This window comes from Dromaius novaehollandiae, chromosome 10 (genome assembly GCF_036370855.1).
Source record: "Dromaius novaehollandiae isolate bDroNov1 chromosome 10, bDroNov1.hap1, whole genome shotgun sequence".
Lineage (NCBI taxonomy): Eukaryota > Metazoa > Chordata > Aves > Casuariiformes > Dromaiidae > Dromaius > Dromaius novaehollandiae.
The window spans coordinates 22,282,101-22,567,278 of record NC_088107.1 but is presented as its reverse complement, the minus strand read 5'-3'; the positions used below and the strand labels follow the sequence as shown (position 1 = coordinate 22,567,278).

Sequence of the window (285,178 nt, the reverse complement as noted above, 5' to 3'; positions counted from 1 at the left end):
AACTGAAAACTTTAATTGAGTAATTGACATGCTGATTTAAATAAAAGCAGGGATGCCTCTTCCGTCACTGTCGCGGTGAGGGCGTTCTGGCGTGTGGGATTCAGAGGACCTTTTGAAAGATCAGAGGGCAAAGCAATACGCAGGAGTAGGGCAAAATCTCCCCAGGGTCCTTGCAGAGGAGCAAGGCTTGGACAAAGAGCACATGGAGAATTTGAGATCTGGAAGAAATGTGAAAGTCAGAGGTTGAAGTCCTGGTTTTACCTGTGCCGGGCAAGTTAGTGTCGTCATCCGTAACCTTTCCAGTAACGGGCTCGTTTCAGACCGTCCGCTTCAGTCGCGAGCCTCCCTGTTGGCTTTCTGTTTGCCACAGCAAAGTGCTCGCAGACTGTATTAGCCCTGGCAGATTCGCTGCTCTAGCAATGGTAAACAAAGACAAAAATCCTTTACTGAGAATAAAAAAAAGGAAAAAAGGATCCACATTCTTCCAGTCGGTGCCTTGTCTGAAAATGCTGCTGCTTTAAGAAAAAATATAGTTCTCAAGATGAAATGGCCCTTGGAAGTTGATGTCTTAGTGTACCATGGGAAAGCAGGGATGTGTGATGGAGGTATGGCTTTTAAGGTATGAGTTCTTCAGGCTGTATTTTAAGTATCACGTTGACTGTGACAGCTCGCTTTTAAAAAGTGAATTCTGGTTGGCGTTTAAGGTTGCAGAGCAACTTGGTGTAGGGACAGGGCAGAACAAGGAGTGTTTGCATTTGTGTGCAACTTCCTCATAGAGGCATGAGAAAGATACGGGGAAGCACAGCTAAGGCACTGCGCCTTGCTCTCCAGAGCAGGGACAGAAAAGCCCTGCAGTTGTGAAGCAGGGAGAAACATGTGTAAAGTTTTCCCTTCCTCAGATATGGTGAGACTGTCTCTGTTTTCTCAAGGTGGACCCTAAACCACCTTTTTTTTGATGTTTTCACACTTTCAAAGTAACTGTGGGTTTTCTAAACATACATTTAACCCAGCATAAAGGGCCCTGCTTCTCTGCTGAGGTAAATTAGCAGGGCTGGCTTGAAGTCAGTGGGGCTACCGCAGATTGCATCATCTTCAGATGTGGCCTATTGACACGTTTTCTTTAAAAAATATATCTAGTGAAAAAGCAGCTTCTCTATTTTGCAACATCCCGCAGGGTTGATAATTGAGGCCCACTGAAAGCGTTGACACCGACCGCACGCTCGAGGCTTTGTCAGCGTTGTCCCTGGGCCCACACCGCCTCGTTGAATTCCTGGTTGTTCTCCCACCACATTGCTACCCACAGACTCTGGCAAAAAGCTCTTTCTGTGTCAGACTCCTTCCAGGCTCTGGACTCTTTCCATGTTAGTAAGTTGAGACAAGGTGTTAAGACTTGGAAAGCATTGCTGTTATTTCCTAAATGTAGAAAACTATATCAGACTTTTCCGAGCAACAGGCAGGCTTGGCTTTTCTCTGGCTTGTCGAAAGGTGCCTTGGGTATGAGTGCGTGAGCAGACCGCAGCCAATTCCTGCCTACTTGGTTTGCTCAGCCCTACACAAACGTGGACTAGGCCCTTTTGGCTCAACGTGTTCTGTATCTGCTTCAGATATGGGTGGGAGGAGAAGTGGATGCCACCCGCCACTGGTGCCACCCCGTTGCTAGGAGCAGAGATGGGAATAGCAGCATCGACAGACTAGAAGGGAAAACTTCTTTAGCAGAAAAAGGTTCGCTACTGGATGGGGCCTAAAAATGTTGCTCTCACATTTGAAGCGGGGTTTTATGGTGATCTCAGGGATTCAGTTACTGCTGGAGTGCTCTGGAGGCTGCAAGCTTTGTGGGAAGGGGCGACCTGTACTCTTGGACAGCCTGCTCAGGGCCTCCTAATGATCTTGGGCGATGAGTAAGTCAGGAGGATGTGAGTTTAGCTGTGTGTTCTTGATGTGGGACTCTGCGTATGGGACACAGCAAAGCTTTGTGCTGGATCATCTAACCAGGCTTTTGAAGTGGGGCTGTTACCAACTCTTTGCTGCATTCTGAGTAAAGAAGGTGTTTGCAGAAATACTCCCCCAGGTTGGCCATGATAACGAGGTGACACAGCAGAGCTCTCTGCTTTTGGCTTTTTGTGACGCTCAAGAAAGGGCAATATGAGCAGTATGGTGGATTTGGCTGCATCGTCTGGCATCAATTGTGCCAGAGACTGGACACGGGACAAACAGCTGGAAACAAATGTATTTAATGACCTTTACTCCTCTTTGCTGATGATCACACATGATTTTCCCTGGTCATCCCAGTTCCTTCCAGTTCATCCAAATGATGTGTCAGATGCGTTGTTTCATGGGTCCTTGGGCTGTTGTTAATGTGGGAATGTTGAGATGCAGCTGTGACCTGTTGAGAGTCATGTGGTTTTTCTGCTCCTTGTTTGGCATTAATGACGTGAGTTGTAATGTGAATGCTTGTAAATCCTACTGTCTTAGGGACAAGCAACAGCCAGAGGGGTGCAGGTGGCAAAGGTGTATGTATCGGAGGTGTTCAGGAGCAAGTTTGTAGAGCAGCCTCTTTCTGGCATTCGTCCCATTGAATATCCTCTACCCATTGAAAATTTCCTACCTCTGAACTACACACTGGAGCCTGGCCCCACAGCCTTAGGGTGGATTCATCCCTCCCTCCTGTCCCTGTGCATGATGCAGCCACTGACTAAAGGCAGTGATGGCAGCTCTGAAATGAGAGGGAACGGGGGAGCAGAGCAAGGTTGTCTGAGATGGTCCAACCTTCACACATCTTCCACTTCCTGACTCTCCTGTCTGCCAGCTCTCTCCTCTCCCTGCAGCCTGTTCCTCTCTCTGGTTGCTGGGGAAATGGGAGAGGGGCCCATTCCCAATCTCTTATCCTGCATGGATCGAGTGGTCGCCTCTCCCTGCTCTGCAGCTGGTGGCTTGCCAGTGGCACAGGCAGATGCCCTCCGTGAACGTCTGTCCAGACAAACAGCGTCGGTCGTGCTCACGCGTCAAACCGAGGGGACCAGCCAGTGGCAGGGTGAGCCTGGCGCCAGCCCAGCCTTCCTCCGGGCAGCAGGGCACTTCTGCGGTGGTCTGTGGGCTTCTGCTTTCAGCACGCTGCTCGGGGGGTGATGCGGAGCCTCTGTTCAGCAGCGTCCTGTTTGTAATCTGCCCCGAGTCTGCTTTACCCTGCAAGCTGTTAGAGGTGGGTGGTAGCAAACCCAGCTTTGTCGGGGCCAGCTGTGTTCCCCGGCGTGTGATGGGCGGCCATGCCTCACTGCTGAGCCCCTGGTCCTCCCCGTGGCCTGCCTGGCCCTGCCATCGAAAGCAGGCAGCCAAGCGAGGGCTGCGCAGCAAGTGGCCTGTTCCACTTTCCCTAAGCGGAGCCCCCCCTCCCTTCCTTCCTGACCAGTCTGACTCAGCTGAGACAGGAGACACTGGGGCGGGGGTTCAAAGCCATTTTTAGGGCTTTGATCAAAGATCAGGCAGGCCTGAAATCCTGTAGCTGGGAAGCTGCTGTCGGGAACAGCTCTGGCAGGTTCGCTCTGCGGCTGGCACTGGCTCGAGGAGGTGGAGGAGCCCCGTGCAGCCTGCTGCCTGTGCCTGTCCCCAGGGGACATTATTAGCGCATGTTCAAGAGAAATAAATACGTATAGAGTGACACCAGAGCAGCAGGTTACTAAGGCACAATTGGCCAGTGAAGAGAAGGCACCTGATGACAGGAGAAAGCTGAGCTTATGGAAAAATGCTTTGTTCGAAGGTTCCTCTTTTGGGAGAAGGGCTCAGCGAGGAGGCTGGGTGGTGCCTCAGCCTGCAGTGAGACAGCCCATTGCCACCGGTCGCACGACGTCTGCTCTCGCGTTCAGTACGAGACCTTGAGCCCTACCAGAGCAGGGGAGGCAGAAAGAGCACCGTGGGTGCGGGGACTAATACATGCTTCCTGCAGACCCACGTTGGACCCACAGCCTTGGGACCAATTTGGAAAAGGTGCAAAAAGTGTACTGGGGGCAGAGAGTGGAAGCCACAGGCTGAGAGTGGAGAGGAAGAAGATGACTTGAACAGGGTTACGCTGCCGCGCGTCTTCCTCTTTGGTTGAGTCTCTGCTTTAAAAAGCCTCTGCTGCCTTGGCTATCCCATCTCCTGTGCACGCACAATTGTTTGGGACAGCGATTATCATTGAGGACACGTGCAGCCTGAAGCCAGCAGCTTGCATCTAATGCCTGGTGACACTCTGAATGTGATGTCTGCTAATGAAAGGGATCGCCAGCAAGGAGACTCCAGAGAGCTGCTGCAGAGATTGCTTTTGCTGCTGCAGGCGGGATAGACACCAACCTGGGGAACTCACTGGTGTAGGAGGCCATGTCACAACTGTAATTTCAAGAAAAAAAGGGCTGACCTGGCAGTGCCTAAATGCTTGCGGTAGGAACAAACCTCCTGCTTAAAGTGAACTGTAGAGACTCAGCAGTCATAGTTGGTGTGCCAGGGCCGACCCTGCATTCGCAGCACTACGGTACAACAGGCAGCGGCTCCGAGCACTCGGGTGCAGTGACTGGAGAGCTGCTCCTTGAGAGGGGAGCACTGAAATCCTGTCCTGCCTTGCTGAAGGGTTTGGAGGGCTGAGAGTCTGTATTTGAAGAAGGTGTGAATGGGGATGGCTTGAGGCCACCCAAAGCAGAGGACGTAGAGCGCTAGGTATAATGGGAAACTAAAAGTTCCTAGAAAAGGAACTTGCTGGGATCAGAGAAGAACAGGATGTGTTAGGAAGAGTGCTCTGGGCTGTGAAAGGAAACCGTGGTGACAAGTATCATGCTGGTAGCCCATCATGGGATGGCTTGCAGCAAAGTTATGTAATAAAACAGCTGTGTTGTTGTGCCTTGTGCCAGCCTTCTGTCCTCTGTGATCCTTTCTGGCTGTTGCCTAACAAACAGCCTTTCCCAAATTCCCATCACACTAGAGACTTGGGCATGGCAGGTTCTTGACCAGCCACAGATACATCACAACAGTTTAGTATGTTCTTCCTGCTCTTCTGCTGGCCATGAAGTCATATCTGAAGAAGTCAAGGTTTTTACTCCCATTAATGTCAGTGCATAAGGATGACTGTTAGATCTGTACAGCCAACAACACCTTGTGAAGACACACAAGAAGTGTCTTTGGGTGCTTCTGGCTTGAACAGCCATCCTAAAGAGTTCATCCCAAGCTGCATCATAGCATCAACAGTGCGGGTCTCTCTGTCTGGCTTATGTTAGCACCAGCGGCTGCCTCAGTAACCCCCATAGCTCTTTCCACAGTATGAAGTAAAGATGGAGAAGGTCACTTAAGGCTTCCAGCAAGGATCAGCTGCAGCTGTAGCAGAGCTGCCATCTTTGGTGTTTGCCCAGCACTGGGGATAGCAAGTGGGGAAACGGGAACAGAACTCTGGCAGATTCCAGTGCTGCCAACCCCCGCACAGGACGGGGTTGTATTTCAATTCTCTGATCAAAAGGTGGAGCCAGAAACCCTGGAGCCATGGAAGAGTTTGCCTCCTGCTCTGAATCAGTATGTTTGATTGCTTCAGCCTTTGGGAGAGCTTTGCCATGCTGTGCAAGCAGCATTGCTGAGTCAGGTACTGCTCCAGCAAGTGGAGGAACTCCATTCAATGGGTGGATGCACAGACTTGAATGATTTTTCCATGTCAGGACTGAATTACACCAGGAAGCTAACATAAAGATCTGTTTCCCAGGCAGCTCCTCCAGGAGACTTAAGGCAGTATAGGAAGAAGTTCTTATTGTGCTGCCATGTACCTGCTCTTAAAGCTTTGCTCCTGGGTTCAGTAAATGTATATCTTTCCTACGTCAGGGGCCAGCTCTCACAGTAATTCGTGCCTCAATTCCATGTACTTCAGCAAGGCAGGATGTGGGGTAAGAGGAAGATCCAGGTTTTTCTTCTCAGTGAGCTGCTGACTAAATGGAGGGGAAGGAGCCTGAGGTCCTGCAGGTGCTAGACACTGTTCAAGAAGATCCTTGGGGGTGCAGCAAACACTGAGAAACAGCACGGGCTTCCATGCCTGGAGCTGGGAGAGCAATTTTTCAGAGCAGCAAGGAGAGCCCGTGGCTGAATTTGAAGGGGGAACATGTAGAATGAGATAGAGCAGTCCCCAGGAAAGATGAGAAGGTGGAAACCAGATTAAAGGAGGGGGCAATGAGGAGAGGAAGGGGGATAAGAGGAGGAAGAAGTAGTAGCAATGGTAGAATTGAGTCTCCTGAAGTGCAGTAATCAGCTCACAGCTTCCTTCTCCCCAATCCTCTTACACTCCTCCTATTTCACATCTCTCCCCAGATTCTGCCGTGTGTGTTCGCAGAGATAAAAGCTCTCTTCCCACACTGGGCTCTTCTCCCTTAGCGTGGTTAATTGCAACCTAATGTGGCAAACAGTCTTCTTGGGAGATGCCCTGAGCCTGGCTCCTGCCTTTCTGGGTGCCTCCTGCCTTTTTCCCTTCACTCCTGCTTTCCCCTACGCCTGCCCTCCTCCCCCAGCACACACCACACGCCCCTGCAGGCTGCATGGCCGTCACGTGGCTGTGATAAATGAGCTTCATCTGCACTGAAAATTAATCACATTGTCATGCTGGCAGAGGATGAGGCAGCTGCATGAAATGCCTGAATCTCTGGCTAATTTATCACAATGGCTGGATGCAGAACCACTCTGCAGCTTAACAACTTCTGCTGCGTGGGGACATGCTCAGTAGAGCCAGCCAGGGCAAGAGAGCCTCTTAGTACGAATACGAGGGCTGGGCCTGGAGGCAGACGTCTTAGGATGCAGTTCTTCTCCTCAAAATGTCCTGGAAGGACTTTTTGTAGCTCAGCAATTGATCTGCAACAAAGAGAATCCAGCAAGAGGTTGCTAGTGTCCGAAAGCCGAAGGGCTGAGGCTGCTAATGATGGCCTAGCTCTCTGCATGGGTCTGGTGCCTGTAAGTCATCACAGTGATCCCATGACCTGAACCTGCAAATTGCTCATGTCCTTTTAGGCTGGAAGGACATTCAGAAACCCAGGTATGCTTACAATGGCAAAACTTTCCTCTCTGCAGAAGGCAGCACCAAAGCCACTGCTGACAAAGAGGCTCTGCCGCCACTGCTCATCCCCCTGGTCCCAGGGAGTTGATGGTGAGCACAGCTGGATCCCCGAGAGCTCCTGCCAGCCCACCCAGCTCTGCACCTCACCACTGGCATGGAGCAGCCCCTCGGTGCACTCGCTTTTGACTCTGTTCTTTGTTGCAGACAATATTATGCCAAAGAAGCCCGTGCAGGCAGAACTATCTGGCATATTTTACATTTCCAGCAGAAGTAACAGTTGTGGGGTGAGTAGCAGACTAATGATGAAAATGGGTTTTAAGAAATTATTCCAGGTCTTTGAGATACACAGTCTGCTAATGGTGGAGCTTGAAGCTGCCTGGCTAGGTTGATATGTCCTGTTCTCTTAGTTGTTAGTGTGCTGCTTATCAGAAAAAATACTTACATCAGCAATGTTGTCCGCAACATACGTGCGTGCCTGTGATGTGCTGGGTGTTATGCTTGTACAACCAGCTCCAGAGTTGATGTTGCTCATCTGCTGCTCCATTTACCTAATGGATCTATGCCAGTTTCTAGTACAAAACATTAGGGATGGGAGCTGGATGCTTTATTGGTTGCTTCTGGTGTTGCATGGAGGGATGTAGTTCTCTTTGGGATCCAGATCATCCATTCAAAAAATCCTGCTTGCTTAATGCCAACTGTTCCTCTCCATTTCAATACAGATTTGGTTGAGCAGACCATGTTGTCTTTTCTTGCCATTTGAAATTCATTGTACCGCATCTTTTGCTTAGGCACATGTGCAAATACAAGGATAATGTTTAGAAAGCTTATTTCTTGCTGGTGTCTCTCTATGTCAGGGGGCTTCAAGACTGCTCATTACAAAACGGCAGTATGTTTGAAAGGATTTGTTTATCAGCAGATTTGGTACAGTTTTGCCTGGTGCTGGGATTGGACAGTGAGTCCAGCAGATACAGCTGTGTGTTGTGTTGGAATTTTGGGAGACTGTGTCTGTCAGTGCTAGTGACTCGGCCCTCTAACAGGGCTCTGTGATCGACCTTGGCCAGAGCTTCCCAAGCTCTGACACTTTTGGAGGACTGGTGGCCCATCGTTAGCACAGGCTGCCTTGGAACATGGTCAGAAGGAGGCCAGGGAGGTCATCTACTTTTTGTCTTAGGCACAAGCAAAACAAGACAGCATGGAAAGTGCTGGTCGTCCACTCACATCAGAAGCTGGGCTTGTCTCCCACAGTACCAGCTCATGCTACAGCGAGGAATTTGCCTGGCCAGTCTGGATCCTGTTTGCTTAGACTCATCTCTAGGAGAGATGCGGGTTCTTCAAATGTGTTCACTGTCACTTGTCCTGTGGCAACTAATCATGAACTCCAGAGAAGATTCAGCTCTGGATTGTTCATTAACTGGTTGGACACTTTCCCATGAGTCCCTGCAATCCCTCTATGACAACAAAGTCACACGCTCATTGTCTGCTTTCTGATTGCTTTGTCCCAACTTTATGAATAGAAGCATCTTGGAAGAAGTCCACTGAGACTGTTTTCCTGGAGCAAGAGCTCGAGAGGGAGATATATTGGGGAGGGACTGAGAAAGAGCCAGAGAGGTGTATGGAGAATAGTTGGCCATTTTACAAATATTTTCTACTATTACATTTTACTTAGGAAAGACGTTATGTTTGAGTGCATGCTTAAGTTCTGAGTTGTCCCAAGTCCCCAGGACCGTCCCTGGTTGAGACGAGCAGGACATTTGATGACTGACAGTTCCCTGCCTCATCTGGGGCGGTGCAGGTAGGCCTGGCCTCTGCTACAGCATTAGCTAGCTCAGCTGTGGCTGTCGGCTGTGAAATATGAGCAAGCTTCTGTATGTAGACTTGTTGCTGGTACAAGTCCCGCTGGTTTGCAGCTGTATTTCATACGTCTATCAGGTGTCTCCTTGAATTTGTTGTTCTTCTCTTTGCTGTCATCACCAAGTGCACACCTGCTCTGTTTCCTGCAACTGAGGGTCTTTTTGCACATGCTTGGTCCTGTTTACTTTGCATTGTCTTTGCTTGCTTGCCAGGACAGCTTGGGAAGTGTCCTCTTGCTGCTCCCTGTTCGTGTGTGGTGAATTTGGAATAGCTTTGTGCCCTCTCTCTTCCACGTGCTCTCTGTCAAAACAGAGGTGTTGTTAAGTCACCAAAGCAGCATGTTTCTGCCCATTTATAGCTACAAAGAAGGTTTTCCTCAGAGCTCCCTGCTTTTGTTGGTCCCCAAACTCCACGGAGACTTTTTGATATAAAGGAACGAGCCATTTCCTCATTTGTTGCTTCCTATCCAGAGACCCTGGAAGGGTCCATGTAGCAACATACTGTGGTTCCATAATTTATTGACTTACGGTGAGGATGTAGCTTGAACTCGCTATATTTCACAGAAGATCAAGTATGATTTGAAGGGAGAGCTGCTAAAAATATGAGAGGACTGTGGGTGGATGCTTGCTTTGGGATGCCAAATAATGGAGAATAAAGTAAGGCAACTTGAAGATGTCCTGTAACTGATGTATTGCTTCAGCTTGGTTTGAAGGGGCTTTCCTCTGTAAGCCTGGAGACAGGTCTTTTGGAAGCGGCTGGAAACAGTCACTCAGGCCACTGGTCTCTGAAGATTTCACTATGATTCTTTTTGCAGATGTTGTCAGATATATTTTTTTCTTGTAGTTCAGCAGAAATATACTGAAACAGTTGTACTTTGTGATCTGAAGTACCACACTGCCCACGTTTTCCTGTTGTAAGGAGAACTGGTCCCTTATTTTCAGAAGAAAGAGGTTTTATCAATAAAAATTGAGCTGCTGGTGCTTCCAGCAGCTCCTCCAGACAAAACAATGCATTGTTTTTTTCAAAACTTTAAACCTTTTCCTTGAGCTTAACTCATAAGGACATGGGCTCCCTTAAGCCCACAGTAAGCTGGCTTCCAGATAAATACAGCATTTTGGAGAGGGAGAAAAGGTGCTCCTCGTTCTGGTCTCCTTTATACATGTGTCTATGGCAATCCCTGGGCAAACAGGTATTAATTGTGAGCAACAGAGTAAGAGGGAACCACAAAGTCAAGTCTAAGCATCTCTGTCTAAGCTCCATTCTCAAATATTGCAGCCTGTCAGTTTGCCTGTCATTCTGTCGATTTGCTTTTCCTCCTGCCTGATCTGCATGCTCCAAAGTGTTTGTGAGCTGTGTTCAAGACAGCAAGCACAGCCCGACCGCGGCTGCATGCTGCTACCGGGTCATAGGGCTTCCCAGGGACAACCCGTAATCCTTTTTTAAAGCCTGCTGGGACAAAAGGTGCTTTCTAATTGGAAATTTATTTAAAACAAGTCTAGTTCACTCTCTGCTCAGAGAAATAAATCCATGGCACACCTCTTAGGAGAAGACTCCCTTTGCTCTTCTGCCAGGACAGGCCTCTAGAAGGCACCTGGCTGGAGAAGTGTCCTAAGCAAGCCGAGGAACTGAGGGGCTGAAAGTGTTGTGCTGAGGCAGAGCTGGCCTGGGTTGCTCTCCTACCCTTCCCTGGGACCTCTAATCATTTAAGTGACTGTTTCAAAGCGCTCAGGAGAGGTGGCTCTTTGCACTGCTCTATGCACCGTGCCAGGTAGGAGAAGGAGGTGTACAGCCAGACTGCTGATCATGGCCCCTCCTGGGACAGAAGACACTTTGCTGACTTGACCCCTGGTGTCTACTATCCTGATGTTCATTCATATTTTGAATCCCCTGAGATCCTGTCTGGTATGATTTAGCCTTCAGTTAATGCAGAAGAAGAATTAATGTAGTCTTTGCTCAGGCCTATTCTCGGAGTGGAGCTGCCGCTACAGGGAGAAGAACTCCCAGAGGTGCTGCTGCTCGTCCCGGTAACGTCCATAATGGGTCTTGGTGGTCAGTGTTGCTCAGACTTTCCAAGGCTGGCTACTTTATCAGGCTTCCTTATTTTATTAAGTTTCTTCTTTTTTTTCTCAAAGTCAGGACTAGAGCCAAGGTGTTTGTTATTCCTCAGTCTCCCCTCCCCTTCTTCCAGAAAATATTGATGGAAAAGTTAGCAAAAACTTCAGAGCTTTCTCCCAGAGGCCTTCTGGCGTCTTGCAGTTAGGTAGAGCATGCCCTTGTCCTTTAGGGTGGTGCGTTTCTGATCAGACTGCTGATCTTGAAATACAATGTGATCTCAGAGGGGCTGAGATGAACATGTGGCCAGGGCGGCTGTACTGCATACAGTCCATGAGGGCACCCATTTCATTAAACTGTTTTGGCTGACTGTGCAGTATTTACATGAAACTATTTCATGCAAATTTCCAGACCATTTTAGTTGGAATGATGTTACTGACCCATGGCTTTGTATGTATTCTTCTGCCCTCTGTTAAAGCGCAAGACAGGCTGGCTTACACCCCCGGTTTAATGGGGATATTGGGTTGGAGGGAGCTAGCACTGAGGCGTTGTATGGGTATTGCAACTGTGTGGCGACACATATGCAAGAAGTGGTTCGACAGCCTTGCATGTGGCAGCTCAGATTGCCTTGTTAGATGCCTGACAGCAGAAAAAAAGCTATGCTGGGCAACTCTGTGAGATGGCTTTGAGCTGGCTTTATTTGGGATGGAAGATTTAAGATCAGCCACAGGACTAGCCAAAGTGGCGAGGTGGCTTGCCCAATGCTAGTGTCAGGACAGGTGGGTCCTGCTGGTTCCAAGGAACAGGTGGTGACAGCCGCCGGCGTGCCCAGTGTACGATGTGGCAGACGTGCTCCTCTTTGTACAGCACACGTGCGCGTGTTGATGCTCGGTGCCTGTGGTTCCCTCTCTGAATACAGGTGCAGCTAAGGAAGGGAGAGGAGTCACTGCGCCCCTAGTCAAAACGAAGTTTAACCCTTGGGCTTTCACATCAGTGACAGCACACAGTGAGAAATCCCACCCGCGGTCTCTGCCACCTCTCTAGGAGGTTTGCCGGCTGCCTCTCCCTTCTTACTTGAATGGAAGTAGCAGACCTCTCCCCACTCCCACATCCTTCACCAGTAAGGCACAACACAGAGCATCGCACCGCAGCCACGCAGAAACGTCACTAGTCCTCCTGCCTGCTTGTCTGTGTGATCCTCATGGCTGGAGAGCAGCAGAAAGTAAAAGCTCCAGCTGATGGGAACCAGCAAGACCCCCTCTTACCTCAGGTGACTGATGGCTCCGTTCAGAGTTGGCAGTCCCCTTGGCAGAGGCGTCTGCAGCTCAGAGAGGAGAAGTGAGAGGGAGATGGAGAGGTGTGGACTGTCCCGGCACTCACAAGCCATGGGCCACTGCTGCTGCCCAGCGTGGCTCTGAACGCCACGGGTGGACTCCAGCTGAGCAGTGGTGGGGAGCTGGTCCCACCGGGGACAGCGGTGTAGGAGAGCTCTGGGGGCATGCAAAAAAGCCTGAGGGCAGGAGGCTCTGGGGCACTGACCAACCTTGGTGGAGGGCAGTGCTCGCCTGCCCTGGAGAAAAGGTTTTTTCAGACGTCTGTCAGAGCCTCTCCAGCGCCTGCCAGAAGTTAGGGACAGCCAGTTAATTGTAACTATTTTCAAGCACTTTGCCACACTCTCCAGTGATTGCTGCTGAAGTGCCCAGGCCTTTTAGGATTCAGAATTAAGTCTCCAAAAGGACCTGCACTCTAGGAATCAATTTGTTTGAAACATCTCTTTGCAACCACGTGCAGATCCCCATGTGCCAACATCTGGGGCAACATGGCAGCCTGCTAAAAGAACTGTGATTGCAGGCCTGACACCTCTTAATTGGCCGCCTGTCTTTTTCTAGGTGCAAATAATTGTGCCACAAATTACATCACCGTTAACTATCCATTTTCGCTGAGGAATCAGTCAGGTATCCTAATAACATCAACAGCTCCTGTAATTATTCAGGTTGATAAAACCAGAAGCCAGTACGATGTCCTTTGGGTATAAACACAGAGTTGGGTGTAATTGCTTCCCTTGGCAAATGCCACTGTTTCAGCACTTACTTCCAGCCCAGTTTGGGATGAACTTGAAGCTTGTGCTAGTGCAGGTGTTCTGAGAAGTGTTGCTCTGGAAATGCTGAAATGGAAATCGTCGAGCAAGCAGAAGCGGCAGCAGGCTGCAAGTGTTTGCTAGTTGCCTGGGAGGTGGGAGAACCCTTGGCTGACTTGTGAGCCCTGCAGAACTGGATAGATAAGAAGGATGTTCTCACTGTCTACAGTGAAAAAGTCAGGGAGAGGTGGTGGGATAGTTCATGTTCCACTAGAAAATGCAATATAGTTTTGATGCTCTCCACTCATGAGTGCAAAGGAACAGTAGGCAACATTGACCCTCGAGTTTTCTGTTTCCAGCTCCTTCAATTTGCCTTATCAATGCCAAAGAACTGGAAGTGTTTCTTTGGTTCTCTGGTTCTCCTTTTTACCGCTAGCGAAGAATCTGAGTTTAATCTTAATAAGTTAGTTTTGCTGCTGGTCGTGAATATAACACTCTTATTTCCCTCCCTCCTTCCAGTCAGGCCCCACAATACTGAATATCCACTGGCAGGAGAGGGCTCAGAGGGGGCAGGTAGTACCGAGAAAGACCTTTGAGCAGTAGGGTCTTACAGGAGACCACTGCCAGGGAGAGGGGTCAGTAAGAGCAGTGCGAGGGAGCAGAGGACACTGCTGTGTCTCCGTCAGCCCTGGGAGGTGGTGGTGAGCTGTTTCCAGCTGGTCTTTACAAAATGCATCCAAGCTGGGCTCGTGAATTCTCCTTTCCCGCTTGTATCTTGTTAGTGTCTGTGTGGATGTCATGGATTTTAGTGGCATCTTGTATTTTTCTTTCATAAGTCACAGATAACGATATTCTGTACTTATACCCAAAGATACGCCGTACGAGTCAAGCCCTGGGCCAGTCAGTTGAAGGAGTCATGAGGCTCGCTCTGATGCAAACCTCAAATACCCGTGTTATGGAGTGGGCACTGCCCTCTGAGCCCGTCGCCTGCCGCGAGCTCGACGGGTGGCAGGGCCAGGCCGTAGGCTGCAAAACACCCGCTTAGGCAAGCGGCCATGCTGGTACCAGCACGGTGCACCGTGCTGTCCGGGGAATGTGCATGTCCCTCTGAGCACAAGCACTAAGCTGCAGCCACATCGTGACTGTCCTGCTGCTTTACGTGGCCCTGGGGGAAGCAGGAAGGGGTGAAGACTGTGCCCATGGCTCCGCGGGCCTTTCCGCAGCAGCGAGTGGCAGGGTGGCATTGCGAAAGGACCCTGCTGCTCTGGCTTCTCAAGGAAGCCACAGGAGAAAAGCACGGGTTTAGCTAGGGGCATGCATTGAGACCACAGTGCTCCTGAGGTGCCCAAGTGGCAAAATCTGTGGTCTCTCTGCCCTGTGGTTCAGCGTGTGGCAGAGAGCTGGGACCCCCTGGAGATTTTTGGCTAATCTTCCTGGTGTTTGGAGCTGGGCCTTTGCTGCAGTGTGCCCGGGTACCTGCCTCTGAACCGCTAGCCAAACATGAACGGCACCTTTATTAAAGCCACCAACGCTCCTCTGAGCTTTGCCTTGTTTTGTTTTGTTTTGTTTTGTGTTTTCTTGGGTCTTTGCGCTTTTAGCTAGCACTGGAAATGCCAGGCTCCCCTGGGGGAGGCCGTTCTTGGCATGCTCTAAAGCCAACTAGAGGGAGCTGGAATAACCTGATACGACTCTGTGGAGCCTGATTTCTAGTCCCTGTAATTAAACACCCAGCTGTTGAGATCTTTTATGTGTATTCGAATTGAAACTTGGCAGGCTTGTGACTAGCAGGAAGCTGGATTCAATGACCAAGATCTATTGCACTCTTAAAGCACTCCATTGTATTCAGGCCAGGATGGGCAGGGATCTGAGCCTGCCAGAAGTTCTTTTATGGACTGAGCTGATTGGATTGGGTGAGGAGTGTTGCCATGTTATTACTGATACCTAATTCACAGGTGGAGATGAGTTTTGGGTTCCCTAAGCCCTCAATCCCCTGCTTATCTCACCAAAGTTACGGCACAATAAACCTTAGAGATGGAGTTTCTGGAAAGCAAAAAGAAACCCCAGACCCCTCTGAGGCATGTAGGGACCATGCAGTAGGAAAACAGAATACGTGAAGGTGAGGCACAGCACTGTGGTCCTGGAGGGAGAGGAGGGCTCAGCTGCTGGAAATTTTCCATGCAGAGTCTATGCTGAGACGGAGTAAAAACCTCCTTATCTTAGTTGAGTTGGCAGGATAAGATGGCTGCTCCTCTGAACCAAGACCCTAAACTTGGGATTTGTCCATCACTAGCTATAACACACAGAGAAGTAAATGTCATTTACAAAATTTATGAAAGAGATGCCTCGCTAGTCTCCTTTTTAAGATTATACTAAAAATTAAACAACACTTTCCCCCACGGGGAAACTGCAGACTGTCATTGTAAAAAATGTCCCTGAGTGTCGTTGAGCAGCATGCATGTGCGGATATATAGCACAGTGGGATTGAAATGCAGGGCAGCACAAAAGGCACAACTCACATGGCTGTTTATCTGAGAAAAATCTTTCCTTATATATTTTTTTTATATCATAATTTCCTGGCCGCATAAAAAATCAGACAGTTACACAAGCCCAGAACAGAGTTTCCAGTATAAAAACTTGGCACGTGTCTTATTTGTACAACCTAAGCTGCAGTGCATAAACCGTACCCCTCGCCTCCATCTCCAGCCATTTTGAGATGTCGTTATGATCACGAAGTATGACGTTTGGGAGAAAACCTTACTCCCTGCTGCAGTCGGGCTGACTCCCTGCAAAGGTCGCTGCTGACCGGTGTCCCCTCTCCTCAGCCCAGACCAGCTATGCTGTTTCCTTCCAGCTGAGAGGCCTGCTTCTCCCCATTGCCTACCTGCAAAGGGATCTCGCCCAGATTTCTTACCTCCATGTGATTGAGAAGGGGAAGAGGTGGTAGAAGTCCCTGACATGCTTGGAGGATCACAGCCATGTTTATAATGGGGTCAGTGTGAGCTGGGAAGGGGACAGTATCTCCTACCTACTTATCCCTGAAATATCGGTCTGGTTATGGTCCACACCTTCCTACCTGTTTGCTCTCTAAACCGTCGAACTCCCTTTTATCTGTAATTCTTATCGGGGAACTGGACAGGCTTTCTTAGCAGTGCTTGCTGCTTCTATTCAGGTAGAGCAAGAGACCTTCCAAATGCTGGTGGGGCAGGTGATTACGGACCCACGTTACATAAGTGCTGTCAGCTCTGAGAAGATGTTCATTTGAGGTTCAGTGTGGAATCAGCTTGGTTTTGATAGGCTCTTTTCTTTCCCATGGTCACAGAGAAGCTAGAGATGCAACAGACTTAATACCTATCTGCTTTCTCCATTGGGCGCGCTGGCTCTGGTGTCTCTGGCAGATGAGCATTTGCTACCCCAGTCTCCAGGGTTTCCACCCGCCTGTGGCTGACTTCTGGGTCCTGGGGCACCTTGCTGCAGAAAACCCCTGTCCGACGGTGCAGGCTTGGGTTCCTCTTTCCAGTTCCACCTGCAGTACGTTCTCGCTTGGACAGCACCACCCAAACACGCGGCCTCTCTGTGCTTTCCCGGCACCTGGCTGGAAACTCGCATCACCCTCACGAGGGTGCTGAGGCTCAGTCTCAAATTTGGCTGTGCGCGATGCAGCTGAGTTCTGGGGGAAAGATTTCCCTTCTGGAAACTTTGCTTGGGAGGCAATTGGTGTCTTTCCCTCCTGGTCCTAGCAAAGCACCCTCTGCAGGCCTGCGGCCGGGGGCCTCCTCCCGTGGCTCCTGGCTCGCCCCGCCACCCGTGCCGGGAGCCCCTGCGGCAGGAGGGAGGAGGCGGCAAGGGCTGCGGCCGAGGGGCCAGCTCTGATCCAGCCCCTTGTGCTGCACGTGACTGGACAGGGATATGAGGCTTGGGGACATTCATCAGCTCTGGCAGTGGAGCTAATGCGATTAAGGGCTTTCCTCACCCTCCACTCAGCGCTCATTAACATTTCCCTTCTAAGGCGTTTATAAGCATCACTGTTCATCTTGCCGCAGCCTTGGCTTTTGCTGAGACGAGAGTGCCTGGGCTGGCTGCGTGGGGAAGGCTTTCTGAACGAGGCTCGGGAGCCCGTACACGCTGCCCTGCCAGTGGAAGTGGTGGCAGGGGGAGGCGATGCGGCTGGGAGAGCAGCCATGCCGTGTTGTGTAATGTTATCAGCCCAAACGCTTCTTTCCAGGAAAGAGTCCTATTTATACCAGGGATTAAAGAGCTGAGGGAAGGCAAATGCCCTGGTTGAGTGAGTGTGAGAGATTGTATCTGGGTAATCTGTGAATGGAGACCGACAAACAACTTTCTCTTTGGTGTCACAAACCTATCCTCTACAAAGGCAGGGGGAGAGAATCCCATTTTGGAAGCCTCCTTCCCAGCTGTCTCCCTGTGAACCCAGGCTACATCCAGGTCTCAGAGGAGTATTTTTTATTTGGCACAAGTAGGTCTGCAGACATCTTGAAACGGGTGCCTCGTAGCCTGCATGTGAATGAAACCCTCTCGTACACCATACAAAACCCTTCGTAGCAGCAAGCCAGGGGCTTTGTGCTGCGCATTCTCCCTTTCCTCGCATGCTCTACGCAGCCCTCCCATCTTCCCAAATAAGCTCCCTGATTCCCACTGCACAGACATAGAAGCACACTCCGTGTCTCCATAAACGTTCGCTTTGGGCACAGTGCCCTGTTGTCAGAGCCCGTGGTGGGCGGTGATGTGCACAGAAGCACCTCCTGCTCTCCGTGGTTCCCTTGCGTCCGTCGCCGTCTGGGAGCCGGGACGCTCTGGAGCTGCCTCCTCGTAGGGAACCCGCGCTTTGGGAAGGTAGCTGCAGACATGCAGAATGGGGGTTATTAACAGAAAAAATCAGACGCGGGTGCTGAGCTGGGGGGGCCGGCTCAAGGCTAAAGAGAAAAGTTCATTAATACTGACAAGTCACCAGCTGATCTTGTAGGGTTTTGACATCTTGGACTGGATCCAGTTCCTAGGCGTTATTTTGGTAGTTGCATAGCGGTGCCTGTATCGTCTGTCCTGCGCTTATCTGCCCCCTTCTCTTCATGTCCCCTTGTGCCACTAGCAGAGACTTCTGCTTTGAACAAGCCTGTAGCAGACTGCCTCCTAAACTGGCATGTGGGAAGTGGAGGCCACTTGTAGGAGCTGCTTGTGGACTTTCTATGGTGGCTCTCCACGTGCCAGATGGATGGTGTTTGTGGACAACTGGCCTTTTCATTCTGTGAGAAACCTGAGCAATGGCAAACCTAAGATCGCTTCAGGAGAATCATTTGACTGCTACAAAATGTGGACGTTTGAGTTGTGTCCCCTTGACCAGCCATGGCCTCTCATGGGCTTACTGGGACCCCACTGACTGGAGCGCACCTCCAGTCTGGGGAGATGAGGGCACGTGGCACTGTGAAAATTTGGAGCAGGGACACAATTCAATGTTAAGTTGAACTAGAGCCAAACTTTGCGGTCTTTTTCTGTCATCTGAAACGTTTTGGTCTGTGCTGAACCAAAGTAGAAAGATATATTTGATTTTTCTGAATATTTTAATTCTTCTACCAAGAACAATTGAATTTCCCATGGATATTGCATTTCCTATTTGGAAACAGGTTGTCATATGCCTATCAGCACTACAGACAGCTGATTTTTTTTAGGGGCTAATGGCTGAAGATTGACTGATTCAATGTCATCTTCTGATTCAACCTTTTCCCTGGATTGAGGCTTTTGTGATTTTTCTTTGTCGCATGTGGATTCTTAAGAGCCTCACAAAACACGGGTTCCTGCTGCAGCTTTCCCTCGATTGAAACTAAGAAGGCCTCTCATCTCTATCCACCTGCCTATTTTCACGAAACCTCCAGGAATTTAATATCGTTGAGATTTCCACCTGTCACTCAAATTCTGTTGAATTTGACTGCTGTGTTTGAGCGTAATTAGGGGAGACAGACAACACGTGGAGCATGTGATTGCATAAACCTTGTTTTCTTAAGGGGAAAAAAAATCCTCTAAAACTCCGTCTTTTGAAAATTTCTGCCTTGTTTGGTAGCTCTTGCTTTCCCCTTGACTGCCAATGGCCACAGCCTGCCACCGGCGTGCCCGGCCGTGTGCGTGGGCCCAGGCTGGGCTGCCCCGGGCCGTGACGCCCCGGGCTGCTGCCGCTTTGGGCAGGACGGATGCTGTCCTCGCAGCAGGGCACAGGGAGACAGTGCCGAGTGCGCTGCACTGTGACTTTGCCACTTCCGTTGGGGCACTGCATCTGCATTACAGACATGGCACCAGCATCTCTAATTACGCTGGGCAATTTCAGGGCAGACCCATCAAGCTAGAGCCATCCTTTAAAAATAAAGGAGCTTTTAATTAAAAGCACTAATTGTTAACAGTCTATTATACAGAGCATTATGGTGTGATATTAGCAAAATAGCATAATATCCATAAAAATATCTGCTAAGATACTGATATGAGTTTATTAGGTGCTCCTGGGCATTGAAGTGACTTTGGGTAGTTACTGAAGATCCCACCTTCAGCAGTAATTCGGTGTCCTGCTCCAGGATGCACTGGTGAGAAGGGAGCTCCTGTGGTTAGAGCAGCAAACTGAGGGTTTGGAGGCGACACCTGATTTTGCGGTTTTCCAGGGTGAATTTGCCCCCCGTGTAGTCTGGGTGCCTCGTCTCACCGTTTGTACAGGGAACACCAACTTCAGCAGGTGAAAGGTAGGTGGGGATGTGCCATGAAAATTACTGGGTCTGTTGCTACATCTAAGGGAGGCATAAAAGGTGGGAGAGCCAGGAAGGTGTGGGACCCAGAAGTAGGGATGAGCTTGAGCTCGGCTTTGGGGCGTACCTGCCTTGGGCGCGCGCTGCTGCAGCTCGGTTACGGAGCGCGGTACGAGGCGGTGGGGCACGCTGTGGCAGGATGGGCATTGTGAAAGTGCAAAACGTTGTTGCACTGAAAAAAGATGGGTCCAAGACAAACCCATGGTGGAGACATCCTTTGAGAGGGGTTAAGCACCGCGTGACTGGTAGCTCGGGAAGGACATTATACGAGTCTGCCCCCGTGACTTGCAAGGAGCCAGCCCTCCTGCGCGTCCCGGGGCCGCTCGAGGCAGGGAGAGCCCGCGAGGTGCAGGAGAGGCAGCTGCGGGCGAGCGGCAGCCTCCCCGGCGGTGGGTGATGTTCAGAGGCGCCCAGACACAAACACCGCCGTCTCCTCTCGCGCATGTTCTCGCGGCTGCTTTTGTTCACCTTCCCCACTCCTCTCCCCTTTGGCTGGCGGCCCAGAGCTGGGTTTTTATGTTTTTTTTTTCCTTTTTTTAATTTTTGGTCTTTTTCAGCGAGAGTAAATCTTTTCTCTGTTGACTGTGAGATCGTGCTGGAAACACGGTGCTACAAATCTCGCACTTTTTACGGCCACCTCTGTCTCCGACGTCGCTTGCCGCAGCTCGGTCTGTGCCCTGGATCAGCGCCGCCGGCCAAGAGCGAGCTGCACCCTGGGGCGGCCGAGGGCTGGGAAAGCCCGTGGGGAAGGAGGGCCACTAAACCCCGGGGGGGTCCCTCGCCGGGAGGGAGCGGGCTCGGGGAGAAGCCGGCCGAGGGGCTTTCCTCCATCAGCAGCTTCTCCCCACGGCTCCCGGCAGCTGCCTCCGCTCGGCTCCCGGCGCTCGCTGGTGCGAAGCAGGCGAAACTGTGCAGACGGGGAAAAGGGGGTGGTAAGGCGAGGAGAAACGGCTCGTTTTACTTAATTATGAGTGACGGTGACAGCCCGCATCCTTAGTTTGAAAAGTATCTGAGAGGTGCGGGCTGCTTCTCTCAAACGGGATAATTATGTTAATTAAAATGCTTTCTTTATCGCACTTCTGATTAATAAAAACACTTCCAGTGCTCTCTTTAAGCACGCTAACCTTCTGTTGTGCAGGAAAACTGGCTTTTCTCAGCAATTTATGACTTTTAAAACAGATTACAGCGGGACAGCCTGCTGCTTTCACGCAGTAACGCTTCCTACACAGGGGGAAAAAAACGCGCAGCCCACCGCCGCGGCGGCCGGCTCGGAGGGAACAGCCGGGAGGAGAGAGGCTGGGGCGGCGGAGCCGGGGCGGCGGCAGCGCGTGCCCGCGTGGGCTCCGCGGACGGGAGGCGTCGGGGAGCTCCGTAGCGCTGTGCCATTGCCAGGGAATAAAAATACCACTTATTTCTCTAATTGCTGTTTATTTCCTCTGCAAAGTATTGGGATAATTAACAAGCTCCCAATTAAGAAAAATTACATGTAGGGGGAAAAACAGGTAGCGGTGCCAAGAGAGCTGGGTTTGGTGCCAGAGCACGGGAGGGAAGGGGCAGGGGCGGTGGTCCCTCTCGCTGGCTGCGGCGGCTCGGCCCTCCCGCAGGTATCGCCTGTCTGCTTGCCCTCGTCCCTCTGTCCTTCTAGACTGCTGGTTAGCAGGTTTGCTGGTCTCTCTCCGCAGTCCCCAGGTCTGTGATTATGCTCTCCCTCGCCCGCCTGTAAGCCTTCCTCCCTCCTCCTCCTCCTCCTTCCCCTCCTCCTCCTCCTCCTCCCCGCCCTGAGTGCTGATCCTGCTGGTTGCCCACTTTTCTCGCTCCCTCCTCAAGCCTTTCCCTCCCACACACCCTCTTCCTCCTGCTTTCCACCACCAGCACCGCTCAGGCCACAGCAGACGCCAGCACTGCATCTTCCCAGGGCGAAGCCAGCACCAGCATCCTCGCCTGGAGGCAGGCAGCCCTGCGCCACGCAGGTTGCCCATAGTGCAAACAGGGTTGCCACACGTTTGTCCCCATGTGCCGGTCCCCGGCGGCCCCTGGGCACAGCTGCCCGGGCTGGGACAGGGACTTGGGGATAGGCGATGCTGTCAAACGCAAGTGGCCAGGGGGTCTCAGAGGACGTTGTTTTCTATTCTGCCTCGCTCCTGTAAAAGAGGAGGGGAAGTGATGACTTGTCTCCAGTTCCGTGAAATACTAGACATGAAAAGCCACCCTTGCTCGGAGGAATGACGCTACCGGTTTGATACCCAGCTGTAACCTCTGACGTACAGCAGGGCAACTGGATGACTTCATTGGGTTCACTTGACCTGATGGACTTCCTTGGGGGAGCTGCTGGAAAGTGTAGGGAGAGGGTCTGCAGAAGAGCTTCAGCCCAATGACACACCCACACCCCCCCACACACCCTCCCCCCCCACAGCCATGCAATAGTAGTTTTGTGCTGTAAACCCCACCAAAAGGCTGCTCCCGGCAGTGCCTCGCCATGCAAACACACACTGCGAGCCCCCAAATTCTTCTCAGCCCCTTAAACCTCTTACAGATGATTAATCCCGTCAATATTACAAGGCTTGGCAGGCTCAGCCCTGAGCTGTGAAGGCTTTGCCAGCCCGGTGACTGCCTCCATCTTTGATTCCCTGCTTCCTTGTCCTGTTGTCACCCCTGCTGTCCTCTTCCTCCCCTTTATCTTTCCTTCTCGTCCCTCTTCCCTCTCTCACGCTACATTTGAAGCCCTTTGGGAAAAGCAGCTCATGGAAACACCTTACACTTGTGGGGGAGAAGGGGAAGCCCTGGGGCCTCCTGCCTTGACCCTGTGTGCTCAGCGTAAACGCATACAGCTGTAGGGTATCTATATGCAGGGAAGGCGAGGGGTCGTGGCGCTGGGTGCCTGGATGCATGCAGCAGGGACGGTCCTGTCCCCTCTGGTGCCGCCTGCCCAGGGTGCGTTTGCAGCCCAGACAGGCAGGGAAATGGGATGGTCACACAGTGAAAGCACCCAGAGCTTCGCGGGGAGGTTATCGCCCTGCCTGGGGGCCCGCGGCCGCCCCCGTCCTGCCGGAGCAAGGCTCGGGCTCCCGAAGCACCGCCATTTCCATGGCCTGCAGGCTCAGCTCGGATTAGCTCGGCTCCTCTTCTCTCCTCGCTGCCCCGTTTACCTCTGCTATATTTACATGTCTATTTTATGATTTCAATTTTTAATGCTTCTGCTCTTTGAAGATGCTTAATGCTTTGGAGTGGAACATTTTCTTCCGAGTCCTGAGTGCCAATTGAGGACAGACCAATAAATCAACTAATAACTGGAACCTCATTTTCTGCTCCCTTGCCTGCGAGTTAACCCTCCTAGTGCTGCCTGGCCTCTCCTGCTGCTTTCCCACGTGCCGCGGCAGCAGTTGGCTCCTGGCGCCGGGCTGGGTGGTGCGTCCCCGTGCCTGGAGCAGCCAGGCAGGCGTTGGCTGTGCTGGGATGCATCCGGCGCCCGGCTCCCCGCGCTCTGGGTGCAAAAGCAGCAAGTATCTGCACGCTGTCTGTGCAGGCTTTGTACATCCCCCTGTTTCCTTTGGCTAGAAGGCGTGGGATGGGAGGCCCCTGGGGTTCCCCAAGCTGGGCTGCGCCTTAAATCATGGTCTCCATGAGCTGGCTGCCACCTGCTGTCCTCTGCTGTTGTCACCGGCCCTAGTGTGCAGCGCCGGAGGCTCAGCAGAGCTGGAGACCCGCAGGCTGCCCGTGGAGCGGAGGCAGAAGTGCGGAGGGTGCTCTGTCTGCAGGGTGGACGGCTGGAGCAGGTCACGCAGAGACCCGCGCCGCTCTGCGTTCGGGGGCTCGCCTGCTTTCCAGGCTCTTGGCCGCTCTTCAGCTGGCCGAGCCGAGGGCTCCTGCATCTTTAAGATGCGTAAAAGCTCTGGCTACGTGCTGTGTCTCCTTCCCCTGCTGTTGGCGGCACCGCATCAAACATGCCTCCAAATCAGCAGAGCTCCGAGCAGCTGAGAAACAAGTGCAAGGTGAGCTGGCCGGCTGGGGCGCGTGCCGGCTCCACCGAGAGCCCCGGGGAGCTCCTGCCGCAGGAGCAGGGGGCGGGCAGCGGCTGCCAGCCTGGAGCAGACAAGTGCCAGGTTCAGCTCGGTGCCCCCCAGACCCCTGACTCCACTCCGCAGGAATTACATCCAGAGAAATGCCTCTTCCCTGCTGCTTACACAGGTGCTCCCAAGCCCCGTAACTTGTGGCAGAACTAGAGGAATGCTTTAGGAAGGCATCCAGTCTCCGTTTCGCATTTAGCACTGGCAGCTGGAGAAGATGAACCTCGGGCACAGGAGAATGTGCTCTGCTCTACAAGTCTAACCGGAAGTGGCAGACCTTGGGTAAATCCTCCTTCCAACTATTCACTCTAGTTCCACAAGGACAGAGGACTTTCCATACTGCTTTCTTGGTTTGTCCAACTCTATTTACAGTTCTTATTCATATCGATATCATCTGATCCTTTCAAGGAATTGCACGCTTTTAAGACCTCCTGTAGCAGAGTTCTGCAAGTTGCTCACCGCGCATACGTGCTTCCTCTCAGCTTCGCCTGTGCCCGCAGAGTTGCATGCCTGAGGATTCAGGTGCTACTCCTGCTCCTAAGCTGCTTTCCCCAACGCAGGCTGCAGGGTCTGTGTTGCTGTAGTGTTTTACTGCCTGTTCAATTATGAAAGCAGTGCTTGCATCACCTGGCCAACAGCCATGGATGTATATCTCAGCTGTTCTTTGACTTCTATCTTGAAGGTGTTGCTGGTATTAGCTTCCACTCTTTTATACCTGGAGTTGGCCTGCGTAGCCTCGGTGAGCTGTGCTAACAGCGTGGTGAGGCCAGCGCGGGCTGGGCTCTGGACAGCGGTGCTGCTGGTGCCAGTTGCCAGCTTCAGTCTCCGCTCCCTGCAGGCTGCTGCGGTGCTGCGGTGCTGTACAGTCGGGCAGTGCAGCGTGCAGGGATACGTGCTGGAGACCGGCCGAGCAGCGTGCAGGAATGAGCCGTGGGGCTGTGCAGGGAAGCAGGCTGGGCATGCAGGGATGCAGGCTGGCCATGCAAGTCTGAGCCTTGGGCCATGCAGGGATGCAAGCTGGCCATGCAGGGATGGGCCCTGGGCTACTCAGGGATGCAGGCTGGCCATGCAAGTTGGAGCCTTGGGGCCATGCGGGGATACAAGCTGGCCATTTTGGGATGAGCCTCGGGGCTGTGCAGGGATGCAAGCTGGCCATGCAAGGACGAGGTATAGGGCCGTGCAGCGATGCAAGCCGGTAGCACAGGGATGAGCCTCGGGTGCTGGCGGACCCTGCAGCGAGCACCGGCGGCGCCGGGCAGGGGCAGGAGGCGGTGGCAGCACTGTTCCCCGCACCCCCCAGCTCCGCCAGCAGCGCTGCCCCTGCCCGCCCTGCCCGGGCACCGCGGGAGGCCAGAGGCAGCTGCACACCACCGCTGCCCCGTGCGGGCAGCACGTGCTTGTGAGTCTCCGTGACTGCTTAATGAAGTGCCGAAGCTTCATTAAACGGTCCCTGAGACAGGCACGTCTCCCCTGACACCTCTCCGCTGCTACAAAAATACCAGGCCGCATAATAATAACAAGAGGCTATTGCTATGATATCCCCCACCCTGTCTTTTTAAACACTTTTATCTTCAAAACTGCGTTTCCGCGCCTAGTGCTGCAGGGAGCTGGAGCGGGTGAATACCTCTGCATCGGTCCCCGCGAGGGGACGGGGCTGGGGCTCGGCTGCTGGTGCCTGGGACCACAGGGGACGAGGGTCAGCCAAGGTTTGATTTGCAGGTCGGCTGTCAGAGCAGAGTTATCCCCGGGGAGTGCCCTGGGCTTGGCCTGCGCCGCCCTGGCCCCGGCCAGCTCGCTCTCGGCAAGCCGGCAGTCGCAGAGCTTGCCGACACGGCCGCTCTCGTGCGTGGAGCCAGCAGCGCGGGCTGCCCAGTACGCCTCCATCGCTCCCAGTAAGAGCTGGGGAAAGGATGGGGGAACAGGGCCTCTTTCCCTCCAGCCTCACGCTTCGCTGCGCTCCGATGGCCCGCATTGCGTTTATCCATAATTATAATGGGCCGAGGTGGCTGCAGTTTCCAAACCCATACACAAATGCTCAATAGCCCACAGTAATGCTTTTCTGCTTATTAAATGGCGCAGAGAGGAGCTGCTCTGCCCCTGCCCCTTCCCCGGTCCGGCACAAGCGGCGCACGGGGACGCGTCTCCTGGCGCGGTGCAGCGCGTGCCGCCAGACGGACGGGCGGGAGCCGCCGCTTCCCGGCCCCGGGAACGCCGAGCAGCCTCTTTGCACCGGCACATCTCTGCCTCCACCCTCTGGAATTCAGGGCAGAGATTCAGGGATAAAATTTTCCATTGGAAAATGCTGTTTTTATCAGTCTGCGTTACCAAAATCAGCACGTACCCATGAAACGAACATCCGCGTGGAAGAGTGTTGAACAAATCATTTTGACTTCCGTCTGCGGACAGTGTCCAGGAAATCCTCATATATCATTTTGGTTCGATGTGTTTTGACTTTTATGTTTTAATGTAATATTCAGGTTATATTTAACATTTTATTACGGTTCCGTATTTGAGAAATGAAATACTTTTTCCCTTACTGCAGCAGAATGCTGGACTGTTTCCCGGTGAAACGCGAGGGGTGTGGGTTTTCCCAAGGTCCGTGCCACGGAAGATTTTGATTCTGTTCTGTTCAGTGCAAAACAAAAGTTTTAAATTTAGGAATCTCTCACAAAACAGATATTCCAATACCTGGAAGGGACCAGCCTCTTCCCCCAGGCTTTGCTGAAATGTGACTACTTTTAAGAGCGTGAACAAGCTCCTCAGTGGGTTTGTTTCTGGGTGTTTAGAGCAAAGGAGAAGAAGTGAGGTTCCAGGCAGGGCTGGCAGAGCTGCCTCTTGCCCAGGGCATGCGAATCGCGGCTCGGCTCCTGCTGCCCGCTGCTTGCTGGCTTGTGTGCACGCACCAGCGTGTGTCTGTGTTTGTGCATGCGTATCGGGATAAAGCCACTTCCCAGGGATTTTTTTAAAAAACAGATGACAGCTTGCTTGCTGCTAGGATTGCAGGGCTCCCTGGCAGAGCCGGTATACCAGAACTTTGTTTGGAAGACGCAGCCAGCAAATAGCCAAATAAACCCATTTGTACAGTATCAGTCCGCAGCGTGTTCCAGCCTCTACCTCTGTCAGGTGGGGAAAAATCATCTCCCTGATATATGTGTTTCAACTCCAATTATCCAAGCCTCATTTGCGCTAGACTCACAAGACCATGTCCCATGACATCTATTAATTGCATTAAAAATCTCTCATTATCCTACATCTCCATGATGCAGAGTTGGAGCTGTTCAGGCTCAGGTTTTCTGGAGGGCATGCATGTATCACAGCTGCTGGTAGGAGGAGGCAGGTACAGAGTGATCCAATTTACGGGAGGACGTGCATGCACAACTGCTGTTGTCAGCAGGGCTTGAACCCTTTGAAGTCAACAGCAGTAACGTTTTCCTCTCAGACCTCTGCCCTCAAGCACAAGAAATGTATTTATTGGTAGTAAAGTTGGTTTGTTTTACATGATGATCCATTAGGCAGGATGCAAGTCTGGCTGGGGAAAAGGCGCATCAGGCTGGGACAGGAGGCCAGTGACAGACCTGCCAGGTATCCATGTCGCTTCCCACCTGGAGAAGAACAGATCTCAGCGACTCCCCCGGCTTCGGAGCTTCGTTCTCTGTTGCAAGCTCCTTGAGGGAACAGGGAGGAGAGATCACTCGTCTGTTTGGCTCTTAGGCCTGAGTCTGCTTCCAGATGAAACCAGGGAAGCATTTTGTTGGCGAAACTCTCCCTCGATTTCAAGCGCCGTTCCCTTACGAGGGACCAAGAGCAGCCTCTGCTGGCACCGGCAGCTCTCGCAGGCGGCAGGGGTGATATTCCAGTGCTTTTGAGACCCACAGTAGGTGTTCCCAATCCGGGGAGGCAGCCCGCTTCCAAACAGCGTCAGGCCGTGTGGCCCCGGAGCTCAGGGCAGCCGGCACGGCGTCCTCACGGGGCTGCTTCCTACCGCTCCCCGCCTTGTCCTGGGGCCCGGAAACCCACCAGCACCTACAAGCTGGAGAAGCCACCACCATCACGGTGTCCTCCCCACTGCTGGGGGTGCTTTCCTCCCCCTGCTCCTCGCTTGCACCCTGGCTTGGCGGCACCAGGCTGGCCAGTGTCCCCGGGTAGTGCTGGGCTGCTCGCTGTGAGTGGCACTGCCAACGCTCTGCACCAGATGCCACCAAGCACGAGCCCGTTGCCACCTTCTTGCCAAATACTTGTTGTTCCTGCTGTGAACTTTTGCAAAGAGTGATTTGCCAAGGCTCCAACGTGAATCATTAATTAATTCCTGACTTTTTTTTTGTTTTACTTTAATAATTACGAGGGAGGGAGGCGTCGTAGGTTCAGGAGAGCCAAGGTGCATTCAGAGCCATTTCAGCACTTCCCCACCAGAAGAGCGCAGCCGGCTGTCGCCTTCGGTGAGACACCCTCGGCCCCTTCGTGGGCACCCTGGGGCTGCCCTGCTTGGGGCGCGTGAGGGCAGCTGCTCCCCCATTCCCCACCGAAGGGAACGGGATGCAGCAGCAGCTCCCGCACCCTTGCTGGTTTTCTACCCCCGAGGCCACCCCGTCATTGCCCCGACATGCTGCTGGTAGCTGCCGCTCTGCGTCGGCACCCGGACCCCTGCCATCGTCCCGCCTGCTAGGCCTCCTCTTGCTTTGAGCTGCCCTCTGTCCCTCGTCTCCCTCCTGCGCCCCACTGTGCAGAGCCTCTTCCCCGCAGAGCGCTCCTGCCTCTCTCCACGCTCGGCCCTGCTCCCCGCGCTTGTCCCCCGCTCCCCGGCGGGCAGAGGGCGGCTGGGGCTGACCGGGTCAGCTCACGTGTGTGTGTGACGTTGTGACTTGCTTGAGGAGGCCATGCTGCGTAACTGCACGGAGGGCCCCGGTCAGGGTGAGGTAGTGGAGCGGGGAGCCCAGCCGGGCAGCCCCCGCAGCTCTGCGCCCTGATGGCCGCCTTGGGCACGGCTCTGGGACTGCTGCCCCGTGCGCTGGTCTTCCATGTACTGCTGCCTGGGTCTTAGGCAAGTGTGTGTGATGGGAGCCCACCTGTGACCTCGAGAGAGCTTGGGTAAGGCCACCTCGGCTTGGCTGTTCTCTCTGATGGCCGAGGCCCCTTGCTTTGCAGGGATGGGGCAGTACCTTTGCTAAAAAACTTGGTAGCACCTGTGGGCCCAGCTCCTGCTAATGCCACGAGCACTGCTCCTGGCATAACCGGGAGGAGCTAGGAAGCACCCAGCTACTGCTGCATGCTGGCTGTGGCCCTCTCCTTGTGTGGGAGGCAGCCTGGAGCAGAGGTGCTTGGGACAGAGCCGGGGCAGGAGGGAAGAGTGGCCTCCAGAGTGGTCTGTCTTCTCTGGATGCTCCCACGTTGCTGCTCTGACCCCTCTGCCTACGATCAGGGCTTTTGGCCATTGCTCAGCTGCTGTCAAGAGTGGCAGCACTTGAGCTCTGTGCCCGTTCAGTGCCCGTGCGCCTCCGAGAAGAGCCTGGCTCCATCTTCTCTGCACTTTTCCATTAGGTAGTTGAAGATGGCAATAACGTCTCTCCTTCATCTTCTTTTCTTGAGCTGAAAACCCAGCCCGGTTTTCTGAGCTTCTCCTCAGACACCATGTGCTGCAGCCCCTGACCACCTTGATGGCTCTTTGCTGGGCTTGCTCCAGTATTTCTGCATCTTTGCTGTACTGGGGAGCCCAAAATAGGACTCTGTTCTCCAGAGAGAGTCTCACAGAGGCCGAACAGGGGGATCAGCATAGGAGCATGGCCAAGGAGGGAGGCCGCGAGGAGCAAGCCTTGTCCCCGCACACCCGAGCTAGGGGACACCGTGAACGCTCCCCGTCTGCCACGCGCAGGTCAGGGCCCTGCTGCTGGGGCCTGCGAGCATTGCAGGCTCCCCGGGCCCCTCCAGGAGTTCTTGCCATTTCCACTCTCTTGCTGTTTTAATAACTTGTTCTTTATTGACATTTTTCTTCAGAACACAGGGAAAATGCCAGCACGGTAATTGCAGTACATGTAAAGCAAGGTATTGTGCTGTATTGTTCAAATCATCTCTTTCCCCCTTTGCTGAGCTTGTAAGGCCCAATTGGAAGTGACTGGTGGTTTGCTGCTGGGGTGGGTTTGGTTTGAAGGGGTGGGATGTAGCCAGGCCGGTCCCTGTTCCCCCATGAGGGAGGCTGGAGCTCAGAGAGGTGAAGTCCTGCCTCGGGGAGGGTCTGGGCCACTGGACACAGCGGGAGACGGGCGCTTGGGCTTTGAGCGCCAGGGACTCGTCTGAGGTTACTCAGCAAGGCAGTGGCAGCATTGGGAATAAAACCAGGTCTAATTGCTCTGCTAACAGCTAGATCTGCTGCCCCCAGGAGCACTTACATCTGCAGATATCTTGTGGTTTCTAATACCATCAGCAATCCCTCTTGCTCTCATGTTTACCAGCATGCAGTCACAACCCCTTGATGTCTACATAACAGCCTTCCATCTCCCAGTTCTCCGTGAAGAATGACAGAACTATAACAGTCTGGAAAGAGGCAAACAAGAAGCAAAATCCCACTGCAATCCAGGGAATAATCTGAGTCCCACAGGATGTAAATCAATCATGAAAAATAGAAATGCTCCCCCCATCCCTCCGAAAGTTTTCAGTAAACAGATACTGTAGGAGATTTATAATTTTGCAAAACCATGGTTTCCACCTTTTTTCAAGCAATAAACCAGAAAATGTTTACTGCATGAACAAGGCAGAAGCTGTAATGCTGTAAAATGATAGTGCTGGGGAACCATCTGTTTATTGACTAAAGTCTGGAGCCTGGATTTTGTGCTACTGTATATTACATAGATATGTGTGCATGCATGTGTGCCAAAGATACATACCGAATACATACTGACTGTACGGTTCGTTGTGCTGGGTCTAATTGTTCACGCAGAGACAGGGGAATGCGTACCGAGCGGTGTCTGTAAGCTCGCAGGTATGGCTGTGCCCCGTACCAGGGCGAGCCTCACTTAGCCAAAGCAGCGCAGTGCTTCAGCACCCTGTCCGTGCCTCGCATGGACTCGCAGCCTTCCTGCATCAGCTTGTGTCTTTTTGTCCCAACACGTCTCTCCTCCTGCCTCCATCAACCAGCCAAGCCTTTGAGCACTAGCACTGTTCCTGTCGGCTCCTGTGTTTTGATTGTTAACATGAAAACGCTGTGGTTTTCCTAAATTGTGCTGTCACTCATTCCAGGCGAGGGACCTCATCCGTGTGCATAAAGCTCTGGGACCAGCATGGAGCTGCAGGTCCTGGGGAGAGCTGTTTTCTCTGATGTTTAGAGAAACGTATGGGTATGGGCAATCTACACTTGGTAATTGCTCTATATTTAGCACAGAAATCTCTGTATGTTTATGCATTGCTGGGTTACATCTGATCGCCAGGATAGGCCTGTGTGTTGGTATTCGGGGATGAAGGTGGGCTGGTGGGGGGGGGCAGTCAGGAGGCAGCAGGAAAATTATCCTTTCCTCTTGCCTCCTGCATCCCGTGACTCCTGATGGGTATGACAGCCCCTGTTTGTATGAGCACAGTGGTACAAAAAATATCCCAATGTAAAGTAAACAAGCAGACTGATAACCTTAATATCTTCTGGGGTAGCTTTTGAGTAGCATACCGTGTGGAGGGGATTGTCACTGGCACAGCACGGGGTAGGGGCTCGTCGGAGGGGACTGGGGTTGACCATTCATGGATTTGCATCCAGTGAGAGCCGCCTCTGTCCCAGGCTCCTCCTGATAAAACCTCTAAGCCACACCACCTCGCGTTCGCCTGCAGTTAAGTGGGGGATTATGCATGTGTGAATGGTTGGCCTTGAACTCCTGAACTCCTAAACTCTTCAAATCAAATTCTGCTCTGGAGAGTGCAGGCACGGTGTCTGTTGAGGTCAGTGGGATTTGTGGCTGCTTACAAGAGCACCAAATCTGTCTTTTCTTCTCCTGCTGAAGGTCATGCCACGGTGCCCTCAGTCTCTTGCTAATCTAGCCAGTCTCTGTTTGCCCATACCCAGATACATGCATGCCTCCTGTATTTGCTGGGGCACTGCTGAGTCTCTGTGTTGGTGCAACACCACTTAAATCGGTGGCGTAAGCTGGGACAGGTGCAGCAAGGACCTGGGGCCTGCACGCACCTCCGTGCCTTCATCAGTGTTACAAGCCCAGCTGCGCAGGAGTCGGTTTGTAAGTCTCAATTGCAGTGAATTTGGTCTATAGTACTGCATGCCTTTGTTTTGATGACAGGAGTGGTGAAATAACACCCATGGGATAGAAATGATACCAAAATTATGATATTGCCCTTTGGAATTATCTTACAGTCAATGTAGCTTTCCTGTCCTCTCGGTGATATTTTACCCAGACATTGCTCAAAGGATCGCTGTCTTATATTAATCCATTTCTGTTGATGCACCGAATAAAATGCTTTATTCCCCCTAGCACTCCTGCTGTCCATTTTGTTTCCAAGCAGCAAGCTGCCACCGTTCATGGGCAGCAAGGTTTATCTGCTGCTGTGAATTATGATCTGATATTGCAGAATAGGGATGGGGTACAGATTCATTGAATCTTCTGCTCTCTCACAAGCTGCTGTTATCTTATTGATAACCCAGACCTGAGTGATTATTATGTGTATAATTTTTTTTTTAATTTCTTATGGTTGCTACTGCGATTAGGTTATGTGCCAGGTTGTAGTTATCCTTGCAGTAATTAGCCTCTACAAGCCGCGGCAAAGTTTGTGTACAGAGCCTGGCATAATGAGACTCGGCTCGGAGAAAAGAGCGTCTTTTCCTGTGCAGGACTTTGGCGCAGGCCTGCGGAGGCATTTAGGTGTGTTGCTTTGATTGATTCCAGTTTTGGTGACTATTCACTCATGCTGGCCTGGGTCCCGGGCTTTAGGCCAGTGGATTGCAATCGCTTTTCATTTGTGGGCTCCTACATGTTTCCCAGCAGAGGTGTAGCCCCTGTGTAGCACATTGCAGGCTCCAGAAACAGACTTTCTTTGCTTAGTTCCCTTTTGCAGCCCCTTTAGAAATTGCTCTGTGCCCCTGAGATCGCTGGGTCCTGGGTCTGCCTCCAGAGCGAGAGCAGCCCATCTTCTCTGTGCTTTCACTCCACGTCCACAGATTTCTCCTTCCGACAAAGCGCCCTGCGTACGCGTGGACACGCTGGCACCCCTCGTGGCCGGGCTTGTCCGCTTGCCAAAGTGTGCACGGCAAAGCTCGGGGGCCTGGCAAAGCGGTCGGGTGTGACAGCAGCCTGGCGTCCCGGCGGGCGATTGCTCCTCCACGGCAGGTCGAGCAGAGGCGCGGGCTGGTCACCGCAGTGGCTGGAGGCTGCTCTTTGGGTCCCAGGTCAGAAGGCTGGCATTAAAAAAAGAAAAGATGAAGAAAGAAAAGCGAAGCTGGGCATGAGCTCCCTGTGAGCTGAAATGTTGGAAACCCAGGTGTCAGCCCGGGTTTGTGGAGGTCCCTTGAGAGTGACATTGCAGAGCCCTGCAGGCACCGCACGGGGCAGGGCAGAGGTCTCTGGAGCTGCTCTGGAGCGAGGCCTTCCTCAGGGCTAGGCTCCTTCATCACCCTCAGCCCGAGCCACCCTGGGCACAGGGTTTCAGCTCTGAAAAGAGCCAGGGGATCCTGCTGAGCCTTGGAGAAAGGGCAAGAGGGACACTGCTGCTTCTCTTCTTTTTTATTCTTTTTTAAACCTATAATTTCCATCTTTTATACCAAGACCTGTTTTTTTTTAAAAAAAAAAGAAAAAAACCTTATATATAGAAAACTTTTGAAATTGCCAAGGCAATAAAATACCTCCCTGACCTCCCTTTCAGCTTGCCTTGCCGAGCGAGTGTGCGTTAGCACGACCGGGAGGAGCCCCCTCCTAGAGGCGCCGGGATGGCGGGGCAGGAGTTTCTGCCTCGCAGCCCCCCGGATTCCTCCACTGACACCCGGCGGCAGTCGTGGAGTGAAAATGGATCATTTCAAAACACCAGGTACCTAAGGGCTCTCGAAAGGTTTTTTTCACTTACTGCATAACCAAATCCAGACTGTGGCATTGCTTTTTTTTTTTTTTTTTTTTTTTTTTTTCCTATCTCATTTTCTATACAATTATCATCTTAGGGCCAGAATTTTAACAGTATTAGGCACCTAAAGATTCAGAGAGAAACCAAGTAAGATCATGTGTTTACACCCTTTTAATTATCCTAGTAGACACTTATCTGCATTTTAAATGTCTTTCAATATGTGGCTATTAGGGCCAGGTAATGCTAATTGTATGAGTAATTCTGTTGACTTAGTTACTCCCGTAAACATTGACAGAAGCAACCCCCCCTTAGTCAATATAAAACACTTCCCGGAAGAAAATACAAACAAATTGCTCTTCATATCGTAACATTTTAATACAAAAATATCAATAAGGAGCGAAGTCAAAACTGCATTTTAGATTTAACAGATTATTCAGCAGAAAAAGCCAAAACAATGAAGCTCTTCTGAGTATGATAATAAGCAAACACAGACGTATTGCTTTTTCAGATCACAAAATCTCTATACCCAAGATCAGTAGAAAACTAAGTAGAAAATGCTTTTTATAGGATTCAAATTCCAATTAAATTAGAGCAGATTATTCAACAAGAAAGCCTACAAAATGAAGTCTCAGTTTATGTATTGGAAAGCAAAATGCAAATATGTTGCTTTCCGGCTCGCAGCTTTTCAAACCAAAAGACAAACTTACTTTAAGTAAAAATGATTTCATTCAAATTCTGGGGGAATCGATTCAAGTAACTGATCCTCAACTGAGTAATTCAGCTTTTTTATCAACAGACTTATTTCTTCCCTCTTTATTCTTAATTTGCCTATTCATAAATTCTACTGCTTTGTCAGTCATAAGAAATACTTTCCAGTATCTTTGACAAAGCAAAAATTAGCAGGAAAAAGAACAGGCACATAAACGCTTCACTGCAGAATACTTCCTTGCAACGTAAGATATTTTTCTCTTCTTGGAGCTTTAGTGCCAGAAGAAATCAATGTGATCATCTAATCTAACCTTCCTGCACAGCGCATGCCGTACAGCTTCAGCCCCGTGGTTGTGGTTTGCCTGCAGGGATGGTTCCCAGGCTGCTGTTAGCAGGGACCAATTTGTAACCAGTAACCAGTATTTGGTAGCTGCTGGGGTGGGTGGGAAACCCGCGAATCTGGTGCTGGGGTCCTGAGCCGAACGACCGGCCGCGGCACCGCAGTGCCGGTGTTCAACCGACGGTCCCTGCTCAGCTGCAGAGGCCAGCCGTGGCCTCGGGCATCACCAAGGGAAAAGCTTTTCTTTCAGAAATTCTGCTCCCGACTGAAAGGTCCCATGGGGTAAGACAACTTATTCTTTGCTAGACTGTTCTGTTACTCGATTTCCTTTGCTCTTAAAAACTGGTATCATCTCACCAGTTTGCAATTGCCTAGCTTTGACTTCAAGCCATTGGATCTCATTATGTTAGCTTGTGTGGGTCGCGGGTGTTTCTAGGGGAAATACCAGTGATCATAAATCTTTCCTTTTGATCTACAAACATCAATCTCTGCTGATCTAAAGAAGATTCAAAGGTTACAGTAAGAGCGTGAGTCAGAGGGCTAGAACTAGATAAAAATCCTAGTACTGTAATTTTATTAAGATTTGGGAAATATTTTTAACAGGGGGACTAAATGTATCTTTAAATATACAACTTAAAAAGAAGGGAGGGATTTGTTCAGCTGACACATCAGAGGAATCATAGGACCTTAGAAACAATTTGTAAAACCTCATTAAAAAGAAAAAGCTTCGTGAATCCATCCAGCTTTCCTTAAGAACTTTGAGCCTTCTTTCTTGACTCCAGTTTGGAGCTATTTGCCCCCGTAGCGGCTGAGCAATAACCTGCAGTTACATTCGTTTTCTGCCTCAGCGAGGTGACATCAGGCCCAAGCTGCAAACACTGCAAGACACAATGCCGGATACCAGGAGTCGTCCTGGAGCTGCTCATGGGCTCCACACACCGCAGGAGGTGCGACACATGCTAATAAATGCAGGCAGGATCAGGTTCCCTCCTCCATAACCACGTCTGATTCTCCAGTTTCTCCAAGCAACAGCTTTCTCCATGAGACACTCATCAGCATGAAAGAATGAGTGGAAGGGGGAATGTATGCATCTGGAGGCGGGACTTTTGGGGGCTGAGATGTGATCTTCCTTCCCCTCCCCTGTAAATATTACTTTATGGTGTCTCCACCATAAACTGTCTTGCTGCCTTCATCTTCTGTTTGGAGGCATCACAGAAGAGAAACCAATGATGCTGTTGCCATTTTTGCTTCTCTGGAGAAAAGGCTGGGAGGGCACACAGAGGAACTCTCTCCGGAGAACAGGCTGGGAGGGCACAGCAGCAAGGATCAGAGGAAAGCTCAAGGATGGTGACCAGGCGGAATGGGGACCAGCCCAGGGTCCACAATAGATGTTGTCAGGCTGCTTTGAGAAAAGCAGCAGAGACACTGAGATATGTTGCCTTCAGAGCAGCAACCATTGCAGCTGTAACGCTTAGAGGGAGAAGATATTTGTCCTCTTGCTGTGTTCAAGCCACAGCAAAAGCTAGCAGCCCATGTTCTGAGTGGCATCTTTGACTGGATTTGGACCTTGCAATGCCTCAGGTCAGGATGTGAGTAAGTGAAGGCTGCTGTCTTCCAGCCTCCCCTTCCAGCCTGGGGCATGGTTTCTTTTGGTGGCACAGTTTGCAACAGAGGGATAGATGCCCCCAGTCTGCCTCTTCTTCCTCCTGCCCCACAGATTTTCCTGCCATCTGATGCAGTTGCTCCGATGCCGGACCATCCCCAATCAGAGGTGAATCATCCCCAAATCCACTTCCTTTTCTTTCTCCCTCATAATACCAATACCCACCTCTCTCCCCACTGGCTCTGATCAGGAAGGAGGCTTAATCTCAGTGGGTGAGCTAGTGGAGACAGCTGTTTTATACCTTAGCTGCATTGTATGAACCCCTAGCTCTGTACTTACCTTCCTTTACCCATCAACCATCTGGAAACTCATTTCCCAGGGGAGGTCAAGCATAATGCAGCCCTTAATCGCTGCCTTTCTCTGAGAATACAGAGTCTCTGAAAGACGGTCTGCCAGGAGGCTGGCTCCATCTCTGAGCCGCTGGAGTCATAAGCTGTCACCCTGGTAAGCAGCGTCTTAGCCACTGCCGTTCAGAGAGTCCCATGTGTTGCCACCTCTTCCTGGTACCTCTCATCATTTGCAAGAGTGCAGTGAGTGACAGCAAGGGAGACAGAGTCAGGCGTGCTAATTTGGCTGCTCCACTGCCGCACCCCCCACCCCGTCCATGCAGCTCATTTACTTTGCGTCACAAAACCGCTGAGGTTGGAAGGCTCCTCTGGAGAGCGCCTAGTTTAACCCCCAGCTCAAAGCAGGATCAACTGGAGCAGGTTGCCCAGGGCCTTGTGTCAACCCGCATCCAATTACAGGCATGCCTGCTGCCTAAATTATAGACAAGGTCAGACCCACTTGGCATATTTATAGGCTGAGCACCACAGGAATAGGGGGGGACCTGGCACCCTCCGCTCTGTCGGCCAGCCCAGCCCCGCTGCGGCATGCCGCAGTCAAGGCACCCCATGCTGCTCCCGCGGGCTCATACTGATATTCCATCCAACCTGTTCCAGGCTTGCTGCAAATGCTCAACATGCTGCAGATTTTTGCCTCCTAGGATGTTAGAGGGACGCTGGAGGTTTTGGCAGCTGCACTGAGAGCAGCTGGGGTTTCCGGCACCCATGAAGCTATTGAAGATGGTTTACGTGTTTGCAGATGAAACTTTTGGTGCTTGAAGAAGAAACGTCTCAACCTTTTTTTGCCTTGTTTCTTGCATGGGGGATGGTGGTTTACCACTCCTTGGTGCTCCGGTTGTGAGTGAAGGAGCCGTGGGAGTGGCACTCCTCCGGCACAGCTCTCCTAGTCTCCCAGCAGTTCCCCAGTCTTGTGGTGACACTTCCCAGTGTGCCAGCAAAGCAACCCCTGGCTGCCTGGTGCCATGCTGTACATTGCTGACTTCAGGATGTGCGGTGGGGGACAGAGCTGGGCTAGAGACACTCTTCTCATACAGCAGGTAAACCCTGCAGCCTCCGCTGACATTTAATATTGTCTTCATGTCTCCAAGTCCTTGTTTTTCACTGTTGAGACAGCTTCATGGGAGCACCAAAGATTACTAAGTGCCCTAGGGAGAAGGACATGGGTTTTCTGGGAGAAGGGCTCAAACCACCCTCCTTCCAGATTTTAATGGCCAATTGACATGTAGAACTTGGCAGCCGAGTGAAATCCTAGCTTGTATCCTCATCCCCATGTGGTCTTTGTTTTGTCTTTGCATAAGGAGAGCAGTCACATGTGCATGGGGTGGACAGGCTTGGAAAGAAGGCCTTTCTCCAGAATACAGGGGAAATTTAGGACACAGGAAGGTTCTCCCCAGCGGTTTCGCCTAAAATGGGTCTGATATTGCTATGGGAATGCAGCAGAGATCCTCTTGCTCCATGGAAGAGACTCTGCCCCCCAGACCGTGTTGTCATACGGCTGAGGTGAGGTCTCAGCGGTCCCTCCAACCCTGCGGCTGTGCTTGGTGGGATGCTGCGGGCTGCGCACTGCGGTGCCTGCCGGTGTTGTGTTGGAGGCGGTGTTGTCCGTCTGATTGACCTGCTCGCAAAGAAGACAGTGGCTGGGAATTGGGAATAAGCCTTGCAAAATGACAGGTCTAGCTTTGAAATAGAGCATTTTTCCAAAGTCTCCTGTCTATCTGAATGTCTGACATGAATCCTTGTGAGGGGGTGAGGTGGCCTAGACAGAGGAGGCAGTGAAACTTCTGATGCAGAGCCAGGGAGGAGTGGCTAGGAGTGGGACAAGCAGTCTCTGAGCCACCGACCAAAGGTGAGGCCACAAAAGATGGTTTGTTCCCCATGCTGTGGCTCAGGGATGCTTTATCAAATGCTCATCACCGACTAAGCAGCTGGCTTTTAGGTCCTGCCTTGAACACAGCAAGGGGCGCGACTCAAGCTTTGCTGCAAGAAAGGGTCAAAAAGCAGGGCAGGGACTGACTGTGCTCCTGAAGAGCTGGGAAGGGAGAGGCAGACAGACAGGGACACTCAGGAGGAGAAAGGAAGAAGAGAGAGGGAAGGGGAGACAGAGGAAAGGGAGGCAGTGCGGGGCAGTAGGGGAAGCCTGCTTCCTCCATTTTGCTTCCCATTAAGATGGCGTGGCTGGTACGCAGCGTTCCCGCTCTCCGAGGGTAATGTGCTTTCTGTAGAGCTCTCTGCTCCACCAAGAGGGAATGAGAAAGCAATGTCAAATATATGTTTGAAATGTCAACAGAAGGGCCCTGCAAGATTGACTGCAGTCTCGTGAAATATTTAATTCTTTCTGTCCTCATGAAGAGAGACGTTATCCTGGATGAAACATTTATGCAGGGGGAGGAGGGAAAGAGAGGGAGAGAAGAGGGGACAGAGAGGGAGAAGCAGCGTGTGGAGAGGGAGGGAGCAGGGCTCTCTTTCTTTCTCTTGCTGCCTACCTCTAACAGGGCGCCTGTTTGATCTGCCTGCCTATTACTCATCGCTGGAAATGTTGGATGTTGGTTCATTATCGCAGCCTCATTTATGTCTATCAGCACATTTTCTCCTTCTGGTGCTTTATCTTTGCACAGATGTCTATGGCAAAGTGTTGGCCCACCTGTGTGTTGCCCAACAAGGCCCGAGACAGACCACGTCCGCTCCTGTCCCCACGGGTCCCCAGCGCAGCCCACCCCAAAGCGAGGTAGATGGGCGGGTGGTGGGGAGCGGGAGCTTGCGGGGGGCGCCGGCGGCAGGGGATACCGGCGGTGGGGGATACCGGCGGCGGGGGACACCAGCAGCAGCGTGGCCCAGCATGGCACGCTGGCTGCCGGGGCAGCGGTGGGACAGGCCGCAAGCCTGGCAGGGAAGCTGTCCGTTCCCAGGACAGCTTCTAGCCAGGTATCTGTGTCTGATGCTGCACATCCAAGGGCGAGGAGCACAACTGCGTCTAACCAAGCAGACAGGGAAGAGGAATGAAAGGAGAACGTGCTTGTTATCTCCTTTCTCTGTTTGCTCAGTGGAGAACGTAGAGATGCGGTATCATCTGCTCTGCGTTCAAGGGCTTGCTGCCTGTCCATCTGTTTCGGGTTTGCTGAATGGGGAGCCTGCGAATAGACAGACAGCTTTGGGCTCCAGAGGGACCGCTTCATCGCGGCTACTTTCACCGAGGCTATATTTAAACTATTACAGACTGACGGCAGTCAGGAGTCTTGTTCTTCCCCTTCTATAACCTGCATTCTGTCTGCTTTGTGCAATCATCCCATGACGGTGGTGGCTGATCTGATGGGTCTTATTTGTTCATGGAAGTTGCCTTCGTTCAGGGAAAACGCCGTTGGTCTCAGGAACGAGCAGGTTGGAGATTGTCCAGGCAACACTGAGCTGTATCCTGGGGTGGGAGGCCACCCGCAGCAGCAGGGCTGGCCCTGGGGAGCCGCAGGAGCGCAAGGGGGAATGGGATGCATGCAAAAGCTCAGGGGCCGTGCAGCCTGCCGGCTCGGGTGCTGGCGTGGCAGGGCGTAGGGTGTGCAGCCTGGGGCAGATGCCTGCAGCTCCTGTGCCTCCTTTCCTCTGCTACGCTGTGCCTCTGGCTTGTAGAAATGTGCCTTAAAACATGCTTATCTGGAGCCTCCTGGGTAGTGGAGCTTAATGCCGGTCTCTGGCATCTGTTGTAATGTCCATAACGGTGATAATCAATGTGAGGTCATGTTAGCAAAATCAGAACCTGCTGAGGAAATATCTCCCCACCCCTGAGAATTTCTGAGATTTAATGGAAATGAATTCCTACCAGCAGCAAAAATGGGGATGTAAAATTTCAACAGTAGTAAGAAGTAAAAGCAAAAAAAAAAAAAAAAAGAAACCTTAAAAAAACCCTTTTGCTTCTACTGAATAGGGTTTTTAAAATAACTTCAAAACATTTTGATAGTTGCTTTTCATTTCCAGGCCTTTTTGCAAAACTATAAATTACCTTAGGTTTATTAACCTAAAAAATAGATTTTCTTTCACTTTGAACATGTCAAAAATGGGACATTTTGACCCTTTGGAGCCTTTTCCCAGAAGTTTTGTGAAATGGGTAATTTGTCACAATTGATCCTTTCTTGGAAGGCTTTGAATTTCGACAAACTGGTATTTTCTGATGAAAACACATTAGTTGACAAATTCCCAAACCAGCTCTATTCAGACTATAGCTGTGATTTTAGGTTTCCAGAGCTAAGCGGAGACAGGTTTTGGTACATGATTAGGAGCTTTTAGGTACCCCACAGGGAAGCATCATGTGAGCAGCTGCAGCTAGTGTTTAGGGTACCTGAAGTGAGGTAACCGGGACGGAGGCTGGCTCCGCGCGGAGGCCTCCGCTTGCGGGATTAGCCGTGCGGTGCCGGGGCACGCAGACGGGGCGCTGCCACGTGGGCCGGGGTGGCCGTCCTGCAGCGTCAGTGCCGGGGCGAGCACGGCCCGCTCCCGCCTGCTCCTCTGTGTGAAACGCTGGCGTCCGTGTGAAGCGGTTTTAGCATCCGCGCGAGCCAACACCCTGCACGGAGGGCAAAGGCCTTTGTTTTGGGGCCAAGTCAACACAGCTGGGTGGGGCCAGGAGGGCCGAGCTAGCTCGGGTTCCCAGGCATTTCAGGCATTGTTTTTTTCCTGGGGAAACTGCCAGCTGCAGCACGCGGCAGCGATGGGGACACCTGTGCTTTTGGATGCCTCCTCCCGGGAAGCTGGACCGTCCCTGCAGCGGAGTTCACAGGGGCAGCAAACGGCAACGGGAGGGTAACAGCTTGCTGCTGCTGCCTCCCTCCGCCAGTTTTAAAGCTGTGACTGAGAGCTAAAAAGGGTGGTAGTATCTCATCGCCAGTCCGCTGAGCCATCTGCATCCCCACCTTGTTCTGCTTAATGGCATGGCTGGCACGGGTGGCAGCTCCGAAACGCGTGGCTCCCCTCACACTTCCCCTCTGAAACCACACGCAGTGGCATCGCTGGCATCCAAGCTGTTGTACTCACTGCAGCGTTAAACCTTGATAAATGCCTTTAATATTTAATTGGTCTTTAAGAAACATAAATAGGCAGGATATTAAATGCAACTCCTCAGGCAGAAGAAGGCGAGTAATATATGTTACCCAGCGACCGGTGGCATCCTGCAAAATGCACTTAGCGTGGTTTGAAATCTAGGACCTAGGAGAGATTTCCTTTTCTTCTTTATGTCTGTGAAAGCAGGAAGCTGAGAGCCCCCAGAGAAAGCCCATTTCCTTCCGCCTCCGTGTCCATGAAGAGCAGCCCAGCCCAGCTGTAGCCCGTGTGGAGTACCTGAATATCATGCAGAGCGGTGTGATGAGGGAGGGATGATGCAAGAAGGCAGGCCAGACTCCTGCTCACTTGCAAAAGCAGATGCATCAGCTCTTCTGCACAGACCCCTGGGTCTCCCCGTGCCCCGAATGAGGGAGCGAGGGGAGGCCATGCTGCTGAGCAGGCAGCAGGGATCTCCGCTGCCTGCTGGGAATCCCCCCACTGTGGGGTCCCACTTGGTGTCACAGCCGCAGCAGCAGTCCCATGGTGCCAAGCTCGGCAGTCATCACTTGAGATGTTCTGGTGTGGCCTACGGCTTTGGAGGAGAGACCAGCAAGGTCTGCCTGGGGACTTCTGGTGAGGAGGGATGTTCCCTGGCTTTCTTAGTGACCTCTGTAGGGGCTTTGCAGTCTGTGTCCCACTGAAACTTTTCCCTCTGCCCAAGCGAGTGGATTCATTGAAGCCTGGGCTGGTGGTAAGGGAAGAAGGAGGGAGCAGAAGGAGACATTTGTGACTATGTGGTGAATGCTGGAATAATGCTTGTGCCTCAGAAGCACAGGACATCTCTCGTATTTGCGTTATACCTCCAGAAAATTTTGTTTGCAGGATTGAGTGCAGAGGACATGGCTAATTGGAACAGGCATTGTCTTTGGCAGCCTTGGCTTACCTGTTCAGCTTGAACTCTCTTTGAGATCCTTCCCCCTTGGCCTAAGGAAACACCAGGCAGGGAACAGGAACAACAGCCTGTGGGTTAAATGATTAATTGCACCCTGTGGGCAGCCAGAATAATGGCTTGCATATAAGCTGCTAGCTGGACCCCTATTGCATCCAGCTATGTTTTCAATCATAAGTGGATTTGTGAAAGTCCAGGTGTGCTCATGGCCCTCCAGCAGATAGGAGAGCCCAGCTTGCAGAAAGGATTTGCAGTCTCTTCTTGACACGACGTTACATGACCCGAGTTTCCAAGCAGAGCAGCAAGTGGGCTGTTGTGCTGATGGGCAGAGATCTAGGAATGGGCAGCTAATGAAGGAGCTGCAGCAAGGCAGAGTAACGTGCTCATGTTCCCACTGGAGAGTGGGAGCAAACTTTCTCTTATCTGGAGGTGGAGCCATCAATAATCCAGTCACAGAAACCGCCCTGCTTGGTATTGACACATGCAAGCTGATGCATGGCTTGTTCCTCAGAGTGGAGTTTATAGGTGCTAAAACGTGGGCACTGCACTGTCTCCAGAAATGAGACATGCACATTAGTTATGCATCCTCCATGGTGCCTCTGAAGCCATGTTGCATGCTAACAAGATCACCACAATCCCTTCTGCTCTGACCCCCGCGGGCTGCCTTAGCTGAATGGGCGTTGTTAATTCTGTCCATTAAAAAAATGTTTCCTGAGGATCCAGCAGTTATGCAATTTCCAGTAGCAGGTAGTGATGAGAGACAGCCCTGGATCCTAAACACCTGAAAGTTCAGCTGCGAATAAGGCTACGGAGCCAACTTAGGGGACTGAACCACTGGGCTGTATCCTCAGCAGAGGAAAGCAGCGGCAGTTCCTCCAGCTGCAGTGCAACAGTGCTAAGTTACCTCAGCTCACAATTTTGCAGGATTTACCTGTGAATTCCCACCTTCAATTGTGCCACGTTTTCACAGGACTTCAACCCTACACATCCTGACTTAAGTCCATCTTTTGGAAAGTCAGTTCCACTACCCCAGTGAGACACTGGCATGGAATCACAATCCAAAGCTTGTACCTGGCTGTTGTTTCGAAGAGCAAGTTACGGAGATAAAGCAGCTGTATGGGCAGATACACTCAGGAAAACTTCAAAAGCCCTAAAAAGCCCCTACTCAACCATCTTTGGAAGTTCACAGGAGATTCAACTGATGTGTCGAGGGAAAATTTAGCTTTATTAGAGAGCCTGGGGTTCAGTCATTCCCCCCAACCATCCGAGCTAGTAATCCTGGCAGCAAAGGTGGGAGTAATGCAAAGAGCTGTCAGCTAGCACACTTGTCCAACTCTTTCAGCGATGCCAGCACAAGTGCTGGGTGAACCTCCATAGATCTAGAGGATGACTTTTCAATCAGATGAGCACTTAAGCATCCCAAAGTTCAGGTAGTTGTCTCTCCACTGCCACTCCTGCCTCTTCAGCGTGAACAAGTGGGCTGGAGATCCTGAGGGAACAAGCTTTCCTATGAAGCTGCTAGTGCTTGGGGCTCGCGGGTTGGGTGTAGCACGAAAATAGCCACTCATCAAGTATGGCTCCCCTGTTGTTCACACACAACAGTGCCTGAGCTACCATCAGCGTTTTCTAAATATGGAGAAATGCTGCAGGCCTTCCCACAACAGCACAGGAGAACTGTTGCTAAATGCTTAAGAATAATGATCTTGCTGCTTCCAGGCCCTGCAAGAACAGAGGCATCAGGAGGGAACAGAAGCAGCAATAATAGTAATAATAAACAAGCAGCACTCCAGAGTTTGAGAGCATTGTGAAAGGCTTGATTTGAATGGTGGGTGACAGGACTGCCTGTGTTTTTTCCTGCACATGCTGAGAGAGGGGCCTAGGGTTTATTGGGGAAAAGTAAAAAGTAGGGAGCAATTTACACCTAATCCTCATAGCATTCAAACCACCATAACATGCCTTAGTGTGTAGCAGGGAGATCCTTGTGCGGGCAAAGGCTTGCGGAGCACACTTGGAGTGATTTGCAAGTCTTGATCAGCCAGGTCCTTCATCATCCAAAGCCTGACATGCTGACTGCCAGCCTCGCTGCAGGCTCCAACCCTGCGGTGCAGAGGGCAGTCCGGCCTGATCTCTCCCTGCTGCCGGCCCAAGATTTGTGCTGGCTGCTACTCCAAAGTGACAGTTCCCACATGGACCAGAAGCACTACAGGGGGGCCCTTGATTAACCTGGGGTCTGCTACACAAACACACACACACACACACACACACACACACACACACACACACACACACACACACGTCCTTTTTCTCCCATTAAGCTCCCCAAAACCTGCCCAAAATGTCCTGGAAAGAACCACCTTAGTGTTGCAGAAGCTGGCAGCTTTTGACTCTCTTCCTTTTTCTTTCACTCTTTTCTCCCCTCCTTCCTCCACTTTTATTCTCCCTCTTTTTGCAGAACCAAAACATTTTGGAGACTCTGCACTCTGTGCTAGCCTATTATTCACAAAACCTCCTATCTCCCTGCTTCAGGATGCTGCCTGGATCCGACCAATTACCAGCTCCCTTGATGTATAACACCATAAAACCCTTAACCTCATTATAGAAAATTTCTTTTGAATGGCCTTTAAAAACCATCTCATTACACAGGAAGAACTGTAATTACCTTTAACAAGACAGAGATATTGTGCGAGCGAGTGCGTTTGGGCTGTCAAAACAGCAGCGGTGGGAGTTCATCGCGAGCTGGTTTTACCACAAGGGCAAACGCTTTGTAATTCCTTCCCCTGTCCCACTCCTCTTCACAACCTTCCTTCTTGCCCCTTACTCCTCCCCTCTCCCCGCCAGCCCCGACTCTGATCTACGGTGGGTTTGTGGTCGGGTTTGATGTTCCTCCTGCGGGAGTTTTGCTAATGCAGTGCCCTGTTGACATCTTTTGTGAGCACAGCTGAAAAGAGGTGAGGGACAGGGAAGGAGAAGGTACCTGGTGACTAGGTAGCTGAGATGTGTGGGAGTTGTCATGGAGCATGGAGGGAAAAGCTGGTTTCTGGATCGTGCTCTAAATCATGCACTGTGGCGGTGGGACAGGGAGGGGAGAGCGCAGACATGAGACTGCTGAGGTGTGCCAGCGGGCTGAGCTGGCACCAGGTCACAACCCAGACTCAGCCCAAACTGCAAGTGAGCCGCATCCATGATGGGGGGAGCCAGGCTCCAGATTCCTCACTGTTTTATTTTGGAGCTCCCCATTCAGGCTTCAGCTCTTAGGTGGGCAAACACAACTTCTTGCTAGGCATCTGCTTTTCAAGACAAAACCTGTTTTCCCCTGGTCTCATCTCTCTACTGCTCTTTGCCTCTGCAGTCTGAGCAAGGCTCTTGCAAGGCCTGTACCCCTCTGAAATAGCCAGTGGCTGCTGCTAAGGACTCTGGTCCTGGGCTTCTGCATCACTGGGCTGTGGTGTGTGCTTCGCCAAGTGGCTTTCTTCGGGAGGTGATGATGTGGTTACTAGGACTTGCTAGAATCCAGTCGCTGCTGGGGCTGCAGGGATGATATAGCCTCTTAGTCCAACCTATGCTGACAAATCCTTGACAGCTTCCATTGCTGGCAGAGCTCTGAGCAAACAGCTAGGTCCCTGTGCAAGACCCTAACGCAGACAGCATTGGGAAAGAGCCATCCCTGCCGGCATGTCCCAAGCATCCTTCTCCGGTGTGCAAGTGAAACCTCTCCTGCAGCAAGAGTGTTGCAGAACTCCAGCCTTCCTTCACCAGCAGTGGTAGGTTTAAGGGGACCCCTTGCTCTGTCTCCACTGCTCCCCTTGCTTTCAGCCCAGTCACTCCAGTGCCTCCCAGCACATGGCAGCCCAGTGCCCGGCCCAAGCCACCCCTCCTGAATGCCGGGCTTGCAGAGCTCCAGCTGGCCACTTCGGGGGGGCAATGTGCAGAGGTTGGGGCCTGAACCCTGCCAGTGGCTCCTGTGCTCAGGATTCTGTCTGCAGGAGTCTTCTGCACCTCAGCATGCAGCTTGGCTGGAGCTGCTGGCGAGGATGGCGCTGTCTGAGGCCAGCCTGGGAGAGCATGGGCTGGCCCTCCCCATGCTGTGTGTGTGCTAAAAGGGCTCTGCCCCAAACCCCAGACCGCCTGAAAACACCGGGCTAAGGCACCTGGCTCGTGAGAAGGACATCCAGTGAAGAGGAAGAAAGGTTCTTTGCAGGGCATTTCTACCCTTTCTCTGCTAGTTCCAGATTTGGCCTCTACTTAACTGAAGGGTCAAAGGTCTGTCTTTGACATCCATCAGAAATTGTCTCTTTGCTGGTGTGTTATAACTTGTACTTGGAGAGGTGGGAACTGGAGGGGTTAAGTTGTTTTCATTTCTGCATGCATGTGACTCAAAAGAAGATATTTTTTCCAAACAAAATTTTTCCATCCCATCTGTCACTAATGTCAATGCACTCCTTTGCCCAGATCCAGTTTAAAAAAAATCCTAAAATCTAACATTATTTTAGAAAAATTTGAGTATGTGTTGCCAGAGCTGTGATATTTTCCATTTCTCAGAAAGTAGCTGTTGCAACTTTTAACCCTTGGTGTTCATCCTGTGAGGCTCCACTGCCCTTGCCTATCATAGACAATTCTGCCTCTCACTATCATTTCTTTCTTGTGGATTTTCTGGTTGTTCCTTATTTCTTGCTATCCTTTAGCTTTTCTGCCTCTAGTTTTTTGGGTTTTTTTGTTTTTTTCACATTAACAAAGGAGAAGCTAGTTGAGTGCTGTTTACCCATTTCCAACATTTCCATCTTGAGCAGCTCTAGTACTATTCATACTAGCATTACATTTGGATAAAGTATTTGCCATATATTTCCCCGAGCTATGAACATTTACAAACAAATAAAGAGTCAAAAGCCTGATTCTATCTTACAGCCAGACCCATTGCATTCACCATAAAGCTCTCCTTTGCCCTGGCCTAGATAGATCAGGTTCTAAATGACTGTGCAAGTTCACCTTTTGCGGTTTACAGACTCCTACATGAAGGGGCTGAAAGGCCCTGCAGGAAGTCTTTCGAATCCTAAAGCGAGAGCTACATAGTATAGACCATTCCTGATAGACATTCCCCTAACCTGATCTAAAACACCACTGTGCCAGGTTCTGAGTGGTTCACATATAAACATGGTATCATAAAGTTGCATTGTTGTTTAGTGATATAATGCAAAATACCTTATTTGCACATATATGTAAGGGCGAGGGAATGGCACGACTGCAGTTCTAGGTGTTCTGCAGCGAGACCAGCCTGGGAGCTGCATTGAAGGGAAAAGAACCATGTAGTGTATTTTCCCAGAAGCTGAGCCCATAATAATATTTATACATGTATGGGTATATTCTCAACTAGCATAAATTAGTGTTGTTCCATTGAGTTGAATGGAGTGCCAATAATTGACTCCAGCTGAGCATTAAAGGCAGTGGCAGGTACTTGGACTGTTCACTGTCAGATCTCAGGATGGAGCTGTGCTGGGGTTTTGCTGAACCTCTCAGCACTGGAGCTGAAATTCACTCTAATTTCATTCTTGGTGGTATAGGTAAACTGATTTTACCTCGCATTGAAATCAATTCAGGGGCTCACACAGTGCTTCCTTGTGCCTCACAAGTCATCTGAAAGCAAAGGACATAGCTTATGCCTGTCTTGACTGCCAGTGCCTGAAGCAGATGCCCACAGTAGAGACCCTTCCTCTGGAGGTGCTCATCTGAAGAAAAAGTCTAGGGAACTAGCTGAGACTAGACACTGACGCTGCGTGCGTCACCCAACACCTATTCCCACGTGGGCCTGGTTCTGCAGTGAATGAGCATGTCAGTGGGCAGCAATGAGGCCAGAACAGCAGGATTTTCCCTCAACACCCTTGTACCCAAATGATACCACAGCACATTTGTCTTGGTCTGGGTCCCCCCCCGAGAGCTGATAATCTCTACACCTGAGGCTGAGCTTTCTAAGAGACATGCAGAGCCCCCCTCTAGCAGAGAGTAGGTAGGGTTGGTCAGCTGCTATATCTGGCCCTATCACCAAAATACAGCACTTGTGCTTTTGCTAGGACTGAACTTCTCTTGCAACACCAAGAACAGCAGCCACGGAGGCTCACAGCCCAGCTCCTGCAGACAGCAGGCTGGCTGGGTGCTCTGCATGAGGGCTCCGAGGGTGCTAATAGACCTTAATTGCCCTGATGAGCCTCACCTGGGGCTCCACCCACACCCTGCCCAGGAGCTGTATTTAAGCTCGGGCTGGGGTTTCTATGGTTTTTCTGAGCTCTGCTGCAGGTAGGCTTGTCTCCAGCCTTGTCTGCTTTTGCTCCTGACTGGGCTCCCCAGATGGACCTGGTTCATTGCCCCCCATGTCTGGGGCTGTTGAGGGACCTGTTAGCTGCCCCTGGCTCTGCCCAGGGTGTTTGGACCCTGTGGGACTGTGCCCTGCTGAGGAGGGTGCTGCCTGTGCTGGGGTCACCCTCTGCTCCTGGCTCACCTTCCCTGAGGGAGCAGCTGGCCTGGGCAGTGGATTTCTGAAAATATAAGGTGAGTTTTGAAACCACAGCAGAGGGTTAATAGCCATACTCTGGGAAGGCGTAGGCTTTCCTACCATGTGTTTGGTTAGCAATTAACTGTCTGAAGCTTCCGGGGGTATCTTTGTTTGTTTATTTATTTTTTTATGTTTTGTAGATGTGACTTCTGGTTGCACTAAGGACCTAGTATAGCACCAAGCAACTGGCCAGCACAGAGAACCAAGCCGGGGCAGGAGAGCTGCCTGCTCGGTGCTGCCTGTTGGGACCTGCAGTGTTACTGCAGCCACAGTCAGGGACCCCTCCCCGTGGCGGGAGCCCCTGTCGCGGGTGCCGTGCTCCTAGGAGAGGTGCCCGTGTTGGGTTGTGGCTCCCAAGACATTTGTGAGCGAAGGCGCTGTAGGGGTCTGTGCTGTTGGTTTGCGCACACTCTCTGCTTGCCATGCTGTGGTTTTCTACCCGCTTCACAGCCCGGTTTCGGAGCTTTGTTTCCCTTTCAGTGCCCTCACCTAAATGCCTTGAGGGAGGCCCAGCCTCCCAACAGCTGCCTCTTATGTCTGCTTGAGGTGGGTGTTAATCCCCTTTAGGACCTGCTGTCGCTCTCCTGGTGCACCATAGGCTCTAGATGTCCCTTGTCCTCTCCCCACCGCAAGGCGCTGAGGAGGTGTCTCTTGACTTCCCACTGTGCTGGTTGTGGCTGTTTCCAGGGCTCTCCCATGTCCCCCCACTTTGGGAACAGCTCACGAGCTCTGCGGGTGTACAGACAGGTCTGCTGTCTCCTGTCCCAGCCTTGCCCCGATGCCATTTGTTTGTCCCCTGTTGCTTTGCCATCTGTGTGTCCTGGGGGGTGGCCATGCAGGCCAGGCACTGCAGCCGGGTTGGAAGCTTCCGGCGCCTTCCAGCAGCTTCCAGCACCTTCTGGAATGCGTGAGCTCCTGGGACGCACTGCTCTCCTGGCAGTCAGCAGGATGGAGGCACCTCGCCCTGTTGTTCCTAGTTGTGGTCCCTGGGGCCCCTGAAGCGGCTCCTCCAGGGCTGGAGAGCAGAAATGCCCCTTCCCAGGGCGCTGGTGGGGACCTCCGGGCGCGGGGTGTGAGGAGGCAGCCTGGTGTGAGCAGCAGAGGGAGAAAAAGGTCCTTTAAACACCATTTATTTCATCCCGCCAAAACTGTCATGGCAATTTACCACTGGAGGCTCCGTATCGGCCCTGCGCTGCAATGACAGTTATTGAAGACATCAAGCGGCACTTGATGTAATTCGCTCTCCTGTGGGCAAGAGGCATTTGGAAAGGACAACTCATTGAGCACAGAAGTGAACATTTTTTAAGTGCTAGAAGTGAAAACAAAGGAGCAGAGCAAAATAGCGGTTTGGTGCCGCGGGGCCAGCAGCGGGGCAGGGAGCAGCTGGTTCCTCGGGCTCCCCGAAGGCTGTGTGCCAGCTTCGGCAGCAGGTACTTGCCCTGGAAGAAGCTGCCTTCCTCATCTGGATGCTGATTCCTCTGCAGGCTTCATGCCCAGTGCTGGGGCTTGCCCGTGTTTCTGGGGTGGGAGACTGATTTATGCCTCTTTAGCTAAACGCGATGGCTTGATCATCCTGTCGGTTCCCTGCAGCCGAGCTCCTGCGTGCCCAGCTCTTGCAGGCACCTTAACCCGGGCTGTGGGCACCATGGATGCCTGCTCAGCCTGTTGCTTTTTTACAGCCTGTGGTGGTTCTGTTTCAGATGCTCGTGTGGCGTCTTGGAGATGGTCCTTCATGTGATGTGTAGCTCAGTAAATATGTAATGTGTTAGTTTAGGGCTTTATTGCTTTTATGGAGCGCTGCTGTAACGGTATTCAGAGAGCTCTGGCACTCCAATTAGCAGCTGAAGCGGCACAAAGGAAGGATGTTCTTCCTCTCCGAGCCCATCATCTTCCCCTCCTGATGCTCTCAGCCATGATGTAGTGGTCTAAAGGAGGCACCTTGTCTCTGTTAGCACACAGCGTAGAACAGTCAGTTGGATCATTAGAAGTGGCTATGGATTGGCCTTGTTTTTTTGAAAGGGGTCTAAAACATTTGGCCAAAACCCAGTTGGAGCATTTTAAATGTTTGGAAAACCTTCTGCTAAACAATTTGGCTTCCCTGTTTCTAGAGCACCTATCAGAACTGTGGTCTCAGGTTCATGGTAACCTCCATGGGGAGATGGGAGGGGGTACTCATAAGTGTGTCAGCCAGCCTGGTTGGTGTTGTCTGCACCCTGCCCCAGCCCTATATTCCTGCCCCCACCCACATTTGGTGTGGGAGGAGACAGGACTGCATGGCTGGAGGAGAGGGGGAGGCTGCAACAGGGGCCTCTGGTCTAGATCAGTGCTTGGATGCACAGCAGGTCACACAGGGGGATCCATTGACCATGGTGATGCAGGTGGCAGCCATGCTGCTAGCTTGTGGGGGCATTATGTTCTTGTCTTACCAATGTGTCGGATGGGGTCAAAGATGCTGGGTGGTGAAGCTGTAAGGAGTCTTGATCTGGATATGCTTAAATTGCTGTGGAAGCGCACTCATGGAGTTCAGCCCTGCTCCATGCTGAGCACCATGCTCCTGCTGTGCATAGACCTGGCACTGGGGCTTAACCTGGGGTGGTTGAGCTTGCTCACTGGTGTGCATTGGTTCTCCTGGCAGGCTGAGAAGTTACTGTTATGCTGGATTGGCTCTTTGGCACTTTGCAGGATTGGGCCCCTAGCAGATAATAATTCTAATGTCTAATGGCACTCATTCAATCTGCAGTTTGCAGAATGTGTTGTAAGTGACATAGATTAATATTACATAGAAAAAGTCAAGCTTCTGGTGTGAGATCAATAGATCATAACTTGGTGACATTTGAAAATACATCTTATTAGCAGTTCTTATTTTGGTGCTTCGCATGTATTCCCATGAATCCCCCATCCCCCCGGAGGAGCTTCTGTGCGCATGGCTGCTGACAGCATCGGAAAGTTCTGTGAAATCGTGTCACCTGCACTGAGTGCCAGTTTGTGGCTTTTATCTTGTGGAAACTAAATACACTGATGGGGAGAGGTGAAAGGAAGTGCTGTTGGTCACCGCAGTACAGTGACAAGAAGCCATTAGTGTCTTGCAGCTGTAGAGACTAGGGCTTTTTCCCAGGCAGCTCAGTGTCCAAATCTCCAGTAGATGCCTTGCTGTTGATGTGGTACACGAGGTGCTGTTGTGATCTTTCTCACAGAAAGATCAGTGTTGGAGAGCAGAAGGGAGCCTGATGTCTCTGTTCTGTCCTAGATAAGGACAGAGGATCATGGGAGAGACAGCATGGAGAGCACTTATGTGGCCTAAGCCTGGGCTGTGCTGGTGGGTAGATGAGCAGAAGCTTTACACTTTCAGGCTTGTAAAACAGCACCTTTTACCGGCAGGACACTTGCTTGAAGCATTAATGAGGAAAGGAAACCGGAGAAGCCCCCAGAGGCAGGGCGCTTCCTTGCCTCAGCGATTCCTCTGGTTTGCAGGAACAGTTGGGGGGGGGGGGGGGGTGATCTTTGCAGATCTTTTGACAGCTAAAGTGACTTCCTTGAGGACAGGACACAAGGTAAAGGTCAGGTCTCACTCTGACTCTGGAGCAGGTTCTCTCATAACTCCTGTGCTGATCTACTCTTTCCATGTGCAGCGGGATATGATGCTCGGTTGATTTGTCTGCATGAGTCAGGCTCTTTGGCAATGAGTTCAGAGCTGAGTTTTACAGCCAGCTATAATCATTTCTTCAGTGTATGCACATGCGTGCGCTTGCATGCTGCTCCCCTCACAGACACATCTTGCTCTGCTTTCTCCTCCTTATGAGGAATCTAATCTCCTCCAGAGCTCTTGCCCATCAGAGCAGATTAGGCTGCTCTCAGCTCCTTCTGTGCTCTGAAGAAATTGCCAAGATCAGAAGCTGGGATCGTAGCTTCAGGAGAGGATTCCTGTTTCTGTAAGACAGGATGAAAGGTGGTGTGCAGTTATTTTGCATCCATGGAGTATGCTAGGAAAGTTGTGTTTTTCCCTGCTCCCTAGAGTCAACAGGAGCTGCGCTTAGTTTTGCTCAAATGGAAGATGCTTGTCTACACTCCTGTAAGCAATGAATTGACTCAGGTTGCCCACTTAGTCTTCTCTTTCCACAGATTGTTACCAAAGTCCCTCTGGATGCATTTGGAGCATCCTAAATAAGACCTGTGTGTGCTGTGCTCTGAGGTGGAGGCTGCACTGAGCTTCTCAGGAAAAAACAGGGCATTGCTTTTCTCATGCAGGCAGACATTTAAAGAGACTGTGCAGGAGGAGTGTGGGCATGTGGCTAAATCAGAAGTGAGGAGCCGTTCCCTTCTTTGGCACTTCACCTGCCTTGCTATGAAACAGGGATGAGAAGAAGCCAGGCTACAGGCTGGCTGGCTTGTTTGGTAGTTTTCTTGGTGGCGCTGGCTTCATGCAGCACTCCAACTACTCAGCAGAAATCACTAGGGAGAAACCGTTTCCTTGTTGCTTTGCCTTTCTGTGTGCGATTTCCTAAACTGTTCAGCTTTTACCTCTGCTCCCAGGAAAGTCAATGGCAAAACTTGCTGTCCTGAAATGGGATTAGGTAATCGACCTCACAGGAATCTCTGCCTCACTCCCCAATCACTTCTGCAGCCAGATGCCCAGGTAAAATCCAGCTTTGTCTTCCAACCTGAGACACTGCCTTTTTACTGATTAAATGAGGAATATCATCTCTTTACATTTCTGTCAGCTAATTTCAAATTAAGGGACCTATAGGACCAAAAAGAACCTTATCCTCCCTCTGGGGATTGCCTTCCTTTTTAAGTTTTTTTGCAGATGGGTAATTCCATCTGAAGGTCTCCTGTGATGTTGCGGTAACCCTTGGATGCTATTCAAGTGCATCCTGGCCCCTGGTGTGTGCTCATTGCCTCCTAATTGCTCTAAATAAGTTGGGAATGATGAAATTAAAGTGCCATTGATATCAGGCAGCCCTGGCACACTGCAGTTACAGGCATGTGAGGAAAGTGGACAGATGGGGAGATGTTAGGATAATAGGTATTAAATGCAGATTTTACCCTGTTTGGGATCCCAAGCTAAGCACAGTTCAACTTCTAAGCACAGAGTTTGGCAGCTTCCACTCTGGTGCCCTAGCTGAGCATTTGGCACAGGTTGGTTACTTATGGGACATAGAACTGTGCCTGAATGACCTCTCTCAGTTCTTGTTAGATTTCAGGATATTGGGCACTGGTGCTGTGGACATACAAGGTAAGCCTAAGCCCAACACATGAACCCCTGTCCAAGCATGCTCTGTAAATCCTTGGGGAGTCAAAAAAGCCTGCTAGGGCCTTATTCCAGTCCTTGGGGGAACAGGGTAAACTGATCCAAGCAGCTTTGGGCTGTTGAGACTGCACTTCTTCAAACAGACAAGGCTTACTTATAGTCCCTCTTTTAGTCTGTTCCTAAACACTAAGGCTGGTCTTTAACACATCTATGTCCACACATAAAAGATGCTGTCTTGTGTAAAGTTTAACTTCTGGCCCTCAGGAGTAATGGATTAAAAGCTGAGATCAGAGGCCTGGCACTGTCTTCTGCTGTGTGAAGGCAAAAGGGATCTGGGCAGGAGCATCCTTCAGCTGCTTGTGCTCATGGGAAAGCCAGGCTGAGAAACCCACCTGCTTGGGAGCAGTGTGCCCAGCGCTCCTGCAGCCTGGTCAGGTGTCTCGCACTCAGCTTTGCTTCCAGGGGTTTCCTGAGGCTCTGCTGAATAATTTGAGGCTTTTCACACAGTGATAACTGCTTTCCTTCACCTGTCTGTTCAAAGTGGAAACTGAAAATGCAAAGGTTGTGCACTTCCTAAGCCTGTTCTCCACAGAGGGACTGTATGGTCTCTGAACAGCACTCACATTTGCTCTCCTGCCACTACATGTCCTCTGAGGATAACCAAAGAAATCAGTAGCTCACCACTCTTGTAAGCTTCCCATGGTGCCTGCTGGAGGCACAGCATTTTCCCTGACATCTGAGTGATACCTCTATGAATGTGACAGAAAACTATTCTAATACACCTAGCAACAAAAAGGGAAGAAAATGTTTTCTGTCCTTCAGGGCCAAAAGTCTTGTGGATGAATGATTTGAAGCAGTTAGAGCAGGGGTAAGGGTTGTGGAGCTGTTTTTTCCTGTGGCTCATCCTGGGCACTGCTGATAGCTGGGCTTTGCGTGATGCTCTCTGGCATCTTGATTTTTAGCAAATATCTGTAGTCAAGGGGAGAGAGTTCTGTTAGCAACATTACTGTGCCCCGTAGGAGCAAGGGGACATCGTTGGAGGGTCTGGATAGTACCTGGATCCAGGTACTAAGAGAAGAGTTATATGGGTCTCTGTTCCCAGCCAGAGCAGACTTGCCAGGTGACCCTTATGGAGAAATCTGTCCAAGCCAGGGGCCTGCCTGCCTGACTTGCTAGGAGTGCGCAGGCCAGAAATTCAGCAGACTCATCCCTGTTGCTCTGTGTTCCCTTCCCTGATCCTGTAACGAGAGCTGCCCAGGTGTAGCAACACGATGCTGCAGAGGACTGTGTTGGCTAAAGCGCCCTGTTTTCTGAGCCTGTGAGGGCAGGAAGGGTAGCTGGTCCAGGGAGGCTGCAGACAGAAGGATGAGCTTCCTTAGTCTACAAGCACTTGTGCAGTTGAGTAGGTTTACAGGTGTATCCAGTTTTTTGATCATGTAGTCAGTAGTTCTCTGAAGATGGATGGCAGGTATAGCACAGCAGTTTTGTTTCCAAAAATATGCTGATCATTTTAATCACTTGCCTAAGATTTGGGCTGGGTCCAGCCACCTGGATTTGGATAATAACTCTCCCAAGGCTTCTTGAGCTAGCCTTGTAAAGCATCAGTGTTATCAGGACACTTGAAATGAATGGGAAGCGCACTGCTGTGGCAGCCAGCTGGCCTGCAGAATGGATGATTGGTTGCAAAGTGGTGGAAAGTTGCACTGGTTTGATCTGAGCCAATTCTATTCCTGTAACAGGCCTAGGCCTCAGCTTCAGGTGTCACAGTTTCCCCATGGCTCATCAGATGTGTGCCGTGCAGCATGCTCACCCAGTGTCCCACTGCAACTAGGCTTTTGGCTGAGAATATGGGATCCCTTGTTCCAGGGGAGCCCTCCATGGTCAGGGCTGGTCTTTCAGGAGTTCAAGACCTCTAAATTCCACCTGTTGTATGTTTAAGGCCAGAAGAGACTATTCATGACCCACTGGTCTGATCTGCTACACAACAGAGGCCAGAAATTGTCCCCTGATGATTCTTTTGTCAAGTGCAGCAAGTCTCGGGGGACCGAAGGTGTATGGTTTCCAAAGACATCCCATCCCATAGCCTTGGAGCTGCAGGGTCTTGGTGCTGCTGATGGCCAGGAGAGGTCTCTGAAGCTGCAAAGGAGCAGCTATTTGTTCCTGAGATATTTGGAGCAATCCTTGGAGCTGGGCCTGGTGACAGCCTGTGGCATGTGCAGCCTGGTCAGTGCTGCTGACACACTGCTTTGGTGGGGAGGCTGCGGAGGGGCAGAGCAGCTTGTTTGGATGAGAGATCACGGAAGCTGCACTGGGCCAGTGTCATGACTGAGTGTTCAAATATCTCTAACACATGGCCCCTCCAAGGAAATGTCTCCCATTGCAGGAGGCAGTTACAGTGGCTGTAGATTGCTACAGACAGGAAAAAATGATGGCTTTGGTGGCGTTTGTTTTTTCTTTACTAAGTTCACTTTCCTGAAAGGATCTCTGTGAGGCAAGGTTGTGGGTGCAATGCTGTCTGTGCTTTCCAGCTAGCAGGTGGGCCAGTTTCCCTGTTGCCCATCACCTTCCAGCAGTGGGGTGCCTTCCTGGCCTTCCCTTCACTCCGGTAAAAAGGCACACAATGCCAAGCTATAGAGAATAAAATCCAGCAACTGTAGCAGTGCTACAGCCCTCAGCCTTGCTGGTGTCTCTCCTCCTGGTCACTCCTGCCACTGCAGTTCCGCAGTGTCGGACACATCAGCCCTAGCAGAGGGGCTGGGGGGAAGCTGGCAGCTCTGGTCTGTCTGGGTGGAGCCTGGGGGACTGCACAGGGTTGTGCGTTCTCGGCGCTTTGGACAAGGGCGCTCTAGCTGTAATGAGTTGTAGATGGGTGGATAAAACAACAAGGAGCTATGGTGGTGGCCAGGAACAGAAAAGGCTCCTCGCTCCAGCCAAGCAGCTTCCAGCCCGTCTTCCTAACTGGCTAAAAAAGCCCTTAGCCCTGAACTCCCTTTGTTACAGAGGTCTTGTAGATGTTTAGCCTTAGTCAGCCAGACGTTTTGGAGAAGGCCTTTTCAGTCTGTCAGGCTGGAGATTGATGCCTGCTGCCCTGCTGTGGCATTGGGGGGGGGGGAGCAGGGGGCTGGGTAGTTCTGGGGGCTCTTCATCCCTCCCCCTTCAGCCGCTGAAGGAAGCAGCCCTCCTTTGGTTGCAGCCCCCTCCCTGGCTCCGCTCGCTGACCCAGCGTGCTGAATTATTGACGAAAGCTAATGTGTGTGCTGGTTGGCACAACATGCTGTGACCTTGAGATCCTGTTTCAGTGCACCTTGCCTCCACTCCTGCCTTTGTGCTAGTCAGAGCTGAGATAATCTGTTTCTTCTCCTTTCTCACTTGCGTGTGCCAGCTCATTCGTGCTCTTGCCTTACCTTCCTCTACCTCCCCTTCTCCGCAGCCACTTCCAGGAGGTGACTGTCCCCGGGGCTCAGTGCCCTGGGCAGGGATGAGATGGTGCCAGCCCCCGCTCCAGGGCCTGAGCCAGGGGCTGCTTCCAGCAGCTTTAACCTCGTTGGTGCCCTCCTGGTGCTTGGCACTGCCAGTGCTCCTTTGCTGAGCTAGCTGCTGTCACACGTGGGGCACAACCTGTCCTTGCTCAGCCATTAGGTCTACAGGCAGGACACAGCAGGGCAGGCACTGGAGGCAGAGCCCGAGGCTGGTGTGCCCCGTCCTTGCCTGATGCTGTATTTCTCAGGGTAGGATCCCAGGCCAGGGCAAGAGGTGCTGTCCTGCCGCATCTGCTGGCTGTGCAGAGACAGCAAAGATGTTGCTGGCTGCTTGTTCACACCGCCAGCCCTCTGCTAGAGCCAGTCACCTCTCCGCTTGTGGCCGAGCGCAGCATCGTGCTTCCCTGAACCTGCAAGGAAAAGGGTTCCCCCTCCTCGCTCATCAGAAAACAAGCCAGAAACTGCTGCAGCGCCAGGGAGGAGGGGAGGGAAAGGGAAGAAATTGAGAGGGAAGGGGAGGTCTGGGAACATGGCCAGGGAAGGAGGGGGAGGAAGGAATGGAGCTGGGTGGAAAGCCCTGGTGTGCTGGGTTAGCTTTTGGGACAGGAGGAAGAAAGGAGCAATGCTTGCTGCTCCTAGGAGCCACCCTCTGCTCCCCATGGGGGCTGTCACCCCGTAGGGCCCCCTTTTCTGGCAGCTGCAGCCAGCCTGGCTATTGAGAACAGTGAAAAAGGCAAAGCAAGCAGCTAGGCTTATTTTGCCACCAGAAACCGCTCAGTGCTCTAGATTGCTGCCTTGCCAGTCTGTTGTGCAGAGCCCTGGCAAGGCTCGGACTCGAGCAGTATCATTTCCAGGGAGCATTTCCTTGCATTTGCTCCAAACAAGCGCTCTCCCAGTGGTACAGGGTGCAGTTCTCCATGCCAGGGCTCTGCTAGTTAGGGCAAAATCCAGCATCCTGTGGGTTTTGCATCCCCCCCTGAACATGGCAGCTCTCAGAGACCTTGTCTGGCACTGAGCTCAGCTCAGCTCTCTGCAATTGTTACTGTTTTCCCCACTTGCCCCAGGTGCCCAGAGATGTCCTGGCACTGCCCTTCCAGGGCAGTAGGTAGGAGGAAGGACTTCTTTTCCCAACTTGTTCCCTCTCAGCTGAGATTTCATGGAACCTTTCACCCAGGTGCTCACTGTGGCTACCTTTAGCAGCTGCTTCTCTGCACTGTGGGTTGTAAATGTCCCCTTAATTTAGTGCCTGCAGTGCACTAAAGCAGCAGCCTTAGCAGAGCCTATGCATAATAGCAGAGGAGGCTCGGGATCCTGTTGTCTCACACACATGGCTTCTCTCCTTGAGTGCTGCAGCCTGAGTGGCTAACGTCTCACCCCTGGGTCCTGCTGTCCTGTACCACAGCAGGGCCCTCTGCTTTGTGCCGCAGCCAGGTTTGCTCCCCGAGATGACGGGAGGTGCTGGTACTCTGTCCGGTGTCTGGAAGACATCTGCCAGTGTTGCAGCCAGCGCGTGCAGGGCCCCTCGTCAGCTGTCTCAGCAGAGGGTGCGATGCACACGTATCCCACAACATCTGCAGCAGCCCACAATTAATCAAGTTGTCCCATAATGGAGAAGCTCTCTTCCCACTGGTCTCCCTGCCAAACACTCCTTCCATATGCTGGCTTTCTCTGATGAGCTTTCCTCTGCCTCTGGTCTCTCTCATCAGTGAGTGCCCTGTCCGGTTTCTCAGGGCTGCTCCTGGCTTTGCTTTTGCTCTTGCCTCTGTGGAGCAGCCTGTTCTGTGCTGGGTGCTTTGCTTGCTGAGCGAGGAGTGGGACTGGATCTGGTGGAAAATCACAGTGCTGGGGCTGGAGGAGATAAAAGCAGGGAAGCAAGGAGAGAGCTCCCTTAGGAAAGCAGCCAGGAGGGCGCAGGCTCCTGCGGAGTCGGTGGGGATGCATGGGGTGTTGTGGGTGCAGATGACTGCCATGCAAGCCCTCCCTGCAGCACTCAGGTAGCAGAGGCCCGATGTTATCCCCATCAAATCCCTGCAGTGTTCCTTTGTCCCCATTGTGTCTCCTCCACCTGCTCTCGGAGCCCCTTTCCGGCATGGGGTGGGATTGTGCCAGGGCTGGGCTGGGGCAGTGGTGAGGAAAGAGGCTCTGAGGAGACAGCAGTGCAGAGCGGGGCTCCCTGGGTGCGATGCTCATGCTTTGGGGCTTGTGCCCCCTCCCCATCCTGCAGCCCAGGGGGCTTCCCATGGCCCCCCTGCCCTAGTGACTGAGCTTGTCGCTGAAGCACCGTGCTCTTCCTCGTACCGGGCCTGTCTGCCCCAAGACCGAGCTTCCCCATAACTCACTTTGAAAAGATAATTCCCTGTTAAACAGAGATAGTTAGCCTAATACGACCAGGCAGGTCAGTCCAGGCAGTAATGCACTCCCTTCCCAAATGTTTCCTTTCTTTTGGCTAAACTTACTAGTGAAAGGTTTTTTTCTATCTCTCACAGATGAGAATAACAGCTCTGACCTTGAGAGAAATGATGAGGGTTCAGAGGTTTTTTCCTTTTTTGTTGCTTTTTTTTTCTTCCAAAATATTCAAGTGAGAGGGATTTTTGCTTAAACAATTTATGCCCAGTGGATAGATTTATTCCATTTAGCAGCCAGCCACAAGAAAGCCCTCTTATTCCCTCTGGCTTGTTTTTTTTTCAATGCTCATAAATACTCTATGCTAAACCTGATGAGTTTTACTCCCTGTAAACATGAGGGGCTGCACCGCCTTTGCTGGCCTGGCTCAGCCTGGCTTGCAGTGCTGCGTGGTACCCCGGTGCCAGGTACCCCGTGTGGTGCGTGGGACCTGTGATCCTGGCCTGGGCAGGACTCCCAGATCTTCCTCAGTTTCCCTGCAAGCTCCCCAAGGAGCCTCATGCTATTCCCTAACCCTCCAGGAGCTGCCTTCCTGCTCCTCTTCCAGTTCTGCTGCTTCAGTATTTCACTCTCAGAGATAAAGGCTGTGTAAAAATTGCTTTTTTAATGTCCTGGCACCAAGAGGTGCTTTGTAGGCAGCACTTCCAAATCCCACCTGGCTGTTACCTCCCACACTTCCGTTCCCAGCCTAGCCCTGCCAACGCTCTGCTGTCCTGACTTTTAGCAGGAACTGGGCAGAAAATGGATTTCCGGGCTGGCTGGGGTTTTTTAACATTGTTCCTTCATGGGAAGAGAAAAATGTAAAGGTTCAAATTGGGTTCAGAATGATTTATTTTAACGAATGTGTCAGAAATTCAGCGCAAGTGTTTGGACTTGACTGAAGGATTTTCTTTGGAATTTGGGGGGATGTTTTAAAAAAAGAAAAAAGATTCTCAAAATGAAAAGTGGGCTCAAGGAAAAAGAATAATTCTCTTCTAGACATGTCAAAACAGGCCGTTTTTTAATGCTGATGACTGATCACTTAATATTCTTTCCTGAAAAAAGCTCCACGCTATGAGGCGCGTTTGCCAAATGCTGGCATTGCTGCGCTGGCGGTGGTCACTGGAAGGCCAGCCCCGCGGGCTCGGGGCTGCTGCCGCTCCGTCCGCTGCCCAGGAGAGCACCTCCCACGAGCCGCCTCGCCTCGCTGGCGCGTGCCTCAGTTTCCCTTCCCTCGCCGGTGCCCTTTGCGCAGCTAGTCCGTGGGGTCTGGGGAGTCCAAGTTGTCTCTTCTCCCCTCTGCCAAGGTTGGCTAATGCAGGGGATCTGTGTGCTGCTGGAGCTCCCTTCCTAAAGATATTTCCTTTTTTACTTTCTGGTGGCAGGGAAGGTCTGCGCTGAGATCTCCAGACTCATTCCACTAGTGAGCTGAGACTCAGCATCTCTTTCCTGATGGACAGCTCATTTGCTCTGTCTTCTGAGTGCTTTGGATTTCTTTATAGCTTAGATTTTTCAGCCTTCTCACCTCGCTGATAACACAATATTTTGGGAACAGATGGGCTTAATTTCCGATTCCCACCCCCTGAACTTTGGAGGAGGTTTGGGTTTAGATCAAGTCTGTCTCTTATTCCGTGTGACTTAATTTGATAGACTCCTGTCTGCAGACAGCTATGTATCCTGCCTGCCCCGATGGATGCGGAGTGGTTTACTGAGGACCTGGCAAATGCCTGTCTTTGCACCAAGCAGGGCTCTCAGAGCGAATGTTTTCTCTCTTAACAGATAAATCTGTCTCCATGTCACCTAAGCAGTAGTAGTGGCTGGGCATCATCACATGGCTTGATACTGTTGAGATGCTTAGTCTAAGCTTCATCTAATCCTCTTTCATCTTGAAATCGGGCTAGTGATCTCACAAGAACAGGTTTTCTGACACCAGCCGCGGTGTTTCATGGTGTGTGCTCGTGCTGGAAGGGTAATGCTTCTTGTAGTGCTCCACTGCCTCTGAGCTGAGCCAGAGGCAAGAGGGAAAGAAAATGAACCAAAATCTCTCCCCTGAACTCTGTGTGACTCTTGGATCTCAGGTTTAGGTATCAGCTTTTGTTTTATAGGGGTTTATGGCATATGATTTTCTTAGCTGGCCTCCTCTTGCATCGTATAAACCTGATTTTTATAGCCATGACTTTTGGATTAAAACTTTTTCAGAATGTTCTTCTGAATCCAAGCTATTTTGTTCATCCCTGCCGTGTACTGCTGATGTTCTTTGTTCCCATTGTGTTATGCTCCTTGGGGAATCCTACAGCTCTTTGGGGGACCAGCTACAGGAGTATAGCCATGGAAATGCAGGGTCTGTAAGGTCAGCACATGGGAGTAATTTAAGACAGAGAAGAAAACTTAAAATTATTTTAAAATTTCCCTTTCTCAAAAATATTTCCATTCTTCCCTTGAGGGCTGAAAGCCCAAATTCAAGGAAGAATTTGGGGCTGCCAGACTTCATTTGGACTTCACTCATGCTTGAAAGCTCCTGGATTGTGAACTTTGCAATCAAAATCTGATTCCTGCTTGTTGAAAGCTGGAGGCAGGCTTGTGCACATGGTTCAACAGGCTCGTTAACCTCCTGCATTGCAGTATCCACTAGACATCCAACTGAAGTCAAGGCCTCGGGATGTAGGGATGGAGTGACTTGCTGAGGTCTGTTACAAGTTAGTGGCAGTGACAGGGAATAGCACTAGACCACTCGCCTGCCTCTCCTTCGGGCTCAGGGCATGGGAGGGGGCCATGGATTTGCTGCTGGTAAGATTTGCCCAGCCCTGGGCCAGTTCCCTGTCTGGGGGTTAGATAGTCTCCCTGGGATTAGATTTTGGCCAGGTTTCCAGGATGAGCATCATCCCTCCTCTTGAGCAAGAGAGGCCGTGTGGGCAAAGTCTTCCTCAATCATCTGTGAGCACTGTCATAGTGTTGGGCTAGCTGTAATGACTGTTGGCCATAGGCAGGGCTGTTGGTGGAGGGATTAATCCCTCTTGTACATATTCTCCAGCAGTGCAGGTCCTCCGCTTGGGTTTGTTTCTGGTGTGGTGCTTGTTTGCTTCCTTCTCTCTCATAGCCATGGGCACAAAAAGCCCTGTGCTGGAGAGCAGATGGACGAGTGCACCTTGAGAGCAGGGCAAGAAGAGATTAAAATCCTTGGCACGGGAGAGCGTGGTGTCAGAGAACAGACTGAGCAGGTGGCAAAGAGCCAGGTCTTCGAGGGCCTGCGCCATCGCTCTGACACTGCTCGCTGCTGTGACCTTGCTCTAATCCCTTAACCTCCTCTTGGCTTTGGTCCTCCCTTCCCTGGGTGAAAGGTGGGCACTAGTGCTCGCTGGCACCCAGGGTCAGAAGGACTAGGTGGCAGATGTGGGTCCAGCCCTCTGTGGAGGGGGAGAACTGCATTAGTGCTGATTATTATTTTATTACCTCTCTCCTCCAAACATATTGTCACCTGCTTGCAGCGTGCCACATCCTGCGAGGGCTCCTGGCTGCCAGGCCAGATTTAGAGCCGCTTTACCAGGACTGGTGAATAGCGGGTCTGCAGAGAAGCCAAGGAGGGAGGGATATGACTTTACTGTAGGGACACTTTGACAGGGCAGGGGCCTGAGCTGAAGTTAGGCTCTGGCTTTCCCTTGGGTCCTGCTGCCTTGGTTAGCTGGGCCCATTTGTGCCATACAACCCTCAGCGTGACTGGAAGCTTTTCCCCATCCTGCAGTCCATCATACCAGGTTTCCAGCTGATATTTCCTCCTGTGCTTTGGATGCACTGAAAGCTCAGGTCCCTCTCACACCTGTCGGGATTGGGTCTGCAGGGCCTAGGAGCTGCACTGACTTGTCAGCACTGGTTGGCCTGGTTTGCTGACCTCCTTTTGTGCCCAAATTGAATCTTTCTCCCTTCAGCACCTACTCATCCTCTCCCTGTCCTCCTGTCTTGCAGGGAAGCGTGTCCAGGGTTAACGGAGCTGCACCACGTTGGGTCCCATGAGACAGGCGAGACAGCCCTGTCCTTCCTGCCTGGGCACGGGGACACAGCACCATCCTCTTCCTCCTCTGCGTGGGCAGCCCCTCTGCTTTCTGAAACGAAGCCGTGAAGGTCTGCTGCAACGGTAGGTCCTTGGACTTTTCCCTTCTTGCCAGCCGTGTCTCCTGTGGAGTTCAGCCAGTTCTCCTGGCAACCTGGCCTTCCTCCTGCACGTTTGTGCTGAGGCTCCCACCCCACCGTGCCTCGTGCGAGCCAGCGGGCCGAAGCCGGGGAAGCCAGCCCTGCCTCCGTGGAAGGGAGCAGAGCTGGCATCACCCATCAGTTCCGGGGTTAAAAATGAGGAAAATGGGAATGAACTGTTTGGCAGAAGGGATGGTAACAAGGGATGGTAAACCCAGAGGGGAATGAAGGGGACAGGATGGGATGCTGCAGGGAGAACGCGGGGTGACTGCAGAAGGGACCGGATAGCCATGGAGGGAGCTGGCACGTGCGCTGCTTCCCTGCAGCAGGACTTGCTGCTTTACTTTCCCATTCACTTCGCATGCATTCCTCGCCTTGCCCCAGCAGGATGCACAGGGAAGGGCTGGGCAAAAGGTTCTGAGTGAACAGCTTATGCACCAAATAATTCAGGTTTCAGTCAACAGAAACGGCTCACGAATTCAGGTCATATTTAGCAAGTGGTTTTGGCTGGGAAAAAAAAAAGAAAAAATGTGAAACATTGAAAAGTTTCATTTTGACATTTTCAAAATGAAACCTTTCAACCATCTGTTTCAAAATGACATTTCATTTTGAAATTTTTCAAGCTTTTTTTCTTAAGTGTGGGGGGGGAAGCCACCTACAAACAAAATGAAAACTTCATTTCAGACCAAACAAAATGTTTCATTCAGTCCCAGATTATTGTTGGGGTGTGGGGGGTGAGTTTTTTCCATTTGTCCTCTGGCCAAGAAAAAAAAAAAATCTGATTTCAGTCAACCTGAATTACTTTCTTTTCTCACTTTGGCCACCAAAGCAAAGCAACCAAACAAAAACTGCTTTTGCAGCCCAGGTCCTTGAAAATATATTGCTATTGGGGTCGAAAGCTGAAGAAGCGTGTTTCTAGAGCAGGGTTTCTGGACTGGTGGGCCACTGAGATGGTTTGAACAGCTACAGGAGACGTGGCCCCGAGAGAGACCCGTCCCTGGGCAGCAGGGCGTGAAGCCAGCATCGGGCTGGCTGGAGATGGAGCGGGGCGGAGGGGAAGGGCAGGTTTCCGCTCCTGGGCGTCCCTCGCTGGGGACGGGGCCAGGCTTGCTGAGGAACAGGTTGCAGTGGTAGGAGGCAGTTTTGTCATTAGTGATACAGTGTAGAGAGCGGGGAGTGTGACGGGCGTAAAACCCGCGAGGTTATTTGCTTTGTGTGTGTGCGAGGGCGTCAGATCTGAGGCATGTACTATGGATTGATTTTTTTTTAAAGAGAAGTTGGGAAGAGCCTGTGGTGGCAGAACATGTTGTACCAGTGACTTAGGGGATTGCAGGAGAGACTTTGTGGAAGCTAAATTTAGATGAGGTAGAAAGTTTACGCTGGCGCGTGTGCAGGGAGTGCTCAGCGACAAGCCGCTCCGTGGGCCGCTGTTCCTGTGGGGCTGTTGCAGCCCCGTGGAGGTCGGGGGTGGCTGCGTCTGGTCAGAGGGGCAGGGTCCGTGTCGGCTGTTCTGGTTCTGCTCTTGCGGGGGGGCTTTCAGGGCTGGCCAAAAGCAGCAGGGCTGGATTGCTGCAGCAGGCTGCCCCTGTGCCAGCCCCCTTTGCTGGGGTGATACCTGCCCGGCAGGTCTTAGCCAGCCTGGTTTACTCCCTGCAGAAAGCCGTGTGTGCCTGTATCTTATTTCTTTCCCCTCGAGCATCTGAGAAAGTCCATCTTTTCACAAAGTCAATTTCTGGCTTGTCTGCACGTTTTCTGCTCTCCTAATGCTCCTGAATCGTGTTAACTGGATCCATGCCTTCCCGTCTCCCTCGTCTCCCTTCTCTGACCCTCCCTCCTAAGCTCGGGGAGGCAGAAAGGGGGACACTAATCTTCTCTCTGCAATCTTGCTGTGCTTTGAGGGCAGGACAGCACTTGCTGGATAAAGAGCTGGGCTAAAGCTGCAAGAAAGTTGGCCAGCTCCAGCTGACTGCCTTACTGCAGTGACTGCTACAGAGCGTTTATGGGATTAGGACCAGTTTGATTGCTGCCGGCACAGACAAAACAGACTTGTCGAAGAAGTCACGGTGAAGCAGCTTGGCTTGTGTAACTCCTGCCATCCACAGAGGTTGGTTTTGTGATATGAGCTGCATAGCTTGTCCCGCTGCCCACATTGGTGCGGGAACCCACAATTCGGTCAAAACAGGGGCTGAGCTGGGCAGGTGGGGAGATCAGTGTGACGCTGAAGGGACCTTCTTGTCTGCCTGGAGGGTTTTGTGCCACTGGGCTGGCCTGAGCGGGGAGGACCCAGAACAGGAAAGGGTTGTGGAAGTTGCAGGGAAGAAGGGACAGGAGGACTCTGGAGTAGTGAAGGGAAATGAAGGGTTGGTTTACATTGCAGGCATGGCAGGAAAGGTATGATTTGGGGTTCAAGTACATGTAGGCTTGGTTTGGGGTCAGAAGATGTAGCAAAGTCACAGGAATGAGGGAGAAATGCCTCCCCCCAAAAGCATCTCTGGCTTGTAGAGCAGCAGTAGCTGGACACTGTGGTGGCCACAAGCTGCCAGTGAAAGGAAGATGGATGGTGCCATCTCCCCTAAACTGTGCCCAAGAGCCCCCACCCATCCCAGCTGCAGAAGAGGACTGGATGGTCTCCTCTTTTCCCATTAATGACAAGAAGGAGATGGACTGGTGGTACCTGCCAAATCCCATCACTGTTAGCACCTGGATAGCCTTTCCAACCATGTTCTCTGCTCAGCTGAACATCTAAAGTTACTTAATTAGAGAAAGAAGCTGTATATTCCATTGACTACACCCTCTCCACCCCCAGCTTATCCTAAGTGTGACCCTAGCAACATTCATGCTGCGTAAGTGGTCATGGAAACCAAGGCGCACGTGTGTGCACTTCGCCAAGCACTTGCTGGAAGTCAGATTGCTGTGCTTGGCAGAGGCCCCCAGACTCCTCCCCAGTATGTGGCTGTGCGTGCCCCACGTTGGCTGACGCCTTTCATCAGGAAGGAGGAGTGGAGGGCTGGATCACAGTGGGAGAGTAGGAGAGACCCAAAATTGTGACATAAACAAAATCTGTGCTGCCGTGCGGGGAGGAAACTGGAAAACGTTCATCACCGCTTTCTTAGGAGGAGCCTGCTGCTGGCACATCCCCCAGCTCCCAGCATTCAGAGCCTGCAGGACTCCCACTCCAGCAAAAAGGCTTAAAATACAAAGAGACTGGGCAGGTGTCTTGGTACTTGGGATACATGGTAGGACAGCAGGCATTTGGCATCTGTTCTCATGTGCTCCTCATGCTTTTGTCAGCACTAACTTTTTTCTGAAGCATTTCAGGGTTGCTGCCTTTGTTGCAGAGGCAAACATTGGCCTTTCAGAGCTATTTGAGATTGGAAGGGATGAAGAGCTGCAGCTCTGAAATCAGTGTCTGCCCTTCTTTGGAAGGGTGTCAGTTCTGCCTGAACCTCTGTCACTTTGCAGATGGGCTTGAACCCAAGGATCCTGTGCCTTTGAACCTATTTCTTGCCTGTTGGGCTGTTAGGCCTCAGGGAAGGTCTGAGTTGGTTTTCATGATTATGTGAAATGGGGAGAGGATGTAGGTCTTCTAAGGAAAAGGGACTAATTCTGGGACTGTATAAGTGGCCATACTGGGCAAGATGGTAGAAAGTGATGTTCGGGAAGGGACCTCAGTGCAGCGTCCTCCAATCATCAGTGTTTGTTCAGCATATGCGTTGCCATAGGATAGCATTTGCTTCTGCTGGCTTGGAGGAGGAGGAACAGGCCTCAGATATTTGTCAGACACATGGGTGCAGAGGCTTGTGGGACTGTAAACTCTGGAAGATGATGTGAATCTGGAAGATAGCTGATCTCCTGTGGGAAGCAGGGAGGGGCTGAAGAAAGGGGTGTTTGTTCCACAAGGAAACCATCCAGGCTGCTTTAAGAGGGAATGGAAGGGTCTTTCCAAAACCACTTTGCCCAGTCCAGTACTGGAAGTCTCCTGAAACTTGCTGAATCCTTTACCTCTGTTTTTGCATTTATTTTTCCTATCTCTCATTCTTTCTTTTTCTCTCTCCCTCTTTCTTTTTTTCCTCCCTTCATCTTTATCAGTAGCTAATGAAACAGGCAGGGAGAAACCCAATTCGTGCAGTAATTAAATTTACTTAGTGGGTATTCAGCTGGAGTAATGAGAAGTTTAATTCAATGATTAGTTTTTTCTTTCATTAATTAAAAATGGAACAACAGTGCAGTTACAGTGGGCTGCATTGATCCTCCTTGTGGAAGGCTGCTGATGGAGGAGGAGGAAGGACTGATTTTGTGGGTTTTTTTCTTATCCTCCCTTAAAAGAAGCATCCTCTATTCTTAGATCCTTGCTGCAGGCTGTGTATATATCTTTGCAGCTTCTCTGTGCCCCTTCCAGCCCAAGAGGCTGGGGCAGATTCATCCCCCAGGTGTGGGCATCACCTGTGCCTTGTGCACCCCCACAGGACACAGTGTCTCAGGGCCTGTCTGAGCGAGCGCAGGGGGCCGCAAGCAGGCTAAGAAGCAGCACTTGGGGTTGAAACTGCTTGTTTCAGGCCATCTCTGGCTGTTGGATACCCTGGAAAGGAGGAGAGCTTTGTCAGGCTTGGGATGCCATCAGAGGGCCAGCGAGAGGACCTGGGGATGGCATCGATGGCTTTCTGGGAATGAAGGGGGTAAAAGACAATCTATGCTTTGGCTAACCTCTGGTGGAGGGGTGGTCTGTGGAAAGATGTGGTAGAAAGTCCCTTGACATCTGGAGGTGATCCTGAAGGGCAGTGTGTGGCATGGGTCTGCAGCGTGGCACTGACGCTGATGGTAGAGGAGCGGTGCCTGGTCCCAGGGCCTGGCAGTGGTGGTCTGTGCTCTTCCAGGCAATCGGAAGAGTCCTGTTGGCTCAGTACTGGGTGAGTGGCCGTGACAGCAGAGACCTTTCTGGATGAGCTGGGCTTGTGGTTGGAGATACCCAGACCAGCAGGCTTTTCTGGGGCACTGGATTCCCAATTTAGGCCAAGAATTTGACAGTTCTCTTGCCACAGCCCGGCTGCGACTGCCCCAGAGAAGGGCACAAGAGCATGCTTCAGCCTCGTGGGGAGGGAAAGCCCAGCACGCATGGGCGCTGGCTGCCGGCCCCTCAGCCCGGCACGGCTGCTCGGCGATGGCCTGGCTGCTGCAGCAGCCCTGGCGAGCGAGGGGTGAGCAAAGCAGCCTTGGCAGGGGATGGGGACAGAATGGAAATGAACTGGGAGGAAGCAGAGGCCTGTGAGTAGCAAAGACCCTGCTCACAAGCACTGGTGCTGTCTGAGGCTGTTCTGCATGCGAGCGTGTGCTGGTTGCCAGGCCCCAGAGGTGGCTGGCTTTGGAGCCTGAGGGAGGAACTCAGCTCAGCGTCTTCCATTTTCTCCTTTGCAAACAAATGAGTGAAGTTGTAAGTGATGCTGGAGTGAGAGAGTGTGTGTTTTTGTGGTCTTCTCTCCTGCTGCTCCCCCCTCTTCTTCACCGTGGCCTTGTTTACCCTGTCTCCCGCTTCCTCTCCCTGTATTTTCTCTCCCAACTACCTCCCTGGCTTGCTCTCCGCACACACATGTGCTTTACTCTTTCCTATCTCCTAGCTGACAGCCTGCCCATGTCTCGTCTCTTCTCTCTTGCCACTTGGTCAGGGAGGCTCAGGGTAACTGGGCAGTAAGTCTATGGGAGGGAGCTCCTGCCATTTGAAACCCCAGTGTCTCCCTGATGGCATCTTCAAGAGAAAAATGCAAGGTTCTCCCTCTGTGAGGAGGCTCTTGGCTCCGCTGGTTTCCCTGCAGGAACATCTCCCTGGGGACCAGGCGAGAACAGCTCTGCTTTCTCATCACGCTCCCCACACAGGCCCTGTCCCCTGATCTGTCACAGCAAGTGGCCTTTCTGCTTAAAAAGGGATTTGAAATACTTGCAGTGGGTGGAAGATTGAAAAGCAGATCCCAGCCCACAACAAGTTTGGGGTGGGAGAGTTGTTTTCCTTCCTTGCTAAACAGATTCTGATCCATCTGAATACATTAAATTCATGTACATGCTTTTAGTCTTTTAAAGTAACTGATGTGTACAAGCAAAATATTAATAGACCAAATAAGTTTTTTCTCCAGGCTCTTGCAGTGATGCTGGGACCTCTGATTTCCTCTGAAGCACAGTTGTGCAGGTTACGTTCCCCTGAAGTAGGGCCATTGGTTTGCCCCTGACTGTTACATTCTAGGGTGATTCTGGTGGCTTTTGGGATCACTGTACAGTCTGTCCCAAAGCATCTTTGTCCTCCAGACTACTTTGCAACACTGCAAATTTCCACACCAGTTTTGAACAATGAAGCTCAGAAGTGGCCTGTTGAGTGAATAATCTGAGGTTTAAAATGTTTCCTGGAACTGTTTTAAATCTTTGCTAAGTATATATGAGTTCACACAGAATTGTCCTTAATAATGTGCCTAAAAAAACAACCAAACAAAAAACCATTAACTTGCACTATAAATCCTGTGTGTGTGCAGGAGGTACTTGGGTACAAAAGCTTCCTCATGTGGCTGTGCATGGGAAAGGAGGGAGAGAGAACACTTTATCCCACTTCACCTGTGCCCTCTCTGCCACTCATGTTTTCCAAGTCATCTGTTCATTTGCTGCTGTTGTGGGGATGTTTTGATGGTGAGAATCAGCCAGGGGTTGTGAGCACCCTGGTTGGAAGCCAGTAGGTGCTGAGGGTACTCAACACCTCTGAAAATGAGATGTTTGCTTTCTATGGACTATCTCATATGATAACTGCTTCTGAAAAGCCTGGTGCAGACCAGATCTTCATTGGGTTTAAACCCTTGATTTCTGGGGAGCTGCATCCATCCCATCACAGGAGAATGTGCTGCAGTGATGTGACGTTTCACTCGTTCTTATGCTGGGCTGCCGTAAACGGGAAGGGCTGTAGAAGAGCAAAGTGCTGTTGCTGAAAGACAGCACCACCATCCTTGGAAGAGTTAAAAAGCTGCCAAACTGAAAGGAAAAGGAAGCACAGGCACAGTGTATGAGGGTAGCAGAGTGTGCAAGGGCTGGAAATGTGAGCAGCAGAAAGTGCTTGGGGGGGGGGGGGGAGGCCACTGCTAGCCTGGCTGTCCCCCCTGCCCCTGCTTCAGGACCGGCAGGGCAGCTCTCTTGGTGCTCCGGAGGCCCAGCACCTTGCAGCTGCGTGTCTCTTGCAGGGGGGAAAATCAAGCAGCTCCTCCAGAGTTTATTATGTGGAGTTGTGATGCTGTGCAGGATTTTGCACTCATTACCCACCATCCTGGAGATGGGAGAGTTTTGCAATTTCGGTTTTGGTTGCTAATACTTGTGTTGTTGCCTGCTGGCACTTGTTGAAGCTCTGGGAGAATGTGGCAGTGGGAATGGTGACTGAGGGGGCCCTGCAAGCACTGTTGTGAGATGCTGAAAGGAGCAATGGTTCCCTTCTTGCTCAAACACATCTCGGCTCTGGGAGGTATGGTGGAGGACCTGCTCCTGTGAGAACAGGGCCAGTCTGTGTAGGTGACCCTGGCAAAGCTCTTGCATCCTTCTGTAGGTACTTGCCAGGGCCTGCAGGTCAACTTTGGAGGTGGCAGAGAGTCTGTCTTGGTGGTTGGTCGTGGTGTCCCTCTGCCAGGGAGAGCAGCAAAGTTTGGAGAGACCTCGCTGGCTCTGATGTGGGGCTGCACACCTGCCAAGGCTGGAGAGGACACGTGGGATCCCACGGCAGGATTGGAGCCCGCTCTGGCAGCGTGAACGTCTCCTGAGGCTCCTTCTCACAACCTGCTTGTGGAGCTACCTGGGACTTGAAGAAATGACTTCCTTATTCCAAAAAAGGATGAAAACATCCCCCAGCCTCTACCTCATCCCCTGCACCAGTGAAAGTTGTGATGGCAAAGGATTTCCAGGAGAGAAAAAAGGGAATGTGGGACATTACTCTTCCTCCAATGCATGGGACAAAGTCAAAGCTGTCATCCTCCTGTTGCTTTCCTCTCCCCAGCATGTACCTTCGCTGTGGGCAGGAGCGAGGAAGGAAGGCCAAAGGCTGTTGAGAAGCAGATTTGGGGACTGAGCCACTGGCAGTCTGTCTGGGCTGTGCCATCTCCCATGCATGGGGTGGTTATGGGATGAGGCAAGGAGCAGGTGGAGAGGTTGGCAGGTCAGCGGTCCATCAGCCATGTACAGGACCCTGCGCTGCGGGGATAGAGCCGTGGCAGTGGCCTGCTCCCCTTGCCTGCTGGGGAGGGAATGGGAAACCCCTGGCCTCCTGCGGCTCACCGGTGCTCTGTGAGGGGCCAGGAGAGCGCAGTCCCCCGGGCAAGTCAGCTCAGCTGATGGGCAGCGTTGGGGTTGGGTGAAGCGTAGGGGTCCTGGTGCTGGTCCAAGGGTGGTGATGCTTCGGCGCTGGTCCTGGGGCCATCGCTGGTGGCAGGAAACGATGGCCCGGTGTGCTCTGGGGCACTGCCATCTCGGGAAGTGGCCGGGATGGACAGCTTTTGTTGCTGGCCAGGCTGTACAGTGTTGTCTTCCCTTCAGCTTTCCTCTTCATCCCTCCTCCTCTTTCTCCTGCCTTGGGGTATTTTTCTATTATCCTCTCCCCTTTTGTCCTTCTCTCTTTCCCTTTATTCTTTCTTTCTTTCTTTCCTTTGTTAGTTTACCATTTCCTTCCTTCCTTCCTTCCCTCTGTCCAAACCCACCTTTTGAGGAAAGGAGAAAGCCAAATGCAGCTTGGGCCTGAACCAGGCTCACCACTGCTGAGGGTGAAAGCTTACGGCTAGAGAGTAAGGGCTGCGAGCTGAGGCCATCAGCCCAGGGCAGAGAGTTCAGACTGGCACGTACCCCTCAAAGTCCAGGCAAGCAGCATTTCAGTTCATCCCTGGAAATATATCTTACGGGTGCAGCCGATGCTGGGGAGCACAGCCCTGGAGGGGCTGAGCAGTGTGCTCGTTCCCAGGCCTGGCACTGAGCGTCTCACAAGGTGATTGCTGCGGATTTGAAGATGTGGGTGGGTTTCTCCCAAGTATTTGAAGAGTGTTTTGTCAGTAATTTTAGCCCCTGAGGACTTGATTTGGTGAATGTCAGATCTGTTTCATTCAGTGCTTTGAGGCCCATCCGGGCCACCTGCATGAGCGCTGTGGAGCAGTTTTGCAGTGACACGCAGAGTGGGCAGAGCTGAGACCTCCGGTGCCTGGAGCAAAGCTGGGGCAGCCTTGCTGTCCCTGGGGCAGCCCTGGTGCTTCAGCTTTCCCGTTTCCATCACAGTGCCAGGCTTACCAGCACCCTGGGACTGAGCCCCGGTTCTCACACCAGGGACCTTTCTTGTGCAGTGCAAGCTGGACATATGCCAGCAGCTCCTACATGGGTGTTTTGAGCATTTCTGAGGCTGGACTGAAACAGGGAAAGGCAGAAGTGAAGCTGATAAGTGAAGCCTGAGGCCAGCATGTTCAAAGGACCACAGATCGTGCTTTGTTCAGGGCTGTGTTTTGGACTGTTGCTAGTTGTAACACAGCCACTCCAAATCCCCAGTAAATGTGCAAGAGGAGCCCAGAAACGTCCTGGGACCTGTGGTTCCCTAAGGCAAGACCTCCTGGACTAGTTGCTCAGATCCTGATCTGCAGGACCCTTTGCAACTTCATGCTTTTGTGGTATTGCCTGATCTGGTCATGTCTGCGAGAGCGTTTTATTGCTCCTACAGCCCGTGGAGCCTCGAATGTTGGAGCAGACATGAATGCAGCCAAAAGCAGGCTGGGGGCCTGAGCTGGTGTCACAGCATGGCCCCAACTTCCACTCTCTGCTGGGAGCTTGGTGGAGGCTCCGCGAGCCTCAGCTGCCCAGCAAGTGTCTCAGGTTTTGCAGAGGACTGAGGCAAAAATTCCCACAGCATAATTTTATGAGGGGAGTTTTTAAGAGGACTTTTACATGCATGTATTTCTTGAGAGACCGCTGCAAATGATTCCCTAGTATCCTGGCCCAAATCTGTCCCAGAGCCAGCCCCGTAACTGTCAGTGGATCAATGCCCCGCCAAGAACAATTTTGCTCCATTTCCATTAGAAAATGGCTTCTATTAACCAGTTCATTTTGGTCCTTTCAGCAGCTACTTAAGAGAGATTTAGCTGTAATATAGTTGTCCCAGGCCTACTGAATTTTGGTGGTCATTTTTTTGTGCTTCGCAGCCTGATTTATAGCTTTTAAATATCAGCTTGGATGAAGATTATGCTCAGAAGAGCTCCTGTTTTGGGAGGGAGAGGGGAAAAGCATTCAAAGCTTTTTAATTTCTCTACTGCTTGCCTCTGTTAAATGCCAGGTTTAAAGCTCTAACTTATATCATTCCCTCCACAGTGCATGAGTGGAAAGCAAAGGAGACACCGAAGCCCATTAAGCCTCTGGCATCCAATCCCCCAGCGTCCTGACTTCATCTGACTCGGGTAGGTGATGCACGAGCTCGGATGCGGTTGTATTGCCGAATGTATGGTGCTCACAGGTGTCAGTCATGCCACGTCCAAATCTGGACTAGTTTCTGTTGCCAGAAGTGTGGTAGAAATGCCCTCCTCTCAGGGTCTGGGGTGCTACCCAGTCCTCCTGGGGCATTAGCTGATGCAGATTTTGGCAAGAGGACTGGGGAAGACCCTACCCACGTGTCTGGAGGAGGTAGGAAACAGTCCATCCATCGTGTCTGCACATGAATGGATTTTACCCAGGGCAGTTGAGGAAGACATGTGACATGTCTGCAATCTTTGGACAATTCTTTGAGATCATCACAGCTGAGAAGGGTTTTTTGTCCAGAGGCTGCTGTCATCTGGGCGTACTGCAGCTCTTAGGCAGGTGGGTTCACTCGAGCTTATGTTGTGGTGGCAAGGGGCAGACGGGTCTGCGTGCTGCCTGCAGGGACGGCCGTGTGTAGTGACCTAGGACGATGCTGGGCAGAAATAGTTCTCATCCTCCAGGAGAGGGCAAGCGAGAGTGCCCTCAAAAGCCAGCGCTGTGCCAGATGTCTCTATTACTGTGGCACGGCGCTGCGCGCGCTCCAGCTCAGCCTGCTTCCCAGCCCTCTCGCCAGGACAGCCAGAGTCAGGAGCAGGTTTCAGCTCGTACTGTACATACAAAATCCCAGACTAAAATCTGTGAACTGTCAGTTTGATGCAGGCAACATGTGAGACAGCAAACATCAGAGCTGACTGGGCTTAGGCAATTTCCCAGAATGTCAGTCCTCTGGAGAGAACAAAGGGATCTTTCAGCAAAGAACAGAATTTAGCTCCCTAATGAAGAAAAAGGGGGGGGGGGTGGCGGCACAGGATGACTCAGGCATCTTTTATACAGTGGAGCCGGGGGGAGGGGGGTGCAGAAATTATTCAAATTGGATCTTCTCTAACCTGGTATGAGATGGCAGAGCTCACTCTGATCTGTCCCCACAGAGGGAGAGCTGCTGTCAGTTTGGGGGGGCCCGCTGGGAGAGAAGCTTTTGCTTGGGTATGGTTCAGAGGGAGAGCAGAGGCGCTAACCTGGGGCTGCCCACGAGGCACCATCCCATGTCTGTGTTGAGTTCAGAAGAGAGGGAATAAAAACAGCGAGCCCAAACTGGCTTTCATGCACAAACACATGCACACGGATATATAATTTCCCCTTTACATCATGTTCTTTGCTCAAAGCAAAGAGCGGGCTGCATAGGCTCAACCTGATGCATGCAAAAAAGGGACCCATGTCCTTATCTTGCCTCGTGCTTTTCTGTGAGAGGGGCTTGTGGAGAGGTATTTCTAGCTTCTTGTTGTCATTGCCTATTTTACGGTAAGGCCATGTTATGTGTGAGCACAGAATGGGACCCAAAAATGGTTTCTGGGCAAAAGAGACCAGCCAGCCAATGACAGTGAGGTTTTATGCCATTTTTACAGCGTGTGGAGCACAAGAGAAGTGAGCCTGTGGGAGCCGAGCACTCGCATCCTTCCAGACTGAGTGGGGGTTGGAGGCCGAGCCTGCTCGGCTCTGCTGAGAGCCCAGCCGGGCATGCAGAGTGACCTGCCCAAGGTGGCAGAGCCCAGAGTCCAGCTGGGAGCTCACCTGTGCTTTGAGGTCTCTCGCGGTGGACTGAGATGGCAGGTGGCTCGGGCAGGCCCCGGGAGGGAAGAGCCCACTGCTCTTGGGAGGAAATCGAGGTGCGACAGAAAACTCGAGTCCGGGGATGCCAGAAGAGCCTTGACGAAGCAGTGAGGAAAAAGGGGTGCTTGTCCAGCCGGGAAAAGCCTGTGCTGTGGTGGCAGATGGGTGTCTGCCTTTGGGCTGCAGAGCAGGAATAGATCCGCTCGCCCTTATTCACATGGGCGCTTGTTTGCAGGTTGGACCGAGGCTCTCATGGTGCGCTGAGCAGCATGCTCAGCCTTGGCGAGTGGGGATGACAGGGACAAGAGCAGTGATTAGCCATCGGGCCTGCGCTCCATCATTGTGTTATCAGGAGCAAATGCCTGAGGAGCGGGTTCATTTGTTGACAGGGCGTGTGTGTAGGGCCCTCGGCTGGTGAAGGAAAGGGTGCTGAGCAAGGAGGACAGAATGCCTGCCCTCTGTCACCCAAAGGGAGACGTGCGTGACAGGGTGCCCCAAGCATGCAGAAGCTGTGGAGGAGCAGAGCCGACCATCCAATGACTAAGGGTGCTTGAGACCTCTGTTATCATCTAATTAACTGAGAGCAAACCCTGGCGTGCCGGGCTGCAAGGAAGATGGCGTGCCAAGGATGTAGCTATGAGGAGTTCGCCTAGTGTCGGGGCTGGAGTTTGTAGATGCTGGCAGGGCAAGGTGCGGGGACCCTGGAAATAGTCGGCAGTTTTCTGTTGAAATGTGTTCTCAGCAGTAAGCCCTGAAACGCATTTATTTTTAGTGATCTTTTATCAAAATGGAATTCCCGGGGGAAATCGTCAGGCTGGTTGAAGTCCGCTCTGAAAAAACAAGCGCTGAAAGTCATTTGATTGTTTTGGATTTTGATGTTTTCTTCCAGAGTCTCAATTGCAGAAGCTGAAGGTTCGTTCTCTCTCTCTCTCTCTCTCTCTCTCAAGGATATTGAGAAGCTCAGGTGGCTTGGTTTTCCTTGTGTTTTTTCCTTTATTTAAAAAAAAAGGGATAATGGGGGAATGTGATCTGCATTTCTCAGCCAGATCTCTCCACTAACAGGTCCGTGTCCGGTCCAGGCGGACCAAATTCCTTTCAGAGGCTGTGAGCGATGGGCGGAGGGAAGAGCCACTCTTCCCAGCTCGGAAAGAGCGGCAGGGAGCTGGCGTCACCTGGCTGAGTGCCAGCAGGACCCAGTGCTGGAAGAAGGGATCTAAATTTGAGCCTCAAGCCTATGAGTAAACTCTTTCCCCAAGGAGACTGTGAAACTTGGGGCCGGATGATGTGGTCAGAGGTTTTATTTAACTCTGAGGTAGGGCTGAACCTGAGTGGATTTTTAATGCATGAATTTTGAGTGTTTAAACTGAACAAATCTTTGAACCTATGTGGTTTCAGAGGGATGTTTCTCTTCCTCTGAATGTGCGTGCCATAAATGCTCCAAAAACATCCTCCTCCTCCTCCTCTTCAGTATTGCTGGCTCTCGTGATACACTTGCAGACAGACTTGCAATAGGTCATGTTTTCCATTAAGCCCCTGTGTCACAGGAGCTTCTCAGACTTTCATTTTAAGTAAGTTTCCAACATCAGGATTATGAAAAAAGCCTATAAAAGTGGACAGGAGCCACCCAGGGCTCAGAAGGCTGAAAGGCAGGTTTACGTATGTATTTTAAAGCTGCTCCTTTTTAGGGTAGATTTAGGTAGGTCTGACCCATGACAGCCCTTTCTCGAATTTCCCCCCTGCCTAGAGGCAGGGTGGGGGTAGCTCCCTGCTCCCATCCCTCTGCCCTGCTTTCCTTCCCAAAACCTTGCCAGAGCATGGAGCCTTTTCCCTAGGCTGCAGTGCCGGGAAGGAGCCGGCTCTGGCCACTCTCCCTTGTCCCCTGGCCCTTTCCCCATCCACCAGGAGGTTCCCGAAGTGCCGCGTTTTCCGGCCGGGCACTGGGCCCGGCTGCCCCGCTGGCCTCGGCAGATGGGCTGAGCAGCGCGTGCCCTGCTCAGGAGCAGCTTGCCGGGCTGTGCTGCCGGTCTCCCGTGGGCCTGGGAAGGGGCTCTCCGAGGTCGGCAGGAGGAAAGAAAGGCAGAAAAGAGCCTGGCGTGGCAGGGAGCCGGGGGGAAGGAGCCGGAAGGGACAGCAGCTCACTGGCAGGAGCACGTCTGTCCCGGGAGCGCGCAGCGTTGTGCTGGTCAGCACTTCTTTGAGAATGAGCAATGTACGTTGTCAGGCGGAAAACGTTACCTCCTCCAATAACTCTATTTTGCTGAGCGATGCCCTTGCTCCGAGCAGGGAGAATCGGCGCGAGGGAAGCCAGGCTCCCCACGATGCAGGGACCTGCCCGTGCTATCGCTGCCGGGGACGGGCCGCTGCCCTGGCAGGTTTTGTGCCAGAGCGCCTGCCCTGCGCGGTGTTGCGGGACGGAGTCGGGAGGCAGCTGGTGCCTCCCGGAGCTTTGCAGCTCTCCCGTCCACCAGGGCCGTGCCAGCCTGGGTGTCCCTGGCACTGAGCCCTGCGTCTCGAGGGCCGATGTCGAGGTGCCCCATGCCTTAAAAGCTGCTGCACTGATAGCCAGGGTGGGCAAAAGTGGGGAGGCGAAATGAGTCAGGTTCACTTGCGACTTGACTCTTCTTGGCTCCCATCTGCTCTCAGAAGTTGTGGTGTGCTTTAACCTGACCTGGCCACCTGGCAGGCGGTCGCAGCTGGCACGGCCAGCCACGGGGAGCGTCTCCCCGCCGTGCCCGGCTCTGGGATTACCCTCGTCCAGAGCCGTCCTTGAGCCTCTGGTGCTGCCGAATCTGGTCCGATTCAGCTGCTGTGGCTTGTGTGCAGCAGGCTGGGAGCCAGTCCCTGCGCCGGGCCGCGCAACCTGCCTTTGCGACCCCTCGGTGAGCTGCCTGCCAGCAACGCAAACCTGCGCCTTTGCCCCGTCAGGCCAAGCAAATTCCTACCAGTTTCTCTTCCAGAGCTCGCCTCTGTCCTGCCCAGCTCTCTAGGCTAAACCAGGTTTCTCTTGGGGCGTCTTGCTTGGAGGGCTGACAAAGTCATTAGAATGGAGAGATTTCTATTATTTTTTTTTTTGCTAGCACATTAGCAAAAATGAATATTCAATTGTGCAAAATGCTAAGAAGCGAGGGGGGAGGTGGCTGCGCAGTGCCACGACTGCATTGTGCGTGCAGCCGTGGCCCGTGCTGTGTTGGGAGGCCGGGGCTGGCAGCATTGGAGCTGCTGGCGTGCGTGAGCTGCTCCTGGGAGACGCCGGCTCTGGCGAGCTTTCCCGTGCCAACGTTCCACGCTGGGCGCCCGATGACCAGCGCTTGGCCATGACGTTGACCTCTGCCTGCCTCGGGCAGCCTGGCGGATGCCCACAGGGGCCGTCCTGGTGTGAAGGGATGCCCCTGTGCGGGTGCTCCTGGGGCTGGGTGGCCTGGGGCGAGCGGGAGAGCACGGCTGTACCCTGAGAGCGTCCCTGGGGCGAGCGGGCGCAGCCCCTGCGGAGGAATTGGGGAAGCAGAGTTCCCCAGCAGCAGGTCTGCGGTTGCAGAAACACCACTGGACTCAGCATGTTCCTTAGCTCGAGCGATTCTGCCTATCCTGTGCGAGGCGTTGCACTGTTTTGGGGGGGATAGCTGCTCTACAGCTTTGAATGCAACCTGGCTTCCCATCTTTTCTGCCCCTGCGGCCCAGGGCTTGTGGTAGTCAGACTCAAAGGTGCTGGAGGCTTTCCAGCAGTCGAGGGGTGGGAGATGGGATCCTGTACACGCAGCTCAGGACGTCGCGTTAAGCTAAAAGAGGAGAAGAAGCCGGAGGGGGGAAGCGAGGGCAAGTGGGAGCTGGATGTGCATGGCACTTTGTTCAGCTTTCTGCTGAATTACACCCTGGCATGCACAGAGGGGAAAAAGAGATTTTTAAAAAAGCTTGGAAAAAATTACCTTCCGTGAAATATTCAGGACAGGCTGGTTCTTTCTTAAAAACTGGCGTAATTACTCCTGCAAGGCTTTTTCCAATTCTCTGATTTCGTTGTGTTTGGAGAGTGCTAGCAGAAGTCTGTCCTCATAAGCATGGAGAGGAGCTGGGCTGGCTTGTGCTGATGAGAGAGCGCTTATCACTGTATTAAAATATTTGGAGATGGGCAAATTGGCGGTCAGTGGGTCTATTTGCTGCTGTGAACATTTCCCCATGCTGGGCTGGGGACGCAGAAGGGAACGGAGGTGTTTTTAGTGATGCCTTGGGGTACAGTGAGCTCGCTGCGGGGCCGGGCGTGAGTCCCAGGGCGGCGTGGGGCTGCAGGGAGCCGGGTGCCGGGAAGCCTTCTCGTGACGCTACTAGGCTTAAACTCAAATTAGCATCCCATTCACTCACTCTTTGCTGTGCGAGCTCTGCGAGGCTAATAGTGCTTAAAAAAAAAAGGGGGGGAAAAAAAAGTCTCTTGTCACTGAAATCAGCAGCTGTGACTCAGGGTGCGCAGGGGGAGCGGGCTGGCTGAATAAGGCACTGTTGCTGTCGAAACGACTCGCCTGGCCGGTGCCGGGGCCTGCGGTTCCCCTGCTCCGCGGCAGAGCCCCGAGACACGGCCGTCCCCAAGGCCGCGGGCATGAGCGTCGAACCCGGCCGCGCTGAGGAGCGCTCCCAGCGCCGTGCTGTGCTCCACTGTTAATCACCTCCACCCACGTCCCCCCTCGCCTGGGACTGGAGGGGGGAGCGGAGGCAGCTCCAGTTTTATGAATTAATCAAAGACAATGCCGGCTTCTGAGAGCTGCTGATTTAGAGCGCCCTTTGCAAGCATGTGTGTAATATGATTTCTTAGCAGAGCCCGGCTCTGGCCCGGCCTGCCAATAGGAGCCGTTCCAGCTCCCGGCCGCATCCTGGGGAGACAGGCTGAGTGGTCTTTTCATCTACAAATAAAACAAACAGGAACAAAGAAGACAATATTATTGACTTTCATCATTGATATTCCCATTTATCTCAGTAATAATTAGTAATTCTGTTGCTGCAAGGGTATAGCTCATAATCTCACTGTTTCAGGGGAGCTTATTAATGTCGTCAGCAAGAGCAGAGAGGCAGAAGGCTCTGGGCAAGTGCTGCGGAGGGCTGGAGAAGAGCTGAGGGGGCTGTGGGGGGAGAGAGGTGGCAGGGGCTGGGGAGAGGCACGTGGGCCCCAGGAGGAGCAGGGCCGGGGTGCAGTGCTCCCCAGGGGCACGGGCAAGGCCTGCGTTAGCTCCCCCAGGGCCGCTGCCACCCCTTGTCTCTGCGGTGCTGGGGCTGGCACGCTTCCGCTGTGAGCGGGGAGGGGCGGGGGGCTGAGCAGACCACGGCCTGCTCTGGCATGGCTGGGATGAATCCCCCCCACCCCGTGTCTCCCCCGTCATTGCTATGCTCTGTGCAGCTGTACCATCCTTGGCACCCGGCGCAAAGCAGCCTGTGCTGCTGGGTTTGCATTCGGGCAGGGAACGCAAGGCTTTGGGGGGAGCAGGGCAAGCACAAGCGTCCTGTCCCTGGGCTCCCGTTCCAGTTACGCCTCTGACCTTCCCCCGGCGCTTGTTGCTCCCTGGCTCTTCCCGTTGGTCATTCCCTGTCCTCTTCTAAAGATCCTCGCTGTGCTGCCTGTAGGTGCCTCGCGTTGCTCTTGGAGCAGGCGCTGCCACGTGCCTGGCTCGTTCCTCCCTGCGGTGGGCCAGGGAGGCAGGCGGTCCGGGAAGGGATCGGAGACCTTCAGGACGTAGTCCGGAGGAGGTGGGAGTGGGAGGTGGAGGTGGTGGTGCTGGTGCCGCTGACTCTCCCGCGTTGCCCTGGTAGCTTTGGCACCCGCCTGCTCTGTGCATCATCCCGAGTCGGTCTGGGGGTCCCTTTCCTGCATCTATTTTTTATTGTCCCATTAAGCCGAGTCCCCACCCTGCCTATGAGAGATGGTTTCCGGTACACAAAGTCCCCAACATTATCAATTCCATGGGAACCGCTGTCGCAGCAGCCGCAGGGACCAGCAAGCAGTGAATGCAAATGCAGGGCAGTGTTTTTATTAGGATTTAAATGAGTTTAGGGCTGTTTAGAATTACAATGTGATTTGAGCCAAGAGGGCCTTATAAAACTGGTATGAGTTCATATATTATACAGTAAATGTGCCAAATCCCACAACTCCAACTCGAGCGCCTTCCTTAGCAAGGCAGGGAAGCGAGCGGGCGGCTGCCGGGGCCGAGCCTGGCCGCAGGGCTCCCCGCAGCGGGGAAGGGCTGCCGTGGGCAGCAGCGCTGAGTGCTCCCTGCAGTATGGCCTGAGCTTGTCCGGGCTTGGGAGGTGATCTCTGCAAAGATCGCTTTGCAAACTGCTCCCGCCGTCCCCTCCAGCCTTCCCTCCCCACCGCAGCGCTTTCCTGGGGCTCGGCAGCCCGCGGGCTGCTGTCTTGCTGCTGCCGGAGTGAGGCCGAGCGGCACGGGGGTGCCTGGGGGCAGCGGCCAGTGCCCGTAGGGAGGGTGCCAGCAGCACGGGGTGAGGTGCCCCGTGTCCTCGGCCTCCACGCACCCCGGGAGCAGTGCGGGGCTGGCAGCGTGGACGTGGCGTATGCCACGCCTCGGGCATCCCAGCTCTTGGGGCTTTCCATCCGTGTCCCCTCCGGCAGCAGCTGAGCTTGCTTTGGTCGGCCATCCCTGTGCGTGCCAGACCCAGCTTGCTCATCGCGGGAGACACGTAGCACCTGGATCCCCAGCCTGTTGCGTGGACATCACTCAGCGTGCTATGAATGTGTGGCTTTAATGGCCTTTATTGTAATATATCACGCTGCAGGGCTTTGTGCAGAGATGGAGGGAAGAGACAGGAGACATGACAGAGCTATAATTCTGTCCGCGTGCGTCCCAGGGCTTGTGACACCCAGGAATCACAGCCACGGGGGCGTGATGGATTCCTCCATCCGCTCCGTTAGCCAGGACAGGAACGAAAGCGAAGTTTGAGTTATTGGCTGGGGATATTTGTGCCTAGCCTCATTTGCGGCATTTCAGTGTTATGCTTTTGATCTCTGAAGGATATAGCTGAATATTTGAATGAGAAATACACGGTTGTATTGCAATCCTCAACAAAATGCCTTTTGTGCCTCCCTGCATGTTTATTTGCGTAAGAGAATGTTTTGTTGGAGAAACACAGGAAAGGCGCTCGAGGGAAAGGCAGCGAAGGCGGGGGTGAGAGCATTCGGAAACTTGCAGTACAATTTCAGGACACTTAAGAGCCTCTTACTGTCAGTGGTGAGACAGCGACATCAGAGGCAACTCAGGCAATTGTCTGAGACAAATTGCCTTATTTGATGTGTTTCTGGTACCTCACTGGTTAAGTTTCTGGGTTATATATATATAAAGCATAGAAGAAACCTAGAAATACATATACATACACACATTTATACATGGGTCTATATTCATGTTTGTAGTTATTTCTCTTGAATGACCTTGCAGGCACGAAATGATGTCATCAGCCTACATTGTGCTTATGAATAGCTGGATGTTTGCTCTTTAGGTGCACGGAGTTTGGGAGCTGGCCCGCGTTTCATCGGTACCTGTGTGGAGCTTGCTTTCTCCCCCTCGAGCAGGGGTGGGAGCGTTTGCTGCAAAAGGGAGCATCTCCCCTCCTCCCCCGAAAGAAAGGCTTTGCTCGCTTCAGTAGGTGCTCAGGGACGAGCATTTGCTCACAAGTAGCATGCTGCCAAACAAAGCTGCTTTCCCTGTAGAGGAAAAATTGTTCCTGGTGCCCACGGGAGAGGCGAAGGTAGAGCTGTGACAGATAGCAACCCAGCTGTTTCCTTCTGCTCGCAGGAAAGATGGCATGCAAGGGGCACAGAGGCATCCCTGATGCAAGGGCAGAAGCAGCTGTATGAGATTTCGAGGGAAAATTGTCCCCATTTTGGAACATCTCCTTTGAACCATGCTTATAGCTCTTGATTGACATGAAAATCCCTTGAGCAGAGTGGAAGCTAAATTTCTGTGCTACAGGCACAGCACTGGGTGAGAAGACCTTGAGCAGGCTCTCAGCTTCGGTATCGACTTCCTGCGAGACCTTGGTCCCTTCTCTTAGGGGATAGCCTCCTTGGGCTGTCATAACTCCTAAGATACAAGGCAATTCAGTGTTACCTGTAACTAATACAGACTGAGAGGCAGCGCTTGAAGGGAAATTCCTGTAGTCGCTCTTACGGTGCTCCGAGATCCTGCATGGTCATGGGGAGTTTTAACTACCAGAACACGTCTGGGGTAAGAAGTCCACTCAAAGATCCTGTCATTCGGGTTTATAAATTGTCTGCAATGAGAAGAGGGGCTGCGTATCTCTGTAGATAGAGGGCAAACTGTTGTGACCATCTGCTACAATCAGCAGCATATATATAGTGCGTGACTGTAATGTCACAGCCAGGGAGATGTAGCTCCATCCTCAGCAACGCGTGTTGTGCTCCGGTGCTGTGGCCTCTCCTCCGTGGGAGCACGTTTTCGTTCCCAGTGGCCTGGCTTTCAGTGCGAACCCGCTCGTGTGCTTCAGACCCACTGGCTGGATTTAGATAACGACGGGGAAGAAGAAACTGCACGGCTCCCCTCCACCCTGCGTCCGAAGCAGCGACCGCGGAGCCCCCGTTGGCAGCCCTGCCCGTGCCGGGGGCTCTCCTTGCTCCGTCCCAGGGCCCGTGCTGATCAGCAAGGGGAGGCGCGCTGCCGGGGTCGTGCTGGCAGGGAGAAAATGTTCACTGCATACAGCAGCAGCCCAGATCAAAGGGACCTCAACAGGCGACATCCGCCAGAAAGCTTTTAATGCCTAGCCCTGGAGCAGGGGGATTTACACGAGGGACTCATTTCCTTTCCTGATCAGCCCTTTCATAAGAAACTGTGTCAACTTGACATTCAGGAAACTTTATTTAATACCTTTTTATTCGTTTAACAGTTTAACTAATTGCAGTGCTTTTTTTGGTATTTTTATATACTTTCTGATTCCTTCTGTCTCTGTCCTTATATACACTTTGTTCTTTAAAGTCATTTCATTATGGTTATTTATTGCTTCTGCCGGTTCTGCAGGAGGATTTCGGGACGGGAGGAGGGGTGCCAGTGACCTGAAAGCCGGGGACGCGGGTGAGCGTGCTCGCCTGTGTGCGTGCAGCGTGCGTGGGCAGGACGTCGCACGTGCGTGTGCACCTCCGCAGGGACCCATGAAGGCAGGGCCTCGGCTGCATGCACGTGCCTGGGTGGTTATTTAAAGATGAACGTGGATCTGTGTTTGTGGAGGTTCAAGGAAAGGTTCTCAAAGTCTCAACATGTAAGCACAGACCCTAATGCCGAAATCTGCCCCTAACGTCGGGACTGATGGGATGGGAAAGGGGCTCGAGGGTTTCCCACCTCAAAGGATTTTCAGCTAGTTCACACTGTCATTAATCCTCCTGGAACAGCTCTGCCAAAGCTGAATTCACAGGACCTGTGAGAGGCCAGAGATGTCCCAGCAGGCAGGACCAGCCCCGTTCCTGGTGGGTATGGTGAACGGGGAGGTCTCGGAGTGGTTCCTAGCTCTGCCTTGGCTTTCCTGGGGACCTGGGTCCCATCCCTACTTCTCTGTGACCAGGACACTGGGAGTGAGCGGGGCTGCCCTGCAATTTCTCCTGTGTATTGGGCCATTCTCAGAGCAGGACCACGCGGTGGCAGCTTCTCCCCTGCCCTCCCTGGTCGCATCCGAGCCCTGAGGCTTTCTGCAGCTCTTGCTGCCCCGGCTGTTTCGCCCATCCTGCCTGTCCCGGCTCTGGCTGCCGTTCTTCCTCGATTTGGCGAGGATAGTCCATGTTCTAAGAGTTTGCAGTCGTGTCTCGATTCTGCCATATTGTTTGTTCAGGGTAGAAAACAAAAGCAAGGTCAGAAAATGTCCCAGGGTTTCACTTTGGAATTTTCTAAATGAAGTAATTGTCATTTTCCTTTAGAAAGAAAATGTTGGAAATTTCCTTGGCTTTTATCTTAAAGAAATCGGTAAATCCTTATGAATGCCAAAATTTAAAGTGAAATACTATCACACTTCTGTACATTTTGGATTCACTAGAATTTCAAAGATGACATGTTTCTGATCTATCCAAGCTAGTTCTTATTAAATTGTCAAAAAATGGAAAAATAATAATAATTGCACTAATGATGATGCAGTTTCACAGCCTTGGCCTTTACCACTACTAATTGCGCTCTTTCATTTCTCCCGCTCTGTGTCTCATCCGTCTCCCCTCAACTCGAACCTTTCCATGAGGGCAGCAGGTCCACACAGTCCCCCCATCACCATGAGTTACCTTGACCCAAACTCACAGCTGCCCTGGCCTGGTTACACACTGAAGCGACTAATTCTTGCCAGAGCTGCCTCTGCCTGTGGTTTGCCAGATAGATGAGCATGAATTTTAACAGAGCCATTCTCAGCTTCCCTGCACTTGCATTCAGCCTGGGCTTTCGGTGCACAACTTTGCAGAACCTCTGTCCCATCCCAAAGCTGAAGCTCTGATTTCTCCTGCCCCGGTTTGATATCATGCTTGGCTGTAGTTGGAAATTAGCTGGCTCTAGTGGCCCCCTGCTCTGGCCTGAGGACATGTGGGTGAGGAGGTTGGGGCCAGGCCAACCTTGTCTGAGCTGGCAAGTGGTAAGAAAGACCGGCTGCTGGTGCAGGGCAGCAGCAGGCTGATCCCAATGAGACACCCGTGCTCGCGGGCCCAGACGCTGGGTTTTTTGCAGCATCTTCCCTATGCTCTGCTCAGCAGCGTGGTGGCATGGTGCGTTTCTGCAGAGCCCTTCAGTCTCCCCTGAATGGGTGTACGCAGCGGGGGGAAGCTGGCGCTGTGCCCCGAGGGCATCCTGCAGCCCCGAAGGAGCCCATACCCCTGAGCTGGGCTGCACAGACATCTCACGTGATGAGAGACCGTTCTTTGGAGGAGGCACCATATTTTTGTTCTGCGTCTGCAAATTCGCATTCCAGCTCCCAGCCCATCCCCTCCACGCTGCAGGGTGGTCCAGGCTCCCGGCCTGTCCCGTGTGCCACGTCTCATGCATGGACACCAGCAGGGAGCTGAGGTGAGGAAAGTTGTCAAGAGCTGTTAGATGTGAGTGAGCTTATATAAAGGGATCCATTTTCATTCTCCTGCCTGTCTGCTTCAGTCAAAATATAAGGCCACAGTTAACCATGTTTTGCGTCGTATCAGACCACAGCTAGCTAATGTACGGGCTGCTGTGGTACGTGCTACATCTCTGTGCGCCGCAGCTGTCCTGAGCCACTACCGCACATTAGTGGAGCTGCCTTCCCCACCTCCACCCCCCTCGAACCCACAGCTTGCTCCAGGATGAATCATGTCTTCCCCCTGAATTGTGTCTCCTTGTGGGCTCTGCAGCTCCAGCGCTGCCAGCCACAGCCCTGCCAGGCTGGGCCACGTCTCCCGAGAGCTGACGCAGCCTCTGCTGTTGGGGGCTGCCCCCTTGGCACGCTCCGAGCTGCATCCCTGCCCCGGCCGCGTGCTCCTTCGCACCCACCTTGCCGAGCCTCCCGTTTGTGTTGCCTTCGGGAAGCGGTGCAATTGCAGACGATCCAGGCATGACCCAGTCATGGGGGAGCAGGGGAGCCCGGGCCACCCCTGGGGCTGCCTAGGGTCCCTGGCAAGGCTGGGGAAAGGGCCAGCAGCAGGTGCTGCTCCCAAACCTCCTGGCTCCTTAGCTGCCCTGCTTCATGGCGCAGCATGGCTCACCCACTGCCTTTCCTTGTGTCCTCAGGGCATTTGTCCCTCTGCCATTCATCCGTGCACACAGCGCCTTTCTTGTCTGTCTTGTCAAGCTGTGCTGCTGATGATCTCTTTCTGTTTGGCAGACACGCGTGCATACACACACACAGAGCCCCAGACCGGGCTACTAGAGTGCCCTTGAAGCGTCTGGCATCTGACGTCTTCATCTCCATTATTTAGAGGCTATAAGGAGCGTCTCTGTTTGCCTGTCACTCCATGACATGCTGTAGGGCTGTGGGGACGGCTCCGTGGCTGGAGAGGGGCACGGAGGGGGACCCTGCACTGACTTGGGTGAGAGGTCTGGTACCCAAGGCAAATGGGAGGCAGTGGAGGCTTACCAGGCTCGGGCCGTCAGATAGGTCCCTCATCTTTGTCAACCCCGAGTGATACAGCGCTGTGCTACACAGCAGGGCCCAAGCCGTTACGTCCTAAGAGATGTGGGGAGATGAGAGGCATCTGCAGGGACCCACATTTCCTTTCTCTTTCTCCCTTCAGGGTATCTTTCCCCCCAGTTCCTTGGTGTTGAGCTAGACTCTCTGTTTTGGGGACATCTGGCTTTTCTCTGCACCCGTCTCAGGGCAGCAGACATGTCCCAGTTTGTGCAGGAAGGCAGATTTGCACGTCTGCTTGCAGCTGCTTTAGAGACAGGCTGGGGGCTGTGTTGCTGCTCGTGGTCTGTTTGGGTTTGGCTTCTCTTTTGTGCTTTTTCCCTTTCTCCTTTGAAAGTCCGTGCTGTGTCTGTAGCGTCCCAGGTGGGTGCCGAACCGAAGGGCTGGGTCCCGATGGGTGGCACACGCGGCGCAGGCACCGCTCGCTCCGACGGCCGGGGGGCTGCCGGGCGGCACTCTGCCCGCCGGGGCGATGCTGCCGGTTCAGCGCCAGCCACGTAAAGTGCTGCAGGCTTTATTCGCTCCCGGGCTGTGCCAGCCTGCGGCGGGGCCAGTGCACGGGCACGAGGGACACGGGCTCCCCCCCTTTAGCGATCCGGAATCCAGGCTGAGGCTGAAGGGTTTGGAGCTGTCGCGGTCTGGCCATAGAGGCAAGTGGTGGCCCTGGGTTGTTACAGGCTGGAGGAGGCCGTTTATCTGGGAGGCTGCTGTGGACGGCTCTGGCCTCTGGCTGGGCTGCTCAGGGATCTCGTGTGATCAGAGACCATTCTGAAGAGGAAGCCCCATATTTTTGTTCTATATCTGCAAATTACGCACCACTGAGGATGCTCTTCCACGAGCAGGGTCTGGATATGGGACCAAACAATATGAATCATGAAACCTCAATGCACCTAGCAATTTTCATCAGGGGTTTTCACACCTTTCTTTTCCCCTCTTTTCTTTTTCTTGCTTCTCCTCTGTTAAAGACATGGGAACAGTCTCCTGAGTTTTGATCGCAAGCTTGCCACCACCCCCTGCCTTGGATTGGCGAATGTGGAGCAGCTGGGCTGCAGGGAAGGCTGCGCAGCAGAAACCAAGCTGGCAAACTCTGCCCGGTGCTGCCTGGACCAAGGCAGAGGGCACCAGTCACCTCCCGTCCCTTCCCCCAAAATGTCACTTGCTTTTAAATACACTGGTAGTTTAAAATAAGAATAACCTGCTCCAGGGCACCTTAAACCATGGAGTTAAATATGGTTCTGGTCTCTAGGCAGAGTCTGACTCTTCAGTTCAAAATCTGCTCAGCCAAGCGAAATATTACAGGGGGGAAAGAAATCAATATTTCTCCGGCCAAGCACAGGCGAGGAAGCTGCCTGCGTGTGGCTGCAGGCCTGCGAGCGCTGACACGCAAGGGCAGATGTGCACGCGGGTGGGCGGGAGGGCGGTATGGGAGCGTGCAAGCTGCACACGTGAGTCTGCCTGGAAAAACGAGAAACGTGGGTGAGAGCGGGTAGGAAGGGAAGGAGAGGACGGTGTCAGCGGTGCCCGAGTGCCAAGTGTGTCTCTATGGGAGAGGCATGCATGTGAGTCCGTTGCATTCACTGCACACCGTATGTGCGTGTGCGTCCGGGGGACACGGCTGCATTTCTCTCAGTCTGGTACTAGGCAGAATTTCCCATCACAGTCCCGTCTTTCAGATGTAGTTGTCTAAGGAGAAAATGCAGCTTTCTCAGTTTCATTAAATGTAATCCAGCGGCCGGCAGGAGGTCGGGGGTCGCACTGTGGTTGCCCTGCTTTCTGGCGCTCCTCCGGCAGAGCTGAGCCGTGCAGCAGCCGTCGACCTTGGGAGCCCAGCCCCGGGCTGCCTGCCGTCCCCTGCGTCTGCACCTCCTGCATCGCGCCCCGCGGGCAGAGACCCCATCGGGCCAGTGCCCCCTCGGCTTGCGGGCCTTGCGGTGGGGAGTGGGGGTTTGGGCAGGGCACTTACAGGCAGTGGGTCATGGTCAAGGAGAGCAAATTTGCTTATGAATCTGGACATGTTTAGAGCAGGTCCTTGTGTGTGCTGAGCTGGACTTTAGATCTTGCTAATCCAGACTGGAGATCCGGGCCTTTGGAGAAGCAGTTTTCCTTATAAAATGGTGTGAATGTATGCACAACTGAGTACAAGTGCAGTTGTGAGCGTGTGTGTGTGTCTGCCTGTTTGTCCCTCCCCTGAGTGAATGTATAACCCTGCATTACGCTTAGGACTGTGTCTGTGAGTGTGTGCTGGACAAAGGTATGGGCGACGTGCCTGGACGGGGGTTAGAAACCCTGTCTTGGTGGGCAGGATGCAATGGCGATGATCCTGGGATAATCAGGACTAGTCAAGGTTTCTAGACAAGCAAAGGAATTTCCCTCGCAGTGTCCAGGCCTTGTCGTTTGGAGGAGGAGGGTGTTTCAGGTAACTGATGGGGTGCGTGCGTTCTTGCCGTCGGTCGTGTGTGTCATCTATCACTTGGCAGACGTTTCTGTGCTATGGCAGGGCCTCCCACTCTGAGGACCACTTTAGATGCACCATGTGCTCCATCACGCTGCCTGCTCTTCCCCCACCTGCGGGTCCGTGTGTCCTCGGTGCCAGGTGCCTTGGGCAGAGCCATCCTTCATCCGAGGGCTGCTGGTTGCCTGGAGGACACTGGGCTGCCTGGGGAATGGCCCCTCATAGCTGGTCAGAACCCACAGGTTCACTGGGATTTCCTGTCCTTCTCTACAAAAAAGGAACATGAAGAAATCAGTGGCTGCTGGCTGTTGTCAGTCTTTAGCATCTCTAAGAGCCGTTTATCCCATCAGCCACAGAGTTCACCTTCGAGAAGAGTTTACAGGGCTCTATGCGGCTGGAGCACCAGAGAGCTGCCGTTTCTGGGTGGCAGAGCGGGTCTCGGGGCTTCCACGGCACTTGCAGATCGAGAGAAATTGAGGGACAGGTATGAATTCAGCGGGCAGCGTGTGCGAAGGAGCGAGCTGGCTCTGTTGTGGAAGCTGATGTTTTAATCTTCTCTTTGGAGAGTAGCGGGGACATTTCCTCTTCTACCTGCAATCTCGTACCAACCTCCCTGGGCACCGGGGACCCTGCGTTTCAGGCCACGCTGCCGGAGCAGGGGGCTGCCGCCGCCAGGCAGCTCCCAGCCCTGCTGGCTCGTGCCGTTCCTGGAGGCCGAGAAGGGCAGGCCGGCTGGAGCTATAGCAAGGGGCTGCAGTTCGGGGGAGAGGTGCAGATGATTTTGGAGATCTAAATTCTTCCGGTGGTTTTCTCTCCACCCCCTTTCCTCGCCGTCGCTTTCTGCTGAGTCCCAGGTGTGCTCCCTCTCTGCAGCTGTTTTTCTTCCGTGGCACTTGACTGTGGAAGCGGGAGCTGCATGACTGCGTTAGGATCAGAAATACAGGAAGATATCCATCTGCAGCGGAGAGGGGAAGGACAAACGGTATTGACCTGCTCTGGCATCCAACCAAACCACGGACACTCGCCCCTCCCAAAAAGCTTCTCTGATAGCTTAATTTCCTAATTGCTGTCTGTGATCAGGATGTCAGCTCTGGCTCTCCTCCAAGATATGTCACTTCCAGCAGCCCAGGGCTCTCTACCACCTTGCTTGGATGCTACTGTCAGCTCACCCGCTCAGCCTGCTGGGGGAACGTCCCATCTCTATGTGGGCCACCTCCACCTCGCTGAGGGCATCACTTTCTGAGCAAGGGAAGGGGTGCTGTGGCAGCAGCCTGGGCACTTCAAATGTTGAGTCCAGTTACAGGGTCTCCACTCCAACTGTGTACCATGCTTTGACATGCCAGAGTCAAGGGATGGAGCCAGGCCATGTGCCCACACATCCCAGCTGGAAGCACAGCGCCTGGAGAAAATGAGCTCCTCTGATACCTAGTGATGGGCACGGGATAATCCAGCTGAAGGAAAGCAGGCCTGGCACAGATGCCTGGAGATGGAGGCACAGGGAAGGGATCCAAAGAGAAGAGCAAGGCAAGCTACCCTCTGCAGTTTCTGGAATTGCGCTGCTGGAAATTCCTGGCAGCTCCAGCCCTCCCAGGATAAGGCAGTGCCGTACACGCATGCGGCAGGAACTTACAAGCTGTCACGCAGCGAGGCTCTATGTCTCAATAAGCAGCACTCTGAGGCAGACCTGAAAATAAATATTTGAAGAGGAAATAGTACTCTGTCTTCTACTGTCTGTGTTCCTATTCTCTCTCTTTCTCTCCTCCTTCTCCTGTCTTTTACGTTTGACTGAACATGAGAGTTCATTGTTAAAAGGGTTTTGTTTTGTTTATTTTTCCCTTTCTCTGTTCTCCCGATGAGGAAACTACAGGAGCTGCACCACTAACGACTCAGACCTGTAAAACAGCAAGGGCTGTCTTCATGCCAGGCTTGTCCGTGTTCAGGTTGCTGGGTGCTTGTTTTTCTTCTCTGTTGCTTAGTTTGTTTGCTATGATAAAACACAAGTAGACACAGCTGCTTCTTCTGCAGGGAGCAAAGATACAGTGGAATAGAACTGTCTGAAAAGATGACTGTGTGTTTCAAACTGTCCAATAATTTTCCTTATTCTTAGTAGCTTTGGCTTCATGCAAGGTACAGCAAGCAGGTCAGTGGTGCCGTGAGTGATACTGTTCCTGGTCTCTCTAGAGATCCTCTCTCTTGGTCTCTCCTGTAGAGACTAGGAGATATTTTTCTCATCTCTAGATGAGAAAGATTAAAATTGGATCAGGAACAGGCATCTGGCTTTATGCCTTCCTGGAAAAAGAGGAGTAAGGCACTGCATGTAGTCAAAGTATAGGTAGAAGATAGGTTGCTGAGGCCATGGATTTTGACCAAGGAGTGGAAACATCAGCCTCTCCTGTACTGCCAGATGCTAACTGGGTAACCAAGGAAAAGGGAACTCCATGCAGAAATGGGAGAAACCCTATGCAAGCCCAGATGCAAGAGGCTGTCAGTGAGGCCCTCCATGGACAAGAGCTGAAAGTAGGGATGTCATGTGCAGAAGTTGGTTGATGATTGGTAGTGATTGGATTATGGTGATTCCTGAGAGCCACAGTTATTTCTGGTGGGTTGCCTGGGACATGCATACAGATGTGTTTGGAAACAGACCCTCTTGTCTAGTTGGCCTTGGACTGTGTCGCTTGCCAAAAGCAGGGATGTTGGGACTCACGGAGGAGAGAAGGGAGGCTGGTGGAGAGCAAGGGTGAATAACTCCATACAGGCAGAAGCAGTTAAATCTCCCATTGCCATTACATAGGTTTATGGGCCACTTTAAGAGGAGGCCTAGAGGCATGAAAGTATAGAAGGAACTAAAGGTGCCTTACATACAAAGAGGAGGCAATAGCTTGCAAGAGGCGGGTGGCTTATGCAAGCTTCTCCAGTCTGTCTGATCTCCCCCTGCGCATTTGAGGATCTGTGGGCTGACAAAGGAACACTGTCAGCATCTAGAGCCCTTGCCTGAGTGTGAAAACAAGTGTAAGGAGAAATCAAATGCAAAGGGAGAAGTGAAGAGTGGTAGTGAGAAGGGAATGGGGGAGAGAGAAGGGAATGACTCCAAAGAGGAAGCGGGACTGAAAAATGCAGAGGTGCTTAAAGATGTCAGAGACTTCATGGGCAAGGCAGAAACTCCAGGGAAGATGCAACTTTGAGAGAAGTCTTCTCAGCCTGGCTGCAAATGTTTGCTAAGCTTCTCTGCTATATTTAGCAGCCTCCATGCCCTTTGGAGAGTTCTCCAAGCAGATGGCGAAGGGACGGCTTGCCAAATGGTGGATGCCATGTTGCGTCGGAAGGGGGTGCCCAGTGTTCAGGGAGAGAAGTTTAATGTTGTCTTCGCCCTTTCAGCAGCGAAGCCAAATGGTTTGCTTTGCTGCCCAGTGGATGGTGCTGCCAGATGGCTAAATATTTGCTTGTAAAATAGCAATGGGAAACATTAGACATAAAGCCCTAAATTGAAGAAACACAGGGCCTGGACTGGACTTTTTCTCCTGCTGAAGACGGTCTCTGCCGAATGGACTTGGATCGGTCCATTACTGGAGCAGCACAAGATCTCAAAGCACATGAAGGTGGATGCTGCATTGCCATCTCTCTCCTGCACATTGGCACAGTCGCGGGCCATTACTCAAGCATGCTCAGCCTCTGGCTGTGTTTCCTTTAAACCAATATACAGAGAAACACAGCTTTTCTCTCTAGGAAGAAAATGCTTCTTGTTATGTAGCTGTGTAGTATCTGACTGAATGGGATATGACTGGAATGAAATTTCCAGGCACTAATGCAATATAAGTACTCCTAATTTGTGTGTGTGCATGCATAGGGATAGGCAATGTTAATGTTACTGCGTTACACGGCCCTGAGCAGTCTCACGCGCAGGCCTGCCCTTCACAGGCACAAGCCCGTCCGCGAAGTGGCTTCGTTCCTCATTTGGGGGCATCTCTGTGCCCTGCCTGATCTGCGGCTTTGTGCTGGGGGTGAAAGGTGGGGAAGGAAAGCTTGAAACGTGCTGAAAGGTTGCAGGGAGGGGACACAACCACACAGATATTCAGGGAGACTCTCATCAAATTAGTATTGCTGCCCATGGAGAGACCTCACAAATCACGGGGCTGCACAACTCTCCTCTGCGCCCCGCTCACCTCTACTCTAGAGGCAGAAGGTTATTTTAAAAACAAGTAGATATTAAAACTAATAAATGTTGGTTTCCTTTTATTTGCCATCTGGAGGCTGAGCTATCATTTTCCCATTCTCAGGCTTTTCCATGCAACCAGGAGGGCTGGGCCCTTTCCTCTCGGTTTGCTTTCTAATGAAAGCCGAGGTTCTTGCATCTTAACTTGACTCCAGGGGCTGGAGCTTTGCAAGACTCTACCATTGTACTGCTGGCAATAAAACTGTAAGAGTCGGCTACACTACTGTAAAACTTTTATTGCTGTGTGAAGAGGAAAAGCGAATTCTCCCTCCCCTCTCCCTCTCTGTGTGCTTCCCAGGCCTCGCTCCTCTGCCTCCTCCCGTGGGCCTGTGCTTTTGTTCCAAGCAGCACAGGCAATCTCTCATTTTCTCCTGCTCTCATTCTCCTTGATCCTCTCCACATCCTTCCCTCGAGCCTGCATCCCCTTGGATTGCTCTGTTGTTGCTTCTTCCCCGCTTACAGCCTCTCCGTGCCCTGCGGCCGCAGGTCTGCTCTTGCACTGTACCCTGCTCTTGTCCTTGCAGATTTGTCGGAGGCCTGTGCATCAGCTCTCCATTTGCGGCATGATCTAAACGACAAGAGCTCTAATAGCTCCCCTCGTGGTTAGACCATCCACGTGTATTGAGTTTCATGGCGACTAAGAACACTGTTTGCCTTCCCACACCATCCCTTACTGTATTTATAGATCACAGCAGCATTATCCATGTGGATGCAGATTGTGCATGACGGTTTTCTATAAATACAAATGCTCTGTAATTATTGTTAGAAGTATTTAGCCCAATTCAAAGGTAGATTAAATAATGAATGTGTGCGCGATATGCCTGTCGACATCAACAAATGGGAAGAGACGTCTGTGCATGTGTGTCTCAAGGTTTCCCCGATGAAGAAGCTGGCGGAGGAGAGCTGGAAGGGAGATGAGCAGATGTGTTTCTGTGCGTGGCTCTGTGGCGCGCGTTCGGGCACCCTCTGGTCCCGGCGGGGTCTCGTGCCTGGGAGCGGGGCTCACGGGAAGCCGGATGCCTAGCCGGTCCGGGAGACACCCGTGCCAAGGGAAGAGCAAGGGCTGAGCACGGATTAGCACATGCCGAAGCCACTTTGTATTCGCCACTGCCCGCCCCGCGCATCCCCCCCCGTTGCTGTGGTACCTCCGGAGCGTCGGGTAGGTAATTTCAGGCTAGGCTGCGGATGGAGTGGAATCGAAGGCATATGATAAGGCTCCCCAAAGCCTCTTAGACTCTCATTTGGTACGGTAATTGATTTTCTCAGAGGCTGTGCGTGCCCCAGCGTGTTTCCCTTTCTGCCGGTCCCCGGTTGCAAGCTGCTCCAGCAGCGGAGGTCTGGGGCTGGCCCAGTCCCGCGCCCCTGCCCCGTCCCTTCCGCGTGGGCCCGTCTCACGGCACCAGCAAACCTGCCCCCAGAAATCTGCTCCCCTCCCGAGCTCACTCCACCGTGCTAATTTATAGCTACTCACAGGGAAAAAAAAAAAAAAGGCCTAAACCGTCGTCCTGTGTGGTTGTACCAAGCTATCTGTTTCTGCGCCCATCTGGGTAACGGCGCTGCTTCCCCACCGCAGCAGAGCGCACGGGGACGGCTCGGAGGGGAGGCGGCTCCCCGCGCGCCGGGGAGCAGGGGGAGCCCCAGCAGCGCCAGCCCGGGGCGGCCCTGCGCCGGGGCCCTTCGCGAGGACGGACGCGGTTGCACCGGCATCCCGGCGCGGCGTAGCGAGGGACCCCCGCGGCAGGGCCGGGCTTTGCACGCCCGGGAAACGTTGCGGTGCTAGCCTTTCGAGGAGGGTTGTAGATGGCAGCCCCTAAACCCCGTGTTTGCTCCTAGCAGCAGCTGCGTTATCCCAGATTTGGCCGTGAGGTCTCGGCCCCTTCCCTGGCCCCCTGCCGCGTGGCGCCTCGGTCCCGTGCTCCAGGGCTGGCAGCGCTGGGCCGGCAAGTGGAGCGGGGCTGGGAGGAAGGGCTTCATCACAGTAACTAATAACTGTGCGCTGACAAATTGAATTATACCTTTTCCAGTTGCCTGCACTATTGATCAGAGGAAAGGTTTGTGTTTTTCTTGGGGTTTTTCTTCTTTTTTCCTTTTTAAGTTACAGTTGCAGTGTCCTGGGGGCTTATAATGAACTAAATAAGGTCAGGTTAGCAGGAGAATCAAATCCGCTCTGGCAGCAGGAGCGTGGGCTTCTCCTCGTAACTTTGAGCGGAGCAGAAAGCAGCGGCGGGAGCCCCGGCGCCTCGCGCTCCCCGTGCCCGGGCACCGTCCCGCTGCGCGAGCCCAAGAGGGGCTGAGCCGGGGGAGGATGCGCAGCAATGTTTGTTAGTTTTAATATCTGCTTTTTTAAAATAACCTCAGGCCTCTGGAGGTGTGTGCGGACCGGGGGAGAGTTGTATTTGTGTGTACATATGTATAATTCTAGAGGTATATAGAAAAGTATGGCACCCTGCTCCTGCCAGGCACTGCAGGGAGAGCTGCTAGGAAATGGGGGTGACCCCCAATGGGCTGCAGGGAAAGAGGGCGATGAAGCCAAGCACCTGAAGACGTGCAGGGACGGCCGTGGCAGAGCTGATCCACGCCGGGGTGCTGCCATGCCCCGGGCCGAGGGAAGGGGCCCCTCGGGGACCGGCCCGCTCCTGCCACCGAGGCACACGAATCGCGGCGAGCGTCTCGCCGTGGGCTGTGGTTATTCCAGCCTTGGCGTCGCCTGGCAGGAGTCGTCGTGTGGGATTAAAACAGTTAGAGATACGGCGCTAATGTCGGCTTGCATTTTAATTGTTCCTGGCCCGAGCCCAAGCAGCGCATCAGGAGCACCGGGGGGGACCCGTGTTCGTGTGGGTCTGGCTGCTGCCCGCACCGGCTCGCGCCGAACCGCAGCTCCCGGGAGCCGCTCGCACCGCTCCCACCCTGCCCGGGAGGCCACGCAGGTGGGGATGAGCAAGGAGACGTCAAGGAACCGGGATTTGCCTGGGAACAGCATTTGCCCGGCAGCTGTCTGTGAGGCCCCCGCCCAGGAAAGATGATGGTGTTTGGTGCCTTGCTCCGATGCCGGGATCCTGCTGTGAACTCAATTAAAGCTGTACTGGAGGAAGGGGGAATAAATTATCCAGATGAAAAGGATGAGGAAAAAACACACACAGAGGAAAGCCAACCCGCCTGTGAAAGGTTTTATTGAATTCACACACAAGTCACCTTGTCAGCATCGAAGCTGCCGGGAAGTGGGGAGCCCTGCTTTAGAGCCAGCCCTGGTCTCTCCTCCCCATGGCCTCGTGCTCAGGCTGGGACCAGGGGAGCAAGCAGTGACGGGCCTGTACAGGCGTCTGCCTGGGCTTGGGGAAGCAGAGGGTGCCGAGATGACGTGAAGGTGCCAGACCAAGGAACGAGGCGAGGAGTTGCTAGAAGGTGTGCTCAGCGAAGGTTTGCCATGGTAGCATTGACCTAGGAGAGAGAAAGGGGGCTGGAGGCACAGCCTTTGCAAATGGCTCTGGCTGTCCCACTCTTTGTTGGGGTGGGCCTGATCCAAACCCCAAGAGTCTGTCCCACTTGTCCCCAGCACCTCGAGTCTCCTCTCTGTGGCTTGAGTTGCTCTCTGATGTTGCTGCAGGAGGCCAGCAGTTCTGGGTCGAGGTTGAATTTGCTGAATCAGAGTCATAAGCGTTACAAATGGAGCGGCTGCCATATGGGAACAAGCCGTGCTTCCATCAGCCCTGACATCCAGCTACCTGACAACCAGGGCTCAGACTAGTAGCAGTCTCTTCAGGGGCCAGCTGGCAGATAAACCCTGTAATGGTGGAAAACCACCCTAGGCAGGCAGGAAGAACAGTTCTGCAGGCTGGACTTAGTCCACGGGCTGCTAGCTAGACAGATCTGCTCCTAGGGTTGGGGAAGCCGGTGGCCCACATAATGCAGTGGCCAGCTTTGCAGGCCTGCAGGCTGGTGATCTGTGAGGGGTAATCTGAGGGCAAGTCTCAGTGAGTAGTAGAAACATGGACATTGCCATCTTCTTTTTGTGTGAGTCTGTTTACAAAGATCTAGACTGAACTCTCAACTGCCCCAGGGTGGATTTGGACCGTCTCCAGAGCTGTCTGTATGCTAGCAGAGCTGACATGCTCCAGACGGGCATGTTTTCCCACTTTACACGCAAGTCCTTGTCCCTGGTGAACGGGGAGCCTGAGGCTTGGGAGTGACTGCTCTTCCAGGATCCACTCCCCAGCCTGCCGGGTGTCCTCATCTGCTGGCATCAGTGCACTCTTCTCTCCTAAACTTCCTAAAATTCATGGATTGCAGGGAGGGACCAATTCTCTTGGACTTCCTCTCAGTTTAAGACCCAGGATGGGAGTGAGGAAGGAGCGGGAGGAGGAGGCTGTGCTGAGACTCAGCCTTGCGCAGCGCAGCTCTTTGTGCTCGAATCTGGGTACTGGGAAAGGATGAGCTCGGTGACCTACCAGACTACCAAGTGACCAGTGACTCCCTCTAGCACCCAGATCCCAGGTTAACACAGGGAGGAGACAGGGATGGATGATGTTTGTTATCCTCCCAGCTCTGCATTGCTTTCCTCTGTCTTGGCCTATAAGGTCTTGTGGATAAACAGCAGCTCATCTCCCATGCAGTTGTCCAACTGACCTGATGGGCATAAGCTGAAGGCTCCAGCATGAGTGCCAGGTTTCAAGATGTGTGTGTGGTGTGTGCACGTGTTTGGCAGTTGGCAGAGTTGCTTATCGTTTCAGCCTATCCCCAGGAAGGCGAAATGCCGGTCCCTTGACAGGCATGTATGTCATCCAGGGCCTTAGCATGGTTGCTCTACACCCAGCCCTGAAAACCAAGGTAGAGGCAGAAGAGATGGGTCCCATCTTGCTCAGCATCCCCAGGTCCTGCGTGGCCTGCCAAGGTGTGACCAGCAGCTGGGGACACCATTTGGGCAGAGACCTGACATCTCTGCTAGTAAGTGCAGCCCTTCTCCTCGAGCACTGCCCTGCTTGGGAGTCTGGCCACATCAGGTACCGGATTAACATTCCCAGCACAGAGTCACTCCATCACCATTTCTATTAAACTCATTTGCTATCTAAAGGAATTCATTTTCCACTTTGTTTGCCCACAATAAAAAAAGAAAAGCCCTCTGAGCTGAGGCCCTGGTGGTTGAAGGAGGAGAAGAGGGGAGGGGAGGGACAGAGCAGGGAGCTGGGCTGCAGCATCCCTTCCTTCTGGCAATGTGCTGGGAAGAGGCCAGGGCATTTCTGTCATCCATGCAGTGAAATGCCCTTGTTTCTGCATACTTCAACCGTGCATTTGGAAGGAGGATCAACCCCACTGTCAGCAGCTCCAGAATTAAGGCCAGTGCTTGGTTTTTCAAGCAAATAATATGTTTACACCCTAGAATGAGGCTTATCAACGTCATATTGGTTCAGATTCTTTTATTTCTGAAGGTGGTATTCCATATCTGTTCATATCCAGCCTTATTCCAGGCGAAAAGAAAACAGTAATTTGGAAGCAGTGTGGCCTAGTGGAGCATGCTGGACCATGCTCATGTTACCAGGACAGAGCTCTCTGCACCTTTCCTCAGCTGACCTGCATTTGGCCAACTCGGTGTTTGGCCAGCACCTAGCCCAGTCATGGTCTGGTCTCCGCTGTAGCTGGTGGTGCCACCGATGTGGGAGCAGACCTTTTCACTGGGGACATCCCTGGCCTTCAGAAGACTGAAGTTACAAATTGGGCTCTCTCTACTCACTCCTCCTAGGTCCAAGTGCAATGAGTCTTTCTGCTAGCCGCTTTGCAGCAGGCTTGAGGGCTGAGTTCCTGCCTCTGCCTGGGGATCGGGGGCCGTGCACGTGTTTGGTGCCAGAGGGAGGGAGGAAACAGGGGCGTGGGGGTGTGGGACGGAGGAAGCGTGTTGCATGCGCGTGAGCAGACCTGTTTTGTGCAGCGCGAGAACACGGGTGCGGCCATGCAGGCGCGTTGCATGCGGGGCCGGCGGGACGTGCGCGGGGTATGTGTGCGGCTGCTCCGGCGACCGCAGGGAACCCTGTCCACAGCTGCCCCCGCGGTGCGTCACGGAGCCTGCCAGCGCGGGCACCTCCTGCCGAAAGCAGGAGGGAAGGGCTCCGCAGCCCTCCGCGCCGCCGCTCTCAAGGTCGGAGGCTGCTGGTAATTGATCCACAGCCTCGCTATAAATCTCGCGGCCGAGGGGAGCGTTCCCCGCTGGCTCTCGACAGCGGCATCCATCCTGCCTGGCTCAGCCGGCCTCGGCTGCCGGCGAGGGGAGCTCCCATCACTCCCTGCCGCCGCTAGACGGTGCTCGGAGCGCGACTGCCCTTGGTGCTTGCTCTCCTCTGCCCTCTCCACGCATCCTGCGCTGCTTTGTGGCTGCGTTTGCTGTTGTCCCTTCGTGGGCTCGGCCGGTCTCCCTCGCTGTTTCCAGCAGCCGGGAAAGGGGCAGCCCGGGCGGCTCATCGGCACGGGCCTGGCGGGAGGCAGGTCGCAGCCTCTGGTGCGGCTGGTGTTTAGTGACCAGTGGGCGCGGGGTCTGCAGCAGGGCTGGGGGTACCCCACGCGCCCCTCCACCTGCCGTCCCCAGCAGCCAGGAAATGTGGCTCCAGGACAGGCAGAGAAGTTTGAGTTGGCGTCTGCCTTCCTGCGAGCCCGTGAAGCCTCGTGTTACGGGGAAAAAGGAGCTGGCGTGGGAGGAAGGGGCCGGCGCCGCCCTTCGTCCCTGCCTGCGTCTCGCCAGAGCAAGGGCCGCGGGGTTCGGGCGCTGCGGGTTGCAACGCACGAGCTGCGCGGCTTGCAGAGGCACCGGCTTTCTCAGCCGCGCTGGCATCGAGGCCTCCGCTCCGAGGCACCCCAGGCCGGCGAGCGGGGGCCCGGGCTGCCGTCCCCTGCGTGGCCGAGCCGGCGAGCAGTCGGGCTGCAGGGGCGCCCACCGGCCGTCAGCGAGCCGGCGCGGGCGGCCAGCCATCTCCCGGCCTCCTCCGCAGAAGTGCCAGCGAGCAGATGGGGTTCCCGCGCGCCGGGGGAAGGCGGGGGGGTGCCGAGGGCCTGGGATTTTTCCTCTGGTTAATTTGACACATTTTGTCATGAGGTGATTGCTTGGACGAGGGAAGGGGCAGGGAGACGGGGGAGAGCGTGAAACGTCTCGCTCGTGGGCTTGCGAGCGTCCCCCGCTCTGCCTGTCAGCTGAGGAGGGAGAGGACAAATGAAGGAGAGGAGGAGCAGGAGGGCAGGGGGGACCAAAGGAAGGGAGGGCAGTGCATGGGGGTGGCCGTGCAGGGCACTGCCCCCGCCCCCACCCCCACCCCGGGGCGCAGCGCACATCCCGGCTCGTCTGCGCCTCGTGCGCGCGGGTGCAGGGCAGGCAGTAGGAAGCGATCTCCACTCGAGAGCTTGTTCTGACATTCGGGCCGTGTTTGCCGCGTAGGCAGCTGCTCTGTGCTGCTTTCCCCAGTGGGGCAGGGAGAGGCAGAAAGCGTTGGGCACGTCTACGCGGTGATTAGAAGTTGAGACTTCTTTACCTTGCCTAGCTGGGGTGGGGAGGGCAGTGCGGCGCCTGGGGCCGGCTCCGGGACACCCTTGTCACCCCCACCGCCTGCAAGCTCCAGGCCCGCGTCTCGCGGTCTGAGGTCGCGGCCAGACCCAGGCTGCAATTCCTGTAGCTAATTGAATACCGCGGGCAGAGAGGAATCGAGCCTGTTGCTGTCAGTGCACAAACTTGCAAGGATGTGAGCTGCGTGCGGCTCACAAATTGAATTGGAGCCCTTGCAAAATGACAGCCCTTCATAAATGCAAAATATTTTCCTTCATAATCATCATTTGCAACTAAACAACAGCACTGTTTATGGTCACGGCAGCTTTCAGCCCTCGAGCAGGCAGGCTGTGTGTCTGCCGCTGACTTCAAACGCACCTCGCGCGAGCGCTGCGCTTGGCTCCCAGTGCCCACGTCGGGGCCAAGGAAGGGGAAGGGCTGCAGCTTGTTGGCGCGTCTGGCCCGCGGCGCTGGGCTCGCGGCGGGCTCCGCCACCGTCATCCTGCGGCCCGGAGACGGCAGCAGCGGGGGTGCTGCTCCGGGAAGGCTCTGCTCCCCGCGCCAGCCCTGGCCTCCGCCCACCCCCTCCGCACGCCCGTCGCGCGCCTCTGTCCGGGAGCCCCTGCTGGCTTCGCGCGGGCGGCCTCCCCTCTCCCTCTGCTTTGCTCGATTCCCACGGAGCAAACGCATATCCTGGCTGATCTGGAGAGAGTTTCCCTCCCACAAATCTTTTTTTGGAGATGGCAGCACTACCGAACGGAGGCAATCGAGCCGGTTTAACCCTCCTGCTGCCTGCGACTCTGCTTGCAAGCCCACGGAGGAGCCAGCTCCGGTTGTGCCGTGCTCCACCCCCGCGGGCCGGCTTGGAGCGCCAGCACTTAACTAGTGCTCAATTAACCCGGTTGCTTCTGCTGCCTTCGTCGCCAGCAGCCGTCGGAAAGTCAACACGTGCACGGCAGCAGGCAGGGAGCAGCCAGGCTGCTGATGACCGGCCCCAGCGCGGAGCAGGGTTGGTTTTCTGCTCTCCCGGCCGGTCCTCGGGCCACCGCGGTGCTCGCGGTGATCAGCAGCTCATTGCTTTCTCCTCTGCTCCCGAGGCATCGATCACGGACGGTGCTGCCCGGGAGCCGCCGCGGGCGTCGCTGGGTCCTCCCGCTGCGCCGGGGCAGCGCGGGGTGCCGGGAGCCCGGCTCCGGCCCGCCGAGGCAGGCGCCGAGCCGCTGCACGCCCGTGTGCCCTCCGGTTGCTATGGTGACATCGCCATTTCTTACCTCGCCAGGGGGAAAAAAGCCTCCAAACATTTAATTCTGCAGCCCACCTGGGAGCCTTTTAAACTCCCCGTTCGGCGTTTGACATGTAATAATTTTTCTGCTTTTAAGATTAGCCTAAAACGCTCATTCTCTTTCTCTTGCTCTCTAAATCTCAGCAGTGGAGCCTCAAAAAGAAATCAGCATAAAAAATACCGATACACGTTTCAAATAACAATTTGTCCCCAGCGCCGGGAACAAGCAGTGGCAGTCGTTTAGGAGAAGAGAGGGGGGCACGAAGGCGCACGCCCGGGGCTGCCCCACGGCGCCACGAGCCACGCCGGCTGCCGGGACCTCCGAGGGGAGCTGCGGGCGCTGCGAGGCGAGCGAGGCCCGCCGGGAGGAAGGAAGGAGAGGAGGCAACAGAGGGAAATAGAGGGAAAAACAGTGAAAAGTGAAGAATTTGGGGGTACGGCCAACCCAGTCCATACCCGCAAGCGCTTTGCTCTGCGGTCCCTCATACGTGGCATGGGCCGGTCCTCAAGAGAGGAGGTCTGCCCATCACACGTCTGTGTTTTTGGCATCTACATAAAAATTAAAATGTGATAACCTCCCACGAAGAGATTGCACTGAGACCGAGCTCGGTTCCCCGTGTCTGCCGTGGGCTCCCTGGGTGACCCGGGCCACCGGCTTCGCCCCTCGGGGCTTTCCCTGACTCTGCAGGAGGCTGCGAGCAGAGCGCTGCATCGCAGCCTCGGCATGTGAATAAATATAGTCAAAACTGTCAGGTGCTCGGATACCGTGGTGACGAGAGACGCTTGGGTACCAGGGATGGGACCCCATCAGATGGCTGCTTATGCTTGGGTATCTGCATACCTTACACCAAGCAGATGGTCTGCTCCAGAGCATGGGGATCCAACAAGCCTGTGGAGCAATTTAATCTCCAGAAATAATTTAATATGGCTTCCTCCAGAGGATGGCGGTTTGATTTTTTTTCTGGTCAGCCATAGAATAATTTAATCCTGCCTTCTGTGTGAAGGTCTATTTTGAGCCTGCCACCTGCGGAGCGTTTTAATCCCACATCTCACAAAGTAATTCAATCCTCTCCCTTGGTGAGTAATTTAATCCTCTATTTCCAGGGTAATTTAATCCCCTCCCTGGGGAATAATGGAATAATTTGATCCTCCATTTCCAGAGTAATATGATCCTTTACCTGTGAAGTTCAATACTTTAAACCAGTCACCTGTGAAGCCGTGCGAAAGCCGGGCTGTAGGCACCGCGACGCTGCGAAGCAATCCCTGCCTGGGATAACGGCACGCGGCCGTTCGCTGCGCGGGTACGTGCCGGCAGCCAGCTCGGTAACCCCGGCAAGCCAAGGATGGGCAGAACCGCTCGGCGGCGGCCGACCTTGGGGCTTTTGGGGTGTGTGATTGCTTCATTTAAATTCTTCTCCGACTGATCAATCCATTCGCTCATGAATGAGTTTCATCTAGTTGGTGCCAGGGTTGTTAAACCAGGGCGGCCCCGCCACGCAGAGCTGCTCGCGTGAGGGAGGTCCCCACCAGGTTTGTGGTCGTCCTGGCAGAAGTGGCACCCGGTGGCTCTGGCTGCTGCCCGGGCCCTGCTTTGGGTCTGCCTGGGGCTAGCGCGCAAATGCCGGCTCCCTTCCCTCGGGGCTGCGGCAGGACGCAGGGTGTTTGCATTGCTGCCGTCACCCTTTAGCCGGGGAGGAGAGCTCCGGGGCCTCCGGGCATGTCCCGCACCTTCTCCCAGCATGGAAACCCACTGCTAGAGCATCAGAGGCTCCCTGTTGGGCTGCGTGAAAGAGAGGTTCCCAGCAGGAATCTGGCTGTTTTACACCTGTTCCTCTCCTCCTCATTTTTGCTATAGCAAAGGCTTGCCGTTAATAGGAGAAAGAGCGTTTCCTTAGCTGAGTGAGATGTTAAAGAAAGAAATACCAATAATGATAGTGTCCGTTTCCATACAGAGGAGGATCTGTGTAGTATTCAGAAAAGAAATACTTCCCTGCCCCGACGAATACTGCAGCTGTTTGCATTCAGGAGAGCAATTAAAGTGCTGAAAAGGAACTGAAGTCCTCAAAAAACCCCTGCGGAAGAGGAGAAAATGGGAGAAGGGAGGCGGAGGGGAGAAGGAGGGCAGGAGGGAGAGACCCGGAGAGCGGGGGCAGGCAGGAGAGGCCTCGAGGACTGCGCTGGCCCTCGGTCTGCATTGCCAAAGAGCTCGTAGGGAGCAAGGTGTCAGGAGCCTGCGCCCTGCGGGAGCCTGGCCAGCCACCCCGCGCGGGAGGTCTGCCCTTTGTCACCCGTGGCATCCCTACTGGAAAGTTATGAGATTCAGGTGACCTTTATTACTATTTTTTAATCCCGCTGTCAAGTGAGTGCTTAAGTCTTTTGGAAGCCAACGGAGAGGCAAGTGGTTTGGCGGATTAGAGCCAACTTCCATCACTCGCTGTCTCCCGCTCCCATCTGTACAATGTTGAAAATAACTCCTCCTTGCCTGAGCCTGCCTGCAGCCCCCGTGGGCCGGGCAGCTCTCCCACGGCGTCTCTCGTCAGCCCCCGGCAGGGGCCAGGGGCTGATCTGGGCTGAGAGGAGTAGGTGCCTGAGTGATGCACGTAAATGACAGTTATCCTTCCTAGGGATGGGGAATTGAGACAAAAATACTTGCCCAGGCTAAACAGAAATCAGTGCTACTTCCGCTGCATACTTTGCATGCACTAGTCCCTCCTGAGACTGCTAAAATTCTGCTTTTAAAATTCCACTTAATACAAAAGTCTGTCCTGGATATGTCATTTCACACTCCAGCGTGATATATTAGACAAATAATTCTTTATGTGCAAAGCATTCCCAAGTACCTGCAGGCCGGGGGAAGTTAGGTGCCTGAACAGCTCTAACGCTCCCATTCTCGGTATCTTCGCTTCAAAGTCTCTGTTGCAAATGCTGCTCTACGTTGTGTGTCTCGCCCAAAAGTCGGCTCCAGCAGCTGTTCTGGGGACACGATGAGTGCGGTGTGAACCTGGTTTGGGTAGCCGTGTCCTGCCCTTTGGTCAGTGAAGCGGTGGGCATGCGCTGGCCGTAGTTTATCTTTGAGATGTCGTGGTCCGTTGTGGGGAGGAGAGAGCAGGAGAGAAATACCTGCCTTTATTCCTTGCAATGCGAGCTGCTCTTTTTAACTAGTCTTGATGTTCAGTCACCTCTCTTCCCCTCTAACGAGTAGTTTTTGTTCTCCCGTATCACGTCTGAATGCACAGTGCGGGTAATTGATGGACGGGACCCAGCCTCTGAAAGCTATCAGCATAGCGACTGTGAAATCACACGTCCAAATATGTTTATCTTCTCAGCTTTTGGGGCCTGAGTGCTCTTTGGACATGGATTTTCGTACTTGAAGGAGGAGAGCAAATTTCCTTTAAAATGTCAGCATAGAAATGAAGGATAAAAGGGAAGGCACAGAGGCTGCTTAAACTTTGAATTTGGAACAAAACGGGGCTGGTGGCCTCAGAGGAGAGTGTGGGACAGCAGATACGAGAGCGACCGTTGTAGCCGAGTCTCGTTTCCAGGGAACCGTAACGTCTTTGGGATCTTCACACCCCAGCTGTAGGTGGGGGCCTGGGAGCTGCCCCCCAGTGCTGCCCCCCGAGGATGGCGCTTACCCACGGCCCCGTCCCGCTGCGGCCGCTGTGATGGAGCGAGAGAGTCGGCAAGCACAAGCCGCCAGCCAGGCCCAGCTGATTCTCCCAAGAAGGAGCTCTCTGAGCGGCCCAGGTGTCCGGGTGCTTTCTCTCTGCCTCCCCGCTCCTGCCCTCTGGGTTCCCGGCGGCGGGGACGGCCTGTGCCCAAGCTCTCTGTGCCTCGCGCCGCAGCCAGCCGGAGCCGACGAGCCGGGGCGAAGGGCTCCGTGTCGCACGGCTGCCGCCCGCGCGCAGACATGGCTCTCGAGCGCTCTGAGCAATCCTCAAGTGCGGGAACTGCTCTCCAGACAAGCACCACTCTGAGGCTTGCGCTCCAGCGCTGAGCGTCGGGTGTTTCTCCTCTGCCCCTCTCCAGGCGCCCGGCGTGGGAGGCCACCTGGGTAACCCGAGGTGCGGGCAATGGGGAGGGTTTCCCCAGGCAGTGGCCGGCGGCTGAGCTGAGCAGGGTGTTGGGAGCGCGGTTCCTGTGGGCCCTTCTCGTGTCGGGCCAGCGGCTGGGCCCGTCTGTCCTCCTGACCCAGGTGAGCGATGCCGCGACACATCAGAGACGGAGGCAGAGCGACAGCAGCACGCTCCCTGCGTGCCGCCACGATGCACGACCACGCATCCCCTTTCCGGCACGCTCCGTGTTTGAGTTGGCAGAGCTGGGCTCCTGCTCACGACAGGAGCTGCCTTTCGAGCAGTGGTTCCCCGGCTCGAGCCCTCTCACGCCCTGCTCTTCTGGTGGCAGCTCCCGCCCCTGCACACCATGCTGTGGACCTCTGCCCTCGGCAGCGCAGTGGTGGCTGCAATGACCCCCGCGGTCAGTGCAGTGTTGCAGGGCTGAAATCCCGGTCCCTTCATTTCAGGACACTTTAGTCTGATGACACTTCCATCTGTAGCGCCGAACCACCTCCGTGGAGTGGGTCGTCCTGGTCCCACTGCAGTGCCGGAGATCCCTTCGATGCAGTCTGAGGCAGGACATCGCCTTCTGGTTGCCTTCTGGTTGCCGCCTTCTCTCCCCTCTCTTGAGGACAGTTTTTTGCCCCTCTTTCAGTGTCACCTCACTGCTTCCCAGTTGCCGGCCGCCATCCTCCTCCCGCGGCCGTGGACGTGCGCTGGCCTGGAGCCACGGCGCCGGGAGCGGGGCGGTGGGGTTCCCGCCCGTCGCTACCGCGAGGTAGTCTGCTTGCAGACTGCAGCCTTTCAGCTAGAGCCGTATGTCTTTCTAAAAGACAGGCTGCAGTTTAACAGAGAAACCCGTGTGGATTTGACGCAGAAATTACTGGGGGCGATGACGTGGTTTGTATTATGCAGAAGTTCAGAGAATGTGTTCAAACAGGTCCCTCCTGGCTTTCTGATCCATGAATCTCTGGTCTTGTTCTTCCTGCAGTGCTCTGAGCGGTGGCGATGAGGCCCAGGAGAGACTCTCCGGCCTCTCCGGTCCACTGCCAGGTCGCAGGTTAGCGGCAGAGCCAGGTCCGGGCTGCGTTGGTGGCCCGAGTGGCCAGCCTGGCTCTGCTGGGCCCGGCTCTGCAAGTCTGCTGCAGACGGCTGCCCCGCGCAGGCTCCCCACAGCTTTCCAGGAGCTCCGAGGTTCCACTGCGTTTGGCAGCAGTCCCGGGAGACAGGGCTTTTTGGCCAGATTCCTGTTGCATTTAGGCCCGTTTGATTCATCTCCAGTGTGAAACTCAGGCACCGGATGCAATTTGGAGCCAGGAATCAGATCACCAGCCGCTCACCCGCGCATTCCCGGGGTCTCCGCTCGGCTCGTGGCTCCCGCAGCTACGATGTCCATCCCTCGCCGTGCCCTCTCCTCCTTCTCCTCTTGCACGATCACCAGAAGCCGTCTGTCAGGAAGCAGGCGAGCTGGCTCCTGCCCGGAGGATTCGGGCCTTGCTCGCTGCTGCCGTGCGGGGACCTGACGGCAGCAAGGTGCAGGAGGCTTGTAACTGCCTTGGGATGACAGATGTTTCCATGCTGCTGCTAAGCTTTCAGGCTCGTCCCGAGAGCAGTCGGGGGCGTAAGAAGCTGTTGCGTGGCACTGCTGGAGGAGGGAGGTGAAGAGAAACGCGAGGACAAGCTGGGGCCGGGGTGCATGTGGGGACACGCATGTGGGTGCATGTGGGGTGAGCCGGGACAGTGAACGTGGCGGACGGCTTGGGCAGGCTGTGCGGGTGTCTGGTGAGCACGTGTGTAGTGTATTAGACTTACAAAACGTCCATATAACAAAGTCACCTCCGAGGACTCCTGCCCCAGGCGCAGCACATAGTAACGAGACATATGTAGCTGCTTCGTGGCTCGAGTCGAAGAGCGCTTGTTTGCTGCCCCAGCCACTGCTCTTCTCTCCTGCTTTCCCACATTCGGTAAAAAACTCAGGAAGGAGTTTGCAAGCCTAAAATGAGGTCCTGGCCCATTTTCAGCATGCTGGCAGGGTATTAAGTTGGGGCACCCTGTCTCCAAAGGCCAGGGCTGAGGAAAGAAACCCTTATCCATCCCTGATAACCGTCAGTGACCCTCATGCCCCATTTTGTTCAGTCACCCAAAATATGCCTTTTTAATGGGGAAATGTAAACATTTTGGATAGAAAGGAATGGACTTTTGGAAGTCTTTCTGCAAAAGTGAGGACGAGCCATGTTTCATCCCACTCCCGTCCCGCCTGCTGCCGTTCAGGTAACTTTTTGCTGCCAAAGGAGAAATTTGCCTGTGTTTAACACTTTCTGGGTTGCGTGTACCCTCCTGTCTAGCAAATGCATTTACCACAGCGTGAGGCACAAACTTGTCTTCTCCAGGTGGGACTTCGGGCTGTGGTAGATTAAAAGATTTGTCTTTCTCCTTTGTCCAGCAGGCAGGTCTCTGGTGGCTGTTTCAATACCCTTCCTTGCATGGGGCTTTGGGACGCCTGTGCTGAGGTGCTCTGTAAACTCAATTACGCTGTGGTAATAGCATGGTATTGACTCAGGAGCCTCAGCCGCGCAGGACTCTTGCCGTTTATTAGTTGTTTAATTATATGGCACATCAGGCCAAAATAATGTCATTAGCTAATTAGCCCATGTTGGGGTTTTTTGTAATTTTTCTTAAATGAATGTTAACATCAGTGCAAAGTGCCAACTGGTAGCCCAGGAGACTGGAGGCCTTTTGTGTGCAGAGCAGGTTGGGCTTGGCCCCAGCTCAGATGTTCCTCCGCACCGTCCCATGGGCAGAGCTCCCCTGCGGCCTTCGGGGAGCGAGGCCGGGGACGAGGCAGCCCCCACACCCCTTCGCGGGGTCTGGTTTAACTCTCTGTAGCGGCACCCTCCTGCTCCGTGCCAGCGCCGATCCCGCCACGACTGAGACCCTGCAGGGCTCCCTCCAGTGAGCTTTCCCGTGGTCACCGCCAAGCCTAGCTCCAGGTTCCTGCGCTCGGGACTTGTGTGTGGTGTGTAAATAACAGTGCTGCTAGGATTTAAGGAGCAATGCTGTGATATTAGAAAGTCCGGGCTATGCAGGAATATCGTGCACCTCACCCTGGCCAGTGACCGCGCTCCGCAGGAGCCCGCGCGCGAGTCCTTGCCCCCTTGTTCGACACGGCGGTGATTACCGGCTGGTGAATGCACAGCCGAATGGAAATGAGTGTTCAGATGCCAGTGGCGTGTATTACATTCACAACCCGCCAGGGGGGGTGACAGCGGCACAACAATAGGTCTGAACCTTTTATCGTACAGCTCAAGCCGCTCACGCTGTCAGATTGTCCAGCAAGTAACCGGCGCTGCTTAGCGATGCTTTTGTTTGCCTTTGGACGGAGGGGTCGGCGCGCAGGTGCGTGCGCAGGGCAGAGCGGCGGGGGCCGTGTGCCAGCGCGGGCACGCGGGAGGGAGGCGTGTGCACGGGGCATGCTGCCGCGGCCGCCTGCGCACGCCGCGCTCTGCGCACCGCTGGGCCCGGGCCGGCCCGCTGCCCGCTGCAGGGCTGGGGCCCCCCGGCAGGAACGTGCAAGGCTCTGGATTAAAAGCGTGCGTTTGGGCTGGATCCGCTCCCCGTCTCGCTTTGTCCTGTGCACACAGAGGAGCGATATTCCGGTGGTTTGCCTGGACGTGGATGCAGACTGCTAACAGGAGAACGGGATGTGTAAATCCTGTGGGATCCCGGGTTGCAGGCGCTGGCAATGGCGGGCAGCCCGGGGCAGTAAGCGCGGGCACAGCTGGCGCGTGGGCAGAGCAGGGGCAGTGCAGCGTCCGAGTGGAGGTTGCTTGCACAACTGCGTTTGGGCAGTAACTCAGCAGGACCTGAGGTTTCTGGCGTGAAGGCATCTCAAACAACTGGTGTGAGTTTATAGCTTCAACAGAGTTTTCCTCGGGGATTTTCTTAATGACTCTTTATAAATCTGTCACAGAAAAGTACAATGACCTGGATACCGTGCAGTCGTTTGGTTTGGGTTTTTTTTTTCCTCATCAAACACATTAAGTGCAGGACTTCATCAGTCACGTTTTTATAATTAGCATATCTTGCTTGCTTGCTTTATCACAATAGCACAGAAGATTTTCAGAGATTTGCTGACTGAGGAAAGTCCTTCAACCTGGCTGCTCTGGGCCTCCAATTTCAGAAGTGTCCATGTTGCCCCTGAAGGCTTCTTAAAGTTGTTTAACCCAAACAGAACAGCTCTGGACTTCATAAAATGCCTTTTTCTGTTCCTAAAGATTTCCTAACGTTTTTCAGCCTGGCTGGGTCAGTTCCAAACTGTGAAAAATTGCAAGGCCCTGCAGATGTCTTAATGTCCTTGAAGACGAGTGCTGCAGACTTTATAAACTCCATGGGGAACCCATGGACTTTGGAGAGGTTCAAGAGTCCGTAGCAAATAACTCCAAAATTAACCATGCAGTCCTCCCCCAAATACTCAAAGGCACCAGCACAGATGAATAATATAAATTTGGAGTTAATTGACCACACAGTTTAAAATATGACATTCCAAAAAGGGGAAGAAAATAGAAGACTTTTCCAATAGTGAGAAACTTCCCATTTTTCAAGCCTTTCTATCTCCCCAGCACCTCAGCTGATTACCTGGAGACTAGAATAGTTATTTTCTGGAATAAGGAAAATTTTGGCAGGTAGATTTCTTAAATGAGTTACATCCTTAAGCTGGACATTGCTTGTTTGGTTCCACAATACTGCTGTGAAATAATCACCCATTTTCCCATGCTCTGCCGCTCACCTTAATAACCCTCATAGGATCTGATGTAATGGTTTACATAACCTTTCTGAAGCATCCTGACTTCTGATGCATCCAGCACTTAAATGTGACATTGAGTCAGTTGGAAAGTGCTTTAGAGCTTGGTGATGCCCCAAGTTTGGGGCCATGATGAATGCAAAAGTTTCACTCACCAAGCTTAACTGTTCATAACTTTTTAACTGCTCAACCACATGCCTTCAAACAAGCCTTGTTTTTAGACCTGTGAGAAACTTTGAGATATCGAGTCATGTGAAGACTCAGCGCAATATGCTAACGCTGGTAATACAAGACTGGGAGGAAGGGAAACGTAGCCCACTGCGCGGAGCACTCCTTGCGGTGCTGTAAGTCTAAGGGAGAAGGAGCAATCTGCTGGGTCAGACACCAGGCCAACGTTTTGAAGACTCAGTTTTTAGGTGGAGCACCTAAAATCCAGGGCAAGAGAGGAACATTTTCCCCCGATGTAGCCGGAACGAGCATCTCGGCTTTCGAACCCTCTGCCAGCAGCGTGTGCTTGCCTGCCCCGGCTCCTGTCTCTGCGGCTGTGTGTAACTCCAGGCTGCATCCGCCACAGCATTTAGGTACCTGGGCTTGGATTCACTTCGCCTGACTTCACATGTCCACTCTGTAGGTACCTGCCTCCGAGCTGGTTGGCTGCCTGACATTTATAGTCAGCAGAGAGAAAAAAGGTACGTCCAGGCACAACTCAGCTGACCTTTCTCAGGCATCCACCTTAGAAAGAGATTAATCCTGCCTCTGAGAGGCCTTTTCTCTCCATTAGTGCCACGGCAGTTCATCTGACTAGTTCACGGACCCAGCCTGCGTGTGGGCAGATGGATCCCCTCTGGCCGCCTCTCAGGCTGCAGGATTTCGGTACCTGCGCACTTTGTGTGTGGCTCCTGGCTTGCACTCAAGGGAATAGTGCTTTTTCCTTCCCGGGGCACTGTGAAAATGCATATGTTGGAGATAGCCAGCACCATCCCCTGCAGGGTATTAGCACATAGCATTTGCTAGCCTAACCAGAAACATAAGCTGAAAGGTTGTAGAGATAAAGATATCTGTTTTGTGATATCTGGTACTGATTCTGCTGTCTTAAAAATTCTGCAGTATGTTTTGGTGTTGATTTTATATGTAAATCTGTATCTATAATAGACTCTCATATATATGTGTGTATATATATATATATACACGCACACACACGTAGATGTGTGTATATCTAACGTATGTGCTCCCAGCCCACACAACATATGTAACTCTGCAAAGCATCAGCGAGTGTGCGTTTCCCAACCCCTGGCATGCGCGGCACCGCGCCGAGCGGCGGGAGCTGACGCGCCGAGCGGGTGCTGCCGTCACTGCTTGCCCCGACGTGGCATCGCCTTCCCCCTTCGTCACAGCAGGTGTTTTCACCCGGCTGTGCTCTGCGCGGGGGGGCCGGAGTCACCCGGGCAGGGCGGTCCAGGGCTGGAGTCCGCAGCGACAGCAGGATGTCCCCGCTCCATGTGCCCAGCGCTGGGCTGACGGAGGGTTCGGAAAGCGCGGAGCACCCCTGCGCGGAGCAGGGCTGGGATGTGGGCAGCTGGCAAGGGCTGTGTGTTTCCTGGCCTCTTCCCTTCCCTGGTCTCTGCATGTACATCACATAGCCGAGCGGAGGCCCCCAGTCGCGGTAACACGGATAGCGATAGCATGGCCAATTGCAGTTAAGCAACATGATTCAACTTCGTAATTTCCAGCCGTAGCATATTCAGAAATAGTCTGGAGGAGTACATCTGACGGAGGCATGCATCTGCGGCAGTCGCGGGGACGGGGAAAGCGAGCGAGCTGCTCTGATAAGCAGGTCTCAGCCTTCTATTGACAGCTCTTCTGCTGAGCACGTCCTGCGGAAGAGCAAGCAGCAAAGCAGGGAGAGGAATAAAGGGCAGATCTAAGGAAGTTTCAGATGTGCAGCTGAGAAAGGGCCTTTCCTTGAGAGAGCTGTTGGTGTTGATGACATTAGTAGTGTCACTGATGGAGAAAATCGATCACTTCCAATGAGGGAAAAATAATTGTCTTTTGAGGTACAGTAGGTTGTTGTCATTTTCCTATGACACACTCCATCAACTTTCAATTTCTAGAACAAAAGCCCTTAGTTCCCATTCAGGCCTCTCTAATCCTTCGCGGTGAGCACTCCATGGGCAGAAGTGGCCCAGGCTGGCCTGGTGTCATCTGGGAAACAGGGATGCCTGAACTGTACCAAAGCGAGAGTCACCATGCCCTCACTGTGGTGGGGAGGGCACAAGGCAAAGGCTTGGCAAACCAGCTCCGAGTAAAGTTCACCAAAATACGTTGTCTAACTGAGGCCCCGGCCCCAGAGCCATGCCCCAGTGTTGCTTAGGTGGCTCCTCTGCATCAGGGGAGGAGGCTGAATGCACTGAGTGCCTGGGGTGGAGAGTTAGGCAGCAGCCAAGCACTCACACTTGCTGGAGCAAGGGGAGGTGGAGATGGATTCATCACCTGCTATATTAGATATGAGAGCTCCATCAAGGTAAAGAAGGGGGAAGAGGAAGAAAAGAAATCCAAAACAATGACTCAGAGCAGAGGTGTGCGTGCAGTAGAGGGAGAGCTCTGCACGAAACATTTCCCTGCCACTGAGTGAAATAAGATGCGATTAGCAACGTATCTCAGCCTTGGAGCCTTCTTCTTGGGCATTTAAAGAGGAAATATGTATTTAAAAATACTGCCCTAAAAGAGAGAGGTAATGATGTGTTTCGAAGCAGAGATGGTATCATTCATAAAGCCTGTGCTGCTTAATTGCATCAGCACCATTTAAGAGAGGAATTATTTCCCAGTCAGTCCCTGGTTTGTTTTCCCTCTGTCCTGCTGTATATCTCGCCAGGGCTCCAGCCGTTCGTCAGCCCCCTTGGTAGCCCTGTGTCCAGCCACGGCTTGAAGCTAGCTGCTGGGGGAGCCAGCAGCCAGGAAGGCAGAGGCTTTAACTCCACACCCAGGCAGAAAAGGGCATCCCCTCATCAGAGAAGCGAGGGCAGGTTTGTCAGGCTTAATTTGCCTTGCGGCTAGTGCTGGCATTCATCCGGATGCTCTCCACTGGTGTCAGTGACGTGGCCCTGGCACGGCTGGCGGGGAGATGGTGACGGAGCCACCTCACCCCAGCATCCGGATTGAATGTGACTTTTCTCCTGCCCTCGTGTAGCTCTAATGCACAGAGCCTGGGCCGGATCCTCGGGCAGGTCCTCAGGCAGTGTCAGTCTGACCTACCTGCCCGTTTGGCTTATTGGGTTCTTGCCCTAACTGATGCAAGAACCAGCGTCTCCCGTCTCACCAGGAAGCCCCGTGCCAGTTGCCTTCAGGCCGTTCTGTGTATCAAAAAGCCGCTCCGAGAGGCAGCGGCTGACTTGTGTGAGCTGGCAGGGCAGTTCCTCCGAGGCCCCATGCACTCCCACCCCTGAGGAGAGGCTGGCCCTGGGGACAGAGCGTGGCCGGACTGACGAGCTGCCACTGCTGCTGGTGCCCCAAGAGGCGCACCAACGGCTTGGGGCAGGCAGCACTGCTAGGCGGCACCGGGCCAAGGCCAGGGCCTAGGAAGGAGGGAAGGAGGGGAGCTCTCCTGCGAGCAACGTGTCCCATCTCCACCTTCCCCCAGGCACACTGCAATCTGTTAGTCTTGGGGATGTTCCCACCAACCAAAATCCAAGTGATTATTTTGGTCTCTGTCTTCACGGCTCAACCCCTTCCCACAGGCAAATATTCTACTCTTCTTTTCCCCTACTTTTCCTCCTACCAGCAAGCTAAACTCTGAGGCAAATCAGTTTGTGCTGTGTAATTCGATCACTGAAAAAGATTGCAGCCATGCAGGGGACTTACACCATTCTGCTTCAAGTCCTGCCAGGCAACAGGCAACAGCCCTTGGCAGTTTAACCTGCCAGGTCTCCTTCTCTGGTACCTGGCCTCCATTCGCTGTTGAACCCCTGTCATGTCTCAGCTGGCTTGCCCTGTTCTTGCGTGGAAATGTTAAGAGGTACTCCAGTATCAGTGACACTCAGAGCACGAACCAAAGGCCCATCTCTGCAGGGCTATTCTGCGAGTGTCTAGGTGTCCTATGTGACGTGAGTCAAGACAGGGCTTGTTGAAGTCTATGTGAGCAGGGCACATGCTCCTGTGGTCTACGGGGGCTCTTCCTCCATCCACTGGGACTGAGGTGACACCACCATCCTGTTCTGAGCAGATGAATAGGTGACCAGGGCTGGGTAGCAAGGATGAACAATAGTTTGATGCCTCTTGTGCTTTTGGGGTCTACTCTAGTCTCAGCTGCATTGAGTCATTAACTATTTCCAGTATTCCCATGGTCTGGGGAAGTGTGCAGGGTAGCAGGTAGTCTCCATAGCCCGAGAGGAGCCATAAGCAACAGGAAAGAAGATGGGCTGCTACTTCTCTAAGAAAAGAGCTGGGTTAGCATGCAGTTCTTCACAGGAGGCCCACAGGAGCAACACAGATCTGTTGCCATGTAACACTACCTCCATGAGAAACTGGAAGCAGGGGTAGCCATACCCACACTGCCCTTCCTGGGGGATTCCCTGGGGACACCAGCCATTTGCTAGCAAGCACTTCCCTGGTACCCGCTTCCCCTGTGCTGAGTCGCACCCGTTCGTCCGCACCCACTGCGTTTCCCCTGGACAGCACAGCTGCCCCACATCCTCGCTGGGTTCCCAGCAAAGGGGAGCCAGCACAGATTGCCCCCGGCAATGCCGTTTCACCCTCATCATCTCGCTGCAAGGCCCTTCTAAGGTGCCTGGCAAAAGCAGCTCTCTGGGCCTTGCAAGACCTACCTCACGTGTGCCTGCTCCCCCCCACGCCTGCCTCTTGTCCCCGCTGCCCTCCAGCCCTGCAAACCAGAGCTCTTCCTTTCAGAGGAAAAGAAGAGCATTTCGTGCTGCTTTTAACCAGCCTTACCTCGTATTGCTTTCCTTTCGCCTGTCAGATCTAGCCTGACGTTATTTGGGTAGGAGCAGAGGGGTGGGAGTTTAGAGAGACAAAATGGTGCTTTTTTTGCATTCAAAAGAGACTTCAAATGACACACACACAATAATGTATCACCCAGCCGGAGTAAAACTTGAATGGTTTAAAAATATGCTCCTGAACTTTCCACCCCTATTCATGCACAGGCTCCATCCCTTTGGGGTCTGCACTTTGGCAAGAACAAGCAAGGAGTTAAGCAGCTCGGCAAGGCGAGCTATTTATGGCTATTGCAGGCTCCCTTCTCTTCTCTGATACTCCATTCAGTCCTTTAATTATCTGCAGTTGTTTCATGCTGTGTCTTACCGCATGCTCTCTGGGGGAGACCACTGGGGCTCTGCCAGTTGATGGGGAGGGGGAAAGGAAGGGGGAAGACTCTGCCACATGAGCCAATACAGCCCAGTAGAATAAGAGATGCTGCGAGGTGGCTTATCTGTGGGCTCTTCTGGGCTGCGGGGAGACCAGGGCATGGCCATAGGGCTTTCTGGGACAAGGAAATGGAGCTTTTCAGAAAAACAGCCCCAACGGGAGTTGCATGCAGAGAGGAGGACGCAGCAACATATGGTGGGAAGAGTCTTCCCACTTCACTGGGTTCAGTCCCCTGCTTCCCAGATCCCTCCCTGTGAAATCGAGCCCAGAAGCTGCAAACCATAACGTGCTGGAGGGAAGAAAGCTGGAGGGACTGCGTGGCTTGCCAGTGTCTGACATCGCTGCCCTCCAGACAGCACTGTTTCTCTCCGGCACTGCCAGTTTTGGGGAGGAGAGTGACTGTTGCCAGAAACCTGTGTCTCTTGTTGTTCACTTGACAAGGCTGCCCAGCTGCAGACTTGCTCCTGGGTAATGTGAAAGCTACCCCTTCTGTGTCGCTAAAACACCCATAAAGATGGTTTTCCAGCACTATAAGAACTTCGGTTAATCCACTAATAGTCTTAGAGTAAATCACCCAAACAAGAAAGGAGACGAGAGTAATCTCCAGGGCGTCGAGCTGCCTAGTTATTAATGAGACCAGATCTTCTGAGCATCCTCCATACCCCACAGCCTGCACCCCACCCTCCCTGAACATTTTGCCCTCCAAAGACCCAGTCTCAGCACCTTTTCTAGCCCTTATGAACCATGATGAGGCAGTCTGGGAGCGCCCAGGCAAGACTAGCATCCCTCTTCCCCTCCACGTGGCAGGGAAGACCAGAACTGGAGAGTGCCAAGGGACTAGAGTGCCCCTGCCCACCTGGAAGCAGGATGGCAGGCAGCCAGCCAAGGAAGGCCATTTTCTGGAGCTCTTTGCAGACCTCAGCGCTAATACTCACTGGTTGGTTTGCCTGGTTTAATGAGAAAAGGTCTCAGCATTGCTCATCAGGATCAGAAAATTAAAGAAGAGCAAACACAGCATGAAGAGCTGGGAGGAACCTTCGGCGACTAGTCAGGGGTCTGCTCCGGCTGCACCTCAGCACCCCAAGAGCTCTGACCACCACACCTGGCCCTCCACACCAGGCACTGCCAAAGGCGCTGCTCCTTGCTTGGTCCCAGGAGGCTCTGCAGCTGCTGGCTTGGGAGTGGGGGGAGCAGAATTTGGCCTTACCTCTCACCATTACCACTGATTCACCAGGCAGCCCGGGAGAGGTTGCTCACCCCATCCATGCCGTGGTCTCCCCCGAGGGCTAGGATGGGGCTTGCCCAGCACTGCAAGGCTGGTGCTGGTGCCCTGCCAGCAATCACTGCCCTGGCTGGGTCTGTCGCGCCCCCAGCACCAGCAGCCAGCAGGCACGGGGCTCCCATGCCCCCCAAGGTGGGCATCTGCCGTTGGTGCGGTGTGTCCTGTAAGAGCCTGGGGCAGGGGCTGGGTGCGCTGGTCTCAGATGGGTTGCTCATGGAAACTGAGGAGTTCAGATTTTCATGCGAGTCTAGCAGCGGCTGTATGAGGCTGTTATCTTCCCTGTCTGTAGCTACCGGTGTCTCTCTTGCTTCCTCTGATCCACTACCTTGCAGTTATCTGCTGGCTTATCCAGGTCAGCGCAGGTGACCCTGGGAGACTCTCGGGTCCCTCTGCCCACAGAGCCCCTGCGCTGGCTCCTCCTGGGCAGGCAGTGCTGCGGGCAGGGGCAGCTGAGATGCCTCTGGGCTCCTCGTCTCCTCCCCCTGGTCTCCCCACGTGTCTCCCTGTGCGAGCCGGGCCGTGGGCACCCCCGTGCAGAGCCGGCAGCAGATGGGTGTCTCCTGGCGCTGGGGTGGGCACGGGATGCTGTGCTCTGCCTGGGGCCCGTGGGAGAGCCAGGGCGAGCTCCGCGGGGCTGTGCACCCTGGGGACGCCCCGTGCGTTGCATCCCACGACCCAGGAGCTTTTGCACATGCGCACGGACACGTGACCAAATTACCGGGCCTGTGCCTCTCTCGGCATCTGGGCTTTTCCCACGTCCCCTCGCGCCCAGGCTGCTCCCAAGCCCCTGGGGCGGCAGGGGGGCACGGCCAGACCCCTGCACGGTCCCCGGCAGCCCACACGCCTTCCCCTCCATCTGCCACGCGCCGTCCCAGCGGCCCAGGTGGCCCCCGCGCCACGCACCTGCGGTCCGGAGCCCGCCCGCCCGCACCGTCTGCTGCCCCGGCAGCGCGCGGGAGCGGGGGGATCGCGCGGTTGCGCAGGAAGCGTCTCTGCGCTTTAAGTGCTCCTTCAGGCGGAGACATCACTTTTTAAAAAATGACTGGGTGCTGCGGCTTGTCATATTTTTTCCTCTTACTAGTCATAACAAGCTGCTGGGGGGGCTCCCCTTCCTCTCTCTGCTTTCATCGAGGCATCTGCGCTGTGTTTCCACGCCATGCGGCACCAGGGAGCGGCAGGCCCTGCGGCAGGGGCATTTTAGGGGCTGGCGAGGCCCTCCCGGAGCAGCCCGCGTGCGGGAAGGGCAGCCTTCGGCATCCCGTCCTCAGGTTTAGCAACGCAGCCGTCAGGAGGAAACCCCCTTAAGCCCCCGTGGGGTTGCGGTGCCGCTGGGGCAGCCACCAGCACGAGCTGCCTCCAGCCCCGCGCGTGGCCGTGGCCGTGGCCGTGGCCCGGCTAGCACTGCCCGCGCTCTGGAGGCGCTCGCCCTCCCTCCCCGTCTGCGCTCTTCACAAATTTGCTGTATCCTCACCTGATTAGCGGATTTAAAACACAGTCTTTGGCTTTGAGACCCAAAATAGATGTTCGGGTGCCTTTACTCTGCTGGCGCCTCTTTAGTATGTAAATCCCTGCTGAACGCAGCCCAGTGCGGCACTGTGCCTCCGGAGGGAAGCGCGGCCCCGGGATGCCAGCGTTACGGGTGACCCCGCCGCCCTGGCACCGCAGCCGCTGCTGCTGTGCTCTCCTGCACTGCGCTTCCCTGCTCCCCAAGCAGGTTTCCCTGCCGGGCTCTGGGGAGCGGCCCCTGGAGGGGAGCTCCTGGCTAAGGGGGCTTTGGCTGGCTCCTAGGTGCAGCCGTTATGCTTATGCTGTCGCCACCGAAAAAATAAAAATAGCTGTGTGTAGGGGAGAGCTGGGCCCCGTGAGATCCACTTTGTCTTATGGCAGCTAATGCATCCGGCAGCATCCCCAGAAACCGCACGCTCCGCGGGAATAAGGGAGCGCCGCTCTGCCAGCGAAGCAGCGGCAGCAATGCTCCCTTCCATGCCATCTCCGTCCTGGCAGCAAAGCCTCCCCGCTCCCCGGCAGCGTCCCAACGGGCCGGGCTGAGGAGCCGCTCACCGCCCGGCCACCCCACAGGCCTCCCGCGAAGCCGCGGCGCCTTGGGGCTGCGCCACGTGGGATGCTGCGGCGGTTCAGGGGCAGGGTGGCTTCCCGCAGCCCGGAGTGGCTCTGCTGGATCTCCATCTCGGCCATATGTGTTTGTGTGCATTAGCATTTCCACAGAAAAATTGGCCCTAGAAAGACTCACCAGCTCCGAACTGGGCCAGGAGAGGAGGGAAGAGGGAGGGGAGCCACAGTGCGAGGAGGATGAGGGGAGCTGATGCTCTGCTCAGGCACCACAAGAAAGATGAGCAGCGTTGGTGAGCCAGCCCAAGGCCCTGCCAGCCAGCGCGGTATATCACAGCACTTAGGCGCAGACTAAGACGTAGGGCAGGGCCCTTCCCAGGCGGTATCTCCCTGTGATGGATGGGCTAGGGAGTCCCTGCGCTGGTTTAACAGCCACCTGCTCTCCGAATCTGCCGGTTTTGCAGAGAACAGGGAGCCGGCGTTCGTCAAGTGGCTCTAATTGCTTGGTACTTTCTTAGTGTTTCCCACCCTGTAAAGATTGAGTCAAAAACCAGCGCCCCGAGGAACCGCCTCGGTTAAACTGATGTTCATTAAAACTGACTTTGCACTACCTCATTAGGCTTCTGTAATTGAAGGAGTTAATTGATTATCAATAGTCTCCGTTCCCTCTTCCCGTGCTCGCGAGGCCCCGCTGGGTCTTCCTCGGGGGCTACCATTCATCACGGGGCTCCGATTCACCTCGCCGCTGACAGCCGGGCTGCGGCGGCCAGGCGAAGCCCAACGCCGCCAGCCGTTTCGTGGACAGAAAGGGCTCCAGTAGCCCTGTGCATCCCCATCCCACCGCCCTGCCGCTCCTGCAGCCCTGTGCATCCCTATCCCAGCACCCCGCTGCTGCTGCTTCGCTGCAGCAAAGCCCTGGCACTTTTCCGTGTGGGTCCTGAACACCCCGGCATTGTCACCCTGATTTGGCATTAGCTGCTCTAGACACTATTTAAAATACTTTTGATAGCTCCCCTTTCCATATCTGTTTTTTAATGCATATGTATTATATTTGGAGAGGGTGTGTGTGTGGGGGGGGGGTTCGTCTCTTAAGTGAGTCTTTCAGGGGTGTGAAAGCTGAGCCTCCAAACCAGCTGCTCCCTGAGCACCGGCTTTCTCTGCCCCCGTGGGGGTACGTGTTCGCTACAGCCTTGTCCCTGGGCACAGGTGTGCAGGGGCGCGAGAGGCACGGGACGGCCTGGCCTGCCTGCCGAGGCTTGGGGGAGCAGGCTTGCACGCCGATTTTGCCACGTGCAGGGCCTTGCGGTGCTCCAGCGGGGAGGAGGAAGGCTGGCTGACATGCTAGCTCATGCAAACCCATGCTGCCTGACTCATTCACACGTCTGCTGTTTTTAGAGCCTGCTTTCTAACACCCTGCCTCAGCAAAAAAATCAGGGAGATGCTCTGCTTCCCCCAGACAGGGCTGGAACCCTGATTCCTCGCACAAGGGGAGCAGCCATCAGCCTTTGTAAGCTGTGGGCTGTTGGGAGGAGGAGGTGCTTGGCTGTTATGGTGAGGGGACCCATGCAGAAAGGCGGCAGAGACATGTCTGTGCTCTGCCTTGCTCATGCATCGTGAGCAGCGGTGGAGACGGGTGCCTCTGCCCGCTGGGGGGGTTGCGCGGCAGCGCGGGGGTCCGTTCTGCGCCTGTTGCACGCCAACCGCGCTCCTGCCACGTCTGCCTGCCCAGCTCGGCGCTAGCTGGGTTCTCATCATCCTCATTAGTGTTCATCTGGATGGTCACGTTCTAATCGATGGTCCTTCCCCCAGGGTGAGGGGTGGGAGCGAGGCAAGTATGGGCCTTTCCGGTGCGAGGTTGCTGGGTAACACCTCTGTCTCCTTCGAGAGCTGTGGAGCAGCTGCTGTCACGCTGTTGCAGCATGTAGATTCCCCCTCTGCCGCCAGCTTGCACAGGATCTGCGGGGGAAAGAGGGACTTGGCCCACATTTGGAAAGCTGGAAATCAGCCCAGGGTTTCTTGCATTGCCGCTTGATCTAACAGTGAGAGAACTGCAAGGGCTGAGGCTGTTCACACGGCTTGGTTTGGACTGTGCGTCCCGACGGGCCCAGCATGCCCATCCTTGAGCTGGAGCTGTGATGCCTCGGGATGAGCTCTGCTCAGGCAGGAGAGCACCGCAGGGAGTATTTACTTTGCTGCTGAGTTATGTGCATGAACAGAAGAGGACAAATGTCCCAAGGAGATCCTGGCCTGTCCAAGGCCTCTGTCTGGGGTTCAGCCACATGGCCCATAGGGCCTCCAACGCAGCACGGCCTTCCTCTCTTCAGCTAGCTCAATGAGCGTTGCCTGGCGGTGGCTTTCTCCACCGGGAAGTCGGCAGCGGGGGCCGGGGCCCGGAGCGCGGTAGGCATGACTGCTCGAAAGGCATGATGAACCATGTGTTTCCCCGCACTTTCTAGGCAAATCCCACTCCTTCGTTCCACCCCGCTATCTGCATCACATCACAGATGACAGTAGAGACAGCAAGAGGGGAGAGAGACAAGGCAGGAGAGGAAACTGTTGCTCCCCACCTTCGTTAGCTTTAACTAACGAGCTGTTTATAGGAGCGACATGACACCTGCTTTCCTCTTTATAAATTCAATAATTTATGAAAGGTATTAAAGGCAAAACAGCCTCCTGGATAAAGCCTGTGATGCGTGCACTCTGGGTATTAGCCAAACGGGACAATGAGCTACATTTGAATAACACACGAAGATATTTACCCTTTCCCTCTATAAATTATTAAGGGGCTTTTTGCACGTAATTACACGAGCTTTTATGTTTCTCACTCCCTGCATTTAATCCTTTTTGGAAAGGCGCCAGTCACTTATGACAGAAGCTGAGCAAACAGCAAACGTTACAGCTGGTTTTAGGGTCGTTAAAGATGATGGTAGTTACAGGAGAGGGCACTAGTGCGAGCCAAACCCGCTTCGCCTCCGCGGGGCATAATGGGCAGGGCAAAGGAGCAGGTCACCAGCGCCGAGGCCGTGGGCTGCTCCTGGGGCGCGGAGGGTGGGTTCGCGCTGCTCCTGCTGCCTTCAGAGGCTGCTGGCAACAAGCAGGTCTTGGGGAACCAAGGGAAAGGAAAAGCAGGGAAAAATAAGAAACAAAGTCACTTTGTGCAAGGGAGAGAAATGTAGAAGGGCAAAGATGGGAGTCGTGGGGCGCAGAGCTCATCCGAGCCCAGCGGAGGTTGCGTGAGCTGCCAGGGAGGAGCACGGAGCAGGCGGCTGGAGGCGGCTGGCAGAGCTGCCTCTGAGCGAGGGCTGGCAATGCCAGGAGGAAACTCTCCAAAAGGTCCTGGGTTTGCGCTTTCTTGTCCCAACACCATGCTCATGTTGCCAGCCAGGGAGCGGAGAGGTTCCCGGGACAGGCTCTCCCCCGCGTTCCTGGCGCGGAGCGAGTCCCTCTGCCCAGGCGGAGGGCAGCCTCGTGCAGCCGCGCAGCAGAGCCGCTGCTCCTTGCTGAGGCTGTGGTTAAGCTGGGACGTGTGGGGCGCCCCACGCAGACCCTCGCACCCCGCCTTAGAAGCCCAGGCCAGGGTTTGGCAGAGGGGACCAGCCCTGCAAGGAGGTGCTGTTACTCCTCAGTGCGATTTCGGTGAGGTGGCCATGGTAAAGTGCAAAGCAGACTCCAGTTTTTTTAATTGCTCTCCAACTGTGCATGTAAATCAATGATCTGCAGGTGTAATTGGGCGTGCAAATGTCACCAGGCAGCTGTTTACATGTGCAGTGTACATTAGGGGAGCGTGTATACGTGTGAAGAAATACAGAGAATATTATTAATAATTGTTCTTCTAAGGGTCTCCAGGTACTGGGTTCATCAACCCCAGCTTCTCTAGCTCTGGCCTTTGTGGAGAAGAGTTTTTTTGCAGCCCTGCCCTGTCCTAGGACCTCACTTTCCCCTGCTGATGTGTCTCCTCCTCCGTTTCTCCCTGGCCTTCAGCACAGCTTAGTTCCCCTCCATGCTCCACAGCATCTGAGCGGAGGCGTTCCCCTGCTCCGCTTACCAGTCTCATTCCACCCTCCGGCCAAAGCATGCCCACGTCTGTGCACACCAGGCAGGAGCCAGGCCTCTCTAAACATCAAGGCGAGGAGCCTCTTTCATCCCCCCCAGGCACCCTGACCCCTTTCCTTGAGTTGCCAAGCATTTGCAAGTAAGCCCAGCAGGATGTCTCCCCCACCACCTTCTGATCCTTCTTGTCCAGCACAGTCTTTTTACTTTCCACATTAGCATTTGACATGACTCTGATGTCCTCCACACTTACTGTGGTCTCCCATCCCTCTTTCCTTTGTGCAGAGATCTTTAATCATTGCTCTTTGTCCCATTGTGCGGCTCCTATTCTTACACCAAGCTGTTAAAAAGCTGTCACCGTCATAACTTCCTTGTCCCAGAAATTATCTTTCATCTCCTGGATGTGGGCTACAATAGCCATTGAGATGCTTGATATTATTAATACCTTCTATATATGTGTCAATGAGCTTAAGAATTTAATGGAGCTTTTTCCTGCAGCCCTTCACGCAGCGTGTTTGGCCTGCTTGACAGAGCAGCCAGGCAGCCGAGCTATCAGGCACTCGAGGCAGGCTCACATTAGTGCGTGTGGCCTCTTTCCGACGCAGATCATTTCATAGCAAGTTTCCGCACGCTGAGCTCATGGAGGAGCGGGGCGACGGAGGTGGCCCTGGCGGAGACCTCTGCGAGCTGGGCCACGGCAGCACCCTGGTGCCAGCCACGCTGCCACCGGCATCTCAACTCTACCTTTGGCAGGGCCACCTTGAGGTGGGCGAGAGGAAGGCCAAGGTGGAGAAGGAGCATTTTCCCTCTTTCCACCACTTCTCTGGAGTATCACAGGGGTAATATTATGATTTGAGATCATGGCACTGAAAGCACAGGCCCCAAGGCAGCCGTAAGGACAGCATCTCCACCCGCCTCTCACATCCCCAAGCAGATGTGCTTGGAGATGTGCTCAGCCACAGTCCTGCTGCCAGAGGGGCTGTTGTCTCCCAGGGCTGCTCATGGGATGAGGATGGGACCACCCCAATGAGCTGCACACTTTGAGCCCATGTCATCACATGTCTCCCAGTGCAGCTCTCCAAACCGTGCGGCCGTTGGTCAAAGGATGTTTGGTACATTGCCTCGTTCTGCTCCAAATCAATCAGCTGACCAGGACAAGGAGCAGTACAAGACAGTACAGAGAGAAACCATTATGATAATACTTGATAACAATCCTCAATTTCACTTGGGAGCAGCCGTACAATGCAGAATTTGGACTCCCTCCAGCTGATAATGAGAAGCCACTGGACTGACTCAGCCTGCTGTGAGGAGGCATCAGTACACATCCAGATGGCCGTGGGGATGGGGTGGCGAGAATATCCTGCATTGCCCCTTCATCCCTCTCCCCCCACACACACCCTGAAATGTCACCACCTCCGAGGAAGAAAACACCCGCAATCTGACAGCACTTTTCTCCCCTCCCCGCATCCGCAGGGGCTGAGAGAGCTCTGTGCACAGCCGGGGACTCTCAGCCATCCTTGGAAACAAGTCCTGCTACGTGCAGAGCTTCCCCTGCCAGCAGGGCTCGGAGGTGGGGAGGGGATGCTCTGCGTACATGTGTTGTGCAAGGGAAACACAAGACATCTGGGTTGTCTTTCCAGCCATGTCCTGAGCAGCCAGGAGGTTATGGCAGCCACCTCTAGGTGCCAGTTAATATTGGACAGGATCTAGAAGTCGATTGCCTGCTGAGCCCGTGGGAAACGCAATGCCACCTTCTTCACCGGGCAGCGGGGGAAGCAGCAGAGCGGGTGCAGCCCCCCTCTCTGTCCTTGCCGACAAAAGGGAGGAGGGGCAGACAGCAGATCCCAGAGTTCCCAGGACTGGTGCTGGCAGCACTTCAAGGTGTGGTACATCTTATCACAGCCTGGCATTTGCACATATTTTTTCAGCTCAGCTTGTTACGACAGAAGTGTGAAAATTTAAAAGAAAAGGAGCTATAATAATAATGGGAGTAATTAAAATCCGTCTCCCTCCTGCCAGCTCAGCCCTTTCTGAACCTTTTTTGGGATTCCTGGGCACGTGCATCAAAAACAAGAGCGATTCCGCTGGGGGACATCAAAGAGAGCTTCCGAGCTAGCGCCGTCAAAGGGCAGGTCCCGTCGCCCTCGCCCTGGTAGGAGGATCCCTCATGCCGCACGCAGGTGCCGCCTCTCCGAGAGTGGAGTTCAGAGAGTGGATAAATCCCTGCCTCCTGCCAACAGAAGGGAACCATCTGCCACAGCCCGTTATCATCTGAGGATGACAGTGGCAAAGAACTTGAGCATCTGTCTGAGGGATGAGCCCCCACAGATGGACACCCAAATGTTCTCACTGATCCCTGTGTCTTTTAAAGAGGAAGATGTTCAGTGCAGGTTTGAGAGCAGACCTCTCCTCTCCTTTGCAGCTTGGGGACAGGCAGTGGTCAGGACGTGACAGTCACACTTGGAGGGCTAGGAAGCCACTCATTTTGAGTGACTCCATGCTGCAAGAAGGACATTGACCCAGTCGAGTGGGGCTGGAGCAATCTTTGTGGCCTCCCACAACAGCTAGAGTTGATCTCCACAGCATGGAAGGGGCCATTAGAGGAGATGGGAGAGGAAAAAAAATCCACGTCCACTACAAAGCAGGCAGTTGCAAATAGATAAGGGCTGTTGGTAGGGAACAGGAGAGGGACTGTACTTCCACTGACTTTTGAGTGGCTACTTCTGGCTGTCCCAGCTCTCTGTCACCCCTGCTAGAACACGTTGGGGACCTTCACATAGCTGAACATTTTAACCTTAGTAGTAAGCTCATCCTTAGCTTAACTCCAAATCGCTCTACAAAAGCAGCCCTTTGCCAGGCATGGTAGCACCACAGTTATCCTTTTCTTCTTCCTCATGTCACACCAATGCCCTTCTCCCAGTGCCAGTTGCATGAATGGGAAAGGATGACAGCTACCAATCCTGTGCAGAACATCACCAGCCCCGGGAACATCATCATCGCTCCAGGGTGGGAATGGGTGCATAAAGATTTTGGTGTACGCAAATTAGACCTGCTGCTGCACTCCATATTCAGAGAGCTAGCTTGGAAACTTGCTTTCATAATACCCTGGAGATGGGCCAAACAGGTCACTTCTCCATGGTGCCGCCCAAGAGCTGGGGGCAGATGGGTGTGCATCCTTCATAAAGTGTTGCCAGTCTACCTCCTCTGCAGCTCTCTGCATCTGAGATGTTTCTAATCAGATGCATTATAAAGCTAGCTCCTCTGAGCTGGATTGCCTCTCCTGGTTGAAGGGGACTTTCTTCAAGTGCATTTGTGAAGAGTGGGCTGTGTAGCTGTCAGTGTGTGGGATGGTAGCTCTGTCTGTGGTGGTAGCTGCTGGCCAGCAGCATCCCATGAGGAGCTGGCATCAAACCCGATGGGTCGCAGGTAGATGTGGGTCTCTCCCTGGTTCTGGGTGGGGGTGAGTTGTGCTCCTCCAAAGCAGTCACAAAGGGAAATTGCTTTGGCCTCACTCCCAGGAGAGCTGTCCTGATTGCTTGCTTCAGTCCTGTGAATTTGTTGCTGCACCCAGGGCCACCTGACAGCAACATTTGGGGGAAAGAAGGCAATAAGGGCAAACAGCCATGATAGTGTTTACAAGGACAGGATCAGTAAATGGTGAAATATGTAAATCTTTCAGGATTCTGTGAGCAGGGGACAGTATAATTCCCCTGGTAGATGTCAGCTGGGTTTACCTGCTGGGTCGTGAGCCTTGGACCCTGCCATTGTCTGAGACTTCCTTGGGGGCTGTTGGAGTAAGGAAGTGTTACCCATGAGGCGGGGATGAGAAGTTACCCCTGTGAATTTGGAGAAAAGGAAAAGCCCTGATCCAAAGCAGTCCAACACTCCCACCTTGAGGGTCAGGAACAGGCAGGGGAGTTGCAACCCCTCTGGCCACAGCAGATACAGCCCGGCCCACAACTGAGCTCCACCGCTAAGGCCTAGGACATGTGAATATCTGTTCTTAATTTAGACTTGTTGATGAGCAGAGTAAGGACATGGCCTGTTCCCACTATTAACCAGCCACCGAAAAGCACCTCCGAGGGGGCTCTCCCTTGTGGGCCACACGTGCACAGCTCAGGGTGGCCTTGGAGGGCTCTTCCTCTGCCAGGAGGCCATCTCCCACCAGCCGAGGGCCTGTCATACAACTCAAGCAGCCTGCGGCTCCCTTGCGGAGGATCTCGTAGCCCTCGCGGACAGACCAAGAGGCCTCCCCGGCAGTGGTGCACAGCGGCAGGCTGGCCAGGCCGTGCGAGGCAGGGAGCAGCACTCAGACAGCTGAGCCGCTCCGGCCGGGCATCGCCCGCCAGACGTACCGTCGCTGGCAAGGCGTGAAGGGGGCTGCAGGAGCAGCACTGGGGAGAGCCAGGCAGACGTGTTGGGCACCCCCAAGGCCGGGGGGCAGGAACTGAAGGCACCGTTATGATTCAGCGTCCGTTTGTGCCGTTCTCACATCCTCTCCCCCATGTCGAGCGCAGTCTCCTGTCGGTCCTGTCCCAGCTGGGGGAGCTGAGCTGGTCTCTGGCAGATCTATGGGGTCATTCAGCTCCCCAAGATTACTCCTCGTCTTTAACACAGCCGTGCAGGGAGCAGTGCGGGGCATCCCCCGCCACACGGCAGGAGCATCCCCACCTCCAGGCCTGCTTCTCTCCCCGCCTTGCCTGCTGCCAGCCGAAACTCCCTGCCGTTGCCAGCAGGAGCAGCCCAGGCCCGCTTGGCATTGCGCACCCGCGCTTTCTTCTCTTCCCCTGCTGCGGCTCTTCATCCGCCCGCCCGAGTCAGAAATCGCTTGGCAGAGGTTACAGAAAATGCAGCTTTTGCAAAGGCCGTTGATCCCCCGTCAGCTCAGCTCCCCGCGCTGGCGCTGTGGGGCTCGGCAGGGCCTCGGCGGGTTTTTGTTCCTTCCTAGCAGCCGTTCAGCTGTTCGCGAGCACCAGCGCGCAGCCATACCTCCCCTTGCCTCCCGTGCTCTCCGCCACTTTTCTGTATGACAAGCGTGCGTGGATGCCATCTTATCCCAAAAGCTCATCTCTGCGTCTCCGGGTGAAGGCCTGGTCCTCCGTCCCTGCCAGCTGTGCTGGGGTGGGGACAGCAGCCGAGCGGAGGTGGGGACGATGGCCTTGGCAGGCGCCCCGCTTCCACGCGCTGAATAGCACTGCTCTCGTCCCTGCCACCAGCGCGGCTTGCATGGTGCTTTTGCCATATCTTTTTGGAAGGACTGAGGTGAATGTCCCCCTCTCGCACTAGACAATGCCAGGAATTATTCTGGAGTGTTGTTATTGAATAGCTGGTGCCCTACACTTTAGTGGGGCCCTAACAGCGGGGAGGGGAAAAAACATTAAAAACAGCACTGAAGGCTCTTAGCCTGTCTTTTGTCCTGTGTTTGGTTTCCCTGGGCTCATTCAGATTGCCGGCTTTGTCTGTATTTGTGAAGTGCTATTAACATTGATGGCATCGCTGAAATAGCCATAATAACAGGAGGCATCGATCGGTGCTGAGCAAAGGTCTGAGGACCACTGAGAGGGGCCACGCTGGATTTCCTTGGTGCCGGGAGCGGGGTGCACGCGCGCACACGCTTTCTCACGCCCCGTGTGTCTCGCCACGAGGATCTTCCGTACGAGCCCACGTACGGTTCCACAGCTGATCTCGCGCCTCCCAGCTACCGCCGGGTCTGTGCCAGAGGGTGGAGCGTGAGGGAAGGCAGAGAGCCTACGAGCGGGGAAGCGCGAGCAGGGAGCAGAAGAAAGCTGGCGCTATTAGCACAGTGATTCAGAGCTCAGCTGGCAAGTTCTTGTTGACTACCCTTTGTTTATCTCTGCTCCGTTCAGGAGCTTGCGTGTGCTGAGGAGGAGGAAGATTAGCTCCTCGACCTGGCCGAGAGCGCAGGGAGGCTGCTGCTGCCCGGGGGGGGTGGGGGGGTTCGCGCCCGGTCCACCTCGGGGCTCAGGACACCCTGCCTGCAGCCCAGGGCAGGTCTTCTGCTCCGCTTCTGCAGGAGGGAGGGAAACCTGTCCAGAGTGGTTTTCTGCTTGGGAATCCCCACCCCTCGGGTTGGTTTAACGGCTCCTGGATGGAGGCCAAGCCATCATCTTCATCGAAAGCTCCCACAGGCTGAAAGAGCCGTCCAAAGGAAGGCTCGCAGGACTTAGCAAAGGGACTTCCGAACGGGCTCCGGCTCCGCCTGTGCCAGCGCGGAGCCCTGCTGCTGGCTCCGAACACGGCCGCCTCCGGCCCTGCTTGGCCCGCGGCCGACCACGGGGCGGGGGACTGCTGGAAGGAAGCAGATAGAACAGGAAGGGTCCCAGAAGAGCCCTGCTGGGAGGAAACAGCAGGAGAAAGTGCACATTAGAAGCAAAGTTTGTGTCCATTACTGCTAGAGCCTCCGATGGAAGAGCCAGCACCGGGCAAATCTGCTAATGCTGCTCGATAAATCGGTGTCCATTATGAGCGGGGGGTGAAGAAGGGGGCAGAGCTCCGAAAGTCGGGCACTTAGTCCTGAATGAGATGCTACCAGCTCAGCGTGCGCTGAGCCGCTGATGCCTTTGAGACGGCGAGGTCTCAATCAATCCTTGCAGTCGCCTCCCTCCCTCTGCAGCCCTTTTCCGCGTGTGCCTGGGGCAGGCGGGGGGCGAAGGAAGGGGACCCGGCGTAGCACTGACCGCTCTGAGATCTCGAGGATGGCCCGGCAGCTTCCCTCAGCAGGTTCGGGTTTGGTTTGGCTCTGAAGCCAGGGCCAGAGACAGCACTTCTCACTGCCTAGTTCATCTTCCGTGAGCAACGGGATCATGAATTGTCAGCGGAGAGGTGGGGGTCTGGCCGTGACCCCCCTGTCTGCAAAGCTAGGGGCTCCCCATGGCCCAGGGGACACCGGCAAGTGTCCCCAGAGCTGACCGGTTTGCAGCCTGCTGTCGGGGCAGTCACTCAGTCTGCCGGTGTCACAGCACCCTCATCCGTGTAGCGGCGATAACGACCCCTCGGCTTTGGGCTCGGGGATTCCTGCCGGGCACAGGCAGCAGCGCTGCCTCCTGCCCTCGCCCGCGGTGAAGGAAGGAGGGAGGGGAGGAAGGGGCGGCCCGGCTCCCCGCGCCCCGGCGGCTGCATCGCCCCGGGCCGGGCCGTGTCAGACCGCGACCTCGCCCTCGCCGGGCCTGGCGAAGGCAGCGCCCGCCGGGCGGGGGGAGCCGCGGCCCCTGCGCGGCCCGGGCGCTGCTCCCGGGCGCAGCGGGAGCCGCCGCCGCCCCCGGCGCTGGGCGCGCTGGCGGCGCGGGGAGGCGGCGGCGGGAGGAGGGGACTCGCCGCGGCTCCCGGCCCCGCGCCGCTCCGCGCGCCGCCCCGCGCCCGCCGCCGGCTCCTCCCGGAGGGGAGGCGGGGGCCGGCGCGGCTGGCGCCTCGCAGCCCGGCCCCGCCGCAGCACGCCGGCCGGCGGCAGCCGAGCCGCGCCGAGCCGCGCCGAGCCGAGCCGCGCCGAGCCGAGCCGAGCCGGACCGAGCGCAGCGCAGCGGAGCGGAGCGGGCGAGCGGCGCCCGGGCCGTGCCAGCCGCCCGGCGGGGCCATGCCGCCGCCGCCCCCCCGCAGCGCCGCCGCCGCCGGCCGCCGCCGCCCGGCGGGCGCTCAGGGGAGGCAGCCGGCCGCCGGCGGAGCGGCGCGTCCCTAGGCGGCCCCGGAGCCGCCCTGCCCGTCCCTGCCCGGGCGCCGCGGCGCGGGGCTGGGGGCGGCTCGGAGCCGCAAGCCGGGAGCGCCGCCGCCTCTCGCGCCGTCGCTGCGGAGAGGGGGAGCTGCGTTACTGCAGGTGGAGATTTTGGCGGAGGGGGTGGGGGCCGGGGGAGATGCCATTTCTGACCGAAGGAGATCGCCGGCGAGAATGAGATGCAGGTAAGCGAGAAGGAGATGCCGGAGCGGGGGGGCGGGCGCGGGGGGAGGCTGGGGCTGGCGTTGCCGGCGGTGCGGGGACGCTGCTCCGTCTCAGCAGCCCAGCGGCACGGCGAGCCCCGGGGCTGGACCCGCGCCGCTGCCGGGAGCCTCGGGCTGGATCCGCGCCGCTGCCGGGAGCGCCGGGCTGGACCCGACCCGGTGCCAGGAGCCTCGGGCTGGATCCGATCCCGTGCCCGGGAGCGCCGGGCTGGATCCGACCCAGTGCCCGGGAGTCTCGAGTTGGATCCGACCCGATGGCAGGAGCCTCGGGCTGGATCCGATCCTGTGCCCGGGAGCGCCGGGCTGGACCTGCGCCGGTGCCCGAGAGCCTCGGACTGGATCCGACCCGATGCCTGAGAGCCAGGGGCTGGATCCGAGCCGGTGCCGGGAGCCTCGGGCTGGGAACTTTGTGCATGCAGCGGGGAGAGTGCGCTGGGTGGTGCGTGCGTGTGTGCATGTGTGTGCGTGTGCATGTGTGTGTGTGCGTGTGCGTGTGTGTGCATGTGTGTGCGCGTGTGTGTGTGCGCGTGTGCATGTGTGTGTGTGCGTGCGTGTGCGCGTGTGTGTGTGTGCATGTGTGTGTGTGCATGTGTGTGCGCGTGTGTGTGTGTGCATGTGTGTGTGTGCGTGCGTGTGCGTGTGGGCGCGCTGCTCCGCGGGTGCAAGGTGTGCACAGTGCCCGGCCGCGGGCTGGGTCCGGGTCACCAGGGAGCGGCGCTGGCACCGCCTGGGCCGGGTGGCAAGGGAAGGGAAGGCAAGGGAAGGGGCAGCGGGGCCAGGCACTCCCGGCCGGGCTGCCCACCGCGGGGGTGTGGGCAGCAGCGGGGGGACGTGTGTCCCGGACCCCTCCGTCCTCGCAGCCCTGAGCTGCCTCCTCCGCCCTGCCTTGCCTGGACGCCTGCTCTCTCCTGCCCTGCGCCCCTCTCCCCCGCCTTTCCCCGCACATCAGCTGGCCAGGCAGCCCCTGCCCAGGGAGGCCCTCCGGGGACGGCAGCCCCCGGCCAGGCAGGGCGCTGGGCTCGCTGGGCGCAGGGGCCTGGGTGCCGACCACCCGTGGCTGACTGGCCCCGCGGAGGGGCTTGGGCTCGGCGGTGCTGAGCCAAGCCGAGTGCAGAGCTGCATCTTGATGTGGGAGCCCTCCTCCTCCTCCTCCTCCTCCTCCTCCCCGCGTAGCTCAGCGGATGAGTTAGCTGGCCTGGAACAGATTACACATTCAGGTGGGGTATGGCTGGGACAGCGCTGCCGCCCCGGCGTGCTGAGGACCAGGCGGACCAGGCGGGCTGCCTAGCAGACCAGCAAGGGTTAATGTGTGAGGGGGACTCAACCCTCCTTCTCAGTGTGCCTAGCTCCGAGGCAGGGACGGGAAGGGTTAAACACAGACAGGCAGCGCTCGCCAGCCCTCACCACTGAATGCCCAGCTGAGGCAGGAGCCATGGGGGTTAATTTTTTCGAGGTGGCGGGGACTGATCCCCCCATCACCGGCCCCCCAGCCTGGAGGTAGGTGGGTCAGGGCTACGAGGAGCTGCTGCCGGCCGGGGCAATTCCCCAGCCACAGGGCGCTGAGCCCGGGGGCAGCTCTGGGTGCACTGAAGGGTTGCTCCACCTGGGCTCAGCCCCCAGCCACGGTAGCAAGAAAGGAGACTAGGAGGGGAAGAGGTGAGGGGATGCTGAGGGGAGTCTGGCTGCCCAGCAAGGGCTCAGCCCTCTGTGTCTGGCAGAGAAAGAAGGGGTTAGCGGTAGCGGGGCTTTGCCGGGCAGGAAGGATGGCCGGGATGCCAGGCGGGGAGCCGGCCGTCAGCAGGGCGTTGGGAAGCTCTCCCGGGCAGTGGTGTTGCTTGTTGCTTTCTGATACCGTGTTCAGGCTATTGGATTTTTCACCTTGCGACTCGAAGGTATAAATAGCCCAGACAAAAGGTAGAGGCACAGTTGGCTGCAAACGCCCGAGCTTGCAGCATCCAGGAACGAATGGGAGCGTTGGTGCCGCTGGAGTGATTTGCACCAGGAGGGAGGGGAGCGGGAGGGCGAGTGTGAGTGTGGGCACGAGTGTGAGCAGCTCTGCGTGCAGTAGGTGTGTGCTGCTTCACAAAGCTGAGGCTCTGCTGCCTCTCCCCGCGTCTCCCGCCAGCCCGGCTACTGCCGAAGCGGCTGCCATGCCCGGTCCTCCCCGGCAAGCGACCCTGCCCACCTGGCCTGCGGCGTGGGGCAGCCCTGGGTGATAGCCGCCTGCTCGCCTCCCGGCACGCACGGTTCTCCGGGGTCCCAGCGTGCAAAGGGAAGGTGCTGGGGAAGCGCAGGGCAGACGGGCTGGGGGAGCCGCCGGAGCATCCCTGCTCCACAGCATCCCTGCTCCCTTTCCCTCCTCCCTGCAGCTCCCCTTCCTCCGCACCACCCACCGGAGCCCTGCTCTGAAACGAGGATATCCCCTTCGCATCCCCATCCCAGTCCTGCCGCCAGGCTTAACCCTCGCCTCCGCGCTCTGCCGCGCGCAGCAGCCCCGACCTGACCTTCACGTGTGACGGGGACGACGGTGCCGAGCAGCAGCACGGCGCTGCCGCCAGCCGCCCCAGCCGCCCGAGGGGCTGCGAGGGTCCTGCCGCAAGGGTGCCAGCGCCGCCAAGGGCGGCCCGCCCCAGCCCCCGGCCCACCCAGGAGCGGCGATCCCGCCCCGGCATCACGGCCCGAACCTGTGTCCGAGCCCCTTCCCCAGCAGCGGCCGCCCGCGCTGGAGCCCTGCCAGGCGCCGCGGGGCCCGGCCGGCAGCGCCTCCGTGCTGGAGGCGAGAGAGGAGCCGAGTTTACACAGCTCGGGGAAGCGTCAGGTTTTCCGAGCCTTTTTGTGGAAGACGAGTGGAGGGATTAATTACAAAACTAATGGTTATACTTCTGTAATACTGTAACGTGCTGTAGTTATTCTGCACCTATAACGTAATTACTCCGCGATACCTCTAATTACCACTGTTTCATATCACTGGAAGGTTAACAGCATGACTGAATGACTTATTATTCCTTTAGTTTCCTCCTTAATACATTCACTGTAATGATGCTGAAGTTTATGCTGCCTGATGTATGTAACAGGTATAAAATGCAGTAACTTGAGCTTTAATTTCAGGGACTGATAAATCACTTTATAATAATGCCACAATTATAGTGTAATTATAGTGTAATTACAGTCGCTGAATTACAAAGCGCAACTGAACTCTTTGTGGCTCGATGAGGATTAATACGCCCCGGCAGGTGCTGCCTTGTCTGCGCGCTTGTCACCGGACAGTGACGGGCCTGTTTGAGCTGAGCGGTTGTTGGATGGGGGTTGCTGTGACAACTCCAGGGGTGACACCCGTGTCCGCGTCGGGGGCTAGGCCCCACCGCCATGAGCCTGGGGACCACGTGTTTGCGGTGGGGAGTTCTCCAAAATGTCCAGGTGGAAAGTGCAACTCCACCACTGCTTTGGCGAGACTTCAGGTGTGGAGACTGCAGTAGCATGAATGGGAACGGGCTTTCCCGTGTCACCTCCTGCAGACGTCGACGCGGGAGCTGCCAGGCTGGGAACCGCTGGGCCCGCCTGCCTCCGCTTGCCTTGGGGAGGTGGCCTGGGCACGGGCTGGTGGCTGCATCGTGGTCAGCACTGAGGGTGCCCGTTGTCTAAGCCGTCGGCTCAGGTTGAACCTCCGTACGTGGTGCAGGCTAACGTGAGTTTGGTGTCCGCGTACATCCCCCCCGGCGAGAGTGCCCTGGCTGGGCTGTGGATGGTCTGTGGTTCGAGCGCTGTGTGCAGGAGGGAAGGTTCACAGGGAGGCGTGAGCGTCCGGGCTGAGCAGGGAGAGGATGAGACGAGACCATTAATGCTGGAGGCAGCGAGCGTGTGGGAGCAAAGAGCCCGGGTTTGCCGTTGCCTGCTTTGAGTTGCTGTCAGGGCATCCTGGAGCGGAGGCTGTGCCTGGCCGAGCCTCTGGGGCTCCTCAGCCAGGTGGAGAGTGAGCATGTCTCCTCGGAGGGCCTGCCCTGCCTCCGGACATGAACCGGCCCCGGGCACGCAGGAGACCGCCGAGTCTGCTGGGCCCTCAGCTGAGAGGGGCACCGAGCAGTGGGACAGAGCTGCTCCAGGGCAGGGCACCTTCCCCTGCGCTCCACCTCTCCAGCCTGCCCTTCCCTCGCGCCTGCCCCACGGCTGCAAGGACAGCAGATGTGGTGGAGGAAGGAAGCTGGGGAGCCCCAGCCCCCCCGTTCCCCATTTCTCCCACCCAGCTGCAGAGGGGAGCTGGGAGTGTGGGGGAAGCATGGTCAGGCGGAGCAGGTCTCACCAGCGTGACAGGGCTCAGCCCATCCAGTCTCCCTCAGGAAATGCTCCTCGACTTCTGGCATGGCAATGGGGCCAGCTTCTCTCCGAGACAGGGAGAAAAGGGGAATTTCTGAGGTGCTCCAGGCTTGTGGCCCCAAGAGAGGCCCCTGCATCCTGCTGCTCAACCCCCTTTGGCTGCCGGGCCACCGCGGTGATGCCCGGGCCATTGCCGCATGGCCCGTGCCTGCGCCGGTGGGTCCTGGTGGTGAGGACTGGGGATCTCTTGCTTCCCAGCTCGCCTTGCCATCGCGGCAAGCCAGCCGCGGCCAGTGGCCCGTCCCGCCAGGGAGAGCTGGCACACGGTGCCCGGAGCTGCCCGGCCTGCTGGCTGCGGCCCCCCGCGGGCTGGGACCCGGCCCGACCCGCTGGCCGGCACCTCACTGAGCGTGGGCTTTGGAGACAAGTCTGCCTGCAGGGACCCAGGTGCGAAGGCAGCGTTAACTTCATCTTCTTCAGCTTGTGATTAAAATTAGCATCTGGCCTCAGGGTTTGCATGATCTGCCCCGTCCGTGCTGCCGCGGCGCTCCGCGCACGGCTCCTGAGCGGGACGGGGGCCAGGGCACCGGCGGGAGGCAGACGGCATCACAGGGCGTTTTGGTGCTCACACAGCCGCCTTCTGAAGCAGCCCAAACAGGCAAAGCCACGGCCGTGCTGGGGGCCCGCGGGAGCAGGTCGGGGCAGATGCCCGAGGTCGCCGGCAGCAGCTGAGCCGGGGCGCAGGGCAGCCCCGCGAACCGACCGTTTTTCCGAATTGAAGTGCTTTGATGGTCGAGCTCTCCAAACTGTCGAAAGGCAGCGCTCCCCTCTCTGTGGCGCGAGCGCGTTTACCTGGCTCTTGAGCACATCGAATGCACCAAGCCAGCACGTCTCCTCCCTTGGCGGCTAAATCCCGAGAAGCAAAGGGAGCAGGGCTTATTCTGGCATGAGCAGGAATGGCTTTTGGTGGGAAAAGAGCCAGAGTAGCTCGTCAGGTAGCGGGGAAGGCCGGGAGGAGAGAGAGGAGGGCTGTAAATGCTTAACTCAAATCAAACAACCCAAGAAAAACAAAGGGAGAAATGCAACTGAAGGCCACGGCCTCAATTTTATTCCAAGTCTATTTCCTCCCCGCCCTCCATCTGGGGGAGGAAAAATTGGAGCTTGCAGAGGGGAATGGCTGCTCGGAGAGGGATTCCCATGCCTTGGCCTCACGTCCGTGGTCCCCGCGAGCCTGGGTGTGCGGTGCCTTCCCAGCACCCAGTTTTGCTGGCTGTCTGGCTCTGCAGCCCCCCCCCCCCCCGCATCCCTGCACACGTGGGGTTCCCCCCACCTCTGCTGGGCCTTTTTCTTGCTAAGGCCTGGAGGAGCCATCCCTGCTCAGAGCAGGGACCCCTTCTCACCGCGTGGTCTCCCGTAGGGCTCCCCGGGAGCAGATGGGGGCTGGGGGGACGTGGTGGGCCAGGGCGCCGGGGAGGGCTGGGGGGCACAGAGACAGGGCAGCGGGGAGCCGGTCGCACTGCTCAGCCTGAGCGCGTGGCTTGGTCCCTCCCTGCACCCGCCCTTGCCGCCGGGCTGGGAATTCGACCGACGTCCAGGAGCGCCGGGGCGAAGCAGCAGCGCCTGCCTCAGCGGTGAGCCGGGGCAGACAGGACCCGTTCTGCTCCAAGGCTGAGAACGAGCAGGCGACGTGGTTTGAGGCCAGGGCAGGAGAAAGCAAAAGGTGAATAATCCCAGGCTGGTGGCTCGCGGAGGGCTCCTGCTCGCCCCTTGCGCTGCAGGAGGGCTGCTGCCAGCTCACGTAGTTCAGCCGGGCACGCGGTGCCGGTGCCCTGGGCCTGCACCCGGGGCGTCTGCATGTCCCACATTGCAGCGGGGTCATTTTGCAGCCTCCGAGGCCTTTGCCCTGGGCCTGAACCTGGCCGCCTCTTCCTGGGCCCCTCGCACAGCCGTCCGCGGGGGTCCGCCCGTGCCGGGAGCCCGGGGCATGCCGGGGCTGGCTGCCAGCAGGGAGGGCAGCGTCACCCCTCTGTGCCCCTCGGCCCGCTCAGCCCCCCTGCTGCGCCGCAGCCGGTCCGGCTCGGCCCCAGGGGCAGGGATGCTGGATGAGCCCCGTTATCTCCACCAGCCAGGCTCCAGGTGTCCTCTGCTCCCCTCGCTCCCCCCTCGGCACGGCGAGCGAGGAGAAAGACAGCTCGCACAAAGGTGGCGGTGGCTGAGCAGGCAGTGCTAATTGTTGCCTTGACCTGGGCAATTGAATAAATGCTAATAAATGCCACAGAGGGCCCTGCCGCCTCTTTAGCGCGGGCGGGGAGCACGGAGCCTCATCCATCACGCAGCACAGAGCAGCGGGACGAGGCACAGGTCGTGCCAGCTGGCTCAGGGAGGCGCCGGGCAGAGGCAGGGCTGGTGCAGGACCCGGCTCACGGTGGGCGCTTCTGGGAGTCCGAGGCTGGGGGGGGAATGGCCCAGGCTCAAGGGACAGTTCGTTCCCACCTCCCGGGACCGCTGCGCTCTGGCACCCAGCAGAAGTCTCGACAGGCTCCTGGGTGAGCCAGGCCACCCTCTTTCGTCTTGCTGGCCCTGCTGTCGCCTGAGCCTCCACCACCTCCTGCCCACAGCCCCAAAACCCATCCAAACAGCCCAAAGGCTCTTAGACCGGGCTGGGCAGCAGCACGTTTGGTCTCGTGCAGGGGTGCTCAGCTGAGTCTCACCCTCTCCCTGGGTTTGGCACAGCAGTGGCACTAAGACGCGTTGGTACAGGCTGGGGCTTTCCAAGGCTTCGGTGGGGGGGGGGGGGGGGTCGCTACCTTGGCCATGGCTTTCCGGAGAAGATTCACGCTCAGAAATTTCCGCCTTAACATCAGAGCACAGCTTGGGCATGGAAAACAGGCTCTCCCCGTCCGCTCTCTGGCTCCCAGAGGCGGTAAAACTGGGACACTTCTTTGCTTAGGCTTTGCTCTACCTTTATATTATGGGGGCCTCAAGTGCAGGGATGGGGGAAGCTCGTTGCTGGAGCATTGAAGATGAAGTCTCAGTACTGCCTGAAATCGGGCAGGAACGGGAGGAGGCGAAGGACGAGCGAGGATGGGGGGGGGGGGGGGGGCGGTTGCCTCACCCCGCTGCGGGGAGCATGGCCAGGCGCGGGCTCAGTGCACGGGCAGGATGGGATCCTGCCGCTGCCCGGCAGAGAGGGGGCACAGCCTTTCCCAGTGCACGCGCTGCCTCAGCCGGGCGCTGCCGTGAGCGGCCCCCACGCTTCCCGCGGCCTCGGCCTCCGCCTCCGCTGCTCCCTTTGGGGCTGCCCGGGCGCCCCAGGCACGCTGCCTGCTACGGCACCGGCCCGTCTCCGCGCCGCGCGTCCCCTTGCTCCCCGCACCAGCCCTTTCCCGGCCTCCGCTGGCGCCGCCGCCTTCCGGCCTCGCCGGCCTCGCTCTTCGTTATCCTGGTGGGACCCATATAGAGATATATAGATATATGTAGATACATATTTTTTTAATTTCCATTCTGTTTCTTCATCAGAATGCAAACCATCAGATATCTGTCCTGTAATTACGGTTAATTTTGTAACCAGCACCTTAACTGGCTTGGGCTCCAATGGGGAATTCTCATGGGAGGGCGAAGCAGAAATATTTTGACGTGCTCTGTTCTTTCAGCTCGTTGTTTAGACTGGAGACGTTGCGTGTGAAGTGGGAACCAACTCGTTCAGGCCCCGGAGCCATCCGGGAGGCGCCTCGCGGAGCCCGGGCACTCGCGGAGGCTCTGCCTCCTCGGCCTCGGCCGGGGCGCTCGCCGGCTGGCGGGTGGGCGAGAAAGTGGGGGCTGCCGGCACCGGAGCCGTCGGCAGAGCCGTGCTCCAGGCAAAATTGCTAACTCGGATTTCCTGGAAATGCCCTAAAAAAAGACAGGAATTCAAAAAAAAAATCAAGCGCTGCCTCCCCGCACAAGAGCTTTGGGGTGGCGAAGGACTTTGGCGGTGGCGGCATGAGCCCGCGCACCCCGGCACAGCCCGGCACGGCCACTCGTCCCCGCGCTGCCCGGCGCTTCGGGTGCCGCCGGCTGAAGGACAGGCAGGCTTAGCCAGGGCTTAGTGCAGTTTGTTTTTATCTAATCTATTTTATTGTTGAATGAAACAATAACAACAAATACAGGCCCTGAAGACAAGCCATAAATAATGCAAAAATCAAACAAGCGAGAAAGGGGGAAAGAAAAAAGGATTATACATGTAAAACCGGCACAAAGAGAGCCAGGCCGGGAAGAGGGATCTCTCCCCCCCGCAGTCTCCATCACTCACGCTTTCTTCTGCCTCCTTTTTTTCTCTGCTTCTCTCTTTCTGCAAATTCCTGCGGCAGTATTTTTGTTATTACGTGAACTAAACTTAATAATACTGGGGAGAGAGATGGAGATCTGGCCGGCGGGGGAGAGTCCTGAGAGGAGATGGATGGAGAGCACTGGAGCCCTTCGTCTCCGGCAGCACCTGAGGACACAGCGGAGTGGCTGGCAGGCCTGGTCCGCCCCAATGCCGGTGGCACGGCCAGCGCAGGCAGGGCGCTGCCTCGGCATGCGCAGGGCTGGCAGTGCCTCCCGCACCCTCGGCAGCCGGGGCCGTGCTGGCACCGCCGGGGCGTTAGCCCAAAGCCAGCTTGGCCGGGCTGCCCTGCGGCTGTGGGGCTGCCGCTGTGCAAAGGCTTTTGAGGCTGCCTATTTTAGGTAGCGGTATAAAAATATCCGGGCCGGTCCTAAGCGGAGGTAAATCAGCAGGTTTCCCTGGAGCCAGCGAAGCTGCTGAGTTTATGGTGTCTGAGGGCCTCCCGCTGTTATCCCGGAGGTGGGTCTCCGGAAGATGCAGCACTCCGGATGAGCCCGTGTGCTTTCCAGCGCTAGCAGGGCTTGCGCTGCTTGGCGGGGTGTTCAGGGAGCCTGGCGTGGGAGCGGAAGGGGCACCGTCGGTACAGCCTAACCTTAAATTGAGCGCGAGTTTGGTGGTTGCATGGTGTTTGCAAGCAACATCACGCCGTCCTGCCAGAGACGGAGGATGCCAGGGTCTCAGCCGTGGTGAGCCGGCAGCAAGCGGGGCGATGCGGTGGCTGAGACTGGGGCTGTCCTGGGACTCACGTCCCAGAGCCGCTGGAGGGCTGGCGGCCGCCCCAGCCTGGTGCTGCTTCAGGGGACGTGGCGGTGTCAGAAATGCTTTGGCGGCGGCGGAGAGCTTGGGAGGAGGGCAGCCCCCCCACGGCCCCCCTGCCGGGTTACGCTGCACAGCAATGCCAGCCGCACCTGCTTTGGAGGCAGCGTGCTGGCAGCGGGGTGACTTTGCAGCCGCCACCTCAGTGCTGGATCAGGTGTTGTCCTGCCGCTGACATAGAAGCGGGACCTGGCGCGCGCCGTATTGCCGCGCTCCGGCTGATTCAGCAGAAACGCGATAGCGGGCTGAGCCAGCTGCACTGTGCCCGGCCCGCGGCAGCGCCCGGCCCGGCGGCCTCAGCACGGTGCCAGCACCCCGGTCCTGCAAGGCCGTCGGCACCCTGGGCCAGGACAAGGCGGCAGTTCTCTCCAGCGTCCGCAGGAGCGGGACCATGGACTGGGCTCCGGCAGCGGCAGCCGCCCCACGCTCCCGGCAGGGACGTTTGCAGCGCTGCCTCGGGAGAGGCCTCACCCCGAGCCGCCTGGCTGGCTGCGGGCACGGCGGGCCGAGCGCGGGGTATGCCTCTGCAATGTCATCTTGACCCTGGCAGCACTCCCAGAAGACACTCTTTTGACAGACCTTTCCTTCACCTCGGTGCAAATGTTTCCATAGCCCTTAGAGAAGGCTGAGGTTTTTTCCAGTCCTTCTTGCACAGCTGCAGACTGGGGAGAGAAACATTTACAGAGACCCTCATGGTGTGCTGAAGCCTGGGTGCAGCCATGCCTCTTCTCCACAGCGCTCTCTCATCGCTCGGGTGCCCACCAAAATGTCCGGGTGACCCAGTCCCAGGAGGGAGGAGATGTGCTGGAGGAAAAAAAAAAAGGAGGAGAAAACCCCACTCGACTAGCTGGTCCATGTCCTTTCCAGCCCGTCCCAAGAAGACGTCCTCCTCCTGGTCTCCCACTGACCTTGTCTGAGATGGCTCAACTGATGGAGCCTCTAGGCCAACCCTTGGGAGATGTTCCCCTGGCGCACCGAGCTCTCCTGCTCTTTGTCTGCCAGCAGAAAAACTCCCAGCCTCTTCCCACTTGCCAGACATGGAAAACGTCGGACCGACAAATGACACCCGCCTGGGCAGTGGGGGCCAGCCCGCGTCCCGGGCCCCCCGGCCGACGTGTAGGGGAGCGGGGCTGGCTCCGCGCCGGCTCCACGGTGCTCTGCGCCCTCACAGTCTCATTTATCTCTTGCTAGCTCAGGGCTTTACACCTGAGGCACCCACAGCTGCCTTTGCAATTACTTATTGATCACTTGTCAGGATGTTTTCATTGCTGATGGGTCACTGAAGCATCCGCGGCCAGAAAGAGAGCAAAAAGCCTTTAAAAATGAGGGAGCAAAGGTGTGTGGAGGGCGAGCAGCGCTAGCACAGCGAGAAGCGGCCTCAGCAAAAAGCTCTGAGCTTCAGCAGCCCGCAGAGACGGCCGAGGTCTCCCCCCCACCTCCCCGACCTAGGACTCGCCGCCTGCCCTCTGGGGCTGCAGACCTCTCCCAGGGTTGGCTCTGGGCCATCGTTGCTTATCTCCCCACTGGTCACATCCATCCCTTCATCGAGGGGAACAGATTCGCAGCTGGGGTCCTGAATAGGGAGCAGCCCGGAGCTAAACCGGCGGACGGCCACCCCAAAGCCTCTCTTCCAACTTGCTGGTCCCGCAGCCCACCTCAGTGCCCTGCTCCACGCCGCCTTCCCTCCCCTTTTACTCTGCTCTCCTGCGTCACTTGGCTCGATGCGTCCCCGACTTAACCAGCGTGGCACGGTGGGGCACAGCATTTGGCGTGGCAGAGCCCGGGCCACGAGGAGGTCGTGTGCGCACGGCGGTGCCGCCGCGGGGCGAGAACAGCGGGGTACCTGGTGCCAGCTGGGCTCTGTGGGTGCCGGGAGGAGATTTGTGGCTTAGACACAGCCCAGGGCTCTTCTCCAGCCGCGGAGCACCTGCCACAGCAGATCGGGTTGCGGCACCCCCAGTCCAGGCTCCCGCCTCGCAGCAGCTGAAAGCAGATACTTCAGCAGCCGGAGCAAAATTTCCCCGCTGCATAATTGTGCAAGCGCATGGATGAAGGGGACCCCATGACCCCCAACTGCTTGTGGCTGGCGCTGGCTCCTCGAGGAACCGTTTGAGCTGCTAACCATTTTCTCCACCCTTCTCAGCCTCCTCCACCTCCCCAAAATGCTGCATCTGGAGGGTTTCAAGCCAAGGAGACCAGGCCAGCACAAGGCCCCCAAGAAAGACCAACCCTTTGCACTGCAGCCACCAGGTTTCATGCCCTCCGTTAGCAGCCCAGCTGTTAACAAAGGCCCTATGGAAGATGGTGGATTTCCATGAGCTGTCAAGAGGCTCCCATGGGACCAGGGCAGCTGCTGCCCAAACCAAAGGGCCCCGACAGCCTGAAACACAGAGCGACGGGAAGGGGTGAACCAGCGCCGTAGGGAGCAAGGCAGCCGCTCGGTGTCACTAAGCCAAGGGGTGCCCAAACCCCGCGGCTCTGGCTGCCAGTCGAGCCGTGGGGCAGCGCTGTGCTGCCGGCTGTCCAGTCGTTATTCCCTGCAGCAAGCCCGCGGCGTGCGCAGGGCTCATGCAGCATCTCGCATTTTGGTTCCTTCTCTCCTGCACGAAGCAGCACAGTGCAGGGAAGAGCTATGCAGCAATAACAGCGGCAGCAAGAGTTGAAGGACAAAAGAGGAGCCCCGAGGCAAAGGAAACTTCTGACCACCTCTGCCTCAACCAGCAGTGCTTGGAGCAGGATCGGGCCGGCGCTGCCCCTGCCTGGGGTGCACGAGCGGGGCCGAGGGAGCGGGGAAGGGCCGGGCCGCCACGAGGGACCGGGCTTCCTCCGTGCTCTGTGCCCCGGCCCCTTGTGCCCAGCTGCCCCCCGTGCGCCCCGGGGAGCCTGTGCTGCCTTCTGGGCTTTGGCGAGTGCGTGGGAAAGGAGGAGGAGGAAGTCGGGAAGGGAGAGAATGAGAGAATGAGAGAGAGAGAGAGAGAGAGAGAGAGAGAGAGAGAGAGAGAGACAAAGAACCAGGGCCCACAAATGCACGTTGGCCGTGGAGGGAATGATGGAGAGCGGAGGAAATAGGCACGAACGTGTCTGGCAAATTAAAGCTGCTGCCTTTGTTTTGCTGCTTTGCAGATAGCTACAGGAACACTTAGTGCAGAGCCCGGGGTCTGGATAAGCAACTCTTTTAGCAGCAGGAAAGGTTGTTAAATATTTATTTGTAAACCTGGAGTCTTTATCTCTAAAATGTAGTCAAGTTCAATAAAATTTGATTTAGCCGGAGCAGCTGGGAGGAGACGAGCGCACTGACTCCGAATAGCGTGCAATGCCGGGGCTGGTGGTGGGCCCGGGGCAGCTCCGTGGCCGGGGCGCTGGGGACCCGCCACAGGACGGGGCTGGGGACACGCGCCAGGGCTGCTCCCGCGGGGCCGGGGCCGCTGCCGTGCTCCCCGACAGGCCCGGCTGAGCCGCCAGAGCACTGCGGGGCCCCAGGGATTTGGCTGGCTTCACCCTAAATTGCCCGTCGTCATCATAGAGGCTCTCAAAAGCATCTGGTCCGAGGCTGACCGTCGCCTGCGCTGTAATTTATGAATGCCAGGTGGGGGGTTATTAGCTGACGCAGGGATTTTGCTGTTTGCTTGCTGTTGGCCGGCAGAAGCTGCTGAGCGCTCGCTGTCTGCGCAGCAAGCCCACGTGCCCAGCCGGGCACCCGCCGGGGCCGGGGCCGGGCCGGCTTGGCTGGGAGCAGGGCTGTGCTCACACCCCGGGGCAGGCAGCGCTCGGGGTGCGTTTGCAGGCTGTAGACCAGCAGCCTCCCTGCCGCGGCTCTGCGCCCAGCCGGGGACACCCAGCAGGTCCTGCGGGATGCGGCACGGCGGCAGTGCGGCCAGGCGCTCCCCTCTGCTGTGCTCTGCTCCGTGCTGACGGACTTGGGCTGCCTGCCTGGGAGGGGGCTGCGCCTGGGGCCCCGCACGGAGGGGCACTCAATGCCACGTCTGTGGGCATGAGTTTTTCTTTGGTTCACACTGTGATCTTTGTCTAACATCAGTAAATCCAGCAGCAGCTCCTTTCTTATCGATTCTTTTTTTTTTAACGTGACAAATGAGAGCCACGTTAGGGCCACGTCACTCCGTCCCGGTGCCCAGCGTGGGTAACTCAGCCACCCGGCCTGATCCTGACGGGCAGCACACGCTGGGGCACCTGGAGGCGCTTGGGCGATCAAGTGTCGGGCAGGTTTCATGGCCTCCTTTGGAGCAAATTCGGGAGGTGGCGCGTGTTGCAAAGCCCCCCGTGGTGCTGCGTCTCAGCCACCTCGCAGCTCCCTGCAGGCTCCGAGTGCCCCAGAGCAGCCACCGGCTTCCCTTGCCCGGGGACGCCAAGCCCTTGCCCTGAGATTGCCCTAACGGAGGTGCCAAGGCCGCTCGGGCGCTGCCGCAGCCCGGTCGGGCCCAGCCGGCAGGGACAAGCCCGTGTCCTGCCGAAACGTGGTGGCTTCTTGCAGCAGAAGGACCAACACGTGGACATCTGCAGCTGGGGGCTGTGATGGTTTGCTGACGCCAGGGGAATCCCGCCATGGTGGGGGCATGCGTGAGAGCTGCCAAAACCGGGGCTTGGTTGTTGACCGCGGCTCATGATTTCAGTCGTTTTTGGAAGGTGCCTCTTAGCGCCCACCACGCCTTGAGGCATAGCTGTTCCTCTCCAAAGTGCCCAGAGGTGGATGGGAAATGGAAGTGATTTAAAGCTCATCTTAGCCCTGAATTTTTCAGCTTATTCATTGTCTTTCTCTCAAAGCTCTTATGTGACTCTGGCTATTAAGATTACGGATGTTTTTGTCAGGGATTGTATTTATCACGGATTTAAATTTAGCTGAGAACTAATAACACGTGAGGCGTGTCTAGACTTTAATTCCATGCAAGTGGGCTTGTCTGGGCTTTAATGACATGCACATTTTGCGCTGTTCATTTATCATGTGTTTGCTTATCATTTACCTCTTGGGCCACAAAGCCGCTGCTTGCGCGCGCAGGCTTGGCCGCCGCGTCTCGCGGGCTCTCACATCCCAGGCTGCAGACGTGCGAGCTCTGGGGCGCCGCGGGTATTTAGCCCTCACCAGACAGACCATCACGCTGGGAGGCTGAGGACCCGCTCCCGAGCCGATGTAGCTGAAGCCCCTCAGACCGCGTTTTGTTTTGCACGCGGTGTTTTGCTTGCTTTGGTGGCTTCTCGGCACGGCTGGGAGGAGCAGGAGTCGGTTTCTGAGGAACACCGGCCGAGGGAGGCTTCTCGGGGCCGGCGCGCGTTTGCAAGTGGGTCTCGGCAGGAGGAGGAGGAGGAGGAGGAGGAGGAGGAGGAGGAGGAGGAGGAGGAGGCGGCCTTCGCATCTGCCATGTCTGCAGCGCCAGGACCCTGGCAGCCCATGGGGAAGCACAGGGGACAGGCCGCTGGAGATGGATGGGGAACCAGGAGAAAACCACTGGAGGGTTTCTGTGGGGCCGCCCGCGGCTCGCAGCCGAGCCCGTGCCAGGCCCCAGGGCCATGCGCGGTGCCAAGGCCGGCGGTTGCTGAGGTGGTGGCGGTGGATGTTTTATGGCTGGTACCTCCTCTTTCATCCTTGTGCCTTGCAAAAAAAATAATGTTTTTGAATAATTTTTTTGGAACAAAAGTTATACTTGGGCCACATATCTATATGAAATGATGAACATAAACAGAAGCAATGAAAGTAATGCACAAAATCCGTACTGGACCCATAAATAGTGCTAGAGCAGGGAAAGTAATGCACAGGATATATAATGATGGATATAAACCGAACCAGTGAAAGTAATGTATTGGGTATATTCAGCGATAGCCATAAATAGCACTAGTGGAAGCAATACAGAGTGCACACATTACAATAGATATAAACACAGTCCAGCGCAGCTATACATCTAATATGCAATATTAATATGATTTGATCCCTCGTAACAGCTCAAACAACACAGAAAATAAATGCAACAGCAGCACCGTGACAGGCGCTTTCGCGTCCGCTGGCCGCTGGGATGGGGTTGTTTATGGTCCGGAGGCACAAGCGGCCTTCGCCAGGCCGTAACTCGCTGTGAACAACTTCATCGAGCTCCCGCCCGCCGCCCGGGCCCCGCGGCTCGGCCGCCCGTGCCATTGAGTTGAGCGGGAATGGCCAAGCCGGGGGGGTGGGGGGGGGGCCTCTCTCAGACTCCGGCGATGCCCCTGCTCTTCCCCGCCGTGCAACCAGGCAACAAAAGGCAGAAGGAGCCCGTCAAGCACTGGCACGGGCACGCAGGAGGAGCCGCGGCCCCTGCTACCAGCCAAGCCCACGCAGGGCCCCCGGTGTGCCCGCTCCCCGCTCCTGCTCCCGCTCCGCCACATTTGCAGAGCCGCCTTTAGATTCAGGCTCCATCTACAGGGAACTGAATAATTTCAAGAGCTTAAAATAGGATGTAGATAGATGTGTTTAGCTCTTTCCTCTTTTTCTCCTAAGAAGCCAGGGCGCGCGGGCTGCCTGACACAGCTTCCGCAAGGCTCTTTGCCCAAATCCGCGCACGTGCAATCACCCAGTCCAAAGCTGGGGAGCGGGCGGGGGGGACAGTGCTTTAGCCGGAAGGCTGGATTTCTGCTGGCAAACGCGGAGCTCCTCACCCGGCTCCCCGCACCGTGCCTTTCGTCCCCTCGCGCAGGCAGGGGCACCGAGGGCAGCCCGCGCGCCGGGAGGCCACGGGAACAGGGCTCATCGGGGTGGCACCGGCTAACCGCAGCCTCGCACCGCACCTCCGAACCCGCCTGCGTCAGCAGGAGCCGGGCGCGAGCGGTAAACGAGGCCGAGGCGGGGCCCTGCTGTGCCCGTGGCCCAGCGCGCGGCACATTCACTAACCCAGAGCAGCAGCTCCCGCCTGCCGGCAAAGGGCGATACGGACCGTTCAGTCCCCTTCTGCTCGCAGGGTTGAAGTCCTCCAAACCAGCGGGGAAGCCGGGGGACAGCAGTCCCGCGGCTCAGGGATGGTCCCCTGTTAGCCAGGTCCCTTCCTTTGCTCAGTGCCCAGGTGAGCCTGGAAAGGGTGGGGGATCCCAAGCTCCACAAACAGCTAGGAGGGCTGAGCCAAGGCGTGAGCTGCTGCTCTGTGCCAGGCCAGGCAGTCCTCTCTGCTCCACGGGCCTCCCCACAGCATGCAGACCCCACACGAACCTGAGCACAGTGTCCCATGGTGGGGCGCGTTTGCCGTGTGTACCGAAATGTCGGGGTTAAGTGCCTAGAGAGGTCTGATCTTGCCCACTGTTAATGTCAGCTCTGCTGGTACAATAAACCTAGCAGCACGCTTGCGGCAGATGCCTTGTGCCATGGTTGTGCCTGTCAGTCGCTCACGTCCACTCTTGTTTTCTCTCCCCTCCCGCACCGTGTTACCTGCAGGTGAGAGATAGGATGATAGCGGGGGAGGCGAGTATGCGCAGCCCAATCCTGGCCTGCTGGCAGCCTATTCTCCTCCTGATGCTGGGATCCATCCTGTCCGGCTCCGCCACGGGCTGCCCGCCGCGCTGCGAGTGCTCTGCCCAGGAGCGCTCCGTGCTGTGCCACCGGAAGCGATTCATGGTCGTCCCGGAGGGGATCCCGACTGAGACCAGGCTGCTGGACTTGGGCAAGAACCGCATCAAGACGCTCAACCAGGATGAATTTGCCAACTACCCTCACCTGGAGGAGCTGGAGCTAAATGAGAACATTATCAGTGCCATTGAACCTGGGGCTTTCAACAACCTCTTCAACCTCAGGACACTGGGGCTCAGGAGTAACAGACTCAAGCTGATCCCTTTGGGGGTGTTTACCGGACTCAGCAACCTTACCAAGCTAGACATTAGTGAGAACAAAATTGTGATCCTCCTAGATTACATGTTCCAGGACTTGTACAACCTGAAGTCTTTGGAGGTCGGGGACAACGACCTTGTCTACATCTCCCACCGGGCCTTCAGTGGCCTCAACAGCCTGGAGCAGCTGACCCTTGAGAAATGCAACCTGACCTCCATCCCCACGGAGGCCCTGTCTCACCTGCACGGCTTGATCGTGCTGCGGCTGCGCCACCTGAACATCAACGCCATCCGGGATTACTCATTCAAGAGGTTATACAGGCTCAAGGTCCTTGAGATCTCACACTGGCCCTACCTGGATACCATGACATCCAACTGCCTCTATGGCCTGAACCTGACCTCCTTGTCCATCACCCACTGCAACCTGACGTCCATCCCGTACGTGTCAGTGAGGCACTTGGTTTACCTCCGGTTCCTGAATCTGTCCTACAACCCCATCGTCACCATCGAGGGCTCCATGCTCCATGACCTGCTCAGGCTGCAGGAGATTCAGCTAGTGGGAGGTCAGCTCACCATGGTTGAGCCCTTTGCCTTCCGCGGCCTCAATTACCTGCGTATCCTGAACGTGTCGGGCAATTTGCTGACCACCCTGGAGGAGTCAGCCTTCCACTCGGTGGGGAACCTAGAGACGCTCATCCTCGACAACAACCCCTTAGCCTGCGACTGTCGGCTGCTCTGGGTTTTCCGGCGGCGATGGAGGTTGAACTTCAACAAGCAGCAGCCCACCTGCTCCACCCCTGAGTTTGTCCAGGGCAAGGAGTTCAAAGATTTCCCTGACGTCCTCCTGCCCAACTACTTCACCTGCCGCCGAGCACGGATACGGGACCGCAAACCTCAGCAGATCTTTGTGGATGAAGGCCACACGGTCCACTTTGTCTGTCGGGCAGATGGGGACCCCCCTCCCACCATCATGTGGCTCTCTCCCCGGAAGCACCTCATCTCTACCAAAACCAATGGGCGGCTCACTGTCTTCCCTGACGGCACGCTAGAGGTGCGCTACGCCCAGATCCAGGACAACGGCACCTACCTATGCATCGCCAGCAACGCAGGTGGCAACGACACCATGCTGGCCCACCTGCACGTGCGCAGCTACTCCCCAGACTGGCCCCACCAGCCCAACAAGACGTTCGCGTTCATCTCCAACCAGCCCAACGAGAGCGATGCCAACAGCACGCGTGCCACCGTGCCTTTCCCCTTTGACATCAAGACTCTCATCATCGCCACCACCATGGGCTTCATTTCCTTCCTGGGCGTCGTGCTCTTCTGTCTGGTGCTCCTCTTCCTGTGGAGCCGGGGGAAAGGCAACACCAAGCACAACATTGAAATTGAGTACGTGCCACGCAAGTCCGACGCGGGCATCAGCTCTGCCGATGCGCCGCGTAAGTTCAACATGAAAATGATTTAACCAGGCAACAATTTGCAAATAATAATTTTTTTTAAAAAAAGAACAAACGAACAAATAAAAAATTATTAAAAAAACAAACATTGCTACAAACATACCGACCTCTCTCCTTCCACCACACCCTTCGCCCTTTTCCAAACCCACTGCACCCGCACCGTCACCACCTCTTTCTCCTCCTCTTCTTCTTTATACCAGGAAAACATTCAGCTGACGTCTTCAGGACTCCCATGTTTGTAAGGACTTTGTCTGATGGACTCTGGTGTCAGATATAACTCTAAGAGGGAAAAACAACAGGGGGGAAAAAAGAAAAAGAAAGAGAAAAGAAATAAAATCAATAAAAAGTTACGAACTTTCTTCTGTAACTTTGATTTCAATAATTATGGATTTTTATGAAAACTTGAAATAATAAAAAAACCCTATTTCCTATAGATAGTTGGAATGCAAAATCTTGACTTCTTGATCTGTCCGGTTCTGTATCTCTGGTTAGCGCTTGGGCTCTCCCCTTCCTGATGCTCTCACCTCGGAGGCATGTTCGCCCGCTGACGCAAAGGGCTCAGAAAAGGCACCTTCCACGGGGTCTGAGGCCCCGCACAGCACCGAAAGGAGTTTGACTTTCTTCTTCTGATGACTGGTTGTGTTTTTATAGCCAATTCCCTTTAACACCTTTCTCTCTGGCCAGCTCAGCCCTGCAAGCCCTGGGGAGGCCGAGCAGCAGCTCCGATGTGCCCGCGTAAGCAGTAATTAGCCGTGTTTGCCGGCCTCCTGACCTCCGCAAGGTGAGAAAGATGTGAAGCCCCATCGCGGGGCAGCCCAGGGGCAGGTACCAGCATGTGCCCGCAGGCTGCGAGCCGCCATGCCAGGCTTCGCCCCAGGCGTCCCGGGAGCGGGGCTGCCCGTGCGGGAGGCGAGGATGTCGCGGTACCCATCGTGAGCAGCAGCACCGCGTCTCCTCGCTCACGGGATCAGCCCCCTCTCGTGCTGGGCTCTGCGGATGGTGGTGCCCGCAGCGAGAAAGCCGATCCCCCAGCCCAGGGCTGACGGATGCTGCGGGGCCGTTAGCGTGATGGTCCCCCTGCACTGGTGGCGGCAGCACTCGGTGCCTCGCGGAGCCCTGGGCAACCCCCTCGCAGCATCCAGGTACCCTCAGCACCCACCCTGCCTGCTTGCAATGCCTCCCGCTGTGCCTTTCGCCCCCAACCGCTGGCAGCCAGCCTCTCGCACACCCTCCGGCACGTCCGAGGCTATTTGGCTTGCAAGAAACCTTGCCTGGAAAAATAAAATTAAATATAGACATGAATACTCACACACAGAGCCGAGCAAGAGGAGAACAGGCACGGGGCTGCAGCGGGGAGGTGGTGCAGGCTGTCATCTCCCTGTCTGCCCCCAGCGCCAGCCCCAGTGCGCCCATCACTGTGGTGTCTTGGCTGCCACTGGTCCTTGGGAGCAGTGGGCCTTCCCGGTGACCAGCACAGTGAGGCTATGGCACGTGCTGCAGAACGCATTGGCGTAAAGGCTTTGTAGAGCAAACGAATTAAAAGGAGCAAGTCAGGAGGGCACGCGCAGAGGGCGAGAGCGAAATTAAGAGACGGGGAGCAATGGGGAACACGATGTGTGAGTTTAGCTTTGAAAACAAGTGAAGCTTCATCAAACAGGCTCAGCCCTTCCCCAGCTGGGCTTTGCCAATATCCCAGCCTCCACAAGAATTTAATTAAAAAGCAGTTCTCCTGACGGGAACGTCAGCGGTTCCCTTGGTGCAGGCCTGGCGGCAGCAGAGGCACACCGCCACGCGGCTCCCACATCCGAGGGGACGGGACCCCACGGCCGCCGGGGCAGGGGCCAGCGCGTGGCTAGGGCCAGGCCACGGGCAGCTTTCTGGCTCGCTGGGCACCTCCAGAAGGGTTTGTCCTGCCAAGGCAGCCCGAGGGCCGGTGCTGGCCTGGGAGCCTCCTCCCACGGGCAGCATCTTCTGCCTGGCACCCTGGGCACCAGGGACTCCAGCCCAGTCTTGGGTGACCCGGCCCCACAGAGGCGAGATCATGCCCCCAAACAGATCAGGAGTTACCAAAACCCCCAAACCTCTGACCCTGTCACATGGGGACCAGCCCGCTGCCGGGTGCCGGCCCAGGGGCTGCTGAGGGAGGCGCTCCGAGAAGCAGCTCCAGGCAACGGCATCGGACCCGGACCGAGCCCAGCGGCCGCCGGGCTGGTGCCAGCTCCGGTCGCTCAGCGCGTGGCTGTAAAGCGCGGCCGAGCCCTACCCTGCGCCCGGGGGACACGCGCGGGCCACTGCCCCACGTCCCACTCACCAGAGCGGAGATTCGCGTGCTTCGTTTGCGGTGCGCTTAAGGAGTCCTCGGGGATCAAAGTCGCTACAAAAATAAGAGACAGGAACCTGGCGCGCAGACAGGGAGGAACGGATTTCCTTTTCTTCCAGCAACGTGCCAATCTAGAAAATCAAGCTGAAACATCTGCATTTGCTGGGAGGGCAGTATTTTTTGCTGGTTTCAGCGTTGCATTCATCTTGAAGCAACATATTTTGCGTTTCTTTCTCCACAGTGGGTTTCATGGGCTTTGATTTGTTAGCTTCTCATTTCTAACCATCTGCCTTGTTAGTATACCTTTGAAACCAAAGCATTTTCTTAAAGCCTTTTGCTTTTGTTTTTCTTTTTAAAAGAGCTAAAGTAAAATGCTTCTTTCCTGATTTCTCCTCACACCATCTTTAACCAACTTTTTCAGTTGGTTAAAGGCTTGATATTAAACCACTAATAATAATGCACAAAACGAGGCCCCAGCTCCCGGGAAAGGCCAGTGGCCCTGACGCCCGCGAGCCTGGCACCCGGTGCCCCGCTTGCAGCAGCTCTGCCGCGGGTGAGGGGGGGACCCAGGCCGGGCTGGGAAACGGCCTGAGCCCGACTGAGAGGAATGCCAGCGCCTTGCGCATTAGGTATAGAAATCTCTGCTTAAGCTTCGTTGCCAGGACTGACAATAATTCAAACAGCCGCTCATGAGACGGCAGAAAGGTGGAAGGGGGGGGTTCTCCATGTTCCCGGACAGCTATTAACACCAGTGATCTGAGAGAGCTTTTTAATTGACTCCCGTTATCCTTTTTAATGCCGTAATTAAAAGAGCTAATTCAACACACAGATTAAAAAAAATAATAATAACCAAGTCCAACAAGGTATTTGCTGCATGCAGCCGTGGCCCAGCAATCAAAGGGAGGCAGGAGTCCTTCACCGTTAAAAAGAAGCTTCAAAAAAGGAGAGAGAAAGAGAATTATCTCTCGCCCGCGAACCGGCTCAGGCTGTGCTGGCGCAGCATCTCTCGCGGCCCTCGGCCCCGTCTCCGCCGCGCTGCCCTTCCCCAGCGCCAGCTGCCAGCACAGGCAGGGGCTGCGCCCACCGGCCCCTGCCCCGACCGCCCGCCGGGCACCGGTGCACGAAACCAGACCGTTTCGGGGAGCACCCAGCGCCCGCGCCGCCCCCGTAAGCCCCAGCGCCCGCCCCGCGCAGCCCGGCCGCCCGCCCCGCACGGCGGCCCCACCTCGGAGCCCTCGTTAGCGACTTCGCCCCTACTCGTTAGCACTGCTGCTGCTGCACAGTTTATTATCCACGCCGATTTTTTTAATCTTCGATGCTTTGTGAACTGGATAGGTTTTTTTTTTTTTTTTTTTTTTTCCAGCCACCATGTGATTAAAGCAGATGGATGGAGCAGAAGAAAAGCCTCGCAGAGTGGCCAGCATCTCAGCTCAGCAATTTTCATGGCTGTAAAGATGGGGAAAAAAAGAATAAACTCTTTCTCTCCTTTGCTGAAATTTACAGTGTGTTTTTATTGCCGTTTAATCAGGGGTGAGTGAGCAGGGGGCTGGATTCCAGCATTGCTCATCAAGGAAACGTGGGGCAGAGCCAGACTGTTTTTTTAGCTGGTCTATCAGAACAAGGATAAATGCAAAGCGCTGTATGAACAGGCTAACGGGGTACCACAGACCAAAGAGCCAGGGAAAGGTGTGTTTGGGGGTCCCGGGGGGAGGCTGCTTATAAATCGTGCCCTGCTTCCTCGGCTCCCAAGACGGGCAGCCCACGGGGATCTCCACACTGGGGCAGGTTTAAAACCAGTGCCTTTGCCTACGCGGGGCAGAAGGGGAGCGAAGGCGGGGGGTCACACCGGCCCTCGGCTCCCCCCATCGCCCGGTGCCCGCGCCTGGCCTGGGGCAGCCCCTCGGCAGCCCCGACACCCGCCTCCACCGCGGCCCGGCTGGTTTGCTGCCTTTTCCCATTTCTATCCGGTCTTATCGCACTTAATTTTACTCCTTCTCTCGCTAACTACCCTCCCTCTCTTATCTCAGCTTCAGAGTCAATTTTTTACTCTCACCCTTTTTTCTCCCTTATCGCTTTTTTTTTTTTTTTAATTTAACTTTCTGCTGCCTGTGCTGCTCTGCCTCTCCTGCCATCTCTCCCTGCCAGGGGCTCCGCGCTCCCCCCCCGCTCCGTGCACATCCTTCCCTCAGCTCTGCCTCCCTCCTCTCCGACAGGGTCCCATCCTGCTCCCGCCACAGCGAGCAGCAAAACGGCACGGAAAGGAGGGGGGAGATCTCTCTTCCCTGTGCTGCTCGCTCCGCGCTTCCTCTCCTTCCCCGTCCCCCTGCGTCCTGCACAAACATGCGCCTGCGTAAACCCGGGGCCAAAACGAGCCCTGCGGAACCGGTCGCTGCCCAGCTGGAGGGGAGGAGATGGGAGCTGCGTTTGGGCCAGGACTTCGCCCGGGAGCCCGGGCAGGATGAGCCCCGGCAGGATGAGCCCCGGCAGCCCTCGGCACCGGAGCGGCAGGCAGAGCCCGGAGGCGATGCCGCGGGAGCAGCCCCGGCGTTGTTCCCGCAGCCCTGCCTCGGGCACACGCGGCACCTCCGGCCTCCCAGCCTCTACTGCTCCTGGGAAAAGCGGGCCTCTTGCTTTCCTCTCCTTTTCTGGGTCCGTACCTGCATGACTACGACAGATTTACTGCGATTCTATCATGTTGTGATTAAAACCCACAAATTTTACTAGGCATTTTTCTTATTTTCCATAATCCTCAGGATTCCAAGCAATCAAGGTTTACCTGGAAAGCACGAGCTGTGCAGTCAGGCCCTAATGTAACGGGCAATGGTTCATCTCCCAGTCCACCTCCATTACTGGTGGCACTAAAGAAATACCACCCGGTGAAAGAGGTTTTTCCTCAGTTCCCTTTAAAACAATGCGCTTACCTGAGCAAAGGACCAGGGAAGCAATGCCAAACTTGACTAAAACACGGTACCCCCTGCCACCACAACAGGCCAAAGCTCGTTCCCCTCCCGAGGTTCCCAAGCCGAGTTTCCTGGGGGCTGCGGTGGCTTCGGACACGAGGGGGATCCCGCCAGAGCGAGCAGGGATGGAGTCGTGGGTCGCCACCAGCGGCTCCCTCTCAGGTCCCCAGGACCAGGCAGGGGGTAGCTCCGGCACCTCCAAGATTTCATCCTGTACCAGTCACACTTGATTCAAATGAGGAGATTTATTCCAGCAGCACTTTAATAGCAAAATTGATAAAACTACACTTCCTAGCAAGGCTTTATCATATGCTAAAAGTACAGCGTATTGCCTGGATATACTGAATTCTCTCCCTGAAATAAAGCGCAAAGTTTAGAAGACGGATGACACCATTTGTGGCACTGGTAGGATAATACCATCATAAATCCATGGCCATCTGGGCACTTCAGAGTTGACATATACGGTGCTCCGTGGCCACTGGGAACTCCACAACGACAGCGAGGATAGAAGTGAGAGCGTCGGGCTCCCGGGCTCGTGGGCCGGGCCGAGGAAGCACGGGCTTCAGGCCACAACCCTGAGCAGCCTAGAGAATACCTGAAAGCAGCGGGGCACCCAGACACGCACGCGGAGGTCGGTTGTAGCAGACCGTGTAGGCAGGAGCACGGTGGACTACGTGAGGACACGTCAGTTACGGTGAGGGTACTTACCTGCAGCGGCCCTCGCTACAAGAATCAGTGCCGACGGGACGGGAAGGCAAGCGCCGGGGACCAGGCTCAGGGATCAGCCGCTCTGCAGGGCCCTGGTGTCACTACTAAGCTAGAAAAGAGGTGGGACAGTCAGAAAACACTGCATGTCCTGCAGGCCAGAAGTCAGCGGTGCCCCAGGACAAGGAGCTGCCCCAGCAAGCGCCTCCTCAGCTGCAGCAGGCCTGGCCGGCATGGCAGCGCCCGTGCCACGCTCTCCCCGTGCTGCCGGCGCTTGGTGCCCTGCCCTCCGCACGGCTGCCGTGCACGGCCACAGCTCCGCGCCACGCGGTCCCTGGGCAGAAAGCGGGATCCCTCCTGGCCCGGCGAGCGGCCAGGCCTGTGCCGTGCTCCGCGGCTGCTTTCCCAGGGACGAGCCTTCTCGCTCACTTCCCACCTCGGTCTACCTCGGTGTCCCCCCCACAATTACTGCCTGCCGCTTCATCACTGCTCCCCGTATCATTACACCCCAGCGCCTTGCCTGACACCAGATCACAGCTCTTCCCTCCTCCACCATCCTTCCCCGGCCATCATCCATCAGCTCTCCAACCCCTGCCCTGCTCCCATTCATCAGTCCGCCATCTTCCACTTCCCTCCTCCTCCTCGTCTCTCCAGCCTGTGCTTCCCAAGCCTATCAGTGTTCCCCAGGCTTGAGTGCTGCTAAACTAATTAGCTCACTACAAAGACTGAGGAATAATTAGGGACTCCACTGAAAGCATGAAACTAGGGCATCTCGCCTTAAACAAACACAAGGAAGCATCTCTGTGCGCCGCTGATGACCTGCTGTTGCTTCGAGCAGATAATTACACGACTCTCCAGCCCTCCGCTCCCACTCCTGGGCATGTTCACCACAGGTTTACCTACCTCCACCTTCCCCTTATACGACTGCTGTTTCCTATGGCTCATGTCTCCATCACTGAAGCCACATTTTCCACAGAGCTCTGCTTCTATCCAGGGCACCTAAGCAAGCGGGCGGCTTTCCCAGACGTGCTGGGGCTGATGGTTTGAACGCTGCCTTCTCAGCCCTCCTTCAGCTCCAGCTTTCTCGTGTGGAGTAGCAGGGGAAAGCTAGCACCAAGCATGAAAACTATTTAGCAAGAGAAGTATTTTGATTACAAGGTTTCTTTTCCAGAGGCTTCCACAGGGTAGAGAGGTTGCTCAGAGAGCCTTTCCACCACGATAGGATGGGCATTCTGTCCTGCCCCACACAGGAGCCCCTCAAAAGTAGACTGACACCAGAGGGGGGAGGTCGGGGGGCTGCACAGGTCCCCTTTGCACACAACGTCAATGTGGGGACCCCCTGCTCTGCTGTGTTAAAGACTCCCTGAGCCACCCAGGGGTTGCTCAGAAACCTGCATCCTCCCCAGAAGGAACATCCATCCCCTCCTACCTCCTCGAGGTGAGAAGGCCAGGAGAAAGGGAGAAAGAGGAAGCACTCAACAACATGTCTCTGACCTTCATCACTTGCTCATCTCTCCCCGGTGCTGCAAGCGATGCCTCCTCCAGCCATTGTCTGCATCTGAAGTGCTCCACGCAGTTTTGTCACTTGTTAATGATATTTAATAACAACCTGACACTCAGTCCCTGCATCTCACTCAGAGATCGGAGACAGCAGAGCCAGAAGCATGACTAACATCCCCAACTGCTCGTGGTCAAGCAGTACTTGAGACCAGGACACAGGGTGGCGAGGGCCTTCAGAAGAGACCCTCCGGCCCAACTCCTGCTTCCTCTGACCCTGGCCAGGGCTCACATGTGAGAACGGCACACAGCACCGGACTCAGCAGCAGCTCCTCCACGGGTTCAAAGCCCAGACCTAGCATCCCCTCGGGGCCTACTGTCCTCAGCCCACCCCTTCAGCACTTTCCCCCATGCTGCTGCTGAGGTGGGACCTGCTCTCCCCTTCCAGGAAACCGGAATAATTCATCCCTTTGCTGCCAACACTCTCCCTTCCTTCACAGCTGCCTGTGACCTGCTTCTGAGGACACGGAGCCTCCCTGGAGCCCGTGGACGGACACAGCTTTTGTCTTCCTCACTGCACTCAGCAAACATTTGCTACAGGAGGGCACGGGGAAGAGTCTGAATGCACCAGGAAGGTGCCAGGCTGACAGGCCCAAAGTCTGGAGGCTTCCCCTCGCCATAGGAAAGGACAAGTTCTTGTCTTAGGGAAAGACCAGCAAAGGACCTCATGGACACTACAGCACCATATATGAAACCACAGCTCCCTGCCATCAGAGGTTCTATGGCATTACAGGTTGGTTTGTCTTTCCCTTCTTAGGGCTTTCTAGTGGCTCAGATCATCTGCCCGGATCCACAGCCATAGAAGGTGCAGGGAAAGGCAGCAGGGAAACGTGTCCTGACTGGCGGTCTACCTTCAAACCTGAGCAAACCATTTCAGCAGCTAAGGTCCCTGATGCAGGCTGTCAGGGGGACGTATCTGCTTCTGCACTGGAGGCTGTGCCACAGCCAATCTGTGCTACAGCAGGCGCTGGGGAAAGTGGATCCAATCCTAATCCAGTTACCGTTCCTCCTCAGTGGTCCGGAGAGGTGAAGGTCCAGGTGTCCACAACCCACAGGAGGTTCCCATGCCATACCCCGGGATGCAGGCCTGGGGAGGATGAGAAACTTCATCCTTCCACTGTAAGAGGGCTTGGGGAGTGGGGAAGGTCTGCACCCTGAGAACGGCTGTAGAGAGCCGGCGTCACGTCCCCCAGGAGCCTGTCCCCAGTCACGGCCACAGCAGGTGCTAGGGCAGAGAGGAGCACGGGGTGAGTGCACAATAATGCTCCTTCTGCATAATCCCTCCCAGCCTCAGGCAAGCCAAGGGTGGAGAGCTCCTGAGCCATGGAATATCTCTGCACCATTTTCTTATTAGTCCTTAACGAACCTTTCTTCCATGAAGTCGTTTGATTGCATTTTTTAATCTACTCATACCCTTGGCCTGCAGCAGCCGTTGTAGCGGTGCGTGCCACCCTCAAATTATTCACTGTGCTTGGTTTACACCAGCTGCCAGTGAATTGCGTTTGATCACTTTTATCCCTGCACTGTTCCACCTGTGCTCCATGAAGGTCTCCGTTTGGGACACACTCCCCAAGCACGTCTAACACAAGCAGAGGAGATCAGACCCGTCACAGAAAGCTGTTCCCACACATTACGTTAGAAACCATCGCATAAAATACATAACCAGTCCTGGGGCGATAACCCCAGGGATCCTGCCTTATCAGCCCCAGCCACTAGATTAGAGCTCCAGGCTCACTCTTCCTCCTGGCTCAGGACCAGTCAATCACGTATCCTTTGCTGCACAGGATAACAATTTCAACGGGAGGCACACACAGCTCTCCCGCCCCACACCAGCACCAAAATCAGCACCCAAAGGCAACGAGGATGCTCAAGTGTGGGGGAGGTAGGAGAGATGGGTGTGAAGCTGCTCTCATGGCAAAGAGGTCCTCCCCCTGCCAGGACATGCTCGAGGCACGTGGCTGGCCGCGGGGGGCCCCATCCATCGCAAACGCCAGAGGCAGCTTCCTGCCACCGCAGGTCTGCACCTGTGGCTCTGGTGGGTGGAGGAGGCTCCGCCTGGGGCAACCTGCGCTCTGCATTTTTTGCCACCTACCTCCCAGCCTGCTGCCTGCCTTGGCCACGCTGACACCTGCTGCTGCCAGCGCTCTGCACGGGGAGCTCAGGCACCGCACGCTCCTCAGCAGTGCACATCTTCAGCGTAGCTGGGAGACGTCTCTAGTACGCCCTTCGCCGAGCACAGGAAACCCACGCTGTAGACGCAGCCCTGCCTTCCTCTTCTGCCTCTCGGGGGTTAACGATTTGCAGAGACCAGGTACAGGAAGCGTGGCCAGCACGGCAGCCTAGCTGTGCGGTACCGGTGTATCTGCACCGAGCTAATGGATTGAAGCAGCTGCTCGTTTTTCCTAGGTGGCTGTTTAAAGGGACATTACCAAGGTTGATTAGACCCAAAATTGGACCTTCCCTTTCTTTCTCTTTTCTTTTTTCCAGGGCTCATGAGTGATGACAATTCAAACAGATGAGAATTGAGGACAAAAGGTAGAGTGAGGGCTTCAAATGCCTCCATTTAACAAACACTTCTCACGTAGACTTACACGGCCTTGCAGATGGCAACACACGTGCTGAGCCAGGCCTCATGTCCACCAGCATGAGCAGTGGCAGCTCCCCTCACTTGCAGGGATTTATGTTTGATTATGCAACAGTCCAAAAGAGAACTGAACCAGGTCCAACCATCACTTCTGGTTTCTACCTGCAGTGACTTCCTCAGGCAACTGTGTCTTGATGCATTTTGCTTTCAAGAAATGACTATTCCAATGTTCTCACCACTTTCCAAAAGAAAAAAAAAGTCAGTGTCAGCTGGCCAAGCCGAGCTTGCAGCATCAGCAGCTGAGCTGTGCATGGGGATGGGATGGAGCTCCCTGCAGCGCGGCCTCCCAGGTGTGCTCTCCCTTGCTTAGCACTGCCTTTCCCATTACAGCTTGCCTGCCCATTGCAGCCTGCTCTGAAGCCACCACTTGGGAGGAGAGATCCAAGGCTTTTAAAGTCCTGCACCTCTCTTTCTTTATGGAATTGAATGGCACATTTTCACATTTACTCTGTCTGCTGGTGGAATACAAGTCCTTTGCGGCACACAGCCATTCTAGGGATAAAATCTGAGCGTCATCCTGCTCTTACATAGAATCCTGAAATTCAAGGCTGCAAACAAAGGCAGGTGCAGGTTATTTGCTCTAAGTCCCTCCTTGGTTTTACATCAAATACCAGAGGGCAGAAGAGTACCTGCGTATTGCTCCAGCCTGGCAGAAAACTTTTTACCATGCAGAAAGAGGCAGGAATAGATGGGAAACAGGATGCAGCCTCTTTAACCTCTTCCATATCAAGCCCCTTTGGGGGGGTGCTCTTGAAGCGAAGCAGCAAAGTGTCTCCATGACCAAGATACCTCCAAGTCCCTGCATCCTGAGGTGTCAGTAAGCCTGTGTTGTCAGGACCCAGTGATATCCAAAGTTGAGAGTATTTTCCAAAGAGCAAAATGAAATGATGAGGAGGAATCACAGACTTGCTGAGGTTGAAAGGCACCTCTACAGATCATCTGGTCCAACCCCTGTTCAAGCATGGTCACCTAGAAGAGGTTGCCCAGCACCCTGTCCAGATGGCTTCTGAATATCTCCAAGGATGGAGACATGACAACCTCTCTGGGCAACCTGTTCAACCACCCTCACAGTGATTCAGATGAAGCTTCCTGTGTTTCAGTTTGCGTCCATTGTCTCTTGTCCTGTCACTGAGCACCACTGATAAGAGTCTGGCTCCATCTTCTTTATACCCTCCCTTCAGATATTTATACACGTTGCTAGGACTCCCCCGAGCCTTCTCTTCTCCAGGCTAACTGGTCTCAGCTCTCTCAGTGCCTCCTCGTATGAGAGAGGCTCCAGTCCCTCAGTCATCTTAGAAGCCCTTCACTGGACTCGCTCCAGTAGGTCCATGTCTCTCTTGTAGTGGGGAGTCCAGCACTGGATACAGCACTCCACATGTGGCCTCACCAGGGCTGAGCAGAAAGGAATGGTCACCTCCCTCGACCTGCCGACAACGCTCTTCCTGATGCAGCCCAGGACACCATCACTCTTTGCCATGAGAGCACATTGCTGGCTCATTTTCAGCTTGGTGTCCACCAGGACCCCCAGGTCCTCTGCAGAGCTGCTTTCCAGCTGGCCAGCCCCCAGCTGGTACTGGTGCCTGGGGTTATACCTCCCCAAGCGCACGTGAGAAGAAGAAGGGCCTCATGAAATCAGTTCAGGCAAACGATCTTGCCTAGTGACATGTTTCTAACAGGATCCAGTGCTGGCAGCTTCAAAGGAGAGCAAGATCTCCCCCGAAAGACTGGGGTAGGTTTACATCTGTGTAAAACCTGGAGGCTCCTTTTGGCACGAGGCCCTCACAGATGGAGGCTCAAAGAAGCAAACAGATATGTCTTTATCTTGCTGTGCAACTGTAGCTGCTCTTGTCTTTCAAACACAACACACCTAATCATTTTAAGATCTCTATCTCCATACCATCTTTTTGATAAAACTAATCATGGGCTTAAATTACAGATAAATACCTGATATTAAGAGAACAGTTTGAAAAGGAGGGAAGGGGTAGTTTGACTGTGCTCATTTTCTCTGCTTTTTAATAGCACACATCTTGGGCTATTTAGCTGTAGAACTTACGTAGCTTCATTTTGACAACTCTCCTTTCTCTAAAATGTGGTTTCCACAAATGTTTCCCCTGGTTTCTTTACCCGCTATGCTGTTGTTAGCTGTATTATTGCAGCAGTCACCATCTCTCCAGCTGAGACTAAGAAGCAGGCATGCAAAGAGCTGTATGAGCACATACAAAGGAATAAACCCGTTGCTTAAGAGTCTGGACCCAAAGGCATCTACATAAGGAATGAGATGTACGTAGGTGCCTCCAAGAGCTCTGGGCCATGCAATCCAGCAAGAAAAGAGGAGCTGAGAGAACCAAAGCTCCCAGAGGCTCTGCAGCCAGGACGAGGACACAGGTCTGCTGGGCACATCCTTTGGGCAGCACAGCTCTCCTGGCCTGCCACACAGGAGCCATGGAGGGGCTGCTGCTTGGTTTGCATGAATGATCCAGCTCTAGATGCTTTAAAGCCTGCTCAGTCCAGGCTCACATGCACGCACTGGCTTCCTCTGCTCTGTGGGGAACAATGGCTTTGATCAACAGAAGATTGCTGAGTTAATTGTAATGATATTCTAATAAAGCTGGGGAGATTAATTACGGCTCTTTATCAGAGCTGGCCCTCTGCCAAGGGTTTGCAAAATTGTTTTCCTCTGTTTCTTGTCATTTGGATTTAGGAGAAGAAAGGAGGAAGTTGGGTGCCTTTTTTTCCTCCAAGAATCGGGACGGCGGCCTGGTGCCCTGATCACGCTCACCGCTCGGCGCATTGCAGCAGGGGCGGGGGGCGGCAGGCAGGCAGGGAAAGCAAAGGGAGAGCGACGGAGCAAACCAATTAGACGTGATGCAGCACAATTACGCTCCTCGTCAATAAGTGGCTTGGTGCAGAGAAACACAAAGCAACGAGGCGACGGTGCGGGGACCACAGGCATTGCTCCACGGTGGTTAAACCTGGGGCGTGTTACCCCTTCCCAGGCTGGGGGAGACAGAGAGCGTTCAATGTCCCCCGCAAGGGCTCTGAGGCATGATGAAGGCAGCTTGCTTTCCAGGAAAGCTTCATGAGCTTAATTCTCCCTCGTACTACTCCAGTGACAGAAAAGCAAGTGTCCGTGAGCAGCCAGAGCCCTGCTAAATGGCCTTGGGGAACGTGAGACTTGAGTCTTCCTATTTTACTTGACAAATAGCTATTCCTTCTAGGGAAGATTTAGCAGCGCCCAGGCAGGTGAGAGACAGACCTGCAGAGGAATGATCCAGGCTGGAAGGCAGCAGATCAATCAGGCAGAGCTGCCTGTTTTCACCCACGGGAGAGGAGACAGGACAAAAGGGCCTTTTTGCAACAGGCTGGGGACACAGGGCTTCGCCTTTACGTGCAACGTGCTGAGGAGAGAGACTGCAAGTGAAACCAGGGAGGGAAATCTGTTCATCACAAAAATCAGAGAGCAAGCAGAGGATTCAAATAATACCACTCACTTTCAAAGCTGGCAGCAGAGCAGTACTGGGAAACTTCCCACTGATGGGTCAGGGCTTGCTGCTCTGAGGAGGAGAAATGCCACCGTCTAAGCCATGGTCTTCAGCTCTCTGACAGGCACCATGAGATGCTGCCACTGCTCCAGATGCGTTTGCTTGAGTGGCTCTGAGAAGATGACACATTGCTGCCATTATGAAGCAGGAGGGCAGGGTGGGAGCCTAGATTATACTTTTAGGTATTTATTCCTGTCAAACAGAACCTGGACAACCCCCTCTCCCCACCTACAGATGTGTCCCAGTGTTTTATCTCTCCCTCCCTCCTCCCATGCTCTTCCCAAGTCTAACCAAATGGCAAGGGCAGTTGTCTGCGGCTGCACGAGCTCAGACCAGGTCTGAGTCAAGCTTTGGGGTCTCAGCAGAACGGGAGCTCAGACGCCAGCGGGGTGTCTAGGAGAAGCCCTGGGCTTGCAGGAGCCCAACACGGCCAGTCACACTCTCCAGCTGCACCCGCAAAGCAACGCAGGGGCATCACACGCTCCTCTCCCGCAGCCCGTGGCAGCAACGCCCACCGCGCCAAGCCAGAGGACTGCGGCAAGACCTGATCGGGGTACTGTTAGGGCCTGGGTTTTTTACTATCACTCAGAGCAATCCACAGGATTCTTCAGGGTTTTCAATGACCCACAAAACTGACATCCCAAACGTTTGATTCAATGAGGAAGAAAAAATGCTGATTGAAATACTTTTCTCCTGGAACATGTCAGAAACAATTATTCATTTAGGTGCTGTAAAGACTACTGAATCTGGCAAAATGTTGTTCCAGGACAACAGGAAAAAAAGAACAGGAAAAAAGTTTCAAAAACTTCTAACAACCCTATTTTTTGCTGCTTTCAGACACAGAAATTCCAATTTTCCATTTCAGAACAACTTCTTGTACCAAAACTGACTAGTTTAAAAACAAAGAAACAAACCAAAAATTAAGAAAAAAGCATTACCAAAAAGATCAGCATCCAAAAGCAAAGTGCTCCACGACTGTTTTCATTCCCTTCCACCCAGAGAAGACTTGGCTGTTTATACGGATTCTGGCTGACAACAAATGTATTTCAGCAGCTTAACATATTCCTCGAGCAGAAAATCGAATCTCCAGCAGCCTCGCGGTCGTGTCCCTCCCCGCCAGGGAGCCGCCACCAGCCCGTCGGCGCGGTCCCGCAGGGGCCGGGTGCCCGGCAGCAGCACCCCGGGGTGCCGGCATCCCCGGCTCCGGCGGTGCGGCCCAGAGAGCCCCGTAAATAACCAGGGACGCTCTCGCCGGGTGTTAATTTCACAGGCGGCTGCTTTGCTGACAGCTTTCACACGCTGCCGCCGTGTCTTGTCAGCTTTATACTCTCAGGCCAACGCCGGCTCACCAGCTCCGATGTATATACATAAAAATAAATGGCTCAGAAACCCCAATAAAGTGACAGATAACATAATGGGACCTGGCTTCAGAAAATAAGCTTGTTTATGGAACCTCTGTGCCTCCAAATTTGATTTATGCCACGCGGGCTGTCTCCCGCGAGGGCCGGGGAGGAGGGCTCGCTCGCGCTCGGTGCTCGGGGCCCCGAGAGGTGCCCGTGGCACTCGTGCCCCAAGGCCGGCAGCATCGCTGCCGAGAGCAGAGCGCGGGGTTTCCGGCACCGCAGAGCTTCCCACCGAGATCTGGCGGAGGTGACCCGCTCCCGGCCCACGCGGGGTGCAGGGTTGCTGCTGGCAGCCGCCCCGGCCCCGGTGTGGGGCTTGCCCACGCCGGCTGCAAGCTGCAGGCAGCTGAAAAGAGCTTCGGGGCTCGAGCGGCCAATATGCTGCATGAAGTAAAACCAGGCACTGCCTAAAGGAGCCCACACGCTTCTCTTAAAATAAAACAAGACTATATAGAGAGACTGAACAAGACTATTATAAAGGAGATATCACCTGCAAAAGCTCTCCAGCCCAGCCCAGCCCAGCCCAGGCCAGGGCAGGGCAAGAGGCACCGCACAAGCCCTGCCCCGCGCGGTTCCTGCCAGCACGCGGAGATGGAGCCCCAAGGCTGCCCGAACACGTGGACCTGCCGCACGGCTCAGGCCTCGCTCTGTGTCCCCTTCGTCCCAGGCAGACCGCACCATCTGGGTGGTGCCTGACACCCTCCTGTTACGTGGGACTTGCCTGGAGATGTGAAGCCTGCCTAGGATACATGAGCCCAAAGACTCTGTTGTCCCATTAACAGCAAACTTCAAGCAGGAGCACTCCTGGTGGCACAAGCAGGTTCTCCTGGTGGCCCCTTTGCTCCAGGCGGCAGACAGTCCTTATTCAATCTCTTGCTAGAAGAGCCTCCTTGCAAAGACGGCTAATCCTTCATTTGATGTTTGCTCCCTTGGATATCACTGTTCACAGCAAGCATTCCAATTTGTGTTTATTCTTGCCAAGCCATGTTTATTCTTGAGCTGCTTTGATTGTTACAGCAAAGGCTGGGATGGCTCTTTCAGTCAAAGTGCCTGTTTCCAGGGGGCTAATAATGGGAGACTGTCAATCTGCAGACACAAGGGAAAAATTTGCAGCCCCTCCTCTCACAGAAAACAGTCAGTGCTGCCAGACCCCACACTTCGTGCTTCTAAACCTTTGATCCGTGGCTGGAGGATCCTTCGCTCCCATCTGACGTGGACGTGCCAAGAGGACCTCTGCCCCAACGCCTCTTCTGCAGGGGAGCCCGGAGGCTCTCAGGATGAAGGCTCACATCCGCAGCAGATACATGCCATGAGACACAGCTGCTCGAATACCCTCTGGCTTCTTATCCAAAGGCTTCAGTTTTGCCCCTCTGCCAGTTTTACCTGGATCTGCCTGTCACTCTCAAAGCTGTTGAGCTGTTTTTCTGGGGTGATCCTTGTATTAGTGCAGCGCTTGGCAAAACGGCCCGACCTTGGTCGGGAAACTCAAACCCTGTGCAACGCACAAAATAAATGTTGGCTCTCATTGGGACTAGCAGAGCCATTAGGATGGAGCTGGGCTGCTGGGGAAACTGGCTGGGACCAACACACCAGAGCTCCTGCCCCAGCAAAGCACTTCAGAGCAGTCTGCAGAAGCAGAGATTTCCACCTGCAGATGGGATGCAGCTGTAATTTGCTGCAATTTCCCACACAGTTTTTAATGCACCCAGCAATTCCTGCACTGAGCCCAGGCTCCAACGTGTGCGAAGCACATTGCTGGCGAACTGCTTCCAAGCATGAACTTCCCCTTTGCTTCTCAAACACTGCACCTTTTTTCAACTTCAGATGTCTTTAGCTGTCAGGGATCTTCTTAGGTCTTCATCTCCAAGATGAAAGACACCCCCTGCATACCACAGCCTCCTCTCCAGCCAGGCACTTCCAGACCAGAAGCCAACCTCCTCTTCAGCACCTTTGATCACTTCTCTCTGCTAGATTCTCCTGGGGTCTTCTGCTTCCCGGAGCAGCCCGTCAGGACTTGCAAATGCGATGGTATGGGGTAACTGAGGAAAAGCTCAGTTGCACCAGCCCTTCATTCTCCTCTCCCTGCATCACGCTGGGGCAGCCAGGGCCCAAGAGAGGAAAAATTAACCCTGCAAGGTGCAGGACCATACACATGGACCCCGCCGCGGCAGAACCGGGAGCCTCATGTTTGACACTGCAACCGCGTGTCTCCCCATCCTTTGGTCCACTCTCCAGGCCCGTGTCCCATGCAGATCTCAACCAAGCCTTCATTATGTTGCCATTTGTCTGGGGCTTAGAATTAAGGAGGGCTGTGGGGGAGGTTTCCTCTCAAATTAAATAATTAAAATGTTTTGCCCAGGCTAAATAATTTTAATTTTTTCCCCCCAGCAGACCAGTGGCAATAAATATTTAATACATTCCTTGCTTCACTGCATCCAGCATGTTGCCATTTTAAAAACCATTTTATTGTGTGTATTTTTCTTCTTTTAATTACAGTCACCCGGTATCAAACTGCTTCAATAAATAATCAAAGGAAGGGGAGAGACAGGGCAGCCGTGCCATCGCTGCTGGGGTGCTTCGGGAAAAGCTGGCTGTGACAATGGCACAGGGATGAAGGGTTTCGCTGCCGGCAGCCGCTCTCCCTCGCGCTGGGGGCTGATGCCTGCCCTGCACCTTAGCTTTATGCCCCACCGCCATCCCGGCTGCGATCGGCCCGGTGGCATTGCAAGGCAGGGGACCGTTGCAGCAACGCCCAGGGCGCAGGAGCCCTGGCTGCCAGCTCCAGCGCGAAGGGCCATCCCGCCGACGGCCCCTCTCTGGCGGCGGCCAGCAGCGAGCGCCAAGGGCCGGGTGTAAAGCAGCCCAAGCGTGCAGCGATACCTCCCCGGGACGCCCCTCCAGCCAGCAGCGATCCGCGGCTGAAGGACTTCGAGTCAGGCATCCCACCCCTCGTTCAAAAGGCTGCAAGGGATTTTTTTTTCCCTCCAGAAATATCTCTAATTACTAGGACAGCCCAATCGCTTTTTAACTGCTCTGTGTCCAAACCAGCCCAGGCCTTCGGCTGACCCCTCAAACGCCGCCGGAGCCACCTCGCCTCTCCCCAGCACTGGGACACCCAGAGCAACGCCCGTCCCCGTCAGCCTGCCCAAAGCCCTTCACCCAGCCTGGGAGAGCCCTGAGGCAGAGCCTCCCGGTGCATGGGGTGCCAGGTCCTGGAGGGCCCCTCCAGCCCCCCCGAGCCCCCAGCCCGGGGGCCACGGCCCCAGACGCCCAGCAACGAGAGGGTTACCATCCCCAGAGCTGCTGCTGCAGCCAGCCTGGTGAATAGTATTAGCAAAAATGAATAGAAATGCCACATGAGGCTAATAAGATCTGAGGGGAGTTCCTTAGACAAGTTGATTTCCAAATTGGACTGACTTTAACCTCATATAAATAAAAATTAATGCTGATAAAATATGGTGGAAAAATCCATCAGGGCAGATGGAGGCACTGATGTGCTTTTATCTCCCCCTGAGCTCACGGTTCAGACGGGCTCCAGGGGCTCCTCCGGATCGCCCTGCCCCTGCCGTGCTCCGGATTAGCACAGGCAGGTGCTGGCTGGGGCCAGGCTCCTTTTGCAGGAGTGAATCGCATCCCGCATGAAAAACTTCCAGCCTCAGAAAGTGCGAGCTTTCCGGGGGGGCTGCAGAGAAGGGCAGCCGGCGCCTGGGCACGCGTCGCCTCCGGGCTGGGAGCTCCCCAGGAGCGTGGGCCTGGCTCCCCACCGCCCCAGCAGGACCTCCAGGGATGGGCAGGACGAGGGAAACCTATAGCTGCCTAGTCTGCTCTGCTTCATGCACCTAATCTTGATGTCACTGCTTATTAGTAATAAAAGCATCACACTCCAGACTCCCCCGTGCTGTGGGAACCCAGGCTAGAGCAAGCCTTTCGGTGTGGGTGCCGGATGAGGTGCCTCTCCGGGAGCCAGACACCCACTCCCACAAAGCTTGGAGGAAGGTAGCATCCCTACCCAGTCTGCCGAACTCAGCTGAAATTCACCCCTGCTTTCAAACAGCGTGACAGCGAGACAGACGCACACGTACGGAGCCAGGAGGATCTCCTAAGCTTGTATTTCTTTAGGCAATCGCTACAAAAAAAAAAAAAAAAAAGAAAGAAAAAAAAAGAAAAAAGGCCCTGCCCCAAAGATTTTCAGCCTAAGCAGAAGGCGAGAGGAAACAGAAGGAGAAAGCAGGGTCGCTGCCTAACAGACGGGTGTTTCGCACACCTGAATTTCAGCTGTCGTCACCAATTTGGGACAAACCCTGGCAAAGGAGGAGTGACGGATGACAGATTACCTGCGGGGTGTTTCTAGGAGCCCCTCTGCAAGGGAGAGGCGGGGGGGGAAGCGGAGAGCTGCCAGCTTGGAGATGCACTGCGCACTGGCAGCGGCTGTCCCCAGAGGCCGACCGAGGGTGAGAACCGGCGTGCCGAGCGGGGCTGCGAGGTTAGCGGGAGAGAAACCAGGAAAGGCCTCGGAGCAGACAGGTAACAGCTGTTTGCTGCACTGGAGAAGCAGGAACAGCAAAAGCAGCGAAAGCGCAGGCGACACGGGCATAACGACAGGCAAGGAGAACGCTCCTTGACGCAGAGCTCTGCACAGGCAGAAGTGGGTGAAGACTGCATTTGTCAAGGCTTGAGGAAAGGATGCTGCAGGAACTGAGCCGTGAGCTGATGACACTCTGGAGGAGAGCTTTCACCGCACCTTAGCAGCTTTGTGCAGAAGGAACGTGCCAGGCCGAGGCACGGGCTGGACGTGCTGGTTGAGGGAGCTGTTTCACCCTAGGCAATGCTGAACTGGGCAGTTCAAGAGCCTTAAGTTAACCACACTGACCTTAAACACACGTGCTGAGATTCAAGTCCAGGCAGAGCTGTAGGAGATGGGTGGTGGAGAAGGCAACTGAGGACAAACTCTGGGGACTCTCCCTTTCTCCCATCACCAAATATTTGCTGGAGCGATGAAGAGGATTTTCAAACGGACACTTTTCAGCAGACCTGTCAGGAAAGGAAAGGCCAAAGAAGAGGGGAAGGGGAAGATGAAGAGAGGGGTAGGGAATCATGGTGCAACTGAGAAGTCACTGTCCCACCTGCAAGCTCTGCTGAGCCTCCCAGGGCTGAGCATGCGAGAGGCAGCAGGAGCAGAGCCTGACCCAGCAGGCTCCGAAAGCTTAGTAACAGCAGCAACTGCCTTGCAAAAAGGGCACTGGCCTTTGGAAAGTACTACAGGCAATAACAAACTGGAGGAGCCTTAAATAAGGTGGAATCAATTCCTCCCCTGTGTTGGGACCCCAAGGCTGGACTGGGGTTTACCAGGAATATAGCATTTCAAAAACATGGTGCCACCTCGCACACAGCAGTCACAGTGTTTTAGAAATCACATAATACAGAATTTTGGCTCCACAAATAAAGACAAAGCTTTTTGACCCAATTCAGGAACTAAAAGAAAAAAAATGGAGCCATGTACCGAATCCTCCAAGAGTTTTGTGGCGCTGAAATTCAGGGCTCAGAACAACCAGGAGAGCGGCATTCCCGCTGTGCCCCTCCTCTGCACTCACCGCTCGTTAGCCTCAGCATAGAAATTTCTCCTCCCGTTTCCAGGAGGTGCTGTGAACTGTTCTCAGCTCAGAGCGCTCTGCGCAGCGAGTCCAGATCGGGCTCAGGCAGGAGTCACGGGAGCTCCCAGCAGGAGCGAGCGCCCCGTGCGAGGCACACACCACGTAAAGGCAACGCCCGCTGCAAAGGGATTACGACCTGCAGTGCAAAGCCTGCAAAGGTCACCGGAGCTTTAGTGCCCAAGAAATTTTATTGAATTCGACAATGCATGAAATTAAGCGACTGCGCGAGCCTCTGCAGGTCAGGGCCGGGCTGGACGATGGCACGTGTAAGCGGGAGCACTGCAGACTGGCGCACGCTGCTGGCTCAGCTCAGCAGCTGCTTAGCCGCGTTGGAGCACATCAAACAAAAACACACGAGCGGGCTCTTCTCAGCAAATACTGCCACGGATATTCCAAAACCAAAGGATGATGACAAGGAAAGAAGCCTCCCTCTGCCTAGGGGGAATCAGTTTGGTGCTTTCACGTCTGGAGCCAGCGGGGTCCACTTCTGCGCGAGCCGTGCAGGGAGCAGGGCCGCGGCGCGGAGCAAGCGGCTCGGCCAGGCTGGGACTAAGGCGAGGGGAACTGGTCATCAAAATGACTGATTTCCCTTTCGCCTCTCTCCCTGCAAATGCAGGTTTCATATCAACCCAGACACGCACAGGTCAAATTCAGAGAATAACTTCAGGGAAAAAAAAAGTGAAAACGAAAATTTCAGACCCTTTTTTTTTTTTTGTCATTTTTGAAACAGAATGCTTTTCATTTAGGAAGTGAGCCAACATGCACGAATAAGCAGCAAAGTGAAACGACCCCAAACAAATGAAATGGATGTTCATGGTTTGTTTTTTCCTTGGGGTGTGTGCGAGGGGAAAGGGATCGTTGTCGGTCTCCCAGAGACATTTTTAACTGCTCCAGTTCAGGCACCACGTTGAACCACTGAGTTATTCACAGAGCTCTAATTGCAGCTCCACGGTAACTTTCCCCATCCTTCGCACGGTACCATCTTGGCCAGAGACTGCTCTTTTCCCAGGGCTTTCCTGAGGGATAAGGGCTACCTGAGCCCAGAGATCCCCAGGCACCTATTCCCTACGGCACGCTATCCTGGCAGGGAAAGGGTTACAAGCGATGAGTGTGTGCAAGTCTCTACCTGCACGTACAAACTTCGCAGGGTGGAAGGAAGAACGAGAAATAATGATACCCCTTGCACTCACTAAGTCCAAACAAATAGACTGAAGTGGGAGCCTGATTTGCATTGGTTTGATTGAAGATGTAATTTGCTGCTGAATAAATGTGGTTGCATCCAAATCAAACCTTTAGTCCCTTAGACATTATAACTCTTTCCTTTCTTCCCTCAGGGTTTGCCAACCTTTAAGGCTGACCAAGGATGATGTATTACAAGAAGGAATGGCCTTAAATGAGAGAAGGGCAAGTTTAGAATAGATATAAGGAAAGACTTCCCGTAAGGAAGAGGGAGATATTTAAACAACCTCCAAGAAAAGGAGGTGAAGTCACATGAAACGATGCCCAGGGAGTGAAGCCCAGCCAGCCCAGCCCAGCGCTGTCTCACGCACACAGTGCTGGCCCCAGAAGGACCTTACAGGCCACGTGGCCAGGGCTGGTTCCCCAGTAGCCTCCTGCCCAGAGCCATTTACTTCCATCATAGCTCCCCTTAGTCCCTCCCATGGGCCCCCATCAAAAAAAGCAGCTCTCTTGGTGCCAACATTTCACTGTTGTTGCCCATCATGTGGCACGTGGTGACATTCACATGATGGATGGGTGGGAGACATGCACGTCTTGCTAGGCGGGCATGGCTAGGATGGGCCTCTGAGAAATATGGGCCCAAATACAGTACCTCTAAAGTCACGGTGGTCTTTTCAGGGCCTTCAGGAACTCAAGGCTTTGGTGCCGCTGCCTCTCTCCCAGTAAAGCCTGGTGATATTGAGACCTTTCCTCCTTTGTTCGTATCTCACTGGCCCCTCCAAAACACCACCAGGCTGCAATGAGCACTGTAACACCTTCCCAGGCTATCACTGACTGCACGAACCTGCTCTCTATCAGAGAGCCACTAAATTTTGAACTCTCTCACTTGCTGTGTTTTCATCTCTTACAGTAACATATTTACGAGATCCCTCCAAGGTCTCCATCGATTGCTCAGGCAGCCTTGGCGACGCAGCAGCTCTCAGAGAAGCGAGGCTCCTGCCAGCCTCTCTGGGAGCACAGGGGAACTGGGGTCCAGCAAGAACAGATTTACCAAGCACCAAAGGTGAGTGTAGCCCTCAGTCCTCACCAGCCCCATCCCAAGGCATGCCATCATCCTTTCCCTCCGCCCACCTCACCCATCCACATCACAGCTTGCAACCTGCCACCAGGCAAGATGCTGCCGGAGAGACACAAAGGCGGTGCCAGTAAAAGAGAAAGAAGGAAAATAACAGCCACGAAGATGAAGAATTGCATATTGTAGCTAGAGAGGAAATCACTCCCACCTTACCGAGCAGCTCTTTGTTGCCCTTTGAAGTGCTGGTGAACCCTCTGGCAGCCACGCTATGAACGTGCAGCAGAGAGGTGCATCTCCTGGGCACGAGTTCTGTCCCTGCACAGACCTCACTGCTCCAACCACAGCTTCCCGATGTAGAGCATCCCTGGGAAGAGCAAGGATGCTCGTGGCCTCAATTTATGTGAGGGGAATCCATCACGAGGCATGAAAACCTTTCATTCAGGACAATTTGTTGCAGGACTTATAAAGTGAGGTGTCAGGAAGCCAGCCGTCAAGCCTGGAGCACTGCAGATTGGCAAGGTGGGGAGGACTGCCCGGGCAAGAGGAATGAGAACTACCTAATAAATGTTTATTGGGCAGACAAGGCTGTAAATAGCGCATCCTCCCTGAGCTGGGCATGGCAGGGGGAAGGCGGCAGGGGTAGGCAGCCTGGTCCCTGGGTGCAGTTTATAACCTGGAGCCATCACTCAGAAGCAAGGATCATGGTGCCGAGGCCGCCAAGGCCAGGGGAAGGGAGAGAGGAAGAGATTGATTATCCCATAAATCAATTGCTGGGCACTGATTACAAAATAAACCACCGGGGCAAAGGTCAAGTGCTTTATTATATCACCCAGCCCACACGATTTATTTGCCACAAGGGCAATCAGTCCCTCTTGCCATCTATCATGAGCAGCTGCAGCTTTCCCTTCCCAGGCTCAGGCATGGCTTCTGCCTACGGACAACACTGGGCACAGCCCTGCTGGCAGCAGCCCATGGGTTAGAGAAAGGAGCCAGCAGCAAGGACCTGGGGTGGTCCACGCACAATCCTGTAGGACCTACATAGCCACATCTATGAGCCTGGGAAGGGTCACAGCGGGGTGTCCAAGCCCTGCTGCAGACATAAGAGGTAGCTAAGGGTGGTCACTAGGTCCTCCATCACCATCAGGCTACTCAGAAGCAAATCACTCTGCCCCACACTGGGGCAAGGTCACAGGAGCACGGTCTCCTCCACAAACATGTCTGGGGGGGCCTGGCTGGGGCATACCACACAGAGGCTTCCACCACGGGTCTCCTCTGCGTGGGCTTGCCTTTTCTTTCTGGGCTCCAGGGAAGACTAACCCCTTCTCCCAGCTTTCCAGAAGCAAACTGGGAGCTTGCTCGAAACCAGATCTGCACGCAGCAAAGCTTTCCGTGCCCAGTTCGGTGATCTGAGCTCTCTACCCATACAGGGAGAGCTGCAGACAGTATGTCATAGCACCCAACTGGAATCAAGCCTACAAAACTTTATTTTTTCCCCTTCTCTTTCTAACTTTAGATTTTAAACACAGGCAGTAACAAGAGAAATTCCTGGGAGTACTGTTCATCTGTTTCCCATAATTTGCTTGTCACTGACCATGAAGGGATTTTCAGTCTGACTCTCAAAATACAAAAAACCCTAAAATGGACATTTTTGAGTCCTTCACACCAACCAAAGGATAAAAACATCAGAGCTTTAGAAGGATGTACGTGCATACATACTCACAGGGTGGCAAAGAAATATCGTGGGGAGGATGAGAGGTGCCAGCACATGCCCCGTGTGTAGGGTGCCCTCTGCGTGCTCCTGACCACACGCCCGCAATGCCGGCAGGCCCCTTCCCAGCCCACATACTGCCAGGCAGGCTGGGAAGGGATGTGCACGCGCGTAGCCTGGGCTAGAGGAGGAGAAGGGCTGGGTCCATTTCCACTTATAGATATTCCCATTGCCCATGGGGTGGTTACCCCTCCCCCTTGAAGGCACTCACATGCCAAAATGGTTGCTGCACTTGGCACTTGCCTAGGAGTTTATTTTTCTTTCCAGAAGCACTGAATGTTTCAACTCCTATTTTAGCCCATCCACCAGCAGGGAACAGAGGGCTCCAGCTCACAGGTCCTACCGCACGTTCCCACCGCAGCCGGTAACACTCCTGTAGGCTCACCGGACACCACCGAACGAAAGGGCACCAGCACCAACGGGCCGGTTCGGAGCCCTGCCTGATTCCCTGCCAAAAGGACTATCCCTCACGAGCCATCCCTACCCGGCCCAGGATGTGGGAAGGCAGTAAAATGTGACTACAGAGGGAAAGGAAGGAACACACTTGAGGTGATGAGTGGGGCACCTTCCCCGGCGTAAGTCAGTGCACTTACCACAAGAACTTGAACGACTGACGCTCTCTGGGGACACAACCTCCATAGACACATCCCGGCCTATGGTAGGTTTCAGTCACGTTTTGCAGGGCAGATCTCAACCTTGGCAATCCCTGCTCTAGTCCTACAGACACCACCATCTCAGAAAGCTCAAATACGCCTCAACCTCAGCTCTCCCCAGTTCAAAGATCCAAAACGTCCTCATTCCCAGGAAGCAAAGCTGCCATCACCTTCTCTGAACTGCAACAAAAATGTCTCCAGTCCTTTAGGACAATTCTATGTCCCAACACAGTCAGAGAAGCACAAGGACCTGTGGTTACTTCACGGGTCCCTGCTTCCCCAAGCGAGGCAGCAAATGCTATGGAAGAAGTCCTCACCACACCATCTCCACCAGTAGCTGTGTTGCTCTCAGGAGATACTTCTCTCACCGAGTTGGACTCCTCAGAGTATTATGCTCACCTCCAAAGCTGCGTGTGGCTTCCTACAGTCACCGCCTTGGCCATGATGTGGAAAGGCGTGATGGGCAGCTGACCCCTCCTGTACTTTCCCAAGTAACTTGATGGCTACAATATGTAACTTCAAGCATCAACTGCCTCACTCCTGGAGACTTTTGCAAATCCCTTGAGTCAACAGCACAATTCCAGGGCTTGGCATGTCTGCTCCTCTCCCACAGGGGGTTTGACCTGCATGGACAGATCCATCACTCCTATCATTTGGCCTGGCTCCATCTTTCTGATGGCAGTAATGAGCCGAGGTCGGTGCAAGACAGCTACATTCCCCAGCCCTCCCCTCGCTCCCCCTGACAGATTTAGAAGTTCACATTTAATCTGAAAGAGGGAAGATGGAAAGGAGCCTCACCAGCCATGGTTTCTGTAAATGTCAGGATAGGAATGAGATCTTAGCATGCCTTGATATACTATGCAAATCCTCAGAGCATGACCGTGTGTTGCCAGGGCTTTTTATTCCCCTCCATAGTAATCAGAGAGACAAGGATTAAAAAGGGAACCTGCCACTAAAGTAGCTGCTCCCTGTCTTACTAACCACCACGTAGAGACCACAGCTTAACATATGGGCCTAGGGCTCTATAACAGAGAAAACTTCAGTGTTAGAGGCAATTTCTGCTCGAGACCAGAACAAGATCTACAGGTAGAGGTAGACATCCTCATACAGGGCGACAGCCCAGGAGTTTTGCATGTGTCTCCATAGGTTCATCTCCATACTTTGTGGTATGTTTGGGATATGTGGAAGAGGGTAAGGTTGTGTGCATGCTTCTGGCTGCAGCAGTGAATAACTGCGTTGGGCATGTGTGCGTGGCTGAATTGGGGCACGTGCGTGGCTGAATTGCGAGACTGTGCCCCATGCAGACAGGAAGAGGAAGAGGTACTGCATGGTGTCCAGGCATGCAGCTGTGTATGTGTGTCTTTCTACAGCTGCATGTTTATGTTGCTTTCTTCTTTACATTTTTTTCTGCATGAGGAAAGCTCCATCACTTTCCTTTCCTGTAATGATGTTGACCTGATTAAATTTTTTATTGGATTTTACAAAATAATTTCATACATACTGTTCCCTGGAGCCCTGCAGGGTGGAGGGAAGGCAGGGGGAGAGAGTAAGGGAGAAGAGAGTATATTAAGAATGAGGTGGAGAAGGAAAATATTTTATTTTACTCTGAAATGATTTTTGCTGGATGAATAATAGATTAGAAATCTCACTTGCCTTTTTTTTTTTTTTTTTTTTAAATAGCACTCTTACAAGTGCCTCTGAAACGTGCAGGCATGAAAAAGGCACCACTTGAGCATTTTGGGCCTATTTCAGTAACAGCTTTGCTTTTCTACAGCAGCTTCCAACCCTTCACACCAGCGTGCTTAGCAGTGAGCAAGCCGAGCCCAAGGGGCTGCTGCGGCCTGGAAGGTGGCAGGGGCACCAGGAGACAGACCTGCCGCTTTTCCAGCAATCCACAGCCCTCGCAGCAGCCCATCCAAAACGATCCCTGCTGTTTGACTCCTGTTTTAACTTGATGCTTTAACACGACTAGGCCAGATGGAGTGAAGATACCGCCCTACCCTTCTCCTGTGGGGACTATAATCTGGGGCTGCTCATAGGGACTCAGAAAAGAGCTCTGTATAAATGAAACAAAAATCGACCTGAAGAGCACAGAAGGCAGGGAGCAGGGTTAAAGCACACGGTCATCTGCCAGCCGTTTCCCTACATGTCACTCTTCCTTTGCCGGCATGGGGAAATTGCTCCTTTCTTCTAGAGGGACCAGCCTCAGGCTCCCTCTCAACACACACACGCTTGTGCATCACCAGGGTTTGCAAACACCGCGAGTTGCAGTCTGGCCCATCAGGGAACCCCAGAGCACTGCCAAACAGCTCCGCCTGCCACCTCCACCAGCACCCGGGGCTAGGGACACAGGCTGGAGCCTGTGCCTGGCTGCGACACATCCTACACACCACAGGACACCCCTTCCACACCAGCTGTCAGCCAGCATTTCTGTGGCCAAGGAGCTGGAGGGGGGATGACCTGGGCCTCCCGCTGTCAGACAGAAATGGCTTCCCGGTATCCAGCTGCCCATTAATATTGTCTCACTAGGCTGAGGAACCAGCTCGTGCCACTATATTTCTTTCTCACTTCTCCTGCAGTGATGCCAGGGGTCCTGGGCAGGGCCACACTGAGTTACTGCCCTACACGAAACCCCTCAGGGGCATCTTATCAATGTGTGTAAACACCCGAGAGGACGAAGCAGAGAAGAGCCTGACTCTTCTCAGCTTTATCCAGGGATCAGGACAAGAGGAAATGGGCATAAACAGAAACACAGAAAATTTCATTTAAACAGAAGATTTTTTTTTTTTTTTTTATTGTGAGGCTGATAAAGCACTAGAACAGACTGCCCAGAGAGGCTATGGAGCTTCCATCCTTGGAGATATTCAAAACCCGACTGGGCAACCTGCTCTAGCTGACGCTGCCTGAGCAGGGGGGTTGGAGCAGGTTATCTCCAGAGGTGCCTTCCCACCTCAGCCATTCCGTGAAAAACAGGACCTGCTCACAAAAAGCTGTGTCTACCTGAAGACAGGCTACAAGCAGCAGCCAGAAGCAAGGAGTTGAGATGGTAACAGGTTGTGTGGGTCCACACACCGGACTGTCGTCTCCCACAATGACAACTTCATGAGCCTGACATGGCCTGAGGGCAGCTCATCAACAAGGGCGGACCTCTGGGAAGCATGAAGCAAATGAAGACACGTGTGACACAGGAGGGTTTGAAAGTTGTGATGCTCTTGTTATTTTAGCATTTTTCTACTGCTTTTTCCCCCTAAGGCAGTATCCTAATGCTAACATTTCAGATGTAGAAATCCCACTTTTGTTTTGCTCTGGTCCCTAGAAAGAAGTTAGGTCTTTGCTAGTTTGAGGAACAGCGTGGGGATGATTTAGTTACCCAATTCCATTTTCACATATTTAAATTAGATTGCAAACCTGCTGGCCTAGGGACTAGCTTTTCCATTCCTTGGAAACACATTTGCTCTTGCAGGGGGCAGCCATGCACCTCAGGTCCCACCACAATTAAAAAAAAAAAAAAAAAAGTGCTTCTCAGGGAGCTCTATGCTTGCTTTAGACATCCCGTCAGGAATACCCCCCTCAGGGCTGGCTTGTTTTGAAATTTAGTTTCCCTGGTGGGTGCCTGTGAAACAAAAACCTCAGTGCTAGATACCTCTGCAGGACCCCAAGGGGCAGGTAAGTCTGAACCAAACCTGGCACCAGCTGGATCTCAGGTGAGAGCACTTGCATTCATGTGAAACCAGGGTGAGGAACAAAGCATGTTCTTCACCATATGCACCATGCATGGCCAGCATCTGAGATTGCCTACAAATTTTTTGCTCTCTGGGGTGGTTTTCTAGGTGATGTTCCTGGAGATATTAAGGTTTCAACACTCCTGCTACTCCATTTCTGCCAGAGCCCTTCCTGGGCAAGGACTGAGAGCAGCAAAAGGTGGCAACCACAGTTCAAGCACCTTTACACAGGCTGGCCGTGCCCCAGCGATGGGAGCTGGCAGCACGCAAAGTATCTTGTTGTAGAAGGGGATTTGCAGTGTAGTGAATAGTTAACTGATAAATACTACAGAAAGAAAAGTCCAAGCCCTGGATAAAAGTGACTTATGGTGTTAAGCTGTGCCCCTGGTCCAAGAAATGGAGGGCACCTGCAGCCACTATTATGTTGTCCCACACCCAAAGCAAAATGGGCTTTTGTTTCTGAGTGACTTTTATTGCAAGTTAAAGACAGCAACAAAGAAGAGAAGAATGAATACAAAGCCTCCCCAAGAGGCTAGGCACAGCAATTCACTCCATAGCCTAACTGAAGCAAGACACAAAATGGCAGCTGCTCTCGCAGGCGGGCAAAACTCGTTGTCTGTGCTCATATATGCAGAGCAAAGACAGTGGCAGCTCCTGCTGCTCCACAGCTGCCTCCAGCTCAGTCCTAACTCAGGATCTCAGGGGGTGGACGAGAAATTAGGAACATTAATTTTTACCCTGTGATGGGCAAAAAGAACAACCCACAGGCTCCAGCCAAACATGAATCTTTCTGGAAGTCAGGCAGTATTCTTTAAAAAGAAGAATAAGTCCCTCTAAGCATTTGCATTTTAGTCTTCCTGATTTTTGAGGCGATACAGTGCAGACACAGCCCCCTCCCTGTGCGACTAGCTCATGCATGGCAAGCTCCAGGAATCTCGTACACGATCTCCAGGCCCACTTCCAGCTCACAGCTTCACATCCTCCCCGAGGAGCTTCTGGGAAGCCTCCAGACCTTGCAGTTCCCACCCCTGTAGCAGCAGTCACCCATCCGTGCTCACAGGAACGCTTGCCTGGTGTCTGAGGGCAGCCACTGGGTCACGTGCCACCGGCTCAGCTCATTTGCTTTTTGTCCGTGAATCACACAAGTGGGTGGGTTTGAACGCATCAAGCGACTTCCTAACCTCACACCTCCCCGCGCGCAGCGGCTGGAGCAGCCACAGAAGCAATACGTGGTGGCAGACAGGAGAGACAGTGGAGGCAGACCCTCACGCTCAAGCCATTTGGTGCGGATTTTGAGAACCCTCGATCTGTGCCGTGGCTGGGAGGACGGGCAGGCTGACCTCTGCTCCCACCGATCCCCGCACTTGAAAGCCATTTTTCAGACAGGGATTTGGAAGCCGAGGTGTAAAAGGAGCCTTTAGTCTGAGCACTGCTGTCGACACCACAAAACGCCATCGCCACAACTCGCATCGCTTGGCTTTCCTTTCGGCATTCAAAGTGGTTGGATGTTCACTAGGTCCCTCAGCATCAGGACTGAGGGAAGCTTGTGCTGTCATGCTTCGCCCTGGATAACAAGGGCTTTAATCTCCAGGTCTGTCAACTTAGCACCTTGCCAGAACTAGGACTCATTTTTAGTATTAAAAAATAATGCATATTTATCAAACCTAGTCAGGCAGCAGGGAGGGGGAAACAGCTGGTACCAGTTCCCCTCTCCCCATCTGACATGTGCATGCCATTTTTCACAGTTTCAACAGCTCTCCAGCTCCAGACCTTATAATAACGATGAAGAAACTCACACTCGACCATAATGCCTTGCAGCCAAGATGCCAGTGTGTTTCCACATAAAAGTCTTGTTGCAGAAACCCTAATTTTTTTTCAGTCTCTGCTTTATTCCCATCATCCCTTACGTCATTGTATTCACATGATCTTCAATTATTTACAGGCATACAAAACACTCCAGCCTGCATCCTCAATCGGAATGAATCACTGAAGTGCCAACTAAATCAATGGAGCTACAAAGATTTGCTCCAGAGAAAAATCTGGCCCACTGTCCCTGAAGACCCCTTCTTCCCCACACAGCACACATTAGAAAGGAAAGGATGAAAACAGTTTTTATCTCCTGCATTTCCCAGACACATGCAAGCATGTTAATGCCCATGGAGACCAGCTACCCGCTGCTGACCTACTTTTCATTCATGTGTCGGTGACACACTTCTCGTCTCCCATGGCAGCCCCAGATATTCAAAACAGCCATCCTCACCCTGTCCAAAGCCCTGTGGCAACACCGGCAGCTCTGTGCAGTGGACAGGCCCTTGGGTACCAAGATAGTATCTATTGACTTTAACGATAGATACGGCCTTCAAGATTATTTAGCCAGCCCTGGCACTTCCATGAAGCCAGTGCAGCAGCATCACCCCCAGTCCGTTCCTTCAGGGCTTTTCTCAATCCTCTTTTCAAGTGATCATACTCCCAGTGAGACCCTAGGAGACACTCATTCCCCTGTGAACCCTCTGAGCTCATCAGTCCAGACCACCTCCTTCTGTGATGACAATCCCGCCCTGGCTTTCCAGCATCCACCATTTTAATTCAACAAGACCAACAGAGCACCACAACGTAGACCACATATCAGAGAGGCCAATATATGGCAATAGACACGGGGCTCTCTCTAAAACCATAGGAGAAGCCTCAGACAATCAATGCTTTTTTAGGATGGACAAGTCCTCACCGACGAGACGCTTTCTGAGCTTTCCACAAGGCCAGGGCCAGCACAATCTTTCAGGAAGCCTCTTGTTTTATTTGGACATTGTTCCTAGGCTGATCAAACAAAAGGCAGAAGCAAACTTTTGAAAGCCATCGTTACTTGCACTTAGACTCAAGAAAGCAGAGAAGGTCACGAAAACATAATGAGTTTAAAGAACAGGTCTGTTCTCTTGAGAGCTTTTTCATGTACAAACTGGGGAATTGTGTGTGAAATCCTGGGCTACTGGCTATCTCATTAGAAGAGGAGAGTTTAATTTATTTGTTACTATCAGCAGGTCACAAACTGGGGCCACTGCATTCAAACCCAGAAGACCAAGGAAGCGCAGGAGAGGGATACCCAGCTGGGTCTTGTTTTACCAAACCCAGCACACCCCGACGTACCACCACAGCAAGGAGATGTCACAGGGCCTTCATCATGACTAGAATCATAACAGCCATGATTCACGTGGAAGATTTTTATACAAAGCACAGAGATAAAAATAAAACGAAGGGGGAAAAAACCTAACAAGAAACTTGTTTCATTCCCTACAAGATGGATAAACCAAGATGAATGTAAACAGCTCAACTTGACCCAAATATTTTTTGCGTTGCTGAGTAACCCTGCAAAAATGTTGCTATCTCACTAGCATCTGTGGAGATTAGGTGGAAAGAAACTTTAAACAAACATTCACTGTCTGTCATTTTAGGAATTCAACTTGGACATGAACTATTGGGGCTGCTGCTCGTTCAGCACATCCCAGCCCCTTTTCAGTAGGAAACAAGCAAATGAGGAGGGCAGGAGGGGTCTGTAATGTTTCCAACAAATTAACAGGCTGTTGACATGAAGGTTTACATGAAACATTTGCTTTTACGGCTTTCCAAAGTCTTCTGAACCCTAGGAGAAGGATGCGATTGCTTTACAAAGGCTATGAGCAGGAAACACAACACCCAGGCCACGATTACAGCAAGAGGTGGGAGGAGAGGCAGTCACAGCAGACTGGCTTTGAGCCATTTTGGGTGGCAGTTGGCACCTGCCAAAGGGCTCCGAGAGACTTTGCAGCCCTCACTGGCTCCCACATGTTGTGACAGTGCTCAGCACTGTGCAGGACTCAACCTCAAATGCAGCCTTCGGGTCTGCTGGTACCACACAACCCTCTTACTGCTGTCCATTAGTATAACCACCTTCCATCCAAGCATCTTTAGCATCTCTTTTTTTTTAATTGTGTTTACAGATTCTTTTGTGTGTCTGCAGGTGTCTGATGGATCAGCTAAGAGATTCAGGCATGAGGTTTTAGCCTCGTTCATGCTCTGGAGGTCAGGCCTGCCTGGCTCTTTACCTCTCTCCCAACAGATAAGCACTATCTCATCCACAAGCAGATGCTTTCAGAGATCACCTCGGCCCCTGCAAGCTGTGCATCTCTTTCCTTTTGTGTGCGTACTGGAAGTGCACAGCAAGCAAAGCTGCAGCTGCGACACGGGGGGCTCAGAGCAGGTGAGGTGGGGAAATGGCAGCTCCAAAACCAGCAGCCCTTCTAGCAAAGGCACACTAACTTGATGAAATTCTCCCGAAGCAACTCAGGGAAATGAGAGCAAGGAGGAAAGAAAGGCCTGGAGGTGGCAGGATGGAAAGCGCTGCTCCCCTACCTGGGGTTGGGAGGCCAGCGGGCACCTGGCACCGCTCCGCTGACACAAGATACACGCAGAGGGCAGGGTGAAGGGACAGCACTGCTGTTCTCAGCATCAGCATGGGCTTTTGCTACACCGCGGTGGCAATATAAGCCAAGTGCCGTGGCACAATAGTGGGAGGGACATTGCAGCTGTAAAATGTAGCATTGGGGCCAGTCGAGCAGGGCAACGTGCAGGCAGTTTTGAGGGTAAGAGAAAGGTCTGGCAGGATTAGGTAAGGAGAAGATCACACCTTTGCATCTCTGGCAGGTATATTCAAAGGCCTCTTGTACTCAGGACGTGTAGCTTCCACCCCGTCCAGCAACTCGCTCTCCCCATCACTGCATCCCTGTTACTTCTGGCTGCTGGGTACCTTTCCCTCCATGCTCCAACCCTACCATGACCAGTTTAGACTGACAGAAAATAATTCATTTTGCTCTAGGAGTAGTGAGGAAGAGCAGAGGCAGTGTATGATAAATCCCTCCAAGCTGGGTTGGTTTTTCAGCATATTTTGTTCTCTGAGACAAAGACAGAAGGGTGAGTGAGGGCAATCAAAAAGATTTTATCCAGCACCACAGCCTGGCATGTCGACGAAGCTCTGGAAGTGGGGGAACAGAAGATCCCCTCTCATAACCTGAGTGCCAGGGTCCCCGCACCCTGGGATAGGGGATGGTCTCACTTCAGACAGGATTCTTTGGGAAACATGGCAGAAAACTGCTCAAAACATTTAGCTTCAATCATGCACAGATAACTTCATGGGCTGGACCTTGGGTCCTGAGTGAGAGCCATGCAATTCCCACACAGGACAGTGCACCCTAAATTATTCAAAGGAGCAAGTTGCCATGAGCTGTCAGTTTAAATCCCAGCTGGGTCAGCTGAGCTGCCAAAGTAAAGATAAAGTGATTAAAGCAATTTACTCCATAAGGGTCCTTAAAATATCAGCTCAGTGCGAGTATTACAGCTCCCACCAGGGCTCTGAGGGAGGACAGTCATCCACATTTGTGCTAGGCAACTGCAGTTGCGTCTCTCAGATTCATGGAGAATCTGGGATATTTTTATCATTTTGAAAGCAGCATCCACTCAGCTTTGGTTATTTTAACTCTGTACAGAGTCCTTGCATTCAGAACAGTCCTATTCCATGTACAACATTCACCAATGTCCCTCTGTGGCAGCTCCTAGCCCTGGCCTGTTTTGCCTCCCATCTCACGGCATTTTAATTCTCAGGTGATACACTTCCTCAATATACAGAGCCGCACAACCTGGGAACCTCCTGAAAAAAGTGATTACAGAAATTGAGCTTACCCAAACAGAAAAAGCTGAGCTATCTCAAGGTTCTCATTTTTCTCCTACATGCAGGACCCTGCCCCAGACGGGAATGCATCAGTGGGAGCCACTTTGCTTTTCTCCAGCTGCTGCCTGAATCTCCGTCAGTGCTGACAGCTCTGCAGGGCTAGTCCAAAAGCTCCGACTCACCAAAGAGGCCAGCACACTCTGGCTGCCCTGTTTAGGCTGGATCAACAAGGCCCATAGTGGAAGCAGTATTGGTTATACCAGTGCAGTCCCGACCCTAAGAACATTTTGCCCCTTGGCAGCATTTTCAGCCCTGGAAAGCAAAGGCTTCTGTCTGATCACAGCCTGCTAAAAGGCTTTGCTTCTCTCACCCTACCTGATGGCTAACCACAACAGCGAACTTCATAATCCCCCCAGCAAAGCAGATCTCAGCTGCAGCTTAATCTGAACTTCTGCTTCAGCTCTCACAGCCAGCTCAACTGAAAATGAAAAGCAACTGATAAAGAAAAACCTACAAAGTGAAGTAGGTGGCGAGGGGACCAGAGGCAGAGAATGTGACTGGAAACAGCAATGCCATAGCAGATCTTGCAGTGCAAACATTAATTGCTTTTTAATTATTCCAGTGCTTCTCTTCCCCAGTGGCTGGTAATTACAGGATTGCTGCCTGCCCTCCGGTGGCTAAAGAGGAGAGGGAAAACCAAGAGCACGTTTGCAGAGCAAGCCCTGGCCCTGAGTGTCCACCAAGGCCTGTTTTACCCCCAGAGTGGACTGGAGGAAGCTGCAGCACATCTGAAGCTGCTGACATTTCTCCTGAGAGCCAGCGCAGCGAGCAAGCCTGCCAGGAGCCCGCAGCCACCTCCAGCTGGGAATCTCAATGGCCAGTGCTGCTTCCTTGGACGCACAAGCTCAGTACCACATCGGGGGCTGAGACCTTGAGTTTCCACATGTCTCAAGGGGTTGATTTGCTCCCAATTGGAATAAAGGTAGAAAAGGGCATAAACAAAGAGCCCAGATGTTCTGCCCCAGATCCAGCTGATTTTTTGAGGCCCTAAAGAAGAGAGGAAAGTGCCTTCTCCTCCTGTCCTGACACTCCCTCACTCCTCACATCTGATTGCTTCCAGCTCTTACAGAGAGGCAGGGCTAGCCTGCTCTCAACACACCTCCTGCTATCAAAATGCTTCAGATAAAGCTGGTTTTGTGCATCTCTAGGCTTGCTTGTGACCTGGAGAAGCCCAGCTTGGCCAAGCATAGCCTGAGGAGTAGGGCAGCTGCAGTGTTGGGTGCATGGCTGCACAGCCACCACCAGGTACCACTCATCAGCTGTCATGGTGTCACCTGCAAGTGTCCCAGTCTCCCCCAGCCTCTCCTCACAATAGCCCTGAGCCAGCACTAGGCATCGAGTTCAAACCCTCAGATCTTCAGCAAACCTCCTGCATTATAATCTCGCATGGTACCACGGCTTAGCACCCTGCAGACTCAAGGAATTTTGACAGATGCATGTTGTGAACAAGCAAAGAGACTGTCGAGAAAAATCTGTGTTTAACTTTGTGGTTCAAATATATTTTTCTCCATCCAATCTAAATACTACTCAGATACGCTTTGGAAATGGATATTTAAAGACATCATGATCAAAGTGAGAGGAGGAGGGCAAGAACAAGGGCACAAGAGTCCCATTAGTAGGAAATCAGAATTCAGCTACATCCCTTTCACAAGAGAAAGGTGAGATAAAAGCTCTCTAAGCAAGGCAACATGGGATCGCAGCAACGTTGACTTCCTGTACATCTGTAAGCAGAAAACATGTTCACTGCTTCCATGAGGGAAAGGGCACAGACTCAGCAGTTTTCTTCTGGTAGGTTGATGGGAATTTAATGCAGGCTTTTCACAGCTCCAGTTATTTCTGGATTTTAAAGGCCCAAGAATAGCTTCTGTTTCTTGCAGGCCCAAATACGAGCATCAAGACATCTGTCTAGCAAGCAACAGCCTTCTCTGAGTATAGCAGAATACCTCCTAGCAGGAGGGAAACGGGCCCAGCAGCCAGGAGCCCAGGGCAGGGCTCACTTGATCCCCTGCTTTGTGCCATGACAAGCACCCTTCGCACTGGGCAGTGTTTGTACCCCAGGTCCCCGTTCTGCTGGGGCAGCTCGGTGCCAGCACGAACACATTAGCAGCCCTACAATTTCAGGCTTGATTACCAAAAGTGCAAAACTGTTTTGATGACTAAGCCGTGAGAGTCAGTTTAGGAACTGATAACCCAAAGAATGTAAAGAAAAAACTTTCATCAGCGCCCCCACTTCAGGGAGAGAGAGCTCTAAAAGAGAAACAGCCAGCGAGGAGCTTGTGACATAGCGTCTGCACCCACCAGAAAGTCACAGCAGCTCCACTTGCGACCACCGGACGCAACAGGCTTTCGTCAGGATGGAGGTAGCCTCACTCCTCCCATCTCCTCTAAGGCAGCAGGTAATAGGTTGAAGTCACAAACCAGTCAGGCCTCAGGCCCACCACAGCGTGCAGATGTGACAGCCAGGTGCTGATCCCAAGACCCATCACGAAAGATGTTAAACACTAATGATCTCTTAACAGCTGCAGGAGAGCAAGTAAAACCAGCTATCTTAGCCAAATATTCCTCCAAGTGGGCAGGAACTGGTGCTGACTCCACAAGGCCATTTTTGCTGGCCTAGTCATTACAGCACCAGAACATGACTCACATCTTTGTCAGGAGCTCAGGAAGGAGAAGGACTAGAGAAATTACACCTCATCTGCCTTCTCCCAGCCAGGCCTCTTAATGGGAAAGGAAAAAAGTGTCATCCTACTCAACACAGAAGAAAAAGATCATTCCTACAGCCTCACCCCCTTTTCAGAGCAGCCCATCAACACCTCAAGGGCTGCCGAACAGAGGTAAGGTGGGAAGCTTTGGGGATGCGTGCCTGCAGGGAGATGGCCAGGCACGTTGTCAGCAGGGAGGACTGAAACCCAGACCTCAGGGCAAAAGCTTCCCGTGGAAGAGAGAAGGGCGAGTGCCCTGAAGGCTGCTGCATCCGTGGCCACTGTGCCATCTAGCCATGTCTCACCCATCTAGGGTGAGACAAAACCACAGCATGGGCACACGGATACCCATCCCATTGCCGCTTCGGTGCTACGGAGCAACAGGCAATCTGGGGACCAGGACTGAGAGACTTCGGGGCAAGAACCGACAATACATTGTAAGTACGGCAGATAGGAAGCTCTTGTATCTTCACACACTGCCCTGAGCCCGAGGTCCCAAACCAAAGCTCTGAAAATCAATGAGATAACAAGGAGATGAGTTGCAGCCAACATGGATTTGTCAAGAGCAAATCACATCAAGCCAATCTGTCTTCCTCCCATAACAGGGTAACAGGCTTTCAGCACAGAGAGCACTACCTGTCAAACATTTCACTTTAGTAAGGCTTTTGACACTGTCTTGCTTGCCATTCCTGCAAGCAAACGAAGGAAATACGTTCTTAAGAGAAACTACTACAGGGCAGGTATAAAACTACTCAGAGAGCCATATGCAGAAGGCAGATACCAGTGGTCTCCCCTGCTGTAAAGGAAAAGCATGTTGAAGAACAGGGTTTGGTAGAAGCCTGTCATACACCAGCTCTCTTCAGGGCTTTCACTACTGACTTGAATGATGAAGCAGAAAGGAAGCTTATTAAACTTCTAGGTGACATGAAGGTGGCAGGAACTGCAGGTACTTTTAGAGGACAGAATTAGACTGATGAAAAGATCTTGATATCTTGAGAAATGGCCTGAATTTCATCCTTTTTCAGGAAGGTAAAAGGGCCACGTATTTCTCTCAGGCAGAAATAATCAGCTGTCCAGATACAAATGTCCAAATACAAAGAACAAGTTTTCAGAGACTATTGCTTGACTAGTCTTGCCTATTAAGGACTGCTGATGCTGCAAGGGATCTGTGGCATCCTATTCTTGACCCTATGACAGCAGTATCTACAGGGTCCAAGGAAGACCAGCAACACCATGTGCTAGGTGGGCATGCACCCAGGCCATCGCTTCCCCAGGAGCCTGCCAACAGTATCCACATCAATCAAGTCAGCAGTCCAAGGTGGAAGGGTGCTGAATAGGACCAGGAAACATCAATTCCCACTACCTGGCCATGCTGTATCTCCTGCATCAGGGTCACCTTCTGCAACTGGCACATTTGCTGCCTCTTCTGCGAGCTGCTTTCAGCAGGGAAGGAGCTCCTGTGCCAGCAGTAGTACATCGTGCTAACAATGACAGTCAAACACTTACTGGATCTGGTTGCTGTGTATGCCATACATGCTTCACAGAGTTATCCCAGCTGCCTTTTCAAGGCTTTTCCATAACCAGCTGCACCCAATTCTGCTGTGAAGTGATCTCACCATTTTAACCTATAGCCTTTGCCAGACCAGGACTTTTGGTCTCTAGTTCAGTTTGCCACTGGTAGCAAACAATAAATAAAGTACAAACCCCATGTAAAAATAACGATCTAACATAACACTTCTGGTCTCAGCACTTTTTCTGGAGAACCATGGCCAAGCCCCTGCAATGAGCTATATTTCCAGCCTGCAGGGAAGACCCACTTGCAGCCATTCTCCACATGACCTGTGGACCTTCCCCTCCAACCTGAGCAAGCTCCTTGACCATCTGTGCAAACTTAGATATCACCAGCTACCCTGGTCACATATTTGGGTTATCTTGGCATGAGCTGGTTGAGGCTGGGCCTTGAAGACTGGGGAATTCTGATGTTCCAGGGAAGTTTGTTCACTGCTGGAATAAGAAAGCAGAGTTTCCAAATGTGACGTTTGTTTTCCTCAAAAGAGTTGCTTTTGGCTGTCACTGCAAGACAGACTGCAAAGTAGCGATGGATTGATTTGGCTCCTACAGAGGAGACTAACAGGAACATGAACCACCAGCTAAGGCAGAGCACTACAAGGCAGTGCCCCCCACAGCTGCCCTTGGAGGAAGGCACTTCCCCAGCACGTAATGAGGGAATCCTTGTACCGCACTCCCCATGTGCATTTCCCCAGGGGTAAATACGACATGTGTTTGCCACATGCTCCAAGAACCTGCAATGGGAAGCAGACACTTGAAATGAAAGCAGGATGGCCAGGCTGGGAATGGAGAGTCAGCACTGCACTTTGGTTTCAGAGGCATCCAGTCAGCTGGTAAAACCCCTCTTCACTTTTGTAGATGTGAGCGATGGGCACTGACAAGGCAGATTACACAGAGCAGCACCCAGACCGCGGGCTTTTAGCACCCTGTGAAGCATGACTGAATGCAGTCTTATCCCTCCAGTACAGAGTCAGAAATAAAGCGCTGTAGCAGAAATTACAGCGAGACCCAAGGTCATCCCAGAGCAGGTCTCTTCACGGTGAAGGGCAAGACAGTCTATGCATCAGGAACTTGACCACATTTAAAGAAAGGTCACACAAAGAGTCAAAGCAGAAGATGAACTGGCTTGTATTTACTAGCCACCACAAAAGACAGGAGCATGATCAAGCCAGAAAAGCAAGGCATTAGCACCTCTATGATCAGCATAAATCTGTGAGAATCTGCCACATCTCTCACTGGTACTTATTGCAATTTCCTCCTAAAGGATGGGCTACGCACGTACATCCACACACACACCTCCAGATGAAGGAGTCTCACAGCATCTTGGATCCAACACAAAATCTTAGATCAGCCAGGTAAGGGTCTGCAGTCTGCCACTGCATTTCTTCCTTCAGGAGAGCTTGGGTATCATTACTGCACACTTAACTCTGCCAAAATGCTGCAAAGTTTAAAATGGGGTTGTCATCACTTCTGTCATTCACAAGGATGCCAATGCCACAAAGGTGTCCCAGAATTTGGGTAAGATCAGCTCACAGCTAAAGGACCACCCTGGAAACAATAAGTTCGAGGCTATGTCAATTCACATAAAGAAGTGTATTTCGAGTACTAGAAGTACCTCCATGGTTAGTGGTACTATTGGCACAGTCAGTTCAGTTCTTAGCTTACCTCTTCTTGCATTCCTTGCTGCCCTTAAGCTATCATATCACTGCATCTGTGATCAACGGTTTCTATTAATGCCAGGATCTCAGATCATCTCAGCCTGAGAACAGTACCTCAGTTGCCTTTTGTCACCTCTCAGCTAGGCTTCAGCAGTATGACAGCCCTCACCTTGCAGCCTGCAGCACACAGGGAACTAGTTGAAATACGCTCCGCATTCCTGAGTGCTCAGTAATCCCGTTACCATGACCACATCAGGCTGGACCCCTGCTCCACAGATGCGGAGTTCCATGAGAAATCCGAATCAAGGCCTGGCCGTCATTTTCTTTTTGCCTCATTGGCAGAGCTAAGGCTATCCTCTAGGACGGAGCCCTGGAACTGGTAGATGCAATCATTGCAGAGCACCACTGTATCACCCAAGGGGGATCTCATCCATACGGAGAAGACGACCTTCTTTGCCCAGGAAACACAGGTTATATTTCCTACTGCAAACAACTGGGCTTCTTTGGGCTACCAGATCTGACAGAAATACATCATGACATGCATATTTAAAGGAAATACTCTAGAAGATGACATTCCACTGCAGGCATTTAACCTCTGGGATGGCAATGAAATATCCAGACTCTGACAGACATAGGTAAATTCACTGCAGTGCGTGACTCAAACACGCCCAGACATATACCTGCAGAGCGCAAGCAGCTGTCTACAGCCTACAGTAATGGAGGAGAGCCTATGGGCTCTCAGTCAGCCTGCTCAACCGCATCAAGTGAACGTGGAAGTTGTTCAGTTTACTTGGAACACGACTGTCAGATGTTACACAGACCAGAAGTGGGTTCTCCCATTCAAGTAATGACTATCATGGCATAAAGTGAGAGAAGGAAAGAGATTGTTTTTATACCTCTGCAGAGCTCATACAATTCTTGTATGTCTTAACTTCCTCATCTGTAAAGACAAGGATAACTTCGCTCACCTATCAATTTGGGATTTGCATCAGCTAAAAAGAAAAAAGGTCTGGTCCCATGAGGCTCTGATTCACTGTTCTGAAGGTGCCTTATTCTTTTAAGACAAGTTAATGGGAGTTCTGATAAAGAGCAATCCGCCTTGTTTGGATGTGCTGAAAGAAGTGACTTAAAAAGGCAGCCTCAACACCTCATCTTGCAGATTCCCAAACATTGCTGTAGGCCTTTTCTTTACCTGCCTCTGCCAGCTTTCACCGTGAGCTGTACTGCTTTATCATCTTCTCTCCAAGGCTTCTCCATATGCTCCAAGCTCATCCCAACTACCTAAATGCCATCCATTGTGGGCAGAGAGCCATTAGCACCGTAGTGCTGTTATTGCTGCTGCCTGGGCTGGAATTAATGCAGCTCAGACACAGCACAGCAAAAATATTGACTTTCCAGCTAATCAAACCAAATTCCATGAAAGCTACAACTTCAAACTTCAAAAAAAATCCATCAGTGATTCATAAATATTTGAAAGTGCCAGATCGATTGCATCTGGATTACTGCAGCAGAGGGGGCTGAGGATGGATTGAGAGGGAGATGGACTGGACAGCTGCTTAGACCTCAGAGACCATGTAACACCCTGTGTCACCAGGAGGACCATACAGACCTCCTCAGCCTCCAACTAGAGAATAAACACTATTTCCCAAGGCTGTTCTCTAGACTGGTGCAGCCCTATTGACTTCAGAGCGCCCAGTCTGCAGGTAGAAGGTACCATCCCAGGTCCTGCGACAACAAAGTTTAGAAGCCTAAGAACAAATGTGGTCGTTCAATTGCCAGTTCTGGAAACGTAAATATAAAACAGGCCAGAGAGATTTAAGAGTTGCACTTGGTTTTCCTCTCTAGTCTTTAGCCTCATCAGTCAGGTCAGTGTGATCAAAGAGAACAGTTTCCTAAGGAGAAACGCTGACTTGAAATTAAAGATTTCCTTAAGAATGCATCACTGCTATTAGAGTCAGTTGGCATGCCTACCTCCTTCACCCGTATGTCCCCAGAAAGCCCCAGCTGGCCACCCAGGAAGCAAAATGATTTTTTAGCCTGGCCTTCCCTCCACCCGCCCCAATCCTCTCTTCTTCATGCTATCCAGCCAGCCAGAGAGGATGGCTTTATTTTCCTAACAACTTTTCCAAAGCAAACAAAATCCAGGAAAAGGTACAACATGCAAGATGACGATTTATTTTTCTTCACCCTACAGAAAAACACCAACTCCTCCCACAGAAAAGAAAATATATCTGCTGTATAATTCCAGCTTAGAGGAGAGAGAGAGATTTCTGGAAGGGAACACTCATGACAGCTTTGAGTTGTGGGCAAATTTTGCTGTGTAGAAGCCAGTTTGCAAAGACATTTAGGGTTGCCCTTGTCCTCCAGGTGTCTGGAGCTACATTTGTATACAAAAGAACATGGAGAGAACCTAGCACAAACATGACTTTGTGAAACTGTATGTTCATCTCTTGAAATCAAGAGGAGAAATGAAGGCCTACAAATCTTAGGCTGAAATACACAGCTTCATTAGCAACCAATGCAAGAAGAGAGCCCCAGATGAACTGGGAAAGCTGTGTTTCTTCAGAGCAGTGAAAACAAGTCTCAGAAGAGGCCAAGTTAGATGAAGGGGGAAAAAGATCTAGAAGCAGAGGGTAACACTCAACTTGGGCAAAAAGGGAGGCTAACAATTCTGGTTGGGCAAAAAGTTATGCCCATGCCATGTTCTCTGAGATGCGCGCGCACACACATATCCTGGGGACTTTGAAAGACTCCTACTCCGAGAAAAAAACAGCAACATGTCAATGCTGCACACGGTATACCACAGCCTCTGGAGGAAGCAGGCTAGAGAGGGAGGGAGACTCACGGAGCAAAGAGTGTTTTTAAATCAGTTCACAGTACTGCCGACCCCAGTCCCCAGAACTGGGTCAAATTCTTCCAAAATTGCATTTAAATGAATTAAAGAGTGTGTTGTACTGAAGCTAAGAAAAGTTATATTTTCAAGGTTTTTTCTCCTAAGTTGAGACACTGGAGATGGGGCTCCCAGAAACGAGTAATTTCGCGAGCATGGGCACTGTGTTGAGCCTGCTCTCCTATGAATGTGCCTCATCGTTCAGTGACTGCCACGTCAGGGAGCACCAGTGCCAACTGAAGTGTTCCCACGATTTCAGCACTCAGTTTCCATCTTCCATAATCCTTCTCTGTAATCCTGTAAGCTAACACACTGCACCTCCATACCGTAGCCTTCCTCTTGGTGGGAGCATTAGCAACTTCACAGGATCTGAAGAGGTGGCTGCAGAGGCAACTGGGGGGCCTGCGCAAGCCCGCATCCAGCGCTAGGCAAGCAGTACAGCTCAGCACTCACGGGCAGTACCCTGACAAGTATATGACAAGTCCCAGCTTTCCCAAGAACGCTGTATCCACTTCCATGTGGAAGGACATGGATATGGAAACCTCAGTTCACTGGGTTCAGCACTTCTTGTCTATGGTGCACATGCAGAAGTGCAGGGCAGATGCACTGATGGCAAGGACTGTCCCACACAACAAGGGGCAAAAAAGAAAGTCTTTGGATGTCTTCTCCTGATCCTTTCTGGAAGTCAAGCCATCAGTCTGCCAGCTGCATGACTGCAGACTGTGATAAAAGAGAAAACATTTAGCTCAGCTTTCCCAGTTCTCCGCGAGCTCAAGCTCTAGGCAAAGGGCCTTTCCTCTCCCTTTCCATCCCAGCATTAAACAAAGTGGACAGCGCACCTCAGTACTCAAAACGCTGCTTGCACTATCAGAAGGGAATTAAAGCAGCCATTTCTTTCCCACCCCTGAAAACAAACTGAGGTCCCTCATCAGATGGTGATTCTAGATACAAGATTGGAAAACATTCCTCACCCATAAACTTACTGGAGCGAGTCTTCCTTTCATTTACACTGCAGTAAACATATCTTTAATACCATTCATTCTACCGCAAAGTTGTGTTATTTCCTCCCTAAATAGCTAAGAACAAAGTCTCACCCTCAACATATTTAAATGAGCTTTTTCCTAACCAGAAAAAAACAGGCTGCTCGCTTAAAGTACTCTAGTGAACTATTTAAGATTCACAAAAACATGGATTTTATGCAGCATGGATGCCATATCCATCAACTTGACCCTCATTACTGGTGTCGCGAGTTAGAGGGCAGGACTGCGTTTCAGCTCTCTGCATGCGCAGTGCCAGAGCACGGGGGTCCCGCGCTGACTGGGCGTCGCAACCAATACCACAGCACGGGCAGTAAAGAAACGGAGGCGGCTCTTGCTCTGCCTCGGTTTGCTGCAGGACACAGCACCGTCCGGGTTTGTGACACTGCCTTGTAAGTGGGAGGAGGAAGAGGGGTCACCTCAGCCAGAGGGGGAGAGGTCCTTGGTAGTGTCCCACCGAGCAACAGCGACACGCGTCCCCACAAGAGGCTTGCCCGTCCCGCCAGCTTCGAGGCGCCGGCTCCCAGCCCTGCTCCCCAGCTGTGCACAGGCCGGAGCAGCCGGCTGGCACCGGGGAGCAGCTCCGCCGCGGCCGAGCACCCGCTGAACGCAGAGCAAGGCGCGCCACCCCACCCCTGCCGAGCCCTGCTGCCGGCTGGGGCACCCGTTCCTCTCAGACTCTTCTGCGCTTGTTTTTCCTCTACGTTCAATAAAGCAGCAGCATCTCCAGGAGCTGCCTCCAGAACCACGGGGCCTGGGACGGGCGTTCACACGCCCGGCTCCCGGCATCCCAGGCTGGCCCGGATTTCTTGGCAGCTAAGTCAGAAGGTGCCGAGCATGGACAGACACAGTGCAGATGCAGCCACGGACCCGGGGCGCTTCCCTCCCAGCACTACTTAGTCAAACAGACTACGGTTTTAAAGTCAAGCAAAAAGCCTCAGAGAGAAAGACGGGTGGGGGTACAGCCAGCCTGCTCCCTCCCCTCATTTCCAGTGCCGTTGTCAGTTCTTGCCATCATCTGCATCCTTGCTCCCAACGGCATGTTTGTTCTGCCTGTGAAAATCAGAGGCCAAGGTTGAAACTTGGACCTCAATGTAAGTAAATGCCACTAAAAAACCCCCCACTGTACTCTGAGTTTGTGCATGTAAATCAATGGCACACCAGCAGATGTACCAAAAATCCCCCAACGTGCATGTGTCAGTGTATTTCTTTCTTCAGAGATCATTAACGGCTCCTAACCAAGGTCAGGAGTTGAGTCTAGGACTTCACCGTGACACAAAGGAAAGTGTCTCTGCAGTGACGCAGGGCACAACCTGCCCAGCTAATAGACTCACAGGAACTCCATTCCCAGACCTCATCCATCCCCCTATTTATAAATAATAAATCAGTGTTTAAAGCTGCTCTCTAGGAACATCCTAAGCCTTCCCCTCCCCTCTGAGAGCGTGAACACAAAGAGAAGATCGAAATACACAGTGGATTAAAACTGCTGCAGCTAAAATCAGTAGCAAAGCCAGAATAAAAGCAAAGCACAACACCAGGATCCTTTGGAAAAAAACAAAGGTTCTAGCAGAGATGCTCTAAAAACAGGCAGACCCGGGACCGTCCCCGCCTCAGGCAGCCACAAGGAAGGACACTCGGTCACCATAGAGACAAAACACACCGGCGCGATGCTGCGGTCCCCGCTCCACCACCTCCGTCTCCTCCGAGGCTCCGGAGCAGATGGCAAGCTGCGAGCGCAGGGAAGGAGGGACTGGTGAAATGCGGCATGTAACTAGGCCTGCTAAACACTCCTGTCGTGACTCGGCAGCGGTCGGGAAGGGCTGTTAGAGGGATGATGCAGGCAAATGGTTCGGCAGCAGTAATGAGCAGGCTACGAGTGACTGATCCCACAGCAAGGCTGGGCGGTATCGATCCAGGAGGTACAGCTGCAGGCCTGCCGCTCCAGAGGAGATCCGGGCTGACGGACTGCCAGCAAGGACCACGTCAGCTGGGCACGGCACAGGAGTGCAGAGCCCTGAGACAGAGCTGAGCAGCTTCGGAAAGGAGCCGTCCGCAAGACTCAAGCTTCTGCCCATTTCCGGAACCAAATGAAGATACTCCTTTGGCTGCTGCCCCGATGCTTTCGGGAGCATCTTTCACCTCTAATTTCTATCTGGGTCTGGAAGCAAAGGAGCTGGGCTAACAGCTTCCTCCAATGCTTTGGAGGAACGTATGCGACTTGCACTACAGCAGCCATCATCCTGTTGGATGCTCACCCAGCACTGACAAGCAAGGGCAGGTGAAAAGAGAGACATTAATACAGTCATGCTTTGACATGGTAAAGGTGGTGTCACTGCTGTGTAGACTATTCACATTCACAGCTCACATCACTACACTGCCAAGGAGCAAGTATTTTTTTCAGAAATCTGTCATCTGGCTTACCAGACTTAGAGGCTACCTGGGGCTTTTTTCTCCTTCTGAAGAATTTTTCTCCTTAAAAACACTTCATCTCTTGCCTTTGTGTATACAAAGACTCAAAGGAACCAACATCCACCTGGGCTCGACCCAGCTGTCTCAAGAGATGGGAAAAACTCTCTGCCCCTTGGGGTGGGAGCAACAAGTCTGTCCCTTGTCCTGAGGAGCAATGCAACTCCTCAGGATGCATTTGGCACCCAAGGCAATGCCACCCACTCCTTCCACACACACACAGCAGAGCTTTTGGCATGGTACATCAGTGGCCCTGGTGCGCAAGAGGAGTGGGACCAGCGCCCAGTTGGAGCCCATTCGGACAGCAAGACCTTGATAGATTAGGGCTGTAAAGAGCAGCCCAGCAGCACAAGGAGACTGTCCTGCAGAGGAGAGGACTATCCCCTCTCCTGGTACTAACCAGGGCTTCATATTCTGGTTCAGGTTGCAAGTTTGCAATGAAGGAAGCCTTGCTGCCCAGGATCATGGTCATGATGCCAGTCGCCAGCAGTTAGGGGTCTCCTGAACCGCTGTGCTCTTCTCCTTGACTCACTCTTACACAGCCTAAAAAGACTAGTGGTAGTCAGAGCTCAAATACTCTATTTAGAGGCTGCCTTGGGGACTAGAAGTTAATTTTAAACTGACTGACCTTAGCTCCCTGCCACAGTAGCTCAGGAGGAGTCAGGAAGGGTGGGGGTACTGCTAATGCATGTCTAGAGAGCATGTGTTTTACCTCCCCGTGCTTAGTTCTCATTATTAATGTCAAGGTTTTTTAACAAAATTTGTCTTGGTCAATTAGCTCAGACAGGGTTGTTTGTAACCTTCCGAATAAAGCCAGCCACATCCTGCGCTCAGCAAGATGAGCGAGCGCAGCTCAGCAAACAAGGGAGCGACCAGGGCAGCGCGTGACGCAGCCGCACCGCTGCCCCCGCACGGGAGGGCCACCCGCCCCGCGAGCTGGCTGGGGACGCTGCAAAGCCGACCCACTTCTGCTCTGCCCAGGACGGCTCTCTTTGCTCCCCGGCAAAACAAAGCCAACGTCTGCTTGTGGCAGAGACGATGTCTCTTTCGAAGAGTATTTGCCCAATGGATCTACCGCAATAGAAGTGCTCCACAAATCACCAAGCTTACAATAGCACTGTTACTGACTAAAAATAGAAAGGGCAGTCCCCTTTCCCAGGAAGACGCTATTTTTGCATTAAAATACCTCCAGGCTTGATTTTTATTGCATTAGATCACAGTGCATCACAATTTAAGGTAACTCGCTCCTTTTCCTGCTGGCTGTTCGGCACAGCCAGATGGACCACGGCCATGAGGGGCCACCAGCATCCTCGCAGTCGGAGAAGTCCTTTGCACTGCGGAGGCTGGGGCCAGCACTCGTTTCCACTAGTTGTTCACACTCTGCAATGGGTCACTTCATATTGTTTCTTTTCCTTGACCAAGTGACAACAGCCATTGAATTGGGAGACCGTGAGAGGGGAGACCTAAGAAACAGAGGTATTGCTGTACAAACCCTTGGCTGCTGAATAAAATCACCTTCCAAAAGCGCTTTAGGCTCGTCCAAACTGAAAAATATTGTTTCTGTATCAAAGCATTCAAGTGCTGCTCTATAGCACTTCATTTCCAGAAGAAAGGATTAGTTTCAGGTCAGTTTGGTCAAAGTAGTCATTTAAAACTGCTTCATACATCTGAAAGCATTTTGTCTATTAAAATTTCATCTTTCAGCTGAAAAAACTCTTCACCTAAATTCAGCTCAAATTTAGGGTGTTCGAAGCAGCTGCACCTTCACACAAACAGAAGTCATTGTACAAATGGGAGGAGCGATTTCTGAGAGCCATCGTCTGAGCTCACCACTTTTCCCAGGGAATGCATTCCCAAGTATATTTTCTGCCACAGGAATTACAGCACATGTCACTTCCAACAGGCACATGCACAGGACTCACTAACATCTCCGAGCTGAAACACGGCCAGAGCGGGCACAAACCAACGAACGCCTGGACACAGCGTTGCCTCCAGCCTCCCCCCAGGCCCTCCTCAGCCGGCCGACTGCTAACGAAGAGCTGGTAACGACCGGTCTTGGGGGACCAGCCCCCCCACGCTGAGTGGGCCGGGCAGCTTTTGCTGCAGCCTGTCAGCTGCGTTGCCAGAGGCAGAGAGACCGGGAGAGGGAGGACTAGGAGATCCAGAGAGACCTGCAAGTCATGGGCTTGCGCGGAGGAATCCGCAGCGCCAGCGACGGTGGTCTGAAGCTGGCTCTGCACTGAGCCTCTTTCGGGCGAGGGTTTATTCACTCGCTATTTCACGCTCCTACCACCGCTTCACTGTCCAAGGGATGGAAATAACGGGGATAGTTGCTAGGTTTGCACTAGAGCTGAGACTATGCTTTTTTTTAAGGGAAGAGGAGGCCAGAGCTCACCAGGACACAGCCCACGGCACGCTGCCATTGGCCCTGCCTAGAGCTTTCCCCACCACCGTTTTGCACCCTGTCCCCCCGTGGCTGCTCCTTCCTCCCCTCGCACCACGGATCCCCGCACACCTGCACGTCTCTGCTTGTGCTGCCACCCTCGGTTGGAGCTGCCTGTTCAGCCAGAGCATCTCGGGGTCTGTCCGTCAGCGTAACCGAGGAAGCAACGCAGGGCCTTCCTGAGCCAACCTCCTGGCAAAACACCGCTGGCATACATCCCTCAACACACTTCCGCGTGGGCTTTCCGCTGAGGGGTTGCTGACACCAGCAGTATTCCAGCTGAAGAACTCAGGCTCTACCCTGGCTTTGCCCTGCCCACCACTGCACGCTGACAACAGAGCTCTGCAGAAGCACCGCGGGTGACTTCTGGTACTTCTCCCCACTGCAAGGCACCTCACCAGTGCCCAGTCCTTGCAACCAGGGCAAGTCCTTGCAGACATCTCCATGATGCTTACCCCCATGCCAAGAACAAGCCCCCCACAACACAATTTTCAAACCATACTGATAAGAGAGGATCCCACTACCTGTAACCGGAACACATGAAAAGCTGTAGCTAACAAAATAAATGCCAGTCTCTGACCCAGGCCTGCAGAAAGATTAGTGCTTTGATTTGCAGTACAAACTAGAAACTGAAGAAAGCTAGACACCGATTCCTATTAATTCTTGGAGTTGCCTGGGGGAAGAAAGAGGAGACTTAACTGGTTGTTTGAATCAGCTGATTGTTCATTCAAACAGGAGGCAGGAACCACATGAAGCAGAACAGTGCAAGAGCTGCTGTTGCTGCACAGATGTGGAGGGTTGGTTACAAAACATCTAAAGAAGGTTGACAGTGTCCATCCAGCAGCCCCCAGAAAACAAGTTTCCAGAATAATTTTGTAGTAGCCAATCGTGCTTTGGGCTGCCCCGGCTAGCCAGCTCTCGGCAGCACAGGTCACCTGCCCTGGACCACAGCAGCCAGCCAGCTCTCCAAATCTTGCCAGCCAACCTACTTCTCACCTAACTTGCGGGGCAGTGTCTTACCTTGCAGATCCCCCAGGGTCAGAAAAGCAAGTGCAGCCCACCCGATGCAGCATACAGACAGATGCCGCCTCTTAAGCTAGCACAGATTTCCGTGTGATGTTGCCAAGTGCCACAGATGAGAACGAGGATCAATACAACACTCCTGCAGAACCGGCACCGCAGCGAGGTCACAGAATTGACGCTGACTAGAAACAGAAGTAAAACTGACCTTATCGATTTTCATTTTCCAAGCAAAGGCAGAAAGTCAGGAGACTAGTGCTGCCAAAAGCAAAAGACTAATTTGATTCTTTTTTAATTATTTTACATTTAATATCCATGTTCTTGATCCCACAGAGATTTGAGATTTCTCTGGGCCTGCATGCTTGAGTAAAGTTGTGCATGTATTTAAGTGACTGTAGGATCTAAGCCTAAGTTGCCAATAAGTACTAGGTAAGCAAATTTACTTAATAGGATTTTTAATTTGCCATTATCCCTTTAAACTGTATTTGTTCTCTATTAAATAGTAATAAATTAGCCTAACAGCAATCATTTATACTTCTTTAGCATCTTGTAGGCATCTCAGTATGTTTTACCAACCACAGCAGTACATGAGGCCAAATCAACTGACACACATAGATCTCATAGGAGCTGGTTGGAAGATGAGGTCTTTGCTGTAGAAAGCTTGAATTTTTCACTAACTCGCATAAAAATGTATTTATAACTTCAAGTAGGAGGGGAGAGGCAAAGGAGCTCTGTGAGAAGAGCTTAATCTGTTGATGGGAAGACATTTTTCAGCAGAATTTCTACCCTGCCCACCTTTCCTACCCCCCCCCAGTCACACATCAAGAAACAGAGCACCACAGATCAAGCCTAACCCTTTTACGAAGGCCAACATCAGCTTCTCAACTGAGCTTAAGCACAGAGGTGTTCAGAACCTGGTACCTCTATTGCTACATATGCCAGTGCCACCACTGGCCTCCCCCAGAGCTACACCAGACCATCCCAGCTCCGGAGGTTGCACACTCCTCCCAGCCACTTTCCTCCTCCCAGGGCAGAGATGCAGCGAGGCCCAGAGCACTCCCCCAGCCCGAGAGCCCAGTCCAGAGGGGCTTGTCCAAGGTGACACAGGGAGAGCACGTAGCTACCGCTCCCTCAAACAGCCACATCCCAGCCGCACTGCCCTCCCCTCTCCACCAAACCGAACTGCTCATTCAAGTGTAGCTGGATGGTAATGAAGCACTTGGTGGAAATAGATTTTCTTGTTCTGCCTGGCTGTGGACTGCTGCAGATAGGGGTCATTAGCTATGCATCACTAGCAGGCAGCCGTTCCCTCATTAGCAGGCCGCTCGTCTTCTCCAGCCACCCATATTATTGGTTCAAAAGAGTATGTCCAACCATTACTGCCCTCCCTCGAAACTCAGCCTAATTGGCTTAGAAGAAATACAAGTTAAGAGCACGAGCAGCTCTGCAGCTAACACGGTTTTGCCAAGTCATGATTTTATGAGTTCAGGGAATCACACACCCTCAGGTCCTGGAGTCTTAGGAACGGTGCTTAACCTCACTTTTTTTAGGCAACTGAAGAAGATGGCACATTTCCAATCTTCATGGTTATAGTGGGGAAGAGCTGTTCCTCAAAGAGCTGCAAGTTAGATGGACCAAGCTTACATTTCTCATCTCTAGTCTTAGAGTCACTTGATTTGGGGTCCATTTTCCCAGTAACATTTGGGAAGATCACTTCTGCTGATGCAGAGGAGCAGGCATGCAGCAGAGCAAGTTGCTTTCCAGCTGGGCAGTCCGCTTTTGCTAACATAAAGGCTCTCTCCTGAACCCGGGCAAACAGCCAGCCTGCAGCCCAGTCCCCCACCAAGCAGTTAACCTTCCTTGCCCTCTTTGCCAGGCACCCACAGAGTGTCTGTAAGGCCCGGGGCACTGGTGACCATGGCTCACCACCAGCCACTATTCCCACACCCACCAGCCCACCCATGGCCCTGCTCACAGGGCTGAGCTCACTACAGCAACCCAGATTCATATCTGAGGGAGAGGGAAGGAACAAGGGCAAGAAGAGCCATCTTCATCTCCAGTCACATGCACCACCAAAGCATATCAAGCAAAGAGCACCTCCCATTCCTGAGTTTTTCCCCTATAAATCACTCACCCTTCACTGACCGACTGGTCACAGTCCTTCACATGCTTCTGCAGAGGCTTCTTTTGCCTGAAGCTGAAATTACATACCAGAACTGCCCCAAATTTCTCCTTGCTTGCACTCTTCCACCCAGCACACTAGCAATCTTACCCTACCACCTCCACCCTTCAGGTCAGCTAGATTTATCACCTCTCGTTACCTGATTCCAGGTGCTGCAACACTCACCTGGCATCAGGTTTCCTCACTACTCCTCCCTGGTTAGTACCATCTGCTTGCACTTATGCCAGGGCTCAGCAAGGAGGACTGGAGATGTGCCACCCCCGACTCTATCTTTGATACTGCCCTGGATCAGCTGTATGAGGCATCTGTAATCCCAGGTGCCCTCACTTCCACATCTCTAATGCATGGCTGGGGCAGGGCTTGGTCTCAGTCTTGCAACCCAAACACAGAATTGGTGGGGTTTGCCTGGTTTCCTGCGACCTGTATTTTCAGCAGACTCTCTGCTTGGTGTTAGAGGTCTGTCTGAACCTTCAACACAAGTCAAGGCTCAGCTGACCTGGTGAGAACTCAGGCAGACTAAAACAGGTGGGAGCACTGACACAGTCAAGCTTATCTCGCTGCCTATTGCCATGGCTGGAGACCCAGAAACTCTGAAAGCGAAACAGCTCCAGAAGCTGCAGCTGATGTGGCACAGCCTGTGACCATGCATGTACTGTCTCTTGAAATGGTGGGCAGGTATCCAGGTGGAAGTGGCAGGATTACAACCAGCGACACAAGAAGACAGAAGAAAAAGCTTTAGGAATAACTGAGTTTGCTTCATTCTGATCAAGTTCCTTGCAAATTGCCAGAAGAAATTAATTCTTTATATTGACATAAGACACAGGAGTTATGTTTAAGGCTTTTTTGATAGCATTATTCATGCAAGCTTCCCTATACTTTTTGCAGCAGCAGATGTCTCTCTCTTTGGACAGAGGCCAATATATAACACAGACCTTACCTATCTTGCTAAACCAGATCAGAAATTTTTCATCAAAGCATTGCTTTCCACTAAAAAATGAATTTTCATTTAAATCAACACATTTCTGAAAATACTAATGTCATGTAGATTGTTCAACAGTCATTCGGTTTTTGAAAATGAAACAAAGCATTTTGATAACTCTAAAATATCTTGCTCAAAATTAGTTTTCCAAAAAAAAATTGTTTTTATCTTTTAAAAATCCTGACAAGCCGCAAAGGATGAAATAGAAAGGAAATGTTTAATTTTGGAAGAACATATGCTTCATCAGAATTTTTAACATTTGTTTCAGAGTGGAAGGAAAAACTGATGTCGCAGACTTTCTTGTCAAAAGGAAAACTCGCTTCTTTCCCAGTCCTAATATTTATCACTTCTGTTTGGTGTTAACGGAATGCAGGAATCCTTCCGTCTCCCATGCAAATGCACTGTGTGGATTTTGGTTAAACAGCTGCTGTGCTCCACCCCAGCGGCAGCTGCATTTCAGCCATTCTGTATCTCCTTGATTTCATGTGCGAAAGCCTTTGGCCCTCGAGATGACAGCATTACACTGACAGCAACCTCTTGTTGTGACTGCCCAGAGCAGTGAGCGATAGAGCAACGTGCCTGTCACACCCTGCGTCAGGACCCGGCCTTTAGTGGGCAAAGCAATGAATCCTCCAGGGACTGAATTAATTGAATCGCAATCCTATAGGGATCCTCCAGGGACAGAAGTTGGACAGAGCAATCCATGCATTTGGCAGAGGAATGCAGCTTTTGTTTTAAAGTACCTCTTGCCCAGAATATGTTTTAAAGTAATTAGCAATTGGCACATAAAAAAAGACACAAAACCTCATTACTCATTAAAATTCAAGCCTATGGTTAGCACGTCTCCTCCACTCTCCATGCCCCAGGAGCGAGAGAAGCGAGGGAAAGGGCCCCCGGGGACGGCACAAGTGGTGGGAATGAATGTCCTTCCCAGCTCCCCTCTGACCACCAGCTCCTCAACAACCTGGCAAATCCAGCTCTAGTCTGTCCCCGCCATGCAGTCCTTGGCCTCTCCCCAGCATTGCTTGGCAAAGTATCAATGAGTGATTAGTGCCAGCAAACACAAGCAGGACTGAGTCCTCCATCAGTCTCATACAGGCCACTGAATAGCCACGGGATAGACAAGGGACTTAGGAGATGAAGAAATCCACACTTGATTCATTAAAAGCAGTTCCAGCTTTCTCACTGGAGAAAGAGGCAAACGGTTTGCTATCCATGTCCCATTGATCACCACAGTTAAATGGCTTTTTACAAGGAAAAAAAAAAGACAAGTGGAAAGGGGAACACTTAACATGAAGCATCCCAAAGAAATCCTTCTTTCAGTGGGGAGCACACACCTACTGCTCCATAAGGAGCTGTCTAGAGAAAGGACCATGAAAACACCAAGCTGTTTCAGGATTGCAAGGTTGGGAACTGTCCAATACCTCCAGTTTCAAATGTTCCAGTCTCAAACAAGTGTTTGAGATGCACATCTGGGCCTTGCGGAGAGGGGCAGCTCCTGCCAGAAGAGGAAGACTCAGGAGGAGTGGCTGAATGCAGTGAGGCTGCTGGGCTGGCCTAGCCAGCAAGTGTGTCTTGCTTTCCTAAATTTAAAGCTGCTCCTAAACGCAGCCTGTCAGATATACAGTAGACACAACTACCGAAGTCTCACAAGGGTTTTGCATATACCCCACGTAATCACACCCTAACAGGCTGCAACGTAGGAATGGACTGACAACGTTTGTTCCGCATAATTGCACCTTTCTCTTTTGCTAACAGCTTTGAGAAAAGCAGAGTCCTGTTCCCATTCCTATATGTTTGTCCCCATTGCTATATGATTGTCCCCATGCAGTGTCTGCACAACGGAGATCTGGGCTTATCTGTGTCTTCCGATAGGGCCTGTATCCCTCCGAATCACAAAATACCACCGGCAGCAAACTGGCCGCGCAGGCAGAGGCAGGAGATTTGCACGCAGCGGTTGGCCGTGCACACAAGCCTGCAGGGCCAAATGTTCGGAGCAGCATATTTGCAGGCATGGGGACACATGCTGTGGGCAGCTCTAGGGGGTTCCCAAAATACACATGCATTAGGCATGCTCCCAGGGGACAAACAGCTTTTGAGTGATCTCACAGCCTTCAAACGTGGGTTTTGTGCGCTAGGAAATAAAAAGATGGGGAAAGAAGCCTTGAAAACATTGGTTTTTTTCATCTTCTAGTAAGGCGGCATGGGAAGGGCTGGGGATCATGTGTCTCAGGGGTGGAGCAATTTGTGAGGCCCACACGCTTCCCTGAAAGGAGGCAAGGCAGTCCTAGAGAGATCAATCACAATTTTATCTACCCTTTTCAAGTTCTCATTTCTTTTTATCCCACACTGCCAGATAAAAATCTCTGCCTCAAACATGGGTAAGGAGATAGAGCTTTATTATATTATTCCAAAAACATTAGATGCTGTAGGCTTCACCCTTTCACGAGTTCACTTTGTTGGCACTCCCCTCTCTGCCCCCCCAAACTCTCTTCCCTTTAATATTTCTTCTCTCCAAATCAGAACAACAGGCACAAAACTAATTATGTGATATTTCAGATCCATGTTGTGTTAATGGCACCAGATCGCGTGTGACATTTCCGACTTGTTAGACTATTATTCTCGCTTATTGTTATCTCTGCCGCTCTGAATGCAGGCTCAGGGCTTTATATCCCGCCCATACACCAGGCTCCCCACCCCCTCCTTCCCTCTCTTGTTCTCATTTATCAGCCTGGGAGGATTTGCGGAATATTAAACTGGGCCACGCTGGATTGATCTCTCATTGCGGGCACGGGCGGAAGGTATGGTAGAGTAGGTGGAGAAGAGAAAAGTGAGGAAAGCAACAGGCAAAAGTTATGCCTGGGGAGAAGTCACTATGGCAAGGGCCTGCCTGGGCCCTGGGCATCACGCTGACTTCAGGAGGAGCTGCGTCAGGCCGGGAGAAGATGGCCAACCTTTAGGTGTCCTTGCAGTGACAACTCGCATTTTCATCCTCCTTGTATTGTCCAGGGATGGAGGGGACTCCATGAACTCCCTTCTGATGTAGCTTTATCTTCCAAATAATAGCCTTGCTTGAAAAGACAAAAATGTTGCTTCTGCTTAAACCCATTAGTAACAGGTCTGGCTGCAGGAGGCTGTGGAGACACCACACACCCAGGTCTTGAGCCCCTGGGCTGCCTTGCGGAGGGGTGATAGCAGGGGAAACCATATTCCTCTCCTGAACGGAGGAGACATCGGCTGGTCGTGTCATACACGTGCTCCACTGCTGACCATAAACCCTTAACTCTAGGTGTAGTGATGGAGGCTGAGGTCCAAAAGCTCCAACAGCTCAGCAAATATCAGCTACCTTGTTGCCGCAGTACGAAACAGAACAACTGGAAGAATTAAACAAAGGGTGCTGCTGCCAACCTACCCCTATGGGGCAAATATCTGCAGTGCCACTTCAGAGATGGGATTTCCTAAGGGTATGTCACTGCAGAGCTGTTACCCCTTTAGGCTAGTTCATGCTCCCAAGGGCCAGCAGAACGTATCATTGTTTAAGATGGTTTTAATTGCTCCTTAACTTGCCTGAAAATCTCTGATATCCCTACGACTGCTGAAGGTATTGGCCCAAATGCTACCATCATTTTGTTTCACTTCCTCAATGATTGTGCTCCTGGGTCTCTTTAGTCATACAAATATAGCAGCTGATTTGTTTCCATGCAGCTCTCGGAGACATGGAGGGTGCCAAGTTCTTTCCCGTTGATACAGGCAGCAGCGGTGCAATCATTCCAGCACAGACACCACAGCAAAAAGACTAAGAGTGGTCTCCTGCATCCGCTCCTGCTTGCTGAGGCTTCCCAGCCTGCCACAAATCACTCCTCCCTCTCCATCCGGATTCCCCCACTTCCTCCCAACACCACTCTTGTCCTGCTCCCCTCCACGATGACCCCGTCCTGGCAGTGAGCAGCGCTCCAGAGAAATCCCGTGTGCCTAGCTCCAGCTGGTGGGTGTCTGAAACTCCTGGGCACTTGCTCTTACTCTGCTAAAGCGTCTCAGGAGAGATCTATATTGGTAACTAAAACAGGACCAGTGCACAGGCTTAAGACACTGTGCCATGGTCATCCAGGATGTTTAACTGTTCACACGTTCCCCAGCCCACGCTAGCCAGCACTCTCCTAGGCGATCCCGGACACAGTTCAGGGGACGGCATGAGCCAGAGGTTGTCCCAGTGAGCTGCATGGGAGAGGCCAAAGTTTAGCTGTACCAGCACAAACCATACCACATCACTTCCCTTCAGGGCCAGAGAATGCACTTATAACGGCTTATGATACTTACTAGAACAGCCACATCCTTGGTGTAGATGAACTTTAGAAAGGAGTCCCACACTAGAAATACTTTATCTACAGCTTTCTTCCTCTAGGGCTCAGTCCAGGAAGAGTTTGCAATCATGCAGAGTTCCCTCCATGACACAGAGTTGGGATGGGGGGTTGCAATATCAAAATCCAGATAGTCAGGGTGAGTTGCCTTGTACTCTGAGGCTGTCTTGGTTTAAACCCTGTCCAACTCTGATCCCAGCAGCAGGGCTGAAAGTCTCACTGGCTCCCCACAGTGGGAGCCCATATGAGGGAAATCAGGGAGACCACAGATGCCGAGCCCTGCAAGTCTGGGGGCAAGATTAGGTTGTCTATAAGGGAGCTGTATTTCTGCAGGTTGCATGTTATTCAACAGACGCACAGAAACCTGAAATAAACTTCAGATGGAAATAGGAGATCTGTTATTCTCCTGCTTTAGCCCCTTGCACTGCCTGTCTGCCAGCTCCCAAGCACCCATGCCCAAGCACCCGTCTGTGCTCTCTGCCAGTGCCCAGCCCACTCTGCACCTTTCCCTGGGTTCCCCCGGCGCTGCTCTTCCCTGGAACAGCAGCAGCTGCAGTGCAATATGCTCCATGACTTGTCAAGGGGGATGGGAGGAGGAGCAGCAAGATAAAAATAAATAAAATAAAATATGTTTGGCTTAATCCTTTTATCACTATACTTCTTTCAGTCGTTCACAGAAATAATAATGGCCCAGGCTCTGCAGGAAGCACTGATGGAAGCTAGCACAGAAAGCTAGTACCAGCACCCTAGTCTCTCATCTGCCGTCACTTGGGTGTAAGACAAGAAAACGAAGTCTTAAAGAGGGCCAGGCCGGGAGCTAGCCACAGCAAGGCTAGGTGCGAGGCGAGCGCGGCTGGGACCAGCCTGGCAGGGAAGAGGGGAAGGGAGAAGAAACAGCACTGAACGAAACTAGAGGAGTAAGAAAAACGCACAGGCAGGAGGCCAGATAAAACAGTGCAATGGCAACGAGGAATAGCAGTGTGAGAGGGAAGGGACGATAAGGCAAAAAGCAAAGCCAGCACACTCACAAGAAAGTCTGTTGATAAAATACCACTTTCCTTGCGGAGAAGGAGATGAAAGAGAACCCAAGGTCAAACTGCTGGTCCATGCCGGCGTCTGGAAGGCCAGCCGCTTCCCAGCCTGGGACACCAGCTGCTTTGTCCTGGGGCTCAGCAGCAGCTCCCGATTCCCTGCCCACCCACTGCCTCCCCAGGACGGGACTCTAGTCCCCAGGAAATACAGCGCTCCCCGGGGTGGCTGGACATCCTCATGGCTACCAGAGACTCAGCTGCGTTAGGCAGGGAGGCAAGTGGGAAAAGTGCCCCTTGGGGTGAGGGCAAGAGAGTCACAACAGGTTTCTCCTGGGGGAAAGTGGGCTGTGAGCTGATGCTGGCTGAAAGCCACCCAAACATGACAGCAGGAAAAGCTCAGCATGTGCAGTCTTCTTACCACATGTTGATTCCAGCGCTCCCACGTAAAATGGCAGCTGTCTCTTCAAGCAAGCAGGTGCTCCATGGCTTTAAAGGGCAGTGAATCAAGGTCATCCTTTCTCAAGGGTTAGCCACCTCCTTTATTCCTTTTCAGCTGCTTAAGATGGTACATCAACCCTCTGGCCCTCCAACACATCTCTTCCAGACACACTGCAACACCAAACCGAGCCCCACTTTCCCCATGTTCTACCTGCCCAAATGAGCCCACTCACAGCTTCTAGCCCTGATGGCTCCAGCCAGGCCCCCCTACTTGGTCATGGTGAGCTCTTTCTCACATCTGCAGCACTCAGGAAAAAGGGCCTTTCATCGAGAAAGTAGCCCATACCACTGGGTGTGATTTTTAACTTCCTGCAACACAAAGATCTACAGTGTGATTCCAGGAGATGCAAGAAACCAAATTCTCTTGATTTGACTTGGCTTTATCCTGCCAGATACTGTTTCCACTTCATGGATGTGTGCCCATCAGGACTGTACATGCTCCAAAGCAAGGTCCCTGTGTGCAAGTCGCTTTGGGTCCTGCCTGGGGTCCCCGGGCACCAGCTGGGCCATATGGGGAAGCCACCTCTACCTAATAGCTTCTGCTTCACCCTACTAGCTCTCCATGGGGAAGAGCTGCCACAGAGGGTCAGGAAGAGATATCCCAGGCAATCCTTGCTGAACTCAGGGAGTTTTAGCCTCTTCACTTCCTTCAGGTGCCTTCAAAGGGCCCAACCAACTATAAGCCTGAAGCAGGGCCTAAATGGCCCCTCCACACATCCTGTGCAGGACTGTGTGCATCGAGAGCACTTACTAAACAAGAAAAGCCGGTGCTTTGTTCTGCCTGTCCCCACAGAGGGAGCAGAGCCCTGGCAGAGAGGCAGGAGAAAATGGAGCTATTTAATTGAATGTTTTCCTACATGGGGCTATTGTCAATGCCAAGAACATGCCGTGGAGCCAAAGAACAGTAGGAAAAAAGGCACAAAGCAAATCTCCGGAGAGCAGTTTTCCTTCTCCTGACAAGGACATTCAGCTGATCACCAAATATCACCTCTTCCTCAGCCCTCAGGTCCCTTGGGCTGTGCTCCTGATTTTATTCCCTAGCTCAGTGAGGAGGCTGTACAGATGGGTTTGAGGAGAAGGGGGGTGGGTGGAAAGGCAGCTCCTGCCAGAGCCATGCGTTGCCTAGCACACTGGCTGCCCTGCATTTCGCATCCAATGCCAGGAGAGTGACACACGGCCACGTAGCCTGCACTTCCAGGGGACCCTCATAAAATCTGACCTTCGTGCTATAAACCTACGGCTGACTGCTGAGTAAGTTGTTCCTCCTGGGTGATTTAGCAGGGACTGCTGAAGGAGCTGCCGTTCATCTGGATTAGAGGAAGAATTCATCGGGCGGTGGCATGCCCACCTGCCTGTCCCCTCTCATTCCTGTCCCTCCAGCCGTTCCCCTGCCACTGCCCCCATCCGTCCTGCCCCCTCTTTCCTCAGCCATCATGGAGCTTTCAAGAGGGGAGAAGTCAAGTGGGGAAAGAGGTGTCGGGCTGCCTTCTGCTCTTTCTTTCCCCTTCATAAAGCTCTGAAGGCCAGCTCTGCAGCCAGGGGAATATTATCTCTCCATGCTGCTGTTAATCTCTTTATGGCATCATTTGACCCTTTCTAACATCCATTGATTTTTGAACTACCCTTTACAGCAACTCTTCAGATCCCTTTGGTCTAAATTACTAAACAACAGTGCCCAGGGCAAAACATGGGAACAAATAAAGCAACAGGGAAAAGTCCATTCACTAACTGTGTGGACTTCATTGGCCTCTTTTGGGACCCCTTCTTAGAAGCACCTCCCTGCTTCCCTCCCTCCCCACACCCAGAGCCACTTCGCCTTTACCACAGGCCATTTCCAGCCTAAGATACCAACCACGTCACCAGCACTTCTCCATCCTGACATGGTTCACCCCTCCTATTTCACTCTGGCCCACTTTAGTGGCTCTGCTCAGCTTTACCAGTGCTCTTCTGCCACCCCCCACTGCTATGTCTCATAGTACAAATATACCTCTCCTCTGCTCAGCCAACGTTGGCGGTGGTCTGAAAACTATCACAACGCGACCTCCCATCACATGTCTGGCCGTAGGTACCGAACCCGCCTCGCAACGCCTCTGACCTTCCAGCCCTGAGTCTCCCCCAAGGACCGTCATTCTCAGGTACTGCCCTTCGCAATGGATGTTGTGCCCGCAAGGCTGAGACAGCCAAACTCACTACATCTGAAGCTGCATCCACAAGAACCTTCTGGCCAAGCCTTTCAAAAGCAGCCTAACGAGGCAATCTCAACAAGAGGTGAAGACCGCTGCTTTTAATTTATTGGAGGAATGACTTTTCACTCCAGATTAACATGTTTTAATTTATTTCTGTTTTCCCGAGCTCAACCCTTGTCCAGCAATGGCTGTCTCTTTGCTTCCTACTTTCTACTTGTCCAAATGAAATACTGAGCTGTATTGTCTACTATTATGGTAAAATACACAATATATCACACTGATGCATTCTGTGAGTATGACATAAAAATGACAAATGTGCCCTGGCCAAACATTTAAATGTATTCATCCTGCATTAGTGCAAAATGAATATTAATATGCTGGAAAATGGCTCGGGTGATGAGGGTTTTGTGTCATAATAGAGAGGACACTTCATTCCTTCCTCATTTTTTAGACAGCACCAGCCCCCAGTCCTGACAAAAGCCTCAGGTTATCTAGCATAGGCCTATTTCAACTCCAGCCAGAACTACAGAGGGTGAATCGCTTGCTCGCGATGCAGAGCTCAGGCCCACTGCAGCAAGAGAAATAAAATCACCTCCTGGAGACAAACTGGGCTGGGGCACAAATCTCATCAGGAAGGTCCCTGAATTCTTCATGCTCTAGCCAGCTAGCTGCCTTAGCCTCCTCAGCATCGCAGACTATGGACACGTATCAGGACTGGGAAAGGTGGGGGAGCCACTCGGAGAAAATAACACTGCCTGATCTCCACGTCCCTCTCGCCCTCTCTGCCATCCCAGCCCTTCCTTCTCAGGATTATAACTGACTGTGAACTGCACCTGCTGGCAGGCTCTGTCCTAGACTTGCCAGGCATCCAGGACCTCCTGGTTCCAGGGCAGCATGCCTTGAAAATCCTAGTTTCTCACAGTATCAGCAGCAGAACCAGACTGGGTGAGTTTGTGTTGTCTAGAATTGGCTCTGATAAATCTGGGAAGTTAGATATTACCAGCTATGTTCTGTGGGGGAATGTATTCTCTGGACTGGCTCTGAAGCCTTAATAGTTCAGGAAGAGTAAGAAATGAGTATTTACCTATGCATCAAATTTGTGCATCTGATTCGTGGATGTTTGTGATCCTGCCCCTTTAAATTCTACCTTTCTTGCAAAGAACAAGTATCTCTTCCCCAGAATCTCAGCACCGCTCAACAGAAGAGATTTAGAGGGCCACGATGATATCTAAGTTGAAATTGTCCTGGCTTCCTCTGTGCTACAAATACCTTGTGATCTGCCTCTTGTACATTACTGTCCCTGCCTCCGAATTCTTCAATCTCTAAGCCAAATGCCACCATGAGGGTTTACTGGGATGTGGGATCAGTTCATCAAATTTGGATTTGGCTGCATTCACCTGAAGAGTGACAGTTTGTGTCAGCTTTTCATAATTACTGCCTTCCTCTGTGAAGTGCAATAGATGAGCTGATGAGTGCAGTGGTGAATATAATATACTTTACAATTAGACCATTTAATGATTGCATTGTGAGAGATCCATAGCCACAACTGCCTCTCTCCAAATTTATGGAGCGCATACAACAGAACACATTAAGTGAAGAGGAGAATCAACAATTTGAATTTATCAATCATAAAAAGCCCTTTCCTCAACTCTGATCTGAACGACTCAAACACTGAAAGTGACTCCATTTACGGTTTGCACAGCATGATTATTTCCATGGCAGTAAAAGGAGTCTCCTCTGCGGTTCTGACTGGACGCATATGTACTCAGAGACAGTCCTTGCCCCGAAAGACATACTATGTGGACAAGACAAAGTTGGGAGAGGAGACGGAGATGCTTTTCACCTTATCTTAGCTACGTCTCAGGTAATGTTTTCATAAACAAGAAGAGTGGTGAATCATGAAAAGCAGCTCACGCTCTCCTCTGCGAGATGTCTGTACAAGGTGGGCTGAGCCCCCCAGTGAAGCTGCCGCTCTCTCTCCAGCGACTACCAGGGGAGCCTAAATGCCCAGCACAGCCCTAGTGCCCAGTGCTTGGAGAGCAATGGCAAGGCAAAGCCCTGCCCTGGCCGAGCTTGGCCAGCAGGCAGAGCTACTAAGAGGTCCCAAATTCCTCAGATGCTGCATCTTTGCCAGATTTCCCAGACCGCAACGCCTCTCCTGCAAAGCTAACCCCGTGTCAGGGGTTGTGCCTAGCTCGCTAGGCCTTCATTTGCTTCCAGGCAACAAACAGTTCTAAGCTGGGTCTACCACATCCATTTCTCTCGCTCTGGCCAGAGCTTCAAGAGAAAGCAAACTAAATGTGTATTGCATGCTACCATGGGGATGGGGAGGCCAGGGAAGCCACTGTTTTGAATACCATACAAACACTGAGCAAAAAGAGGCCTCCCTTAGCACCCCTGGTTATTTATGAGGGAGAATATGTCTGTCACTCAGAAAAGGTCAGCCTTAGTCAACGGTTTCTTATCTTTGAGCGCTGCTGCCCTGGAAGAGCAAGGAGACCTGTGGTAGGTGGGAAGGGTTGACACATACTGGATGGCTCCATGAGCCTTCCTAGATGGCTGTGAGAAAGGGGAACCTGCATGGTCCCACCAACACACACACAAGCACATATCAGACAGCCCTTCCAAAATCAGGACCAGCCCAGATAGCTCAAGAAACACACACTTTCAACTGTGCTGGCCCCATGAGGCACTCCCTCAAGCCCCTGCACCCGCCACACGCAAACCCTTACCCGTGGCCTTGAGCCACAGAAAAAAGAAGGCCTCAAGAGCAGCCCAAAGGAATTGCTTGTGCCTGGAAAGCTCACCACTGCCTTTCCTCTCCAGCAAGTGGGCCTTTCCACAGCTCCATCAACACAAGACAGAAGGAACTGTTAGATGTGGCACTTCCATCAGTATTTCTGAGAGGAACAGGCGACGTGAAAAAGGTGAACCTCAGACCTCTTCAGACTGGAGACAAAGAAATTACAAGGGTCTTTTATTTTAGATGGCTTAGGATTTGGCTTATATCTATACCTATTTATATATCTAGAGATATAATAGCCATTTTTTCCCTGTAAATGGGAAGAGGAGACTGAAAGCTACAACCTTTGCCTAAAAGACTAAATGGCCTTTGGAATAGGCTAAGTGATAAAAACAACCTGCAAAAACATGTATCCTTGCATCATTTAAGATGACCTTTTAGAAGGGAGACACAGGAAAAGGGGAGAGGATGAAGAGAAAAAAAAAAGCAGGGGGAAACAAAATTTTAAAACCAAACATCCGCTGTTGGCATTTGGAACAGCTGCTGCTAGAACAGGAGAATAAAAATAAAAATAAAGAGAGATTCAACATTTTATTTCCCCCTATCAAACAATATATCCCCAGCTAATGGCAGAAGAATAAAAAATCACCCAGTGCAGCCTGTGAGTGAGGCAAGAGAAGAAGAGGAGAGAACAGGGAAGAGGGAGGGGAGAAAGGTTATTATAAATGTGTCAAGCTTGTTTATGGCCCTTTATCAGCAAGCACAGCGGAAAGAGAGAGGCACCGTTAACGTATTTAAAAAGTGTTTGGCAGCTTTGTTTAGGAATGTAAATAATCTTTATATTCAGGAGCATTTATGTTTCAAGGAACACACAGGCACGTGCCACCTGCACCGACAGATTTTTGAAGGACCTTCTGATACCCCTGCTGGGTTCAGCCTCCTGGATCTGGGACATGGGTACGTTATCTAGAGGTCTGTAATTGCATTTGATGAAAAAGGCCTCACTAGGAATATAAAGGGCTTTAGGGGAGGATTTGAAACCGATGGAAAACCTTTCAGTCAAGGGCAGATTCTGGGCTGGTTCACCTCCTCCCTGAAGTCGGAGGGTTAAATCCCACTTCCAGCGATATCGCTACAAATCTGGAGCAACTTAGCTCTGACAGTTGGAGCAGGCAGCCACGGTTATGTCTAAACTGCAGCCCCCAGAGCAGAACGGGGCAGCAGGAGGGTGTCTGGGAGCCCGCCTGTAACCCAGCAGCTCCGCCTGGTGTTACCGGGACCCTGCGCTGAGCACGGCAGTGGCTGCGCCAGCCAAGGATCTGCCCCCCCTTTTTGTGCTGCTACCAGTCGCTCCTTCAGTTAGCGTAACTGAGAGATAAATCACTCCCATTTATTTATGGGGAAAATATATTACCAGGGATACCCAGGCCACTCCCACACACACACACTCTGAAGAGAGCTGACATCTCATTCTTCAGAGGTGGGACAGGGAGGGAGCAGCAGTGGCCCAGATAACACCCGAGATCACTGTGAACACAAAGGAGGAAGGCTCGGCGCGTCTCACTTACGTGGCCAGGGAGATTCATTCTGCTCAGATTAATTCCGAGGCCGTGTTTAACGCATCTCTCTTTGGGGATGAAGGATTTGCTCTGTGTTTCAATGAGACATTCAAAATCACACTCATCATTCTTGGAAATTGCACTTGGTTAAATTGTCACCTCTCAAGCGCTGAGGCGGGATCAGCGCCCTGCTCCGCACCCAAGCCCCCGGCACACATGGAGGGGCAGGCAACTCCCTCCGAGGGGGAACAGCTCTCTGCTGAGCACGATGGGGGATTTTGCACTAACTGGAGCTGTGGCCCTTGAAGAAGTTCTTCTGACGGGCTGAGGGCAAGAGCAGAGCAAGCCGGGGTGATGGAAGCGTGGCTCTGCGAGGCTGCGTGGCCGGGGCAGGCTGGCATCTTGTTCGCTGCAAAGGAGAGCCAGGTCTTCTCCTGCCCAGTTCTCCCGATTTCCTCCCTCCTGTCCCATCTCACTTTCACAACAAGGGAAGTGCGTGGACCTGCCCTGGGTCAGGCCAAAATCAGAGGCAAGATTTCCAAACCTGGGACTAGACCACCTACATACATGTGCGCATTTTGTGGCAACAGTGTACACGTGTAGAGGCGCTACACGCAGACTGTGCGCATGGTGTGACCTGCCATCACACGGGACTAAACTCCTAAGCCTGTTGCTGTCACCTAAATCCTATGGCCTGACTTTTGAAGCCTGTGAATCACGTAACACCTCCAGTGCAAAGCCCTAGGTTTTGAACATTTTGACCACTGGACACACACAAGGGAAACGCAGATTGGTCAAGCTAAGCCTTTCCTTTTCTGATCTCATCTTTCTCTTTTTTCATTTTTCCCAGGCTCTGCACTCCCTGATTTTGCAAAGGACTACAGACTTCACAGGGAACATGCAGCTCTTCCTTCCCTCTGGATATGTCCTGAGCTTCCCCACCCAACACAGCAAAGGTGCAATAAGACAAAAGGGTCAGCAGATGAGTAGCTGAATAAGCAAACCCAAATCTCTACCATTCAACTCTGTGGCCTGTCCTGGTATCCACCCATGGGTAAAAGCTATTAGATGAATAGCCTTGGAAATGCCTCCACAAGCACAGGACAGGCAGAGCAGACCCAGCGAAGGCACAGGCTGTGCTGTGTTCTCACTGTAAATCAGTTCTGAGCCGGAAGGCTGGACCCCAGGCTCAAACCTGGGCCTCTCCACTCCCATGACCCACAGCAGCTAGTCGATGGGGCAAGCATCGGAACAATTCGTCTCCCCCAAGTCTCCAACACTGCCATTTGATCAATGACAACTTCAGTTGCTACTAGCTGAGGACATCTGAACAAAAATTCAAAGGCTCTTTTTACCCTATTGCTGCTCCTTGGGACTCTGCACATTCCTTTTACGAAAAAGCGTTGCTGTCTTAAGGCTTAGATTCTTAAGACATGAACCCTGCATAAGAGCAAAAGGTAGATTCTCTAAAGTCTACACACTACCACTTTCTAGGAGAAACTAGAATATTGTCAGACCTGTGATAATGTCCCTGTTAAGGAGCCAGCAAATTCACCTTCCCCAGTGCTGCCTGGTGCCTGGAAATCATCATATAAAGGTATTTAAATGTAGATGTCCTATATTTACTGCAAAGCACGACCCACACACAGACAGGGGAAGGAATGCTAGAGCAGGAGGAGTAAATGACTATCGCAGGCAGAAAACCCACTGCAATGCATGCATCACACAAACGGTTGTGCATATTAAAGCAATGAGGACAAAGGGTATTGATTTAGCACAAGTATGAAGAGTCCCAGGTGCTAAAACCTGAAGAAATACAAACAGTGCTGGGCAGAATAACAACAAAACGAAATGATAAAAGGATATGAGTGTTTGAAAAGACGCGTAGGACGGGCTATAAATTCTAATAATCCATATTTCTCGAAAGCAGCAGCTATTGACTCAAAAACAAAAGAGCAGGCATTGTAATGTAACAAATGTCAGACGGGATAGCAGCAGGAATTCAATTTGCTCTGGCCATATATCAACTTGAAACTTAATGTAATGGCACGTAGTTAAAGCTGCACCCTCACTTAATGGCTATTACCAGTCCTGGGTGGGTTTTCCAGCAAGCATAAAGCAGTGAGTAATTGGCCCCCGCTCTGCCTGCATCACTGCTAATGAAAAATAGTGCGATAGCCTGGCAGTGGTGGGAGAAGGGGGCAGGCAGGGAACCCAGGCAGAACCGGGCAGCAGTAGAGCTGCCAAAAGCTTGCCCTGCCAGGATCCCTTGCACGAGCTTCAGGCGAGGGCTGAGGGCCTTCAGCTGACCGGCATCCCTTTCCCGTAAGGGCTGGATTCTTAAGGCAGCGGCTTGACGTCCTTGTTAGCCTCCTCAGAGGGCTGGATTCAGGCCTGCTGGAAGAAGAGGAGGAGGAACCTGGGACGGTTACATCTCATCCGGCTCCTAAGCATGCACTATTTATTACTACTTGGGCAGTGGCTCTGCAGTCAGCCAATTAAGGCCACTGTAATTACTTCTCTTCAGCGACTGCAAACGGCTGAGTTAAACGACAGATTTCCCATTCAACAGTTATTGCGGCTGCTGAAGTGAAGAAGCAGAAGTGTCGGCGTTGCTGAGAATATGCTCCGACCATATGTTAGAAACAAGAGACACTTACTGAATGGAAGAGGAGGTGGCAGGGGAGGGGGGAGGAGGGAGGAGGCATGGATGTGGGACAGGAACCTTTGTAGCAATGAAGCATCCAAAGCAACCAAGGGAGGGCAAAGATGTAAAGCTGTCCTAATCACTTTATTGCAGATAGGCAGGGGTGTTCCCAACAGGCACATTAAGTCTCTACCAAGAGCAAGGCTTGCAAAATGCTAACTTCCTAGGGATGTGCCACTCCAAAATTCAGGACACAATTTTGGAACAATCAAAAAGAAGATCAGCCCCTGGGAGAAACTATCTCAGGCTTGTCATTGAGCCTAATGCATGGCAGAAAAGGACTTCGGAAGGTCGGTCAGTGCTGTGCTAACCTCCCTGCAGCACAAACATCAGCACTGATGCTCTGTGCCATGCAACATGGAACCGTGGCCTTTGGCTTTACTTTGTGGGAATGATGCTGTTCCAGCGCTTCTCAGGAGGCTGCTTAAATGCTTTCCCCAGCCTTTTATTAAAGCAATTAAGACATACAGAGCTTGGGTCTGAGCTTGGACCATACCTGGAACTCAAAGAGACGTGTAACGATGGCATGGGATACTGCAAGTAAATGTGTTAGGCAGGCAGTCACCTGGAGCAGCACAACTGGTTTTCTTTCATCCGTGGCACAACGCCACACGGCATTAGTTTCGTTTCTGCACCGAGGAGCTGCTGAGCTGTGTAAATGCTGCAGCGGCCTCCCTGGGACCCCAGAGGCTCTCCTCAAGGGCAGCAGATGGTCCTTTTGCTGAGGGTTTTTCTGCATCCATCGACGAGGGAGGACACAGTCTAGCCACAGCCCCACTGGCAGAGAACAAGGCCAACTAAGAATCCAGCTCTCATGTTCAGTGCTGCACTTGGTGTCCCGCGCAAGCAGGAGGTACAAAGTATATTTTGGTGCTGGTCAGAAAGCCGATGAACGCAGACAGAGTGCAGGAAGCTAAGCATGCCCACGGGAGCCTGGCCTTCGGAGCGAGAAAATGGATGGATGGGGGGGACAGAGTTTATACAAATCCACTTTCCAGATTTAATCTTGTCTTTAAACCCAGAGCTCCAGAAACAGTGTCTGTTTTAATGCCTACAGGCCTTGCTTTCCTCAGCGATCTCAGCCATCAGTCTCCCGTGACTGACAACACTAGGAATGAATCTCTTCTGAAGCTGACAAAACTCACTCTGAACTGATTTTCTCTTGAGCGCTGTTTATCTGAGGCTGATACTGAAGAAAGCTGCTTTAAAGCAATCACAGCCTATAGCAGCATTGTCTGTTTACCCCCCAGACCTGCATTTAAGCTGCAACAGCCATCAAGTGTGGCCAAGGCCCATGCTGGCACAAGCAATACCCGCCGGTAAGCAGGTCCCATCTCATTTTCCGTTCCCCGGCTCCCCTCTACCCCCGAAGGCCTAGGCAGTCGACATGGTCTGATCTGATCCTCAAGGACAACCAGGGCAGGCTGCCTGGCAGAGGGGGGACCCCAGCTTGACTCACAGCAAAGCAGTTGAAAATATTCTGGGAGCCTGTTTACAGCCCCATAAAGATTTTATGCACTGCATTTAGCCTCGTGTCTCTGCATTCATCGTGCTAAACGCTGAACATTTTACTTTAATGCCATGGTGGCTACAAGCAGGAATACTTAACTTCAATAAATAAGAAGTAATCACATTTTCCCACTGAATGGATTGAAAAAGGCCACTGGGAGAGTTTGCCTTCTGAAGTCCAGATCTAGGGGCTGTCACTGGGGTTTCCAGGAAACTACAGACACTGTGGAGTCTTTCCAGAAAATATAGTAATGGCAAAAATAATAAAGCGTATGCATCCTTTAATTGAGGTTCATAGCTTGGGCATAGCACGCTTGTGCCCAAAAGCCAGCATTAAACATTCAAATATAGGCAATGGAGGGAAAGAGGGACAGAAGCAGATGAACTAAAACTATGTATTCGTGAGTAAAATCTACTGGAAAAGCACATCAGCACTCCTTGGAAACTAGAACATTTCACGGAGGAACACACACACAAAAGAAAAACTTCTCAAGTGATTCCAGTCTATCCAACAGACTCCCAGGCATAGCTTCTGGAGATCTCTAACTAGCATTATCTATGCTTTAAGCGCACTTCTTTTATCTGCCTGGAAGTTCCCTCTGATCAGCTGAATTGCCTTAGATGCAATAAAACCTTGCCTGAGATGGGCACTTGGCAAACTCAGAGAGTCATGCTTCAGCCTACAATCCAGTTGTCCACTGTTAGGAAGAGCGCCAAACAAGAGTTTTACCAGGAAAGGAATTTGGGGTAGGTTAGCAATGTATTAACTAAGTATATTTGAGCTATTTCAGCTGAAATACTCAGCGAGAACACTTGACCACGAAGGTCAAAAACCAATCTGAATGTCCCCTGACTCTGACTCAAAACATCTTGCCATTTTGATAGGTTCACGTTAGGTCACTGTGTTCTTCCACCTCCTTCCAAACACATTTCCCACCTCTCCTCCACTCCCTGTTTCTCTCTGAGTTTCTCTCTTTCTAATGCAGTCTTCTCATCTAATACCTGCACTCTGCATTTCTGTTCCACTGTCTTCATCTCCTTCTACCAACCAGAAGTCCAACGCAACTTATTTGCATCAAAACTTTGACCCAAACTCCCAATCTGCCATTCAACTATCAGCTGTAAAATTAGGAAAAACAGTTTCCACACCGTATCATTCGCAGGTAAGCTCTCTTATTCTGAACTGTTGTGGATGTTCTGTCAACATCCAGCTGCATCAAGGTCATCGAAATCTAGTTCCTGGCTTTAGACAAGAAATGCAATCTGTAAGCGGTGTGGTCTCCAGGTTAGTCTTTCAAAGGCACAGGTGGTGGTGAAGCTGGCAAACTTGATGCACGTTACAGCTCCCTGGCAACAGAACTTACTGTGCAACAGACACCAAGGATGGGAGTAGGCAGAGATGAGGCCTAGTAAAAGTCAATGTTTGTTCCTACCAAAAACACCCTACTCACAGTTCCAAAACTGTTAGATTCTGAAAATACAGAGATGCTCCTGAAGCTTCGAGCCAGCAGCTCTTCTAAATTGCTCCTGAAAACTTTACTTTAAGACTCCAGAAGTAAAAACTGACATAGTGGTTGACTTGCAGCTGCCTTCTACAGATCACCTTCCCAAACCACAGTGATATGCAGGGAATTAGGCTGTGGGGATGGAAGGTGGGAAGCTCATTTGCTTTCTCCATCTCGTTTTCTCTTTCCCTCTCTCCTTACTAAATCATCTACAGGAAAATGGCAACTTTGAAACTGACAGCCAGATAGCAGTGCTGTCCCATGACTGTTGGCTCACCAAAGATTAAGACCAGGTTTTCAATTTCCTTCAGCAATCAGAGACCTTCCAGAAGACCCTTGACCAGCTCCCCTCAGCTCTGCATGATGATCTATAAGGCCTCTAACAGCAGCCTGCACAACATCACCCAGAATACCTTGCATGTCTCCCTTCGAAGCTGTGACCTGATTACCATAAGCAACGCACTGCAGATGTACCTCTGCAAGCCCCGAAGCACCAGGGGAAATGAATATATTAGTATTTATCATATTAATGCAGATCAAGCTGGGTATTTGTTCTGACATTTCAATAATAGCTTTTTTATTTTTTTTAAGCAGCAGCTTGTGTTTTCTTCTCCCTTAAATAATTCATTGTTACATTAAACTTATTTTAAACTGGGATTTTTTTTTCTTCAAACCAAAACCTTATTTGGATGGCCAAAGGGAAGAAAATGTATAAATGAAAACTCTCTTTTCTCTTCTCCCTTCTTTCATTCCCTTTCTTTTTTTCTCTCTTGTTAGAATCTCTTAATCAAAGTGACAATCTGTCTTTCCCAGGAAGGAAGCTGGAGCCTTTGAACAACACTGCTCTGATAGCTCTCTGCTTTGATGTGGGATTTAACTTGTGCCTTCAGCGATCTCAAGTGTCTGTGTACGCATGCACTGTGTGTGTGCATGCACCCATGTGTGTGCTGCTGTGTTTGTCCTTGCTGCACACACAACCTGACCCCTCCTCTCCACCCATCCACCCCCCAAAAAGAAAGGGAAAGACCGAAAAAGCCATGAGCACACAAGCCAGTGATGTGAACTTCATGGAGCTGCTACAGAGCACAGCTCAGAGGGGACCTTGTTCTTTGCCTCTTCCCACAGAACTGTGCTGTGACATCTTGAAGTAAATTCCTTCACTTCAGCGGATACTAGAGCAGGCTGCTATAGGAAGCTGATATGCTATAGGAGGTCAGGTGTGTACTGGAAACTCTGTATTCAGCAGCTCAAGGTCCTGCTGGACCATAGTTACATTATGTTCACATCCAGCACCCTCCTGGGTGCTGAGACATGACATGCAATTGAGGTGTCATCAGTCAATTCGCCCTCCTCTTCCTCCTCTTAGTTTGACTCCTGGCTGTCCCTCTTCTCATCAGTCTTTCTCCTTCTGCTTTGACAACTGTTTTCTTCTTCCTTTGCTTTGATCTCAGGAAACGACATCTCAGGCCTGGGCCAATGGATCATCTCAAGAGATGGGTTCACCTTGTTTTCCACATGCAATTACTCCACAGACAACTATTCCTTCCCCTAGTCAGTAAGGCCGTCTCTCACTGCTGTCCTGGTGCTTGGTGGCACACTGTGTTGTGAGCTGAACGGCACAGAAACTGAGAACAGAGCAGAGCTATTTACACCTTCCTATTTCACAGCCAAAAGCTCCCTCCCTACCCCATAGAGAAGCACCTTCACTTGCTGTCATGATTTTATACCTGTTATTCATCACACAAATCCCTGAGACTTCCACTCTACTCCTAGCAAGCTTCCTCTGAGATTTCACCCAGCCCTGCAGAGATCACCTTCCTGATCAATGCTGGGACCTCTCCTATCCTTAAGAAAAGTATTTGGTCTATGGAAATCAGATCTTTCTGGTTTTGTGTACATTAGAGATTTTACAGATGCTTCTGCTTACTGAAAGTCTTCCCCAGTGGTTTCCTGTAGCAGCGGACCAAGTGTACAAATGCTTCACAAAATATTGAACAACATGAATCTCAGAACTACAAATCTCCAAAGCACCTTCCAGTCAGAGAAAACAAAACCTTGACAAGAACAGAATCCAGTATCGCCTCAACTTCTTTGTACCAAAAGCCAATCTTTAGTGCAAAATCAGTCTTCTCATAATTCCCCACTATAAAGAGGCTGAGGCTTTTTTCAAAAGGAATGTAATGAATTTCAAGTTCTCCTCACTTTTCTTCTGCTTTAAACCCAAACACACACATACAATTTTTTCTTTTTCTTTTATATACTTGCTCCTCCCCACCTCTCCTAAGGGTTACTGGAATCTGTGATGGAAATCTGTTCCATGTTTCTACAAGGGATCTTGTTTCTATCTCTGGGGATAAGAGGCTGGGAAACGAAGCCAATTTTCTCCCTGCCTACTCTGGAAACATCTGCTGAGCCACTGCATGTGAGGGTCCCTGCACCGCCAGGGACAACCTACACCCTGCCTGTTCTGACCAAACAGGGAAATGGCAGCAGGGACCTCCACCTAATTTCTAGTGTCTGTGCTCCAAGCAGTGGACTACAGTCAGAGAAAAAATAATGCCAGCCACAGAGCAGTAGGCCGCAATACTCCAGACGGCATGAGACCTCCAGCACCGCACTCTAAGTAATTTCTCCCCAAGCCTGCCCCTCATTCTTCTTTTGAATGAGACAGTCTTCAGGCAATCTGATCTATGCCGCTTGGATGCTTTCCTCATCTCCATGGTACCTTCAGGTCCATGTCCCTCGATCTTGAGAGTCTCTGTGCTCTCCTTTGCTTGGGACCTTCCGAGCCCTCTCAGGGCACTATCCCATTGAACAGAACTCCAGCACATACTGTCTCCAGGATCTTTTTCCCCTCTCTAAATCCCCTTCACCAGATATCTGTTTCCACAAGTCCTTTATCAGCTAAAATACAAAAGACAAGGGTTAGGTACCTTCCAGGGAAGAGTGGGACATCACAGCAGTTGTGACTTAGAAAAAAAGAAAACTTGGAGGCCAGTGAAAGATTGCCTACATTGAGGGACTGTGGGAAAAGACACAAGGCAGGCTACTTGAGATGAGACCAAGGAGAAATGGAGTCCCAGATGAACAAAACTGAAAGAGGAAAGCAAGAAACAAAAAGTGTGAAGAGAGTGACCAAGGAATGGGAGGAATATGAAGGAAGAAAGGTTTTGCTGTGGACAGGAAGCATTTTTTCCACATGTCCTGTACCAGGAAGCGAGGAGATTTCCAGGGAGGTTTCCCACGGTACACACTGTAGCTAGAACATGCATAGGCAACTTGCCGCCCCGGGCTTTAGTAATGTTTGACACAGGAGGTAAAGTCTGACTCTTCCTTTTTAGAGGTGCAGCCCTGAGCTAAAGCTTTACAGCTTCACTGTCTGTCCCGAGTGCTGGTAAATGGCAGCCAAGTCCATCCAGATGCACACCCCGCACAAGACCTCTGCTTTCCAAAACTACTGAGCACCCACAGCTCCTGCTAAAAGTAACACAGAGCCCCTCTGAGAATCAGCTTGCCTACTTAGATACTCAAATCCAGATCTCGGTGCTCAGCTTTGAGAAATGGGGCACAAGACAAGCATTATGCTGAGTCCTGCTGCCAGTCTCAAGCCAGTTCTCCCAGTGCTGGCTGAGGTCTCTCCTTCCAGCTCTGTACTACATGGTGTGAGCACACCTTGAAGGCTGCAAAGTCTAGCCTGGATGTGTGGCCCAAGGGAAGAGCCAAGAATGTAATCTGTCTGCAGAAACCCCATCCTGTGCTCTATGTCATTTCTAGCAGGCAAGTAAAGTAAAACGATGGGATAAGCATGTCCAAGCGTAGGACACCTGTGTATAGCCATAGCAGCCCAAAGCCACCTCCTTTCCTGGTTTGTCCTGATCGTGCTACCTAAAGCCGAGTTTCTCCCTGCCTGCAGTCACTGTGTGCTGCGCTCATCCTTACTTTACATTCCGCATCTCCCTCCTGAGAGTTCCCGCCAGCTTAATCGAGCACGCACTGGAGAAGGTCCCCCCGCCCCTACCCTCATGCATACCCAATCAGGGCTCCTGATTATGCAAATTAAATACAGTAACATCACCCCCCTGCACCTCTAGCCCGCCCTATACTAGCACAAAAAGGGGAAAAAAGTAACAAACCCTCCATTCATAACCAGAAACATTAATTATGTGTAATGATGGGCAGTCAACTCCCTGAAGCGTTTGCATAATTACTAATGCTAATGGATTCAGAGTGCCTCTCTCCTTCTTGTGGAGGAAATTTAATTGGAAAATGCATAGAAGCGCGAGGAGAGAGGAGGGTGCTTTGAGTGGTTTGAAGAGGCACGTGCAAAGCAAAGGAGATCTCTGGAAACGGGTGAGGGAACACGGTCACTCCCTCTCGCCTCACGTGGCCAACCTGCATTTTCTTCCCTTGCCTCTTCCAGCATCACCGTCCTTCCTGGAGAGCAGGTGTGGGAGGGAGTGGAAAGTAGGTTTAAAGAGCATTCAGGGCAGCTGTCCTGATCCCAAGGGAATTACAAAAATGAGATTTAATGAACTTAGGGAGTGTTCAGCTAGGTGCACCGAAGACAGTAAGAAAGACATATATATAACTCTTTGGCTGTAGGATTTCTTGGGCCCTCTAGTCCCCAAAACCTCCAGTCGTTGGGTGTCTCTATTTCCCTACCTTCTGCTTCCCTAGGGCAGAACTTGCTGCTTCCTCTTGGCTGCCCTCAGTTATGTTGCTATCAAGCTTTTTCCCCTTTCCACAGCAAAAAGGACCTCATGGCAAAGGGCTGCCTGCAGTACAGCAGGCAGAGATTTGTGAACCCCCTGCAGCCTCCACTCCCTCAGGGGAACATCTTATCTTAATTTCTGGTGGTCTAGTGCTGGCTGAAAGAGGAGTGAAATCCCTGGCTGGGCCATCTCCTGTTAGCCCTCTCACGCCTACAACCACCCTCCCACCACTTTCCGGGCCAGCACATCTCTACGCCAGCTTCCCACACACGGAAAACAGGAGACTGGCACCACGCTTGAACTTCACTCCTTCCACCCCTCTGCTCTCTCTGCTCCCTACCTCTCCGGAGTTTGACACCTGCTCTGAGCCCATGTTCTGTGGACAGGGCGCATGAGGTCAGTTATGGTCCTTCAACCCCATCTCCGCCGCCCTCGCTGAGAGGCTGAGTTCCTGAATTGAGATAAGTTTTGCACCGCATTGTGAGCAGCTGGTGAGGCAGCAGATGGCTGGGAATCTGTAAAAATAATAATAAAAAAAAAATGGGGCTGTGACAGCGGCACTTTTATTGTTCGCTCATTTGCACTGCTGACAGACACCAAATGCATATCAAGCAGGGTGGATGGCCTTGCAAACACTATCAGTAGACATTTGTGCAAAATGGTGACAAAGCTACCCTCACACCCAGCCAAGCCCGCCTTGCAGTCTGCAGACGGCACTGCAACTGCAACCGACCTCCGCATCGTCCGGGAGGGAGAACCAGCTCCTTCAACTTGCCCCTTCGCAATGCTTCAGCAGTGGTGCAACATCCTGAGGGAACGGACACCAGTCATTTTTTTATTGGGCTATAAAGCACCATGCACACCTTCGGCAGTACATAAATAATAAATAACAGCAATAATATGGTCCCTTGAGCAAAGCAGCATTTCATCAGCAAGAAAATCATCCTCCCTTTCCCTGTTAACATTCCAGTGGGCGCGCGCTAGCCGGCCCCTGCACGGGGAGGCGTTTGCATGGCCTGCTTTTCATTGGGACTGGCCCGTAATTCAGAGGAGGTTTGGGTTGTTTATCACCTTTCTGTTCCGAGATGAGTTTGGTTAACTCATAGTACTTGTGAGGGTGAGGGACCAGAGTCTGGGCGTCATTTTAAACACTGCCAAGAGCCCAGAAATGTGACCAACACCTACGCACACCGCAACCAGCGCCTTGGGCAAGGCCTGGATGGAGGAAGATTCAACCAACCTTGTTCTCCTTTTCCTGCTCACCAGGAACCTCCTTCCAGACCCACTGAATTCAGTGGAAGCTGCAGGTTTCTGGCACCTCCACAAAACAAACCAACAAAACCCCGCAGAAGCCTGACTTACAACCCGGAGAGAGAACTACTGGCAAACTATTGGCATATACCTTTAACAATACTTCTTACTCAGATGTGTTTGAGTGATTGGTTCTTTTCCAAAACATGTTTAAGCTATAAATGACTTAATGAAAACCAATTCTGCATTTTTACCGGTAGTTCCTGTTCACTCTATATGTAAAAAAGCGGGTTTCAGCTGTTTCCCTTGGGAGATTTCTGAAGTCTAAGAGCTCTCAGGCTACCTTTTACTTTGCCTACTCTTTACTCTTTGTTACATTTTCAGTAATTTTTTTTTAATAATGACACACCCAGAAATATACATGTTTTGCTTGCATTACAAAACAATTCAGTATCAGCTCTGTTCCACATTTTATCCATTTTTAGTAGAATAAAAACATAATATAGTACAATAAGTTATATATAGTAGAGACATTTCCCCCACACACACGCAGAAGCCAACACTGGCCACATTTTCACACCCTCCAGCTAATCCCAATGCAAAGGGTAGCCTTGCACCCTTCTTTTAGAAGACATCCTTTTTTCATTCATTTATCATGAGAACGACAACAGAGTCAAAGAAACTACTGCAAGGGAACACTGACTAATGCAACTGCTGATTAAACCTTGCTTCAGTGGAGAGTTCAGCCTGAACAAACCTAAACTTTTGATAAAAATTATCCACACCTCTCTAATGAGAAAAAGAAAATCCTTTGTAAATGTTGTACTAAGCTTGCACCAAACTGCCGACCAGAAACGAGAACCTCAGAGGTGGCTTTGCTTGATATTACCCCAAAGCTCTGATCCTGGTTTTGTAACCCAATTAAGGGAATGACAGGCAAGGAAGAACAGTTCTGGAGAGTTTATTAAGGTAATATGAATAGCAAACACCCATCACGTATGAGTATTATTTCATTTTATTGCAAACACTACCATGTGCAAAATAGGAGTTTGAAATGTGGTAGCAGATCTTTCTCATAGGCCCTTCGGCTCGCTAAGCAGAGGCTACCCCAGAAGCACTCTGCCGTGTTCGCCTGGGCGCAGTGGCCCATGGATGGGGGACACCCCCGGCCCCTCAGGGGTGGGGTGGCAAGAGGAGAGCTGCCAGCAAACTAAAACCAGAAACACCCTTGCAGTTTAGGGCAAGAAGTGGACAAGACCTTTGGAGGACAACAGAGATGGAAGGCTGCCTCAAAAGCAAGCACGGATTCTCCTCCTGATCCTATGGTGCAGCTACAGCTGAGAACTGAGGAATTCAGTGAGCGCAAGGGAAGACTGGACTGGACCAAGAGGTGCTTCAGATAGCCGTTTCCCGCTTGGCAAGGCTGCTTCACTTCCCCAGACCCTTGCATTATCGGAGAGCAAGTGTTGTGCGAGTGATCAAATAGCAGCAGCCCAGATTTATACGGCATCTTCCAGACCAACGGACCCTAACTTTCTTTATATAAACTTCATACAGAAATGACCTCAACTGTCACTGGGATCCAAAAGGTAAGTGAACAGACTACAGCAATTCTTGAAAGAGAATTTCACCTAAATTACCATATTTTCCTCAACCTGTTGATTTCTAAAGATTGTTTTATTCCTTGTATGTATCACAGCCTAAATTCCTCTTCTGTGATTCCCAGTATCTGGGGGTTACTGGCCCTCTACCTAGCATGATACTGAGTAAACAGAGATATGTAATCAAAAACAAGTTTAAAAATTATTTACCTTCTTTTTCTTGGTCAGGTAACAACCCTGATGGCAATGGCATCATTTTTAGCAATAACTCAAAATACATCTCCTGGAAAGAGAGATTTTATATTTTCCAAAATGAATGGAGAAATGATTTTGCACGGATGATTAAAGGTAGCTATAACTTTCCTAAGACTCACAACAGGCTATGCAGAAGTTTCCCAGTTGCTCATGACAGACTGTCAGATGTAAGACAGCACAGATCATAAAGGCTATTACAGAATAGCTTCTAAGAACAACATTTCTGAAAACAATTATCGGTTAAGGTATACTGAAAGTAGCAAAGTGGCTTCTGTGCAACCACAAAGGCATACGACAGCACTATTCAGAGTTATTCGCAGAGATCTCTTGAATTCAACAGCAGATTAAATAATGTTGTTTCCCCAAGATTCGCCCATAGCTAAAATGCTGCATCTTAGTAGGGCAAAATCCTTGTTTATTTGCAAAAATATATTAACTTCTCTTTTAGTAGAGGAAATAAAGACATGATTGAAAAGGGCATTTTTCTTTGTGGAGTCTGATGCTACAAACTTCGGAAGTATCAAAATATGTCCAATAATCATTTATAACTACAAAGCTGAAAAGGGAAAAACCCATTGTCTTCTTGATGTCTTTGAAAGCAGCACCCAAATTCTCGTTTGGAATACTTTTAGAAGCTCGAGATTTACTGTAATGAAATGATTTAAATATTGGCGAAGTATCTGCACTTGTAATTGGTAATGTTCACATTCACTTGTATATGGAGTTGTATTTTCCAAAGCCTATGGAATATAAGAATATATCATACAGCAAATATACTATGGATATTTCATCCTTTGATCAAGAAGGCTGAATTACAAAGTTTCAAATCATTCTGCATCATCTGCAAAAGTGTTTCAGCATTCCCACAGGGTATTTCTATACACTAGATTTGAAAAGAGTTTTTAAAATGTTCTTAAACTATTGGAGTGACTTCTGTGCAGGGTGACAGGGAGGACTGGATTGTTCAGTAGCAATTTCTAAGCTCTTTCAGGCTAACGAACATGGGGAGGCAATTTCAGGACTCTCTGCCACTTATGGTCCTTTCAGAGTGTGCTAAAAGCTTTTTAATGATAGAGTTTTAAAATTAAAACAATGGTAAAACACATTAATTGAAAGGTAAGTTACAAAAGGGAGTTGAAGACAAATTATTTGGCCATAAATGCAACTTTAATCTATGAACACATTGTTTCCAGAAAACATAAAGGAATTGCATTCAGTGACATGCATTAGCTCTCAAATATCTGCCTTTACATTTCTATTAACTAAACTGCCTTAATCCAGTTCAGCCACTGAAAAAGCCTTTGACTTCTCAGGAAACCATCAGTTTTATTCAAAGGCTGAAATATGTCAAAAAGCTTTGTGGAGCTGTATGCTGACTACAGTGTATATTGAGAGATTTGGTAATGTGCACGTGTGTGTGGGATTCAGCAGTCCTGTACTCACCCCTGGTCACAGTTTGTTTTTAAATCCTGGATCCTAAGCTCCCAACACTTGCAGTATACATCACGTCCATTCCTCCCCCTTTACAGCAATAGAAATAACATCTTCCTTGAGAAACAAGCCTGGACAGATTGCAGAAATACTGACTTGGTGAAGGCTGAGTTTCAAGTTAAAGGCGATTTCGATTGTACATGTAAAGAGTTTTATGAATTAATTAAAAAAACCAAAGATACACTGAAATGCATTGAAACTGTTAATAAGTATTATATTTTAAATAAAAATTGACACTTCAATTTTTTAAAAATTGAATTTTGTACTGCAGGGCAATGCAAAAGTAGACCAGAAGTGCTAAGGAAATGGTAGTTTCTTAAAATGTCCTTTAAAACAGTCAGCTAAGAAAGGTGGCTGTGCTAACCCTGTGAGACTGGAATCCCACCTCTATCTGGTTTCCAAGTAATGACGGTCAAAAAAATATGGTGTTCCTTCAGCCAAACAAGGATTCAGGAACTCTACATACACAATGTCAACACAAGAGAAGCCATTTCCACGTCCTGAGATACGACAGAGATACAGTCCAGGGAACTCTTCTCAGTTTGCGGAAGGAATTAGAGGAAGGATTGTCATTTTTCTCCCGTCCTTCACAGATCCTTCTGGCAGAAGGAAGCTCTGGAGGACAACTCCTTCTCTTGGTGGATGCAATCTTTAACACTCACTTATTTCCCATCATAAATGGACTTGTGTATCTCTCAATCTTTTTGTTTTAAAGTGTAGATTTTGTAGCAACACTTTAAAATGTTGGCTGTCACAGGAAGCTGGGGGTTCTTGGTTTACCTGCTTTTGGACATCAAGGTCCATGCAACTAGGCACAGCAGCCACAGGATTGCACTCTTCATCAGCCCAAAACGTTTGACAACTTGGGATCTTTGCACAGGTTTAGTTATATTCTGCTCAAGAAATAGCTCCCCTATTTTTGGTATCCTGAATATACATGGATTTAAGGCATGGATAAATACTTCCACATCTTGGAACCTTGCTTCTTTCCATTAAACAGGAATCCCAAGCTTGAGGCTTTAGGCTTACACAAAAGATGCCCATGCAGACTTCCTTCTGGAAAGTATTACCATATGTATTACCTTATGTAAACACCAATTTTAGCGTCCATCTTTCTCATGAAGAACCACATTCCTGTGAACACATCCCGTACCTCATGCCCACATAAAAATATTTACCACCATCCCTTATATTTTGCAAGTATTGCACATATTCTTGTAACATAGTCAAAAGTAGCGAAGCCTTAAATAAAAGCACTAGTGACTTCTGCCAGCTCATCAACAGATCTGTCCTTGAACTACCTGGTTAGAGATGTGCATTGCAGGTGAGCACTGGATGAGCATGCATTCCGTGTCTGCGTGAGCGTGTAGCTGCTGTTTGCTACGCATGCATTTATTACGGCACCCAAAGCTCCTCAGGGTCCTGCTTGTGCCATTAGGGCACATGCAAATCTAATACCTCGGCCCAGGACTGCACCCAGAGTCACACGCACATAGCATCTCACAGACCCTGTCTTTAACGAGGAACCTGGTTTAGATGCTTAAATGAAACTTGTGAATTCTGCCTTCCGGTCAGGATTCTGCAACAGGCTCTGTGTGACCTTTGGCAGGTCATTTAAGCTCTCTGTAAAAATAAGACTGATAACACTTCCACTATCTGCCTTGCCTATTTAGACCTTAAGCTCCTCAGGCAGAGATTGCCTCTTTCTTGCACGCACTGAATCTGTAACACTTGGGCCTCTAGTAACTACTGTAATACAGATAATCATTAACAACAACAACGCAAGCAGCACTGACAGGGACAGAGTTTCTTCTGCCACCCCCAAAAACACTGCAAAAGGGAAAAAAGTACAGAGCAGAAAGTTGTGCCTGATCCGGACAGGGATATTACCAAATATAAACATATTTTTGAGCTCTGTGATCACACTGGAAGGCAGGTTTAGGGCTGTAACAGAAGAAATCACATTATTACCTGCTTGCACAGTCTGACAGCACAGCGTCATGCTGAACGCATGCAGGCCTGCCCTTTCCATTCTGCTTGGGTGCTGTGACGGAGCTCATTTTTTCTCCTTTTTGTAAATGAAAATGTAAATGATCAGCAGCACGGAAAGTCAAAATCTCACGGGGGGTCCTGCCCCTGCATCTTATCAATGAGGAAGCAGAGCACTGGGCATCACGATTTGTCTGTTTGCCTGTTTTCATTATCTTTTTAATGTTAACATTCAAGTCTTATGGAGACCATATTAAAAAACCCAGTGCAGAATGGCTATTTGAATACAGCTGAAATGCGCCTTTGAGAATAGCAGGTAATAGCAAGGCTTCGCTTCTGCCTATGAGCTGGGAAAGATGCTGTAATGCCAATGCTGAGACCTGCTGAAAAATCCTTTCCTGTTCTAGGTTTTTCGTTTCCCCTTGCATCTTTCAGTCTTTACTCAAGAACAGCACAACCAAGGGGCCACAGGATCCCCAAACCCAGCACTTATCATCTATAAATAGCCAAGTGATACAACTGCTCTGACTTATTTCAGGCTGCTTCTCCAAACACAGACTACGACGGTGAGTGCTACCAGTGTGTTCACAAGCTGCTCCAGGGTTACAATCCCAGTCCATCCACTGGAAGCCGGAGCACGGTTAGGCACGCTCCATTTACGAGGGAGGTGCAGAGGGAAAAAAGCACATTTGTACTTTTATACCCTTTCTTATGGCACACAAAATAGAGCCTGAAACCTTTGGGCTGAGTTTTTTTGTTGCTGTTGATTCTTTTATTTGATCGTTTTGATCCCTACTTGTTTTTTTTCAAATAGAAATTCAGGTCTTGTCTCTCCTGTTTCTCCTGTAAGACTTTGTGGATGGGTGGAGAACTAATAGATTTAGGATATCATAGAAGCCAGGAGATTGGAAGACCCCCAAAAATCACAGATAGACATTTTTCACCTAAAATAAGGCAGTTGCTTAAAGGATACCACAAAGATGCATTTCACTAACCGAACAAACTCTCAGGCCAGCTTTTGCACAGCAGGAGGTGCAGACTGCTTAGGAAATTTGTTTCATGTACCACCCAAAAATGCTGAGGCAAGTGCAATACCCAAACACACACAGCTTACATGCATGTGTGCACACGTGCACACACGCACATACACACACACAGAGATCTTAAACAAGAAGCAAGCAGCTTTTCTGTGGATTCCTCTGCTCCTTTCACTGGTTTCCAGCAGAGGCTCCCCAATTCCACCACTGCCTCCCTGCACAAGAGAAGTTCATAATCACCCACTCTTTGGCATTAGAGCTAGAAATGACGGGTGGGATTGCTTATGCCACACTCCTGCTGCTGGTCTGCTTTGCTGCAGCAATAGTTGCAACAGGAGAAAACTATCCACTAGTGTCCTTCTGTCCCTGTGTCTCCTGATATAGAGGGAAGAAAAGCAGAAAAGAGTAAGAAAGTTGAACCTGATTCTCTCCAAAGGCTCAAGCAGACCTGCCACCTCTGAGTTTCCCCAGGCAGCTATTCCCACTTCTGTAGTGGGCAGATGAGGGAAGCAGGTTGATTTCAAAATCAAAACCCTTCAACTCTAAGGGAAGGGAAAACACAAACCAGACCAGGGAGTGCCCCAGTAGCCAACTGTGAATGACAAGATAACTCCACCCCACGTTCCTTCCTCGCAATGACTCACTACAGCCCCAGCTCCTGCCCAGCAAGGAGGGTAAAAGCCTGCGTGTGGGGTTCCCCCCTGAGCTCTGCGTACGGAGCCAGTGCTGGTCAGCACCGGGCCAGAGGCCTCCTGGGCCTGCGATTAAGGGATGCTGTGCTGACTGCCACAGCGCTCAGGCAGGAACAGAAAACTCATTAAGCTGATAGTAAAATCAAAACTCGAGATCATGGACATCATTGGGACCTAAGCATAGGCCTAAAGATGAGCATGGTCCCCAGTGCTCTCCTGAATCAGGGCCAGGATAAGCAAAGAGTGGAGGAAAGGGAGTTTTTTCAGCTTTGTTCCCTTCTGGATGCTCCATATGCTACAGCCAGCTGTTCTGGGTTTGTTCGTACTCACTGCAGTGGGTTTGTGTGACAGACTTACCTCCCTTCAGAGTGACTCAATCACATCAGGTCTCAAATGGTTTGCTCCAAGCTCTGATGCAGTTTATGGCTCCCCACCACAATTTCCTCCTGTCTAAGTCTAATAGCATTAACAAGTCACAACCTGCGTCCTGAGGGTAAAAGGAAGGTTATGCGACTGTTTTCTCAGTTCATTGAGAGAGTTTCCTCCCCCACACACACTCATCTTCCATCGCATCCTGGGCCAAAACCTTTGTATACATCTCAGCAACCAGAGGGAACAGGCCTCACTTAAAGGACAAGCAAACTTGTTTGGGGGGGGGGGGGGCGAAACCAGACAAACAAAAAAACAAAACAACAACACAGAAAACCCAAACATTTTCTTTTTTAGGAGATTCTGCAGGGAAGCCAAAGGAAAACAGGCCACGGTGCACAGCGAAGCCCACCATGCTCTGCAGATCCCCCACCCCATGCAAACGGCACAGGCAGCTCTGGAGCCGTGGGAGGGCAGCCTCTCCGGCGGGCAGGCTCCGGCTGCCAACTGCTGTCTGTGCTGGGTGACAGATGCACCAGCGCGAGCACACCCTCCCCTCTCTCCATGCCCTGACATGGCGCGAGGCAGGGTTGGTGCAGCAAATTCACCGGTTCAGAGACTTCATGCTCACAGAGCCTGACCTGCTGCACGGACACCACAGAAGTGTCCCCAGTCAGCTCTGCCTTCACCACCCACGAGAGGCCACCATCCCCTTTGAACCCGCAGGCTGTGGACTTCCATCACGATTCCCAGAGGACGCAGAGACCTGAGTGCAGTGATAACGCAGCACCAAGCCTTCCGCAGAGCGCACTTCCCAGCACAGAGCCAAATCCTCAGCTCTTGGTTCAGGAGGGCCTTTGGCATATAACAGAAGGCTGCCTGCACATCTCAGGATCAGTCTCCTCATCTATTCTCCTTGTCCCCCCAGGCAGAGGGGCACACTGCTAGGAATAGTCTTTGGGTTTTAGTATTCTGTCATTCTTTCCAAAAGCTGCTGCAATGCTTGTCCATAGTGGGTCTGAAATACGATGACAGGAGAATTTGGCTGTTCTCCTGCAGCTGTCCTTAACCATCATGTCCCCAAAGACCTGCAGCTTTCTTTGAGCTTTTCTGTTCTTATTACTTTATCCATTCAAATAAGAGAAATCCTTCCCTATCATTTTTTCCAGTAGATTTCCCTTCCACTGGCTCAGAGTAGTTCCTCCCACTGTTCCCCCACATGTTGTCTCTCAGCTTTAATCAAACTCACTTCTTCCATATCTCCCATCTGATTACCAAAGTGCTGTCTGGCCCTGAGCCACGCTCAGGGCTGGTCTAAGCAGGTGCAGCTCTGACTAAGTGGCATCAATCTGCGTCCACCCTGAATTGGACTTGTCTCCCCGATGGAGGCCTCTTGCTCCCAACTACTTCTGAAAGAAGAGTCGCATGGTTTGCACATGTGACTGAAGCACAGCAGAACCACAGTCATTTCTTGCCTCTTTAACCTATTCCCAAGATGACCAAACGAATAGCTGCCTCATCCTGCACCTCTCTTACGCCTCTGCCAGAGGTAAAACAGTCTTTTTAGCTTGGATCGTTAGTGTTCTGGGTCAGAGAGCGTGATGAGACTGCTGAATGTTCCTGTAGTATCAGCAGGACCTTTATTTGCAACCGTTTCCACTGCTGCCATCTCTTGCACTTCTCATAGCCACCAAACTGCTCCACCACACCTGTGCTCTCCCTTGCTGGTGTCTCGCACAAGGTTCTCCCATTCAGAGTGTCCCTTCCCAGCAAAAAGTGTCACACACTGCAGTGCCTGGCAAAGAGAGCTTGTCAAACACACCATGCCTGTTTTTCTACAGGAATATTACTACAGCACCGCGCAGGTAGTGACGGCTGTCCAACACATCCTGCCCCAGCGTACGTAAAAGGCATCTCCGATTGCACTACTGCATATAACAGTGACCCGGTGCGAAGGAGAGAAAGAAGCCAATTCTCTCTCCTAGCCCTACTGTTTCCCAGCTAATTTAAAGAAATGCCTGTCTGCAGAACCATCTTCAGGGAGCTCCCCGCCCTGGAGCACTGGCAGACACAATCTGGAACCTGTGGTTTTTTAAAAAAGAAATACTTGTGCCAGGAGTCTTGATACATATTTATAAGCTACAGACAACACTGTGCTGACTCACACCTCCACAGAAATCCATTCAGTTTTTAGGACTGTCAATGATATCTGCCCAGGGAATTCCAGCTCTGATTTATTAGGTCAGTTTTACTATCAAAACCAACAGGAAGTTTCATATTTTAGACATGAAAAAGCTTTGAGCAGGGGAACTCCTTGCTTCAGGATGTTGGATGCTATACATTTACAGAAGTTGAAAAAGTGGCTGGACAAATTCATGGGATAAAACTCCACCCAGAGCTACTGAATACAAAGAAAATACTTTTGTCCAGGACAGCCATAAATCTCTGGAGGCAGAGAGAGTATGTTGAGGAGGTATCACTACAGGCTTGCCCTGTTCCTACGTTCTTCCTCAGGTATCCACTATTTGCCACTGCAGGAGACAAAACCTGGCCAGCCGGACCACTGACACCACACAGTGTGGTTGCTCTTACGTAGCTGAGGTGAACAAAGCACTCACAATTTCACCGGCTTCTCTACCCTACGTACACAGCACCTCATGGGTCTGTCCATCGTGTCTGCTAGTCCCCGCACTGCACCAAGAGCTACAACACAGAGCCATGGTGCCATGCTAGCACATAGATCCAACTCCCACATAGCTCCCCAAATAAGTGAAAATCAAAATATATTTCAGAATTGTGTGCCAAATCTCAATATTCAGAAGGGATTTGCTTAGTGCAGGCTTATTCAGGGACGTTCTGCTTTGTCTAGAATGATTCGCCTCTTAATACATTTCAGAAATGGCTCTAATCTAGGGTCAGAGACCTACATATACCCCAATTACCTTAAGTACCCAGAGTACAGAAGAACAGTCATCCCAAGCTCATTTTATAGCAGTGAGAGAGAGTAGGGCATGTCTAGAAGGCAAGTGGCCTTAGGTGGGCTCATTTATCTCCCTTCCTCACTGCAGCGACCGTTTTGCCTGACTACGATTCCTCCACCACCACCACCACCACCACCACCACCACCACCACCACACACGACTGTGCTCGCAGCTCATGCGCCTCAGCTACCTTCTCCAACCTGGGTGGGATGATTCTAAACTTCAGTGATGTGCAGATGTACAGTAAAATTTGCACATCATTGCCCAATATGACAAAACTAATCCAGCTCCAGAGTCTGAGCGTTTCAAGGAAAAATACGTGGAAGAATTAGAGGACAGTATCTCTGTGACCACCATGAGTATGGCTGTTCTCTCACTTCCCTGTGTCTTATGCCACTGAGGCCGTATCACCTCAGCAGAATAATTCCTGAATCATGCCAAAGGATAAGAAAACAAGACTGGAGTCTCACAGTGATTCTAGAGCAACGGATGTGCAAAAGGAGACCTCCCAAGGCCACGGCAGAGAGAACACATCCACAGCTGCACCAGCAGCCACCAGGCTCTGCCAAGACGCCTGTGCTGAGAGTGGCTCTGCAAAAACGAAGGGCGCTGCTCAGCACTGGGACTAGACACGGGCGACGTGCTGGGCTTCTCTGACCGGGGCACTGAGAAGAGAGCCCTCCTGCTCCTTCCCTGCACGTGGAGCTGCGCGCCATCCCCTTCAGACACGGTTCACCCCCACGCTGCAAAAACAAAGGGAGCTGCAGAAGGCTGGAGCATCTCTTTTTTTTTTTTTTTTTTTTTTTTTTTTTTTTTTTTACCTTGACAGCTCTGAAACACCAAACATACCACAGCATCTGGCTAAGCAGCCTGGCTCACGCTGTCACTCCCTTGCCAAGGAGACTCTGACTGACAGATTAGATCAGACACACGGATGATGGGCTAGGACATCTTGAAGGCCTATCTCAAACTGCCTGCTGATCTCTGTTTGCAGCATTAATCTCCAGTGACAGAGGGGCCCCCAACATGCATAAACCAGCTGTGCAGCACTGAAAGTAGGACAACATGTCATATATGCTAAGCAGAGCTCAATGTTTGGGAGCAGGGAGGACTTTTAAGATGCCTTGGTGCATGCTGGGGCAGAATATTCTAGTAAGAAACTCAGTCACTTGACATGGAGGAAGGCTGAAATTGCCTGGATGAAGAGGGAACAGGCCCCTGAAAGAAGGGAAGAAGAGCAGAGAAGCCCCAGAATAAGGCAGAAGAGAGTTGGAAGCCACCCCCAAGAGAGCCTGTAGGTAACTCATTGCAAAGCTTCCTATCGCTAGGAGATCTATGAAGCACTTTCCCATCATTAGGAGATCTCTAAAGTCTCTGAAATGAATGCCAAAGAGCCAGTGACGATATTAAGTCTTGATCACTGAGGGTCATCCCTCACACTGGCTGCAGTGCACTTGCAGTGATCCATCAGCCTTGCCATTCACTTCCTGACTGCAAGGACAGCTTCTGCTTCTCCTTCTTCCACCACATCCCAAGCTGCCCTCTGCCTGATCTCCACTTCAAATACTCCGTCTCCAGACCCTCCGTCTTCCCTCGCGGCACATATACCCTCTGCTCCCACCACAAAGCTATGAATCATGATAGAATAATAAGCTCATTTATGAGCTGCACACAAGCCCAAAGGACCAAAGAGCAGAATAAATTGCTACAAAGCTCTCTAAGCCAATTTATTCATTCAACAGGTTTTTGCTTTGACTCTAGCCTCCTCTAACTAGTGTCCAAACAATGTGGTAGTACAACAGGACAAACAGCAACCTTCTTTCAAGGAGTTTATTATTTTTGTGTTATCAAGATCAAGAGATGAGTTGACTTGTAAAGGATTTGAATCCCAGTGCGACAGCTGAATGCATCACCGGTCTGACTGACTCTCAGGCTTGCAGTTGTGTATAATATGTAAATGAACTGCTAACACGGGCTTACAGCACATAGCTCCACTGCAGAGAGATACTGCCTAACCTCTGGGGTTTTCTTGTCCACAGGATGTTGGTCATTTAATCATTCCTGGAGCAGGACAACTTCCAAAGTTGAACACAGCTATTTGCTGACTGATACAATGCAGTATCAATAAATACAGAGGGCTCTGCCCTTTTTTCACACTGGGGATCACAGTTCTCTCTACAGATATCAGTTTTTCCTGGCACAGCTGCATCCCTTTACAATGGCTCCGAATCACTCACCTTATCCTACAAATAGGAAACGGAGGCAAGGCAGGTTGCAAACACTTATCCAAGTTTGCATTTTAATTCTGGAGCAGAGCTGGGATAGAAATCTTCAGATTCCTCATTGCCTGTCCCTTACCATCTCACCTCCCTTTGGCCTTTCCCCAATCCTTTATGCCAAAAGCTCAAGTCTACTTGTTGTTTTTCCCCAGACCTGTCTGTTCTTCAGGCTTACTCATTCCTCACCCGAGCCCCACCAATATCCCAGAAGGAAAGTTATATTCCTGTAGCCTTTTCAACTTCATCACAGCTCAGGCATTGAAGATTTGGAGAACACCTGGTCATGAAGGATTTCCTGTTTGAGCAGTCACCCACAGAAATCCAGGCAAGTATCCAAGCATGAAGCTTCTCCTTCCTCCCACGGCAGAAGGCATGATCTAGTCTAATGCATGTGACCTAGCAGCTGGAGATGCTGGATCTGCTACTGTATTGCCTGACTGGCTTGGGAAAGCCTCTTAACAAGGTTTTCTCATTTATAAGAAATGGACAGCAATTGCCCCTTAACCTTCTGTCTGGTACTTACATTACAGTACATCTAAAGGGGTCATATCTTGGCCCTGAGGTAGAGGCAGATTTTTAGAAGTGCCAAGAAAACTGTATAATAACTCCATAACTCAGCTGGTGGAACGCACCTTGGGACATGAGAGGGACAGGGGCCCACAGCAGACTGTACTGCCCACCCCAAAACCTTTACAGGAGTGCTAGGTGCTATACAAACGCACGGGAGTATTCTCTACAGATGTTTTGGGCAGGAACTATGAAAGGAGAAGGAAGCAGGGCAGAGCCAAAAGAAAAAAAAGCACAAGATAGCATCTACTAACAAGCATCCTATTTAGGGACTATTTGTAAATTGAAAGTAATATCACCAGAGACATTAATGGATCTCTCACAGGCCTTTGCTATTACAGGAGATTGTTTCACACAAGCATCATAGCAAAAAGGAAATCTTAAGAATGGGTAAGTTGTGTCCCTTGATTCGTTAGTCCCGGTAAAGTCCACAGAGTATCACAGAGTGACAGAAAGCACCAAATCAGACTGCAAGGAGCATTTCTCTGATCCAGGGGGGTTTATCCTTGGGAGGCGGTTGGCTACCTTCACTGATATCCTCTCTGCCAAATCCACAACATTTTCTGAAATCCCTCTGCAGAACAGTTGGATTTCCAACTGAGTTGCCCTCATGCTGAGAGTATCCCTAATTTATCTCTGTGGGGATGAAAGGAGCTGGGAGGAAGGCATTCAGCTCTTGCTCAAATTAATCCCTCTTTGCTTTCAAAACAGCCCAGGAATCTCTCAGCCGGCATTTTTGTTCATGACTAAACACTGGTGGAGGGTGTGATACATGGCTTAAAGGAACAGCTCACTATGAACACCTAAACTGCCAGGCTCATGTTGCCTTTGCTTTGCAACAGGACTCAGAGACATGGGGCTTTAAATGGCTTTTACATACCTCCTTCCTTTACAGAAATAACAAGCTCATTATTTTTGCAACACAACATGGAATCATGTTCAACAGACTGATGGCAGCAAGGAGCTAGAGTGGTGGAGGGGGAGGCACACTTTGCAAATAGAGGATAAATGGCCTCCAAAAATTGTGGAGGAGGAACAGAAATTGCAGAGAAAGGAGATGCTGGAAGTAAATGGAGGAGCTATTCTATTCCTGTAGGGGTGTACGTTTCTGCAAAGAGCTTGCTTCAAGATCAGGGTTGAGGTCCATTTACCAGAGCAGTCAGGGAGAATCTGAGAACCAAATTAGTGAGGACAATGAATTATTCTTCTGCCTGCTCAGTGCAGGCTTGACTCAGCACCCGCTGCAGTCAATGGAAATCTTTCAATTGACTGTAATGACCCTTGAAGGCTGCCAGAAGGGCCTGGAGTAGGAACCATTAGCAGGAGCCATCCAGGACTGAACAAAGCATGAACTTTCCAAGGTATCCCACATGACCTGACACCTCTTCAGCTCTGTGGGGAACAGTCCACCATCTCCCGCTGGAGTCCAGCTGAAGTCCAGACTGGAGCCCTGCCGAAGCCACCAAGCACAACAGGTAACAGTTTGAAGAAGAAAGGCTGACTTCATTCATTGTATGACTCATTTCTCTTTAGGAAGGATAAAGGAATGGCATCTTCCTTCCAAAGACAAGGATGAAGAGCAACTTGCTCAGCATTTAGCTCAGGAGAACAGAGGTGGAAGCAGGTATTTACCCTCTTGTACAGAGGGTGGGAAGACTCAGCGCTGAACGCCACTGGCAGAGAGACTACTGAGACAACAGCACTCCTAATACCCATGGGGACCGATGGGAGCCCTGATGCAAAGCTGGTTCTGCCAACTGGCAAGGACTGCAGACAAAGCATGGGGCAAACACTGAGCATTTCACACTCAGGATGTGAACTCAGAGGATGCCTGCATGATGTATCACAGGCCGTGAGCTCACGTCTGCCCCATGTTGCAACCCAGCCAGGTACATGTTAACTCAGCAGCATGCTATTTGGACTTGATTGCATCTGACCAGCTCAGAGAGCAGGCAGTGCCTGCTAGTGCTATCTCTGGAGACCTACCCCTGAAACAGCAGGTATTTCTACATCATCACAGCCCAGGGTGGGACCTGCTGCCAAAATGGAAGAAGAGTTGTGCACCTGAGGTCCAGACCAAAGAGAAGCATTTCCAAGTATGTCTGTTATCCAGGCTACCCCTGTGCTGTAACTCACCACAGGACAGAAATAATTGCAAAGCCACCTATGACCCCAGGAAAGTGCTAGATGCGTTGTCCAACATCCCCTGCCATCCCACAGCACCGCTGGTGGCATCTGAATATCACCCAGCCAGTTTAAAGTTGACCCTCATCTGCCTCCCAAGAATGGCAGCCTAAGGGTGATCACACTATCCTTATAGAAAGGTTCTGCCCCCCTCCCCTTTTTTTTTTTTTTTTTTAAATAAAGTGGCAGCTCTGGCATTGATTTCAAAGGAAGCCAGGGAGTTTGGTGCTTTCAAGAGTCCCTTGGATTCAAGAATCCGGAATCTACATTCTGAGGCCAAAATATATATATTTTTTAAGTGTCCATAAAGTGCTTTTGAATGAGGGATCAGGCTCTTGAAGGCATTTTGCTACTATAGAGGTGTTACTGTGGCTTGTACAGCCAGGTGGCATCAAATTTGTTATAAATAACAATAATGCGGAGGAAGATCCAACATCTCACTGTATTCAGTTTAGACTTTTTTTTCTTCTCTTTTTCACAGAGAAAACAACCGCTTAAGTTTAGGTTCGCATCAATAAATAGCCCAAGATAATAGGATAGACGAAATGAAGAAGGGCTGACTAGCAGAAAAATATAATAAAAAGGTGCTTGACTGTATGAGTCAGTATTGGCCTCTGTGTCAGAGGCACAATTAGTCCTCCCCTTGCAGGCCACATGGTTTGGTGTTGCATTTGACAGGCAAATCAATCCTCCCCTTCTTCTAAGCACTGTCTAATGAATAAATCAGCAAGGTCACTGGTGTTGCTGCTTCGCCCATTCCCTGCCAGCCAGCTGGAGCTGGACATGCCGCCTGGCTCCATCAGCTGTGTTTCCAAGAGGATCCAAGAGTCCTGGGGAGCGAGACTGAGCAGTTAAAACAGAAGACTGGGCAGCAAGAGTCCCTGGGTTTACTCCTAACTCTAATGTGTTGTCTTGGGCAAGTCACATCAACCCTCCAGGCCAAACTGTGCATCCGCTTAGCACATCCTGCCTGCTGAGCCAGCTGTGGAGGAAGAAGGGGATTGAGGAGCATTGCAAAGAGGAAGAAGTATCAAAGGGCTTCAGGTCACTGCTTGCTTTGGTTTGGTCTGGATCACCACGTGCGACGGTGTCAAAACCTGCCACGTCCAACCAGGAACCCTTGGAGAGGTGCTGAACTCCACACAAAGCCTTCATGAATGGCACTGCTGTCTCACAGGAGATAAGTGAGATCAGGCCTTCACCACCTCTCAGTGAGCTGAACTGGAGCCTGCAGCCACGAGACCCATGGGGCTGTATCACTTCCACAGCCCCCACAGCACTGGAGGAGAGCAGAAATGATCAGCTGAAACAAGCACCTACTCCACAAAGGTCAGAAACGGGCTCTTTCTCACATCAGACAGTGCTTTCTCCCAAGCTCTTCCTTTTTCTCTCAGCCCCGTGCACCCTGCTCAGCCGCTTGCTGCGTCCCCAGGACAGACAGCATGCAGAGGGAGGGCTGTCTAGGTCCGTGGTGGTAGAGGCAGACCTGTTTTATTGCGTGCAGAAGCAGACTGGGAGCTCCCTTGTGTCAGTCACCACCCACCAGCCGAGGGGACAGGAGCCCTTGCTGCAGCCAGCCCCTTCCCAGACAGTCCTCTCCGTCCATACTGCTCCTGTCTGCCTGCAGCCTCTGGCACCGCAGGCCCAGCGCTTTGCTGGAGAGCCCCGGACGCTACCCCACTATACACAAATTGATACAACGATCTGGTCATATGCATGCAAAGGGGCCCCGAGGTAATTAATGCAATAATAATAACAATAGCAGCAATTTATTCAGCACCTAGTATGTCCTAAATGTTTTCAAAACACCGTGGAAGACCAGGCTGCAGTCCCAAAGCACTCTGTCTAAACGGAGAGGAGAGGGAGATGGGAAAAGAAGCATGAGGGGATGGGGAGAAAATGGTGGCATGTGTCTGAGACCAGCCAGAAGCAGCTTTTTGTGGATCTGTGGTAAAACTCCCCCCCTGCCCTAGAGAAAGTTGGCCTGTGCTTTCTGGTTCTCCCCTCTCTAATACTCAGGTAATACAGATGTTGTCCCCTGCTTATTGCCAGGGCTCCTCTGTTTGTGAAGAGACATTTTTGCTTTTGGAGGCATTCAGACTGGACTAACTGGCAAGTGTTTTATCCAAGGCCTTTCCCAAGGAGGATTTGCCCCAGAACTCCACATAAGGCCTCCATCACTACTCCAATTTTAGACATTCCCACCTCTCATCTATTTACTTCACTCCTGCTTCTGCTTCCACACTGCTGAGCCCCCGAAATGCCAGCACACCAGTGAATAATGCATGACCTACGTGCTTTGTGGGGACCCACAGAAAACGCTTCCCCTCAGCCTCAGCCAAAGCCTGGAACGAGGCACAAACAAGGTTTCAGCAGTGACCACAAGAATGACTGGGCCCTTCCTAACCTGTCTCCATCCTCTCTGCCGAGCTGGCATGCTGCTCTCCAGGCCCCAGAGCGCTCTTGCAAGCCTGACTTCTGCTTGTTAGCCCTGAGGGCCTGTCACGCTATGGGAGTCAGCAGTGGCTCATGCCATTGCCACTCACGCTGAGCACAAACCTAGTTCTCACCCACACCATATCCGCGTGGTTTGTAGATGCACACGCACACACACATACACACACACATACACATACTAGGGTTTTAAGGAACTTTTCCAGGGATAACCCAGCAGCCTGGCCCAGGAGGAGTGTCCTGAATAAAAACAGCCCGGAGCAAAACAAGCAAGCAGTGCGGAAGGGAGAGCAGAGGCAGGGAGGAGACAGTGTGCGGGGACTGGCGGAGGCAGCAGAAGAGCTGAGTGGCGCACCACGGTGCAGAGCATGCCGCCGAGCAGGAGGGAAGCAGACGCTGAAGAAGCCCTTGGGAAAATGATCTGGAAACCGGTGCCTCTTCCTTGACACTCCAGCCAGGATGAGTTCCCTACCACTACTTTTGCTCCTGCAGTGGACTAGGAAACCCTGATGCTGGGAGAGCTTTGGGGCCTGGAAAAGCGTGCATGTCTTCACCATACCAACTTAGCCCTCCAAAGGGATAGGAGATGCTCCTGGGAAAGACATCAATCCCTAGCCATAGCTGCGTTAGCCAGAACATGGCTCTAACACCCCGAGGTGTTGATTAGAAGTTTTGATTAGATATTAAGTGGATAAAAATTGTAATGTCTTCCTTGCAGTACAGCCCTTAGCACACTTAAAGCATTTCTGCTTGGGTCTAGAAGATATAAGGACAGCTGGCTGTCCCCCTGACCATTGAGGCTGTTAGCCACAATATCAAGGGAAGGCCAAGCCACTGAAGACTGCAGGAGAAGAGAGAATCCCCATACAACAATCAAAAATGAATAACTGTTAGGCCATTGGTACAGATATTAATTACAAGCACAGCTCTCCACCATACAGGCTGTGACAGGCACCCTCGTAATCGTATGAAGAACAAGTTCAACTGCCTCTTTCCATCAAATTGATGGAGTAAGAAGTAGGCACTCCTCTCAGCTAGCATGAATCACCAAAACGCAGCCACCTCTAGGGTGAAGTGCAAGTGCATGCAGCGGCAGCGCCAAATATATTAGGCAGGAATAACAGTGGCTATATCCAGCCAAAACACAAGAGAAGTGAAGCTAAGCAGAGCGCCCAAATTGCTCCCTGACACAACTTTACTGAAGTCAGAGGAGAGTAACCGGATCCAGATCTCGTTATTAACCCTGCAGCTAGCACTGATGCACAGTGACCCTCCTTGGTGACTCCAAAGACACCTCCGACACTTGCATCCCATCTCACAGACACCCCCCACTCCTGACCATCTGCACCTCCCTCATGGCAGAAGTGTGGCAGGGCTCGAGGATATTTTAAGGACACAGCAAAGCACTGGGATGAGGAGGAGCCTGTTGGACTTCACATGAGGTGCAGCTCTGTGCACTGCAACTTGTAGCATGTCTCTGATCACATCTTCCTCCCGCATGGCAGCAGCCAAAGGGATGTGGGAGGAGAGGTGTCTGGCTGCCACTGGCTTGGCCTGGCCTGGCCTCCCTTCACTGCCATCCCCCCAGGATGGAGGGTTAACTGTATGCTGACTTCAGCACACCAAGATGCACAAAAGCGGCTGCCTTATTTCTGTTTCTCTGTTTGACCATGCATTATCTGTCCCCACACTTCTCTCCCTCTCTCTTTTGTAGTAGCTTGTGTATACAGGTACTCAGTAGGTGGTTAGGCTGTAAATCTAGCTCTAAGACTATAAATTCAGCTTTCTAAAAACACACATCCGTTGTCAGCAAGTATGGGAACCCAGAGTTTTGCAGACAGCCGGGCCATTAAATGCTGCTGTCAGAGCAGCTTTATTTGACTGCATCAGCTTTGGTAGATATAAGCAAAAGGGAATTTACTGCTGCTTGCGATTGCCACCAGCGCTGCACAGCCTGAGAATACAGGCAACGGCCTCTGCCTTCCAGGACACTCTTGCCTGCTCACGTGCAGACCACGCATCACATCCTCCCCAGGCCAATTACACAACATCAACCCAGCAAAAACAGACTGCCTGTGAGCAAGACTAAGCTGTATGGTACCTTTTGTCTACATCTAACTTGAGAGACAGAATTACCCCAAGTTTAAGCTCTCCAGGGAGCATCGGGGAGCAGCAAGAGCCAACCGTTCTTGAAGGGCAAGTAAGCGAGGAGCTGAGGATGGCACAACGCTGGCCAGGCAATGACCTCACCGACAGGGCTTAGTCCCACAGCACCTGAGCCAGGTGAGCACAGCAGGGTCGTGACAGCAATGGGTCCTACCCTCAGTCCAGTGATCATCAGGCAAAAGCAAGGTAACAAGCCAGGCTTAAGGCCAATCCAGGAAATCCACACAAGATGCAATTTAGGAACAGGGCTGAGAGCAGGTACACCTACAGCATAGTTCAGGAAAGGACTGAACCCCAGGCCTGAGCTTAAATGGAGCACTTGAGCCTATGGGCAGAAGGGGTGGGTGGAGGCTCCAGCTGAGACCAGTGTGGGCCACTAAGGCCTATCAGTGCACTCAGGGCCCTAACAGGCAGATGCTGTGTCTCAGGGGCCAAATCTGCTGTTCCTTTTCCGGAGAAAGACTTTTCTAAAGGGACCAGGGCTGCCTGAGGTTGTGCACTGCTTCCAAAGCTGCTGTCAAGCAGTATCAAGCTGAAGGAGATTAGGAGGCTGTGAGAGATAGCGGATGCTAAAGGAGGAAGGGAAGATGAAGGAAGGGAGGAAAAGGGAAACCAAGAAAAAGAGAAGGCAGATGGCAAATGAGAATCACTAGAAAGAGGAAGGAAATCCTTCCTACTCACATGAAACAGTTACACAGTCCCTCATGCCAGCCCCTTTCTCCAAGCACCATGGAGATCACTAGCCTGTTCTACCACGACTCGAAAGCACCTTTCCTCTCTGGTGCAGGTGGGACAGGCAGCTGTCTGGAGTTCATACCACCCTGTGACATACAGAACCCATGTCCTGTTCCAGTGGCACAGTCAGGAGGAGAAGGGACAACTTGCAGCAGGCAGCACAGTAGGAGGGCCTGATCTTGGGACCAGAAAGGCAGTATCTCGTCTGTGGAGAACACCAGAAGGAGATTCTGCTGCAGGACATTCAGAGAACTGACCCAGAGGCCACACAGAGGCTGGGAAGAGCAGAGGTTCTGTTACAACAACCAGGCCTTGCCGTGGATGGTAGGACTTAGTTTATTCCTAGTGGTTTACAGGATACCTTGAGGGAGCTTCTCCTTGTTTGAAACAGCTTATTTTGGAAGCCTGGAAAAATTCTGCCCTTTTGCCTGGACCACTCAAAACAAAGCCAACTTCCCCATGTTCCAAAAGACCATCATTTTACCTGCACTGCAGTGCTCATAGCATATTTTGGCTTCCCTCTGTAAAAAAGACTCACTTTGCAAAAGCACCCCAGGCCTGTTCCCGTCCCAGTGGGAGCCCTGTAGAGCCACATTACTAACTGGTCATGCAGCTATCCAGTCCCATGAGACCAACAGTCAGGTCCTTCCAAGATTCAAAGGCCAAGAGGTTATATCAGAGACCCAAATGCAACAGTACTGTTGTAAGAGAGTAGCATAAACCACAACTGAGCCAGGTGAGAGAGAATCAGGCTCCGGGGCTGGAGGCGGTGTACCTTTCTTGGATCTCTGAAGACAGGCGATGGACCTGGGCCCATAGACAGAACAAGGGATAGCGACAAAGCAAACAGTAAAGAATACAGACGGCCCTTCCTTGTGGCTCACACAAGCGACCACTACATAGCTCCCTGGCTAAGCAGGGCATATTCAGCAAAATTCCTATCTATCTTTCTGTTTTTATGAGGTCAAGACTTCCAAAGTTGCCTGAGGGAATATCTAGTTCCACTTTAAATTGATGTGAATCAAATATTCAAACCCCTATGGTGACTTGGCAAATCTCTGCTTTAATATAGAGCCTCAATGTAATTAATATCAGATTGTAAGCTCTGGGATGCAGTGCAAGGAGATCATCACAGTGTCTCCAGCATTTCCTTGAAGGCCTTCAGGCTGAATGATAAGGAAACTGCATGGGGCAAGCACAGCAGCTCCATGGCTTGGACATGACACTGTCTCCCTCCATAACAACATTACAGAAGTATTTTTATATCCAGGCACCGGGGCAGAGAAGGGCTGCCGGCCACGGGGCAACCCAGGCAGTGGAGTTGGGCAGCCGGGCAGAGCCACTGCAGTGGGGTGCCCCGATATTGCCGGTGCAGAGGGTCAGGTGGCTCCAGCTCCCTGCGAGGCTTGCCTCTCCCTCCTCTCCCTCCCTCGCACCCATCGGCTGCAGCCCTGGAGGCAGAAGGGGTGCATGGTTTGGGGGCACCTGCCCTCCTTGGGCACAGCCTGACGTCGTTGCATGGCGGGGGTGGGCAGGAAAGCCTGCACTAAAGGCCTCTTTAGCCTAAGAGCTCTTCCAGGGCCCAGCTTGGACAGGAGGAGGATCCTGTCCTAATGGCCCAAGAGAGCTTCACAACTGCCACTTCTCCCAAGTAGAACTGGCTTAATTATTCTCTCTCTCGATACACTGTTAAGACAGGCTTTTAAATGACCACGCTTAAGTGAGTTGACAAAACAGTCCTACCAGCGTATAAAGGGGTGCAGCTTCCCTGAGTCAATGCACAGAGCGCATCTCCTTGCAGTGCAGCAGCGCTCTGCGCTGGCTCCCGCGGGCAGCTGTCCCAAGGCACTCACTGCCCTGCCTGCCACGGGCAGGCCATGCCATCCTCAGCAACGCACCAGCCGCTGAGCCTGTCCTTGCACACCTTCCCCTTAGCCCCATGCCTGACGCGGGCCCGTCTGCCAGGACATATCAGAACGACCAAAGTCTTCCCTACAAGCCCTTCCCACCCCAGCCTCCAGGAAAGGGCAAGGTCTCCCCCCCAGCACATCACACCAAGAGGTGGACCAGTCTCCAGGCACACAGAGCAGGCTCACGCCCACGTCTGGTGGGAAAAGGAAGCAGGCATATCCCGTTTGCTGTGTGAACTGGTCTGAATGGAGAACGACGAGCAAGGTGCTTCCATACTTCTTGTGTAACTGCTAGTTACAGTCACACTACTTAACAGCTCATTAACACAGCTCACTTAAATGGACAGAAAATAAAATGGTGAGAGGCAGACAGCAAAACACTGAGGCTGGGTTGCAGAGGAGCAGATGAGGAGAGACCAAGAAGTAGATATTTCTAGCTTCTAAATAAATCTGACAGGGAATATTCATCTTAAATCAGGATTGCCACCAAGCCAGTTGGATATCTGCCTGGCCAATTTTCCTGTCACCTTGCCAGTTGCTGGGGAGACAGCTGAATTTGCCAAGAGCATTTTTTGATGTCCAAGAACAGGAGTTGCTGCACATGCCTAGACACTTTGATGCAATTGGGCATGCACAACCTGTCTTGGAGTCACTCATCCTACACTGCTCTTACAACACAACCACATAGGCACTGCAATCATTTTCCAAGATAGGCCCAAATCTACCTGAGTGGACCTAAGAAAGCTGTGCAATTAAGGCATGCCCTCAGTGCACACTGACCCAGGATTTAGCATAAAGTCCCCTATCATTCACACAGCTCTCCAACCCAAGTCTGGACATATTTTTGATGGGTGTGTAAGGATTTGATTCCATATACTGCTTCCTTTCACCAGTCCAAACACTGGTAGCCCTCCAAAGCCTGTTCACAGTTTCTCCTGAGAGACAAATTGTCCTACAACTGGCCACAAAAGGCTCCCATGGCATCTCAGGGCAAGGAACAATGCAAAAAGCCCTGAGCACACACGGGCAAGAGACTAAACAGTGAGGACACAGTAATGCAGGTAGAACTGCAGAGACTGTTACCACAGAGAGCTTGACCCAGCCTAGCCATCACCCAGACTACCTATCTGCGATGTAGACACAGCACTACCCAGTATTTCCCTCAGAGAACTTTTATCCTATGTCAAGCCAACCTTGCTAATTAGTGCGTGTTCAACCTTGCAAAAGCACGGCGGTTGTTGCTTTAAGACAAGTGAACAGGTCTACAGTACGTGCAGCTTACCTCAGAGAGCTAACCTGGGAGGAAAGGAAACATGGCTGCTTTGTCACCACCATGATTTTACCTGGTAACAGATCTTTTGGGGGATTTCCAAAGTGCTCCACTCTGGCTTCATTCTGCTGATTTGGAAGTCAACAGTGTAAGCCAACCTCAGCGGAAGCAAAGTTAAGCCAGCCATAATATCTTCAAAAACCCACACCAGTTTTCCTACCTTTTGCTCATTCAAGTTTGTACTGTCCTGGACACAACCCCATCATCCCACTGTCACCATGCTATACTCCTCAAACACTCACCCAGCTCACAGATAACAAGGATTAAGAAGAAACCAGTAATTTTCTCTCTGGCATTTGCATTGTTGGAGTCTAGCCTGGAAATAAAGGAATATAGAAAAGCACTTGTAAAAATATAAACACAATGGGCTCAAATCATGCTTCCATTGACTTTGAACAGTGTTATGCCTGGAGTGAAATGGCTCTGTTGGGCTTAGGCTTGTCCTCAGATACATGCTTTGGGTTTTCAGCAACTCCACAGGAACTACATGGGTATCTCCAAGGGAAGAATTTGGCCAACTATATTTAACTGTTTAAAATTTCAGGGTTATTTGCAGAATATGGGCCAGAGTCCCATAAAAGCAAAACAACCAGAAGAAAAAGATATTCCAGAATGACTGTAAGACAGCAAATTGCACCCTCTTCTCTCATCAAAGCACATCAATTTACAAAGTGATCAGCCAGGGTATTGATTCAGACAAGACAGAGGCAATATTTACCTAAGCACCTGTGCTTATGGTGTGTTAGACCTAACAAACAGCCTGCAACCCTCACAATCATTTACTGTGGGAAAGAATTCTCTGTCATTCCAGCCTTAAAAGAGCCATGAGGCAGTAGACAGCAGCAGCAGCAAAAGTGTGCATTTGGCAGCATGGGAATAAGTCATTCTGTGCTGGAGCCAGAGCCTTCTGTTTTGGATCACTTTGACTCAAATGAGCTGTTAAAACCCATGCTCATGTGCTCTTCTTCTTGGTGCTGTATTCTTCTCTTAAAATCCTGGTTTTGGGGACCTCAACAGGAATTTCCTTCTCAACCTTCTCATGAGGAGGAGGAAATGTACACTGAGCTCAGCAAAGAAAAAATAAGAACCATACACTCCTCTTCCCACACTTTCGTGCTTTTCCTTCCACACCTGCTGAAGTCAGCATGGGTGTTGTGAACAGCAGAGGAGGAAAAGAAGTGGTTCATGTTCATCCTGGGAAGTCTCCAGCCCTCAGCTCTCACCACCTCTTCAGTTCAATCCGTCCTTTCTAACCAGATTCCCATACTCCCACATCCCAACCCTAAAACTGGTTGTTCGGCAGCCAAACCTGGATATAAAGGACTAGCCAACGAAGGGATGCCACTAGGACTCTCAGCAGAGACCTGCAACATCAGGAGTCAGTTTAAAGGGCCTGAGCCATCTCCTGAAGTGGATATTGATGTGCCCAGAACATGTTTCCCTGGGCTGTGTTTAATAGCGTTTTCCAGGAAAATGTTGTTGCCATGATGTATGCTTGTCAGCTCCAGTACACTGCATTCACTGAAGTATATGGTCTTTCAAATTTAAGAAGGTATTTCCAGCTTAAAAAATCATTAACCCAGAATAGGGCTCACTTCTGCAACAGAAATCCTGTTTGTCTGGAAATGCTTCTGTGGTGAATGGCATCTCCTCGCCACTGAGCGAGCAAATCTGAACCCCAAAGAGTTCTCATCCCGAGGCAAGCAAGTCCCCAAAAGTACATACTGCCCCACAAAGATCACTAGGGCATTTTATGTGTCACTAGATGATGTTTGTAGAGTGATACCAAAAAGCCACACAGCAGATCCATTATCAATACCTTCAGAAATATACCTGTTTTGGTGGGGGAAGAATTCCAGAGGAGAGGATACAAAACGTTCTCTGTCTTATTTCTTTTCCTTTTCTCAGCTTTCAGAGCAGAAAGGACTTTATCTGAGAGAAAAGCAACACCTCTTCCTGCTCTTCTCATGGATGAGCTCAGTATCACCTTTCAGATTCAGTCCTACGCCAGTTTGGTCACCATTTTAGGAATCGTGTTCTGAGGCCATCCATAGAGTTAGCACACAGACCATGCGGCGCTTTGATGCCCCCAGAGATGGTCTTTGGCTTCATCCCACCTCTTAGCACATGCATGAGCCCTGTCCAAGGAAAGGGCTGCGTTTCTCCTTCCTGCCAGCCCTTAGCTGAAATGACAAGGCTGCATTACATGTGGGACGGCTGGGCCAGATACAGAGGCATAGATCTGGTACCACAACAATATCAACACCTAGCAATTTAGGTACCATTTGGTAGCATATATATCTGGCATCGCAACACTCCTCTGGCAGCAGTATAGCGCCCGCTGCTTCCAGGCACAATTTGTAGTAGTAATGCAATTCACAGAACGATAAACTTTTTGCACGAGGAGCTGCCAGCACCCTCAGCACGTATGGCTAGGAGACACTTCTCGTTCTCAGCCCACTTCAGTACACTTTTGAAAAGCTATCGCTGAAGCTAATGTTTTCCCAGAGCTGAAGAGTTTTTTGAATCATCTCAGAAAAATCTCGTCAGTTGTTCAAGATACAGAATGATGAGAAAACACATTTTGGGGGAAAAAAGAACAGAACCCCAAAACCTTCTCCCCAAAAAGCATGTCTGGTGCTTGGAAGTTGGCACAGAAAGTCTCAGTGAGGAGTCCATGCTTTCATAAATTGGAAGAAAATTGGCTTTGATTTAATAAACTTATGAGTGTATGAAAACTGCATACTTAGCATGCACTGGAGTAGATGCCTTTGCACAGTTTTAACTCTGCATTAGCATATTCTTTTCCATTTAATTATGTAAGTGTTGCAAATTGTTTTTCTATCAATTATTTCAGTTATGGACATTATTATTTTCCCTTTTGGAAAGCAGAGTCTATTTCAGGGGGGTTAATAATCCTGCTAACTCTCCTTTCCTAAACTGCTCATTGCTGCTGATAAGGTTCCACCTGCTTTTGTTAGACTGTGGGCTTCTAGTTCATTTATAATTGGATACATCCTGTACCAAATATCTCTAGAAGTGCTGATACGATATCCCAGATGGTAATATTCTCTCTTTTCTCTGTGTGTAATTTCATGAAAAGGCCCACTGACAGCTAGTGTTTAAAGGAAATTTGTGTATGCTGACATGGTAGGTGATCAGATCTGCTTTATGTTAGGGATGGGTAAATCCATTCAGATGAAAAAGAAGCAAGGAAGACTGCATGAGAGCTGGGGATTGGCATCTGGCTGTCCTGGCCTCTATTCCCAGCACTGCCACTGATCTGTTATGGAACCATTAAACTGCTCCACCTCAGCCTTCCTCATCTAAAATGGGGATATTATTGACTGTACCTACCTGGCAGGTGTCTTGTGGGGCTTAGTTAATATTTGGAAACACTTTGAGATCCTCAGAGGGAAGGTGCAATATAAATGCAAAGTAGTTGCACTGCCACTCTATTAACTGTTGACAGCCTGTTCTGCTCCTGCGTTTGAACTGTCTGCCCACATTTCTGAACCAGCTCTAGGTCACTTATCTTCTTTGCAAAGAGTCAGGATGAATAACAGTCCCCGTCAAAAAGCCATCCAGAGGGGAGCTTCCATGAATTCTCTGAGAAGTGCATGTCCCATCTCCTAGCCATTTGCACACAAAAGCAAACCTTTTTATGCAATACAGGACTGCTTGGCAAAGTATAAAGAGTTGAAGGCACTGTCAAGGACTGAACATGCATTAAGTTCTTTTACCATAACTTATTCAAGCACTTCACATTTGCAAAACTGAGCTGGGAATCTCAGAAAAGGAGTTTCTCCCTCTCTCCCTGGTGCTCTCTTCTACATCTTCGTGTGAAAATTGATTTTTGACTCCTTTGCTGTTTCCATTCCTGGTTAGAACCAGTACAGGTTCAAGAGACACTAAAGCAGTTTCTTCCCTAAGACCATACAAGGGAATCTGAGACTCTTCTGAACCTCTTCAGGGAAACAAACTAATGAGGACAGTATTGCTCAACCCGTGGCTCAAAAAATCTCAGCAATTGGTCTGTGAAACAATCTCATATCTCTCTCCTGCAAAATCATCCACATACCATATACTAAAGCAAGAAAAGAAAGGACAGTAAAGTAACCATTTTTCAAAAAGCCTAGGCTGACCCTGCATTGAGAAAGAATAAGAGACACTGGACCTCAAAGGATCACACAAAATTAACCCCGTGAGCCAGGTCTCTGTGAGGTGCTATCATTCTTTCCACTCTGGAAAGCAGGAGTCCAAAAGATTGAGGAGTACTTCCCAAAAATCATATGGCCACAGAAAGAAGTGAAGGGAGGGGACAGCAGCTGAATACTGTTTGCAGTCTGTGACTGCAATGAAGGCACCTTTGCTGACCACTGAGAAATCCACTCTGGGCAGCTTAAAATGGTACTGCCCCTCTCCAGCTTCCTTTCCTTCTTTCTCTTCAGCCAACAGTGTTTATCTTTCTGTTAAACTCGCACACATCTCAAAGTAAATTATAAGGCCAGGGCACTAGACAGGGTCAAAGGCTAGCCTATGAATTTACTGGACTGTCTCCATTCTCCCAGGAGCCTTTCCTGAGTCCTAATAAAGATCCCTGAAACAAGATGCTAATGCTGGATTATCCGGGTAATCTCCTTGAGTTACTTCTCTGGTTTGCCTGGTTATAAATAATGAATTAGGCCCTTACCTATTATTTCTTCTGGCCTTTGGGGTCGCTGCGAGCCTTGGGAAGGAATACAGATTTAAGAATATTAGATCTGTTTATTAATATCAATTTCTCCAAACCTGCATGAGAGACATTCCTCACTCAGAGTGTGCTATTGATACAATGAAGCGGCTGGGATGTTAATGGCATGGATCTAATAGCTAAAAACTGGCCCAGCCTTACTCACCATTCCCATAAATTGAATTTTAAAAAGGCAGATGGGTGCTTCATAAGTGGAAACAGAATCATGTGCCAGCTTTCATTTCTTTTCCACTCCTGAGCGCTGGTGAAATTAAAGTCTCCCCACTGGCTTTGTCCACAAAAGCCTGTCATTACAATTTAGTCCCAGTCTTAAGAGCTCCTGTTATTCCCATACTGGGTTTCTAAAGCAGCCCAGCCAACGCATCTTAACCGTTTCATTGCTGCCTTCCATTGCAGCATGCATTCAGCTGAACACAGCAGCATCAACCGTATGGGCTTGCAAAGCTCTCCAAGCTGAGAGAACCAACAGGCGAACTTGAACCAAATCTGTGCTTAGTCCCTCCCTCTTTCTCCCTCTTGCCTTATTCCATCCGCTTTTCAACATGAAAACAATTAACTCCAGGCATGAAGATGAGTATAGCGCAGCCCTGACCTGGCTGGGATTCCCAACCTGAGCCAGGCTCAAGGGGCTGGAAGCGAGTTTAAGCCACATTCTGAATCCGGGTGGACTCCTTCGTCCAGACAGCATGCTTGCCCCCAGGCCCCGCAGCCTGTCCCCAGGCCATCTGCCCTTGTGCCCACCAGGACCGCTCTGCCAGCAACAGCAACAGCAAGAGTAACAATGCGCAGAGGGGTGCCAATAGCGTTACCAAGAACCCAGACGAAATTACTTCCTCTTGGCTTCAGAGAGAACCACGTGAGCACTCCTGGTAGGCTTCAGCACACAGTTCAACCAAATACCTTAAAAAAATCTCAGGAGCACTTTAAGATCCCCTCACTAAACTGATCAGTTACCACTCATAAGCTGAAGGGCAGTGACTAGAAGCCAAGTGAGCAGGAGCGTCTCAAATCCCTGCAACTTGATCATACAGACGTTTCTGAGACGCCAGAGCGTTAGAGCTAGGCTGGGCAACAACAGGATGGTATCACTACTGACTAGTCTACCCCAGCTCGCTTACTAGTCAATACCTCCGTGGCTTCAGCAAGTGCTGCATGAGCAAGGCCCCAGCACATAACACAGCGAGTCTCACCCTTGGCATGGATTCAGAGCACCGGGCTGCCCGTCTGACGAATGTTAACGGGCACAGTGCAAAAGGCCCCTTGGAACTGCGGGCTCAGACTGGGGCACGGGATCTCCACAGGCTGCAACGAGAGGGCTAGCCTCTAGGAGGGAGTGATCCGTCTCCATTCCTTTAGCACGGGGCTCAAAGGCAAGGCCAGGAGCCATCACACGCAAGCTTAAGGCATAATGATCATTTCCTTGACCATGGATTTGGCACTGAGAGAGAATTAGAGTGTTCATCAGGGTTTGTTCAATGTATTAATTTAGGGATTAGATTCAGAGGAGGAAGCTGGTTTGACAAAGAGTGAGCAAGTATCATGGTCAGCAAGGGCACACATCCAGACTGGCTGTTCGGGGCAGATGAGCAGAGCTGTCACCCACACAACTCTCCTGGATTTTGTCACACACTCTTAAAGATGCAGATGCCTAATAGAAGAATGCTGACAGAACGGCTCTTTCTGTTCCTAAAACTGTCTTGTGCTGCGTGCTTGGATACTTCCTTTCTCAGTGGGACCCGATCTCCTCTGGCATCTCTTAACATTACTGTAATAATTTATAACAGCAATGTCAGCCACCGATATTCTCATGGATACATAAAGGTTACCTGAAATGTAATAACAAGAGAAAGGGACTATAAAAGAGTGACAGAAATCCAGATGCATCCCCTCTTCACTGGTTGAAAAAAAACACAGTCCTGTTAGCAGGACTGAGCTCAACAGGCATAAACTGGTAAGAGCATCTAAACACGACACCATTTGGGAGAAGCTGGAAGTCACTCTTGAATTAAAGTGGGTATAAGGTTAGTGCACAAGTAATACATAAGAAGATGAACTTCAGTCTTATTCCAGCAAGCCTGCTCTGTATAACCAATGACTCTGCAATCGTTACACTATGTTCTTCAGAGTCAACTCTTGGACACTACGCACATGTTCAATGAATACAGACTTCTATCACTAGACTTTCTGTAAATCCCACACTACATCTCTCTCCTGACACCAAAACTTGATCAGTGAACTCAGCAGCACTATAGTCGCTGTTGCTTCTACACACACAATCCATCACCACTTTCTCCCCAATCTCCAACTTGTGGTGATGCTGCAAAAACTTTGTAAATCTCAGCCAGGACCCATGAGGAAAGGATACTGCCCTTTGCAAAGAGTTTCTCTGGGTTTCAAAATACTTCTCAAACTTTCATGGGCTGGAGAAAAATGCTGTTTTCTTCCTTTTTCACTTAGATATAATTTCATCTACACACTTGAACCATGGCTCCCCTTTCTATAAGCACAAGCACAGCCCTTCAAAGCCCCTGAAATGCTTAAAAAGCATCTGTTTAACACCCACCACATAATTAAAACAAAAGAGGGTGCATGAATCACTAGCACTGAAGATTGCTGGCATAGCTAAATGGATCGGGACTTGCCCTGATTGATATTCTCCATATAATGAACAAACATTAGTGGAGATTTTCCTCTGGTCCACATTTGAAGCCCCTCAGCATTTGGAGATGCCTTCTCATTTACACATGAAGCCTCTGGAAGTCACATTTGGCTCAGTAGCAGCAGATATTGGTGGCTTTCTCTCTTAAAAGTGTTAGTGCTATCTCACTAGGAAAAGCCAGTCTGCCACTGCGCTTGAAGTAGGACTTAACACTCCCTTTTTCTCCCTTGAAGCACGGACCATTTGTTCTCCTTCTTCTGCCTTGGGTGGCATAATTGAGTCCTTTGGGGAATGTTGATAATTTAATGGGAAGTGAGACTGTCTGAGACAGTAGAAAAGGCAGATGGTTATGGCCAAGAGATGTCAGACGTAGCTTTAAGTTCTGCTGCCAACTAAAAGTCCATCACTTGGAGACTAGGCATTTCAGTGATGGTCTCAAGGTCCCAGTGTGAAGGTCACAATAGCGGACACTCTCTCCATGCCTTTGCAATGACCACAAAGAAATTATCTGATCACTACACGACGAAGTGTAATACTCTAGGACAGTCTGGAAACATGCTCACCACCCTAACTGAAGGTTTCCCCGTGATGCTGATGTAGATGGGATTTTAATCCCTTGTGTATGATATGAGATGGTTGTGGAGCAGCCATCAGAAACCCTGTAGTGAGCTTGGTAAGAAGCAGAGAGAATGAGCAGTCTGGGAGACATAGAGAGGAGAGAGCACTGTGCTATTCCTATCTCATACCCCAAAAGAAATGTCAGGTCAGCTCTATACTTCACTGACAGCCAATGCAAACATTTTAAAACTGGCGCTGATCTGCCAGAGCTGGGAAGGAATACAAACAACACACACACACACAAATGTGTGCACACACACAATGGCTGCTGCTTCTGCTGAATTTTGTACAAAATGGGGTAATCTCAGGCCTATGAACAATGTATTAGAACAGCCTATCCCAGAGCTTAGAAACGCACGAGCAAGCAGCTGGCTGCCCATCCACGTGGGAAAACAGAAGCAGGCTGAGCCTTGCCATATTTTCGAGGCAATTAAAAAAAAGGCAGAGAGAGTGAGTGAGAGAGAAAGAAGGAAGGAATTTCCTCATTGCACGTTAGAAATACTGCACAAAGGGTTCAGTTTTAAGCCCAGACAGCACAACCTTTGACACCATCCTTTGTGGATGAGTTGGCATCATCCCACCACACCTAGCATCTGACATCATCCTCTGTGGATGGAGCACGCAGAGGACCAAGTCTGTCACAATACTAGTCTCACTTCCTTCTCACAAGTTCAGAGATAGGTACCGAAAGGCCCCAGACCAACTCCTGGTGGGATAGCCAAGATGGCAGTTGATATGCCTCTAATACCATCCCTCTGTAGACAGCTCTCAGATGCAGAAAAAAGCCCTGACCTCTGCACTTGCTCAAGCGTAAGGATATTTAAGTGCCTCTTGGCTGGTCAAACTCCTCCTGAAGTAACTATACTGTGACACCCAGCCCTGCTGCTTCAAACTGGTTGCAGCAGAGGCAGCTGTAGCCACGGTCAGGAGAGCAAGGCAGGCTGTGCGGTCCCAGCCACTGCCCCCACACACCTCCCCAGGCCACCTGAAGCTAGTGGCACAAAGTGAAGGGCTTCCTCCCGCCCTGCCCTTCAGCCACACTGTTCATATCCTGCCCAAAAGTGAGCATAATGCAAATTCTCCAGCACAGCTGGAGCTCAATGGTTGCATATTGCTGACAAAGTGAGGCAGAGCCCCTTGCAATGCAAGATCTCTGTCCGTCTTTGTAATACTGTTTCTTACACTCCTCACAAGCGGAGGTGAGATTTTAAACAAGGACAGAACAAGAGCAAGTTTAGATGCAGAGGATAAGACTGAGCAAGGAGAGATTAGAGCAGCCAAACGAAAGCTAAAAGCGATACTGTGGCATCCCATTGTCTTCTACCCCAACAGACCTGGCTTTTAAACACTGCTCCTGCATCACTTTGTGCAGCGACTGCTCCATGAAATTATTTACCAAGGCAATCATAAAAGGAAAAAAACAGATCCAGGAAGTTACTCAGATTACAAGTCTGAGCAATTAAAACCTTGATATTTATGGCACTGTAAGACAGAGACACATTAATAAATAATATTTTGCTCTTCTACAGCACTTTTCCTCTAATGATCTCCAAGCAATTTACAAGTTTTTGCTCGCTGAGCTTCACCAAACCCCTGCAAGGTAGGGAAGAGATAAATCGAGCCCCTTCGCTCCCTGCTGAAGTGAAGACATCTCTGGGTGGGAAACAATGTAGTACCACAAAGCAACACTGCAAGATGCAGGCGAGCACAAAAAGAAGGTAAGTGCATTTATTTTTAACTGTTTATTTTCAGCAATCCCTAAAAGATCAAGTCAAGCCGAGGCCTCACCATGCTGGGAGCTACCTGACACACACTAATGATACTCCTTCAGCCAAGGACATGAAACGTGTGAAGCATAAAAAGATATGAGCTCAGGCCAGGTAGGGAGTCACACAGACAATGTCTCACGTACCTTCTCCTCCCTGTGGGGCTCTGCTCACCTCCCGGCATCCCCTGGCTGTTTGAGGCAGGCAGTTTACTGCATGAAGAATACTGTCTGAAGAAAACCCAGTCTGGGCTTCCCTCAGGAAGGAGCTACAGCAGCATCGCTGGCATCCAGGGCCCCGACACACCAGAGGCGCAGGGCAGCAGATGGCCGCAGGGCTGGTTGGCAGCCAGCTGGCTGGGTTACACAGAGCTGCTCGGGAAGCTAATCAAGGCCTTCAGATCCTGGGGATCTCACCCAGGTGAGGACTGCAGAGCTGAGCAGATTCATGTCTAGCCCAAGCAACCCGTGACTGAAGTGGATGTAGGCTCGAGTAACAGCCCCTCCATCGCTTGGGAGTCCATCTTCCAGGCACTGTCGGCCCTACGGGGTGTGCGAGATAATCTCGCACCCTCTGAAAAGGAACAACAGGCCATCCCTCCTCCTAGGAGAAGAAAGAGCTGCCAGGTTAGGACATGGGGACCCCAAAGGCTACGGTGCCTTCAGGCCACAATCCAGTAACTGCTCCCTGTGGGCCTGACACTACACGATTTTCTCCATCAGCTCTTGGGAGCTGAAGAAACCTTCTCAAACTGTTTTGCTCTTACGGCTCAAGAGATTCACCTTCGCTGATTTTTTCCCCAATCTTTTCAAAGCTAGGCCCAGTGTGCACCAACTAGTGCTGGGAAGATTTAGTGGAGACAAGACTGTGCCACAGTCAGTATAAAGCCTGATGCTTGCCCCACATGAGGAGGTGTGCAAAAGCAGCAAGGTCCTTGTGATCTCTTCCACAGGCCGGCTTTTCCGAGCGCAGACCTGCAGAGCAAGCACAGCGGAGGGGCACTGCACAACAGCCAGCTGGTCTTCCTGCACACTCTGACCTACTTCCAAAAACAGCTGATTTCCCACACTGTCAAGAAGAGAAATTAGCTGCCTTGCTTAGAGGTTTATATTTTTTCTAATAAAAAAACCCACCCAGTGACTACTAGAAATCTGTGTAAACCAGTTAAACACACTTTATAAAACCTTACAACAATATTACATTTTTACTGAAACAATCACAGGAGCAATTTCACCTGCACTTACTGTCCAGTCATCTGAGCACAAACAGCCCTGAGATTTATGTGTGAGTGGAAACATAATTTCTATTATCTCCAACATTAAACTTGGCAATGGAAAATCCCGCGCCTGGAGTGCAAAATCAATTTCAATAACCAGAATAGCAAGAAGTCAAAGGCAGGACTTGGAAAGGACACGCGTTTCTCAAATAGCCAGCCTACTTCCTTTATAATGGGGATGCCACTGGGATAGCATGGGATGGGCAGTCAGATACTCGGGTCAGATTCTCCCTCTCAGCAGGAAATATTGCTGTAGCTACATGAAGCTGGTTCTGGACCACATCAGTGGCTCTCAAACTTTGTTTTCCCTGTGAACTCACACACTGGGGGACATAAATGTCAGAACAGACAGCACCACTCTACTCTGCAGCCAAAGGGTATGACCCACTGAATGTGGGGCTCAGTGCAGTTCACAGACGACAGCTGAGAAACCACCAAATTACAGGATTTAAGAGTGCCTTTCACTGGACCCAGACCTGAGATCCATCTAGTCCAGAACGCTGCCTCTGAGGCAGGACAGGATAATCTGCCTCCATCCCAAAGCCCACTGCAGCAAAGGAGCCTCGGTCAGAGGTTTCCAGGATAACTATTTAGAGACACGGGTAGAGCTGATCCTGCCTTGGAGAATGCAGATGAATTAAGTAACCTCCCAAGATCCATTTCAGCCTGGTTTCCTGCAATTACAAGATACTGCCTTAAGCCTGAAACATGAGGCTTTAAATCTCTTCCTACTGTTAAGGTCTGAGGGTAAGGCATGGGAGTGCTGCCATAACTGTAGCAAGTTTGAATACTGTCATTTGCCAGCAACATACCAGCTCCCTTTCTAAGCCCAGCCCAAATTGCCATATTCTACTCTGGTGACAAAACCCAAACAATTTGCTGAGCCATGATGCCACAGGCACCTATATCCAGGGTTTGCTCCTGGCTAAGATGTGATTGCAGGAGCTCTATACGTTTCCAAAGTCTCAATGCCATTCCGGAAGCATCAGCTGCAGGTGAGTAAAGCTGCTAGCACAGGATTACAAGTGATGCTTTCACATCCCTGTAACCCCACAGTCTCTTTCAGGACCTCTTTATCATGGACTATTTTACAGAAAGCCAGAGTGACGGTGCGGCTTAGCCACATACACAGATCTTCACACACAGCCTTGTGCAGACAGAACTCCAGCTGCCCTTTCCCTCACAACCTTTTGCTTTTGGGGGAGTCATGTCAGGTTTTAAACCATTACTCTCCCCTCGGCACAGAGACAGGCTAGTACTGGGACAGATTGGCACTGAGAAGGTCAACCCTTCCCCCTCCACTGCAAACAGGTTCCCCTTCTGGAGCGAATTTGAAAGCCAAATGGAAAAACAGTTATTTCATCAAAGTTTATCAGAAAAGGAAGACAAAGAATAGCATGTACAGTCACAAACACTCCTAAAATAGGCAGCAAAAAATTAAGTGCCACCTTCAGTGCAAGAAGACAGAGCTGAGTTCCTGCCTTGAACTAACATCAACAGAAATGAACCCAGGGCCTGAAACGCTCTCCTAGCTCCCCTCACTCATGCCTGTATGATAACCAACAGCCAGCGCCACTGAAGAAGAGAGAGACTCCTGAGTGATCCTTCCTAATAGATTCGTCTTTTATCATGTTTTCATGACCTTTGTAAAAGGCAATTTAAATTCTAATTGTCCTGTGAGCACCACAGGAATCAATTAGTGACAAGAGATGTTAATTGCACAGAGGAGGAGGAGGCATTGCTCAGCTCCAACACGGGGTTAAGAGCCCAGGGGAATGCCGGGATGGTTGGGGCTTTAATCAGTCCTCCCTTTTTAATAGTTTCCATGTTGTGCTGCAGTTGTCAAGGTCCATTAGTCTTCTGGAGCACTGAATGAAGCTGTGGCATCCCCTCCGTTCCTGCGCTCCGCGAGCACAGGCACAGAGGATCAGAATGAATTGCCATTGAGAAAGCAAATCCTAAAACTCCTTCTCCTCGCTTCCCCTCCCCACAGACACGCTCTTTCCCCTGCACAGCAATCGGGCCTTGGGACACAGGCTACCACAAAGGAAGTGCTTAGTGCTGGTGGGCTGCAGGGGAGGTGAACCTGGTCCTGTCATCTCAGGATCCAGCTAGAGCCTTCTATGAAAAGCAAGGGCTTCTAGTTACCTACCAGGGCACTGCAGTCCTCTCGTGAAGGCCCTGGCACTGTTCAGCTTGTCCCTTAAAATGCCAGGCCAAGGTCAGGCTATGCTACACACAGGCATGAATGGGGAAAATTTGTCTGAGCCAGAATCAGAATATGTATCCTGATAAGACTGTTCAGCCCATCCTGGCACCACAATGTCTCAGAGTAAAACAGGACTTGGCACAAGTGATCAGGTGCATCTCAGGATGGACTATTTTGTTATCTACTTCTCCTCAGGTTACAGCGGTCCTACCCTAGACGTGTACCATCTGGGTGGCAGGCAGCTGTGCCCAGGGAAGTTCTGCACTGACTCAGGAGCCTCTCAGCATCTCCTAGCATAACACTTCATGCTAGGAAAGCTTGTGCTGTGGAGGGTTGTGTATCCAGGAGGCTTACATCCCCTAGAAATGACAACCACAGCACCATTTCCTATTAAATGCCATCACAGAGTGTTATCATCACCTAAATTTCTCCACACAACTTACTACCAACCTCAGAAGCTGCCTTGGGCAGGTGCTGTGCCTGCCCCTGGGGAATCTGTGCTTTGCTATTACACGGAATTGGCACTTCAAAATCCCTCTTCTCAACTCCCCGTCCCCACAGCTAAGACCTTCACCAAGACAGGAGAAAGACATGCATCCTTCTTTGTTAATGAGTACCTGACACAGAGAAAAGAGAAAAACTGCAGCACCAAACTGGTGTTAGATTTTTTTAGATTTGTATTTGCACACACTGTCATTTTCTCACAGTCACCCATTAGCTCCTGAAACCGAACCGGACCATACCTGAAAGCTGCATTTTCCCCCAGATCCTACTCGCACAATTGCAGGCTCAGCCCAGCTATGCTCCTTGTAAGCCTCAAAGCCTCTACCTTCAGCCATCTGCTCCTTCTGTCAAAGCCCCTGGTACTTCCAGGCTCAAACCCCACTGCCTCTGCCATGCTCTGGAGCTCTGCTCCAGTCCCTGGCCACAGACATTAAATCTCCTTCCCCCTCCTCCCAAATGCTAGCTCTCACCCACCTTCCCAGGCATTCACCCTTCTTTAGGCAGCCAGACTGGTTTTCAAACTGGGGATGTTCCCCAAGGCTGGACAGTTATATATCCTGCCAACACCATGTCACCTTCCAGAAGATATCCACTATTTCTCTGACAATCTCCAGCTTTTGAGAGCCATAGCTCCCTCATCACTCTTTGCTGGTCATCTGAATAACTCACTATCCCAAAGACCCCATGTTCAAGCTTTCCTCCCTGCAAATCAAGGAGGGTTAGTACAGCTTCCTGCATGCCCGGCACGACCAACCTATGCTAGTCAGAGGGCACTGCTGCAACGTATCGCGGCACATCTCCAGGTCCCCACAGGGCACTCAGAGTGTTCCTGTTAGACCAGCCCATTCCTACAGAGCCACTTGCTCCCCGCCCCCGGCCAGCCCCTTCCCCACCTCAAAGGGACCTACTAAAGACAGCTCTCCTCCCAGCACACCTTCAGGGAGTTTTCAGGTTATGATATCTTTCTGTCTCCAACAATTTTCAAGGGATGCTCATCATTCCCTGAGGCACCATCATGACTGGACATGGGGAAGGAGCTTAGTGACTCAGAGGGTAAAAGGACTTCAACAGCTTGGTGCTTCAGCCTTCTAAAACACATCTTGCCAAAGAATTAGTCTTCATCTCTATGTCTACAGTGGAAGCTTGAAGCCTTGATTTAATGCTTTGGTTCAGTAGGAAGGATCTGGATCACCAGTTCTACCTCTCCCCTGCCTCAAGCCCGTAACCGAATAAAACGACCTTCAGTGCCCCAGACCCTCATCTCCTGGTAAAACCTCACTACCAGCTCTCTTGGGGTTGTTCACTCTTAGGTTTCAGATTCTTCTAAACTGAGAGCTCAGCTTCTTCCCCCAAATCTGCCCACTCCTACTGCTTCACTAGAATGTTTAATTACTTCTGACTCTGCCTGAAGCAGAGTAAACACTCTTTTTCAACAAATGCTTTTCTTGGGAATGCTCTCCCCATGGACAGAGACTATTTTTTATCTGTGCCACATTTTATCTGTGCCTCTGGAACAGGAAGCAGGGACCATTTTTGTCAGGAGCTCTAAGCACTATAGGAGTGTCTTGTAGGATACCACCACTCCATATCCTAGCAAGATTATTGTGAATTTTGCAAGCTGAGCTTTAGGCACCCAGACCAGAAGAAAGGAGGATGGAGAGGTCCTCAGGGTCTGTGAAAGTCTCAGGACCTCTGCTCCCTGATGGTGGAATCAAAACCAATATGAAGATCCTTCCTTGTAACTCGCTCATTAGCGTGAAGGTAAGCATTGCTTCGGCTACCTATAATGTGGAAGAAATAGTTTACCTGCTTACGTAGGCAAACTCCTCCATACAGCGTTGGGTCTGATGGCAAAAATGTTATGTAGCAATTTTCCCCTCAACACTCTCAGAACAAGCGTTACTAATGCTTCAGCTCACGGTTTCCAGAGATCCTATTATTTGATTGCAGATCCCACGTGCAGGAAGCTTTCTGAGGGTAGAAAGCCTCAAACATGTTGGGAGGATGCTAGATGGAGGATAGTCCAGGCCAGGAAGATTTCTCAGGGCTGAGTAAGCCAGGGGAAACGTGGTGTGGTCAGGTTTGATACTCAAGCCAGAGGGGCAGTAGGAAGCCTGGCATCAGCATCTCACTGAAATTTCTGAGCTATCTCCTTCCCTCTGCTGGGAACGCAGAGTTTCACACCAGCACAGTGGACTTCTGTGGCACAAATGGGAATAAAAGCTGGCAAGTGCGAAGTGCAATGCCCATGTGAGGTTCCTCCTATCTCTCGCCAGCTAGTCCTTCCCAGCTGCCACATCCATTTGCCTGAGCAGCGGAACAAAGCCAGCTTCACTCCCACCATCTTTATGAAATAGAATTAGCAATTTCTCTGCTCATCCTCTGCCCAATGCATCTGCAAAGCCTTTTTTGAATTTCCATTAAAAATAATAATGCATTTCGTTCTGCTTCACAAGGCCCATTGCTCACCTGCCCACGTCTCTTTCAGACTCCACTAGTCTTCCTTTCTTTCACCAGCATAATCATTTTATGCTCTCATCTCTTCCTTCCATTATTTGAGCGATTTGGACACATTTTTACTGCTGAGATTTACAAAACAACTCAGTCAACCTTTACACATCAGACCAGATTGGGCTCTAAAAGTGGAAGGAATGACTGTGTTATTTGGTCCCCACACAACATATGTTGCTCTGCAGTGAGATGGTCACTCTCAGACCTGACTGGGAGGTCCATTACTTGAGCCCCATGTAGCAGTGCCCCAGGTTGGGATGCAAAATGCTATACGTATTCCTGGCAGAGCTGGAAGTGAGTTTGTTCTGGTGCACTTGTTCTTCCGCAAGGTTTGATGGCCTCATACAAAATTAGCATCTAGTAAACCTAATCCTTTAAAATCAAACAGGAACTAAATACCCTCTGAAGGATCACGACGGAACCAAGTAAAATAGGCTCATACGTCAAGGGATTCCCCTAGGCATCAGTTCCCCATGCCTAGATTGGCCAGCTGAGAAGAGAAACTCCCTCTGGAGGTTGCTAATGCCTTCCTCTGCTTTCTGAAAGGGATGAGAAAGACGGGCTCCTCCTTTCTTCCTTTCCCACTTTATTCATTCACCAGCATCTGCACTGCGTGCTAACACAGTCTGCACTATCCCTGAACATTCAAGGGAAGGCAGGAGGAGCTCCAGTCAAACCTACGGTCTCAGCAAGGCTGCACTCACAGCTAATCACTCAGAGCAACAGAAATGCCTCGTGTGTAAACTGCTGACGTACAGGAGCTGATGTAAAAAGCTGCCAGAGGAAACCTTTTTCTTGGCACAGCAACTTCTAACAGTTCCATAAAGCCAAGCAATTAGGCTACATACACTGTAACATCTGACCTGCTAATAATAATAAGAACATATATAACGTATGTACATACAATATATAGATAGATAGATATAGTTAAAACAAAAGATGATGCAGAGTACCATACATATGTGTACATACACATGCTCTTACTAGAGATTACTCCAGACATATCTGGTTTTGCCTATGCCTCTATACTGAGCATTCACTATGTATGCCTTAGGGGTCCTGATTTTTCTAATCCTAATCCTAATTGTAATCTTTAACCTCCCAAAATTGCTGCCTTGGATGTCCCCTATGATGCTGTTATTTATTCACAGATAAAGACAGTATTATTTAATCAGCCAATCTACCTCTTGCTTTCCTGATTCTCTCTATTCAGAAGCACCTTTGCTTCTTCTCCTTTTTCTGTCCACCTGGAATAGCCTATGGCTCCCCATGGATCCTCACTGCCCACCTGTCTCAGGCCAAGCCTGACTGTTGGAATCAGATCTCTCACTAAGAGCAGTAACTGTTCTCATCAGCTGAACTTTGCTCAAGGCAGGCACAAAAGCTTCACCAACATTTGTCTTCTTTCTCCTCTGCTCCTACTAGAAAGATCTTACCAAAAAAAAGAGAGGCCCAAGCTCACACAGACAGTGTGGGTACCTTCAAAAACATACCAGATCCTACAGCTCAGCAATCAAACATCTCTTTGAATAGAGACACAACAGCAGGAAAGAAAGGGGTTAAAAAAGAACTGGTAGTCATGAGAACTAGGTTAAAGAGAAAGGATGGCCAGCAAGGCAGAAATTTCATTTGCCAAATAGGAACCTAAACTGATTAGCTTTAAGTGGCCTAGACTGAATATTGACACCAATTTGACCTAAAAGCTGCTACTATTTTTCAAAGTCATTTTCTCCAACTGCTAGAAAATACAACCACGTTCAGAAACTGCAAGAAAATACATCAACTTCCAAGCATCTGGGCTGCAGCCAATTTCCCTTGATGGTATCTGGCATTGGTCACCTCAGAACCGGTTTGTCAGAGCGCAGAGCACAACACTTGCCCTTCCAGCATCAGGTCCTCCACAGTCAACCTGGCCCTGGCCACGAAGCTGCCAGGCCGTGTACACTGGCAACACAAACTTTGCCTGCACCAGTCTGGCACTCAGCACGTGACTTATGAAGTCGTGGCACTGAGCACTAGAAGCCACAGAAGCCAGTAGCAGAAAACCTTCTAGCATCAGTCTTCTTAGGTTACACTAGCACTAGCTACATCTGTACCAAATCTGGATAGCCCTCAGGTTACCATAACTGAGCCTCCCATTGAGAAAAACAACAACATTTGGAAATCTCAGCACCTACTCAGATCATTCCTGTCCTGGCGGAGAACAGAGCCCTCCGCAAAGCAGCCAGTGGAACAGATCCAAACATGTGAGAGAAAGCCATGCGAATAGACCAGTCCTGCTGGACCAAGCACTAGCTGCTGTTGCACTCTCCTACCTCTCACTGACGGCAGGGAGAAGGTTACATTAATTTGACCGTGACAGATGGTTTAGGATTTGCAGGCTGGTATTGCATTTCTGAAAGGCTATTTCTGACAGTCTCTGTCTAGCCTGTTCAAGCACATCAGCTCATGTAAGAGGAAAAGAGTCAAGACAAGCCCCATGACGCACTGATACTGTCTGCTGGCCAAATTGTCATGTTTTCCATTCTTAAAGAGCAATCTCAGAGTTTCAGGAAACAAAGAAAAAAGAAAGAGAAGGATATGTGATAGCCACTATTTTAGTTCTCCATAAACCACATGAGAGCTCTCCTGGGCAAACGTGAGTCTCCACAGCTTGAGAAGAACCATATGGCTCCAGAGGTGAGGACCATACCTGAATCGCATCCTGTTTGGACTGAAAACAAAGGGGAAACATAAGACACAGACCAGTGCGTTACAAAGACGAAGCACAGTGACTGTCCCCTCTGCCTCAGGTTGGAGTGGAAGTAAACACAAAATGGCAGCAGTCTCTAGTAGAGCTCTGGAAAGGACATTAACGTCTCCCCCAGCAAGGGAGACCCAGCTCCACCAAAGTATCCAGATGGCCACACACAGGAGCCAGTCCCTTGGAGCCAGACAAAGCTGAGGTTGGCAATGTCTGGTACAGCCTTTCCATAAGGAGAGAGACCTGAACCTTTTCTGGAAAGTTTGGAAAACAAATTGCCAGGAAATGAAAGCAGAGGGAGCTGACTGAAGGGGCTAGATATGAGCTCAAATAGAAGCTGGCCTTAAAAATTCCTGTAATTACATCTGCATAGGAGTAAGAGCAAAGGAGCTTTCTGGATCGCTGTCCCTTCAGTCCCTTCAATAAGTGGTATATTTTTTAAACTCTTCCAAAAACTGTTTTTGTCAGTTTGACAAGAAAACCCACACTCTGCTAGGACCTCAGGAGGCCTTGCTGTTTCGGAACGGAAAAGTGATGGGTCACACAAGCTCTAGCTATACCGACTAGTTGGGAAGCATTCAGGTCTCTGTCCCATGGCGATAGACAAAGCTGCAGCCTTCTGACCCTGCTCCGTCCTGGTGGAGCAACCTGTCACAGCAACCAGGGAGATAACTAAAATGCAGTTTCTACATGTATGGGGGAAAAAAAATATACTCACAGACTGAGAACATGGAAGAATAAGACGTGGTTTGAAGCTAACAGAAGGAAACAGTTCAGTGAAGTAACAGAAGATTGTTTTAACAGTAACAACCACTGGGTGGTAGAGTCTGCTATCAAGAGACATGGTCAAGAAGGCACTGCTGCAAGGAGCCAGCAGCAGTCTAGATATAATAGTAATGGGGCTAATGTAGGGAAGTCCTACAAATCCTGGAGATCATTTATGCCCCAATAGCACTTCCTAGACCTACACTCAAGGTTTCTACAAAAGCAATGTAGAAAGACAGTATGTTTGGCCAGAAGGAGCGAACAGGGTTACATTTAAACCCCTAATTAAACTGACGCAAGCTGTGCGACACCCAAATCAGTTCCAAGATCAATATTTCTATTCATTTACAAGAATAACAAGGTTAGAGAGGTGAGTAGAGTAAATAATTAACTCATTTACAGGTTTTTTAAACAGAAAGAGTCATTTTAATCTCCTGGGTAATTAGCTATGCAGCTGACATCAATCACAACTGCAGCAATTATTTGAAGTATTTGATTAATCAGTCCAGAGAAAACACATACCTAGGCCAAACTACCCTTGCTGCATAGCCCTGGTGGTCAATCAGTCAATACATAGGTGCTGGCTTTCATAAATGTGGCATGTTTCCCGCTGGGTATAGCGCAACAAGTCCCTGGCTGGATGAATATAACAACAGGATACTTGCACTTCCAATGGGGGAGATGCGTGCTGCCATGTTTCCAAACTGAACTAAATAATACTTATTAATGCTAGACTTGCTGTACTGTGATTCTCATCATTAGTGGCCCTCCAGCAACAACAGGGCAATACATGTTTGAACAGACCTGATGCTACACCTGGAAGACCACCAAAATACTGTTATATGACAGTGTGGGCCAGCCAACATTGGCAGAGGGCTAAAACTCCTAACTCCTTCCTTCTCATCTATGAATATGAGCAATTATTTTGATTATGGAAAAGTAATGAACCAAGAAGATTCTCTAAGCATTATTATTAAAAATTCAGGTTAGAAAAACTCAATTTTTTTTGGCTATTTTTCCTTCTAACAGCCATCGCATAGTGGAACTCTAGTTTACAACTTCTACTATTGGCAGCAGAGAACCTGAGTTATGTTCAATTAAACTTGCAGACTCATGGAAAATTACTCAAATCAAGCTTCAGCACCTTTTTGTGATGCTCACATTGTCACGGCTACCAGCATACAGCTTATACTTTATTAAAGTACATTCTCATCTGCTTTTGCTCTGGATTAGGCTGCTACTTTCAAAAATGCAAATGTTAACTCCCAGAACAAACTTGGCTTGATGATGTTAAGCTTGTGTGTAAACTGAAATGCAGCAGATTTTCATTACAAAAGCTCAACCATTTAAAAGGATGGAAATTACAAGATGTGGTACACTTTTAAAAACAAATATTGGCGCACTCAACCTGTACTTTATTTATTGTTATTTCTTTTGCCTCCATCTAACATTTTCCCTGCTCCATACAAATGGAACTAAGATTTCTTTAATAGAAAAACTAGAACTGATCACAAACTTGTTGGACTGCCACAACTCTTGCAGTGAATCAGTTCGCTGCATGGCTACGGTAATACCAAGTTCTGACGTGTGCCAATTGATTAGCATCCTTCTGAGCACAAGCCCAGGGAAATGCAGGCTTTCCAGTGTGTGCAAAGGACACCAGATTCTGCCACACAGGAGAGGAGCACATTCCCAAACCCTCGGTAGAGACTGCTCTGCTCAAAGGTCCCTCGTGCAAAGCCAGGAGATTCCCACTCGTGTACAGAAGACACCCTGTAGGAGAAGGAGCAGTATCCGAGACAATCCAGCACATGCACACTTTTGGTAACACCAACCACTCCAAGTTTTTAGTCTGCTGTTCAAGCAGCGTATTTCTTACATCTGGCATGCAAAATACTGTAATAGTGAAGAACATCCCATTTTGATTTAAATGAATGCATTTATTTCCAAATGGGAGACCATAAGTTAAACAAACACATTTCTTTCTTTGCACATGAAAGCATTGTTTTGTCACAGATGTACAGTATAATACATTTATTTTCTCGATTGTTTTGTATTTGTAAGGCACTGCCAGTTATTTGGATGGGTTTGTAAAGATGAAGCAAATTGCTCTGTGGGGCTCTATTCAGGGAACATAATATTCCCACAAAAGCACCATAATTCTGCACGCAGCAACACAAAATACCACGACATCGCAGCAGCTGGCAGAGTGGATAGAGTTAGTATTATCTAAACCAGCATGACAACTCTACTCTGAAACCCCCTTACGTGCATAAATTAATGATGAATGTACATTGATTAACCCCCACCCAGAATCTAAGGAACTCTGCATTCCCCGAAATGTAACATCAAACCTCACCACAGTTATTTTGCAAGTTCACAAGGCCTGGGGTGCACTTCAGCTTTTTCTCAAATCACCCCTTCACTGGCCACGCTGCCTCTTAGCCCTGCTTGCATGACCGCACTGGGGAAGATCAGTGACTACGCTACAGCCCCTAAGCCATGGGGAACAGCCAAGAACACAGAATAGCATTAGCAATGTGCCAGGCAGTGCATTTTGGGAGGTCTGCTGCACGGAGAGCTGGGAGGAAGAAGATCCTGCCAGACTGGTTACATGAATATGATGCATGTGGATCACATCTGTGTTTCAAAAGTTGGATATTAATTCACCTTCTACACCCGTCCATTCGATCAAGTTACTTCCTTCTCTGGGAATGGAGCATGCCGTAATGAGCTACCACAGGAACAGTTTATGTGACTACATTTTGCATCAAAATTGCAACAGGCTAGAAGTGTACACACACACAGTGCACACAAGCAGGGCAGCTGACAAGTGGGAACTGTCTGGCCTGCCCCTTCACAGGCTCTCCAGCCAATACTACATCAAATCAGAGCCTCTGGTCACCACCATGCTTCCAAAATCCAATCTCTTTTACCAAGCTCTGTGTTGTCTTCTACCACCCTTTGCTGCCCCAGTTTTCTCAGTCTTCTCCATCCATTTGTCAGCTTCCTGCAGAGATCCCTCTAACCAGATCCTTCTTGAAGCTCGGCCATAAAGCCCTTCCTATCCATATTAAGTCCTTCTTGTTACTCAGAAAGGGGAAAAAAAGAAAAGATGTGTTCTTAATGCAAGCTGGCTAACCCAGGTTAGTTAACTCCGGTTAAAATAGGAGTGAAGACAAGGCAACTTGGATGTTAGCTGCTTGAGTGTAAGCCTGCCCTAGAAGCTCAAGTAGAGCGTAACTCACATTTCAGGTCAGCTTGTCTTTTGCAATACTGAACCTGAGTGCAATGTCTTTAGCACATACAGTTGTATAGGTAGGTGGTGAGTGAGTATATACTGAGTGTATAGGATGATAATAAAGACAGGTAGGTTGAACGTCTAGATCTGACAGGAAGGCCTGCCTTTTGACTACTATTTATCTAAAATATTCCTGCTGTTCCCCATATCAGTTGATCTGACCTTTAACTAAAGATACATCTTAGTGACTAGTTTCTGTGGGTTACCTGCGGAGCTGCTTAAGCCAGGCTTCACTCTGCATATTGATAACTCCTCTCAGCCTATGAATATGCTTTTGGGTGCTGCTTCTGTCATCACATGCAGGCTCAGTTTGAGCAAACCCTGTGCAGCCTGGCTTACAAGAGCAGGTGCACTGAAATTGAGCGAGAGAGAAAATCTGTGTCAGCAGGAATATCGAAAGAGGAGCAGTGGAGAAGGGAAGAGAGGGGAGGGAGGCCTTAAAGAAACAACCACTACTTGCTCTGAAGGTGCCCTTGAAACAAACACATATTGTCTCCTACAGATGTGGCTCACAAGAAACCCCTGAGCAAGCAGACAAGTGCTGTTAGTGCCCAGACTGGGTTTGAGTATAAGGCAGATACCTAGTGGAGGCCCCTCTGTCACAACAGTGGAGAACACTGCTCAGTGGAGGTCTATTCATTGGGCCAGATACAGGTTTAACAGTGAGCAAGACACTAACCTTAAGGTCTGGCCTCTATTGGAATCTTTTCTACAGTATGGAGAACTTGTCCAGGATTACGTGGTCCTTCCAAGTCTGTATGTCCATCGCCTGTTTGCACACAGTATTGCTTGTGGGCTTCTCTTGATGCAAGTATGCTCATGGCCTCAGAAAGTTTACTACTTGTAACACTTATAAATAATATAACTCATAACCCAATGCAGAAGGGAATTTGTGCTGAGAAGAAATCCCAGCCTTCTGGGGCTTTTTTTTTGCAGGACCATTCTAGTTTTGATTAGTCACTTCCACTTGTGGGAGCCAGGAAATAGCTGCTCAAAGAGTGGTGATTACACGCAGCAACCTAATGATGGCGATGATGGTTTTCTAATGTGCGTCAGGGTGCTAAATTGTGTACCAATGGCAGAACATCACTAGAAGAGATAGAGATAAGGAAGAGCTTTGCAGTATACTGCTGTGCTCCCCCCTAGATCAGTACAGTAGAAATCATGCTGGCAGAGTCCTGCAGGAGGTCTCGAGTCTGCCTTTGTTGGAGTTTGGGGTTGGTGGATGCAGACAGTGCCACTGTAACAGAGCATAGCTTTTTCACAGCACTTTGCAGCCGAGTTCTCTAAGCTCTTTGCAAGGTGAGTCAGACCACTATCCTTGTTTTACACATCCCCATGTGATCTACCCAGTGTGACTTGCCCAAAGTGAGCCACCCCTGGAAACGTCCAGCCCATCCTCTCTGATTCTCAGCCTGCCATTCATCGAGTTGCAACAACTGATCCCCTGAAGGCAGCAGTCCCTGACCACTGAGATGACCAGTGAAAAACCCCATGAACAGCACCAGAGTTGGGATGATTTTCCTGCTGCTGTTGGTTACCTGAGTAAGTCTAGGTTACCTGAGTAAGTCTGTTCTCACAAAGAGCTGTCAGAGGCAAAAGCACACAGCAGCGCACACGTGTCAGCAGTCCTGCCAGGACAAGAAGGCAGTGCTGCCTTAGCGCCAGAACCTAACTGCTGCATGGCTGGGCTGACCCCATCGCCAGTCACAGCAAAGAGACTAAGCACGTAGAAGTAACTCATGCAGGAGCTGGCAACGTTTATCGGATTACCTGTGCATTTGCCAGAGGAGGGACAGAGGGTGTTGCAGAATCTGGTCAGCTGAAGTTATTCAACAGATTCAGTTACACTTGGACATGGGCTGGTGGGGATCAGGGGAGAAGAGGTAGCCAGAGTGGCTGGACAGAAGCACAAGAGCAGCCAAAACTGCTTTATAAAAAGATCTGATGTAAAAACTTCTCAGAATAAAGCAGTAATTGTGATGCAGAATAAAACACAGCAATATCATATGGCAATCAATACAAATTGAAAATGTGTCAGTTTTGCAAAACAATGTTCCATTTCAAAATTGATCATTAAAAAACTAAGAAAAGTGAAACCATTCATTGGGGTTAAGCAAAATGTCTGAAACCACGCAATTGTCATTTATATCTAAACTTAAAGTTATTACATGAATTCACGTCTGAAATGAGTATTTCTACCTGGAGGAGGAGGGGATGGACTCCCACCTAGCTAGCAGAGAAAAAGCAATCATTCACACAGCTCTAAACTCAGCACCAGGGTTTTCCTCCAGGTGACCACTAAGGGTCTCTGTTGCTTAACAAGGGACACAGCAGACATTTTTATCCCTCGGTCATGTTGTTATCTCTTCCAAATTCCTCCCCTCCCCCATCCATCCTACCTAACCATCCTGTACTCCCCCCAGAACACCAAACTGCTCTTAACTCCTCACATCATCTCCTCTCAGCAGTTTTGAAGTGAGTGGTTAATGAAGCATCTTCCTGGGGTTTTATGGGCATGCAATCCCACGTGCAATCTTTCCTGGGCAGGCAGAACATGGATGGAGCCACAGTTACACTGAACACTGCCCAGGATTCGTCTGCACAGTCCTGACATCTGTACATGCCAGAGGCATGTGTATGCGGTCAAACACACCTCGTTCCAGAAGCAGACACATCCTTCCTTCTCGGAGGCTGCAAGCATCAGTGCGATAACGGATCCCACAGCGTGGATTTCAGCTTCGCATCTCCAGATGCCGACGAGAACGCTGGTGGTTACAAAGCATGAACTATGAGCAACCAGTAGGTAATTACGGAGGGACGTGTCTGCGTGGCCCAGCTCCAACATCAACAAAGGGAAGAGCTCTGCCTATTGAGTCAGCAGCAGCATTTCCTTCCAGCCCTTGGGTTTTCCCGACAGGTCTCCCCTGCGAGTTCTGCCCAGACCCACAGCGGCTAAGCCGTTAAAAGCTGCTGAGCTCACACCCCCGGGGCACGAGGTTTCAGTCCCCTACAGCCAGGAGAAATTTCCTGGCTGCAGCTGTGCTCCAAGGACACAACGCCTCACCAGCCTCTTTATTGCAGCAGCCGAACGGAATACTAACCACATCCCAGCCCTGACCACATCCCTCAAGTTCCAGAGGCACCATGCCACTGCCAAGCTTCCCAGGATGCCTAGGGCTGTGAAGGCTGGGCAAAAGCTTTACAGTGCCCGGCCCCTTCAGCAACCCTTTAGCCCAGAACTGTCTATTGCCTGAACACCCCGCTATAGCCTTTCAGTCCAGTCCCCCTCCGCAGGACAAGACTTCGCCTTATAGAGATTGTTACATACAAAATATTTTTAATCAGAAACCAGACACTGTTTAAAAGCTACAGAAGTATGCCAGACCATACATTATTACAGGGTGAATACCCAGCTGGCCATTTTCTGTTGTGCCTTTTCAGGAAGCAGCGCTTTCTGAATTCTTCCATGCTTATTTATTTTATTTACGTTATTTGCTAAGGAAAGAAACAGACTTCATTTACTTCCCTGTTTGTTCTACTTCTCCTTCCTACTCCTATTTCTGTTTTTCTTTTCTCTCCTTCCATTCCTTTCCCAGTCCCATGCTGTCTCTACTACTGTCCCCAACCCTTTCAACAGAGCTAAATTGTAAATAACAGCAAACACAGGGTGTTCTATCTATTCCCAATAATTCCCCACTATAATTTTCCCCTCAACAGATTTGTTAGCTCCATAAAATAGTCACAAAATGGTTTTCAATGACAAGCAGGGCTTGGGCCTCTGAAAATCTCACCCCATTGGATCAGGTGCAAGATCACAAGAACAAGATAAAAGCAGCTGGCTTGATGGAGAACAGAGGGCATTTGCCAATGCTCTGCACAGTTGTAGTGCATTAAAGCATCTGCTGAGCTGGCCATGGCCTTTCCAGCACTCCAGCAGCACCTCTCCACTCCTTACTGAGCTAGGACACAGGCAGAGTGAACTCCCCAGGTCTGCAGGACATGCAAACACATTTCTGAAGACCAGACAGCAGGAAGCCAAAAAGTTCAGCTTCAGAACTGTGCACGTCCTTGGAGGAACAAATGTTTTGAGTGATCAGCATTTCTACGCAATGAAACAAATGAATCTGTTTCCATTCCCGGGGGAAGTGGGAAGCAAGCAAACTCTACTCCTCTATTCCACAGTGTACAAGAAATTTGAGTGATTGATGGCAACAGAGTAGGGAAATGCACATTCAGCTTCTATTTCCAATGTAAATGATTTGCCACCTCACCCTCCTGCTTCCTGTTCCTTCTCGCACTCCCCACGTTCTGGCTGATAACTGCACAAAGTGTGCACCAAGGAGCAGGAAAGGAAAAAAGGCAATCCTTGTTAGACTGCTATTCTTTTTCTTTTTTTTCTTCTTCTAGATTCAAAGGAGCAAAGCTAGCACATAAAAAAAAAAGGGGGGGGGGCAAATAGCTGTTCAGCCCTGAGCTCTTTTGCCCACAGACCCAGCTTGGTGACATGGGGATGCACTAATGAATCCTGCAGAGCAGCTCAGACCCTGCTGCAAGACAGCCATGTGTGCAGAGCGCAGAAGGCCAGCCCCTGCTCTTACAGAATTTCTCCTTGTATCACAGAGGTCAAAGTGGTAAGCAAAGAGGCTTTTTAAAATGCTGCACACTGTTTGAGGGATCTGTCTGGTTCACAGGGATGCTGAGAGGCAGCGATTGCCAAGGCAAGGGAACAGACCCGGAGGAACGCTGCAAACATCCGTTGCAGGAGGCGTGCCCCTCTTCTTTCCCAGGCAGCTCAGTGAGAGGTGCTTATTTTTACAAAGCAGGCTCTGAGATCTTAAAGAACCGATGCTGTCGTGGTGCCCTAAACCAATGAGTATGTGACCTACTCGTTCCCACTCTGTCCCTTGACCTTTTCCCATAGCATTCTCCAAAAGCATTACATGAAAAATAGCCCTTCTCAGCTCTCCAGAGGCTTTGGAGACAGCATCAAAGCTCTGTGCTTATAAACAATTTCAGCTAGGCCAAAATGCCATTCCAGCATCAGGGGTCCCAGGATTTGTAAGCCTGTCACAAGGAATCGGAGGGAGAGGGGGCAGGGAAGAGGCAGCATGTGTTGCTAAGGGAGGCAGGAAGCGAAGGCCAAGCAGCTGGGGTGCTAACGCGTCAAGCTGCAGGAAAACCCAGGAGGCTGAGATAGGGTTTATCCACAGACCTCAAAGGCTATTATGCAGGGCCTCTTTTTGCCTCCCTCCTTATCACAGGGAGCTTTCTGAGCACAGACGTCTTTTACTGCATTGATCCTTCAGCCTAATCCTCCCATCTCTCCTTCCTCTCACCCTGTTCCAGCATCTCTCAGAGCTCAGTTTGCAGCCCAGGTGGAGACAGCAGCCTCTCGGCAGGCTGCAGAGGGACAGGACTCGAGCACCACAGTCGCTAATTGTTGACTCTTCAGGATTTGAGGTCAACATAGCAGGTGGGCAACATGTATCTACACAAACCCCTGTCAGCTGCCTCTGCTGTCTCACAGTCCCTGGAGCACTCCTGACTTTTGCAGGAAAGCTGAGCAAACTCAGCTCTTCCCTACTTTTGTTTCCTCACATCTCTAGACCTAGTTTCACTTGGCAATAGCTGCAGACACTCCTTGAGCACCTTTTAAGGAGCAAATGCTGCTGAAGACACTCCATAATGGACGACAGCTTTTCCTCAACCACCATGTTATCCCTGTGACTTCAACCCATTCGTTGTTCTTCTCATGTTTGTCCCTTCGGCCCCCTGGCTCTGTGTTCTCCTACTCCTACCCCTACCCCAGGCTAAAGAGAAGGCCTTCAGTATGGGCAGTATACAGCAAAGACTGACTGAGGACTAAGTACAGTTCAGGAACCATTTTTCCTTGTTCCAGTATGCCATTGCTAGAGTGCTCTTCCTCCAGTTTACAGGGATTTCAGGACACAAGTAATCTTCACGGGGGATACGGCCAGTGAAAAGAGCACAGGTCCCCCTTCACACACCCTTTTCCGCCTTCTGTCCAGGGAGGAGTAGTGTAGTGCAGGACAGCACAAGGCATGGAGAGCCAGGAGGGAACACAGAGGGGTAAAATCTGCCCAGTTTTCTGCATAGAAAACAATACGCAGATCAGCATTTGGGTGAGGAACAGGACTGACCTCTTGTTTGAGGGGAGGTGGAGGTTACCATTAAAAAAAAGAGTGAAAGAAGGAGAGGTAAGCTACTTATATATATCTCCGAGGCAAACTACTAGCACACCACCACCTGCCCTGACTCTGCATGGAGCTTCACTACTGCTCAAATCACGGCACTGACCCTGCAGACTTGAGACCTCCCCAAGCCTGGCCTAACACACTCTGCTCTGGCCATCCCGTCAGAGCTCTGAAGTGCACCAGCCTTCCCAAGCCCTTCATAGCTCCCTGTCTCCACAGCAGTGCCGCATCCCTCGTACCCTTGTCTTCACGGCCTTGTCGCATCCTTTGGCACCGCTTGCCTCCCCACTCATTGCCTGCCCCCTTCCACTGTGCTCCTCTGTCCGTCGCGTCGGAGAGCGCTGCCACTCCAGCCACGCGCTGCCTTTCCTCCGCTTCCACTCTGGTCTGCACTCAGTTACTCCATGGTCCAGCCCAGCAGCAGAGAGAAACCACTTTTATGACTGAATATGTGGAATGATGTTAGTCACAGCCAGGCAGGTTGATATTTGACTAGCTCTCACTTAAGTGCAAATAGGTAAGCTGCTCTCTTGCATGGCAATAATCTGGGTCCCAACAAGGGAACTGAATGATTACAGAGAAAAGCAGCAGGTACTTCAACCATTCCTACTCAGTGTTAGGTCCTTTAAAATGTTATTGAAAAGAAATGGTGGGTTCATGAAGACAGCCCAGGAGACAGGGCAGTCAGAGGAAGCGACAAGGTTGGGAGGCCTACATCATCATTCCCGGATCCTGGGGACTGATCCTAGAGGGTGTGAGACTTGGGACAGGACGGCATGATCACAGGATGGCATAAAAGAGAAATACAGCCATAGGAATTCTTTTGCTGTAGATGTCTCTCAATTTAAGAACAAACCTCTCAACCTCACCTTAGTTGATCTTGTTCACTTTGTATTTTTTATTCATGTCTCTTCTTCACCATTTTCCCTTTTATATAGTATCAGAAAAACATTAACTCATGACTCTGTTTCATTCCACTGACATAATTGCTTAAATATCTTTCCTGATGTTTTGACATACATAACTTGGATGGCCACTTAGAAATTTAAACCATGAAAGCTGGAGGATGTTTTAAAAAATTAGAAGATATGCGGACAACTAT

General features: G+C 52.1%; 1 protein-coding gene and 1 long non-coding RNA gene across 2 annotated transcripts; one reads left to right on the top strand and one right to left on the bottom strand.

Annotated features, from left to right (window-relative positions):
* Window positions 1–133,504: 133,504 nt before the first annotated feature.
* On the top strand, window positions 133,505–153,207 carry LINGO1 (leucine rich repeat and Ig domain containing 1). Its single transcript, XM_064517577.1, has 2 exons — window positions 133,505–133,994; window positions 150,929–153,207. The coding sequence occupies exons 1-2, from the start codon at window positions 133,989–133,991 to the stop codon at window positions 152,780–152,782; spliced, it is 1,860 nt and encodes a 619-aa protein (XP_064373647.1). The 5' UTR covers window positions 133,505–133,988; the 3' UTR covers window positions 152,783–153,207.
* Window positions 149,317–282,275, bottom strand: LOC112988767 (uncharacterized). Its single transcript, XR_003260615.2, has 8 exons — window positions 280,515–282,275; window positions 229,803–229,977; window positions 172,776–172,936; window positions 159,663–166,614; window positions 158,763–158,871; window positions 156,352–156,540; window positions 155,086–156,026; window positions 149,317–154,292 (listed from the first exon to the last, which is right to left on the bottom strand). It is a non-coding gene; the product is annotated as an uncharacterized LOC112988767 (long non-coding RNA).
* Between the last annotated feature and the right edge of the window lie 2,903 nt (window positions 282,276–285,178).